The following is a 241,694-nucleotide window of genomic DNA, read 5'->3' as shown; positions in this document are numbered from 1 at the left end:
GCTCTTAAGAGGATGAAAGGGACTTCCGTGTTCTGATAGAGTATTCACCATGGCCCCTGTGCCTAGCCAATGAAAGGAGAAATGGATGTCAACTCTGCCTCGATTTGTTGTATCCAGCAGAGCCGACAGCCTCCACGGGATCCTAGGCAAGGTGGGGGGCCTTGGTTCCATGCTCCCAGGAGGGGCGGGTCCAAGAATGGAAGAGGCGGGGCCGAGGGCAGCCAGCGTGGGGCACTGGTGGCAATTTGTGGCAGTGGTAGCAGCCAGAGCCCTGAGCCTCTTTGAATTGCCAGGGCAATTGCCCCCTTTGCCCCATGTTGGCGGGCATAGTTGTATCTCTACCTGAGCACAGGACACTGATCTGCTGTGGAACCTATAACTGGAATGCCCTTTGCAGAATAAAATTGCAAAGCGTTTATTTTCTAACATTATATCAGTAATGATAAGTTGATACTTTTGTCTCAATTGGGGACCCATTTTAAATGGGAGGAGAGCAGAAGTGAAGGAGATGACGTCTGAAGGAAAGAAAAGACCAAAAACTATTGCAAGATATAATGCACATACAAACCTACCCAAGTTCCCTTCCCATTTGTCAGCAGGCTCATCAGTGCTCATCTGGTAGGGCTGGCTAGATCCTGCAGATTTTCAGTTGGTTCCTAGCTCATAGCATACTTTGTACTAATCTGCATCCACCCCAGTCTTGTTCATGGCAATGTCTCCATCTTGGGCTCCTCCGAGTTATCTGGTCATTTGTGGGGTGCTGATGGGAACATTGCCAAGGATGGCATGCAGCCTGCAAAAAGGAAGGTCTGCGAGTTGGCACCAGGTTTCTTGTTGTCTTCCCTCATTTTGTGGTATGCCTGGCTCAGTTCCTTTGCTTTCCCACAGCACAGCTGTTGATCCATGCTGTGCCCCTTTGCCGTGTTCCCTGTGCAATCTGCTCAAAGCTGTCACTATTCTATGGAAGTTCTGTAGCTGAGCTGGCACATCCTTTTCTTCCCACAGGTCAAGGAGATCCAAGGCTCCAGGCAGGAACTTGTTTAGTAGCCATGTGTGTGGCTTGAGCTGTGATGGTTTGTAGGTCAGTTGAGTGCACACAATAAAGGTGAACAGCTGTTAGGTGTGCTAGCCATGGTGGGCAATCAGGAAAAGGCATTTCAAAACACACGAGGATTTTTAAGATAGCAGGGAGAGGTGGTTTCCATTTTCTGTGATCCTTCGGGTAGTGGAGTTCAAAGAGAGTGCTCACTGTTGTAGGGATGAGGGCATTTGGGAACAACTGGTGGAGGATTGCTAGGGTCAACACAAAGAATTCAGCATCTGCACTCACACTGTGTTGACCTAAGTAGGTTTACTGGAACTTGGTGTCACTTGGAGAGGGGTATTGCTGCATCAATATACTAGACCACTTATGGTGGTGGGAGACCAATTGTAGTGTAGACACCCACATAACTAGGTCAACGCAATTGGACTTATGTCAACCTAACTTTATAGTGCAGACCAGGATCTAGCATCATCTGCATATGTTGCTTCCCAGGGCAAGTGAGTCCCTGCTTCTATCCCTGCAGGACTCTGGGCCTTCCCTGGATATCTGCAACAATACTAGCATATTAAGACTATTTTTAATTGTATTCAATTAAAAATTACAATTTTTTTTGTTAATTGTAGAGTTTTTGGATGACAAAGAAAAGGTAATGTTGAAAATCTAGTGATCTGATAGTTACAGAGTAAAAAACAAATGTTGTCTTTAAATCATCTTTCAGCTCAGTGCCTTTGAATTACAAGGCAGGCACGTTAGCCACTAAACTAAACAGATTTTGATTAACACTTGCAAGTATGATCAAGATTACCTTTTCACCACTGGAGGGGGCAATTATTTTTTCCCTGAATGCAGCCGAGCTATTATACTCTACAGGGAAAACTAAAACATGAAAGTAACGTGTATACATTTCAAAGTGCTTTTTCTACTCATACAAGCATGTTAGGATCAATTAAATCAGACATAAATCCTGATTCTGTAATCCATATTCAGACAACACTCCTTCTAGCTCAGTGGCAGTTCTGCTGGAGTAATAATGCCAGGTGTGGCACCTTTGCTTGCCTGCATCTTTGTTTTTAACAACAACAAAAAGTGAGGAAAAAGGGGGACTTCTATCTACCTACATCTTACCGTAATAATAAAACTTTCATTTAAATGATTTCTTATATGGGGTGTTAGTTTGAATAGGTGTCTTCAAAAGCAATTTAATTTTAGCATTTCCCATTGTCAGCGAAATACCCTAGATTCTGTGTCGGGTAGTGCAGTGGAGAGGACCCAAGTCTAGCAGTTAAGAGATTTGTGGTTTGTTCACAGATTTGCTAGTGGCTCACTCGGTGACCTTGAACAAAGTTACTTACACCAATATTTTCAAAAGTCACTATGTTTGGATACTTTCAGCTTTTGTGGGCTCAGCTTCGTATACCTTTTGCCTGATTTTCAGAGTAAGCATGTTAAATATCGACTAATTGACTAATCAAATAGTTGATGCATTTTGCATCGACTATTCGATTAGTCGATAGGGCGCCTCTGCCTTTGAAGTGTAGCAACAGCCCTACAGCTGTTGCTGCTTAGGACGGGGCAACCCTGTCCCATCCCCCAGGTGAGAATGCAGCACTGGCACTTGGGAACGAGCTACACGGCACTTTCCAGCGCTGTTGCGCATGCTCTGGCGGCCCTGTGGACAATTTAAAAGCCGGACTGGCACAGCTGGCCAGGGGGACGGAGCATGTCAAGGCCGCAGCAGCGGGGCAGGCGATGGGAGGGGCAGCCACAGAAGGCTGGAGGAAGCCGGTGGCAGTGCAGGTTGTGGGGAGAGCCGCCCATCGGCTGGAAGCTCCAGGAGGGGATGGCCAAAAATCCCGTGTGGGGAGTGTCCTGGGCGAGCGGCTGCAGGACTAGTTCCAACCCCTGCAGAGCCGGGTGAGCGGGCCTGTCAGGGCTGTCGGGGAGGCCCCTCAGGAGAAGAGCCAAAGTCCAGCATCGGGACTCCCCTGGGAGTCACAAGAGCTGTGGCCCAAGGACCATTTCCCCAGCTAAGATGATGACAGACTCTGTGGGTAAGCTCCATGATGGGGCCGGTGAGCGGCGGGCATCAAAGGAGCGTCTAGGCCTAGTAGGAAGTCGCCCAGAGCGGGGAGCTGCAGAGAGCCTCCCATGAGGGGTGGTGAGTTACCGACCCACACCTCACCACTCGGGTAGTACAAAGGCATCCTACCCTTTAGGGTCCTGGGCTGGAGCTTGGTTGAGGGGGAGGGTCTGAGTTCCCCTACCCCACCAGAAACAAAACTGTACTATTTTCGGGTGTAGCCTGACTCGAGAGAGAGACTAAGCAGGCCATGGTCCAGAGTCACTCGGGTGGGGTCACAAAGACGTGACCCTTGAGTCGCCAGTAGGCGAAAGGTACAAGTGGCCCTCAGGTAATAGCGGGCTATCACGCCGAGGGCCTTGCCCGATTGCGCAGGTAGACTCGCACCGAGGGAAACGGGGGCCTAGATTAAACCCTGGACAGGGTTCCCTGGTCTCATACGAGGGCGATCCCATCCTACATGCCGGGGGGGGGGGGGGCTGAGTGGGTGACACTACTCTTCAAGGCGAAAGCACTGTGTGGAGCCCGGGGACAGCTGGGGACTGAGCCTAGGCTCCACGTAGCACTGCCACTTTGAAACGCTACATGCAACCTGACGCTGGGCTCCCCCTGGCATTTCAAAGCAGCAGTGCTGCACGGAGTCCAGAGTCAGCAGGAGAGTCCCCAACTGATCCCAAGCTCCACATGGTGCAGTCACTTTGAAACGCCGCGTACAGCCTGGGGACACTCCAGCTGGCCCTGGGCTGCACACAGTGTTTCAAAGTGGCAGCACCACGTGGAGCCTGGGGTCTGGCCTCAGGCTGCAAGCAGCACTGCCACTTTGAAGTACCCCCCTCCCCATAGAGGCAGCAAGTGGGGGGGAAGTGACTAGTTGATTAGCCTGTCGACTAGTCCATCACATCCCTATTTCAGAGGCAATGAACATTCACAGCTTCAGTGTAGTATTATTTTACATTTAGGGTTGCCAGGTGTCCGGTTTTGAACTGGACAGTCCAGTATTTGAGCTTTCTGTTTGGGAAACAAATTGAGAAAATATAAATTTTCGGTATTTTCTAAATAAGATGTAATGTAGATTGTGATTCAGTGTCAAGCGTGTCTGGTATTTTTGTTGAAACCATCTGGCAACCCTATTTACATTTACATAAGAACATAAGAACGGCCATACTGGGTCAGACCAAAGGTCCATCTAGCCCAGTATCCTGTCTGCCGACAGTGGCCAGGACCAGGTGCCCCAGAGAGGGTGGACCGAAGACAATGATCAAGCGATTTGTCTCCTGCCATCCCTCTCCAGCCTCTGACAAACAGAGACCAAGGACACCATTTTATCTCCTGGCTAATAGCCCTTTTATGGACCTAACCTCCATGAAATTATCTAGCTTCTCTTTAAACTCTATTATAGTCCTAGCCTTCACAGCCTCCTCTGGCAAGGAGTTCCACAGGTTGACTACATGCTGTGTGAAGAAGAACTTTCTTTTATTAGTTTTAAACCTGCTACCCATTAATTTCATTTGGTGTCCTCTAGTTCTTCTATTTAGGGAACTAATAAATAACTTTTCGTTATCGGCCCTCTCCACACCACTCATGATTTTATATACGTCTATCATATCCCCCCTCAGTCTCCTCTTTTCTAAACTGAAAAGTTCAAGTCTCTTTAACCCCTCCTCATATGGGACCCATTCCAAACCCCTAATCATTTTAGTTGCCCTTTTTTGAACCCTTTCCAAGGCCAAAATGTCTTTTTTGAAGTGAGGAGGCCACATCTGTACACAATATTCAAGATGTGGGCGTACCATAGTTTTATACAGGGGCAATAAGATATTCTGGGTCTTATTTTCTATCCCTTTCTTAATAATTCCTAGAATCCTATTTGCCTTTTTGACCGCTGCTACACACTGTGTGGAAGTTTTCAGAGAACTGTCCACGATAACTCCAAGATCTCTTTCCTGATTTGTCGTAGCCAAATTAGCCCCCATCATACTGTACGTATAGTTGGGGTTATTTTTCCTGATGTGCATTACTTTACACTTATCCGCATTAAATTTCATTTGCCATTTTGTTGCCCAATCACTCAGTTTGGTGAGATCTTCTTGGAGTCCCTCACAGTCTGCTTCTGTCTTGACTATCCTAAACAGTTTGGTATCATCTGCAAACTTTACTACCTCACTGCTTACCCCTTTCTCCAGATCATTTATGAATAAGTTGAAAAGGATTGGTCCCAGGACTGACCTTTGGGGGATACCACTAGTTACCCCTCTCCATTCTGAAAATTTACCATTTATTTCTACCCTTTGTTTCCTGTCTTTTAACCAGTTCTCAATCCAAGAAAGGACCTTCCCTCTTATCCCATGGCCATGTAATTTACACAAGAGCCTTTGGTGAGGGACCTTGTCAAAAGCTTTCTGAAAATCTAAGTATACTATATCTACTGGATCCCCCTTGTCCACAGGTTTGTTAACCCCTTCAAAGAACTCTAATAGATTAGTAAGACAGGATTTCCCTTTACAGAAACCATGTTGACTTTTGTCCAATAGTTGTAGTGTATATAGTTGTAGTGTCCAGGGCCTGCAACTCAGACAGCGCCACATTGAGCTAAGCACGATGCAGATGTAGAGTATAGGAAGTTAGTGGTGCTCCGCATCTCTGAAAATCATATTTGAGGTATCTCAAATTGTGTGCGGTGTTGTTATAGATCTGAAGAAGATTGTGTGGTTCAAAAGCTAGTTTCTCTCACCAACAGAAGTTGGTCCAATAAAAGATATTACCTCATTCACCTTGTCTCTCTAGTATCTCAAATCGGGCAGCCAACTTTTGGGTGCTATTAAAGCATCCAAAATCAGTGAGCTCTTTTGAAATGTTTGGCTTGAATTAGTTTCTTCTCTTCCCCATCTCTAAATAATAATAATCATAGTATTTACCAGGCATTGCTCAGGTCCTTAACTTAATTTTTTTTTGAATCATTGTTCTTGTGTGGAGCTGGGGATGAAGGGTTCAGTATGCAGGCTGCCCTGGGGAGAAAGGACTACTCCAGCCTTCTCTCACTGCAGAAGCTTGGGAGAGTAACATCTCTCCATGGCCACTACAGCTCCACCAGGCACAGCCGGGGAAGGCGTGCATGTTCCCCGGTTGTGGCAGGTCCAGGTTCAGGTTCATCTGCCCTTGTGCTCCCCAGCCAGATTGAGGGATTCAGCAAACTGTGCACTTTCCCCTCACTCCCTGATGAAGGGGAAGAAGCCTGCAATATCCCTATATGAATTGTGGTGAAGAAGCTTCAGCCCCCTGCTGCTCTCCCAGAAGGGGAGCACAAACAGCGCCTTTCACTTGCCTGATGATTCTGTCTCTTTTCTATATGGTTTTCTGTGAAGCAATCCCATTCCAGGCATAGCCCATTGTACTGATACAACCAAACTCTTATCTTGCTTTAAGTTATCAGAGAAAGCTGTATACCAAGTTTGGTGATCCTAGCTCTTAGCATTTAGGAGGAGTTGTTGAACACACAGACAAATGGACACACAGATGGACAAACTCTCTCAAGAATCATATAATACAAGGACTGGAAGGGACCTCACAAGGTCATTGAGTCCAGTCCCCTGCCCTCGTGGCAGGACTCAGTAGTGTCTAGAGCATCCCTGATAGACATTTATCTAACCTACTCTTAAATATCTCCACAGATGGGGATTCCACAACCTCCCTGGGCAATTTATTCCAGTGTTTAACCACCCTGACAGGCAAGAAGTTTTTCCTAACGTCCAACCTAAACCTCCCTTGCTGCAGTTTAAGCCCATTGCTTCTTGTTCTATCCCCTGAGGCCAGGAAGAACACGTTTTCTCCCTCCTCCTTGTGACACCCTTTTAGACACCTGAAAACTGCTATCATGTCCCCTCTCAATCTTCTCTTTTCCAAACTAAACAATCCCAGTTTTTTCAGCCTTTTTTCATAGGTCATGTTCTCTAGACCTTTAATCAGTCTTGTTGCTCTTCTCTGGACCTTCTCCAGTTTCTCCACATCTTTCTTGAAATGTGCCCAGAACTGGACACAATACTCCAACTGAGGCCCTAATCAGTGCAGAGTAGAGCGGAAGACTTACCTCTCATGTCTTGCTCACAACATACCTGTTAATGCATCCCAGAATCATGTTTGCTTTTTTTGCAACAGCGTCACACTGTTGACTCATATTTAGCTTATGGTCCACTATAACCCCTTGATCCCTTTCTGCCGTACTCCTTCCTAGACAGTCGCTTCCCATTCTGTATGCGTGAAACTGATTGTTCCTTCCTAAGTGGAGCACTTTGCATTTGTCCTTATTAAACTTCATCCTGTTTACCTCAGACCATTTCTCCAATTTGTCCAGATCAGTGGTCCCCAACCTTTTCAGGTTGGCGGGCGCCAGGGGGCGGGGCCCCCCCCATAGCTGCGTGCTCGGGGAAGGCAAGCGCCGCGCGCCCGGGGCCGGTGCGCCTCCCCCCCCCCCCCCGTAAGCGTCGCGGGGCCAAGGCCGGGGCCGGGGCCAGGGCATGTGTGGTGCTCCCAGGGCCGGGGCCAAGGCCGGCGCCAGAGCTGGCAAGGGTACGCGCGGCGCCCCCGGGGCCAGGACCGGCCATGCGCCCGGGACTGGCACCTGCCAGCCCAGATTGCTCCGCGGGCGCATGTAAAGAGCCCGGCGGGCGCCATGGCGCCCGCGGGCACCGGGTTGGGGACCACGGGTCCAGATCATTTTGAATAATAAATATATAGCAATTATTGTTAATAACAAATAATTAGTTAGTAATAGTTAATATTAACTCCGTAGCTCTTGCAAAGCAATTCTGAGTAGTAGATCCTAATCAGTGTCAGTTGTTTTACAGGACAAAGACATGGGCAGGTGAAGTAATTTGTCCAAGGTTGCTCATTAAACTGATCATTGATATGCCCACCTTTATTTTAAAGAACTAAATATATACATTTCTTTGTTATTCTATAGTAGTAACGGTACCAGTGCACTGTTTCTCACTTGATTACCAATTAGTGAAATGCACAGATTAAACATAATTCAATTATACAGCTTAATCTCATGGCTAACCTGGTTTCAAACACAATGCAATTAGACTGCTGCATCTGCACACACATTACCCATCTTCTTTTGTGTTGGTTTATGTTGAAACCATAGTAACTGCCAAGTGGACCACCCACGTTGAAAAGAAGGAAGGAATGCTTTTACACAACTGACAACTTCTGGGTTGGGGTTTTCCCCACCTCTCTCTAAACCTGTCATTTATAGAACTATGCATGCAAATAATGGTGGCAAAGTTCAGTTTTTTCAGTGTGTTCAGGCTTCTGACAAAAGAATCTTAAGATTATATATAGGTGGGAAATTTGTCCCGCAGAACATGAAGGTGAGGAGATTACTTCTATTGTAATTCATAGTAGGTGGCTCTGAATGGGGCAGTGAAGCTTTATGTAGTTGCTAGCTTTATTTGGTTTTTTGTTTTCAGTATTGAAAGTATTGAAAGAAGGTAGCTCAATAAGAAGCAGCAACTGAAGAGAAAGCAGCTGTACTTTTGAATGAACCAAAACCACAAATATGTAAATCTAAACTGAACAACTCTTAAGGCTTGTCTACACACAAACATTGTAGTGCTGCAACTATACTGGTATAGCAGTGAAACCTTGTAGAGTGTAGATTCAGCATTTTGGTGAAAAAAATTCCCAGCACCAAAACCTTTAATTTGGTACATATGCTGTGTGTAGCCCTAGATTTTGTGTTTGTTCTGTGCAGAGCTGCCCTTCAATAGCTTAGCTGCATTGTGTGGCACAAGAGGGAGAGCTGAGTGGAAATTTTTAGATGGGACTTTTTTTTTTGTCGGCAGTGAATATTCTGTAAAACGTTCCATGGGAACATGCTGAGTTCAATGAAATTTTGTTTTAATCAAAACAATTTAAATGAAGTATTATCAAATATTTCTGGTTTGACCATAGTAGAATGAAATGTTTTGATTTTTCATGAAGAAGAAATTACTTCATTTTGAGGGGTTTTTAATATTAACTTACAGGAAAAAATTGAAATGGAAATGAAATGTTTTGATTGACACAAAATGAAATAGTTTTGGAAAATGTTATTTCATGGGAAGTTCAGAAATTCATTACTTTCATTCCACTTCAGAATGAAAACAAATTCAGAAACTGTAGAATTTCTCACAAACTGAACATTCTAGTTTCTGCTCATCTCTACTAACAGGTCCTTTCCATCTGTAATTTCTGTGGGGCAAACCTTGTGAGCCTTCTTCCTCCTTCCTTCTCTTCAGCAAATATAGCTGACCAAATCTTTATACTCTCAGTAGTGAGTGTTTTACGGTTTTCATTGGGCTGGCACCATTCATTGAGAGAGCCATTAATGGGAGGACATTACAAAGATAAAGAACTTGAAACCTGCCTTAAAATGTAACATAAGTTTATTTTAAGATGCCCAGGCCCCTGCAGCCATGCTGGGCAAACTCTGGAACAAACTAATCAAACAGAATCTGGAAACACCGACCTCCTTTGAGGTTTCTTTACATCTCTTCATGGGATATTTCAGATTATGGAATCATAGAAGATTAGGGTTGGAAGAGACCTCTGGAGGTTATCTAGTCCAACTCCCTGCTCAAAGCAGGACCAATGCCGACTAAACCATCCCAGCCAGAGCTTTAAAGCGGCCTTAAAAAACCCTAAGGATGGAGATTCCACTGCCTCCTTAGGTAACCCATTCCAGTGCTTCACCACACTCCTATGTCGTAGTTTCTCCTAATATCCAACCTAGACCACCCCCCCATTGTAACTTGAGACCATTGTTCCTCGTTCTGTCATCTGCCACCACTGAGAACAGCTTCTCTCCATCCTCTTTGGATCCTCCCTTCAGGTAGTTGAAGGCTGCTATCAAATCCCCCTTAACTCTTCTCTTCTGCAGACTAAATAAATTTCCTCAAACTCTCCTCAAGTCATGCACCCCAGCTCCGTAATCATTTTCATTGCCTTCTGCTGGACTCTCTCCAATCTGTCCACATCTTTTCTGTAATGGGGGCCCAAAACTGGCTGTAATACTCCAGAAGTGGCCTCACCAGTGCCAAATAGAGGGAAATAATCACTTCCTTTGGTCTTCTGGCAATGCTTCTATTAATGTAGCCCAAAATGTTTTTAGCAACAAGGGAACACTATTGACTCACATCCTGCTTCTTGTCCACTGTAATCTCCAGGTCCTTTTTGGCAGAACTGCTGCTTAGCCAGTTGGTCCCCAGTCTGTAGCAGTACATGGGATTCTTCCATCCTAAGTGCAGGACTCTGCACTTGTCCATGTAAAACCTCAACAAATTTCTTTTGTCTCAATCCTTGAATCTGGGTTGGTCACTTTGGACCCTACCCCTACCCACCAGTTTATCTACCCTTTCCCCCAGCTTATTGTCATCTGTGAACTTGCTGAGGGTGCAGTCTATCCCATCCAGATTATTAATGAAGATGTCAAAAAAAAATCCTGAGCCTCAGGACTGACCCCTATGGGGCACTCTGCTTGATACCAGCTTCTGTCTTGACATCGAGCTGTTATCACTACCCTTTGAGCCAAATGATCTAGCCAGCTTTCTATCCACCTTACAGTCTATTCATTAGTGTTCATTCATTGATTCTAATCCCCTTTTGACAACTTGAGCCCTGAAGACTTATAGTGAGTTATCAAGTTTAGCTTCCTATATTATGGCAGGAGCTGGTTTCATTACCCCTAAACTACCCTCAATAGATGAGTGAGAACTCCAACCTTGTTCTGATGTCTAGAATGCTGCATCTGGATGGACAACTCCTAAGAATGACATCACAAATGCAGCTATTCAGTGTTGTCTTAAAAAAAACATTTCTTGTATCACCTGGAATGTCAATAATTTATATGGCTATACTCACATGTTTGGAGTTTTGACTAGCACCAGAAATGCGCAGTGCACTCTGTCTGCAGCCCCAAACTCCCCACCTCCCACATCAGGCACCTCTGGACTAATCTCTTACATTAATCTATGCTCAGAGAAGTTCTTTCCCAGCAAGAATGTTTCTCCAACCTTTCAAAAGAATCTTTGTCAATGTAATGACATTAGACTCATTAGTCAATCAGTTTGGTTAGGCTCATGCTTGAGTCTTTGCAGCTAGATAAAGGCACAACACAAAGCCATCCATCTCCTCGGCGGGGAGACCAGCAATACAAACATGCATTTTGTAATGTGAGTTTGTCTAATCTTGGAGAATGCAGCTGCATCCCGTTTGAGTGCACTCAGATGCTGAGCAAACATGAATTTGCTTTACAAAAGACTAAAGTGTGCTGAAAACTGAGGCCGGGGAAAGTGGGTCTTGTTTGTTTGTTTTTTCTGGAGTCTTTTTAGTCTCATTTTAGTAAGCGAATGGGTGGAGAGGTTCTTCAAGTTTTACTATGCTTGGCCAAGTGGTCCTTTTGTTCTATGAAGCTTGCTGATGATGAAAGAAGAGTCTCTTCAAGTCTTCTTTCCATTGCAAGAATTACCACCAGTGCATCCAGTGTTTTTCCTGTCAGTGAAATGATAATTCCAGAGACTGCAAAGGTAAAGTGTTGCCAGGACCCGTCCCTGAAAGCTGCTTTAAACAGAACTTGCTGTGAGTGTGCATGCTATTGAAGGGAGATAGTAGGGTCTTTTGTTAAGGAATTGGACTAGGAATTGGATGAGGACTCAGGCAAATTTGATTCCATTCCTAGCTCTGTCACTCACATTTTCTGTGGCCTTAGGCTTGTCACTTTGGCTCAGATGCAGAAAGGAATTTAGGCACCTAAGCCCTAGAGTTGGGAACCCGAATCTTGTGTATCGGTGCCTATGTTACAATTTAGGCTCTGCTGCAGTCCACAAAACTCCCACTGAACTCTGCAGGTGCCTAACCTCGCTTGGCACCTCAGTCTTAAGGGTATAAGTTCCCTTGACACCTATGTTCCTGCCTCTGGGCATTTGTCCAACTGTGCCTTGGTATGGGCCCAGAGGCCTACCTCCTGCCCAAGCTCCAGTGTGATCCACAAATGGGCCAATGGGGTGTGAACTGCGTACGAACCCCAAATGAATTAACATGGAGCTAAGAGGCCAGTTATGTTGGACTACACCTGGAGGGAGAACCAGCAGGCCAAATTGATCATAGAATCATAGAATACTAGGACTGGAAGGGACCTCGAGAGGTCATTGAGTCCAGTCCTCTGCCCTCATGGCAGGACCCAGTAGTGTCTCTAGACCATCCCTGATAGACATTTATCTAACCTACTCTTAAATATCTCCACAGATGGAGATTCCACAACCTCCCTAGGTAATTTATTACAGTGTTTAACCACCCTGACAGGCAGGAACTTTTTCCTAATGTCCAACCTAAACCTCCCTTGCTGCAATTTAAGCCCATTGCTGCTTGTTCTATCCTCAGTGGCCAGGAAGAACACGTTTTCTCCCTCCTCCTTGTGACACCCTTTTAGATACCTGAAAACTGCTATCATGTCCCCTCTCAATCTTCTCTTTTCCAAACTAAACAAGCTCAGTTCTTTCAGTATTCCTTCATAGGTGAAGCTATGCTGAAGCCCAGTTGGGCAGGAACAGGCTGGTAAGAATAAAGAGGGGAAGTTTGTAGCAGAAGGGGGGGGCTGTATGCAGAGAGTTTGCCATGATTCCCTGGGAACACAGAATTGGTGAGGGAAGGAAACTTGAGGGGGAGCATAAGCCCTTGGATCTTAGCTCTGCAAGAAGGGTAAACCCAGAGAAATTGTGGGGAAGAGCACCTGAGAGAGGCTGTGGAGGAAGATGTTTAAGGAAACAGTATCAGAGAGTGGGACTTCTGCAGACCGTGGCTGCTTGTTATAAACGGGGACTCAGTGCAGAGGGAGGGCCTGGGGTGCCCACAGGCCACAGGGAAGGTGGCATAAAGCCCTCTGACACAAGGGCATAAGGATAGTTCAGAGCCTGGAAGGATGCAGTTATCCTTGGGCCCAGAGTCAGAGACCCTGACTTGAGGTTTGTTTGTCTTTCCTGAACAAATTAAACTGCCCTGTACCAGTATATTCGTGGTATGAGAGTTAACCCACCAAGTCAGACCTGTTATGCCAATTAAATCATAGTTTAGCTTATGTGCTAATGCTTCCTAGCTCTCTGTTACAATCACCTTTTTAAATCTTACCTGTGGGCTTTTGTCACCGGGCTCCTCTGAACCTGGTTTAAAGCCCTCTTTGCTAGTTTTCCAAGTTGGGGTATAAAGATGCTTTCCTCCTTCTTGGTCGGTACATTCTTTCCCTACCACTTGTCTATCTTGGCTACTTAGACTGTCTCCTTTCAGGGCTGGTACTAGCTCTTACTGTATGTGCCACACTCTGATCTTGACTCTGGCTTATAGGACCCACCATAATATAAATAGTCATTAATAATGAAACAGATGGAAACTGATTTCAGGTGTCTTTTACATTGGTTTTCTCTAAAGCTTTAAAACATCCCCCAAATGGTATCACTTGAAGATTGGCTTATGACGTATAACTAAATGTAACTAAATATATATAACTCTAAATGTAACTCATCCAGTTAAATTGGCTTTAGTAATTTTTTAATGCTTCATAGGTCAACCCACCATATATGAATTGAGCACTTCAGCCTGTTTGCAGTTCAGTAACTACAAGTGGTTTTCTAAAAACTGTCTCAGGCTTTTGAGCATAATGCAATTCACTGATCCTGGCCCATGCCAGGGTTGTTGGGATTGATACCAACTACAGAGAACCTGCAAGGGAATGAATGAAAGAGCAGGTCAGCATCAGGCCAAAATGGAGCATCAGGCCACACCCCCTTTCCTATGGCAACAGGGGAAAGAAAGCTCTATGTTAGTTTTATGTCTTCCGAGAATGCCACATAGGGATGCTAGCTGGTTGCCATTTAATAGTCCAACAGCGGTAAACCTCATTTTACGAGGAACAACACCTTTTTTCAAAAATACTCTTTCGAAAAAAGGCACTATTGCATGGAAACTGTGCTTTTTCGAAAGAGAGTATCTAGATTCTCTTTCGAAAAAGCAACTTGCTTTTTTGACAATACTGATCATAGTCTAGATGCTCTTTTTCGACAGAGGCTTTGTTGACAGTATCTGTCAACAAAGCCTCTGTTGAAAAAGGCATGCAGTCTAGATGTAGCATCAGTTTGGCCACAATCCTGTCTCTCTTTATTCGCCTAGTACAGGAAGTACTCTGGTGAAAATGGACTTAGGCATCCTAGAAACTGAGATGCGTGGTCACCTCTCTGGTGACAGTCCCAGATCTCCCCCTTGCACAAACACCCTTCATATTCGACTATCAGTTCAGAAAGACAGTATAAATATTACCAGCAGAGGGAGGCGGATCCCTTTATTAATAAGGGATGGGTCCTTTCAATTTTGAAGATGATGACAACCATTTCAGTGCTTCAGGAGGATTTGGTTTCCACTGATAGTGAGCTGCAGACAGTAGAAATCCAGATTCAGGATCTTCTGGAAAGACAACAGGAGCTTATTCATAAGAAGACTGTTAAAGAATAAAATAAAAAAATAAAATAAAAACAGTTATCAGGAGATTCAGATGCTGAGGAAAGTGAAGAAACTGAGACTTCATCAGAGGCATGGAATAAAATAAATAAGACTTTTCGTAGTGTGAGAAGATCAAAGCTGCACTTTGTAATAGCTTGAAATGCTACAATGGCAGGAAAGGATATATTTCTTGTCCTGCCTACTGGAGGTGGAAAAGAGTCTGTGCTACCAGTTACCTGAAGTATGTTCTGAAGGTTTCACACTTGTGATCTGTTCTTTGATCTCACTTAAGGAAGATCAGCTAACGGTTTAACAACTGGGAATTTCTGCAACTTTATTAAATGCTTCAAGCAGTAAAGAACATGTAAAGTGGGTTCACACCAAAATACTTCATAAGAATTCTTGGCTAAAACTCATTTATGTGATTCCAGGGAAGATTGCAAAAAGTTGCATATAGTTGGGATTGTTTTCCATTATTCATTACTTGTTATAGGCTTGCTAACCTAGTGAGGAGGACTTTAAACTAGGTTCGCCTGGAGATAGAGACCTAAGCCCTGAAGCATGTGGGGAAATGAGATATTTGGAGGAAACACAAAGAGGAGGGTGCAAATGGAGAGGCCTCCTGATTCATACTGAAAAAGTAGCGCAATTGGCTAGTTATCTTAAGTGCCTGAACACAAAAGCAAGAAGCCTGGGAAACAATCACGAAGAATTGGAAGTCCTGGCACAGTCAAGGAACTCTGATGTGATTGGAACAACAGAGAGTTCATAGAATCATAGAATAATAGGACTGGAAGGGACCTCGAGAGGTCATTGAGTCCAGCCCCCCGCCCTCAAGGCAGGATCAAGCTCCGTCTACACCATCCCTGACAGATGTCTATCTAACCTGTTATTAAATATCTCCAGAGAGGGAGATTCCACCACCTCCCTTGGCAATTTATTCCAATATTTGACCACCCTGACAGTTAGGAATTTTTTCCCAATGTCCAATCTAAACCTCCCCTGCTGCACTTTAAGCCCATTACTCCTTGTCCTGTCCTCAGTAACCAAGAGGAACAAATTTTCTCCTTCCTCCTTGTGACACCCTTTTAGATATTTGAAAACTGCTATCATGTCCCCCCTTAATCTTCTTTTTTCCAAACTAAACAAGCCCAATTCATGAAGCCTGGCTTCATAGGTCATGTTCTCTAGACCTTTAATCATTCTTGTCGCTTTTCTCTGTACCCTTTCCAATTTCTCCACATCTTTCTTGAAATGTGGCGCCCAGAACTGGACACAGTACTCCAGCTGAGGCCTAACTAGATTTGGTGAGGTAACTCACATGACTGGAGCACTGTCATGAATAGATATAAACTGTTCAGGAAAGACAGGCGAAGGAGAAAAGGCAAAGAACTTGCACTTTATGTAAGAGAGCAGTATGATTGCTCAGCTCCAGTATGAAACTGGCAAAGTCTTTGGGTTAAGATTAGAGGTGAGAGCAACAAGGGTGGTGTTCTGGTGGGAACCGACAGGCTAAGCAGATTAGCCGAGAAGGCTAATGACATATTGGCCTGCATTAAGAGGAACATCGTCAGCAGATTGAGGGAAGTTTCCCTCTATTCAGCACTGGTGAGGCCACATCTGCAGTATCGAGTCCAGTTTTGTGCTCCCCGCTACTAAAAGATTGTGGACAAATTAGAGAGTGTCTAGTGGAGGGCAACAAAAAGATTGGGGGGGGGGGCTGGGATGCATGACTTATAAGGAGAGACTGGGGGAACTGGTCTTTAATCTGCAGAAGAGAAGACGGAGGGAGAATTTGATTACAGCCTTCAACTACCTGATATTAGATTAGGATATTAGGAAAATCTATTTCATGAGGAGAGTGGCGAAACACTGCAATGGGTTACATAGAGAGGTGATTGAATCTCCATCGTTAGAGGTTTTTAAGGTCTGGCTGGATGATTTTGTTGGGGTTGGTCCTGCTTCGAGCAGGGTGTTGGCCTAGATGCCTCTTGAGGTCTCTTCCAATCCAAATCTTCTATAATTCTATGACAGGTCCTCTGCAGCATCCCTGCCAGCTGGTTGAAGAGCAGCTGGAGTTGTTTACTTTGCTCTGACTACTTGATCTGGCTACCTACAATCCAGTCTCCTGGCACTTGGCCTCTTGGCACCTCTTGAGCTTTGGGTTATTTTAAATCTCCTGGACTATGTGACAGGAAAGTAGAGATTTGGCATTAGTAACATCCCCAAATGGTGTGCCCCCTCAGGCTCTAGCCCTCTCTTGTTCCAGCGCCCCTGCATTCCCTGAGGTGAATATATCTAGGTACTGAATGTCTTTCTAAAGGCATGCTTCTGGGCAGTGTACCAGGTTATCCCTTGTTAGAAGAACAAAAGGGTTTATTCCAGTCTGTATATGAGAGTCTGCTTAGACCAGCTACTCTCCTGGTCCCTCTGTCTAAGCTACTTTCTGTGTGCATTTGGATGTAGGGTTTTCTAGCATGAGAATGTGACTGAGAAATCCTCCAAAGCAACAAGTGATCTTTGGGGGTCTGTCTTGAGAAAGGCTGCTTATCTACCCTCTGAAAATCAGGTCCTGGTAAGGTGTCAAGAGCAGCTCCCAGAAGTTCACTAGTCTTTAGAGAACTTTGGCAAGCTGTCTCATTTTTTCACGTGTAATCTCAAGATTCTGAGCGTATTTCATCTGAAAGCTGCTTAGAGAAAATGCAGGGCCAGATCCTTCCTTGGCTGTGGAGGTTGATCTGGCTACAGAGAGGTCAGTGTAGCTCACTTATTTTAATCAGTTTAAGATCAGGCCTAGACCTTGCATTGCAATGTATATGTTTGCTTTTTGCACACTCACCACACACAGAGAAGATCAGAGGGGTGATATAAAGTTGGGATGTAAAATCCCGGTTAAAAAGTTAACCGGTTAAACAGAATGTTAAACATTAAACATTACATATAAATGGTTAACCATGATCCCGCAGTGAGGGGTCGTTCCAGCTCCACTGGGCTTGAGTGGCCCCCTGCCAGTGGCATGGTGGGCTCTGCCTGTCTGGAGCAGCCTCCCTCCCCTCTCCCCCAGTTAACCCTTTATATTAGCTGTGGTCAACCCACGGCTTGCGAGTCGCATGTGGCTCTTGCCCTCCAAAAGTGCGGCTCACAAAGCCACTCCTGTGCAGCCCCCCACCCTAACAGCCCCTGCTGGCTCCCCCCCTCCTTCTCCGGCTTCCCTGTGCTTACCTGGTTGGAGTTGCAGGGTTTTAAAAGTGGCGCCCAAGATGGCGGCTGTCTTAAAGGGCAGCCTCCTTTTAAAATTTTATTTATTTATTTATTTATTTTTGCTTGACAATTCTGGTGCAGCTCTTTGCATTTTTTCTGCTGCTGTTTTGGCTCTCTATAAAATTGGTTGGCCACCGCTGCTTTATATCCCTACTGTAAAGGAAGCCCAGCTCATATATTTCACCCTGCAGAGTGTTGACATCAACTAATATTGGTTTTCTAAGAAACTTGGCATAGAGCTACAGTACATAGGGTATGGTCTGCATGTGTCTGGTTTTATAAGACCTTCTTCAAAATCACTCTCTATTTATATTGTTTAATGCCCCGTTTTCATTCCTTCAGTTTATAACTAAAGTGTCTTATTAAAGAATGAAGGCTGCACCAGGTTCTCTTGACAAATACATGTTCTGACTAGTTTAAAAAAGACTGGGCTGGGCTCATCTGTCAGACAGTTTTTAGACTTAATTAGGAAGAGTTGGGGGGGGGGGGTGGAATTGCTGCACCTACATATTTTTGTTGTCCACTGGTTTTAACTGCTGAAATGTGGGATCCACTTTGTTGTGTACTTAGTTAAGTCTGACTGACTGCATACAGGTGCAGTGGTACGGAACGCTGGGTTCTGCTGTAAGCATTTGATCAAACTGGTTTTTCTCTCTGTAATATAATGGGAGCCTCCGTCCATAGCATACCAGGCAACTGTGTAAAAAACATGTAAGCTGTAGAGACTGTGCTGACTTGAGGGATTTCTGTGGCATTTGTTAAGGCAGATATTTCACAGGGGTGAAAATGCTTCCATCACGTATATCTAGGACAAGAGCTATCTGCAGGACTTGATAGAGGTGCAAGAGGTCATTGATGAAATTAACGCAGCAGATGTAGGTCCTTATTCTCCGGGGTTAGGGTTTCATACTGGTCTAGGGCAAATGAAATTAATCAGGATGCTGTGTTGACTATCAGAAGATTTGACTTTCACAGAGGAGCAAGATACAGTTTCCATGAGGGATGAGCTCAGGCAAAGTGGAACAGGCCTCTTCTGGTACTACTGTAATGCTCTATGTGCTCCGATAGAGGAAATCAACCCTTGCATTGCTTTTTAAAATCACACTGTCAACCAGTCTGAGCTGCTGCCTTGCTGCTGCGATCACTGCTGCTTTTAGCTTGAGCAGAGCTAATGCCTGTCTGTCTCCCTGTGTCTTTGAAATGGCAGAAGCAGGCTTGCCAAGCAGAAGCAATCCAGTACAGTTGTGTTTTGGATGGAGATGTTCTATTTCCCCTCAGAGTTGGGTTCAATAATAGGCAATGGTGGCTATACTGGAGAATCACATATAAAATACTCCCAATTAGGGCCACTCTTAAATAGATCATAACACACAAAGGTAAAATTAAATATGTTCCTTTTATCCTGAGAGGAAGATTACCAACAGCATAGCCAATTTCAAGTGTTAAAAAATCACAAGACTGACTTAAAACTCATGAGATTAAAAGAAAAAGTTGGGTTCTTTTTGTCTTTTGCTTTTTTAACCTTTAAGGTTCAGGTTTCTAGACCAGGGTCGACTGAAGAGTCCTCAGTCACATTTCTGTTCCCCGTGTAGGTGCTTATAGACTCAGATCAGGTCACCTCTGCAACTGCTCTTTGTTAAGCTAAATGGATTGAGCTCTTTGACTCTACTGCTAAGTTTTCTAATCTCTTAATCATTCTTATAGCTCTTCTCTCATCCCTTTCCTATTCATTAACATCCTTCTTGAATTGTGGGCACCAGCAGTGGTCCCACAAAAGCCAAATGTGGAGGTAAAATAACTTCTGTGGTCCTCCTCCTTCACCAAGGCACAACAGCCAAGCCTGGGCTGGATTTGGGGCTGCAAAGATTGTAATGTTAAGCAGACTCTCCCTGTGCTTTGCTGCTGCAGTTGCAATCAGCAGAAGGCCTTGGCCAAGAATCCTCTTTGACAAAGAAAGGAGAGGACTGCCCTGTGGGAAGGCCCTTCAATGCTGGATTCTGACTCCTTTCCTAGGGCATAATAATCCAGATCTAATAACCTCCTGGATATGTTGATCTCAAGTTTAAGGGCTTTAGCCTGACACTAACAGGAGCCCCCAAAATGTATGTATGTATCGTCTCCTTCTTCTGAAGCAGCCAGTATGGGCCCAACTGGAGGTGGGATGTTGGGGACAGAGCACTGAATGGTGCAGAGCATGGGTGCTTGGGTGATAGACTCAGCTTGTGAGCAAGAACCAAACTGATTGCTACTTGTGGGGTTGGGAAGGAATTTTCCCTCAGGCCAGACTGGCAGTGACCTCAGAGATTTTTTGCCTTTCTCTGCAGCATGTGGGTGTGGATCATTTACCAGGATTATCTGGAAATGTCTCATATAATCAATTTCCTGCTATTGCAGGGGCCCTGGGCATTGGTGCACCTCAGTCCCTCCTATTTTCTGCTTGCAGCACATAATAGCCTAATCCAGTGTCTCTCAACCAGTGGTACGAGTACTCTTAGGGGTACTCGAGAGAAGTCGGGGGAGGGGGGGTTGTCAACACAACTGAAATTTGGAGAAAACTGAATTTTTGTTTCAAGTTATACAGTGCTTTATTATTTTTGTACTTTTTACACCCAAAAATTTCATCGCCCGCTCAGCTACAATTAAGTTGTTTAAACAAATGTGTTGCAATGGTAGAAAAAAAATTGTGTGTGTCTGAAAACTGTAGGTACTGGGGGTACTTATAATTTTTTTAAAGGAGTACTTTATAAAAAAGGTTAAGGAACACTGGTCTCATCTCCTTTTGGCTATAATAGCAGTGGTTGGGTTTAGTGTGTGGGGCTGGGTGGTGTTGGTCTGTGCTACATAGGAGGCCAGACTAGATGATCTGGTGGGCCCTGCTTGTCTTAAACCATATGAATATGTGCTGAGAGATATGTTTCAGTCTTTTGAGGAACATAAGAATGGCCGTACTGTTCATACAATCCATCTAGCCCCATATTCTGTCTTCTGTCAGTGGCTGGTGCCAGATGAATAGAATAGGGCAATTTTGAATGATCCATCCCTTATTTCAGTGGTCCCCAACTTTTTGGGGCTGCCGGGCGCCCGAGGGTGGGGCCACTTATGCACCGGGCACCTGGGGGCGGGACTGCGCAAGCGCCCGAGGGCAGGGCCACCCATACACTGCATGCCCAGTGCCAGTGCCACCCATGCGCTGCACTCCCGGGGCTGGCGCCACGTTGGGGACCACTGCCTTATTTAGTCCCACCTTCTGGCAATCAGAGGTTTAGGGACATCCAGAGCATGTGTATTCCCTGACAATCTTGGCTAATAGCCATTGATGGATCAGCCCTGAATGAACTTAGTTCTTTTATGAACCCCGTTACAGTTTTGGCCTTCACAACATCCTCTAGCAAGGAGCTCCACAGACTGACTGTATGTTGCATGAAGAAATATGTCCTTTTCTTTGTTTTAAACTGGTTTCCTATTAATTTCATTGGGTGACTCCCCTGGTTCTTCTGATGTGAAGGGATAAATAACACTCATTCACTTTCTCCACATCAGTCATAACTTTATAGACCTGTCATATCCCTCCCCTTAGTCATCTCTTTTCCAGCCTGAACAATCTCAGTCTTTTTAATCTCTCCTCATAGGGAAGCTGTTCCTTGCCCCTAATTTTTGTTGCTCTTCTCTGTATATCTTTCATTTTTAATGTATCATTTTTGAGATAGGGCAGTTACATTTGTATGCAGTATTCAAGGTATGGGTGTATCAGGGATTTAAATAGTAGCATTATGATATCTTCTGTCTTGTTATCTATATACTTTTCCTAACGGTTCCTAAAAATCACCTAGCTTTTTGTTTGTTTGTTTAACTACTGCTGCGCACAAATGGATGTTTTCAGAAAACTATCCATGATGACTCCAAGTTCTCTTTCTTGAATAGTAAGAGCTAATTTAGACTCCATCATTTCGTATGTATTGTTGGGGTTACATTTTCCAATGTGCATTACTTTGCATTTTATCAACATTGAATTTCATCTGCCATTTTATTGTCTAGTCACCCAGTTTTGTGAGATGCCTTTAACTTTTCTCAGTCTGCTTTGGACTTGACTATCTTGGGAAAACCCCACTTTATCAGATGAATTGGAGTGGAAGTTCAGAAGCAGGGTATATATAAGGAAGAAATTGCTTGTATTAATTAAGCAAATCAAGTCATGGTGAAAGTTGGTCATTCACAGCATTTGAGGTGGAGATGTAAATATCCTGAGAGGGAAAATTGCCTTTGTAATGGGTGAACCGTTGAGATCCTTATTCAGTCCTAAATTGATAGTGTTGAATTTGCACATGAAGTAGTTCTGCCATTTTATATTAGTTCCTTCAGAATTCTTGATTGAATGCCATTTGATCTTGGTGGCTTATTGCTGTTTAGTTTAACATTTTGTTTCAATACCTCTTCTATTAATAATGCATCCACAGTCTGGGACTGTTCCTTAGAACTGTCACCTCAACAGGAATGTTGTGGGAATCTCCTGCACATCCATAGCAGTGCAAACCTCTGCAAATAATTCATTGAGCTTCTCTGAGATAATCTTGTCTTCCTTCAGTGTTCTTCAGCATCTTGATAATCCAGTGGTCCCACTGATTGATTGACAGGCTTCCTGCTTCTGATGTAATTTTAAAAATTGCAGTTAGCTTTTCTCACAGGGGTAGCTGTGTTAGTCTGTTTCTGCAAAAACAATGAATTAACTATTTCAAAATAAGATATTTCAAAATAATGCTGTAGTGTAGACATACCCTAACAGATTTATTTGGGCATAAACTTTCATGAAGTGAAAAGATGTCAGATGTGTGGAGTGGAAATTACAGAGGTAGTGATATATCTTTATACTAATATAGCAAAGGAAGGGAGTTACTTATCAAGTGTAAAAACAGTGTTAATGAGGCCAATTCAGTCAGGGAGGATGAGGATCATTCCCAGTAACTGATGGGGAGATGTGAATACCAAGAGAAGGAAAATTGCCTTTATAGTGAAATAACCATTCCAAGTCCTTATTCAGTCCTAATTCGATCATGTAAATTTGCAAATGAATTGTAGCTCTGCTGTTTCTTTGTAGTCTGGTTTTGAAGGTTTTTTGTAGAAGGATGGCTACTTTTAAATTCGTTACTGAGTGTCTAGGGAGGTTAAAGGTGTGCTTACTGATTTTTGTATGTTATCTATCTTAATATCTGATTTGTGTCCATTTATCCTTTGGCACAGAGACTATACAATTTGGCCAATATACATGCCAGACGTTGCTGGCACTTGATGGCATAGATCATGTTAGTGGATGTACAGGTGGATGAGACCCTGATGATGTGCTTATGTGGCTAGGTCCTGTGATAGTGTCACCTTTATAGATATGTGGACAGAGTTGGCAGTGGGTTTTTTTTGTTTGCAAGTATAGGTTCCTGGGTGAGTGCAGCTGTGGTATGGTGTGTGGCTGCTGAGTACCTTCTTTTAGCGAATATAACCCGTGGGTTATATTTATTTTAACAAACCTCGCACACACCCCCGTGGGGTATACTCGTGTGCGGGGTATACTGGGTTGTTTTTTTTTTTTTACAGAAAGTACCGGGAAGGAGCCCGGAGCCCTATACTGGGCAGCGGGTGGCTCACGCCGCGGATCATCACAACTCCCTCCCCCCCCCCCCCCCCGCAGCCTCCTTTGTACCCTGCTTGCAAGCTCCCCACAACCCCTTGCAGTCCCCTGGCCCTGTTCACCAGGGCACAGGAGTGGGGCCGGGGTATGGTGCTTGTTGCTCCTGTGCGATCCAGCTGGGCACCCTCCCCTGCCTGCAGCCGCCGCATGCCGGCCCCACTGCACGCTCGCTTGTTGTTCCCAGGCCGGTGCCTGCCCCGCCACCCTGAGCCATGCCCCGGACCAGGAGCAACAAGTGAGCATGCAGCAGGGCTGGCATGTGGGGCAGCGGCTGCAGGCATGGGAGGGCGCCCGGCTGGATTGTGCTGGAGCAACAAGCCAGCGCATGGCGGGGCTGGCGTGCGGTGGCAGCTGCAGGCAGGGGAGGGCGCTCCCCTGGATCGCTCCCCCGCCTGGAGCCTAGCGGCTTCGCAGGAACCAGGATGGTGAGTATCTGACTACTCGCCCCCCCTCCCCCCCGCACCATAAATATACCACTGGCACAGTCTTGTATACCCCGCAGGTTATACTCATGCGCGGAGTATACACGATTTTTTTATTGAAACAGCAAAAACTGCAGGGTATATTTGGGTGCAGGGTATATTCGCTAAAATATGGTATTTGCTTCAGATTGGAGGGCTGTTTGTAGGTGAGGATTGGCCTGTTTCCCAAACTCTGTGAGAGTGAGGAATCATTTTCCAGGATAGGTTGTCAATGCTTCTCTGAAGGGGTTTTAGTTGTGGGGCCATATGTGACTACCAGTGGTGTTCTGTTGCCTTCCTTGTTGAGCCTGTCCTGTGGTAGTTGGTAGTGTTTGTGTCTTTTGACAGTTGCTCTTCAAATTCTTTTTTGGTGTGCCTAATTATACTTTTACACCTGACTTGTAAGGGAGAGGTTACACATGAGTTTATGTTCATTTTGTAAAGGTTGACTTTTTGCCTTCATAACCAGCAGGAAATTCATCATGCGGTTCTCTTGGTCATCACAAACTTCGCTACCTATATTTAATTATTGAATCCACTATTACTACTAATTGTTTCTTCCTAATAACTGGTCTTACCTCCCCAGAGGAGGTATCTTTTATGTGAGAAGATTCCACGATATCATGGAATCATTTCCCTCCATTTCAGTTTGTTTTCCTTCCCTGAGACTCACTGACAAACACATATATACACAACTTTCTCAAATATGTGGTAGAAATATACATATATTTGTGTATTAATTGTAGGTTAATTTGTAGGATTATAGCAGTAGAAGATTCGTCGGTATTTAGAGGAACTATGTTGTAAACATAAGTAAGACAAGCTGTGACGGACCGAGCCAGTCTGGGCACAGCTGAGGGCATCTGCTCAGAGCGAATTGCTCAAATTCGGGGCTCCTTACAGCCCCCAGACTGGAAGCCTTCCCAACTAGACCACAACCAGTCCCACAGAGCGCTTCAGCTGCCTGCCTGAAGCCTCACGAGCAACACCCCTCCGACACTCCAGCAATATCCGTGCCCCAGATGGCCCCGGGCCTCATACACAGGTGGGGGGGTCTTAGAACCCAACCTCACTTACCCCGAACAAGTTCTGTCCAGTTCCAAGAAACCAGCCACAGATCCCGGCCAATTTACTCTCTGGATCTTACCCAGAAATCACTCTGAACCAATCCTTCAGAATCTACGATCTAAAGGTTTATTACTACAATAAAGAAAAGCATGAGAGTAAGGTTGTTAAAGGATAGTACATTACATGTATCGAATCTCCCAGTTTTCAATGCAGGCTCTAGCAGAGATGTTATAGCTTCTGGCTTAAAAGTCCTTGTTGCGCATTCTAGGATCAGGATGGGTCCACAGGTCTTTCCGGCTCTTCAATCCCTGCCCTGCTGCCTCTGGGATGAAGTGCTGAGCTGAGTACCAAGATGGAGTCAGCCACATGGCATCTTTATACATCCTTCCTGGTCTCTTCTTGGCTGCAGCAGGTCACCTGGCCAGTGGCCTATCACTGTGTTTCCTGCTGGTAGCCCTTAGGTGTCAGTCACCATTCCCAAGGTGTGTCCTTGGCTCATTGAGTGCTATTGTCCCACAGGGCCTCGCTAATTAGCATGTCCATAGGCCGGGTTCTGCCCAATGCTCAGCCACATTCAGAGAGACTTCCAGTCTCCATACAGATTACAGATTCCTAACTACACACACAGACATTATACAGATATATAAAGAGCAGATACAGAATCAAAAGAAAGTAAGCTTTTGTTTAACTTCTCACATGGCCTCCTTTGTACCACTTTTGGGGCAACCTCCCCTCCCCCCTTGGATGCAGCAGTGACCCAGCTGCTCCCCTCACAATCCAGTAATGTGACACAAGCTGAAATGCACAAACCTATAGGCAGAGGCCTGTAAAATTTAGTTATTTTAGGCTTTGGAGACAAGGAATGATGACATAAGTTAATGACAAGAAATAACTTGAACCATTATAGGAAAAAAAGGTACCAGCTGGTAATGTTGCAGAAGTATAACTGGGAAGCTTACATTTAAATTATACAATGCTATAACAGAAAATATTGTCTCTAACGTGTCTTAGTCACAAGATAAAGATGATATATCAATATTAATGAGAAACTACACAGCCTATAGAATTTGGTGTCTCTAGGGGATACAAACTAGTAGGAGAGAGCAGGCTGACACTTCCATGTGCATGTGCGCAACGTAGTAGAGACAGACTCAGAGTATCAAAAAGGGTGCCCAGAACAGGAAAATTGATCTTCTTATGGGAAACACCCCAGCAGGACCTGCTCCCCTATTGATGATTGATCCATGAGAAGGCGAACAGATAGGGCAGCAGGCTGGGAGAGAACGAGCGGGACAGAGTGGAGCAGGCTGCCAGGCTGCTCCAGTTCCCTCCACCATGACGAGTTTGGGAGGTAGGCCAACCCCTACTGCTGCCCCACACCAGGCCCCCCGATAATCCCCCAGCTTGCATTGCTCAGGGGCGAGGCTTGGGGAAATGGGTGGAAGGGGGCGGGACCTGCAGCGGGGGGTGTTACTCCAGACCCCACACTCTAGGGATGGCCCTGCTGATCACATACATTTCATTGAGTACAGTGAAGTTGCAGGTGCTCAGCGGTTAGTGGGGAACCCCACTTTCTTGATTCCACTTGCAAAGGAATCCAGAAGAATCCAGTTTGAGAAGGTTGCTGTTGCTGTTGCTTTTGCTCCCTGGCAGCTGGAGTCCTGAAAGCAGGTAGCTCTGGGTCACACTGAAATTTGGTGCTTCAAGTTAGGGATGAATGTAATTATTGCTCCTTTGTATTTTTATAAGCCTTTACTTTACTTTAGACATTACCTTTCATACATCTCAGGCCTGACAAGGTGAGTAAACGACGTATCACTGTGAACGCTGTTGTGTTTGCCTATTGCCAGAAATGTTCCATGAAATGTTTTGCTAAAGTTAATCCTATTACAGAAGGAGTACACTTTCTGCTGATCTAACTCAGCTGGGAAGCAGTCAACTCTAAACACCTGGCTGAGTAATAGTCTCTATATCTAGGATTTGGCTTGTCAGCTGTCCATGGAGTCATAATAATAAAATCATGCTGATGGCAGAGGGGGGAGTAAAATTACTCATAACTGCACTCCAAAGTAATGCTTGCAATTTAACATCCATTGCTTCTAAAATGATAGGGAGTGTGGTATAATGTTATGTATGTGTTCAATGTGCACGCATACACAAGATCTACTCTGGACCGGGTGAAATTTGGTGGATTTCAACTCAATTACACTACATCTGACTCTGGCCCAGTTGGTCAATGACATGAAAAGAGAAGTCATGGTGGATGCTGTTCTGATAGACGAGAATGTGAAACACAGATCTTCAAGCTGAATGTTAAAGAAGATAAGATCCTGAGGAAGAAAACAGAAATGTTGCCTTCAAGCTACTATCGGAATCCTGAACCTCCAGCATGCTGTGTACTAAACATGGCCTCTGCTGCAGTTGATAATGTTGCCAAGTGAATAGGCATGTTAAAACAACCTCAGATCATTTTCCTGAGTATCCACCCATTTTTGCCTTCTCTTAAAAGCCTCATTATGACACTTCATAGTGGTACCCAAGGTTATGAGGCACATCACTGCCTTTCCCACAGTGCAGGAAAGCCAACAGCCACAATAGGCCCCTGGACAAAGTAGGGAGGGGCTGCTCTTCGCTCCCAGAAGGGGTGGGGCAGCCAGCCCTCAGTGCCACCCAGAACACACTCTACGCCCTGCTGGCTTCCCCACTCCAGCCCTTAGAGCTGCCTGGAACATACAATCAGGCACTCCAGTGGTGATTTAAAAGTAGCAACGGCAGCCGAGAGCCCTGGGCCCTTTAGAATATCTAGCCCCAGGGTAATGGGCCCTTTGCCTCCCCGTCCCCTCCCTCCCCCCCGGTCAACCAGCCTGCCTGAATGTGAGGGAGCCTTGTCTGTGCCTGCTAGATACCAGCTCCTTGGCTCCCCTGGCCACTGGCAACTCAAGTCCTGCTCTCTAGGCCTCGCAGACCCCGTTGTCAACTGCAGATCAGTGATTGGAATACTCCAGCCCTCCCTGGAGTGTCCTCCCTGGCTCACTGGAAGCTCACAGTATTCAGATACACTGCTTCCAAAGAAACAGGGCACCCCAGCTGCCCCAATACCATTCCAGAAGTGGATGTTTATTTAACAGAGGCTGGAGATGTAAGTAGAAGTATTTGAAGCAAATGGCTACATATGTGGTAAAATCATAATATGCATTCTAGTCTACTCTTAGTTAAGATACTCCCATGTCTAACCAAGTATTGCTCCTCACCAAACCCTTACAGAGCTTTATAACCAGCGTTGGCTGTGACTCTCCTCTCATGAGACCAATATGCTGTCAGTTTGTCACCTTAGTGAAGGATTCCTTCCTCTGCAAATATACCAGAACACTCTCTTGTTTTGCCTTGGGTCCATACAGATATATAGGGGCAAGATTAAAAAGGCAAAGGCACAAAATGATCTAAATCTAGCTAGAGACATAAAGGGTAACAAGACAACATTCTACAAGTGTTCTTAGAAGCAAGAGGAAGACCAAGGACAGGGTAGGCCCATTGCTCAGTGAAGAGGGAGAAACAAAAACAGGAAATTTGGAAATGGTGCTTAATGACTTCTTTGTTTTGGTCTTCATCAAGAAGTCTGATGATGAAGGAATGCCTAACATAGTGAATGCTAGTGGGAAGGGGGTAGGTTTAGAAGATAAAATAAAAAAGAACAAATTAAAAATTACTTAGAAAAGTTAGATGTCTGCAAGTCACCAGGACCTGATGAAATGCATCCTAGAATACTCGAGCTGATAGGGGAGGTATCTGAGCCTTTAGCTATCATCTTTGAAAAATCATGGAAGGCAGGAGAGATTCCAGAAGACTTAGGGTTTCACGAGGAGTAATGGTAATTCGGAATAGGAAGCCTAGTCCGAACTACCTAGTCTGTGCCGCGTGTAGCCGCGTGGCACGGAGTCCGCACTAGCGGACATTTAAAAATGGCGGCCCCTGGCAAGTTGCAAATGAAGCCCGGGAAATTCAAATCCCGGGCTTCATTTGCAACTCCGGTTGCCTACATTACCACCCTAGTTCGAACTAGGGTGGTAGTGTAGACATACCCATAGAGAGTGCGCTCATTAAGTTTGCAGATGATACCAAGCTGGAAGCGTTGCAAGTGCTTTGGAGGATAGGGTCAAAATTCAAAATGATCTGGACAAACTGGAGAAATGGTCTGAGGTAAACAGGATGAAGTTTAATAAGGACAAATGCAAAGTGCTCCACTTAGGAAGGAACAGGTGGTTTCACACATACAGAATGGGAAGTGACTGACTAGGAAGGAGTACTGCTGAAAAGGATTTAGAGGTCATAGCGGACCACAAGTTAAACATGAGTCAACAGTGCAACACTGTTGCAAAAAAAGCAAACATGATTCTGGGATGCATTAACAGGAGTGTTGTGAGCAAAACATGAGAAATCATTCTTCTGTTCAACTCTGCACTCATTAGGCCACAATTGGAGTATTGTGTCTCCCCCTTTTTTTTTTTATCAAGAACTTTTCCCTGGACCTCCCTCTCCGGGCAGCTAGGAGAGGCGCTTATTTATTCTGACCTGTACAAAAACTGAACCAAACAAACCTGGCCCCTGCCAGTGAGAAGGAACAGGGCAAATGAGCCTGCTCTGAAAGTACATCCATCTAAAAGCAGTTCTGTCTGCCTGCCTCAGCTGGTTTCCATAGGGCAGCAATAACACAAGGGTGGCCGTGCAGCAGCTAAGCCTCCTGTGTCACTTATCAGTCCATGAGGTTTTTAAAAACAAGCAAGTACTGTTTCTTTCCCTATCTCAGACACCCTCCCACTCCCCAAAGGCTGTGACAATACTGTATGATAGCATGTCTCTGAAGTGTCCCATTCCTGAGTGGATTGTATTCACTCTTTGTACTGCAGTGCACTCCTTGTAGCCAGTTATCCCAAATGCATGTTACAGCTGGCAGAATCCACACCCCTTAGCTAGGCTGTGTAAAGAATAGGGCTTGCTGTGCTTACGTAGCTCTCGTGACAGATTTCCTCTCTGCTGGCAGAATGGTGGAACAAGCTTAGCCCAAAAACTAATCCAGGACATTGCATATAGACAGCGTCTTCACGAATCATTCTTCTTTAGAGTCTTTCAATGGCTCATGTAAAGCTGTTTGGTCAGTCATTGGCTCATTCCTGACCTGTCATTATGCTGGGCCCTGAAATTTATTAAAACCCACCTGAGGCCCCTAGATGAGGTGCAAGTGATTAGCCATGAGTGGTTCAGCTTTCTGCCTAATGAGATCCCTGACCGTGATGTTGAATTGTCACTGCCACATGCTCCCTAGGCAGGATTCTGTAAGGGGCTATTTTGTACCCCTCTGCCCCTTCTCATTCAAGGAACATAGGAGACAACTTGCATTCAGCTCCTCGGCAAGAGCAATATGAGAAATAAGTACTTAGTGAGGTTGGAGAGCACTTAGTTGCATTGCCCTGAGAATACTGACATCAAACCCACAGGTGGCTTTTGCCAGTGCCTGGCGGATATGCGGGCTTTGGTGACAGACAGGTGATAGAGTCTGACTGCTGACACAATGGAAGAGATGCTGGTGGAGTAAAGAACTGATCTAACTCATGTGGAAGCCACTGAAAGTCATCCAACTGAATTCAATGGAAACCAGACCCTACCCCTAGAAATGAGGGCAGCTGCAGGTGTTGGGGGTGGGAATGGCATCCCATGGTCTGAGAGTGTACCAGTTTTAGAGATGATTTTGGAGCCATAATTCCTGCAGAATTCTCAGGGGCCATTGCTGACTAAAACGCTCATTCTAGTGGATTTGAGCAGGCGTTGGCACCCTCTTAGTGTGGTAGCTGTAGCAAGGCCATGTCAGTGCCCTGTGACCTCTCACTTGGACTATTACACAGCATTTCACAGGGGGCTGGCTGCTGGAGACCAGCCCTATCAGCAGTTAATGAAGATGGCAGCTTGGCTCCTGCTGGCTAGGCAGGATATAGGAATTCTATCAGAGCAATTCTCTGAAGATGTGACTCTCAACCTTCATTTGCCATAAACTACTACTGAATCAAGACCACCACCATTTAGCAATATAACATGATATTTAAGGCAACAGTTCACCAGGATTCCACAAACTATTACACAGAAAGTGCAAATGATACATTTAGGAAAAACTGTGTCCCTAGAAAGCTGGTGAAGCACTGAGATGGGTTCCCTAGGGAGGAGGTGAAATCTCCATCCTTAGAGGTTTTTAAGGACTAGCTTGACAAAACCCTGACTGGGATGATTGTGTTGGGGTTGGTCCTGGTTTGAGCAGGAAGTTGTATTAGATGATTCCTGAAGTCTCTTCCAGTCCTGATCTGCTATGATTCTATGACACAGGTTAAAAGGTAGTGGTTACCACTCCCTAAAATCGCTTTGGGGCAAAAGTGGTCTGCAGCTGTTCCATGAGATAATCGAGTCTGACCTCCCGTAGAGCACAAGCCACCAGTGCTCCCCAGCACCTGCACTATAAGCCCAGCGATGGAAATGAGAGCCTCCGGGAGACTAGACTATGATGTCCTGCAAACAGAGAATAGGAGGGCCTGAGGTATTCTAGCACCAAGGCCTCTGCAATGGCAGGGAAATGATTATGTGGGATTTACCCACAGAACCCTAGCAAGAGACCCCTCCCCACCTAAGTGCTATAGAGGAAGACAAAAACACCCAAGATCACTGTCAATGTGATCTGGAGGAACATCCAGCTCTTCCTGATCTCAAACCTGAGCCTGTGAGCAAGAACCAGCCAGTCAAGCACCAAATAATGAATGCTCTGTGCCACCGAGGAGCATTAGCTTTCGCCCATCCAGTGTCACACTAATTGTCATTTGCCTCATCATCTCCTATTGGAAGGTGTCCCTGAACCTCACCTCTCTGGTGGATAGAGACCGTCTTTTCATTTGCAGCCTGAATGTGTACACGAGCAGTTCATATCCATTTGTTCTGTGCCAACTTTATCCCTTGGCTTAAATAGCTGAAGAGCTTAAATAGCTCCCTGGTATTTATCCCTGCAACAGATTGCTTCCCCTCCCCCCCAAGCCTTCTTTTGCTAGCCAAGCTACTCCAGTCTCCTCTCCTGACAGGTCTTCCACTTCCCTGATCTGCCTATAGATCTCCTCTGCACTTGCTCCAGTTTAACTTAACTTTTCTTGCCTGTGTGTGACCTGAATTGTCCACCATACTCCAGGGGAGTTTTAACAGTGCCTCACACAATTGTCCTCCAGAGGACAGACAGACAGACATCTCCATTGTTGGTGTGTCTGATCTGAACACAGGTTATCGTGGCAAATGGGTATTCAGTGTTCCTTTTTGTATCTGGAAGCAGCCCTGTGACATGATGAATTCCACCCAGGAGGGATTGTGACATGACCTATAAGTACAGTGAAAGAAATGCCTCTCACATACCTAGTGCCATGGGCAGTTCCGTAATACCCCTACTCTGTGGCCTGGGGCCTGTTCACAGCAAAGATGGACAAAGATAGATGTTTTGGGTTTTTCCTGTAAAATGCATGAATAAAGCAGTATTAATACTGAAAAGTGCTGTGTGCACTAGATGGTGAACGGTGGCTGCTTTGAGAGTCATTCACAACACACTTCATTTGATATACTTGCTCAAGTCAAGGAATTCTGTGAGTGAGAGAGAGCGAGAGAGAGAGCAAGTGCGCTCTCCACTTCTGCAGTAACCTGGAATGCAACTGTGATGGGTTGGATCACAGAAATCCCATAGGGGTTGATCCCTGGTATGATGATCATGCCACCGATGCCCACCTTCCTGCCCTCCAGGGCTCACCACCACCCTGTCCTGCTGGGCCAGAAGCTCTAGTCTCCCCTCAGTCAAGGCACAGAGTTGGGGTTACTGTCCCCCTCTTCAGAATAACCAGCTCACTTCTGGGAAGACTCAGCTATAAGGGTTTTAACAACAGCCAGGAAACCAACCCCCAAAGAGGACCAAAACCCCAAATAAATCCATCTTACTCTGTGGAAAAGTTGAGTTCATCACGTCAGCCCTCTTTGTCAATGAAAGAGAGATATGCACAGTGGTTGCTCCCCCCTCCTCCCTCCCCCCCCCCCCCGTAAAAGTTATTTACACTGGGCTAGATAATAAACAAAAGTGTTTTATTAAGTATAAAAAGTAGAATTTAAGTGATTGCAAGTGAAAAACAGATCAAAGTAAGTTACTACGTTAAAATAAACAAAAGGCACCAGCTAATTCTAATACACTAAGAAACTTGTTACATGCAAATTTTTATCCTAAACAACTGTTCTTATCTCAGGTAATATGTTTCAAGTCAGAGTTGATCTTTATTCTGGCCTGGGTCTACAGTTTTTCAGAGTTCTTTAGAGTTCTTTATTTTCAGGTTTCCTCTTAGGGTAGGCAAGCAATTTTTAAAGCCGGTTGAAGACAAAAGACTGACTGCTTTCCATTCCCTAGGGTGCGAATCCTTTATTTAGCATTCCATATCCTCATGGAAAAATACCAGATTCAAGTAGCCTGCCCACATGTTTTGCTAAGACCAACCACAGTTTGGACTTACAGGAAAAATAAAACCGTTCATGGGTCGTTGGTTTGAGCACTGAGCCATTAAGCTCCCAGAGTATAACCAATAGCCCTCCTTAGCACATTTAGAATAAAAAAACAGATTTACACTTCATATTTCTAGCTTCAAGTACAATATATGAACATAACGCCATACTGGGTCAGACCAAAGGTCCATCTAGCTCAGTATCCTGTCTGCAGACAGTGGCCAATACCAGATGCCTCAGAGGGAGTGAACACAACAGGTAATCATCACGTGATCCCTCTCCTGTCATCCATTCCCCAACAAACAGTCTATGGACACCATTCCTACCCATCCTGGCTAATAGCCATTGATAGACCTAACCTCCATGAATGTATCTAGCTCTTTTTTGAACCCTGTTAAAGTCCTAGTCTTCACAAAATCCTCTGGCAAGGAGTTCCACAGGTTGACTGTGCGCTGAGTGAAGAAAAACTTCCTTTTGTTTGTTTTAAACCTGCTGCTTATTAATTTCATTTGGTGACCCCTAGTTCTTATATTATGGGAATAAGTAAATAACTTTTCCTTATTCACTTTTTCTAGACCAGTCATGATTTTATATACCTCTATCATATCACGCCTTAGTCTTCACTTTTCTAAATTGAAAAGTCCCAATCTTTTTAATCTCTTTTCCAAACCCGTAATCATTTTTATTGCCCTTTTCTGAACCTTTTCCAATGCCAATATATTTTTTTTTTTAGATGAGGTGACCACATCTGTATGCTGTATTCAAGATGTGGCTATACCATGGTTTTATGTAGGGGCAATAAGATATTCTCCGTCTTATTCTCTATCCTTTTTTTAACAATTCCTAACATTCTGTTTGCTTTTTTGATTGTTGCTGCACACTGAGGGAACATCTAGACTACAGGCTTTTGTTGATAAAGGCTTTGTCGACAGATACTGTTGCCAAAGCCTCTGTCGAAAAAGAGCGTCTAGACTACAGCCAGTTCTGTTGACAAAGCAAGAAGCTTTTTCGACAGACTCTAGAACCTCACTTTTGAAAAAGCACAGTGTGGATGCAATAGTGCCTTTTTTTGACATAACTGTCCAAAAAAGCATTATTCCTCATAGAATGAGGTTTACCGCTGTCGACAAAACTGCCACGTTCTGTCGACTTACTGTTGACAGAACTCGGCGGTAGTACAAACGCAGGTATAGTTTTGTTGACAAAAGTCCACTTTTGTCAACAAAACCCTGTAGTCCAGACACACCCTGAGTGGATGTTTTCAGAGAACTATCCACAATGACTCCAAGATCTCAATCTTAAGTAATTGTAGCGAAATTAGTCCCCATCATACAAGAATGATAATGCACAAACATAGAATATAAAGATTCAGCAGACTGTAACTTTAATAAAAATATGTTGCATGACCTGTTTTGCATAAAGCACCTTGAAGTCATGAATATTCAGAAGCCAATTTTCGTAAAGCATAGGGGGCATGACAGCAACATCCTCTCCTGCCCCTGCAGTTGTGAGGAACTACAGCCTGTATGGTACCTGAAAGATTAAGGGAAGGCCCAGAAATCCATTCTATCCATTCAGAGTGGTGGGCAGAGAAATGCTCTCAGATTGTCTATCTTCAGCATGTATTCTCCAGGGATTACGCCCTGTATTCCTTTGTTATGATAGCAGACAAAAGAACACCCTGCCTGCTGAGAACATGGGAGTTCTCTGCCATACAAACCCACTCAGGAGCTTGCTTTTGTCCTGAGATAATGAAACAGTAAAACTCGCCTTTTCTACTGAGAGAAGCTGTTTGCTAGTTATTGTTACTGTATTTCCGATGTGCTACTCACACCCTTATCTGATCAACAATACATGAACTTTCTAACTCTGATGGGTACAATGGGTGGATTTCCTTGCATGTTTCCATACATGACAGAATTCTTATGCAGCAGGGAAGAAAAATAATAGTGTGTGTGGTTTTCCTTACAATAGGACATGTAGGGCAACAGGCTGGTTAGAGGAAAGTTCATTTACATGTGAGCCAAGCTTTTCTTCCTGGGCTATTCTCTGGCACCTGCCACCAGTACTCCTAGCAATCAGAACTGATCAAGATGGTTTTGATGGAACAGCTTTCCATTTGAAATGGCTGATTTGTCTAAACTAAAATGTTTCCCAGGAATATGTTGCATTCAATAGCATTTTTTTGATAAAAAATAATATAGAAAAAAATTGGAGTTTCTCTCTGACTTTTTTGTTGCAGGTCACTCTAACTTTATCGTTGCATTTTGTTTTGAATTTTACTTTGTTTTACAAGCTTTTAAAACTAGCTATATTTACTGTTTGACAATGAGAAAATGTCTCGGGGGGGGGGGGGGTGTCACTTGAATGTCTCTGAAATGATGCATTTCTGAATTTTTCTTCCATGGTAAATGTCAAAATGTTGACTCTTTGTCCCTGGAGATTCTGGTTCACACACCCCTGTACTACCCAGTTCTGTTCCCTGTCTCCCCTCTAGCCCTCTAATCACATGCTTCATCCATCTGAGAACTCCTCCCCCATGCCTCTCCTGGCAAGAGACCCTGCTTGCTCTGGGTTTCCATGTCAGTATGCTACCTAGAGAAACAGGCTGCCATACCAGATCAGATCAGCTCTTGTGCTGCCATGGTCAATTCCTGGGGTTTCAGAGGAAAGTGATGACCCCATAACATACCTAGAGAATCTCACTATATTGTATGCAGGGCTGACAGCCTGGTTTTCAGAGGCTCTGAAAGGTCAGTTTGACCTCTTCTACCTACCAGGTTATGAATTCCTGCCTGACCCCTGCAGGCAATTTGACATAAGACTCAGCTGCAGCATGGAGAACTGCAACTGTCACCAGAAAAGACCCTGAAATAATGTAAAAATGGATCCTGGATTTCTGGTCCCTCTCCATCCTAGAAATCCATGACTCACGGGCTGCCTGCTAGTGCTGCATAAGTCTGCTACAGCAGAAAGAGCTCATACTTATGGAAGGGGGGAGGGCATCCCCGAGGGGAGGAATTTATCCCTCCCAGTCAAAGTGCTTCTCCAAAATAGTGGCCCCTTCATCCGCGAAAGCAGCCACAGAGTAAATAACCATGTGTGAGCACTTCCCTTTGGTTAGCTGCCGGCTTAGGACCTAATCCCACACCCTTTTCTCACATGGGTAATCCTCACTCCAACAGTCCCTTTCAAATCTAGATTAGGGCATGTAAGGGCTATTGGGCTAGGGTCTTGGCTCTGCAACAATAAAGGGAAGTTCACTAACTGTTCCCATGTAAAAGCATCTCAAAAGTAATTTTGCTGAGGGCTAAAGATTTCCAGCAGTAGGCTGTGAGCGAGGCTCCTGGCAGCTACATAAGTAGCCAAAATTTCAAAGGTGCTGAGCACATTTTGGGTGGAGAGGGTGAGATGTGGTTTGCCAAGAAGAGTACGAAATTATGGCTGTTTCACAGTCAATACAAAATTCCCACTGACTTCACTAGGGCTGGAGCTGCATCCAGAGAGTTCACCAGTGGAGTCTGGAATGCCATTTGTGCATCATTTTTTGTACAGGAATGATTCTTACATGGGCCTTCCCCTCCAGAATAAATGCAGAGAACAGCTTCTTTTTTAAATAAAGAAACCATGAAACTTCCTAACACCTACTAGTAATACCTGAGAATGTGCACTGTTTTCTAAGACTGGATTTGATGTATTATACCTGAATGTCAAACTTTTCATTTCACAAGTAGAAAAAATAAGTCATGTTCCTGCTCCGTACAATTGTGCACATTAAGGGGGATTTAGCAATGGAATCAGGTTTGTTGTTGGACAATGAAAGGATTTTTATTTGATCCCATAACATGCCAATGGTAGCTCTGAATACTGGCACATTTCTGCTTCAAGAGATTTGTTAAAGCTGTGGAACTGTGCAGTAGCCTCAGTTCAGCATGATGCTTGAGTTTCGAACATGCAATCAGCTACCACTCTTCAGCTGACAAGCAAAACAATGGTGGATCCATCCTCACCCAGGAAAGAGGCATTTATTTCGACATTTGCTCAATTTCAGGAAGGTGGATTTTGGTAAGCTCAGAGAGCTGGTAGGTAAGGTCCCATGGGAATCAAGACTGAGGGGAAAAACAACTGAGGAGAGTTGGCAGTTTTTCAAAGGGACATTGTTAAGGGCCCAAAAGCAAGCTATTCTGCTGCATAGTAAAGATAGAAAATATGGCAAAAGACCGCTTTGGCTTAACCACGAGATCTTGCATGATCTAAAAATAAAAAAGGAGTCATATAGAAATGGAGAGTAGGACAAATTACAAAGGATGAATATAGGCAAACAACACAGGAATACAGGGGCAATATTAGAAAGGCAAAGGCACAAAATGAGATCAAACTAGCTACCGGAATAAAGGGAAACAAGAAGACTTTTTATAAATACATTAGAAGCAAGAGGAATACCAAGGACAGGGTAGGCCCACTGCTCAGTGAGGAGGGAGAAGCAGTAACAGGAAACTTGGAAATGGCAGAGATGCTTAATGACTTCTTTGTTTCGGTCTTCACCGAGAAGTCTGATGAAGGAATGCCTAATATAGTGAATGCTACTGGGAAGGGAGTAGGTTTAGAAGATAAAATAAAAAAAGAACAAGTTAAAAATCACTTAGAAAAGTTAGATGCCTGCAAGTCACCAGGGCCTGATGAAATGCATCCTAGAATACTCAAGGAGCTGATAGAGGAGGTATCTGAGCCTCTAGCTATCACCTTTGGAAAATCATGGGAAACAGGAGAGATTCCAAAAGACTGGAAAAGGGCAAATCTAGTGCCCATCTATAAAAAGGGAAATAAGAACAACCCAGGAAACTACAGACCAGTTAGTTTAACTTCTGTGCCAGGGAAGATAATGGAGCAAGTAATTAAGGAAATCATCTGCAAACACTTGGAAGGTGGTAAGGTGATAGGGAACAACCAGGATGGATTTGTAAAGAACAAATCATGTCAAACCAATCCGATAGCTTTCTTTGATAGGATAACGAATCTTGTGGATAAGGAAGAAGCGGTGGATGTGTTATACCTAGACTTTAGTAAGGCATTTGATACGGTCTCACGTGATATTCTTATCAATAAACTAGGCAAATACAACTTAGATGGGACTACTATAAGGTGGGTACATAACTGGCTGGATAACTGTGCTCAGAGAGTAGTTATTAATGGTTCTCAATCCCGCTGGAAAGGTATAACAAGTGGGGTTCTGCAGGGGTCTTTTTTGGGACCGGCTCTCTTCAATATCTTCATCAACAATTTAGATATTGGCATAGAAAGTACGCTTATTAAGTTTGCAGATGATACCAAGCTGGGAGGGGTTGCAACTGCTTTGGAGGATAGGGTCATAATTCAAAATGATCTGGACAAATTGAAGAAATGGTCTGAGGTAAACAGGATGAAGTTTAATAAAGACAAATACAAAGTGCTCCATTTAGGAAGGAATAATACAGAATTTCACACATACAGAATGGGAAGCGACTGTCTAGGAAGGAGTACGGCAGAAAGGGATCTAGGGGTTATAGTGGACCACAAGCTAAATATGAGCCAACAGTGTGATGCTGTTGCAAAAAAAGCAAACATGATTCTGGGATGTATTAACAGGAGTGTTGTGCGCAAGACACGAGGAGTCATTCTTCCGCTCTACTCTGTGCTGGTTAGGCCTCAGTTGGAGTATTGTGTCCAATTCTGGGCACCACATTTCAAGAAAGATGTGGAGAAATTGGAGAAGGTCCAGAGAAGAGCAACTAGAATGATTAAAGGTCTAGAGAACATGACCGGTGAAGGAAGGCTGGAAAAATTGAGTTTGTTTAATTTAGAAAAGAGAAGATTGAGGGGGGACATGATAGCAGTTTTCAGGTGTCTAAAAGGGTGTCACAAGGAGAAGGAAGAAAACTTGTTCATCTTGGTCTCAGAGGATAGAACAAGAAGCAATGGGCTTAAACTGCAGCAAGGGAGGTTTAGGTTGGACGTTAGGAAAAAGTTCCTAACTTTCAGGGTGGTTAGACACTGGAATAAATTGCCCAGGGAGGTTGTGGAATCTCCATCTGTGGAGATATTTAAGAGTAGATTAGGTAAATGTCTATCAGGGATGGTCTAGAGACAGTACTTGGTCCTGCCGTGAGAGCAGGGGACTGGACTCTATGACCTCTCGAGGTCCCTTCCAGTCCTAGTATTCTGTGATTCGCTGAAGAAGAATGCATACCTGTTTTTTACAGTGAAGCAGTCAGTTTTTTTTATCAAAGCCCAAATTGTTTGGTCAAGGTCCAGAATCCAGAGAAGAAAATAATAACTCATAAAATATTTTGGGGTCTGGATTTGGTCTGCAGTCTGTCTATTGATGACCCCTCACTTAAAGGATAGACTGCTTCATTGTACTCAGTGTTTCCCCCGTCTTCCCACCAAAATCCTCTTCTGATTTAAAATCTCTGTATTTTAATATGAAAATGATTTGTCTCCAAGAGATCTGCTCTAGGAATTATTTTGGGGCAGTTTTCTGGCATGTGTTGTCCAGGAGGTCAGACTAGAGGATCACAAAATTCTTTCTGGCCTTGAAAACCATGAATCTAGGACCAGACTTAGAATATTGTTATGACTGATGTCACCTAGTGGTGCTGTTAAATGCAGTCCTCCAAGTTCTTTTTCGTAGTGTGAGAGCAAGTTTTGACTCCTGGGAAAACTTGTGCTGTTTGTTTTTGGGTTGCATGGGAGCTTTGTGAATAGCTAGCTTGTTCTCTACTCTGGACTGTGATCAGAGTCAGTTCTGGCTGACATTGCTGGGAGACTGGATTGCTTGCATGCTGTTTGACTATCTCTCGTCTAGTCAGTGTATGCATTAAGTGAGTTAAATGTGAAGAACACCAGACCCTGTGTCACTGATTTTTTTTTCTTTTTCTGGAAGCCAGCCTGCTACCTCTGGACAGAGGAGGACGATAGCTGTCAGTGCAACCGCACTGATGCAACAAATACTCACCTCTTATGAGAGGGAACTCTAAAAAGCTTATGAACCGACAGAGGGGCGCTCCATGGAAGGCAGTTCTATGCACGTGGCAGCAATGCCCAGCAGCCTCTCAGCAGTCCGGAGTGATGAGCTGAAGAGAGAACAGTGCTGCTCACTTCAGACAGGAAGAGGGGATCAGGCTCAGTGTGGAGGGAGCTGAGAGGAGCAGGAAGCAGCCATGGGCATAGCATGGGAGGCAGCATCTCCCAGGCTAAGCTTGAGAAGTGGCCTGCTTGTCTTCCTGTTGGTATAGATCTCTACATGGAAACTGTTTCTGGGCAGTGAGCAGGGCAGGTCTGGAGCGCAGAGAGGCAATTAGACTTCAGTGTGGATTGTAGGTGCTTGGCTCTTCCAAAGATAAGAGTAATCAGGGACAACATGCGCCTTGTGTGGAGGTCGGATGGCCCAGTTGATCGGGCACTGGACTGGGAATCAGGAGATCTGTATTATCATCCATGCTCTGTCAGTGGATGATACACAGAAGCTGGCCTCTGGACAGGCTGTCGTAGTAGTAGCAGGCATAGTCCTTAATGCTGCCATGGGCCCAGTTGAGTGCAAATAACTGCAGGTGTGGACCGACAGCCCTGACGCAGGGAGAACATTGGTGCAAATCAGCATGAAGTGACTTCCAGGGAGCTGGCTCCGCTCACCCAGGCTAAGGAGCTGGCTGTTTGATGTCAGCGTAATCTCTGCTCTCATGGCTACAGGGCTTGCTGCACCTTGGGTTCCTTCCTGAGAGCACCCCATCAGATGACAGGCCCTGCACCTTCCCCTATCCTAGGGTAAACACCACAATTCTCCCATTTGCTGAGCAGGCCCTGGGCTGTGCCCCACAGCGTGTCACTGTGATTACTAAGCAGGACCAAGCGGTTTGAGACGACTGCTTAAAGAATCTGCTTTTCTAGGGGCTGTGACCTGTGCATCACAATGACCGAAACCAGCCTTTTTGAACAAGGTATTTAATCTCCACAGCAGGAACAAAGCACAATCAAGAGAGAAGGGTTCTAAAAGGTTTACATGACTATACATCCTCCCTGTAGGCTTAGATGGCTCTAGCTTACCTTAGGCACCCCTCATCTCTGGGCACTGGGATTCTGCCTGCTCCCCAGTAGTTTGTCTCGTCCCCTGCCCTGTTCTTCAGATGTTGTCCTTGTATCCACGCAAGCACTTTGCTCCAGTGTTTCCCATCAAAGTCAAATGGGGTTGCAAAATTAATGAATCCGTGCTGTTGTTTTGGTAGAGACAGTATTTTGAGACTGCTGCAGATGGCTGTGTAGCAATGAAACACACTAGACTACGTTTTATCAGGAGCTTAAAATATCAATGTATAGATGATGATGAAGAAAAGTTTGATGGGATTGATTTATTGGAGGGGGTTTTCAGACGTATTTCTGGAAAATGAGAGAACAGATCTTCTGTAATATCGCACTCAGCAATAGGACACGATTTGTATTGATCTCAAACACTGAGATTTTTACTCTAAAAAGTGTTTGCCTATATAAGAATCATGTCTGCCCCCGCACTAGGTCCTCTTCTGCTCTCTGTTCCAGGGCTAGTGGTGGTTACAACATAGTGGGACAGATTGAAAGCCTGATGTAAGCTTGTGCATCTCCATGGGCTTCAGTATTTACAGTTTAGATAAGCTCACTACACATCATGGCTGTGTCTACACTGGCACCCCTTTCCAGAAAAGGGATGCTAATGTAGACTTTGGAATAGGCAAATCCGCGGGGGATTTAAATATCCCCCGCGGCATTTGCATTAACATGGCTGCCGCTTTTTTCCAGCTTGGGGAAAAGCCGGAGAAAAGCGCCAGTCTAGACGTTATTCTCCGGACAATAAAGCCTTTTCCGGAGGATTTCTTATTCCTACTTTCAAGGCTTTATTTTCCGGAGAATAACGTCTAGACTGGCGCTTTTCTCCGGCTTTTCCCCAAGCCGGAAAAAAGCGGCAGCCATGTTAATGCAAATGCCGCGGGGGATATTTAAATCCCCCGCGGATTTGCCTATTCCAAAGTCTACATTAGCATCCCTTTTCTGGAAAGGGGTGCCAGTATAAACACAGCCCATCTGTTTGCTTGGCCCTACTTTATAAAAATCAAAAGCATCCCTGACTCTGTTTCATGCGGTACATTGATTTATGGTTTTTATATATAGCATGTCACAAAACCACTTGAAAAGTAGTCTTTCAGAGTTTAACATTATGTTTGTGTAAACTAAAGAAAAGCCTTCTGTGTAAAATCTCACTATGTACTTTGCTCTTCCTTAGACCTATCAGGTTGGGTTGAAAGGGTGACTCCAGTTTGCACCAGTATTTCCCTCCTTTGGTTATTTGAAATGTATTCCCACAGAGTAGGGTACTTATTAATGTTCACGTTTTTAATGAATGAGAGAGAGAGAATACAGGGATATAAATATCAGGGAAGTGGACCTTGCCCCATCAGGAAGATACATATTTTGAACTCAGTGAAGATTTCTCATTCTTTTCCCAGATGGCAGGTGTGTGTTAATTAAAAAGAGGATGTTGAAGCAGAGTCTTCACAGAAAATACCAGCAGTTCTTCACATGTCCAGGACTGGCATACCACAGCAAACAACACTTTCTTCATTGCACCCAACTGCTTCACCAGTGAATCAAACCTGGCAAGGGTCATACGTAATACATGTCAATGACCCACGGTTGGCATGACTGAAACTCATGAAATTCCACAACAGTTGCTCCTCAGCTGTACTTTTAAACAAACATGACAAAAAAGTACCTGGTTTAGGCTGCTGAGAGGAGCCACGCTCCTGGGTAAACAAGCATGGGCCGCACTCCTGACTAACTCCCCTTTCAAGTCCCCTAAGAGCAGCATGCTCTAGGATCCAGTCCTGAGGAAGGGTCTGTGTGCCAATGGATCTCTGGGGCTGCTTTTCTTGCAGGTGAGGATGTTCAAGAAACAGACAAATTAAGCATTTGTTTGTCTGGGATGGTGTATAGAGAGAGAGAGATTGAAATATCTCTATATTCTAGGTATATGTAAAAGACCATGTGCTCTCATTCCTGCAGCCCTGGTGCAAGAACACTGGGCTGGTACAACTGGGATAAATAAGCCTGGAAAAGTAAAAAATGCTCGAGCCTTACCTCCTGCGTGGTACAATTATTGCCTTTTATGTCTGACTTGCAAGAGGCTCCTAGCCACAGCTGTCAGGCCTCTCGCGTGCCCTGTTTTGCACAGTCTTAACCCACTTGATTCTACCTCTGGCAAAGGCCCTCAGCTTCCACTAGCTCCGGCCACTGGCAGTTCAGTGGGGAGATGGGGAAACTCCAGTTTGGCCAAGAACCTCAAATGAGAGAGTGCAGTGCTGCCTCTCAGGCTTGCTGGTTGCCATAGGTGAGGGTGCAGGCTGCAGAAGGAGACATTCAGCAAACAGATGGGCCCCCTTGGAATGATGCAGGGCCTGCTCCAGCCAGTGGAGCTGAATCCAGTCACTCTCCACTCATCAGTGAGGATGTATTTCCGTGGGTCACTCTGGAAACATCTGCAGAGGAACAATCTCACTGGCTAAGCTGCAGCTGCTCTTATTGGCAATGGCCTCAAAGGAGTTGTGTCCCAAAAGCTGGGCGACCCCAGCTCAGGGACTCCTGGCCTCTCTGTACATAAGGGAAGTGGCAAGCAAGCGTTCCAAAGCTTTGCATGCTTCACTGACTGCTAAAAGCTGCTGTCAGGGCCAGCCCAGCCAGCTTTTCCCCTCCAGCAGGGGCCTCCTCATGAAATTCTTATCCTGGTGTGTTATGACAAGGAGGAGGCTTGAGTCCCCACTTAACTGCTTAACGACTCTGCAGAGTGCAGCCCAGCCAAGTGGAGAGGAGGATGGAGCTGGCTGCCCATGGACAATACCTCCTTAAAGAGTTAATGCAGTGTGGGGCTCTGAGTGGGGCATTCTGCTGCCCTCTTGTCACAGCCAAGGGGAGAGAGCAAGCACATGAATAACAAAGGGGAGAAGGGGCCTGGCAAGTGAGAATGAACCTTTAGCCCCGTTCTCTAGGCCTAGGGTGTGTCTGAAATATTTCTCCTCCCCGACCTCGCTGGGAGAGTTGCTGGCAAATCAAAGAGCTAGGAAGACAAGCCATTCACCTGCTGTGGAAAAGAGGACTTCTTCCTGCTCTGGCTGACAGCCACAAGCCCACTCCCCCTTGAACACCGTTGTTCCTTCTGTGCTGATGCTAAGGAATTGATGTCACAGGCCATGGCTAAGGTGACCCGCGGAAGGGCTTGCCTCCAGAGATGTGTAGAAGTATGTAGAGATAAGGGTGCAGTCCAGGACATGCTGTGACACACGATGAGATGAGAAAGTGCCAGTGTAAGGACCAGTGCCGATTCCTTCCCTTGTGGTTCCCATGAGGAATCGTATGGTGGGGGGGAAGGAGGCACGTTCAAGCCCCATCCACTATCCTGCAATTAGCAATGGCATTGGACCTGTCTCTAGCTCAGCTGTGCGTGAAAGGCATGGGCCTGTGGGGGGCAGTGTGCCCACCGTGTGCCTGATTCTCTAGTGCTCTGGGCAGTGTGTGGAGATGCTGCCCTCCATGTAAGTGGGTGGAAGGTTCTGAACTGATAGCAGGTGAGACACCAGGTGCTGACTCCATGTGGTTTAGGGAACCCACCTCCTTGGGCAGGCACTGGCTGTGGACCTGTCTCCTCACCACCTCTCCTTGCCCACCATGGTTGGGTAAAGTCTCTCCCTGTCCAGACTGTACTGGAGTCTAGGCTGGCCAGCACAGGGCGACGTGGAACTCTGTGGAGGGGAAAGGCTGCCAGGCGACTTCCAGCAGATGTCACTCAAATTGAAGTCCTCCATGATCACACCACCTCTTTCTATACTTCACAGGTAGGTGTATCAGGAGCTGGTCATCCTGTTCCCTACTGTGGCTTGTGGTCTGTGGCTGACATCAAGTGATGCTCCTTTGTGTGCTCTCTCTGTTAGGACACTGATTCATAAACATTCAGGATCATTTTCTTCTGAGCTATCAGTGACTCAGAAACAGGCAGTCTATTTCTGACTTAGCAAGCTCCACCCACTCCCCTTTTGCTCACTTAATCCTTCCTAAGTACGTTATAACCATCGATTTTAACATTCCAAAAACTTTAAAGGGTAGCTGAGTTAGTCTGTAACAGGAAAAACTTTAAAAACTAACAAAACATGTAGATGGTGTCATCTGAAGAAGTGGGTCGTACCCATGAAAGCTCAAGATACCATCTACATGTTTTGTTAGTCTGTAAAGTGCTACCAGACCATTTGTTGTTTTTTAAGTGCTACCAAATTATTTGTTGTATTTTAAGTTTTAACATTCCAGTCATAGAAATCATTCCACCAGTTTTCAATAATAGTACTAGATCAAATGTATGCTTATAAATTGGCAGTGTTAACTTCCTTGGTTTCAAGTATCAGAGAGAAAGCCGTGTTAGTCTGGATCTGCAAAAGTGACGAGGAGTCCTGTGACACCTGACGAAGTGGGTCTTTGCCCATGAAAGCTTATGCTCCAGTAAATCTGTTAGGGTGTATCTACACTACAGTGCTATTTCGAATTAACTTAATTCGAAATAGTTAATTTTAATTAAGCTAATTTGAAATAACGCATCTATACACAAAAACTATTTCAACATAGCACATCCACACTGAGTGATCCCTGAACCGAAGTTAAGGCTGGCTGGAACCAGTGCCGGTAGGGCATCAGGTTAGGACTTAGCGTGTGGGGCTGCTGCCTGAGGCTAACTGAGCTCTGTGCTTAAAGGGACCCTACCCCCCACCCCGGACAGACCGTTCTCAGGGTTCCCCGCTTGCTTGTCTACCTTGATGAGGGACAGCAGAGCAGTCCTGTCTTGGAGTGCCCTGAGTGCCCGCACCCAGGACACCACAGCACTCGGCCACATGGAGCCAGAACTGACCCAGGGCACGCCAGTGCGTCTCGTGGGGTCGTTGTCATCAGCCCGGCTGCACTTGCTACAGGCTGCCATCTGGGGGGGTCCATCAGGGGGCTGTCAGGATCCAGGAGGCCCTGAGGGAGAGCATCCACCCCGAGGAGCCCTCAGAGCCTCCCCGGTCCTCCCCATCGGGGGCTCGTGCCCCATTCCTCCCTCACGTCCTTCCACTTACCCCTCCCTAGCCCCCCTTCCTGATGTCAAATAAAAGATACGTATGTTCAAAAATAGAAACTGGGTTTATTGAACAAAACGGGGGGGGGAGGATGAACCTCTGGGGAGACTGGGAAAAGGAGGTGGGAGAGGGGAAGAGGGGAGGGGGAAACCTTTGGCCTTTGGTGGCCAGGCTGGCAGCTATCCTGCCATAGACGGCTGCGTCCCTCCATCTAGCGCAGAGATCATGGACATTGGGGGCATCCCCCCCAAACCTGAATAAGGTCCATGATCTCCACCCTGGACTAGGAAGGCACTCGCCTTCTCCAGCCCCTGTCAGGCTCCTGGGAGCTGGCAGACTGCTCTTGGGGAGCGGTGGAGGGCTGGCTGCCAGTGGCTTGCTGGCTAATGATTTTGGGCCACTGGGTCAGGGGCCCCCGTGGCCACTGCTGGCTCTGGGCTGGCAGGCTTGGAGCTGGCACAGGCACTGTGGACAGGGTCTACCCCTTTAATGGCTCCGGGGCTGCGGGAGAGGAGAGTAAGTTTTCCTGGTTGTGCCCAGAGTGGCTACCAGGGCACCCTGGGAAGGCTGGAGGCCCCCTATTTTGAATTAAGTGTCTACACAGCACTTAATTCGAAATAGCTATTTCAAATTTGGTGTTACTCCTCGTAGAATGAGGTTTACCAAATTCGAAATAAGGGCTCCGCTATTTCGAATTTATTTTGAAATAGAGGTTTGCCTGTGTAGACGCTATTAAAGTTAATTCGAAATAACTGCTATGTCGAATTAACTTTGTAGTGTAGACATACCCTTTGTCTATAAGGTGCCACAGGACTTCTTGTCGCTTCCTTGGTTTGTTACCCATTCTCCAAACACTGGTGAATAGGTAAGTCAAGAATCTTTCCTCTTCATGTCCTTTGTTTCCTTTAATTAATTTTGTTTTCAATGTCTCAATTTTGTGCAGTGCACTCAGATCATTCCTCTTTCCTTCCCCTCCCTTTTTGTTATGAGTTTACTCTTGTCAGTTTGTCCCCTAGAAGCTGTCCTGCCCCCTCTCTCCATAGAAAAGGAACCAATGTTCCAGAAAACCCAAACCCTCCACTCTACACCACTTAGCCAGTGATTTACTTCCAGAAGCTTCTGCTTTCTGTCTTTCTTTCCCTGTGGGACAGGAAGGATCTCAGATCGCTTAGACATTCTTCTTCAGCATACTTTCAAATTCCCTGAAGTAATCTACTGTCTGCAAGAGATCCTGTAATACAGCGTCATTAGTGCCAAGACGAACAGCCAATAATGGTCTGTTGACCTCCAAAGCCTGTCCAGTCTGTGTGATGTCGTGTCTTGGCCCTCAGAAAGCAGCGCTGTCCTGTCCATTTGGCCATCCTCCTAACCCTGCTATGCGAGATGCTGTTGATGGTCTCTCATGGCAGGTGGCTTATGTGCAAAAGTCCATGAGGAGGTTTGGGTGTTTGCTGAGAATCATGCCTGAGATCAAGGCAGGTGCCCACATACCCATGTAGGATATGCTACATACCCATATCCTACACGTGCCTTGCAATTCTCTAGCAGCACTCTATCTGGTCGGATGTCAGCAGGCTCAGTGAGTCTGGCTGAAAGCTGTTCCTACACATGCTTGTACTTTCTAGGAGGAAGCCCAAATAGTGTCCTGGCCACAGATCCCAAACGTGTTCCTTATTGCAGCATCTGATCACACTCCATTGCATCAGGTGGCATAACAGTTCAGATGCTCCATGAAACTGGGTGCTGCCAATAAGATGCAGATATTGTAGTAGCTGCAGCTGAAGCTGTAGCCCGAAAGAGAAACCAGCCTGATCCTACTCTTTATACAAGCAGCACTTTGGACAGGACGGCTCAGGCAAGACAGAGTGTATGGTGCAATCCCTGTGCAGTTGCTTCATGAAGAGGGAGCTGGAAGGAGCGAAGCGTGTGACATAATTGTGTATCCTTGTCTGTACTATGGTACAACTGTAAATTAGTTGAGCAACAGCCATGTACAAGCTTGGTTATGAGCAATTACAAAATACAGCTGGCAGCCATGTTGTGTGTGGGCACAGTGTTTGCTTTGTGTTCTGCCTGCACCCTGGCTATGCCCTGGTCATGACCTTGTTGGAAAATGGCTGTGCCCGGGGAAGCCCTGTGAGACCTGCCTTCTGTACGTGCCCCTTCCCTCAAGTGCCTCATGGGAAGGAGGAATGATTGCACCTTTGTTTTAAGATGCAGAAATAGACTGCCTGTTGTTGTACCGAGTTCACCAGTATCAGGCAATTGCCTGCCTCAAGAGACCACCCAGCAAATCCACAGACTGGTTGAGATTTGCAAAGCTGCCATGTAGTGCACCTGTGAATGGAAGACGTGTCTGACACCCCCAAACTGCTTTGAAAACCCTCCCCCATTGTCCCACATGTGGAAGGCAAGCTCCTCACTCAGTTTGGCAGCATATTGTCATCAGCCCCTTGATGATCTGTGAAGACCTAGTTCTCTGCCTGTATTATAGTGCAACAAGGGGGGTGAGATAATACCTTCTACTGGACCAACTTCTGTCAGTGAGAAAGAGCGAAGCATATGAGCTACTCAGGTCTAAGAAAGGGATGTGGAAACGCAGAGCATGTGTGACTGCAGAGTAAGTGCCAGACCGCTCCCCAAGCCTTTGCCGGAGTCAGTGGTTCTAGCAAACTGCCGCTGCCAGGCATTCTTTCCTTTGACATGTGTATGTACAAAAGAAGGAGCTGTGGAGTTTCCTGTTGCCGCCCTCTGTCTTGGTGAGATGTGCATGTAGAGCAATGATGACTCACAACACAAGCTAGTTTTAACAGCTACACTGACAGCTCTTTTGAGCAGCTGGCCAGATTAGGGAAGAACTGGCAGGGCTAGGCCCAGATGTACCGAGATTAAATCCATTTGTCTGAAAAAGCCAGCTCATCCAGTACATGCCATGGCAGTGACACCACCCTGGTGTTCTACCTCCTACCAGCAATGGAGAGAGGGCTAGATAAAAAGTGATTTAGCACAAAAAGGAGGGTTGTGATTGGCTGTCACTGATGTCATTGCTTTCTCTCTCATTTCTGTTTTCTATCACCCAGAAGTCATGGCATGTAGTGCTTTTAGGGACAAGTATTGCTGTCCTGGATTGATTGAAGTTACCCAGGGTATGTCTACATTGCAACTGGGAGCATGCCTCCTAGCTCGGGAGACAGACACATGCTAGCTCTGTTCAAGCTGGCACGCTAAAACAAACTATGGGTTTCGTGGTTCAGGCTAGCCACTCAGCCACAAGCCTGCTGGATCCTCTGGTCTGGCTGCCACAACCTCCACACTGCTATTTTTAGTGAGCTACCTGAAGCAAAGCTAGCATATCTGCCCACCTGGGCGGGGGGGCACACTTGCAGCTGCAGTGCAGACAGACCCCAACACCATCACGGTATCAGTAAACCCCCCTAAAGGTAGCATGTACTTGTCTCTTGTGTAACTACAACCTAGTGGCCATGCCAAGCCAGGATGTTGTGGCCAGAACTACCAGGATCACTCCACTTTTTGAGGGTCTGAGACATGCCTGGTTTGAGATTGTGTGGGGTGAACGTTCCAGGAATGTCCTTCCTCTGGGTACAGTCAGCAGGATAAAGTGTCTGTGGAACCTATGGTGGGACCATGGGCAATCATCGGTGTTCTCCGAAGTGTTCACTGTTGTCAGAGAAAACAGTCTGTACTTACACCTGTATTTGCGATCAGCCGCTTATAGCCAAACTCGCATTTCCCAGGGCTTCTGTCAAACAGTGAGCAGTATGATTCCTTCTTCCTCTCTTCTGGATGCATGCTGGATATGCAACCCCTGCCAAGTATACAAAGCCTTTGGGGTCAGCTGCCAGTCACCATCCAGTATATTCTTGCCTGGCTAAATGCCATGGAGAAAATCACTGAACAAGGTGTGTACGGCGTTTCAGAGAGGGAAGAGAATTGGCAATGCTATAGGTATGCATTGGCCTGACTAAAGAACTGACTGAGACTGAGAGCAAAGAGCAGGGTTAAATGATCCATTTTCTTCATGGCCAACGGTTAAGAAATAACCTTTGGGGTTAAGTGCGGGTCAGAGAGGCGCTCCTCTCTGCTCTGCTCAGGATCCTCAGCCAGGAAGCCTCTCCTGAAGTAAACCTGAAACATCCTCCTCCCTCGCTCATGCTCAGGCCTCTCCTGGGGCACTGGAACAGTGTGTACACTGAGAGTGCTGAGCGCCATGGATCCCAACTGTAAACCCTGTCTATGATGGGACACGCTGGGGTGTTGCAATGCCCCCAGCACCCCTACTTGCAGTGCCTGTGCCCCTCATGCTCAGTGTACTTGTCCCCGTTCCCTCAGCTGTCTTGGGCCTGTGCTGTGCTTCCACCCCGCATTAGTGGCCTGCATCCCCTCCTCCAGCTGAGGACCTGACAGCTGTCCAGTGTGCTCAGTGCATGCCTCCAGGATCAGGCCCCAACGGGGAGTTGGACATTCACACGCATGGTTGGAGAATCCAACTTCAGGCCCTCCCAGGCTTGGGCTGGAGCCAAGCCTCTGAGCTGCTTGGTATTGATGAGACAGCAGACCCTGGCCACAAGGTGCCCATGGAATTACGGGGCAGCCGAGGGGCTGTTCTGAAAATGTGTCTGGTGACGAAACATGGATTTAGAAGCCAGGGGAGGCAGCTAGGTGCCCCAAGTCCTTGGGCCTTCCAGCCTTCTCTGATCAGACTTGACAGACATTAGTGTTGTTTCAATACCACTTACTAAGTTAATTAACTGTTTCTGAACAAAGGGTTCTCCATTCCTGCACGGTGACAAGGGGCAAAGCTACAGGAGAAGCACTACAGTGGCACAGGAACAGGCAGAAAGACTGTGCTGTATTGGCCACTGCCAGTCTTGCCCAGAGCAATTTGTTGATATTTTTTTCGAATTTTGTGCAGCCATTACTGTCAAGCTTCAAACCACAGCATTTTACTACAGGCGCCAGTTCCCTTTGTTTTATTTGAACTTCTCATCCCCACCATCTCTTTCTGCCAGTCCCAGTGCCAAAATGAGTCATTCTCCCAGGATTAGCTCTTCCGTCTCAGTCCTCCTGGGTGGCGTTGCCCAGACTAGTTTTGGAGAAAGAATTGACACTCTCCAAATAATGGAGCTGTGTCAAAAGTGACAGGAAAAAAACACCTCCTGCACGGAACAGGGACCACCCCACTTCCTCAGCCTCTAAAGAAAGGCCTCTGCCTGGCACTAGCTTGCCTACCTGATGCACAGCCTTGCTGGCAGCACATGGTTGACTGCCTTTTGCACAGCAATTCTAATATTAGTTCCACAGCTATGGAGACTTCCCACTACCTTCGGGATTTCTCCCTGCCATCATCCGTTCAACTAATCAGCCAAAGGTGTTGGGCTTTCTCCTGCCCATTCTGTGGCCTGGCATGCACCCTACATGCTGCATACAAGGCTAACTCCCTTAAAAGCTCAGCGTTCAGCCGAAGCACTGAGCTGTGTGTATGTACGTGTCTTGGGTTTGCACATGTGCAGTGTTGCATATGTATGCAAACATATCTGAATAGTGTGTGCACATTGAGAATGCGGTGAGCCTGAGCATGTATGTGTGCTGTGTTTGTGTGACTAGTCTTGTGTGTTTGCAGTATGTGATATAGATGGACTGTATGGGTATGTCTAGACTACATCCCTCTGTCGCCAGTGGGATATAAATTAGAGATACCGACGTTGCAAATGAAGCAGGGATTTAAATCTCCTGCATGTCATTTGAATAAAAATGGCCACCACATTTTTCTGAGTCAGCGGTTTGTCGGCAAAAAGTGGCTGTGAAGATGGGGATCGGGAGACAAAGAAAGCCCTTGTCGGCTGATCCTGTAAACCTCGTTTTATGAGGCATAAGAGATCGGGTGACATAGGCTTTCTTTGTCGCCCGATCCCCGTCTCGACAGCCGCTTTTTGCTGACAAACTGCTGACTTGGCAAAATGCGGTGGCCATTTTTATTCAAATGAAGCATGGGAGATTTAAATCTCCGCTTCATTTGCAATGTCAGTATGTCTAATTTACATCCCTCCGGCGACAGAGGGATGTAATCTAGACATACCCTATGGGTCAAAGGTGTTCACATCACCAAGTCACTGTCCAACATTAAATAGCATTCAACAAGATCCAGGGCCTAGAATGCAGACCTCAGCCTGCTTTATTACTCTGAAGGAAACACCGTTAAAATCCTTTTATTGAAACTATAGAAGACTAGATCTTGATCTTTCGTGGGTGTAAATCCCATTTCATCAGATGAGTTGAAATGGAAATAATGTTTTTTGTTTTTCTTTGTTTAAATCATTGTTCTGTGGTTGGGCTGAGGATGAGGGAGGTCTCTCACAGGCTGACCCAGGAAGAAAGGGCAACTCCCGCCCTCTCTCACCGCAGCAGCTGGGGGCTAAGTGAGAAGCATCTCTCCATGGCCGCTGCAGTGAGCATAGCAGAGGAAGGAGTGATGTCCCCTGGCAGGAGGACAGACAGGTACACAGAAAGACAGACAGACACACAAACTCTCTCAAATACATACTACTAGCTGTCCCTTTCTCTACTCCTGCCCCCTGCTGCCACAATGGGGTTATAACAGTCCTGGTCCCCATCTCTGGCCCCTTGCTGCCCCCCTGTGGTCTGCTATCGGAGTCCTTCTTTTCCGTTTTATGAGAAATAATTGTGTTCCATGTACATCTTACTCTTACCTCGCTTTAAGTTATGATTAGAGAACGCCGCATACCAAATTTGGTGGTCCTATCTCTTTCTGTTTAGAAGGAATTCTTCAACAAATGGACTCACAGATGGACGGACGGATGGACAAACAGACAGATGCACAAACTCTCTCAAATATATAGTAGATATAGAAAACCAGAGCCTTTCACGTGTACACATGAAAGCCTGACTTAATACTTTACATTAATCATAGAATCATAGAATAATAGGACTGGAAGGGACCTCAAGAGGTCATCGAGTCCAGCCCCCCGCCCTCAAGGCAGGACCAAGCTCCACCTACACCATCCCTGACAGATGTCTATCTAACCTGTTCTTAAATATCTCCAGAGAGGGAGATTCCACCACCTCCCTTGGCAATTTATTCCAATATTTGACCACCCTGACAGTTAGGAATTTTTTCCTAATGTCCAATCTAAACCTCCCCTGCTGCACTTTAAGCCCATTACTCCTTGTCCTGTCCTCAGAAACCAAGAGGAACAAATTTTCTCCTTCCTCCTTGTGACACCCTTTTAGATATTTGAAAACCGCTATCATGTCCCCCCTTCCTAGGAACCAGAGAGAGGTTTTTAGAAGGTAAAACTCCTTGGATAGTCTCAGAGTTGGTTTTAAAGTTTCTGATAATTGGCCTTTTCTGGGAACAAGAGAAGTTAGGGGAGCTGGGCTGAAGCAGTTGTTGGTGCTGGTTGTTATTAATTCCTATCCTCTTTCCTAGAAACCCCCCCCCCCCCCCCCCCCACACACACACACACATACACACATACAGAGAGAGAGAAAAGAACTGCAAAAAACGGGAAATGCAGCATCCGTCTTAGGTGCTGAATCTCATGTGCAGCCACTCTGCTGGATAAACACAGGTTCTGGGTTTGACCAGGGACGCCAAGACTAGACATGACAAACTCGTACCAGCGCTGGGTTTTTTGGAGCATTAACTGTCTCTCTGATCACAGCATTAAAAATGCACAATATTGGCTGGCTACAAGACCCTTCTTATATAGAAGGAAAGAGATCGGAAAGAAGAAATAAGGGAAAGAAAAGGACATGTTGGGGTGGAAGGAAAGCAAAATCTCACATCTATGGGCTTTGGATACCATAGGCTGTGGCTCCCCAGACATGCCTCCCACTTCCTTTCCAGTCTAAGTGCAGCTCCAGTGCCCCAGTGCTGAGCTTACAGTGTAGGTACTGGGGAGTGCTGGTGGCCTGTGCTTTACGGGAGGTCAGACTCAATTATCTCATGAACCCTTCTGGCCTTGAACGGTAACCCCAGAGCACCGTGGTGGAACAGCTGCATATCACTCTTGCCCCAAGGCAATTTTAGGGAGTGGTAACCACTGCATTTTAACCTGTGTCATAGAATCATAGCAGATCAGGGCTGGAAGATACTTCAAGAATCATCTAATGCAACTTCCTGCTCAAACCAGGACCAACCCCAACACAATCATCCCAGTCAGAGTTTTGTCAAGCTAGTCCTTAAAAACTTCTAAGGCTGGAGATTCCACCCCCTCCCTAGGGAACCCATTTCAGGGCTAGTAACAGTTATGAGTTCTTAAGTAAATTATTGTTGGAAGAAATAATTGTTGATGAATGATCTGCCATCTGGCAAATCTGTGATTTGCATTGAAAGAAACAGAACCTGAATAAGCAAAACTCCTGAAGCCAGGTGAGAGGAATGGGAGCTAAGCAGCTGGTATTTTTAGAAATAATTTTGACTGCGTTCTTGGGTCATTTCCCTATTTCTTTGCTCTGACGGGATGTGACATGACTGGCCTGGAACTTGTGAAGTTCCCTTCAATAGATCTCTCTAGTGTGGGAACAAAACTGCTGAACAAGGCATTTTCTCGCTCTACACCAAAAATATGTTGCGATCTTTGACAGATGCAAATATCAAAATGAAAAGATGCTTAAATCCTAGTAAAATGGAATGACAACAGAACTGCTATGCTCCCAATACACACAAAAACTCTTTCTAAAAGATATACGAATTGGGTTATACACATCTAAAGCAAGTATGGGGCGGATTCGCTGCCGGCATTAATCACTACAGATCCATTGGCTTCAATTGAAGGCCTATGAGTCATGCCAGATGAAGTTCTGGCCAAGGAGCTGTACATTGGTGAAAAGAAGACTAGTTGCTGAGCATATGCAATAACAACTTTTCCTCAGAACCAAGTATTGTAGTCCTTTCTTAAGCAAGTTGATTTCCAGGGGAGCTCTGCTCTGGTAAGGATGGCAGGATTTGGCCATCATATCCCAGTATTTTATAGAGTTGGACAAATAATGTGTTTTCTCAACAATTTCTGCACAAAAAAGAAAACTAACTTTTGTGAAAATTTTCTCAGTTTTTGTTCTCCTTTTCCCCACAACCATTTCTGTTTTAAATTTTGTTACCAAAGTACTTAAAGGGACTATTTAGCACCTTCTGTCTTTGTAATTATAGCTATTTTCAGTTCTATGGGTTTAAAGTCCCTTGCCAGTACTTTTCAACCTGCCTCACTGATGATGCTTTTCCATCATGAGCAGCATGTCATTTACAAGTATGCTTTGCTTCATGCTGCCCCCACCATCACATGCTCAATCCCTACTGCAAGCAGCACACTTTAACCCAAAAAGTGAGAAGAGCCACAGACTACATAAAGCCCATTTAGAACATCATTGCTAGTCTAAAAGGTGCCCACATACCCCAGTGATGGGTAGGAGTATGAAACCCTAACATATTAGCGGAGTAGCACTATTGTGTTACTGAAAGTGGTTGGAGATTGAAAGAAAAAGTTTAGTTGTTTCCCAGCATACATTTTTGTTAGAATGGGATTTAAGGTAGTGGTGTCTGTGGTCTTTAAATGAAGGCTGGACAATTCCGGTCTACAGTGAACTGAAGTGGAAAAGGAAGACTGAAGGAGAGGCTATAGTATGAAGTACTGCAGTCTGTTGTCTGGCATAGGGACATAACCTGGATTTTGGTCTGCATACGGAGCATGGGAAGAAAACAAGATGCTGTATCTGGTTCTGAAGGGCACGATGCTTGTTGGCTAGGTAGCTGGCTAATATGGAAAGTGTGGGTGGTTTGCACACGAGAAGCCAGAGTGTGGGGATAGCTAAGTAGGAACACTTTGTTCATAGTAGAAGTATAGAAGACTTATGCTGTGTGGGTGACATGTCCCAGGATGATGTTTAGAGGTATCAGGTGGTCAAGGATATAGACAGAGGGAAGTTTGTTTCCTGACATTCAAAGATGTTGAGGATATTTTAAATTGCAATATTCTAATACATTTTTAAATATAAAATGGTATACTGTATTATACACACAACAGTGTTAAAGGGACATTATTTAGGTGGCAAAGTCTAGAACCCAAAAGTCAATGCCAGAATTAAAGTTGTCCATACCAAAATTACAGTGTATTTTCTCTGTGAAAATTAAATTTTCTCAGTTTAAAAGAAATTATTTTAATAATTCAATTTATTACTGTTTATAAAACTGGAATTAGTAACAGATTGTTCTTATCTTCACTCATCAGTTTGTGCACCTTGCAACCTGGGAGAGGCACATTTTGCTCCCAGATACATTGGTGTAATTTCAGACTCGATTTACATGGTTGCAGGCCTGGCCTTATGTGTGGGCCAACTGCTCAGGGCACTGTAATTGGGGGGTGCTGTGGTCAACAGTGTGTTAACGCCCCTTGGCAATCACAGCAGTGGTGGCTGCAGCTCCTTTGGCTCCCTGGGGTGTGGCGCAGCAGCCATTGGGGTCTAACAAGAGCATGAAGCGGCCATGCCCAGCCCAGCCCAGATCATCTGTGGCGGGGTTCAGGAGGCATAGGGCTGCGAAGCTGCTTTGGGTCTCCCCATTTTGACTTCTCCCTCTGCTCCCTCTGCTGTGCACGTAGGCTAGCTGTCAGGAGCTGCATGTGGCTGCGCATCCCCGCTCCCTCCCTGAGACATGCCCAATGGCAAACGGGAGCCAGGAAACCCAGAGCCCAACCTGCAGGCAGCCCCCTGTCCTGCCCCACTCACCTGTCCAGCCCAGCTGTCAGCAAAACAGAGGCAGCTTCCCAAGCCAAGAACTGAGCTAGTGACTCCCTGCTGCTCCCCCTCCCCCCAAGAGATCTTCCCCCTCTGGCCTTCTCAGCAGAATCTGCCCAATGTTTTTTCCTGTGCCCATCACCCAGGGGACAGAGGGGGCAGTGCCCATCACCCAGGGGACAGCAAAGCAGGAGCAGGGCAGGGGAGGAAGGAGGGTGACGTGCGGCACCTGGGCAAGTGAAGCAAGGGGAAGGGTGCCAAAATACAGGTTCACCCACAATGCCATTTCCCTACAGCCAGCCCTGTATGGTTGTAATTGCAAACAGAATCTGGCCCAGAATGAGCCAGGGATCCCTGTCTCTTTCATTACATACTTTTTAGCTTCATTCATTGTGACCCATTCATCCTGTACAGTAAACGAGGCAAGGATCTGGCAGAAATAATGTGTGGTAACGTAATTAATGGCTGTGTCTCAGTACATATGCTGAAAGCAGAACGTAGATGTGCAGTGTCTAATTTCTGTTACCTTGAATCAGTGAGGCAAGAAAAAACAATTAATGTGGGGCATGAAGTTTCCATCCTGATGCCGGCTTAGCTAGCCTGCTTAGCTGGTGTGATATGTAGAGGAGAGGAGTTTCACAATTGTCAGCCCATTATACTTAAAAGATCCCTCATTTAAGTTGCCTCAGAATCAGTCTCCTACTCAGACCATCAGAACCAGGGCCAGATTTATACCTTACAGGTCCTTAGGCACAAGATCTTCAGTACCCCCGCTGCCTCCAGCTGACCTTTATGTTGCATGCAGGGAAATGTCCCTAGAATGCCCACGCCCTGAGACATGGGCCTAATGAAACGCAGCCCTGATTAGACTCTGGGAGATGCCACTGCCTCCAAGGAAGGAAGAGGGGGAACTAAGGACTCTCCTTTGGGGACTGTCTCCAAGCATAGCTATTCAGGTGAGCCAGCATTATTCTGAACATAGGCTTGCCAGCTCAGCCTCTCCTGCACCATCTGACAACTTCAGCCTGCATGCAAGTTTTGGAACTTCTAAGAATTCCCCTCTGATTGGCTGTTTTCTCCCTGGAGGTGGGAAAGTTGGAGGAGGCAGCCAATCATAGCTATAGCAGGAGGCTGACAGAGAGACATGCTTTTGGGTAGGGGAGGGAGCAGCTGACACCATTTTCAAATAAGAGGGGAGACGGGAGCAGAAAGAATCCAGTTTCTCGGGATGGCTCCACTCTTCCCTCCCCTTTTGTGAGCACTGTGTCAGTCTCCTCCCTCCTCCCCTGTCACATCAGGCCTGGTAGGACAGTAACTGCAGTGAGCAGCAGATGTGGGGCTATATGGGCATGGCGGATGCAGGGCTGGAGGAGAGCGACTCTGGGGCTCAGTGTAAATTGATGAAAGGCTAACAGAGCCCCCAACCTGGCTTAGTATGTTTAAATGTCCAGAAAGCAATCTTATTCTTAAAGGGGTGAGAGTAGTGCAGAACTATCAATGAGGGCCTGGATCATCCCTCCAGGTGCTGCTTATGAAAGAGCTCCTGCCCCAGTACAATTCTGCCATCGCTGGCTGCTCTGCAGTTGTCTCACGCAAGGAGGAGGTAGGAGGGCTCTTCATTTTAAAAAATAATCAGAATACAAAGAATGCGGTTTAATTCTTTAAAAATAACAATCTCATGATTGTTGAGCCAATGTCATGATTTTGTGGGAGAATCTAAAATGCCAACTTTTGAGGGTAGCCCTACTGACTACCTCACTTCAGTTCACTTTTCGTTCCAGTTTCCAGCTTCATTGTGTCACTGAGAAATCTGCCCAGCTTTGGCTTCCATGCAGTTTTCTTTCATCTGGCCCCCAGTCAACACTTGCTGTTAGGATCCTGCTTCTCTCCATGTATATGACGCCTCCCGCCCTCAGAGAAGGATGTAGAGTTTGTCTTCTCATTTGCAGGTCTCCCATCTCTGCTAGCTAAAAGCCTTAGGTAAGTCTGCTGAGATATTTGCTATCAAATCCAACAAGCTGCATCTTTGACTTTGTCAGCTCAATAAGTTTAGACAAATTGATGTTTGTAAAGTGCTTAGAAAATATGAAGTGTTATGTATGTGTTCAGTCGGGGTACTTCTCTGAAAAGGTGCTTTGAAAATGGGATAGTGGCAGTTCTTGTTTGTGAGATGGAGGAAGCCCTATAAAGACTTATCTGGTCTTCTTATTGGTAGGAAATGTAGCTTCCTCACTGCCTGGGTCATTGCCTTTCTCGTCTATCCATAAAAATGCCGGAGAGATTTGATTTCTCTGTGGCCTTAGTCATGTGTGTTTGGGTCCATGCTCACACCTGGCATTAGCACTGCTCAGAGCTGCAGAGCTTCCTTCCAAGCCTTCCTGAAAACCAAGGGATGGTACTTGGGCCTGCCATGAGGGCAGGGGACTGGACTTGATGACCTCTCAAGGTCCCTTCCAGTTCTATGAGATAGGTATATCTCCATATAAACATCATGGTTTGCCGCACAGGTTCTGTTTTAACAAACGGTCCATCAGTTTCTGGAAAGTAGTTGGTGCATCTTGTAATGCAAAGGGCATTGTTATGAACTGGCAAACCCCCCGTGCATAAGGAGACGGGTTATGAATGCTGATGCTGGATCCAAGGGTATCTACTAATAGCCTTTATTAAGGTCTTGCATTGCAATGTTCCTTGCCCCACTATACTAGCAAGATTGAAATGGGGTATAGGCTGGTGCAGGCTCTCTGTGAAGTAGTGACTGTGCTCACATCCACACTTCTGTCCCGGCCCTACCTCCAAGTAAAGCTGGATGGTGTCAGTGATTTGTTAGTATGATTATGGAATTCACTTTACTAACCTGTAAACAGACAGACCAAAGTGGTGATTTGATAGGCAAACTATAGAGCTGGCAGCCTGGGAGCTATTCAAAGATGTCGGCCTGGAGATTTCCATGAAGAGTTGACATATAGTGGCATGAGTGAACAGCAGTGATGCAAAACTCACCAGGCCTGCAATCAAGCATAGCAAGCAATTTTCAGCTTATAAAGAGATCATTAAAGTGCTTTGCCTATTCCCTGCCAGAGTCAGGCTCTCCTTTTTAATGGACATGATGGATTTGCCTAGCTGCTGCTTGCAAAATAGTAACACTTAGCCAGCCCCTTTCCTTGTCACTGTTCTGTGGAAAAAACTACTTTAACAGAAAACAGAAACCTCTCTAGAGTCAACTCTACACTCAGTTCCTCTCAATAAAAGGACATCTCTCTAGGGCTGAGTGATGTGTTGACTCTTAGCTCCTATTTATGCTGCTGTCTGCTGCATTATTTTGTTGTTCAGTGGCTTTGATAGAAAAGATAAAGCAATCACTGGTTGTGAGTTTTCATACTTACTTAATTGGTTTAATCTGCTGCTTAAATATGGTGATTTGAGTTAAGAAGATAATGGCTGAATGGTGTGTTGTCTAGGACCGATGAAGGGTTTGTATGTACTGTTAGTAATACTGATGCCAAACCTCTCTCAGTGCATTCTCTCAGAGTGAAGAGCATTTTACCTATGCACAGCCCAAGTAGTCAGGTTCTAGAGCGGAGAGAAAGAGGGAAAAGAAGTTGTTGCGGTGAAATCCACCTGACCTAACCAGAGCCAGGCTCTGTACCTTTCATACAGACAAACAGCCCTGCATGCGTGCACACGCACACCTGAACTGCAGGCTCCACATCATTTACATGAGGCATGACAGACACTGGATGCATATAAATGGGCATCCTGTGGACTGTCTTCCAACCTGTATGCATTGCAGCCCTCTGTGCTGGCCTACATGTAGCCATCTTATACAGCAAACAAAGCTTTCCATGCACCTGGCTGCTTCCACTATGGGTACGTCTAGACTACATGCCTCTGGCGACAGAGGCATGTAGATTAGGCTACCCGACAGAGTAAAATGAAGCGGCGATTTAAATAATCGCCGTTTCATTTAAATTTACATGGCTGCCGCGTTGAGCCGACAAACAGCTGATCAGCTGTTTGTCGGCTCAGCGCGATAGTCTGGACGCTCCCCTGCCGACATCAAAGGGAGTTGTCGACAACCCAGGTATGCCTCATCCCAGGAGGCATACCTGGGTTGTCGACAACTCCCTTTGATGTCGGCAGGGGAGCGTCCAGACTATCGCGCTGAGCCGACAAACAGCTGATCAGCTGTTTGTCGGCTCAACGCGGCAGCCATGTAAATTTAAATGAAGCTGCGATTATTTAAATCGCCGCTTCATTTTACTCTGTCGGGTAGCCTAATCTACATGCCTCTGTCTCCAGAGGCATGTAGTCTAGACGTACCCTAAGGCTCTCTCCTCCCATGGCCCTGATGCAAAGCTTAGTTGTACACTAGAATGGGTTTTCTTGCTCACTGGGTCTGCTTGAGAGGGTGAGAAAAACTGGATTTGACCTCCCTGAGTGCATATCTGTGTAGCCACTATTAGGTAGCACAGGACTGGAGAGTCTGTGACGTTTTACGTTCTAAAGCAAATTCTTTTAAAACCTTCAATAGCAAATATAGAGCCAGGCTCCCCACCACGTTACTGCATATTGACACCCATGTAACTTCATGGATCTCAAAGCCCTTGCTTGCAGAAGTGGAGTAGTGCAAGGGCAATCGGGCCCAAAGACATTGGTTCCATTTTATGTGTGGAAATTATGCTTAGGAGTTCCAAAAATGTGTTCTTCTGGCTAGAGTAATTCATCTAAATGTAGCAGAACTAACGAATGCTCCTCTGCACAGGCTGGGGAATGATAGCCACAAGTGCAGAATAGGAATGTAAAAGAGTAGTCAGCTGACTACTTGCATTCCCCCTCTCCTTGCTGCCTCTGTATCTTTATCTTTATCTGTATCTTTATCATATATCTTTTTGTTCTCTTTTTTAAAAAAGTAATCTCCTTTCTCAACACAGTTCTCTTAGAGGAGACACAAGTTGTTGTTCTAAAAGGGCCCAATCCTTGTGTTTCACTCATCTGTTCCCCTTTTATTGTTTGATGGATTTTAAGGCTTAAGACCCTCACCCAGTTATTCCTGCATCACGAAGGAATGCATCCTGCAGAGGTTATGGCTGAGCTAGAGCAGATGTCCCATTTTGATCTAAATATCCGCTCTTTTTATCTCCCCTCTCCTGTTATAAGTCTCAGAGGGGTAGCAATGTTAGTCTGTAGCTGCAAAAAATGACAAGGAGTCCTGTGGCACCTTACAGATCTAACAGATGCATTAGGGCATAAGCTTTCATGGGTAAAACCCACTTCATTAGATGAATTGGAGTGGAGTTTACAGAGGCAGGGATGTATAGATATATACAGAGAGAGAGAGAGAGAGAGAACAAAAGAAAGAGGGTACTTATACAAATGAAGTTAATCCAGTTAGCGTGAAAGTGGCTCATTCACAGTAGCTGTGGAAATGTGGCTATCAAGAGAGGGGAAATTGCCTTTGTAATGCATTAACAGTTAAGATCCTTATTCAGTCCTAAGTTGATAGTATTGAATTTGCAAATGAATTCCAGTTCAGTTGTCTCTCTCGTAATCGGGTTTTGAAATTATTTTGTAGAAGGGTGGCTACTTTCAAATCCATTACTGAATGTCCTGGGAGGTTAAAGTGTTTCTCTACAGGTTTGTATGTTACCATTCCTGATGTCTGATTTGTGTCCATTTATCCTTTGGCACAGAGACTGTCTGGTTTGGCCAGTACACATGGTAGAGAGGCATTGCTGGCATTTGATGACATATGTCATGTTGTTCGATGTGCCAGTGGATGAGCCCCTGGTGGTGTCGCTTATGTAGTTAAGTCCTGTGATGGTGTTGCTTGCAGGGCCGGCCTTAGGCCGATTCGACCGATTTAGTCAAATCGGGCCCCGCGCCTGAGGGGGCCCTGCGCCCCTGAACCCAGAAGTGCCAGCGTTACAATTCAGAGCTGGGGGCCCTGCTCCACTAATATGTGGAGCTGGGTCTCTCCCCTGGCTCTGCCTGGAGCGGGCACCGGACCCTGGACCACTCATACATTCTCCCACCCCACCTTCAGAGCGTCCCCTTCGGGCCCGGACCGTCCCTGCCGTGCGCAGTTCCCCCTTGCCGCCTGCTGCTGCCATGTGCGGCGTTGCAGGTGGGCAGGGCCCGGGCGTGACGTCATGTCACGCTCGGGATTTTAAAACTCCTCGGAGGCACGTTGCGTGGCTGCCTCTGGGTTCAGACTCCGGGGCCTGAGCACAGACTCCGGCCCCGCAACGTGGAAGGCAGAAGGTAGAGAAGGGGCTTGTGGGGAGGGGGAGAGGAACGGGCTTGTGCAGCAGGGGAAGCGGAGGGGAAGGGGAAGGGGCTTGTGGGGAGGAGTAGGGGAAGGGGCTTGTGCAGCGGGGCAGGGGAAGAGACTTTTGGGGGGGAAGGGGAAGGGGCTTGTGCAGTGGGGGAGGGGAAGAGGAAGGGGCTTGTGGGGAAGTTGAGGGGAAGAAAGGGGAAGGCACCAAGAGACAAATGGCAGGGGGCCAAGTGAACTGCAGACAATGAGGGAAAGGGCAGGAGAGGAGGTGTCAGTGGGAGGGGGGCAGGGTGATGCGAGGAGAGGGGAAGGGCATTGGGCGCTAGAGGGGGAGGTGCTGGGAGAAGACTTGAAAGAAGGGATGGGCATGAGAAAGGTGGGGATAGAGCAAGTCATGTGTGAGGGCACAGAGGGGCAGGAGGGGAACGGGGCAGAGAGTGGTGAGGGGGCAGGCCTCAGGGAAAAAGAGGGCAAAGGGGGTAGGGGCAGTGAGGGAAGGGGAGGCACCAGGAGGGTGCAGGGCTAAGGGAAGGTGCAGGTGCCAGGGGATTCTCGGGTGAAGCAGAAGGGCAGACACCTGCAGGGAAGGGACCAGCACCAGAGGAGAGAGGCAGGGCAGGTGTGTAGAGGGAGGTGTTAGAAGAGGGGATGAGGAGGCGTAGCTCACTTGATCAGAGTGGGGCTACTGGAGGAGTGGGCACAGGGGGGAGAGAAGGGCTGGTGGAGGGGGGCTGAGGGCAGTGAAAAGGGCAGGAGTCAGGACAGTAGAGGAGGGTGAGGAGTTGGGGGGCAGCAGGCACTAGGGGAGATGATGGAGCAAGGAGAGGAGGAGACATGGCAGCAGAGAGAAAAAGTAAAGGTTTTAAAATATTTATTAATAACTTGGTATGCTGCCCACGGCCAGTTTGTTTGCGCCTCGTGATGCAGTTTGGGTTTCTGTGGGGATCAACACGTGGCCGGCAAGTGGGAGCCAAAACAAAAGTAGTCAGTGTAATTATCTTCTGTTGATATGTGTTTTAGTAGTTAAATTCTTGGACTGTCATTGCTCATGAAAAGTGCTGTCACATGGGTAGAAATCGGGTAAATGTTGCATTTTATTAATATCAGCAGAACTGACTTAAATGGGGCCTGTGTGTTGTGTAGTCTTGTCTTAATCTTTGTATTCATGCCTGTCAGTGTGAGAGAAGCTATTTGTATATATCTGCTTGCATATACAACCCCACTTAAGTTGAGGCCCTCAGCATGTTCTGTAAGTATCAGTGTGGTCTCTGGGCTTCCAAAGTTGAGTTGCCCTATCTCATCCCTGACAGGTGTTTGCCTAACCTGCTCTTAAATATCTCCAGTGATGGAGATTCCGCAATTTCCCTAGGCAATTTATTCCAGTGTTTAACCACCCTGACAGGCAGGAAGTTTTTCCTAATGTTCAACCTAAACCTCCCTTGCTGCAATTTAAGCCCATTGCTTCTCATCCTAACCTCAGAGGCCAATTTTTCTTCCTTCTCCTTATGATACTCTTTTAGATACTTGAAAGCTGCTCTCATGTCCCTTTTCGGTCTTCTCTTTTCAAAAGGTAAACAAGCCCAATTCCTTCAGCCTTGCCTCATACCTCATGTTCTCTAGACCTTTCATCATTTGTGTTGATCTTTTCTGGACTTTCTCCAGTTTCTCCACGTTTCCTGAAATGTGGTGCCCAGAATTGGACACGATACTCCAGCTGGGACCTAATGTAGATGGCTCATTCTTTGCCTTGGGGACGCGAGACTGGGCGGGTTAATTTCCAATCCTCCTGTTTATTCTTTTCCTAAGCCAGGAAGGAATGGTAGTTCTGATGGGGGCTCTGCAGGAAGGCAGTCTGCACTGCCCCCTGCCTGAAACCTTGTGCAGGTGTTAAACAGCTGTCCAGCCCACCCTAGAGGTGACTGCATTTCAGCATGCCTGAAGCAACACAGCACCAGCAATGGACAGGAGAATGGCTTGCTCATGACTGCTTCAGTACCATTGGATGGGCCTCAGCCTCTTTTTTCCCCGTCCCCTGCTTTGCAATGGGGCTGTAGACTTTGGGGAGAGAGGGGTGGAGGCAGGCAGAGGTGTCTCCCTGCAGCAGATGTAGACATGTCTCTACATTAATCATTCTCTCATTGAAGTTTTTAGCTTTGTATTGAGTCCTTTTACATGGAAACTTTGTATTATGTCTTGGTAGAATAGTCCCTAGGACAAGTGAGACAGAGACTGTCCCTGTGGGGTGAATGAGGTGGGAATGTATAAGGCAGAAGGTGAGCACCTCTGGGCAGCTGCAAAGGTTGGAGAGGGGATGGAAGCCAGATCCAAGATAAATGAGCCCTGGGAAGTGGGTCCAATGAAAGGTGATTGGACCTGTGGATGCCTTGGGGGTCAGCAGCAAGGGCCTGCTTTGGGAAGCCCCCTCTTTGGAGGTGAAAGCATTGAGACACCACCCAGAAGCAGGCGCCACAGACACTAACTGCAGATTCAAGGGACAGCTCTCACAGATCTTGCACATGCATAAGATGATAGATCTGCAGGGGGGGGGCCGTGGCGTAGTGAGGGGGCTGGAGGGGTCAGTTGCCCCTGGGATAAAAATAATATAAAATTTAGTTAAAAATAGATGTCACACATTTTTAAAAGGAATACCGTATCTCCTGTCTTTTGTCTATTTTTGTCTCTTTAGGTCTCCAGTTAAAATTTTCAAAAGCACTTGAATGACTAAAGTCACTTTTGAAAATTGGACTTGGAAATCTAAGCTCAGATTTTCAAAGGTAATTAAGCTCCTAAAGAGACAGTTGCCAACTCGGATCTTCAAAGATATCTATCTGATCTTTACACACCTTTGAAAATCTGGTCATAAGTGTCCTAGTCAGTTCTGAACGTGAGATGTAGCAACCCAGTCCTAATTCCTTCCGTTTTGTTTTTTTTTAAATTTGAACATTTATCTACACTAATTCCCCTCCTTTCTCTTTCACTATCCAATAAATGCATGGATCAAAATTATAGGTGCTTTGTGAATATGCTGACTTGAGAGTGGAAAGATTTCATATTGTCATGTATGATTCCTGCTAACCCATCTCAAATATGAAAAACTAGGTTGATACCTGTTCATATCAGGAGCTGTTGAATTCAGTTCACCATTTGCAGTATCTCATTAGGATGTTTAATGGAGAAGATATTGGGTTTTTTTATTTATACTGTGGGCAAAGCATGGGCTCACAAGAATTCCTCCATTGTTTTACCATGAGTCTCAAAACGTTTGGTGTTTTTCTAAAGGCCTGCAGTCAGTTGATTATGTAGGAATCTCGGCTTTAATATTAAAAATGTTCTCTATACTTCTGGGCCTTACAGCTAAGGAGGAAAGCTTTAAAACATGAACCCTAAATTCTCGAGAAACAAAAGGCCAATAAAAATCCAACGTTTTATTTTTAAAAAATCTTATGATTTGTAGACCATTCTCATAACTTTGTGTAGGCGTTCCTTGTGATTTTTGGGTTGGCAATACTGCTCTTTGATTGGTGAATTTAGAGGGGTGTCTCCCTTCAGTTTCCTTTTCCACCCTCTTTTTTGGTCACAGGTCATCAGAGAATCATAGAGACAATGGAGAGTAGGGTGAGTCCATGACTATGGGTAATGACTGGTCAGGGTGACTAACTATTATCAGCCAGTGGTCTGAATGAGCTATCTACTGCCATCTGTTAATCAACTGTAGGAAAATGCTTCACGAGCAGACCTTATTTATATAGACAACCTACTTTGCCACAGAGATCAGTAGACACACTTGCTGTGTCAAGGTGATCAGTATTGGCTCTTTTGGGTTGAAATTCACTTAAGACTTGGAGCTGGGAGAATGAAATTTGTTATCCATATTGTATGATTAAAAGGTAAAAGACTTGAACTTAATATGACCTGGCTCAGGGTCTACCATAATTTGAACACTACGCAGCGGATAGTGAGTCACATCTAACTGAAAGTCACAGAAGATGGAAACAGGTTTTAGTTCTGGTGGTGTAGAGTCTATTTGGGAGTCCTCAATTATATCTCACACTTTAGAGTGTTTAAAGGCAGAGCTGACTAGAATCCATTGAGAGTCCTTGTCTTGTCTCAGTGATCGCTTGAGCAAAAATCATTGATAAAATCTTGTGTAGACTGACCTTGGACTCAACATGCAAGCAGTGTATTGAAGGGCAGTGGAAAGGAGGCAATGGTGGGGAGGTACCATACTACCTAGTGAAATCATTGGTGCTGAAATCACTAAGGACTGGAATTTGACCACAGAACTGACACTTTCTTAACAAAGACTCAATTTTTGCTATTTAAAAAGTAAATCAATGTAACAGAAAACTGCAACGCTCTCTGGTAACTTTTTAAAAATCAAACTTTAAATTTTATTGAAAAGATTGGATAGTTTGCAATTGAAGATATTTGACCTGCACTTAAGGCAACTGATTTAATTTTGTGTAAAATTTTGCATAATAAAGGCTGGCATTTTTTTTGAAAATGTTCAACTATATTGATATACATTTTGATCAGATCTACTTCTGATGTGATATTTGTGTGTGGTTGTGGGGGCGTGAGTGGCTGTGGTGGTGTGTTTGTTTTGTGTGTGTGTGTGTGTGTGTGTGGTTGGGCCCCGCCAAAACTGTTCACATTGGGCCCCGCACTTCCTAAACCTGGCCCTGGTCGCTTGTATAGATATGTGGACAGAGTTGGCAATGGGGTTTCTTGCAGGATTAGGTTCCTACGTAAGTGTTTCTGTGGTGTGTTATGTGGCTGCTGGTAAGTATTTGCTTAAGGTGGGGGGCTGTTTGTCAGTGAGGATTCACCTGTCTGGCAAAGTTTGTGAGAGTGAGGAATCGTTTTCCAGGATTGGTTGTAGATTGTCAATGATGCACTGGAGGGGTTTTAGCTGGAGGCTAAAGGTGATGTCCAGTGATGTTCTGTTATTTTCCTTGTTGGGCCTGTCCTGAAGCAGGTGACTTCTGGGTACTCATCTGGCTCTGTCAATCTGTTTATTCACTTCCCCAGGTGGGCATGTAAGTTTTAAGAATGCTTGATAAAGATCTATAGGTATTTGTCTCTGTCTGAGGGATTGGAGCAGTTGTGGTTGTATCTATAGCTTGGCTGTAGACAATGGATTGCGTGATGTGTCCTGGATGAAAGCTAGAGGCATGTAGATATGAATAACGATCCACATGCCTCTAGCTCCCATCCAGGACAACTGCAACGACCTCAAGGTGACTATGGAGAGGAGGAGGGTTGTGTGGCTGAGCATATGCATTAGTATGTTTACTGAGTCATATGGTGGTATGATTACTCTCGGATAAGGGAATGACAATAGTGAACTGAGCACGTAGTTCTGAGCATCCGTGAACACCCTTCTCCACACATGAATGCCCACGCACAGAACAACCAATCCCATCCTGTTCGCAGGAGGATAAGAACACAGCTGTGCTTTCCCAGTGGGAATGGTAGCAGGTGGCAGAGGCCATTTTTGGGCTGTCCAGCTGGTTCTGTTTATGGCTCAAATCCTGCCCAGGCCACAGGACACAGCATGCAGTTCTCACTAGAAGCTGAGAGCTACCCATGGCCATGCTCCAAAAGCCACATACCCCTTGGGGAGGGATCTACTGTGCAGAACACGGCAGTGTTGTCTTGAGTGCTCATTGGAGATTGTGCCTGGCCCCAAACCTTGCCAATGCCTTGTCTCTGCCTGCCTGCCTACCAGCAGGAGTCAGCTAAGAGTGTGGCAGAGAGGAGAAGGGGACATGGTGAAACTGAAATGCAGTGGGCTTAGAAAGAAGGGAGTTCTGCTCTACACAGCACTGGATCCTTAGCTTGTCAAGAAGAGGCATGTGATGGACCCAGCAACAGTGGCGTGGTGGGGGGGGCAGTTGCCCCCCAGCACCATGCTACGGAGAGGGCACCAATTTAGTCCCCCTCTGTTCCCCCTGTCATCCCTCACCTTGCCTGCTCCTCCTCCGCCTGCTGCCGGCAGCTGGAGCCCCCTAAGACTCTAACCCTCTCTGGCCCCAGCTCCGCCCCTCCTCCATCTCTGTTGGTGGGTTAGTGCGTGTAGGGACCTGGCCCCAAACTGGAGGGGGCGGGGGAAGACACGGTACAAGACACGGTACCCCTCATTCCAGGATCGGGCTCAGCCGTGCACCATGTTTGGGGCTCTGCCGTACAGCGACGGGGGTGAGGGAAGGGGCACAAATTTTGCCTTTGCCTCCAGGCACATAACACCCGTGCTGCGCCTTTGCCCAGCAAAGGACACTTCTGGTCCTAGATGTGAATGAATCATTGATGGTATTTCCCAGAAGCAATGACCAGAGAACCCTGTCCAAAGTCACAGTTATATATGCACCTAACTCCGCAAAAGGCAGAAGCAGATCCTAATAGATGTGCTGCTACCTTCCAAATACAAGCATGGTTCCTATTCCTCGTTGGGGCTGCTTGATCCTCCAAAGGAGGAAAGGAAGCTGCCTTGAATACAAAATTATAAGATGGGTTGTCTGATGGCCTGTTGCTCTTGGCCTCCCTGTGCTGAGCATTAGGCCCTACAGAATCCTGGTGGGCAAGACAACACAGCAATGTCACATGTCTCAAAGGTGCTTCCTGCCCCCCCACACCTGGGCTCTCTGGCCATTGATGTCCTGGTAGTTTTGTCCTTTGTTTCCACAGACCAAGGAAGGGGAGTTTGGATTCTGTCAGAGAGCATCTGGGTACTTGTGGGAATCAGAAAGTGGGATGGAATTTTCATACCCAGACTTTCGGCAGAGAGAGGCCCAGGAGTAGGTGAAAGAATTTCTGCAAAACAGCCCCACTTCTCCATGTGCGAGTGCAGAAGGGTCTGTCTGCCTGCCCACCCTTGGCCCCTTGCTCTGTAACACTGTTTGCTTGCCTTGGAACATGTGTGTTTGACTTGCTGAGCAGGCCAACGTACACAGGCAAATCACACGGCCTCTGTCTGAGGCATCCCCTGCAGCCATCCCCTGGCCTGCCTGCTAAGCTTCTTTGCCCAGTTGCACCCATGTAAACCTGCCTGCCCCAGCCTTGGGACCCTTAAGCTGCAACACGGAGTTTTCTAGTTCCTGACTCCAGGCCTGCACAGCACACAGGCCTGGTGCTCAGTAGCTTGTGTGGTTCCCCGTGGTGTGTATGCAGCAGGGGCTGGGCTTTCTGCCCTTGCGCCAGTTGCCAACTTGTCATCTTTGCTGGATAGTGTGTGACTGAAATTGGAAAGAGAAGCAACCCCCAGGAATGATCAGTGCAGGGGGGCTCTAGTTGCTAATCGATACTGCTCAGAAACGGAATCGGCAGGCAGCCCCAGACCCTGTGTCCCTGAGAACCGCTGTGATGAAGAAACCTGGCAAACAGGGTGTTGTGTGCAACCGAGTCCAAAAGCTATGGCACCTCAGTTGTGTTTTGAATCTGCTCCTTGTAAAGCATTTGTCCCTTGAGTCTTACTTTGAATGTCCTCTTCTTACTACACAGCACCACACACCCCTGCTGCGCTGTGAACTCTACTGAGTCTGTTCCTGTCCTAGTGGTAGGTGTGTAGTCAGGTTTTGTGTGTGTTAGTAGGTAAGAATGAGACTCTAGTGGCTATGTCTTTTGAAAGCACACAAAGAGGAGGGTCTGGTCTGGGTTGCTGTGTGTGTATTCCAAACAGTTTTATGTGGTGGCTTTCTAAAAGGCATTTCAGGGATGGCCCCTGTGCTTTATTATTCCTATTTAATTTAGTACAGAAAAGTTACTAAGCACCAAAGGTTGGGAACAAGCGCAAGTGTGCGGTGAGGAGCCCAGAGCTAGAATTAGAGGTGCATGTTAGCCATGCAGGGGGCCAGCCTCCCTGTACATATATATATCTCCATGTAGTGCACTGTGCCCTGGGATTCAAGGGCATCCCAGACAAGGTAACAGCTTTGGTGGGAACTACGTCTGTTAATGAACAGGAATCGCACAGAACACACGTTCTAAGGAGCAGGTTGGTCCAACTAAAGCTAATTCCTCGCCTGCCTTGTCTCTGTGGGGCCGCATCCACCGTGCGCAGTGACAGGCTCTGTAGCCAGCGGATGGAGCAGTTATAATTCACTGCAACACAAAAGCACGGGAATGCACCCAGCCTGCTCCTCCTGGTGCCGTAAGATGGCTCAGCGCCCTCAGCTAGGACCCGGGCTCGCTGCAGCCCAGCGGCCCTGGCTCCAGGAGACAGATGGGCCTGGCGCTCGTTTGCTGGGCGTTGCGCTCGCATCCAGGTCTCTGCTGCGCAGGCAGTTTCACCTCTACCGACCTGTGGGGTCAGGGTGCTTCAGAAACATGTGGCACTGGGCGCCCCTATTTAGCGGCTGCCGCTGTCCCCCACACCAGGCGCCGCGCAAACTAAGGACGGGCCCCTCTGTGCAGCCCCTCCTCCCCGTGTGACTCCAGGCTGGTTGCGGGGTCCGGGCCACAGCAGCGCTTCAGGGTGAAAGGCGCTATTTCAGGGTTACGGCCTGCCCGGGCCCGCTCCAGGGAGGCTCCTGTGGCCGAAGCCGGGAGGGAGCACTAGGCATAACGTCCGGGTGCCCCCCCTCCTGGCGCTTTGCGCCCATCACGCCTGGCTCCAGCGTTCTCCTGAGCGCATGCTGCCCACCCGGCTCCCGAGCCTGTAGACAGGTATGGGGCCTCTCCGGGCTCGGCGGGACCCGGCCGTGGCGGCCCCTCTCCTGCGCTGCGTGCACGCCCCTCTCGGTCCCGCTGTGGGAGTCAGGAGAGGGGGCAAAGTGGGGAGAGAGCTCCAGCCGCTTCCCGCAGGTATGTTAGGAGGCTACGCCCTTGGACCGACCTGTCTCTTTAAGGCGCTGAAGGCGGTGGCCGCAGGTGGGAGTGCCGGCTGCCCAGGTAGGGCAGGCACAGAAGCAGCCAGAGATCGCGGCTCAGCAGGCGGCATAAAAGGAGCGAGTCCCGCTCCAACCTATCCTTCGCCGGGCCGGCGGGGTCACCTGCGCGGCCTGGACACCTAGCGCAGCTGCGCCCGTGCCTGTAAGCTCCAGTGGCTGCTCCCTGCCCAGCTGCCGCGCCCGGCCGATCCCACCGACGGGCACAAGTGCATAGGGATGGGGGCAGCAGCTCCCGCAGCCCTGGGCCTGGAGTCACCCACCTGCCGGCCTCGGGCGGCCAGGCCAGCGAGCCTCGCCCGCGCCCATCAGCAGTGAGAGCCCGCGCCCCGCCTGGACTGAGCCAGCCGCCGCGTCTCGGGAGCGAAGCTTGCGCGCGTGGGGACAGGACCGGCCGGGGATGACCGCGGAGAGCCAGCAGCCCACGTGCGGGGCCAGCCCCGCGGAGCCCGGCCGCCTGCTCATGCCCCTGGCCAAGGCGGAGCCGGGGCCGCCAGAGGCTGGGCTGCGGGGCGCGGGTCGGCGGCGCAAGCGGCCGGTACAGCGGGGCAAGCCGCCCTACAGCTACATCGCCCTCATCGCTATGGCCATCGCGCACGCCCCGGAGCGGCGCCTCACCCTGGGCGGCATCTACCGCTTCATCACCGAGCGCTTCCCCTTCTACCGCGACGGGCCGCGCAAGTGGCAGAACAGCATCCGCCACAACCTCACCCTCAACGACTGCTTCGTCAAGGTGCCGCGGGAGCCGGGCCGCCCGGGCAAGGGCAACTACTGGGCGCTGGACCCTGCGGCCCGCGACATGTTCGAGAGCGGCAGCTTCCTGCGCCGGAGAAAGCGCTTCAAGCGCAGCGACCTCTCCACGTACCCGGGCCCCGCGCCCGACGGCGCCTTCGGGCTACCAGCGCCCGGCTACCCCGCGCCGCCGTCCGCCCCGCGCCGCCCGCTCAGCCCCTCCGCCAGCTCCTGCGCCTTCGGGGGCGCCGCCTACCCCAGCCCGGGCTGCGCTGGGGCCGCCGTCTCCTACCCGTACCCGGGCCCCGGCGCGCCCCTGCCGCTCACCCCGGGGCCCTACGCGCAGGGCAGCAGCCAGCTGTACCCGCCCGGTCGCCTGGCCCTGTCCGCCTCACCCCCGCTGAGCGGCGACAGCCGGGACTTCTACGGCCGCATGTCTCCCGGCTCCTGCCCCTCGCTGGCCCACGGCTACAGCCCCGGCGCTTACCTGCGCCATGCGCCCTACCCCGGCGCCGTGGAGAGGTTCGTCCCAGCCATGTGAAGCGGGACGGCCGGCTGGCGTGAGCAGCTGCGTCCCGCAGGGAGCCGGGCCTCGGTGCGGGAGGGGGGCTCTCGCTAAGCGCTGCGCCGAGCTGCGGTGGCAGAGCCTGGGGGCGGCCTTGCGAAAGGAGGGGGGCACTGAGACCCACGTGTTGCTGAAAATCTCCGGCCGTGGCCCAGGACAAGGAGAGTAGTCAGCGGTGAGCCCCCGGAACTGTGCGTCTGAACTTGTCCCTCGTGGAGAACCCGGGCGCGATTCGGTTCCCCATGTAGCCTGCCTCTCCTCTCCCGCCCCTGTGAGGTGCAGAGGAGTCTAGAAACCTGAGGCGATTCCCCAGCTCTGCCTGCAGACCCCGTTCTGCATGAACCATAAAGGCTTTGGGCCCCAAAGACAGGAGAGGAAAGGGGGTGTCTCAGCAGTTCTGTTCTTGGCCTTGGAAGTGTGACAGCATTGCAATAAATGGCTCTTCCCACAGTGACTCCTGGGGCTTCCTCTTTGCTGATGTCCAGTTGTCCTCACTGCTCACACAGGCAGCTGCAACTTCCCTGTGCTACTTTGTGGGCTGCTCCCTCCTTAGTCTTGTTTGCCAGGGGTCAGCCTCTGCTTGTCCATGCGGTCTCCTGAGCAGCCTAGTGGTCTGAGCGGGATAAGGTGTTTCATCCCCTGAGCTAGCTTGCCCCACATTGCCTTGAAGGGTTGCCCTGGCCACAAACTGTTTTTTTTTTTCCTTCTCTCCAGTCTGTTTAGTGATTGCCACAAACATTAGCTGGAAACCAGGGCCAGAGCCCAAGCCCGCTGCAGTCAGAGCCAGGCGTTATAACTCGGTTTGCTGTTTGGTTGAGAGGGCTCAGCCTTCCACAAGGCGCTCTGCAGAGAGAGCTTTACAGGGCACACGGCCAGACCCTGTCCCCAAAGCCTTCTGTGTCTAAGGGTCTGCTCACATAAGGCAGTTCCACTGTCTAATCATTAAAATGATGTCATTATGAAGGTGTCACCCCAAGAGAGTGGCTTAGTAAAGCATAAAAGTGTATTTTCAGTTTTGTTTGTTGGGTGGAAAGGGGCCTAGCAAAACCACTCATGCCTGTTTGTGTCCAGCGCGCCCTGGTATCACTCACTTTTCCTTCAGGGATAGTGGAAGGAAACTGAGGTACAGAGCAGGAAATGACTTCACATGGTCTCTTAGCTGGCTGGGTCACAATCAGGGTTAGATTGTGGTACGTGGCCTGATGGCCGGGATGCCTCTTTGCCTCCCTATTTTTCCTGTTCCTTCAGTCCCCAGCCCTCTCTGGTCAACTGGGCTTTTGGGGGGCTTCTCCACGAATTGTCCCTAGCATCTAGCACCAGTCAGACTTCTTCTTGGGTTTGCCATGTCTGGGGCAGCCACGCGCTGGTTTAAAATGAAGGCTATCGTTTATGAACTCTACAGGCCTGGGTCTGTGAGAGCTGGTAGCAAGTCACCTTCTAGTCCTGTGGTGTCCAATCAGTTCTGAAGCAAACTAGCCACTCTCGACCGGCCAAATAGCCACATGTGGCTAGTGACTAGCGTGTGGGACACCACAGCTGTAGGCTAAAGTGCTTGTTGTCTATGGGCCTGCTCGTGATCCTAGTTGCACAGCTGAGTTATCCCATAGTTATCAAAGCAAACCCGACCATGTGTAATGCAGCCACACAGAACTTAGCTTGCAAACGCAGGTCCTGCTGCCATCACGGATCACATGCTTTGAATGTGCAGGTAAGGCTGGGGGCATTGCAGAAAAAGTGGTTTGAAATTCTGGTACGATGGATCCCAGGAAAAAGGAGGGAGGGAGAGGTTCTTTCATGGCTCAATCCAGCTGGCAGCTTGAGAGAACCTCACTGGTCCCAGGGTGGGCTTGTCCCCACGGGAAAATTCTGCACTTTACTTCATGCTGATATTTGGGCTCAGGAAATGTCACCAGTACAAGGCAGGGTGTGACTGCATCTGGGGAAAGGGCACCGCAAGCCAATATTGCTACAAGGCCTGTGGCATAGGGTAGCCGGAAAGGTTTAAAACCATGCGGAGCTCAGCAGCTAGGGGTGGCTATGCAGAGGTCTTTGTTTTTACTTAGAATAGGCACGCTTAGCCACTAATTGGCAGGGTTTTTATAGCCCTTGCTCAGGGAAAACTCCTGTTAAAATCCAGGGATTACTAGCTAGAGAGCAGGGCAAACATTTTGTACAAACCTGTTCGGGAAGGGAGGGGGTGAGGTTGGGCCACATGGCAGTGTTCTGTGAAGTTGTGTCATTTCTGCCAAATCATCTTGGTCAAAAACAACCTATAACAACATTGGGGGAAAAAATGAAAATGTTTCTGTCTGATATTTTTGGATGGTATTTCAGTTTTGGGGTTCAGAAAGACTTGACTTAAAATGTCTTTTATTTTAAAAAGCCAAAACCCATTTGGAATGCTCAAAATTGAACCAGAACATTTTGTTGGGGGTTAAAAAAAAATGTCATTTGGCCTGAACTGAGCTTTTCATTCTAATGGGACTCTTCTAGCCATTCATAATAATCTCAGTGGGAGTTTCTCTTGCTCGGCAGCCCTTTGGGCCCAATCCTGATCCACTCCAATCAGTGGTATGATTACCACTGACATCAGGGTGGAGTAGACTGGGCTGTAGGTGAATCCTGTTGGCTTCCGGCAAGTTGTAATTGGGTACCAATCTGAATGAAACGAGGTCTGAATCCTACCGTCAATTATGCTGTGGGCTGCAGGCATGTAAGGAAGGGGAAGAATTCAGCCAAGAAGATTTACGAGGCTGAGTCAACTGTTCCTGTAGGCCAGGCTCAGAATGAATGGACCCCATCATCTCTCTTGGCATTGCCTTGCATGACAACAGTGTCCTTCCAGGAGCCTACTAGTCCCACCCCTCTGCTCACTTTGGGATTGAATAGTAATTCCATCAATACTGAGAGAGAATAATCATTTCTTGTGAGGCTGCAAGCCAGGAAAGCCTTGTCCATGTGGAACCCAGGGCGTTCCGTTCCTTCAACTCGGATTCTAGTCACAAAATAACGAGCTAAATTACTGAGCTGTTCTAAAATACTGCAGTGTCATCACCAGCAAGAGGCTGTCTGTCCCTGACTGGCCCTTTGCTCTTTTTGCATTGGATTGTTGGAAACATTTGAAAGGATTAGGGCATTTAGTCTGTTTCTGAATGTATCAGGCCCCACTGCCCTGTGTGTCTGTTGCCTTAGTTCTGCATTAAGAGACCCGAGGCCCTGGGCATGTGACTCGAGTGGAGTCACCTGTTCTGTGCACATTGTCCCCAGCTAAGCATCTGCTCCAAGGCCATTAGAACCTGTAGTTTGGTTCTTTCTAGCCAGTTTATAGTGTAAGTCTTCGGGGCTATAAAATGAAGGGTTGGGAACAGCAGCATCCAACCAGCTGTGGGCTCCTGCTGGCCCTGTTAGGGTGACCAGATCTTCCATTTTTAAAGGAACAGTCCCCTATTTAACTCTCCTGCAGGTGTTCCAAAACTTTTCTTAAAAACAGGCACATTCTCTGTCTTCTGCCCATTGATCCTGGGTCCTGTTGCTGGCCAGGTCTCTGCTCGCCAGCTGCCCGCCCACCAGAGGTGAGGGGAGAGCATCCAGTGGCTGCGGATAGGGGTGGATGTGCAAAGTGGATAGTTAGGTGAAGAAGCAGCATATGAGGCCGACCACTCCCCCGGTGGCGGGTCCAGCACAGTGTGCCTCCCTGCCCCCCACCCCACCTGCTAGCTCGCAGCCAGCATGTCCCACCCCCCTGCCCATTTCCTGCTGGCACCAGGGAGCAACCAGTTATGTAGTCTCTGCTGCCCACCCATTGGCCTTTTACATGCTCCCACCTCACTGTCCTCTCTAAGGATGTTAAATTGCAGTTATCTGGATAATCGTGGAGTTGATACAAATTGTATTGGCTAGACGATTAGTCGATACGGACCACTCTACAGAGCCACTGCAGGGGTAGCTCCTGGAGCTGGCTTGAGCTGGAACTGAGCTGTCCCAGCTTCTGCTGGCTCTGGGAGCCACCCATGCTATGGCTCTACATTTTTTAATGCACCATCAGCACCGTCTCCTGTCCCCCCTCCCTGCTGCCTCTCCCTACACCAGCAGTAAGGGGGGGCGGCAAGTAGTTGAGTACTCCACTCGACCACCTAATAAGCTTATGCTTATACTCTCCAACAGCCCTAGTCCTCTCCCTGCTTGGCTCCTTCTCCCTCTCCCCCCCCCCAGCTGCTCCCTGTCCCTCCAGTGGAGTGTGTCCCTCTCTCAGCAGTACGAGCAGAGCCAGGCCCTAGTGAGAGAGCTCAGTTCACCAGCAGCCTGGCCAGCAGGCTCCTTCCTTCCCTCATTGCCTCTGGCTGGGCAGGCACCCCTGGGAAGCCAAAGACCCTCCGGAGCACTGGCCAGGAGGAGCTAACCCCTGCATGTGCCAAAACCCTGGACAATGGTGGCACAGGGAAGCCCCTCAGCTAAGCTGTGGAGTGGGGGGGGGATTCCCTGCCTGTTCACATCCTGAACCTATAGGCTCCAAAGAAGCCCAGCACTAGCCTCCCCTCTCCCTGCTGCCGTGGGCCCTGCTCCAGGTAATCCGAGGCTGCTGTGTCCCCTAGGGACCCTCCCCTGCAGAGCCACCTCTGGCTAGGTTCGCTGAAGCCCCTGTAGTCGAGTTCCCTGGGCCCTGGTGCACAATGCATCCCTTAAGACTTACCTCCTTCCTACCCACACTGCAGCTAGGGCGCTCGGTTGTATTTGTAGTCAGCAGCAGCCTGGAGGTATTAGCTGCCTTTCCATACTGTGCTGGTAGGAAGGGGCACGCTGCTTCCAGTCACATGGCGGTGGGAGGGGGGGAGACGAGCTCTTCAAAGACATGGGCCATGTCAGCCCTTCCTCCCACTTCTCTTCCAGCAGCTGGAAGCAACCCCCAGCCATAGTGCCAAAAGACTGCTGCTGTCTACATTGTGGTGTGAACCCTGGCAGAAATGTGGGGACTGAGTGCCCCCATGTGTTGCCTCAGTAGAAAAACGTCTCTGGGTACATCACACTGTTATGAAAACCAGCGGCACCGAGACACAAAGCCCTGCTCTGCTGACTCAGTCTTGTGGGACTCTGGCAGGGCTATACATCTCCAGTGTGGACATTTGGGGTCTAGCTGAAGCCCAGTCTCTGAAGCTTGCCCCTCTTATGGGGTCTCTGAGCCCATGTTGAAGCTGGTGCCCAAACATCCATACTGCAGTTTTATGGCCCAGCAGCCTGAGATGTACGAGCTTCGGTCAGGTGCCTTGCACCATCTGCAGCTGTGCTGTCAGCGTAGCCACACCCTCGGCCCCGCATGTGGGTAGGCATGCCGGTGCCAGTGCCGGTGCCGGTGCCTTAGTGACTTCCAACAGTTGAGATGACGGTGAAACATTTGTGTGTTTGCAGGAGCAGGTGCGACATTCTCAGAACAGTTCTTATTTTCCTTGAGACTGTTGGGAATACAAGCTAGAAGAAATCAGGATGTCCTAGAAAGTCTCCATTCAATGTCAGGCCCACCAAATAATCCTGAATGTGCATAACAGCTATTTGATTTAAATGAGTTGTTCAGTGCCTCATCCTCAGGCTAGTATTGGGGTTATGATTTTGCCATGAATATTAAAAGTCATGGACAGGTCACAGCCAGTGGTCAAAAATTCATGGACCATTTGTCCACAAATTTGTCATTTGTCCCTGGCAAATGGGGAGGGAGCTGCGGGTGGTGCCTGCTGCCATGGGGGTTGGGCTGCTTGTGGGGTCCCAGTGTCACAGAGATTGTGGAAAGTCACGGAATCTGTGACTTCTACAACTCGATAACATACTTGTAGCTTTGCTAGTAAGGCAGCAGCAACTTTGTAGGAGGCAGCTAAAAAGATAGCTCTGTTCTATCTTGGATGATTTGGCTCTACGCTTGCACGCCCTGCGTATTCGGCTTGCATGCCTCTTCAGTCTTCCATGCAGAAATGCAGTTGATCAACCCATCTCAACACGTCAATAATGTTCCCATACAGCTATCGTCTCTTGATCTTATTTGCATGTGTGAAGTTTTAGTAGATGCGTGATTTCAGAATGCAAGCCTCAAAGAACTGTGTTAAACATCTATAGTGCACTTAATCTAATCAACTGATCTAATCAGAATGTACAACCACAAAATGTCTCAATAATAATTATTGAATTAAGTCATGCAAAGAGAGATGTTTTTTTCTCTACTCACATAATGGGAAGGCCCCAGTAAAACCTGGAGTATTCAGTCACATATCTGCATGCCTTTTTAGTGACGTTCCACAAAATGGCATCTTTCGTACGCTTTTGGGGGCAAGAGGGAATCGTCCATGGGGTTGAATCTGTTTTAATTCTGGACCATGCAGTGCACGTGTGGGGTACATCAGTGGCCTGCCCCTGCCCATTTTAGACACATTAGCATGAAAGAATTATGGCAGAGTAGCAGCTAGAGGCCTGATTCAGGGCAGGTACCTGCTGTGTTACGTTCTGTACAGATATGTGCAGTGACGTGGTTCCTGCCCGAAAGGTCTTACAATCAACCCCAGTAGTGTCTGTGGATTAAGCCAGGGCTCTCACAGGGGTTGATTCTAAGGGTTACATTACAAAAGAATTGTTGCCTACATGGAAGCGGCCAATATTCTATCCTGCAGGCCCCATGACAGGTGCCCAGTGCTAAGGCCCAGGGGAGTTGGAGCCTGCATCATTTGATCTCTCCGGCAAAGCTCCCACTGACTGCAGAGGGCAGGCTCAGGCCCATGTTGGAGGAAATGAGGCAGACCCTTGAACTCCAGCATTAATTACATTTTAGTGCAAATGAATAGTAACAGAAGTTAAAAAGCCATCACCTCCCCCCCGCTCTGCCACAGTACTGGCATGCTAGCTCCCCAGAACACAGAGCAGAATTGCTAGAGAACCTGGCCTCAGCCCAGCAGGGACTCATGACTCTGTGCAAGGGAGAAGAGTTTAGCTTTTCCCAGGGGAGATCTGCCTGGGCCAGCAATTACACAGATGTAATGACAAGACACACAAAGTCGACACTTTTTTTCCACTTAATAACAAACTGGCTGCAATTAGTACAAACAACATTCCTTAGCCCCTCCACAAGACTGCAGGATGGATGAGTCGTGCACTTGAACAAAAACGCTTTGTAGCAAATGCACTTTAGAGTAATTGAAGTAATTATCCCGAAAGTGAGAAAACACAACTCTGGGAATGACATTATGATGTACCACCCAGCAAGGTGCTGGCCGCTGGCCACCTGTCCAGCCATACACTCATGTGGTAGAAAGGAAGGAAGGTCTTGGGCTCTGCACTGGGATTCAGTCCCTAGTTCTACCACAGACTATTTATGTAACCTTGGATAGGTTTGTGACTCTGGCAGGCCCAGTGCCAAGTCATGCCAAAGTGCTTCTGTCTCAAGTGGGCTCTGACAAATGCAGAGCTAATGCAACAGCAATAGACCCTAGTTGTCAGTGGGCAGAGTCTTACCCGGCGCTTCTGAAGCTAAATCCATGACCCTCAACTGCGTGAGCTAAAAGCCACAGCCCTTAGGGAAGGCTGTAGAGCAGATTCATTAACCCCTGGTCTCATTGCCACTAGATGGGACAGAGCACTACACCCAGGAGGTGTGTGGATTACACAGGAATCTGCCTGGCTAACTTGCAGGTTCATGTTGATAGACTAGGTATTATAAAGGGTTTCATGTTTACACTCCATTGAGCATTTGGAGTTGCTACGTGAATTATTCTTACTAGTAATTCCTATGTCCCATGTGGTAATGTAACATGTGAGTGGGTGTAGTGTGAACCTTTGTGATGGTCTGAATTCCCGTGCAGGAGAGTGACATTAATGAGAGCAAAGAGTGCTCTTCTGCAGAAATTGTTACATCCCTCCCGCAAGAGAAGACCCATTGATACCTGACAGGCCACGGGTAGGCTCATAACTGGTAACTCCCTACGTCTGGAGTGAGCATCCATCAGTAAAAGGACTAAAGACTCTTATTGCTGTTCCACTCTCCTCCCCAAACATGAATCATACACGTAGACCCATCTCATCAATTGAGTTTGAGAAAAAGGGGGATAAAACCCTAACCAAAGGAATTAAGGATTCCTATATTTCTGTGCTTCTGGGAGGGATGCAAGGTGTTTCTAGGCATAAGCAAGAGATCCCTAGCTATTTAGCTTAAGTTAGCAGTAAGGGTCGAATACAGCTTGCTGATGTGCCAGAAACTTCTATTACCTTTTGAAATACAAGACTGTAACTCACTCATGTGTTTCTGCTTCCTTGCTTTAACTTTGTAAATAACTCTTTAATTTCTTTTGTCTATTTAATAAACCTTTATATTGTTTATTCTAGGGCTGGCTACAAGCAACTGTCCTGTGGTAAGTGACTGGGCCTTTGGGATTAGAAATGACTTCAACGTTGCTGTGATTCTAGATGTCAGGGACTATCTGTAGCAGGGATATGCTCATTTGGGTGGCAAATGGCAAGACAAACTGGAGCAACCCCTGGGACTGTCTGTGACTCTGTGTAAGGCTGTTAAAATGCCTAACGAGTTTGCACATGGTACAGTTGGTTGTTCAGTCAGATAATTCTGTTCTTTACTATAGTGTCAACAAATTTGCCTGGTACTGGAGTCAGGCTTACTGGCCAGTAATTACCAGGATCACTTCTGAAGTATTTTAAAATTGGTATTCAACTGGCTAGCCTCCAGTCATCTGGTACAGAGGCTGATGTAAGCAATAGGTTACATAAAGCAGTTTGTTTTTGTTTTTTTTTTTTGATTATGAATGATGTTAATATTAAATCTATTACTAATGGAGACAGTGGTTTCCGGCAGATTTCCACGCTGGAGAGTTGACAATTTGACTCAGTTTCAGTTAGTTACACTGAATTAAAATCCATCAGACTTCACCTCCTGCTATGTCTAAAAAAGGCCTGTTAACTTTGAAAACAACTCCAGAGCAGTTAGCATGTTCCATTAGGTTCAATAGGATTTTTCTTTGAGGGATTGCACAACAGTGAGTGCTGCGGTAGATAATTTCTAGCTTACGACCTAAACCTCCTGTTTCATTTTGACATAACTTTGTTAAACAAAGTGGGTGGAAATTATCTGAATTTTCTGGCACTGTAGAGGGGTTAAAGCAGTTGTTAGTTCTGAAATTTCATATCTGAGGTCCTTCAGAGCGAATACTGTCTGGTGCTGGTAACTTATTACTCTTTAATGTATCGGTTCCAACATCTCCTCTGTTGACACCTGAATGTGGGCCTTCACATTTGTCATTTAAAAAGAATGGCATGGGTATTGGAATCTCCCTCAAATCTTCTGCAGTGAAGACTTCTGCAGTGATGCCAAGAATTTATTTAGCTTCTCTACAGTGTCCTTGTCTTCCTTGAGTGCTCCCTTAGTGTCCTGTCTGTTCAGTGGCCCACTGATTGCTTGACAGGCTTCCTGTTTCTGATGTTCTTTTAAAAATTGCTGTTAGTTTTTGTGTCCTTTGCTAATTGTTCTTCACATTCTTTCTTGGCTTGTCTAATTATACTTTACACTGGACTTTCCAGAGTTTATACTCCTTTATATTTTCCTCAGTAGGATTTTATCTCCAATTTTTAAAGGATGCCTTTTGGCCTCTAACCACTTCTTTTACTTTGTTGTGTAGCCACAGTGGCACTTTTGGGGGCCTCTTACTGTGTGTTTTAATGTGGGGCATACATTTAATTTGAGCCCGTATTGTGTGTTAAGTGTTTTCATGGAGCTTGCAGACATCTCTCTTTTTGAACTGCACTTTTTAATTTCCCTTTATATTACATGTGTGGGGGTCAAACGGCTGGGATCTGCCCCACAGCACGTGGGGACAGTTTAGTTGAAAGGTGCAGCTGGACTCTTACTATGTTGAGGGTACATGCAAACAAAAGGGCAGGTGACTGGGATGAAATGCTGCCTCGCTGTTATTTGCTTATGAGGTGGCTCCTGAGTCCACCGCATTTGTCCCCCGTATGGCGAGAAAGGTCACCTGGAAGAGTGAATGTGTACAGAGGTTTGGTAAGGATTTACAGCCTAGGATGAAGGAGGTTCAGATTAAGCTCACTGAAGGCCGTATGGGCAGCTGTATAGGCAGCATGGTATTGTGCTGTCCCAGGCCCAAGGAGGCCCCAAATAGTGGCTGCATCCTGTTCTCCACCCAGTAAGCTGCTGAGCTGAGGAGCTAGTAGGACTGTAACCTCAGCCAAGAAAACACCCACAGAAGCCCTGACAGGAGGCTCACCCAGCTCCACCCATTGGTCCAAGCTAATTAAGCCAGAAGGAGGCAAAGGTAGTTTGTCTGAGCAACAGGGTGGTTTCTGCTGTGCCTCTTGCACCCAACTCTGTTCCTGCTTCACTCTGGGTTCCTGCCTCACCCCTGCCTTCGCTTCAGTTCCCACCATGCACCGGCTCTGAGCTTGGTTCTTGCCTCGCCTCCAGCCATGCATTGCCAGTCCTGGCTCCAAATCCAGCCTCTGACACTGGCTTGACCCCTGGCTCTGGTAACTGGCAGCTGATTCTGGTGCTGGCCGTTGGTTTCATTTCTCAGCCTAGATGCCTGTTCCGACCACTGGCCTGTCAGCCCCCCATACTCTGGTCCATAACGGGTACGGTTACAACGCTTGTGTTGCCTGGTCTGTTGGTTAAGGTATTAATTTGATTTCCCCAATTAACACCCTGTAACTTAGTAACTTCTTGTCCCAAGATCAAGCCCAGTGTTATCAGAGTTACTGTTCTGGCAGCCCCATGGGCCATACCCACAATCCGTCTTTTTTTCCCCTTCATGCAGCTGATGTAGTGAGTTGCAGCTCACAGAAGCTTATGCCGTAATGAAATGGTTAGTCTTTAAGGTGCCGCTGGACTCGTGCTGGCTTTGCTGGTCCTTTCAGATGTGCTCTGCCAATGTGTACGTGTTCACCTGATTCCAGGGCTGGGAGAACCCAGCTCTGGGGAACCTATGCCTTGCGGGGTAGCTCCATTGGGCGGGACTGCTAACAGGGAGTTTGGAGAGGGAGTTCTCCTGGTGAAGGAGGAAGCTAATACAGGACCCTTGAGGGAAGTGGCTGTCTGTAGTGTGTGTTTGTGTTTAGGGGTTTCTTGCTGTTGCTGAGCTTGTGTTTGGCTGTTTGGTGTTTTTTTTTTCTTTTTTCCTTTTCCCCTTCCCCCTCTCTCCCTTCCGAGTGTGTGTTGTGGCTAGCAGGTGGAAGCTGTGAGCTTCTAATTAGGGTTTGAAATCTAGAAGCCTCTGCTCATTGGTTGAGCTTTAATCAGGGGAAGGAGCTATCGGGGGTATGTCTACACTGCCACCCTAGTTCGAACTAGGGTGGCTAATATAGGCATTCGAAGTTGCAAATGAAGCCCGGGATTTAAATATCCCGGGCTTCATTTGCATCTTGCCGGGCGCCGCCATTTTTAAATCCCCGTTAGTGTGGACTCCGTGCCCGCGGCTACACGCGGCACGGAGTAGGTAGTTCGAATTAGGCTCTCTAATTTGAACTACCGGTACACCTCGTTCCATGAGGAGTAACAGTAGTTCGAATTAGAGAGTCTAATTTGAACTACCTACTCCGTGCCGCGTGTAGCCGCAGGCACGGAGTCCACACTAATGGGGATTTAAAAATGGCGGCGCCCGGTAAGATGCAAATGAAGCCCGGGATATTTAAATCCCGGGCTTCATTTGCAACTTCGAATGCCTACTTTAGCCACCCTAATTCGAACTAGGGTGGCAGAGTAGGCATACCCCGGCAGTCTAGGCTTTAAAAAGGAGTGAGTCAGCGACCAGGGAGCTTGTGAACAGGGACTGCTAACAGGGAGTTTGGAGAGGGAGTTAGGAAGGGGAGTCAGAAGGGAGCGAGATATACTTGCCATTCTTTAAAATCTTTTTGCTACACTCCAGCCCTACAAAGAGGCATTGAATAACATCTGAGGAGTCTCTAAGAAGGAAGGCAGGTATGGATAGTGATAGGTCTGATGTTGTACCTGCACAGCATATGCCATGTTTGTCTTCCTCCCAGAAGAAAGAAGGGATTGTCGCCATTTTGGAAGAAAAAATTAGGGGACTTGAGGCCCAAGTATTGACCCTATGTTCCATCAGAGAGGATGAAGACTTCCTCAATAGAAGGCAGCATTTAATCCTGCAGGCACAGCAGGCTGAAGAGCCAGTCAGGGCAGTACAGGACAAGGAAGAAAACTGGCAGCATGTAACCTCTAGAAGAAGAAGGCCAACCCAGGTTTCACCCATTCCTGTAGAGGTAAGTAACCGCTTTCAGGCTCTCTCCACAGGCACTGTGGTGGAGAATGCTGTGGCAGGGACCTCTCAGGGAAGAAATCAGAAGGGAACACCATCTACCAAAAGGCATGGGATGCGTAGTCCTAGAGATGAGGGTTCCATGACCACCACCCCCAAAAGAAGAAGACGGATGGTGGTGGTCGGGAACTCCCTCCTAAGAGGGACTGAGTCATCTATCTGCTGTCCAGATCTGCAATCTCGAGAAGTGTGCCGCTTACCGGGAGCTCGCATTCAGGATGTGACCGAGAGTCTTCCAAAAGTGATTAAACCTTTGGATCCCTATCCCTTCCTGCTTCTCCATGTAGGAACTAACGATACGGCCAAGAATGACCTTGAGCAGGTCACAGCAGATTATGTAGCGCTGGGAAGAAGGATCAAGGAATTTGAAGCGCAAGTGGTGTTCTCATCCATCCTTCCGGTTGAAGGAAAAGGTCCGGATAGGGATTGTCTAATTGAGGAAGTAAATGCGTGGTTGTGCAGGTGGTGTCGGAGAGAGGGCTTTGGTTTCTTTGACCATGGGACTCGATTCCAGGCACAGGGATTGTTAGGAAGAGATGGGATCCACCTAATGATGAGAGGAAAGAGCATCTTCATAGGCAGGCTTGCAAACCTAGTGAGGAGGGCTTTAAACTAGGTTCGCTGGGGGATGGTGACCACAAAGTCCTGAGGTAAGTGAGGAAGTTGGATACGGGGAAGAAACACAAGGAGGAATGAGCAACAAAGGAGGACCCCTGATTCGGATGAAGAAGGCAGGGCGATCAGCTGGCTATCTAAGGTGTTTGTACACAAATGCAAGAAGCCTGGGAAACAAACAGGAAGAATTAGAAGCTCTGGCCCAGTCGAAGAATTATGATTTGATTGGAATAACGGAGACTTGGTGGGATGACTCGCATGAGTGGAGCACTGTCATGGAAGGGTATAAACTGTTCAGGAAGAACAGGCAGGGGAGAAAAGGAGGAGGAGTTGCATTGTATGTAAGAGAGTAATATGATTGCTCGGAGCTCTAGTATTTAGAGGGCGAAAAGACTGTTGAGAGACTATAGGTTAAGTTTAGAGGTGGAAGAAACAGGGGTGATGATGTGGTTGGTGTCTGCTATAGACTGCCAGATCAGGTGGATGAGGTAGACGTGGCTTTCTTCGGGCAACTGAGAGAAGTTTCCAGATCACAGGCCCTGGTTCTCATGGGGGACTTTAATCACCCTGACATCTGTTGGGAGTCCAATACAGCAGCACACAGACAATCCAGGAAGTTTTTAGAGAATGTTGGGGATAACTTCTTGGTACAAGTGCTGAAGGAACCGACTAGGGGCCATGCGCAGCTTGACCTTCTGCTCACAAACAGGGAGGAACTAGTAGGGGAAGTAGAGGTGGGTGACAACCTGGGAAGCAGTGATTATGAGATGGTAGATTTCAGGATCCTGACCAAAGGAAGAAAAGAGAGTAGCAAAATACACACCCTGGACTTCAGAAAAGCAAACTTTGACTCCCTCAGAGACCTGATGGGCAGAATCCCCTGGGATGCTAACATGAAGGGGAAAGGAGTCCAGGACAGCTGGCAGTATTTTAAAGAAGCCTTATTGAAGGCACAGGAAGAAGCCATCCGATGCACAGCAAGAGAAGCAAATATGGTAGGAGACCGGATTGGCTCACCGGGGACATCCTTGGTAAACTTAAGCACAAAAAGGAAGCTTACAAGAAGTGAAAACTTGGACAGATGACTAGGGAGGGGTATAAATGTATAGCTCGAGAATGCAGGGGAGTTATTAGGAAAGTGAAAGCGCAATCGGAATTGCGACTAGCAAGGGACCAGCATTGTTACAGGCTGGGGACTGAATGGCTAAGTAGCAGTTCTGCAGAAAAGGACCTGCGAATTACAGTGGATGAGAAGCTGGATATGAGTCAACAGTGTGCCCTTATAGCCAAGAGGGCTAATGGCATATTAGGAGGAGCATTGCCAGCAGATCCAGAGAAGTGATTATTCCCCTTTATTCAGCTTTGGTGAAGTCACAGCTGAGTACTGTGTCCACTTCTGGGTCCCTCCACTATAGAAAAGATGTGGTCGCACTGGAGAGGGGCCAGCGGAGGGCGACTAAAATGATTAAGGGGCTGAAGCGCATGACCTACGAGGAGAGACTGAGGGATTTGGATTTGTTTACTCTGCAGAAGCGAAGAGTGAGGGGGGATTTGATAGCAGCCTGCAACTTCCTGAAGGGAGGTTTCAAAGAGGATGGAGAAAGGCTGTTCACAGTAGTGAGGGATGGCAGAACAAGGAGCAATGGGCTCAAGTTACAGTGGAGGGTCTAGGTTGGATATTAGGAAAAACTAGCTGGGGAAGCGCTGGGGTGGGTTCCCTAGGGAAGTGGTGGAATCTCCATCCCTAGAGGTGTTTAAGTGTCGGCTTGACAAAGCCCTGGCTGGGTTGATTTAGTTGGGCTTGGTCCTGCCTAGAGCAGGGGGCTGGACTTGACCTTCTGAGGTCTCTGCCAGCTCTATGACCTTGCAGAAGGGAGAAGTAGAGCTCTGGATGAGTGCACAAGTGACATAAACATAAAACAGCACATGATGAATTACTGACCCCGCTCTCACCAAAGAGTAACTAATAAATGAGCGCACCTCAAGGTATCAGGCAAATCGGATAACAGCTGGAACCCAAAGTAGTGAGTGGGCCCAGAATCCCCTACCCACTGCAGACTAAGTGGTATCAACCCCAGGGTGGGACAGGGCTTCTTTGGGAGTCCAACCAAAGGACTGCATTTAAAGGGCCTACATGTGGATGACTCTAGTGATGGCAAATAGACTTTCTCTATTGGACTCTGTAGTTCCTTGGGTCAGAGGGCTGAGCTGCTGCAGACCTGCCAAGGTTGGCCAGCAGCTTTCTCAGGGCTCAAGCATGAGAGAGGACCATGGTACTGCACTCTGCCCAGGGCACTCAAGGGGCGAGTGCTGCACCCCCTTTACACAGCTCCTCAGGCCAGTTAGTGCAGCCCAGTTTGCTAGAGTTTCCTGCTAGGACTCAACATGTCATATCAGGAGCAGAGCCAGTAGCGTCTAGTGGTGAGACTTTCAGTAGGTATGAGTAAATGCTCCATAGCGCCCCCACCCCCGACCCCTGACTCGGGGCACGGGTAGCTATTGTCCAGAATCTCTGCCACTGTCAAGTATCTGCTGTACTCTGAGTAGTGCCTTAAGGGATGGTGCATAATGGATGTTGCCACTAGGTGTCGCTGCTGGCATGGGTGCTAGTCACTAATTCAGTGCAAGGTGCTGGAATGGATGCGCGGGCCAGTACTACAAGAGGCAGACACTTTGAAGGGCCCTGCCTTCCCTGTGTACCATGTAGCAAAGCCCTGCCATACTGCACATGGGCTGCAGCCCCCCGCCCCAGTGTGTCCCGCCAACGGCTGTGGGAAGTGTTCTGGCGAGAGGCATCTCTGCTGTGGGCTTTTGCTGAGTGAAGATGATGCTATTGATGGAATGTTATCCGCACAAAACTATGTTAAAAGGCCATTCGCACTTTGCCTGTAACTACTGAGAACCAGCAAGTCCCACAACAAATCCAGTAATGCCTGTCCTACCCCACCCTGTCAAACAGAGGGCATCTTTCGCTCTGCGCTGCCTGTCTTCGTGCCAATGCAGAGGCCATGGGGGCTGCAGATGTATTCCTTCACAAGAGTAGCTCTCCAGGGCTCAGTCTCGTGTCACCCACAGACGTTCAGCCTGGGCCATTGCTGTCAATAATCGAACACTGTCAGCTGTGTTGTTTCCTTGGGCTTGGGCTGATGTTCTCTCCCTTGCTTGCCTTACACAGCTTTCCTCTGGCCAGGCAGGGGGTGGAGCGGGATGGCTGCTATGCTGCGCCGCCTCCCAGTGCTGCCTTTCGGCGTGGAGGGGGTGGTTAAAACATCCTGTCGGTGTCGAAGGACAGCCTCTGGCTGCTTCTCCTCCTCACTAGGAGGGCCTCCAGCTCAGCCTGGCTGCCCGGCTGGGGAAGATGAGCTTTCAGGGCTGGCCCGGGGGTGGCGTTCCAACGAAAAGTTGGTGTGAGCTGGGTTTGAAGGAGCTCTGTGAGCTTTTCCAAATCCTGTCTCCAGTCTTTGCCATGGGAGCCAATGGGCTGGCGGGCCTTCTAGTCCGCAGGAGTGGCTGGCAGCTGCTCAGCATTCTGGGTTGTAGGAGGGCTCCCTGTGCCAGCGGTGAGGTTTGGCTTGCCTGCTCGAGCCAGATGCCCTTTGCCTCCCTTTGCCTCTCCACACAGCTGGATAAGCTCTTGGCTCCTGCGCAGTTTCCTTCTGTTCTCCCACAGGTTTTTGGGCAGGGGCTTGCAGGGCAAGAGGGACTGAGCGAGCAACCTCTCACTCTGCCTGTTGTGGCCTGGGCCTTCCCCCCTTAGCCGTCCTGATGTGGACTGGGTTCCTCCCCAGTGCGGCGCTCGTGTCAGTATCCCTAAGCATGTCGGCACAGGCTGTGTGGCCCTGGTGATGAGCCTGCGTCAGCGCGGTGAGTCCATCTTTGTTGGCCTTGTTGATCTGCAGCCCGTATGATCATTCTGGTAATGGCCATGTGGTCTGTGGCAACTGCATGCCATAGCGCTGTGCACCCGTCCTGGTCTGCGTGATTCAGATCGCAGTCCAGGGCACCCAGGCACAACCCCACCAGACCCTCTCGCTGGTACAGCACAGCGTGGATCAGAGCATTCCGCCCAACCCTGGCCCCAAAGCTCAGCAGCAGCCGGGCAGCTCCCAGGGCCCAGCCTTCCCCATCGTGGAGGCAACAGTTGATCAGTGGCATGTGGCCCTCTCTATCCTGCCTGTTCACGTCAGCACCAGACTGGACCAGCTCTTTCAGAAACTCAGTCTCCTTTCCTCGGGGCTTCGTTAACGTCTGCTGAGAAAGGCCAGGCTGTGCATGCAGCCGGGCTCCGGCATGTGTGAGGGACAGGACGCAGCATGGTGCGCAGGGCTGTGGGAGCAGCAGCTCTCCTGGCTTCCAGCTGCTGCAGTTTCCTGACAGAGTCTTGGCAGGTCTAGCTGGGGAGGGGCAGATGCCAGATGGGCACCAGTGTGTCTTGGTTTCTGCTTGATACATAGGGAGCGACTTACCAAACAGAGTTATCAAGGCTTCTGTTTGTTCCCTCAGGGAGGAGATTCCTGTGAATCAGCCTTTGTGACAAGCAGGCAGCACTGATAACCAGGGTTAATGAGTCACTCATTTGCCAGGTGAAGTCTTGTTTAGGAGAAAAAACCAGCAAGCAAATGGTCTGGCAGCACTAACAAAACATGCAGATGGGATCATGAGCTTTCGTGGGCGCAGCGCACTTCTTCAGATGACCGAAGTTACAACTAGGGGATTAGAAAACTCGAAATAAATAGGAGGGGGGGGGGGGGGAGAAAGATGCTCTGTCCCCCACCTCTATACATAAAGTATCAGGAGTAGGTTTGTAGGTGAGTCCTGCCTGCCATGGGCCGCAGCTACTGGTTTGTGGTAGGAGGGGAAATGGCTCCTTGGTGTTACCCCATCGGCTTCCAGGGAACTGCCCCAGAGAGGGGGCTGGGCTGGGCTGGGCCTGCCTCACATTATGGTGTGTTTATGTTGTCCCCCTTTGCATGTTTTCTCCAAAGGAAAGGAGGTTGATGTCTAGGGGCTGGATCTTCCCCCGTCCTGTTTCAGGAGCGCTGGACTGTAGTGTGAGGAGAGGCACCAAGGGACAGGCACTGTGTTAGACACCATGCCGAGGGTGGTCCCCAGCCCGATTCCTTTCCCTGACTCGCGTGCTTGCAAGGCCTGAGAGGAGAGCTTGGGGCTGAAAGGAGATATTGGGCCAGGCAAAGACGATTGTTCAGGCTGATCCTGTGCAGGAAGGCGGTCGCTCCTCTCTGTGTCCTTCTGCTGCCACTGCTCCCTGGGAGGGGAGGGGAGCACATTTTCCTCCCCAGTAACCAGAGCTCCGCTGGGACTGCACTGCTCACAGCAACACTGGATCGCAGGGCTTGGCCTGGCCACTAATGCACATTGAATAGAAATGCAGTTTGTGTCATCGCTGCTCTGGGCCTCTCCAGCATGGCACCCAAGTGGAGCCAATCCAGCCTTGTGCCTCTGCTAAGCGGATAGTCCTCTGTCCACAAGCAGCACGGCATGATAGCCCCAAAGCACTGGCACGTGTCATGCACGCTGCCAAACAACGCGTCTGTCACCACAACCTGGCTCAAAAGGGAAACCATTCCGTATCGCCTGCTAGTGCCAGCCCTGTGGCTCAGGCCAGCTAAACTGCTACACAGCACTTACGGCACTGCAAGCCTCTTCCATGACACCGGAGGACTGTTGTTTTTAGTGTCATCTCTCTGCAGTGCTCTCGTGATCACAGAGAGGAGAAGTATGTTCCTCTGCCACTTAGAAAGGTAATGTCTCGGGTGTCAGGGCTGTGCAAGGTACTGTCTTCTTGGCAAGTTCAATAGGAGTTTTAGGAGAAAAGGTCCCTTTTATTGTGAATATGAGAAACTGGTATCCTGCCTGGCACCTCCGCGCTCCCAGCAGATTTGGGCACACGTCAAGGTGAAAACATTGTCCTAGGCTAGGTGGGAAGAAACCCGAGGCATCTGCTCCTTACAGATAAGGGAGTCTCATCAGGAGACCCCATGCGTATGGGAGTGTACCAATGGGAAGGTGTGCTCCTTTCTAACCACTAGACGTAGGCTGCACTCAGTGGTGTAATGGCCAAGCGGGAGCTTTCAGTTGGAAATTATCTGCAACGGCCACATGGCTTCTGCTTTCAAACTTCTCATCGACTGCACCCCGGCCCACTAGTGCTCAGCTGCCAGCAGACTGTCGAGCAGTTCCATGTGCTGCCTAGAGCAGTGGCTGGCAGGGCAATACAAGAAAACACATTTACACGACTAGGTCTCTTCACACGGCTAAGTTAGTAAGTGACCCATGCCCAGTGGAAAAGGGCCCCGGTTTTTCCCAGCTGAATGAGGGGGCCTGACCCATGCTAATCACTAGGCTATTGGGTGCAGGCGGTGGATCCACTGGGCCCACTGTGATCTTTCTGTACTGCCTGGGTAGAGGGACCTTAGACAGACCCCATGTGGCTCCACCTGCCATGGGGCGCTAGCCACCAGCAGGCTGGAATGGCAGAGGCTAGGGGAAACCACCTGGTCAAAATGAAAGCCAGGAGTCCTAGGCACCCCCCAAGCCCTGAGCTGGCAGACACCAGGGCTATGTCTACACTCGTGGCTTCTTGTGCAAGAAAACGTCCACATTGCCATGTGAGCTGTGCTTTTGTGCAAGAGCTCCCATGGCAGCGTGGACGCTCTCTTGCGCAAGAAAGCTCTGGTGGCCATTTTAGCCTTAGGGCTTTCTTGCGCAAGAAATCCCTGCCGAGCATCCACACTGCCCTCTTGCTCAAGAGAGCTTACACCTGTCAAAAAAGAGCATAGCTCTTGTGCAAGGAGCCCTCGTACCACGCCGTACTGTGAATGTCCTTGTGCAAGAGCAGGCGGGCAGTGTGGACACTCTGCAGATTCTTGCGTAAGAACGGCTGTACTTGCGCAAGAAGCTGCGAGTGTAGACATAGCCCAGGAGGAGGAGGAGGGTGCTTGATGCAGAGGCAGACCCAGGAGGGATTGCTAGGTGTGGCAGCCCGGGGCATACAGGACAGCCTTACGCCCGGTTATATGCCTTGCCCCGCTCCACTAAGGAGAAGCCTTTTAATTGGCTACTTGCTTCCTCTTGGCTCATCACTAGGTTGAATTGATTTCCCCAGTATTCCTTGGTAGGCGAAATACCAGGGATGGGAGGTGATGGTGCAAGTGTTTCGTTTTTATTGCTCACCCTGGAAAAGCAGATCTAAATCATGCTACAGTGGCTGGAGTTGGACTAAACCAATGGAAAGGGCGGAAAAAAGGATCAAAATAAAATGGAGGGATAGTATCCATTATCTGTGTGGTCATTTCCCAGAGGGATGTTCAGTGCCTCTGCTATGCCTGCTTCTTCTGACTTTGGCACTTCCCCAAGCTCTGTAAAAGAGGAAGAGAAAAACCATTTCCATGTTGAGTGTCATGGTATTTTCCTTAATGCCAGAACTGCTGAAATCAGGTAATCACTTGAGAATCTCAGCTGCTGCTGCTTTTTTTCTTTTTAATAAAAGGAAAGGTTTCTAGCCCTCAGTGAAGGTGTGTCCTGCAACAGAAAGCCCTAAGGGGCAAGTGAGGCCAATTAACCTGCTGCTGGAAGAAAGCCTAGGGCTACATCTACACTGGCACGATCTTGCGCAAGAACGCTTTTGCGGAAGAGTTCTTGTGCAAAAACTCTTCCAGAAGAGAGTGTCTACACTGGCATGTGCGTTTGCGCAAGGGCATCCATGCCAGTGTAGACGCTCTCTTGTGCAAAAAAGCTCTGATGGCCATTTTAGCCATCGGGCTTTCTTGCACAAGAAATTCCTGTTGCCTGTCTACACTGGCCTCTTATGCAAAAACAGTTATGCAAGAGGGCTTATTCCTGAGCGGGAGCATAATTCTTGCGCAAGAAGCCCTGATTTCATACATTAGAATGTCTGTGTAGTTGCACAAGAATTCCCTGCCAGTGTAGACAGGCAGCAAGTTTTGGTGCAAAAGCAGTCGCTTTTGTGCAAGATTGCGCCAATGTAGACAGCCTAGGATTGCTAAGGCTAATTGTTGATGAAATCCAACTGGAGGAGGAGCTGGGCCATGTTAATAAAGCCAGGAAGTTGGCAGCAGAAAGAGGGCGGTGGCAGTAGTCTGCAGTTCTGCCTGGGAGAAGGGCTGTGAGTGTGGGGCTGTAGTCTGCTCTTATTGTGTGGGTTGGCCTGGCAAACCCAGAGAGTGGGGGTACTAGAAGGGTGAGCTCAGAGGTGGAAAGGCAGCCAGGCAAAGAGTAACAGGGTCTGAGAAGGCAGTTGCAGGTCTAGGGTCCCTGGACTGGAACCTGGAGGTGTGGATGGGCCTACCCTGGGGAAGTGGTAGGGACCAGGCAGTGGAGTTCAGACTGCTGAGGGGGGCTGTCTGGAGAGCATTTGTCACTCAAGAAGGGGAGGGTTATAGTGACCAGACCAGAGAGCTGAGTCCCAAAGAAGCAGCATTCTGGGTGTCAGAGAAAATGGAGCCCATGGGGCAAGGAACCGACAGGCAGGTGTGTCAGGTCTGACCCCTGCTCCCCAAACAGAGACCTGGGAGGCACATGGACCCTGGATGTAAGGGTGGATCCTTGGGGCTCTGGATGCCAACAGAGGTCAAAGCGAGGCAGGCACATGCAAGCCCTAAGGGATTGGTGTCAAAGTCCTTGCGGGGTGGCTCTCCCGTTCCCATCAGTGACAATAGCCACATCTCTAGGTAACCCCCGGTGGAATAAACATGAACAGCCTGTTGTTGACAGTGCTAAATGAGCTAGGAAGAGGGTCAGGTTATACAGGGACCTGGCAGCTCTGCAGCTGTCCCCAAGCACCCATGGGGAGCAGTCCTGTGCCACAGCATCTCCACACCTGCCTGCCAGGCTGCAGCGATGATGAATGGGTCCCTCAGGGGACAAGGCTCGGGCTTCCCTCTGAACTGATTGGGACATCCCTGCTAGGAGGGACTTATGGGGCGGGGAAACCCCCAAAGGCCTGGTCAGAGCCAAAAGCTCCATGCCTGCCTTGCGGCACCAATGGCCAAGGAAGCGGGCCTGTCTGCGTGTGGCCCAAGGGACTGGAGCGTGGGGCAGGAGGTTGTCGCTGCCATGTGCAAAGGCAGGCTTGAGGGAGGACGCGGCTCCAAAGCTGTTGTCACAGCTCCATGACTGACAGGGCAGCTGCTCCTCACTGCAGCTCGGGGAGAGGTCGTGTGGATGTTCTGGGATCCACGGGTCTGAGCACTTACCTGCTGGATGCAGTGTGTCCGTGGTTGGGGGCCCCTCCACCGTCTCCTGCTGAGTCCCGCCAGACAGCTCTGGAGTCCCAGACAGGGCAGGCTCCTCTTCGCTGTGCCCTGAAGATGCCTGTGCTTTCTCTGCTGGCTCCTCCTCCACATCGTCTGGCCCTTTGGGTTGAGGCTCTGGCTCTGTAGCCTGCTGCCGGCCTCTTCCTCTCCCTGCTCCTCGGCCCCTCTTTGGCCCTTTGCTCTTGCCCCGCTCTCTGTCAGGACATTGCAGTGTCACACAGGGCTGGGAACCAGGGGCGACCTGGCCAGGCCCAAAGGAGAGCAAAGCCCCCAGCTGCCAGGCACATTCCCTGGGAGCTGGGTGTTGGATTCCCCCATGTGCAGTGCTTTGTCAGGGTAGCTGGACTGGCAAAGAGCTCCTAGTGTGGACACCACCAGGCCAGCAAACCTGCACTGCTGCTGCTGTCGCTTATTCCAGCCACTCCTACTTCTCCCACTGCTCAGCAAACTAGCCTGTACTGGCTAAGTATAGCTCTCCAGCTGTAGCTAGCTGCACAAGGGCTTTGTATGGGCCAGCTCCATCTGTCACAGGTCACAGCCTGTCTGTCCCGTGGCTTGGTGCACACGGCTGGTGAATTCTGAGCTTGCCTGGTTCACGGGCTCATGCCTAAAGCCACACGTTTTGCCAGCAGCCTACTGTAGGGAATTGCCTGCCATCTCCACCCATGTGGGTTCAGGGCTTATTCCCTCCTGTGCAGGGACTGCAGTCATGGAACAGCTGCTCAGGTCTTAAAGCAAACTGAGAAATAGTGCATGTGACAGGGCAATATTCTGCAATAACCTGGGCTAACTTCAGTGAATTAGGTTTATACACAAATGTGGGCCAGAGCTTGCCCATAATCCCCTGTGAGAGGTGGCTCCCAGCCCTCCAGGAACTGAAAGTGGGGCTGATAGGCTTGTAATGCCCCCAGAGAGGTCCCACGGCCTGGAGAAAGGCTCACCCGTACTATTCAAATGGGATTTGCCAGGGACTAGCAGCCGAGCAAAGGACTTTAACTAGCGTGAGCCCCCTTGCATGTGCACAATAAGCAGTGTTACAGGACAGGCCATTGGGCTGTCCATATACTGCTCCTGGAGTATTTGGGGGGGGGTATGGAGCTGCGCACAACTTGGCAGCTCTGCGGCTGGGGTAGGCTGGAGGGTGCCATTGAGCCTGTACCAGCCCAGGGCAGCAGGTTGGTTTCCCCCATGTGCTCTGTCAGTGATCCCTGAGCTCACCAGGACACGTGTGAACGTTTGACCAGCAGCAGATCTGGAACTGGGGGTCTTTGTTCTCTTGGGCACCTCCCTGGAGCACTCGTGTGGTGTGGCATTCTGCTGCCCAGGCGTGGCTGTTTGCACTTACCACTGCACATGCTCAACGGGACAGGGCTACATTGGGTGAGAGCCACACTGCCCTGCAAGCTGCCCGGGGTGCCCTGTGGCTCCTCGGGGGAGGGGGGGCAATCCCAGCAGCAGCTCACAGCCCAGGCTCTGCCCACTTCCCGCTTTGCTGGAGGGGATACTGCAGAACAGCGCCGAAGGCTTTCTGCCCCCTTGCCTTGAGTGAGCCCTGAGCACAGAGCTCCGTTCCCTGCGGAGCTGGGTGCATCCTGTCTCCAAGAGAAAATCCCCCTGTGGTTAGTGCAATTTACCTCCGAACCCACTCCGCGGTGTCTTTCTCCTGTGCCTCTGCTTTCCTCTTCCTCAGCAGCTCTCGGTCTCTCAGGCGGCGCGTGATGGCTCCTACAACAAGCCTGCTGTCAGTGTGGGGGCTGGCTGACGGGCAGCCTGTGCTAAGTCTTCCTGGGTGACGGGCACAACAGGGTGAGTCAGGCAGGAGAATCCTGGGGTGGAAGGGAGTCACCTCAGGCCCAGGCGGCGAGCTGTTCTGTGAATAGCCCCCAGGACAGCAATGCGCCTGCGAGTGCAGGTAGGGGATGAGAGCTCACACCCTTCATGCCGCAAGTAGCACTTTACGAAAGCAGGCGTGCTCTGGGCATGCCCAGCTTCTTGGACAGGCGATCCCACAGGGCAGCAGCATCCAGAACATTGTGTCCCATTAAATCATTGCAGAGCTGCTGGTTGGAAAGCCTGCCGATGGTTCACCCATTCTCATTGTTTGCTGGTCCCATCATTGGCTCCCTCAGCTCTCAGAGGGCCTGGCCCTTGGCTCTACCGCTCTCTCAGCTGCGTCTGCTGCAGTTTGAAGGCTCAAGTGTTTATCACACATTGCTTCAAGGGTGCTGCCACATGTTCATGAATCTCAAGGTTTCCCCAACGGGTATCCACTGTGGCCTCATGCTACATGCTGGCCTGGGACTCATTAGACCTGCATTTTAATCCCAGCTTTGCAATTGGCTGCTGAGCGACCTTGGCAAAGTCTCCGTAAACAGGATGAAGTTCCTGGAGCACAGGGCCATCAGTGGCTGAGCCAGGATGGTCAGGGATGCAACCCTGTGCTCTGGGTGTCCTTAGCCTCTGACTGCCAGAGCTGGGAATGGGCAACAGGGGATGCCTGTTCTATTCATGCCCTTTGGGGAACCTGGCATTGGCTGCTGCTGGCAGGCAGGACCCTGGGCTAGATGGGCTGTCGGTCTGACCCAGTTTGACTGAGCTTACTTCCTGTCTGTAAAATGGGGTAATGGCCCTGCGCTCTGCTACAAAGGGCTTTGCGATCCACTCAGGATTGTCATCTGGCAGCCTGCGGCAGGAGCTTGCACTTGGCCTCTCCTGTGGCCAGGTCAGATCCTGTGAGAGGCAGCACCCCTGGCTGGGATCGGCCCCTACGGGAACGCACTTGAATGCTCAGGGCAAGCAGTTGTGCAGAGGGCAGAGGGAGAGCTTAGCACCTGGCTGGAGAGAGGCCTAATGGGTTTCAGACGGACAACCTGGGACCAGGAACATTCCTGTCTGCCCTGGGTGGTGGGTATACGTTGGGCTTAGCTTCCCCGTGGGAGCCAAGTCCCCACACTGTAGGGCAGGCTGCCCACCCACCCACCCCATAGCAGGCAGTGCCTGGCCCCAGCCTCACCAGTCCCAGAGCACAGAGAGGGTGGGCAACCCCAAACGCAGCACAACTGAAGCCCAGACAGTCCCAGGAGCCTGGAGGGAGCCCTGCTGAAGCTGCAGGGGAGGGCAGAGCTGGGAGCACAGTGGGAGCGGGGCCAGCCTGGCAGTTTGGGAAGGCATTGCCTTCTCCTGCCTCTGGTGCCCACTGTCCCTGCTGGGAATAGCGAGTCACAGCGCAGGTCTACACTGCACTTAGCAGGTGCTGCCCAAGGGGCTGGTCCATTGTGCTGTAGATGGCCCAGGCTTGAGCTGGAGTTCGGGCTCCAGGGACCTGCGAGCTGGGGCTGTTCCAGAGAACAGGCTGCACGTCTGCCCTGCCTCCCCCCCATGAAACTCAGCTGAGTCTGAGCCAGCTGGCACAGGCCAGCCACAGTGCAGATTCACCCAGTGACGCCATGGGCTGAAGGCTGCCTGCAGATAGAAGGGTGGGGTCCAGCACGAGACGCCACTTCTTCCGTGTGAAGGGTTCCAGCAGCCACGTATTAATGAATCAGTCCTCACTGAGCCGGTGTTTGGGCCTCAGTGGCTTTCCAAGTGTCACGTGGCTGAGATGGGGACAGAATTCAGGGCTGGAATCCCAACGTTTGCCATCAATGGCAAAGCTCCCATTGACGTCACTGAGTCAGGATTTCCACCCCAACTGCCTGTGCCCCAGCCCAGAGCTATCCTTGTGGTAGGGTGCCTGCCTGCTTGGAACTCTGTCACCAAGGGCCGTCACTGCCCCAGCACGATAACTAGGTCCATACGTGCACCTTGGCTCTCCCTTCCCAGGCCTCAGCAGCTGCGAGTGCCGTGTAAAAGAGCTGCTAGCATGCCCCTTTGCTGTGAGACAGGACAGCGGATGTGCCACACAGGCAGAATAATGAATTTCTGCAACATCTCCAGCAAGGGCCGGTGAGTGCTTGGCAGTGTGGAATGAGGCAGGGTACCACTAATTACACTTAGCACCGTCCAGCCAACAGCCTTAAAGCATGTTAATTCACTGAGCCTCCCAAACAAGCCCTAGGAGAATCAGGAGGGTTGTTACCACTAAATAGGGAAACTAGGCATGGAGCAGCCAAATGTCTTGGGCACAAGGAATCTGATTCTTCTGGGAATAAAACCAGCAGCTCCTGATTGTGTGCTAAGCCATGGCTATCCCTCTCTGGATCTCCAACCCCAGCCAGGAGCAATTAACTCGGGGGCTATGTCTACACTGGCAGGGTCTTGTGCAAGAATGACCATTCTTCCACAGAGCATCCACATTGCCCCCCCACTCTTGCACAAGAAGATTTACAGTACGGCGTCGGAAGAGAGGGCTTCTTGCACAAGGGCTATGCGCTTTTCTAACAGGTGTAAGCCTTCTTGTGCAAGAAGGAAATGTGGACATGCGGAAGGGGTTTCTTGCACAAGAAAGCCATATGGCTAAAATGGCCATCAGAGCTTTCTTGCGCAAGAGCGTGTCCACACTGCCATGGACACGCTTGCACAAAAGCATGTGGCCATGTTCTTGTGCAAGAGTTCTTGTACAGGAACCTGCCAGTGTAGACATAGCCTGGGAGTGCTGCTTTCTTAGGCTTTGGAGCCCATTCTGCACTGAACACAAGGCTACAGAATTATTGTTTTTATAATAATGCCTGGGCCCCATAGAGACACCCAAACAGAGATGTGCTCTGTCCAGAGAAGCTTGCACTCTGAACAGTCACGACAGGGAAAGGGTGGGAAATTACACTGTGATTCAAAAAATATACTAGGAAGTGGACAATATAAAGTAAGAGACACGTGCCACAGCTTGACAGTCCTGGTCAGCAGCCAAAGTTTCCCTTAATTCTCAACACACAAATGTTATAAAACATGATGCTCTAAACATACAAAAAGGGCAACCTGAACAGCAGTCCCCCCCCAGGGCTTATTTTAGTGACACACGATGTCATAACCTGTTGCCTGCCAAATAGCAAAGCAGCAGGAGAGTTGCTGAGAAGGCTGGTATGTTGAATGGTAGAAGGCCACTCACAGGACTGATGGAATGAATTCATTGACGGCTGTTAAACCAGGATGCATTTAGCTACCAAGCACGTTGGCTCTTGAAGGTGTAACCGAGGTCAACCCCTTGTTTCTTTTTGTGAGCTAAGAGACTGTCAAAACTTGCTGAGAAACAAATTCTGAGAAAAATATTCCAGGCTAAGTGTACTAAACCTGCACCAACTTCACACTCCAGCCAATTACTGTACTTCTAACTGATAGAGACCGCCAGCCCAGTCTAACAAGAGGGTGCTGAAAGACTGAAGAGTGGTCTCACTAATGTTTGCTTGCATTCTATTATGCAGTGTCACGGTAGGTTGGCATCTGAAGTCAGAAGTATAGTTACCAACTAGCGCCTGTATGGGGCCTGCTCAAACTGGAATGAAAAAACTGTCTTATGAAAAATATTCTGGGACCTCGGATTTCACTCCACATCTGATGCCAAGATTCGTGTGCTGGTCAAAGAAGTAATTTAGCTAGCTTTCACACCACCTGGCAGGACTTTGCAGTGACATGTCACTCACAGGCCAGACCCCCTAAGTAAAACACCTGAGTTTTTTACCAGAAGAGTATGGATGCACAAAGACTGACAAAGTCAAGTCAAAAGCCAAGAGGCATACCATTTGATGTACCGTTACAGGGAATTGGCAATGCCTCTGGATTCTGATCGCGCTGAGAAGCATTTCCAAATGCATTTCCCTTTTGTGACAACCTGACTTCCTGTATGCAAGGCAAATATGTTTCTTCCATACTCTGCATATCAAGCATTTACCACAGCGTATGTACATCGTTTGGATCACTGAACTCTTTTTGGATGCAATTAGCAGAAAAGAGAGAACATTGCAACTCACTAAGAATTCTAGTGACGAAGGCTGCCCACGATTCAAACGAGGTGTGGCATCTCCCGCAATCGGCATCTATCGCCTGGTGACTATTGAGAGCCACCCTGGACATTTTACTAGGCTAGTTTAAGAAAATGACTTTATGCCAGAATAGCTTGAGAGAGAGATGCTAGCCCCACTTGTGACGCATTGGACTAGCAGGCTCCTGCTCCCCCAGTCATGGCAATGTTACCTGGTGCAGTGTATTCCTCTCCAGCTGATGGCGGCTGCTGGGAAGATTCCGAGTAAGGATGGTCCTTTTCTAATCCCTCCATTTTTCTTTGCCGGGTGTTGCTGGGGCTCTGTGCTTTCACTGCACCACAGCTCAGCTGCGCAGTAAGCGCCTCCAGGATCACTTGGGCTACATACTGCTCAAGGAGTAGTCAGAGAGAGAAACAGCCCGCCCCCTCCACAGGGCTTATCTGGCCTGGCCACTGGGCTGGTCCTGCTCGTCTTATCGTGTGGCAGAGCAGGGGAGCTGGGGCTCATGCCTTGTCGAGTGGCTGCAGCTTTGTGGCAAGCCAGGCGCCTAAAACAGGAAGGGGAAAGGCTGAGTGGGGACCCTCATATTTAATAATTGGAGAGTGTAGCAGCACCTGCTACTTGCTCCCATTGGGTGAGAGAGGCAGGAGGGCAAGCCCAGCACAAAAGGGGCATCGGCGCAGTGAGAGGGCTCGCTGTTCAAGTCTGGTACTTAAGTGGCCATAGGCTTTCAGCACAGGAGTAAATTGCTCAGATCCCTGGGGCTGGGCGCTGAAAGACGACTGGCTTTACCCCAAGGAGAGCTGTTTGCGGCTGGGTATGGCCTCATGCCATGCCGGCAGTTCTCTGCAAGACTGCCTAGGGTGTGTCGCTCCAGGCCTCGGCCTGCGGTGAGAATGTTGGTAACGCCCACTCAGCAGGCTCCGGGCCCATCGTTTTCTTCCGGCAGGGCTACTTTTGAGGCAGCACTTCTCAGTCTTGCCCTTAATCAGACAGCATCAGCCCTCACATTCAGGATATCAATAGCGTGCCAGGCCCCAGCCCAGCAAACACTTCTGCATGTGTAGAGCCCTGCTCATGTAGTGGGGACAGTGTTGTCTAGTGGATAGAGCACTAGCCCGGGGCTCAGGAGACCATGTTCCATTAGTGGCTCTGCTGGTGACCTTGGGCACATCATCGACCCCCTCCGTGCCTCAGTTTCCCCATCTGTGAAAGCTGGCTAATGACAGTGAGCTCGTTGGTAATGAGCTTTGAGGTCTGCTGCTGGTGTGCTTTGCTGAGTCAGGCCTTGGTGGCCGGCTGCCCTTGCTCATACCTCATTTGGGCCTGAGTAAAGCCAGGATAGCTGTGCTGGACTGACATATCCCTCAATTAAGTATGCACAGAATCCTTAAGCTGACATAGGAGACTGTAAAAGAGCTTCCTAGCCCTCAGCTGCCAGCTTCAGTGCCAAGCTGGAGTCAGCATGCTGAGCAGCAGCTGCATTACAGCCTGGCAGTGCCCACGCGGAGTGTGAGGCCCTAACACCTTCCTGCTGCTCCCAGTTCCAGCCAGTGAGCAGCCAGCACCGATCTGGGGTGCACAAGGAGCTATTCCCTGGGCAGCAGTCACAGCCAAGGACTCAGTGCCCAGACTCCTGATGGCCAAGCCTGCAGCCCAGGAACACACTGATACCAGGCATGAGTCGTGTGGCAGATGGCCTCTGCCCTGGACTATACTGAGCAGGCTGTACGGAATGAGGGTGACACCTTGAGGGTGCATGCAGCTGTGGGACTGTGCATTGTAAGTACCTTTTCCAATAGGATAGTGATAAAGATGTAGCTGTGTTAGTCTGGTGTAGCTGAAACAAAACACAGGATGATGTAGCACTTTAAAGACTAACAAGATGGTTCAATAGGTGATGAGCTCATCACCCAATAAACCATCTTGTGAGTCTTTAAAGTGCTACATAGTCCTGGTTTTTTTTCCAATAGGGTGGGGGATGCTAACAAGGGTCCTCCTCAGGGTGAGCAGCCTTCGCCGTTTCCTGGGGGGGAGGGATGCACATGCAGTGACTGGGTCCTGGCCCCATGCACCCTCTGAGCAGAGGCTGACTCGGGGCAAGCCGGCAGGGTTACCACACTGCCGGGTTTTTCTGGGCACAGCCTGTTTTTTCATCCTCCATCCTCTGTTCAAGCACATTTTTTTCAAAGAGGATGTGTCTGGGAAATTTGCAAGCAGACATTTCAGTTCAGAAAGCACTTCCTCTCTGCCTGGCTTGGTCCCTCTCTTGCAGCTGCAGCTGCCAGATCCTGCCACCTGCCGAGCACCTCTTGGGTAGGCCTAGCCCCTGAAGTTAGTTAACATTAGAGGCAAGCTTAGGCCTTTTCCTTTCAGTTCCCTCCTGACCAGTGTTAGCTCAGTCGCTCTGTGCATGCCCTTGCCCTAGGTCCTGAGGTAGGTGGCTCCATCGCTTTGGCGGGTGTGGACACAGCGGGGCTGGGATTTCGGTTCCCAGCAGGCCGGGCGGAAGAGGCAATAGCAGTTAGGCTGAGTGCCTATGGACAGAGCAAAAGGCGCCACTTAGAAAGGAGAAACATTTCCTGTCAGAATCTTAACCACTTGAAACATTTTGTGGGGCTGGCTCTGCTAGCCAGCAACTGAGGTTTGACTGAAGGCTCTGAAACGGCCTGCAGAGTGATCTGCTCCCATTCCAGCGTGGCGGGGCTTCCTGTTCAGGCACTGGGGGAGACATGCTAATAATGTTCCTGCAGCCTGCTGAAGCACGATAAACGAGCTTTGACTCTGCAAAACATCAGTGGATGACATTGCAAACCCAAGCAATAAACCCTCCACCCCTGAGCCTTTGAGTAGCGGTGTCTCTCCAAACGCAGGAGCAATTTCTCCAGGAGTGAGTCCAGCAAGGGTATGGATGGAGGCTGTGCTATTGCTATGGGGCCAGGACTAGGCATGGAGTAGGGGTCAAGAGGTGGACACTGGGTGTATATGTGTGGGGAAGACACTGGCATGGTGCCTTTTGCCAGCTCAGAGTGTGCAACAAGGGCACAGTCCAACAAGGGCACCACGCTAGGCACCAGGCTTCTCTGCCGTCACGCTGTGTCTCCCTCCTTTCTCTGCCTTCCCTGCGAGTGACCAGAAAGGCAGATGGCTGCCTATGGCCAGCCTTCTTCAGCATAACTGTCACAGTGCCAGGGCACACAGCTCTACCTGAGCAAGTGCGTTTCAGCAATAAAAGAACCTACACGCCTGCTACTGAGCTCACTGAGCCATTCCACCTCCAGCCAGGGCACTGGCCAGAGAACAGGCTACAAACCCCACCCAGGGGTAAGCCCCTTGGTTTAGAATACGCACTCCCTCCCATGGCTCTGCAAGTTCTTCAAGGGGTCTTCCCATGGGTGCTCCACCTTTTGGTGCATCAGCATCACTGCACCTGCAATCGGAGATTTGTGACAGCAGTGGCCATGGCCAGCCACGCACACGGAGAGCCAGTGTATGTTCTGAAGGGGCTACGCGCAGGCGCAGCCAGCCACCTCCTCGGTTCCTTCTCAACCACCGCCAGCTTCGGTTGCAGATCAGCAGACTCCCTTTACCTCATTGACTAGTTACATACTTACCTAGCTATAGACAGTTTTACCTCAGAAACTCTTTTCAAGTTCATACTTCGATTTTAGGGATAGTTTAAAAAAAGAGAGAGCGCGCCTCAGTGGACAAGCGCTTAAAGGGGCATACCAGTTCTGTGCAAACTGCCAGCTCTCTAGGACATGCCGGGTTTGCCCAGCTTCAAAAGGTGTCTGGGCTGCAGGCTATCCATTTCAGTTTCACTCGGGCATGATCAGTGTGTTCGCTGTCTTGGGGAACGGCATGCCACAGAAGCGGACACCCCAATCCAGAAGTTCAAGAGAACTACAACTGAAAATGCTCCAGCTGGAGAAAAAGGCTCGGTCAGCTTCTGACCCCATGCAATCTACCCCTCCCAGACAGAAATCACTTTGGACGGGATCGGAGAGAGTGGCTCCCACCAGGTTGAACCCTAAAACCGGGGAAAATAGTAACCCTAAGAAAAGGTCTATTCTTCCTCAGGGACTGACTCTCCCCTGGGAAGTGTTTTGTCCACAAAAACACTGCACCCTCCCCCGCCTCAACACCCAGCTCAAAAGGGGTCAGACAAGCCGCATGCCAGCGGGACTTGGGAGGAAAAAAGCCGAGACCCCCAAGCACACAGAACATGCCTCAGACAAAACAAAATACAGGACTATGTAGCACTTTAAAGTGCTTCATAGTCCTGTATTTTGTTTCAGCTACACCAGACTAACACGGCTACATTTCTATCACTATGCCTCAGATAAGACATTGACAGAGGCAAAGTGCAAAGCCTCCTCGTCGGCACCAATTAAAATACCCATAGCACCATCACGGCTCGAAAGAAACAATGCTCTCAAGCGGCACCGAGCACGAGCATTTTATCTGAGGCGGCACCACCAAAGCACTTGGCGCCAATCTCACATTCAAAGCAGCTGACATTCCAATTAACGCCGCTGCACACTCCACACGCCTCTTCCCTCCACTACCATCCACTCTCCCGCTGCTACTGCACTTCACAACAGCAGCGGAGGTACTGGGGATGCTTCTGTTTGGCACCGACAGTACCCTGAACACCTCAAGGTGTACTTTCTCAGCTACTCCAGCCAGTTCAGCTGTCCTAGTATTTAGTGACGATGAGGACAAGGTGACCTCCACACTTATCGCAACACTCCTTCCCTAAGTCTCAAAAACAAATTCAACAAAGGCAGCTCCCACAGTGGGTCCCACCACCTATTATACCTAACTGACCATACTGGGACCCTTAGGCGGCTTATCAACTACAACAGCTTAAACAGCCACAACAGCCATCTCCAGCACCACGGTCCCATGCAGTCCATAAAGCAATACAGCTGGGATGCAGAGGAACAGGATATGGATATTACTGGGGACAAACAGAGATCACCCTCTTCTCCACTCACACATCCTTCATCCACACCTCTTGACGATACCATCAACCACAAGGGATGATTTTAAATCGTTCCAGGAGTTTTTCAGGAGAATGGCAGACACCTTAGAGATTTCCTTGTGAGATATGCTGCTGATGCAACACAAGCTTACAAACATCCTGCACACGTCTCTCCATGCAAAAGTGGCCTTCCCCATGAATGAGGCGCTCATGGATCCTTCCAAGAATATATGGCACACAACAGCCACAATTCCACCAGCATCCAAACCAGCATACAGAAAGTACTGTGTCGTTCCAAAGGGAGCAGAATTCCTGTTTTCCCACCTGACACCAAACTCCCTTGTAGTAGAAGCAGTGAATCAAAGAGGGAAGCCAAAAGTTACACATACAATTCCCTGCGACAGGGATTGAAAGAGGCTGGATGCAGTGGGGAAACAGGCATATCCATCAGCAAGCCTCCAGATCAGAAGCCAACTACGTTGTTTTACTAGCAAAATATACACATCATATTTTCAGTCAACTAACATCTTGCATTCTGTCCCTCCCAGACAAGAAAAGAGAAGAGTTTAAATCAAACATTAAGGAGGGCATACTAATATCCTGTACAGCCCTACAGGCCACGCTGGACTCAGCGGACACAGCAGCCAGATCCCTGGCCTCAGCTGTGGTAATGAGGTGAGCATCTTGGCTTCAGCTTTTGGGCTTTCTGAGAGGTCCAGTCCGTTGTAGAAGACCTCCTGTTCAAGGTACAAAGCTCTTTCCAGAGTCCACAAACACTTCTCTGCATAACGTGAAGGATTCCAGGGCCATACTCAAGACTCAGGCATTCAGGTACCTGTTACAAAAAGAAAATAAAACAGATCATTCCACCAAAGATACATCATTCAACCAACAACGACAATATGACAACAGACGCCGACTATGCCAAAACAGGCGTAGACAGGCCTTCAATCAGTTCTCCACTCAATAACTATCAACATCCAGGCAACAGTTTTGAAGTCCTGGTTGAGGGTCTGACAACCCTGAAATTTCCTAGGCAGCAATCTGAACCATCTACAGTATTTGGCAATAGACTAGCCAACTTTTATCTAGCCTGGTGTGCCATCACCACTGACAACTGGGTTCTGGAAATTGTGAGAACTGGCTACTACATCCCATTTTTAGTTGTCCCACCCCCCTTGCCTCCCTCTTCAGGGACCCCTCTCACAAGAACTTGCTCATGCAAGAGGCGGAACATTGCCTAAGGCCAGGCGCCATAAAAGAGGTACCACAGCAAAACAGGGGCAAAGGTTTTTACTCCCACTATTTCCTCACCACCAAGAAGTCGGGCTGCTGGAGACCCATTTTTTGGACCTCTGCAGGTGCAACCATTTTGTTAGATACCAACGCTTCAAGAAGGTTACTCTGGCCACCGTTGTACCTGCCTAGAAAAAAGAAGCATAGTTGTCTACCCTCAACCTCCAGGATGCTTATTTCCATATATCAATACACCCATCACACAGGACATTCTTCTGTTTTACAATAAAGGACAGACACTTCCAGTACAGGGTGATACCATTCAGACTCTCAACAGCCCCACGAGTATTCTCAAAGGTACTAGCACTAGTAGCAGCACACTTGTGGAAAAGGCGCATCACGATATTTCCATGCCTGGACAAAGTGTTTTTTTTGTTAAAAAAAAAAAAATGGTGCCGGTACTCCAGGGGAAAAGTTGTTGAGCTCTGACTGAAGGTGCCTGTACTGCGTACCAAGCAGTACCGTCACAAAAAAAGCACTGCCTGGACAACTGTCTAGCAATGGGCCCTACACAACAGAACACACAATAGGCCGTCTCAATAATCAGAACCCTCTTCAACACACTCGGGCTCCAGATAAACACAGCAAAGTGTACCTTGATCTCAACTCAAACCCTAAAATGTATAGGGGCACATTTAAACTGCACAAAGACCAGAGCCTCCTTTATCACACCACAGATGGGTCACAACCAAGAAAGCAACAGCACAGACCAGCCCGCTCATAATGGCGTGACTATGCCTACAAATACTGGGGCAAATGGCAGCAGCCAATGCTCAACTACATATGGGACCATTACAAGCTTGGCTACGCACAACCTACCGGCCACGTATTCATCCCTGGAACAAATATCTCACCCTGCCGAACAAGATAAAATCCTCTCACACGTGGTGGACCCTACATGACAACATATGCATAGGCGTCCCTTTCCAACGCAATCCACCATCAGCAACAATCATGACAGATGCCATGCTTTTGGGTTGGGGGCATACCCGCATCACAAGGTTGTACAGGGACAATGGACCCACAACGAGACCAAATACTACATAAACTTGCGAGAACCATGGTAAAAAATTCTTGCAGGCATTTTCTTCTCCTGATTCAGAACAGCACAATGCAAATCCTAACAGACAATGTCACCATCAATGGGCAGGAAGGGGCACGCTCAGACCAACTATGCCAGGGGGCTATTTGCCTCTGGGTATGGTGTATCCCATGCAACATACACCTGATTGCAACTTACCTCCCAGGCAAAGACAACATACTAGCAGACAACCTAAGCAAACAATTCCCACAGAACCACAAGTGGGAGATAATCCAATCAGTGCTCACTCACCTCTTCAAAAAGTGGGGTTCCCAACAGTGGACCTATTCGCTACACACACAAATGCTCGCTGCCCACAATACTGCTTCAGAGTGGGCATAGGCCCCCGCTCCCTGGGAGATGCCTTCGGTATACAATGGAAGGCGACCCCAGGCATATGTATTTCTACCATTTCCCCTGATATAACAGGTGATCCTCAAGATCAGACAGAACAGGGCCAGAGTAATCCTAGTAGCACCCAACTGGCCCAGAGAGACGTGATACCTGTACCCCTCACAGATGACCGACTAGCCACCACATCAGTTCCTACCAGTCTCATCTCTCCTCATGCAGCGAAATGGTCAGATTTTCCCATCCAGCCATCCACAAGTTACACCTCCAGGCGTGTCCCTCCAGAACACCAGGGAAAAGACCTTCCCGAGCTCAGTGCAGCTCATCCCCACAAATTCCAGAAGACTACAAACAAGAAAGACATATACTAAAAAATGGAGATGGTTCACGGCCTGGTGCGCAACCCATACCTATGAACTTGCCCACACGGGAATATCACAATCCTACAATACCTATTAGAACTGCACAACACAGGCCTATCCCTGAGTTCCATAATGGTGCATCTTGCTTCCATCTCTGCTCTCCACAACCCCATACAAGAATACTCGATCTTTACGCACCCTTCTGTCAAATGTTTTATATGGGGCCTCCACGACATATTTCCTTCACGCAAGGACCCAATTCCGGTATGGGACCTGAATCTAGTACTAAAAGTCCTTATGGGTAAACCTTTTGAGCCTCTAGCCACTTGCTCTCTACTACACTTATCAATGAAGGTGGCCTTCCTCGTAGCGATCACGTCTGCCAGACGAATTGGTGAAATGGCAGCCCTAATGGTGGATCCCCCATACACAATATTTCACAAGGATAATGTGATTCTGTGGACTCATCCCAAATTCCTCCCAAAAGTACTCATCTCATTCCATTGCAATGAACCCATATACTTACCCATCTTCTTCCTGAAGCCAGGTAGCACAGCACGTCAACATGAGGACAACAAGGGAGTGGCTTTTCATACCCTGGATGTCTGCAGGGCACTCACCTTCTACCTGCAATAGACAAAGCCCTTTCGCAAAACTCCTTGGTTGTTCATTTCATCTATGGAAAGATTGCAGGGATTACCTATATCAAAGCAAAGACTTTCCAAATGGGTATCTAATTGCATAAAACTAGCATATACCCTAATGCAGAGAGCGCCCCTACCCAGCATGCGGTCTCAGTCTACAAGGGCATTCTTACAGGATGTGCCCACAGAACACATCTGCAGGGCCGCCACATGGGCGTCAACACATACCTTCTCGCAACATTATGTGATACATACATTTGCCAAGTCAGAGACAACATCTAGCCACACAATACTCTCGGCATCACAAGCTCAGCTTTCGAAGCTCCCGCCTCCTACTACGAATACTGCTGTGTAATCACCTAAAGGTTGAGCACCCACGTGGACACTCTTCGAAGAAGAAGGGAAGGTTACTCACCTGTGCAGCAACTGGCATTCTTCGAGATGGTTGTCCACGTGAATGCTCCCATCACCCACCCTCCTCCCCTCTGCTTCAGACCTGAATACGTCTGGGTCAGAGAGGAACTGAGGAGGCAGCCAGCTGCGCATGCGCAGTATCCTCTTCAGAACACACTCCTGCACTTCCCATGCATGGCTGGCCATGGGCACTGCTGTTACAAATCTCTGACTGGAGGCGCAGCGGCGCTGACGCACCTAAAGTAGAGCACCCGTGGGAACAACCTTCTCTAAGAACTCCAGTTACTGCACTGCTGAGTAACCTTCCCTTGCTTCTTTATGCCGCCTGGGCCACAGCGCTGGCTTCATGGAGCAGGAGCTCAGCACACAAAGGGCTTGTCCTTGGGCAAAGCATTGGAAAGCTGCATTCTTGGCTCCCTGGAGGCGTGACATTTGCATCCGCCTCCCCCAGTCACTGACCGTTACTCCTTCACATTGGTTCAGATGATCTCTTAGCACTTCCCAAGGGTTCCACCAGCCATGTCTCCCGCCTCCTCTTGTTCCATATACTCCCCATTAACACACCTCCCCGAATACACTGAAAGCCAAAGCTGCTGAAACTTATGTCACGCTGTGAGGTGTGTCCTGGGAATGGCAGCAAAGAGCCACGAGTGCCTCAGCGCCTCCCTACAGAAATGGGTGTAGCTAGGTGCTGGGCCAGACCAGGCCTAGTCCCTGCATGGCGTTTCTGCCCTTACCTCATATCTCAACTGTGTGTAAAACCAGCGTTCTGCTCGTGAGCCAGCACACAGACATCAACCCGTCAGCGTGCCCCAACAACCGTCCCGTCATTTCTCTCTAGCCAGCCAAGGGGCGGGCACTCTTATATGCCCCTTCATACCCCAGAACCTTTGGGGATAACCCTGAGACCTGAGCCTTCCCATCCCACCTAGTGTCCCTGCCCTCTCCCCACCCCAGGTGTGTTCGCAGCAGCCAGCCTTCAGCCCAAATGGAGAGCAAAGGCAGAGCTGCCTCCCTGTGAAGCAGCACTCAGCCATGCACGGCTTTTATCAGGCCAGGGTGCTTCTTCAGCCCTCCCCCATGGCCCAGTTCCTTTCTCCGCCCCAGCACTCCAGAACTCAGGGGACAGAGACTCAGGGGGGCCTAACCTCAGTTTCTCTAGGGCCAGGGGCCTGATTTCCACCCCGCTCCTCAACTGGGGCAGCCATTGTTCCCCACACAGGGAGTCAAGGTGAGCAGGAGTCCCTACCCCGCCTTGGCCCAGCAGACCTGGAGCCTGTGGGAAGACATTCCCCCTTCTCCCTAACTGTAGTTCCAACCCCCCAGCCATGGGGCTCTGCCAGCAGATGCAAGGTGGGGGTCTTCCTGCCAGTCTGCAAGTGCAATCATCACTGCCCCCTTTGCTTGTGGTTGGCACAGTCCCTTGCAGGCCGGGAGCCAGCGGAGGGGTCAGAGTCTCTGCTCGTGCTTTGTTCCCCAGGAACCTAACCCATAGTTTGCAGCAGGGAGCTTTGATGGGGCAGCATGAGATCTGGCCTGAGCAGCCCTAGGCTGCTTGTGGCTGTGCTGAGACCATGGCCCGTCAGGCAACTGGAGCCTCCCCACTGGTTTCAAGGCAGGTGCTCTGGGTCAGGCCTCAGGTGCAGGGACCGCCACACAGTGACCCTGCAGCCTTGTAGCATAGGTTGATTGCATGCTGTGCCGAGACTGCGGCCTGTGTGTCAGCAGGAGAGTGATGCAGACAGCGGGGTAAGCCCCATAAGTACAGGAGAGAATGAGCGAGAGTGTTTTCACTCTGAGCAAAACTTAAAAACAGCAAATAGTCCTGCAGCACTTTATAGACCAACAAAACGCGTAGCTGGGATCATGCGCTTTTGTGGGCACAGCCCACTTCTCCACTCTGAGTGGTGGTCAGTTACTGGCAGGCTGCAGTCAAACCCACAACAGCCAGGGGCATTCAGCTCAAGCTGAAATGTGCTGCTGGGGCCCATGCTTACTGTAAATGTCTCTGCAACTTCTCAGCAGCAAGCGGGAACATCTCAGTGCACGAGCTGCAGTAAGAGTTTTGTTTCACTTTGGGAATGCTGTGTTCCCTTTTGCGTTGAGCCGAGAACAGGGGTTTGTGGGCTCTGTTCCTGGCTCTTCCTGACGTGCTGTGCTACCTGCAGCTTGTCAATCACCTTCTCCTTGTGCTAGCTGGCAAATGGTGATACCTGTTCTTCAGGAATGGCGTAAGGGTCAACTGTTGTTTGTACAGCAGTTTGAGATCTTTTGTATTATGCACAAAGTACTGTTGTTGCTATATATAATTTGCACTACTAGGGGCGGCCCTTATTGAAAGGAGAAAAGTCTATTATCTCCTTTCACACTGTTACTACCATCATGCCTCTATCTTCCACACACTGCAGAACTACAATGCATTCCATGTAACAAGAACGGGCACTTCCATAGTGCTCGCCATGCTTGGATCTCAACGTCTTCGGTATTCTCCACTAGCTCCTCTTAGCAACAGACCAAGAGCAGAAAATAATTCATGTGCTGGGTAAGAGATTTACACCATCAATCTGAGACAGGAACTTCCTTCAGTTGCTCTTGTTGTGGAGCTCATGTATGTCTTCCTCAATACATAACATTAAATGTCTCTAGTGAAAATGCTTCTTGTGAATGCTTCACCTGCTAATTTTATTATTCAGCATAACAAGCTGAAAAAGGATCATTATTTGCATTTTTTAAATCTACTTAGAGCACAGTATCAATTACAGAGCTTTCCTATGGTTCACATGGTATCCCGGCAGGCTCCAAATATTAACACATTTCATCCTTCACAATCTGGATATCTTGCCCTGTTCTCCTAGAATACCATAAAACAAGAAAAGAGTTTTAGCAAATATTCCTGGGGAGATATTTAGGATTTCCATCTAGCAAATAGAAAAAGAATTGATTTCCTAAAAAGGGTGTTCAATTTGCCATACACAATGTGAGCATTATTACATATCTAAACTGTGTACAGAATTAGAATACTAATCAGTTCTATGCATAACTGGTTATTTGTATGCACAGTTATCCAATTTGAAGACTTAAGCATGCTAATTTAATGTGCAAATTAAGCATACAATGGTGCTTTTGTGCATCTAATTATATAAAATGCAGCAGATTGCAGACATCCTTTTCAAATTGAAGCCAAGTCTGTTTGCTCTTGGTTTCCATGGGATGTAAACCAGGGCTAAATTGGCCCAGCGGAGTCATAGAAAAATATTGGCTTAGGGAATACAAAGAAACTGCACTGATCTCCAGAGCTGACAGCTCTGTGATCTAGGTCTGACACAGGCCAATGACTCACTGTGCTCTGACCATTTCAGAAAACAGTATTTTCCTGGCTCTTGGTGAATAGCCACTGCCAGACAGCACAGGTGCATGTGTGCAAATGTGTAACTGACTAGGCATCGGACTGGGAACTGCACAGGACAATCCAGGTGCAAGGGAGCACGTGCAGTTTGCTAATTTGTTTAAAAATCTGGCTTCAGGGAAAACCCTCCATTCTGTCAGAAAAGTACAATGTCACTTGGGGCCAGGTTGGAGGTCTCATCCTGGGACCATTTTGATTTTCTAGCGCCCAGCCAAGCAGATCTGGAAGGATGTAGCAAGAGCCCTGGATTCACTCACAGTGGCAGAGCGTTGCACTGTTAATGATGCACATGTGAGGAAGCAACACTGTCATGGGCTACAAAACTACTGTACTCAGGAGGAGCTAGAACTGACTCTAGGCCTGGCCTGGAATGAGGGGCAGCGCACCAGCTGCATTGCCCAGGAGGAGCCCAAGGAAATGCTGTGGTCCAGATTCACAGCTGATGCTCCCATTACCTGCAGAAAGTGAAGTGATTTATCCCTTCACTGCTGCTCTGGGTCAGCAGTTTAGGTAAGTGTTTCATTTACATAATTGTGTCATGGCGCTGTTTCAAACAAGTGCCATTTCCAAACTGAAACTGCAGTTTAGACACGTTTTTTCCGACAATGGGGTACACCTTTTCAAAAGATCCTGTACTCCTTTTCGAAAGAGCCTGTACTCCTCAAAAAGGATCTTTCGAAAAGGCACCGCATTGTCAGAGAAAACGCGTCTAAACTGCGGTTTCAGTTTCGAAATGGCGCTTGTTTGAAACAGCGCCATGATGCGATTATGCAAATGAAGCATGGGATATTTAAATCCCCGCTTCATTTGCACTTTCAAAGTGCTTCCTTTGCATCCCTCTGCCAACAGAGGGGTGTAGTTTAGACGTAGCCTGAGAGAGGCGGGAGCAATTCACCCTCAGGGCAGCGCAGGAGGGGGAAAGAGTAGCCCCACTAGTTTCGAAGTGCCTAGACAGGGGTTCTCACGTGGGGTTAACATCTGAGTCACACTCTACGAGATGAAACTGCCCATGCGCTAGAAAGGCCTGATGACTGGGGAACAGGGGCAGTGTTCCCTGTAAGCTGTGCACTCATGCGGCTGCTCCGGAGAGATCCAAATGCTGCCCAGCTGATTAGCAGAGCTCCCACAGCCACTGTGTTTCTACTGGTGATGCACATTCGCACATGCTTTGGTGCTCATTTACTCCACAAAAGGATGGAAAAGATTAGAGTGAACATTGGCCGTGTTGGAACTGAAAGAGTTATTCTTTTAATATTTGTATTTTAGGATTAGCAATGTAAGGTAATATATTATCACATTTAATATTTTATTAAGCTAAGCCCTTTAGTGAAATATATATTTCTTTGTGTTAAAGTTTAGTAAGCTTAGTAAGTAAAGAGACAGAGTTTTGGTATTGTGTCTATGTTAATGAGATTAGAAATATTGAAGGCCTAGGCCTTTGATGTGAATTGTTTTGCCTTTGCTTAAAATAAAACACTGCTGTTTACCTTTGAAGGATTCTGTGAAAAAGACTTGTTTGTGTGAATGAGAAATGTATCAGCATAAATATAAAAGGCATGAAGGCCACTGTTAGACCCAGATTGCCAAGAGAGGAGGAGGCAATGTGGGTGAAGACATCCTGTGAAAGACAGACTGCGAAGAGACATATTGGCATCAGAGGAAATATCAGTGCGTACCTATAGTCAAGAATTGATCAGATTGGCAGATTGACAAGTCTAAAGTGGAGCGAGCACCCCCAAAAGACAACTGATTACAGGATGAGCTTCTTGGAGATGTCTGGAATGTCAACATCAAAAAATAATAGTAACCAGTCACAGACTGACACGGCAAAATCCACAGAGGAAAGGATTATAAAAGCAGGGTGCTTTGCCATGGAACTTTGGATTCGTCCTGCCACTATGATCACGCAGCCGACAGAGTTCAGCTCCCCCTCTGTGATCACTCTGGCTGATCCAGGTAACTATGACATCGGGGGTGTGTGTGTGTGTGTGTGTGGGTGTGGGTGTGGGTGTGTGTGTAGATGCTGCCTTTTCCCCTATAAAAGATCTGGTGTGCTTCGTTTAAGCATAACACGTGGGTCTCACCCCTGGCCTTTAGGTTAGGCTGGGACAGCCTGTGAACCCTGCCCGGCCCCGCTCTGTCAGCCTAAGGCAAAACACTATGTGTGTGATCATCCATGCGTGAGCAATAGCAGGGCTTGCCCTTACCTTCGCATGATACAGAGCAGGCACTCGTTGCTATAGGTGTTTCCATCAGTCCCACAGACAGGCCTGTGCAGCAAGGGGCAGGCTGGTGCCAAGGCAATGTGCTCACATGTTGGCTGGAAAGGCAGAAGCCAAACAGTGATCAAATTCCTCCCGTCACAGCGTTGCAGCAAATGGAGAACCCCTGTGCTGGTGACAACCTCCCTGTGCTAGGCTGAATTATTCCCCATGCCCATGCGGTTTCCCTGATATGTCTGAGTGCCTGAGCTCAGGCAGGGGGTCTGGGAAATGGACAGCATAGCCTGTGTCTGCAGTGGGAAGTATGAATGATGCGGGGGGGCTGTATGAACTGAATCGATGGGGCAGCCTGGACAAGAGTCCTCCTCCTTCCTTGACCCCCCTTGCATCTTCTTGTGCTTTCAGCTCTGCCCATGCTCATGGGATGGGTCCTCTGTTCACGCAGGGCTGGCAACGCTCACAGCTCTTGTTTTCCCCACAGCCCACATTACAGTGAGCCCCTGTGCTCTCCCCCTCCCAATTACCCTGCTCAGAGCATTGGTTCTGTACATGAACAAAACAGAAGACAACAGCAGGATCCTACTTACCACTCTTGCAGCACCTCCTTCCTGACGCCCTGCCCCTGAAAAGGAAGGGAGCCAATCAAACCCAAGAGCAGGAGGCAGAGGAAGCCAGGGACAGCTAGGTAATGGGCCAGTTGGTCTTGCTCATGGAGCACGAGGCCAGGCACCGGGCTACAGAGCACCCAAGGGGAAAGCAAGCCACACTTTGGAGCAGCGTGAGAGCTCAAACCCAGCTGTTGCACCGGCTTCCCTGCCTGCTGATCAGTCCTGTTTCAAGTCACACACAAAAATTAACCGTTTGGTTACAAGTTCCAACCGGGTCCAATCAAATTTCAATCTTAGGCGCAGTAAATTCAAAGGGAGAGACTAGAAACTAAGCACTGAGGCTGTTTTGATCATTGTCATGCCCCACCCATATTATCTCTCACCTGCTCAGTGCTTTGCTCACTGATGCCACAGGGCAGGGCCGGTAGCATGCCCAGTGGTGGGGAGCAGTCACTGCAGCAGAGGAATACATTGCTGCCTCAGACAGAGCTAGATCTAATCAAGCCTGCCTTCAGAAGCTGGGTTGGGGAGGAGAAAGAACGGGGTAAGGGCTGCAGGGGAGTGCCAGTAAGGATGATGCTTACTTGTTAACCATTTACATCCCTAGTGTAGGCAGGGAGAGAAGATGTTGCTGGGCCTAGCTGCAAGAATGAAAAAGAACAAGGAAAACTGCTTATTGGGAGAAAATGATGTGGATGAAGATGTGGATATGGCTGCATGAATCAACTGGTTTGTAGCTGAAATAGTTCACTTTGCAATGCATCATTCTTCAAGCCTCTCTCTGTGCCTTTGCTGTGTTGGATGTTGATAGAAAAAAAAGTTTAGCTGAACTAAACCTTATGGCTTGTTTAATTGGTTAACTAGATTTAGAAGCTATCACCCAAGTATACAGTGCAGAAAGCTGCAGGAAGAGAAATCCAGAGTTGCCAGTTGCCACTAAGTGTCATTTTCTTATTTTATATTACCTAACATATGCCCCTGATTTTAGAACATTGTGGGGACGCCATAAGTCTGTTCCCTAGTTTACTTCAGAATAACTCAGCTTTCCCAAGGGAACCCCATTCTGTGCTTGTTTCCTCAAAAATAGAGAAGCCCGTGAGTTCAATGGGAGTACCTCCAAAATTAAGTGCACTGCAAGCACAGTCAGTTTTAGCTTTTTGGTGACTTGATTTAAATCAGTGATTTTTTTGTGTGATTAAATTGTGATTTAAATTAATCTACTCTACAACACACCATGTGTGTCTTCACGCACTCACACAAACACGCTGTTTTTCATATTCACTTTCCTGCCGGCGCTGGTAAATGCAGCGTGTGAGGAGGGGGACTGATATCTACTGCCAGCACCAAGCCCCCTGCAAATCTGTATTATTGGTATTGTTCCTTCCTGCATTGCACGTACATTCCCTGCACATTTATTCTGTCCAAGTTCTGTTATTTTAGGGTTTTTCACTGGTCTGTGCACTTCATGATTTTTATTTCTCCCTTACATTTACATTTATTCCATGAGTTCGACAATGCCTAACTTGTCCTGGCTGAAGGGGCCCAATGGTAATGACTTAAAAGATATGTATAATAGCTAGGTTTTTCACCACTGGGGAGAGACACCTGCATATTGATGCATCTAACAAAATTCATCCCGCACATGGGTAGAAAGAATTAGAGGAAACACTGGACACAACCCCTCACTAGTCTGGATTGCACCCCCAGAATGTGATCATGAGACTAAGGATGTTAAGGACTAGGTGACTAGTCAACTATCCAATAAGCAAATGATAGAGGCGGGGAGGGGTACTTCAAAGCGTGGCGTTTGCACGGAGCCCGGGGTGAGCTGGGGAGTCCCCAGTTGACCCAAGCTCCGTGTGGAATTTCAAAGTATGGAGCCCGGGGACTGCAGGGGATTTCCGCTTTGAAATGCACAAGAGCACTCACTGGTGGCCCCACTAATCAACTGTTCCCACCAGGGCCTCTCACCCATTGCAATCAGCTGTTTGTAGCATGCATCGCTGGGAGGAGGGGGGGCAGAGGGAGGGCTTTAGACAGGGGAGTTTGAGAGGGAGTGAAGAGATCCCACCGCTGAACAGACAAGGTGAGTGTACTAGCTTTGGGGGGAGTGAGTTTGCTTGACTGCATTTTTTTCAGTTTCAGGTGATTTTAGTTACTGTGTCAGTTGGGACTGGGTGTCTGGGAGTGTTTGATTGTTCCCTTGATTAGCCTCACTCAGCCTTGTGAATCCCCCCCCCCCATGGTTAACAAGGGGGTAGGACTGATCTAGAGAAGAGGCTTTAAAAGCCAGAGGCAGAGTGACCTAGGGTGCAAAGCAGACAGGGCTGCAGGCTGCTTCCTACTGATCAACAAAGATACCCAGATACAACATTGGTAAGGGGGTGAAGTGAAGGAATGCTAATCTGTATGATACTCTCTAGCCACGAGGTGGCGCTGTGCACAAGAGCTTAGCTCCCTTCCTCAGCTATACCTGGCCATGCATCAGAGGAGCTTGCAGGGTGCACATCTGCTGTGTATCTCTCTGGGAAGTACACTCTGCACTCAGTCAACAGCTGATACAGAAGCCTGACCAGCTAAGAACAACCCTGCACCCACAGTGTACAAGGCAGGGTACAGCCCACTCAGCCTGCCCACATGGCCCCTGTGCACTCTGCCCCCCATGAGCATCTCCCACTGCCCCGGGGCATGGTGCATCCCCTGGAGCCCATCCGCATAGGCCCTGCAGTGTGTGTGGCCACCTGCACAGCCCCTGTGCGTGGCGCATCCCCGGGAGCCTGTCTATCCCCCTGCACCTCTTTGCCTGCTCCACCAAGCTCCCCACCTACAGCTCTTCACACCCTCCCACAAATCCCCAAGTCCCCTTGCCTGTCACACTCTCCTCTTTGCCTCCTGGGGAGTTCCCCTATTTCTTCTGCTCATGCCTCTTTGTCCCGTGTCTGCCTTTTGTGTCTCTTTGAACTCTTCAAGTCCACCTGTGACGAGGCAGCAGCGCCCCACACTCACGCCGGATGCGCCAGGGCCTTAGCTGAGCCCTGCGCACCCGTCGAGCTGGAGGCGATAACGCCCCACCTCCGGAGGCAGCCTTGCAGCACATGCACCCAGGCTGCCACCAATGGCAGGGAGAGAGCGCCCAGATGGGGGCAGATGGCGGGGCCGGAAGTGACGGGCCGACATCCCGAGCGCAACCCCGCCCTGTGCTTGCGGCGGGGAGTTCAAAAACAGGCCACCCTCGGCCGGGGGGAAGGTGGAGGAGCAGGAAGCAGGGGAGGAGCCGGTGGAGAGGGTCCCCTCTCAGAGAGGGCACCACAAGACCAGTGAGCCTGAGACACTTCAGGTGGCGGAAGGTCAGGCGAGTCTGTAAGAGGTAAGGCGGGGGAGAACCTGTGACTGGCAGGTAGGAAGTGGCCTAGGGAGGAGCCCGGGGGGTTGGTGCAAAACGGGAAACTCCCCACCAAGCGGACAGGGCTTTGCCACCCGGTCCTCAGGGCCCTGGGCCGGAACCCGGAGTGAGGCTGGGCCCGGGTCCCCCTACCACGCACCGGCGGCTGTGAAAGTGGTGCCGTGGAATCCGAGACTGATCCGACCGGGACTGGGTGGGTGGAGAGACTACACTGTAAGACTTATAAGGGTCACTGGTGAAGGGATGGGGTTTGGGACTTGCGTGTGGGCTGCGATGTAGCAACCGCTCTTCGGGGTCCCGGGGTGCTGCCCCGGCAGGACTAAAGGGGAAGTTCGGTGGGCAGCCCCAGAGAGGCAGCACCCGGCTGGGCCATTGGGTTTCCCATGCTGGGCATGGCCCCCAGTTGGAGGCCAGAATAATACAGGCACCAGTCCCAGAGGTGAGGGGCGTCCCCCCCCCCCCACACACACACACGCACGGGGCCCTGAGGGTCGGTGGGCTGACACCCCCCTACATGGCTCTTTGGCCCCTTCCCTGAAGCAGCCACAGGGCAGGGGTGTCCTCGGTGGTTGAGATGGAGCAGGGGAGGTGAGAGGAGCAGTGCTGATGGGGCCATGGGGCTGAGCAGGAGCAGGGCTTTGGAGCGGAGCATAGGCAGGGCTGCAGTCTTGGTGCCCTGTCGATGTCAGCTTTCCAAAGGAGTAGTATGGCACAGTACCATAAGGCTGGGCACTGTATCCTGTTTGGGAAGGGTTAACCTCCCCTTCCGCCACAACACTACAGTGAATGTCCTTGACCTGTATAAAAAGATCCCTAAATTGGGTGAGAGTTAGAGGAAGAGGAACAGTTTGCTTGTCTGCCTGAGACTGCAAGCTCCTCAGGGGCTGGCAGGAAAGTCCCAAACCCAAAAATCCAGCTAGTCCTAAAATTCTACACCCATTGTCTCTGAAAGTTTCCAGCAGATTTTCTCGTGTCCGCTGGTAGACAGAACACAGGCTAGCGTGATGGTCCAGCAGTAACACAGCGCGTTTGCTGTACAGTCTGCTGGGGGAAATTGCATTGGCCTTTGCTGGGTTTCTCCATTGCATCCTGCCAGTCCATGTTATTTTACAAAGCTTTGTTCTTTGAGATGTGTTGTTCACGTCCATCCCAATTCAGGTGTACGTGTGCCATGTACACAAGCATCAGAAACTTTCCCCTAGCAACTCCCATAGGGTCAGCTGTGGAGACCCCCAGAGAGGCGCCGCTATAGTTTGGGAGTTAACAGGGAGTAATTAATCACTGGAACCATTTACCAGAGGTTATGGTAGCTGATACAGCTATTGCCTTTCATGAAGATGGAGTACCTACATTGATGGAAAAAGCTGCCTACCCCACAGGTAGCATTTTCACAAAAAAACTCTCCCGCTGACATAGCACTGTCTACACCAGAAGTTAGATCAGTATAACTACATTGTGCTCAAAATGGGCATTCATCACACCTCTGAGCCATGTCGATGTACCAATACAAGTCTACAGTGTAGACCAGCCACAGAAAATACCACCTCAGCTGGCATTAACTAGTGGCTGTAATTGGTGTACCCAGGATGAGACTGGAGAAAACCCCAGCAATGGAACTGTGCCAAGAATTGCCCATAGCTCCAGAACGCTGCTTCCCTCTGTGACAGTCTGTGCTTTGGGGAAACACCTGTAAACCTCCCCCACCCTTCCCCATCTGTGCATTGTGATGTTGTATGTAAAGCATGCGGGGTATCAGGGAAAAGGTTATGATTGGCTGAACCTGTTTAGTGCCTATGAAGGTTTCAGATTGTGTTGTATGACTGTCACTAAACCAGAGTGTAAGTTGGGGAATCAGCCAGATATCAGCTCTCTAAAGACAACAGCAAGGGGGGGGGGTGTGCACGTCAAACAGCCATTGTCCTATAGACAACCACCTAACCTCAAGAAGATTCTTACCAACAACCACAGGACATACCACACTAATACCAACCCTGGTACCTTCCCTTGCAACAAACCCCGTTGCCAGCTTTGTCCACATATTCATTCTGCTGATACCATTATTGGACCTAACCAAGTGAGTTATAAGTTCAAGAACACACATTCCTGCGCATCCAGAAATATAATTTATGCTATCATGTGCCGAAAGTGTCCATCTGCTATGTACATTGGACAAACGTCTCAGACACTTTGCCAAAGGATCAATGCCCACAAAACAGATATTAGACAGGATCACAAAGAAAAAACAGTTTCTTGCCATTTCAACCAGAAAGGACATTGTCTCAACAACTTGATTACCTGTATCCTGATTCAAAGGCCTTTTAAGACTACACTTGAAAGAGAATCCTCTGAATTATCCATTCATGCTTAACTTTGACACTTTACACCTAAGTTTGAATAAAGACTCTAATTATCTTACCCATTACAAATATAGCTTCCCCAAATATCACCTCTAATATCATTAGCTCACAGACATTTACCTTCCCCCCCCCCATCCCCCTTCTGTTCTGAAATTTGATTTGTCCTTTTCATATGTGTTCATTTGTTTAATTGTATCCTTTGGTATATATGGTTGTGACAGTTTTCTTCCACTATTTGATCTGAGGAAGTGGGTCTGGCCCACAAAAGCTCATCACCTAATAAACCATCTTGTTAGTCTTTAAAGTGCTACATAGTCCTGTTTATTGTCCAGCACGGCACCTACAATTTAATGGCTCCCCTGCATGAGGCCAGAGCAGGGGAATTGCTCATCCTTGCTGGGAAACTCAGCAGTGCTCCCACAGATGCCTGGACTTGTGTTCTCCAAGCACATGGAACTGAGGGTAGAAAACCAAACGCGAGGGCCCCTGGACCCTTTCTGCTGCCCCCATGGATACTACAAGCCACAAGCACAGAGAAGACTGAAGACTCACACAGAGAAGACTGGCCACAGTTTTAAGGGACAAACCTGGACATTAAGGACTGCAGTATCCAGAGGGGTGAGAAAAACAACTTAATCTAGATGTTGCCCAGTTTAACAGGGTTGAGAGTTTATACAGCATGCGTCTGTCTTCTTTTCTTTGGGTAACTACTCTAACTTATTGCCTATCACTTAGCTGTCCCTTAAAATTTGTCTTTTGTAGTCAGTAAACACGTGTTACTGTTTATCATTCCTTGCCTGAAGTGTCTGGTAAACCCGCTCAGGTTTACAATGGCTGGTGTAGATCCACCTTCCATTGCAGTGTCCTTGCTGTTTGCAGCATGGTGGGGCAGGAGAAAGACACAGTGTGGCCCATGGGTTTGGTTTTGTACCCTTGATGCCATGCGCTTGAGAAGCTCAAGTGGGGACATTGCTGAGTTTCCGACCAAGGTTAAATAGTTCTGTGGGTGTCGCCTCATTGAGGTGAGTCAATGAATTGTAGCTCCGTTGTTGGACAATGGCTGATGAGAGCTGCTCCCCACCTGGGAGCTGGCTACTCTCCTTGCTCTTGTTATTGGAGAACTAATATCTGGCTGATACCCTAGCTTACAGCAAATTGCAATTATAGTCATAGAATCACAGAGCTGGAAGAGACCTTAGAAGGCCGTCAAGTCCAGCCCCCTGCTCAAGGCAGGACCAATCCCAATTTAATCAACCCAGCCAGGGCTTTGTCAAGCCGAGACTTAAACAACTCTAGGGATGGAGACTCCACTACTTCCCTAGGGAACCCATCCCAGCACTTCACCAACCTCCTAGTGAAATAGTTTTTCCTAATATCCAACCTGGACCTCTCCCACTGCAACTTGAGACCATTGTTCCTTGTTCTGCCATCCGTCACTGCCGAGAACAGCCTTTCTCCATTCTCTTTTGAACCTCCCTTCAGGAAGTTGAAGGCTGCTATCAAATCCCCCGACTCTTCTCTTCTGCAGACTACATAGACCCAATTTCCTCAGCCTCTCCTCGTAGGTCATATGCTCCAGCCCCCTAATCATTTTGGTTGCCCTCCGCTGGACCCTCTCCAATGCGTCCACATCCTTCCTGTAGTTGGGGGCCCAGAACTGGACACAATACTCCAGCTGTGGCCTCACCAGAGCTGAGTAAAGAGGAATAATGACATCTCTGGATCGACTAGCAATGCTCCTCTTAATGCAACCTAACATGCCATTAGCCTTCTTGGCTACAAGGGCACACTGTTGACTCATGTCCGGCTTCTCATCCACTGTAACCCCCAGGTCCTTTTCTACAGAACTGCTACTTATCCAGTTGATCCCCAGCCTGTAACAATGCTTGGGATTCTTCCGTCCCAAGTGCAGGACTCTACACTTGTCCTTGTTGAACCTCAGCAGATTTCTTGTGGCCCAATCCTCCAATTTATCTAAGTCACTCTGGACTCTATCCCTGCCTTCCAGCATATCTACCTCTCCCCCTAGCTTAGTGTGATCTGCAAACTTGCTGAGGGTGCAATCCATCCCCTCATCCAGGTCATTAATAAAGACGCTGATCAAAACCAGTCCCAGAACTGAACCTTGGGGCACTCCACTAGAAACCAACCGCCATCCTGACATCAAGCCATTGATCACTACCCACTGGGCCCAACCTTCCAGCCAGCTTTCTATCCATCTTACCGTCCATTTATCCAATCCATGTTCCCGTAACTTGCTGGCAAGAATATTGTGGGAGACCGTATCAAAAGCCTTGCTAAAGTCAAGGTATATAACATCCACTGACTTTCCCATGTCCACCGAGCCAGTTACCTCAGCATAGAAGCTAATCAGATTGGTCAGGCACGACTTGCCCTTCATGAATCCTTGCTGACTATTCCTGATCACCTTTCCCTTCTTCCAAGTGCCTCAAAATGGATTCCTTGAGGATCCCCTCCATGATTTTTCCAGGGACTGAGGTAAGACTGACTGGTCTGTAGTTCCCGGGATCGTCCTTCTTCCCTTTCTGAAAGATGGGCACAACATTTACCTTTTTCCAGTCATCCTGGAGCTCGCCCGATCTCCAAGACTTTTCAAAGATAATGGCCAAAGGCTCCTCAATGACATTTGCCAACTCCCTCAGCACCCTCGGATGCATTAACTCTGGACCCATGGATTTATGTACATTTAGCTTTTCTAAATAGTTCCTAACCTGTTCTTTACCCACCACGGGCTGTCCATCTTCGTCCCATATTGCGTCACTTAGCGCATTAGTCTGGGAGCTGACCTTGTCCGTGAAGACAGAGTCAAGGAAAGCATTAAGTACTTCAGCTTTCTGCACATCATCTGTCACTAGGTTACTGCCCTCATCCAGTAAGGGCCCCACACCCTCTCTGATCACCTTCTTCTTGCTACCATGCCTGTAGAAAACTTTTCTTGTTATCCTTCACATCCCTTGCAAGTTGCAATTCCAATTGTGCTTTCACCTTCCTGATAAGTCCCAAGATACACAATCTCATATGCATCGATAATATACATACTAGAAGGTTTACCAGGCATTGCTTGGGTCCTTCAGAGCAGGGGGCTGGGAATGTGGGGGGAGGGGGTGCATGAATCAAGGCATGGAGATGTGGGGGGGGTGTGTACGCAGGAGTCAGGGCAGGGGCTAGGAGATGTGGGGGGTACTCACCTTGGCTGCCTGCAGTGGCGAGGGTGGCACTGCTTCAGTGACTTTGGTTTCCTTGGGCACCGTGGGCCACACTGCTCAGCTGGAAGCTCCTCCAGGAAGGCTCGTGCTGCCCGGCCCGGTCCAGCCCAGCCCAGCCTGGCTGGCAGCTCCTCTGGGGAGGGCAGGACTGTGCTATCCGACCCTGGCCGGTGGTTTCTCGGGCACGGGGCTGGGGCCGTGCTGGCTGTCCCAGCCAGCAGCTCTTTGGGGAAGGGGAGTTCCAGTGGTTGGCCCCAGCTGGTAGCTCCACTGCCTGGTCACAGCCCATATCTCCTCCAGGAGTGAGGGATGCTGGCTGGCCCAGCCCATGGCTCCTTGGGGGAAGGGTCCAGGGCTCCACTTCTTGATGCTGGTGGTGCTTCCAGGGGGCCATGGTGGTGGGGCCACATGCTGAGATGGTGACCCAAGGTGCACTGCTCTCTGCCTCAGTGCAAGTGCTGCTGGTGAGCATGCATCCCACTGACATTAAGGAGCATAGTGTTGACATGCAAAAGTGATGTAATTACGCAGCAGCTGTTTGTCAATGTAACTGTGGTCAACTTCATTCTGTAGTGTAGACTTGCCCTTAATCTCTAAGAGAAACGATGCACCATTCCTGGCAATGCTCTTGCCAGAAGGGGCAGCTACTAATCTACTACATGCTCCATCCTTAAGAACGGCCATAGTGGGTCAGACCAAAGGTCCATCCAGCCCAGTAGCCTGTCTGAAAGAAGGAAAGCAACTGCCGCTGTTGGCAAACAGGAATGTCACAAAATTCAGTACAATGAGTATTTCAGTGTGACTGGAGTTTTGGACGAGAGCCAGACAAGTCTGTCACTGATAGGACTGGATAGAAAATATTTTTAAAATTAAACTATTGACACGTTTTCTTCCCAAAAGTTAAAAATTTCGGCACAGTGGCACCTGGTGTGGGCTTGCATGCATGGTGGGGTAATGCGCCTTATGGGATATGATTTAAGAACATAACATAAGAATGGCCATACGGGGTCAGACCAAAGGTCCATCTAGCCCAGTACCCTGTCTGCCGACAGTGGCCAATGCCAGGTGTCCCAGAGGGAGTGAACCAAACAGGTAATGATCAAGCGATCTCTCTCCTGCCATCCATCTCCACCCTCCGACAAACAGAGGCTAGGGACACCATTCCTGACCCATACTGGCTAATGGCCATTTATGGACTTAACTGCCATGAATTTATCTAATTCTCTTTTAAACCCTGTTATAGTCCTAGCCTTCACAACCTCCTCAGGCAAGGAGTTCCACAGATTGAACTACTGCTCCTCCAACCGGCTAAGAGAGTCGCCCTTGAAGAGCTGAGGAGGCGCAGAGAGGAGAGTGCGGTTGAGTACCATGTCAGTAGCCCACTACGTAGAGCCAACCCTCACTGCGGCTGAGAGGGGGAAAGTGGCTGGCGGTCACTTTTCTGCTTCTACAAGCTTGGAACAGGTGGAAGCTTGAGCAGTTCTAGCCTAGCCTAGAGGCTCTGCCAAAGTAGCGTGCATTCTTCCCTCACGGCCCTCACACTCCGTTCCTAAGCTGACCCCTGCTCAGGACTGGTAGGGAGAGGCAGCACAGAGCTGGCTATGCCAACTCGGTGCCCGTGGCAGAGGGAACCCATAGTAATTGCCGTGTTAAGAGAGTGTTGTACAGCTGCAGGGGAGAATGCCATGTCCAACGATTCTCACAGCTGCAGCCAGGGTTGTGCTGCCAATGTTTAACAAGGAAGTGATAGCAGAATTTTAACAAAGGGCTTTGAAGAACCCGCAGAGCGCAGTTCAGCCCATGCCATGAGGGGCCCTAAAGAGGCTGGGCTGGGTTTGGAACCACTTGTTTCCTGCAATGCCAAATGGACAAAGAATGCAGGACAAGCTGCAGTTCATGGACTAACTGCTGAAAATTGCTGGGTGACTGCACTTGTGCCCATCAGCATGTGACTAATCGGCAGATGGGCAAGAAAAGATAAGATCAGTTTGCAGGAGGGAATTCCCCTTCATTACTTCGCCACATTTCATTGCTGTTTGCTGTAGAAAAAAACATCTGAACAACCCCGAGGAACAGTCAAGGGAAGATCAGATGGTGGCAACAGGCCACTGGAAAACCAGAGCTCCACCTGCGGCCCACAGATCAGGGACGAGAGCTAGAGGGCTGGGTCGAACACAGACTCCCAGTTCTCTGCAACAGGGAATTGCTGGCCTCTTCACAAGGAAAGAGGGATGTGTTCTCTGTTCCCACACTTCCAACTGAGTGTTGGCCAGCATCCCTGAGAGAAGCAGAATACCTCCTGCTTTCTATATGGCCTGGAGCGGCTGTGGCCTTGCCTCGGAACCTGGCCCAAGCAGAGGATCTGCTAACGCAGTGTGCGTTTTTCCCCAAACTGCCCTGACACACACCCACCCAGCCCCAACCTGAGCCCTGCTGCTCTACTCTGGGATGACAAATGTAATTACAGACCCCAAAAGATGTAGCTCAGCTGGATCAAACCCCATTCTCCTACCTGTGGGGGGTAGGCAAAGGTTTGTCCTGAGCCAGGAACTCTGAGCAGGGCTCCTTTTGGAACCATGGGCTAGTCCCTTTCCTAGGCCTCTGCCACCATGTCCCCACTCACTGACCCTGCTGAGCCCTGATAACAGTGGGGGAGGCATGGCTCTGGCTCAGTGTGCCAGCAAATGCCTTACGTTACCCTGAGTCAGGGCTCCTCATGAGGTGCTCACCCCTCACTATGAGCCAGTGCTCCTCAGGCCTGGCCGTCCATCTCCACGGTGACAGATTAGACCTGTGCAGGGGCCAGCAGGCGTGATCCTTCACTCACCTGCACCAGGGCTACCCCAGCGTAGAGAGAGGGCGTGGAGAGCAGTCCCCAGGGCAAGGTTTGCAGTGCCAGTGACATAGGGCTGCACCTGGCGCAGACTAAGGGAGTAAGAATGTTCACATGCGATTATCTGGCTAATCATATACTCAATGCAAACAGTATCGACTATATGATCGATAAGCGCCGTTGAATCCAGCCGGGAATGAGCAATCCTGGCTCTTGCCGGCTCTGGAACCGCCCGCGCTGTGGTTCTTCACTTTTAAATGTAGTAAGAGCCATTGGGCTCTTACTACATTTAAAATGCAGAGGCGCAGCGATCAGTGCTAGCCAGGACTTGTGCCAGACCAGCTTGTTTGCAGTGGCCAGGGTTGGTCGCAGGCAGAGACTGCTCAGGCAGGAACCCACTGTCCACAGTTAGCCCTGGCTGCTGCAAACTGGGGCTGGTGCCGGAGCAGCCTTTGTTCACAGCAGCTAGGATTGGCTATGGAGAACAGAGACTGAAGCAGCCCCTCTTGTGCCGTTTCTCTGCTGTGCTTCCGCCTCACCTGCCCCCCACTGAGACGGTGCTGGAGGGATGGGCTTAAAGGAACCTGCACCGGCTCTTGTTGCCTCTCTCTGATAGAGGCAGCAAGGTGTGGGGGAAAATCAACTAGCTGAGTCACTACTTGACTATTCAGTAAGCATTTGCTTATCAGATCGTCGAGTAGTTGCTTACATCCCTATAAGGGAGTTGGAAGTAGGGATGTCAAAGTGTAGTTGACTATATGATTAACCAGTAAGCCTTATCAGAACAGTCCTGATGGGGGGGGGGGAGGTGTTCCTGCCAACTTCCACTGTGTGGGACAGCTTATTTGTGTGAGCATTTGCTGGTGCAGCCCACTGAGTCAACATTCCAGCCTGTATTCGGACACAGTGCACATAGAGAGCCTCACTTTGCTTCTGCCTCTGCCTGCTGGCTATGTTACTGCCTGAGGGTGAGCACAAGGCATTCAGGGGGGGAGGGGGGAGTTGCAAACAGATGTGGCTTTCCCAGCAGTCAGGTGATGCCATTCTAAGGTTTGGACTTTCTGAGCTGCACTGCCCCTCCCCAAGGTGAAGGGAAGGTTTCACTGCTGGCACCAGAATGGCCCAGCCAGCTCTTTGGCTGAAGCACTTTGTACCCTCTGGGGCTGTGCACACCAGGCTCTGTTAATTAGCACTGACAGTGTGGTAGTGCCCTGAGTCATCAAGTGGGCACTGCATGGGCTCAGGCCAAAGCACTGATCCTTGCCTCCGAGCTGACAATCTAAAGGTCAGATTCTGAGAGCCCCTGGGTGAAAGGGAGCAAGGACAGCACAAGCTGTGGGCACCTTAATGCCCAGAACGAGGGCATGAATAGATGCATGAGGTGCCCTAGGTAATATTTAACCCTGCCATGGCTCCAGGAAACAGCACTGCTAGCTTGCCCCCTTTGTTTGCATTCCACACAAGATAGCATTTATTCCATGGCAAGTGCCCTAAATGTATAGCACTGCCCCTGGCATTTTGAGGTATTCTGTAGCAGTGCACTGAAACGCTGCCGCAGAATTCAGTGGCTCCCAAACTGGAATTAAATGACAACGAATAGCGTAAGCAGTGTAGGATTCCTTGCACTGTTGATTATGATTTTAAATGCAGCTTATTGTACTCTGCACTCTTATGTTTTCCAAGTATTATTTTGTGTTAAGATAACTGGTGGAGGAGGAATCTGAGCCATTACTGCAGACTGCACATTCCTTGGCACACAGGAAATTCAAGAGGACCGGGGGAAAGACTCATATCAGCCCAATATTATCCAGGGTTAAACGAGATGACCTGGTTTACTACAGGTCAGCTGACCTCAGTCCCATGCAGGTGGAGCCCAGATGGACCAGGGTTATAAAGAGAGTAAGTTTGCAGCAGACAGTAGGTAGCTCCAGGGGGAGAGTCTGCAGTCAGTCTCTGAAGCGAAGTGGGAGTGGGTGGGGAGGAGGCGAATAAACTCTGGAATTTTGGCCCTGACAGCAGGGGCACCCGAAAGGAGTTGCAGAGAAAGAGTCTGAGAAGGCTGGGGAGGAAAAAGCCCAACCAAAGAGCAGCAAAAAAGGGGACTGTGCAGAACTTGTTGCTGATTGTAAATCTCTTGGGTTGGAACCCAGTGTAGTGAGAGGACCTGGGCTCTCCTGCCAGCCACAGGGAAGTGACACGAAGCTCTTGGAGGTGCCTTGTGGACAGTTGGTCAGGTGAGACTGATACCCTGAAGGGCTGAATAGCAAAGTACCACCACCACAACAGCAGAGCAGCCATCAGCAAGGACACCATAAAGGTCAAATGTTACTACACCCTACCTGGCCAGGAAGGGGAGCTCTTGGGATACGTGACCTGATGCAATAGGATGTGATCATGCCAGAGTTCAAGGCCAGAATGGACCACCAGGTCACCAAGTCTGACCTCTGGACCCCACAGGCCACTGATACTGCCTAACACCCCTTAAACATGGTATCATAATAAAGGGGTCCAAATTACAATCGCATGGGCAACTGAAAATCTGGAATTTCCTAGCTTTGCTGTTCTTGACTTTGCCACTTCAATAATGTTCTTTTCAGGAACTTTCTAATTGAATTTCTTAATTATTCTAAAACACCTGAACAATTAAAATAACTGCAAAGACAGAAAGTTCACCACATTGCAGCTCCCTTGTGGTGCCCATGGGGCGGAGCCCTTAGAGAGCCATGGGACAGGCTGCTGGTGCTACTTGAGCTCAGGTTGTAACTGGCAGCAGCAGAAGGTTGAGGCTACACATTAGCCTCAGGGGCGAGATGAAGTACACTTTTGCCAATTGACTGCAGGTGTTTGCAGAAACTCAGGGATGCTGGGGAGTGCTCCAGTGGGCACACACATCTGACCTGACCCGACTCCACCAGGCCTGCCTCTGAAAACTAGTACACTCTGATTTCAGAAATCAGCTGTCTGTTTCTCTACTTCTTTGGTTTCCAGACTCAGTGAAACGAACAGGCAGGACCACACATTAGGGAGCAATGTTACTGACTGCAACAGGTCAGGACCAAGCCCTAAAGGTACCACAAAGAACCTTCTTGGATTTGAGAGACACACAGGAAACGGTGGCAGAAATGCTGGCTCGCCAAAGCATAGCTAGATGTCAGGAGTAAGTGGACATCCTGAGGGGACAGAAAACACAGGAGCTGTCAAACCTGTCCATGCCACGGCTCCACTTGCCTCTGACCATGCCCTATGTCAGGGGCAGCCAACCCATTACAAACGAAGAGCCAAAATAGCGGTGGATACAGCGCAAAGAGCCAAGGAAAAGTTGTCGAGAAAAAACAACAAAAAAGAAGGCCTGGCCGCTGCCCTTTTAAGAGAAGAGCAGGCATTGCCCTTTTAAGGCAGCCATTTTGAAATCTGCACACCACAACTCCAACTCTGTCTCTTTCAGACAGAAACATGCTGCCCCTTTCAGAGCCGCAAGTGCCGCAATTTTTTTCTTTAAAGAGCCGCATGCAGCTCGCAAGCTGCATAAATCCAGTGGCACTCTCCATATAAAGACCAACAAACCCTAATACCCCAATACATGTGTTAGACTTTAAAGTGCCACCAGACTCCTTGCTTTTGCTGAAACAGATTCACACAACTACCTCTCTAAAACCTGCAGGTCTTTATGTAGGAATGTGATCTTTAGACAAGTCAAAACTAAAGCAAGAGGTGCCAAAGCTGCCTATTACTTGTAGAGGAGTCCATAACAGAGTTTTACTACAAAATAATCCCATTTAACTCAAAGCCAGCATCAACATTTTTCAGTTACATGAAGCAACTTCTTCCTAAAAAAAATAGAGGGTTGATTGGATATAAGTAACAGGATATTGCCAAAGACAGTCAGGCTGAGTAATCCATTTACATAAAACTTGATAATGTGTCCAATGTGTAATCATGAAATACATCACTATCAAGAAGAGAAAATATTGAGAGGCTACAGGAAGTGATAATTGCTGAAGTGTTTTACAATCACCAGAGCATTTTCATGTATCAGAAGGGTAGCCATGTTAGTCTAAACCTGCATAAACAACAAGAAGTCCTGTGGCACCTTATAAACTAACTGATTTATTGGAGCATAAGCTTTCGTGGGCAAAGACCCACTTTGTCAGATATGTGTCATCTGATGAAGTGGGTTTTTGCCCACGAAAGCTTATGCTCCAGTAAATCTGTTGGTCTATAAGGTGCCACGGGGCATTTCATGTCGCCCATTTCTACCTAAAAATAGAAAGTATAAAATAACTTAATTTTCTGAGCAGTTATTTGAATGAAGAAAAAAAAATCACAAGATCTTGCAAATTAAGTCTGCTTTCCTTTCGTGGAGCAGGTACTTGAATGAGAATAACTATAAATTTATGTATGTATTTAATATTTTTATCCCGCCTCTCTATTTAAAATATTTGAGGCAGCTTACAAATTTTTTAAAAACGCAATATGTAAATAAAATAAATGACCCCAAAGGGGCTGATATAAAACCTGCTAAAACACCTGAAAATGAGGGACACACATATAGTTGCCACTATAAATCACAGTGAACAGACATTTGGCCAGAGAGAGCACAAGAATAACTCTATGTCCAACCTACCTGGCATTTCGCCTGTTTGATGTTTTTTTGTTTTTGCGGGGTTTTTGGCTAAAGCTATTCAATGAATTCATATCAAATTACCTAATAATTTTCAACTTCATTAAAACACCATTTTCAGCAAGTATTTATAAAAAAATTGGCAGGTTTGCTAGCACTGACTTTCACTAGAGGAAAGAGAATTGTATTGGTTTGGCAATTAAAGGTAGTTCCTTAAATCACCCTTTGGACCAGAACAGTCAATTTTATTTTATTTTTTTTTGGTCAAGGTATAATCAAGGTTCAGACTACAGAAAAAATAATAATAATAAAAAAGCCTAACAGCAACCATCATCAGTAAATTAAAAGATTTCAGGGTTCATTCAAAAGCATATAGTGGTCCAGATTTGGCCCATCGTCCACCTATTGACTACTTGAGTCTGAGAGGCCTGAATAAGTTATTTTGGTGAGTAGAGAGAGAACACTGCTACAGCAGAATGCTCATTACAGCTACTGAAATATCTCAAACAATTGTTCTCATCTCTGAGGGTACGTCTACACTGCAACATTATTTCAAAATAACTAGCGTTATTCCTAAATAACTTAGTCCACATCTACACAGCAGGCAGTTATTTCGAAACAGTGTCAAAATACTGTCAAGTTGGAGACTTCTTACTCCGACTCCTGTAGCCCTCATTGTACGAGGAATATGGGAAGTTGGAGAAATAATGCTATATTTCGAAATAATTGCCGTGTAGATGTTCTCTAAGTGATCTTTTTTCTAAAACTGAAATCTTCATGTAAGATACATTTTCCCAAGGTTTGCTTTTTCAACAAATCCTCAATATTAAAAAGAGGAGGCTACTCACCTCCTGTAACTGACGTTCTTCGAGATGAGTGTCTCTGGGGGTGCTCCGCATCAGGTGTAGAGCATCCCAGTGCTCTGGACGGAGTTTTGCTAGCAGTGCCTCAACGGAGGCTGCGCATGCACAGCGCGCAAACTCCCTAACTAGCTATGCACATGTGTGCCCCCCCCCCCCCATCTCCCTTCAGTTCCTTCTCTATCTGGAACCTGGCGGAGGAGCATGATTAACATGATTGCTTTTATATTTTATTTAGGTTTTCGAAGTAGAGGGGAGGAAGGAAGGGTAGTGGAGCACCCCCAGAGATGCTCATCTTGAAGAACATCAGTTACAGGAGATGAGTAACCTACTCTTCTCCTTCGAGAGATTTCCCTGGGGGTGCGCCACATCAGGTGACCAGAAGCAGTCTATCTTATGGAGGTAAGGACTTCAGATCCGGTAAGTATGCCGTCTGCAGGACAGCCTTAGCTAACTTAGTGTGGCATAAAAGACCTGAGGCAAGTGAGTAGTGTTTTGAGAAAGTGTGATCTGTGGACAACATTGCTGATGCACAGATGTCCTCCAATGGAACTTTCCTGAGGTATGTGATCAAGGTTGCAACTGCCCTGGTAGTGTGTGCTCAGATTGGAGCAGGTGGAGGTAAGTTATTAAGTGAGTAGCAGGTATACACTCTGATATCCAATGGGATAATCTTTGAGATGATATTTTCTCCCCCATGTTATGGTTAGCGAAGGAAACAAACAGGTGAGGAGAAGACCTGAATAACTTTGTTCTGTCAGTGTCGAAAGAGCTCTTTTGACGTTGAGCATGTGCATCTGTGCTTCAAAGGCATTGGAATGGGGCTTTGGGAAAAACACAGGTAGGTGTATTGTTTGATTGATGTGAAAGGCCGTGCGGACCTTGGGTAAACATTTTGGGTATGGCCGCATGGACACGCTATCTTTGAGAAAAATAGTAAATGGTGGACCTGACATGAGAGTGGCCAGTTCGCTTACTCTGCGTGCCAATGTGATAACGCTTAAAACAGCGTTCCTAGTGGCTAAGTGGAGTAAGGAGCATGTGGCCATAGGTTCAAAGGGTGGTTTTGTTAAGGTTGCCAGAACCAGGTGGAGGTCCTATGGTTCTTGTGAGGGTGACACGTCAGGGTAAAGAGCTTGCATGCCCTTCAGAAACCGTTTAGTCGTGGAGTGTGCAAACAAAGTGGTGTCATCCAGTGGTACGTGGAATGTTGTTATAGTTACTAAGTGCACTCTGACTGAGGCTAATGAGAGATTAGACAGCTCCAGGTGCAGTAAGTATTTCAATATTGTCGGGAGTGGGGCTGTTTGCGGAGATATATTGCGCTCGCTGGCCCAGTGTGTAAATTGTGTCCATTTGCTGATATATGTTTTTCTTGTCACAGAAGCTCTGCTATGCAGAAGAACTTCCTGGACATGTTGGGAGCACTGGAGCTCTATGCCAGTGAACCACGGAAGTGCCACACTTAGATGGAGCATCACGAGTTGAGGGTGAGGCGTGCTGATTTGCGAGTGATAGAAGAGGTAAGGAACTTGTGGTAATGTGATTGGATAGCATTGTGTCATCCAGAGTAACAGAGGGAAGCAAGGCTATCATGGCCAGCACGGGGCTGTGACGATGATCTTCACTTTGTCCCTCCTTATTTTTATGATGACCCTGTTCAGGAGGGGAAGTGGAGGGAATGCGTATAGTAGGGGTGCATTCCATGAGAAAGTCAGAGCGTCTCTTAGGGAGTGTGTGCTCATGCCCGCTCTGGAGCAATACATCTTGCATTTTCTGTTGTATCTGGTGGCAAATAGATCTATGCAAGGTTGGCCCCATTGGCTGAATATTTCTCACAAGATTGTATGGTCCATCTCCTATTCATGCTCCTGGGGAAGGGCCCTACTTAGCGCATCTGCTGTTGTGTTGAGAGCCCCAGGTATATGGCATGCAGATAACTGGATATCCTGTGCTATTGCCCAGTTCCAAATTTCCAAAGTTCCATATGGCTTCTATGCACAGGGACTGTGACTGTGCTTCGCCTTGTCGGTTTACATAAAACATGCATGTCGTGTTGTCCGTGAAGACACGGACATGTATTCCTGTCGCCAGAGGGAGCAGCTTTTGACCCACTAGGCGAACAGCCCTGAGTTCTAAGATATTTATATGCAGGGCACGTTCCATGGGGGACCACAGTCCTTGAACTGTTCTCCCTTCTATGTGAGCACCCCAGCCAGTGAGGGAGGCATCTGTGGTGATGACCACTGAGGGCTCTATGGATTGGAAGGGTGTGCCTATAGTTAGATTGGACACTTCTGTCCACCATTTCAGTGATGCTTTCACTGATGGAGGCATAGTCAGCCTCGTTGTCAGTGAATGAATGTTTGATCTGTACTGCATTAGGAGCTAGCCTTGGAGACACCTCAAAAATAGCCTCACATTGAGAACCACAGGGTTGCAGGAAGCCATGTGGCCTAACAGTTGGAGGCAGTTGAGAGCGGTGACTGTAGGCATGTCCTGGAGCAGTGGTCTCCAACCTTTTTACACCCAAGATCACTTTTAAAGTCTCAGAACAGGCAAAGATCTACTGCCCCGCCCCTTCCTTGAAGCCCTGCCTACATTACATGAGGAAATCTAATGTAAATGTACTGCGCAGGTGCGCAGTTCAGAGAGGGTTCAAGAGCTACTTTTAGAGCCCCTGAGATCTACTGGTAGATCACGATCTACTGGTTGGTGACCACGGTCCTGGAGGGACAATGCCAGGTGCCCGATGTGAGTAGCTCTGTTGGGAGGGAGGAAGGGAGGCTCTGGCTGTGACAGATTTGAGGTGTGCCCCAATAAATTGGATGGTCTCCGAGGGAGAAAGCATTGATTTGGTGTGGTTCACTAGGAGCCCTAAAGGGTGGAAGCAGTCTAGCACCATGTGAGAATGCCGGTGGCACTTCTGTCTGGACTTTGCTTTTACTAGGCAGTCGTCCAGGTAGGGATAAATAGTGGGTTCTTGTGCAAGAACGTCTATACTTGCGCAAGAAGCCGCGAGTGTAGACATAGCCTTAGAGGGAACACTTCCCCCAGCCTCTCTGTCCCCGAGTTAATGGCACTCACATTTGGTTAATGCAACTGCAGGATAGTTGCATGAGGGGGGTTTGGTGGGCGCCAAATTAATCCCTGTTGGTAGGAGAATGGTGGGAAAAGCCCTTCAAGAGGGGTAACGTGACACCTTTTACTTCTGGTCATGTGTCCATCTTGCCCTGAGTGTTACCTCCAGAGGCATGGCTAACGGGGGGGGGGGGGGGGGGGGGGGGGGGGATGTCAAGGGGGCACCACCAAAAATTATACAAGCCCGCCACCCATGCCAGGCAGCATGGCCACATGTCTGGGGACAAACCACAGTTTGGGCTTAAAGGACAAACAAAACCATGTACTGGTCATTGGTTTGAGTACTGAGCCATTATGACCCTTTAAAGCCTACTTAGGATCACCATGATACTCACAGCACATGCTGAGGGCCGCAACTTAGTGTGGTTGCATATACATACAAATATATATTCAAATAGCTTCTTTCACACTGACGGCCATGAATACAAAGTTTAAGGAAAGACTACACAACATGCAGGCCCCATTTAAATTGGTTCTGTGATATTAATAAAATGTAATATTTGCCCGATTTCCACCCACATACAGCACTTTTAATGAACAATGACAGTCCAGGAATGTAAATACTAAAATGCATCTCAACAGAAGACCATTATATTGGCTACTTTTTTATTCTGGCTCCCACCCACAGGCTGCGTGTTGAACCCCGTGTAAACCCAAACTGCACCACAGACCACGTGTTGAATAGCCCCGCTTTAAAGCATCCCTAATGACCCTCATAAGCACATTTAGAATTAAAATCAGATTCACACATCATATTTCTAACTTCACATACCAGAATGATATACATAGAAAAACAGGATACAGGAGGCCCCCCAAGATGTGACCGCCTGAGTTCCGACCCCCCACACTTATTACCATTTTTGTAAGCGTGGAAGGGGCTGGAAATCCCCGACTTTCATCCTCGGCCTGCATTTATGATGGCGCACGGCGCCTACAGTAAATGCGGGTTCGAGTTACGACACCTCCGACTTGCAATGCTTCCTCTGGAACCAATCACATCGCAAGTCAGGGGCCTCCTGTATACAGATTCAGCAAACTGTTATTTTAAAATTGACATGTCACATGATGCATTTTGCATATTCTTGTTCATAAGCAAAGCATGACAGTTATTGCAAACACAACCACTTTCCTGCCAGAAGAGTGCCCTGGTTGCAGATGAAGTGATGAAGAAGGATTTGGCTTGTTCCTGAGGGAGCCGAGTTTGCTCTTCTCAGCTGAAAGGAGCCTCTGAGGGTGCAAAAACTCAGATGAGGACTTAGGAGATAACCCCACAGAAAATGAAATATCCTTAAGCAGCCGTTCAGGGACAAACATCTACAAATTACTTATGAACGCCTATGTGAGGCTCTCCTTCTCATCTCTGTTTGTACAGCACCCAACACAATGGGGCTCTGGTCCATGATGAGTGCTGCTAGGTGCTACAATAATACAAATAATAAACAACTCAGAGCACAACCATCCCCTCTGGCTTTGCATTCTATTACTCCAGCTCAGCAGTTCTCATACTGGGTGCCAGGACCCCAGGGTGGGTCACAACCTCATTTTAATACGTTTACCCAAAGCCAAAGCCCAAACCACCACCACCCGCGGCCTCAGCCCAGAGCAGTGAGACTCAGGTTACAGGCCTCCTGCCTGTTCAGCTTTGCTCCCCAACACCCAACACCTCTGGCAATGCCATTACCTCTGGCAACAAGGCTCAGGCTTTGCCCCCCTCCTACCATCAGGGTGGCACTGCTCAGGTGGGCTCAGGCTTCAGTCCTCCCTTCTGGAGTCATGCAGTAATTTTTGTTGGCAGAAGGGGGTCATGGGGCAAAGAAGTTTGAGGTGCTGCCACAGGGACAGAGCTGGGAGAGTCCTCTCCTTGCTCTAGCTCTGGGGCAATCTGCCCCCCAGAGCCTGCAACTCTAACCAGACCCCTCCCACATTTCAATTCTCCCCTCCCCCCAGAATTTTGTTATGTGCACCACTAGGGAGGTGATGTACACATGGCACCTCCACAACATTCATTCTGCACTAAGGAGGAACACTGCACCCAGGGTCACCAGTGTGACCGCCAATTTGTTTTCCTCCCTTTCATGCCACTGGTCCGATAAAATAAGTCCCCACTCACATCACCTCTAAACCTGGCCCATGAAAGAATCCAGCCAGTCTACAAAAGGACTTGGGGCTGCTTGAGGAGCCTTCTCAGAGATGGAGGTGGGTTCACACCGAGGCACAGAGCAGGCCTCGAGGCGACAGAAGGTCCGCGGCCCCGGACAGCGCAGCAGCCTCACGGAGAAGCCACGCCTGGGTCCGCCAGTTCAGCCGCAACCTCCTTCTCCGGGAGGGGTGTGCGGGGCCCCAGGCGCCCATAGCCCTGCCCGCTGCAGGGGGAGGAGCCAGCTCCGCCCCGCCGGCTCTAGCAGCCCCAGCAGCCGGAGGCGGCGCGCAGCGCAGAGCCGGGGATGCGCCGCGATGAAGGAGGCGCAGGGCGGCGGGGCCCTGCCCGGCACCTCGCTGCAACGGGCCTGTCGGCTGGTTGTGATCTTCTGCGCCCTGCACCTCTCGGCCACGCTGCTTTACTATCTGACGGGCAACGCCCTGCGTCCGCCGCGGAACCCCGAGCCCCCGCCGCGCAGCCCGGGCCCCGCCAACCACTCTCAGCTCGGGCCGCCGCCGCCCAGCCCGGGCCCCACCAACCACTCGCAGCCCTGGCCTCCGCCGGACTGCCCAGACCAGTCCCCGCTGCTGGGTAAGTGCCCGGCCCAGCGCCGCCCCTGCGAACCGTCGGCCCGCGCCTCAGCAGACTTCTGCCTCCCCACAAACCCCCTGCAGCGTCCCGGCCGCACCCTGCCGTCAACCGGGCGTCCGTGGCCGGGGCAGGAAGCCAGAGGCTACGCGCTTTGGCTCTGGCAGTGCCGGGAATGCTGCTTTGTAACTGTCCACCCCCTCTGCCGGTAGCTTCCGCTGCGTCTTCCCGGCTCCTTTTCCAACCAAGCCCGGCTGCCCTGGATAAGTTCAGCAACTGGACTCCCCTTGTCTGTCCCTCCCTCCTGTTTCCATGCCCCACTTGTGAGGGATGGCGCAGTATGTGGAGATTTGTGCAGGCTTGTCAGTTACAGACTAAACTTAAAAAACAACAAATGGTCTGGTAGCACTTTATAGACTAACAAAGTGATCATGAGCTTTCATGGGCACAGCTCACTTCTTCAGATTGACAGGTTAGAGAACCGCATATCCTGTCATGTTCTCCTGGTAAAACCCATTCGGCTAGCTTATTCTACAGCAGTGCCACAAGATAAAAACCCAGTCAGCCTTCTCAGGCCCTAAATCAATGATCTATGTATTTAAAATCAGCAAACATCCAAACAAAGGACGAAATGAGATTAGGTCACATATCTTACTAGAGGTTGAAACTCTCTAGTAGGACACTCTCTGGTCTGGTCACATCTAGATTTTAGTTAGTTGGATGTCCACTTTTCATGGGTTTGGCCAAATTTCACACAATCTTATAAAGTTTGTTTACAACCACCAATCCTGGCACTCCATGTTCTGGGCTGATATTTAGCTCAAATTTACCCCAACTGTCTTCTAAGTATCCAGTAAGCAGTGGAAGTGTTGGTAATGCTGCTAGACAATACTGACCTCTCATGGTCCAGCAAATGCTCTGGTTCAGGACCGGTCAGGTCCTGAGGGTGCTGGACTAGAGAGGTTCAACCTGTCATGTCAGTAGAGCCCAGAGAGGCAATTACATAAATCCACATCAATTTTATGTTGAGAAATTCCTTATCATAGGGTCCATGAATGTATATGTGAAGGAATAAAAGACAATATACTGAAGTCAGTGGAGATTGCATTCATTTTGTCTCCATTTACAAAGCTAACCTATCTTAGTACAGATTACTATGGCTTGTTTAATTGCATATTAAATGCTATTATTTAATTTTCAAATAATAGTTTACGGTGATGCTAACTGACAATTTGTTTCACTGTTTTGTGTGATCCATTTCTTGGTCGTTTACCTTCAGATTTAAGAGCTGTCACTGCTACTGATAGAACAGTCAGGTGGCCTGGCTCTGGCAGGGTTATATCCCTGACCTATGTTCTAACGTTCTGTAGACAGCATTTTACCCACTATCCTGGAAATTGAGATCCTTTTAGAATTCAGAACAGGTCCCCTGATATGGCCATGTTTGTAGGATAAACAGATCCTTAATAGTAACATTAAGAATGGCTGCTGAAAAGCAAGGGTGTGTTTTCAGATGGCATTTTATTTAAACTACCACACTAGAATAATGTTGGGAAAAGTAAAATTTACATATTTGAAAAGTCCTTGGCTCTAGAAACATATTCAGTAACACCTGAGTGCTGCTGAGAAGAGAGTGATTAGAAAAATTATGAACGGTTTATATTTTGCATACCTTACCAGAAATCTTCATGGTAGTCTTAATGTGTGTGTGTGTGTGTGGGGGGGGGGGGGGGGGGGGGGGGGGGGGGGGGGGGGAGTTAAGTATTTTTTCCTCTCAGACTTATAAATATTTTACTTAGTCTTGTACTTAGTGTTTCACCATCACAATGCTAGGGTTACAATTCAGTTTCCTTTTACATATCCCTAGTTCTTAAGACTGTTTTGTGTTTGTGTGTGTGTGTGTGTGGGGGGGAGGATTGAGTTTCCCACCAAAGGAATGATATTTCTTGATTGTTCCATTTAACACATTTCAGTAGATTCTAGCTGCTTTTCTGTCTGCTGATCCATCAAAAACCTGATAGTTCTCACCAACCTTCTCAGCAAAGATTAAATCACTCTTATATGACTGACTTTTGGGATTTTCTGTAATTGGAGTATTTGGACAGCATCTACCATGTTGGGGGAAGCACAGAATTCTACATACAAGTGTTACAAAATGCTATCAGAAATAAATACACACAAGTAACAATCACCAGAGTGAACAGAGTCAGTATTAGCATGCCTCTGACTTAAAGGTGACCAAGTAGCACGTGTGAAAATCAGAATGGGATGGGGAAGAGAAAGGTGCCTATATCAGATACAGCCCCTAACATCCAGATATCTGGTCTCCCTACTCTGACTTCCAATACTTGCTGATCTGCGATGCATTTTCTACTCATTGGTGCAAAGTAAGAATGTATGCAAGTAGTTAAGTACCTGCTAAGCCTAGGCTTATCGGTTAGTGGAGTCGACTACTCGCACCTCCCCCTTGCTGCCTCTATCAGATGCAGCAGGGGAGAGGGGAAGCAGAAGCCAGTGGTAGGGGCAGCCAGCTTAAAAGGTGGTTCCCCCCCAGCATCATCAGCTTCCCCTGCAGGGAGCAGGGGAAGCTGCTGAGAAGCAGCCTCTGCCTGAAGTGGGCCCAATCTTGCCACAGGCAGAGGCTGCTCCGCATCCCACAGATTAAAAGGGAACCGATTTCTAAGCTGGCTGCCCCCAGCACTGGCTTCTGCTTCCTCCCTCACCTGCTGTATCTGATACAGAGGCAGCAAGGGGGACGTGAGAGTAGTCGAGAAGTTGGCTGTCAACAGGGGCTGCTGCTGGAGCAGACGTGGCTGCTGGACCCAGGTCCAGGAGCTACCCTCATTGTGTCTCTGCAGTTTAATGTAGTAAGGCTTTCTCCCCTATCAACGAATTGTGTAGTTGATAGAAATTCTGTCGACTACATGATTAGCTATTTACTCACTTCCTAACATCCCCTAGTACAAAGCAGGGCCCAGATATTGCAAACATGCATACAAGCAGCCCCAGCATGCCTACAGTTATTTGTGTATCTCAATGTTTGCAGGATTGTGGCCTAGTGATGTTAATGTATCAAATCGGTTTAGGAAAGCTGTATAGCTCAACTACGCTGCATATTAATGTGAGATAAGAGAAATTTGAATTTTCTGCTGTCCTTGGCAACTTATTTATTACCTGCTGTTGTTGGAGGCAGATATTATTTGAAACTGAAATAATGAAGCTTGATACGTTGACCTTGTAGTGTCTAAGATGATTAAATATTGCTACTGCGTAACCATAAGCATATGTGATGATTAGAAAGAGAACCTGCCCTCTGACTGGTACGTTATGTTTACACAAGGATTCCTTTCAACCAGAAATTTTTTTAAAATGCTTTTGAGAAGCTTCATGTGGTTTTCAACATATACAACTCTCAGAGAAGTTCCCAGCTGACCACTTACTGCTAAGTTACAGGCTGTTTATGGATCAACACATCTGCATAACAAATTACTGGTTTGGAGGTGGTTTTGAGGTCACTAAAAGGAACTGTGTGCAGTGTGTTTTGTTGCATATCTTTCACTTTTTCTTTATCATTTTAGAAACCAGTTGTGTGGCTTGTACTGTGCTAAAATCCTGTCCACACAAAAAGCACAAATCTGAATCCCTCTGGAGACTGACTTAACTTGGCACTAATTGAACTACAGTGTCATGTTAGGTTACAAAGTTTAACTATCAGAGCTCTTCAGTGCCCCTCAAAGAAGAAGGTCAAATATTTTCAAATGCCTGGAACCCTGAGACAGGAAAGAGAGTGCCTCATGATTCATTGCACTCTTTTCCCCGCCCGAACCAGGAAACTGAATTGTCAGCCATGTTAGTTCACTTTTCAGAATTACGTGATGCTCCACGTTCGCTGTGACACTCCTGAGTCGGCTTACTTCCCTGTTAGGTGGTCGCCACTTTCTGTGCAGTTTGGCGGCAGAGGTAGAGCATGTGCTGTGAATTTGGGATGTTAAAAAAAAGGTTAATAATGTAACAGTTAATCTTAACAGTTACACGCTGCGGGCTCTGCAATACAAAGCTTCTACTGCAGAGCCTGCAGTCCAGCGGGCTCCCTGGGAGCAGGGCAGCTGCTGGGAGCTGGTGCATGCCGGGAGCTAGCTTATAAGCCAGCTCCCAGTGCTTACCAGCCACCAGTCCCCCTCCCAGGGAGCTGGCTGCCTGGAAGCCGGGCCATGAGGTGGCATGACCAATAACTAAATAGTTACAATCTCACATCCCTACTGTGAATTGTGGGGTTACCTGGAAAGGCCTGGCTGGCTGGCAGTGCCACAGCTTAAGAGCATTAAGCTGAAGTATGTGCAGTATTTTGCCTTGTCCCATGGGTAGACAATGGCATGTGGCTGGATGCTTTTGAACTCCATTACTTACGGTCCATCCGGCTCTGAAAATGACACACACTAAGATCCTGGTGGCTCATGGGTGGCTGGAATTCTTCCTGCCTGTTTAAATATTGGCCGTTGTTAGCAATTAACCATTGTTCTGTGGCATTCTGAGGGCCACCACAGCAAAAACCTTTCCCTCCATTTTGCTTGTCCGGTTTAGACCATGTTGAGGTTGTGCTGAAGCAGGAACTACAAGGTGCGAGTTGCAGAGCTGGTGGGGTGGGGTGTTTTCCCCATGCTAACATACCCTTAGGCTTGGTCTGTACAGGGGCTCAGGGCTACAGCAGGGAAAGATGTCTCTGCCCAAGCCCTGAAGCTGTTCTAGCAGAGGGGATCCCCCACTGGTCCCAGCAGGGAGCTGCCAGAGAAGAATGGCTTCTCTCCAACACCCAGCACAGAGCTGCTGCAGCCAGGGGGTTGGCAGGGAAGTGGCCAGCAAAGCAGGTCCAGCTCCTAGGCAGGGGGACCACAGGCCTCTGGGCACTGTCTTTGCCCTGTGGGCGAGAGCAGAGCACCATGGAGCCTCATGCTCCCCACCCCCCCAGAGCTGGACCTGTTGGCCACAGGCACCAGGCAGCCTACCTTAGTGCCATTTACCAAGAGCCTTCCAGGTAAGCCTGAGCCACTCCCCATCCAGAGCAGCCTCCCAAACTCCTCATCCCTGACCCCACTCCATAGTCCATACCCCCAGTCTAGAGCCTGTACATACGCCTCCTGCAGGCCAATCTCCAGGCCTGAGCTTCTCTCTAAACCTGGAGCCCTCTCTAGCATCCTAATCCTCTCATTCCTGAGTTCATCCCCTCCTGCATTCCAACCTTCTGCCTCAATCCACAGCCCCTCCCTGTATTCCAAATCCCTCCACTCCACCCCATTGCCTGGAGTCCCCTCCCGCCTCCCAAACCTCTCATTCTCAGCCACTGCACCCCAGCCAGATCCCTCTCACCAGCCTCGAGGGCCCCGTTCCCAGACACACCCTAGAGTCCTCACATCCCTGCCCCCCACTCTCCGCCACATGAATTTTGTTATATGCACCAGTATGAATGTGATGGTGCACATCCCTCCACACTGGTGCACGTAACAAATTTCATTCTGCTCAAGGGGTGGAAAAAAATTAGAGGGAACTGTGATCAATACTAGCAGTTTCCTTGGTATTACTATGTCACGCAGGGTGTAGAATACCCAGACCCCTTAGAGATACAGTTATACTGACCTAATCCCCTGTGTAGACAGAATTATGTCGAAGGGAGGGGTTTTCCTGTTGGAATAGCTACCACCTCTCATGGAGGCAGAGTATCTGGCCAGATGTCCTCTTTGGGTAGTGGACAGCATCTTTACCACAGCAATACAGCTGCACTACTGCAACATTTTAAGTGTAGAGTGGCCCATGAGAACTGCTCTTCAGTGTCCTCTGCAGTGTGGACCTTGTAGTCTGTGCTAAGGCACAAAGTAGAATCAAAGAACAGGAAGGGACCTTGAGAGGTCATCAAGTCCAGTCCCCTGCCCTCACGGCAGGACCATGCACCATCCAGAGCAGGGGGTGTAACGGTTATTTCCTGGACCTGATCCTGCGCTTCACTCAGGACTACATCGAGAATTGCCTCTCCCCTTGTGGGTTCCTGCACCAACTGCTCCAAGAAGCAGTCATTTAAGCCATTGTGAAATTTTATCTGCTTCTCTTCCTGAGGTGACATGTATCCAGTCAATATGGGGGTAATTAAAATCCCCCATTATTATAGAGTTCTCTATTTTGGTAGCCTCTCTAATCTCCCTCAACATTTCAATGTCAGTATCGCTGTCCAGGTCAGGTGGTCGGTAATATATCCCTACTGCTAATTTCTTATTATTGGAGCATGGAATTTCTATCCATAGCGATTCTATGGAACATGTTGAGTCACTTAATATTTTTATTTCATTTGATTCTACATTATCTTTCACATACAGTGCCACTCCGCCACCCACCCGGCCTGCTCTAGTCTTTCTAAATATTTTATATCCCGGTATGATTGTGTCCCACAGATTTTCCTCATTCCACCAGGTTTCAGTGATGCCTATTATGTCAATCTCCTCATTTAATACTAGGTACTCTAGTTCACCCATCTTAATTAGTCAGACTCCTAGCATTTGTGTAGAAGCACTTTAAATATTTGCCACTGCTTATTTGTCTGCCCTTCCCTGATGCATTGGATTCCTTTGTATGCGGTTGTTTGTCTGCTCTGGCCCATGGTTTGCCCTCTCTCCTCCTCCTCTTTCTGACTACAGCTTAGAAAATCTCTATCAATGGATTCTCCTCTAAGAGAAGTCTCTCTCTGATTTACATGCATCTCTGCACCAATCAGCTTTCCCCCATCTCTTAGTTTAAAAACTGCTCTACGGCAAACTGGACAGTCTTTGCGGTAAAGAATCAATTGACACAAATCAGTTATATGTAAAGGGGACTTACAGAAACCTATCGGGGAACACTTTAATCTTCCTAATCACTGTTTAAAAGATCTTCAAGTGACTGTCTTGTCACAAACCAATTCTACTAGCCAGTTACACAGAGAAGCATTGGAATTAGTTCAACCACAAATTCAATTCTTATGCTAATGGGCTCAATTGTGATGAAGGATGGTTAGGACATTATCTACCTAATAGTCAATGAAGGTGCAAACAGCTCTTTGTGTAGATTCCTATGTTAGGAAGGATACTATAATCTGACTTGGATTCTTATCGGCTTCGTTGTAACTATCCAAGCTTCAGATACTTACTGATTCCCTCTACCTTCCTGAATTTTCTATACCCTCTGCTCCCTGTCTCCCACCCTCTCTTTTTTTCCCTCCTCTCTTCCCCTCCCCCCACCCTCTCATTTATTTTGGGTCTGCACATCCTAAACTCAAAACTCCGGTCATCTGAAGAAGTGGGCTGTGCCCATGATACCATCCACATGTTTTGTTAGTCTATAAAGTGCTACCAGACCGCACGGAGTGGAGGGTGTGGGAGGGGGGGAGGCGCTGCGTATAATCATTATGGTAACCGATAAGCCCCGCTCATTGGTTAAATGAGTAAATGTTTACACTTTCACATCCCTACTTCTTCTCTCCCTCGCCTTGAAAGAAAGTGGGGAGAGGTGGAGATAAGATTCTTGGGAAGAATAGTCAGTTTTAGGATTAGGGATGGGAATGTTTCACTGCTTACAGTTAACCAGTGGGGGCTGGAGCAGCCCGCCACCCAGCTGGAGTAGGCCTGGTCTGCAGTGGGAGGGAAGACACTTCAGTCCAGCTGGCTGAAGCAGTGAAGCAGCCCCTCCTCCCCGTTTAATTGGTTACCTGGTTAAACATTATGTTTAACTGGTTAACTAATTAATGGGATTTTATTTCCCTAGTTAGGATAACTTGTTATAAAACAGACTTTCTCTTTTGAGGCCAGAAGCCCATAACATAGGTTATTCTTCTGTAGGTTACTGTTCTATCCAGCACATAAGCAGTTGACTTTAAATGGAAAGGTTTTTAATACAATTATGCACATTAGAGGTTTCTGCTTGCTTTGTCATTCTGGTGACATGTGGCTGGTACAATGGAAGTTGTCACGTGCCATATGATATTTGTGTTTTTACCGTGACACAGAGGTTAAAATTCCTTGTATGCAAATATGTTGCAACTGTGTATTTATAAGGTATTGAGGAGGTTGTATTAGCACAGTAGCCCCTTTCTCTAAAAGGTCTGTTTCTCTGGTTACACCTGCCTTCCAAACAATGTTCAGAAATTGCTAGTGTAGCACATGGCATAGTTTAGTGCTGATAAACTGTGCTTCAGATGTTTATTCCAGCTGCTAAAACAACTTACAGCAACTCAGTCACATTTTTATACCACAAGAAACTATTAACTTTATAACATAACTGTATTGAAAATAGAAGGATGAAAAGAAATTATTTCATTTGGGGTCGTAATTCTACCATGGGAGTGGGAGGGGTCCAGGGTGAGATCGAGGAGGAGTGCCATGTTGTGCCATGGCTCCTGCTTTGGGTTGTGTGGGTGGGATTTATGGTTGCTGTAGAAGAGGCAGCCAGCAACTCCTCTCTCGGCTTTGTGATTCAAATAAATAAAAACAGCTGCAAGGCCCTTGAGTTTGTTTGTGATCCGACAGTGGTGGAATTGAAGGCATGCAGATGTCCATGGAGCTATTCAGTCAGCCTAGATATTGTTATGTAAGGTCATTAATCATTACTATTTTGCAGTCGTGCCGAGAGGGGCCAGCTGGGAAGCAGGGCCTGAGTGTGTGAGGTGCTGAATGAATGAAAATCCAGGGCATGGCCTAAGGAGTCTCCACTGGAGGGCCCAGCTATATTGGTGGCTTTTGCTGGCTGCAGCGGGCCTGCACATGTGTGTACTCAGTTACAGAGCTGGAGGCTAAGCAATACCAGATGAAGTGCAGAGGGCAACTCTGGCCATAGTCATTTGGACCAGGTCTAACTGGGTTCCAGTTTAGAAGGTAGCTGGGATGTCAGCATTTTGGTGCCTTCCTAACTTGCCAGTGAGCCCTGTCTGGTACGGATGTAGCCCTGGTGGTAGATACAAAAGCCAATGGCAAGCAATAGCCATGACTGTGCTGAGATGGGCTACCTACTCTGTTCTGTGAAAACAGCAGTCATGTTGTAAGTAAAATCAACAAGGAGTCGGTGGCACCTTAAAGACTAACAGATTTATTAGGGCATAAGCTTCTGCAAGCTTCAGCTCACTTCCTCAGATGCCTGAAGTGAAAGAATCAGATGGCGGAGATATTTACATACATACAGGGATGGGAGTGTTAACGAGGCTAATTCAATAGGGGGGGATGTGGCCTGCTTGCAACAGTGATAAGGTGAGAATACCTAAGGGGAGAATTACTTAATGTAATGTAATATAATATGAGTAGGCTGCATGAGGAGACTGCAAGGAGGAAGCTAGAAGGGCAGAGGAAACTTCTGTGACTTCTGACACACCCTGGCTACGTCTACACTGGCCCCTTTTCCGGAAGGGGCATGTAAATTTCACCAGTCGTCGTAGGGAAATCCGCGGGGGATTTAAATATCCCCCGCGGCATTTAAATAAAAATGTCCGCCGCTTTTTTCCGGCTTTTAAAAAAGCCGGAAAAGAGCGTCTACACTGGCCCCGATCCTCCGGAAAAAGTGCCCTTTTCCGGAGGATCGGGGCCAGTGTAGACGCTCTTTTCCGGCTTTTTTAAAAGCCGGAAAAAAGCGGCGGACATTTTTATTTAAATGCCGCGGGGGATATTTAAATCCCCCGCGGATTTCCCTACGACGACTGGTGAAATTTACATGCCCCTTCCGGAAAAGGGGCCAGTGTAGACGTAGCCCCTATGTGTTTAAAGAGGGAATGGCAAAGAAGACCCAGCAGTATGTGTAACAATAAATGCAAAGACACCTGTGACCAATTTCTGCTCTGATTTGTGCTTCTTCGTGGAATTACACAGGTGGAAGTTGAGACAGAATTTGGTCCATGGGAGTATATTTATCATTAATACGTGTCTCCCTCCTCTGCTCACCCCTCCCACCTCTGCTATTAGATTACAATTCTGAAAAGTTAGTCATTTAATGGGGAGAAGGAGCATGAGTCCAGATGCTGTTCAGCGTGTCGCTTTGTAAACTGGGGGGGCATGAAGAAATTCCAGGGGGCGCGAGGTGACTATCGTGTGTTCCCCCCCCCCCCCCCCCCCATGTTTTCCTGCTATTTTTGTTTTCCGGTCAGTTCCATTTTTTTTTGCTCAACAAGTTTTGCTGCTGGGGATGGGGGGGCATGAAGTTTTCTCAAAAATCAAAAAGGGGGCATGATGCCGAAAAGTTTGGGAACCACTGTTTTAGCAGCAGGACTCAGCAAGTCCAGTCAGAGAGAAAACATGCAGCCCAGTGTAATCCATTATATCCCTATAATCAGGGCTTAATAAACAGCAGCGAAAGCCACTCACCAGCCCCACACTGTGCATGCACAAGACCTGCATTGCGCATGTGTGTGCCGCAAATGAATGGGCACCTGGCTGAAATCTACTCGCCATTGGGCGAGTAAATTAAATACTTTGTCGAGCCCTGCCTATAATCTAGTTAAAATAAGAATCTTGAACAATGCGAACTTTATTTAGACTTGCAAGCGACAGTGAAAATGTTAGCGTGCATTCCAAGGGTCCACCTATTCCTCACAATATGGTAGATTGTGACACACAGCAGAGGAAGAAGGGGAAGTTTTCCATCTCCCACATCTAGTGTTTTGCAATATAGTTGTTCTTCTGGCCAGTTTTTATCTGAGGGAATGGCTGGTTTCTCTGGGCCACATGCCCAGTTTATGTTTACAGAGAAATGGAGGCTGTGCAGTGTCTCAAATACTGAATCCAGAGACAGGAGACTCTTGATTGATTAAATCCTTGGCTTTTCCTGTTTTCAGATTCTTATTAATCCTAGAATGGCCTAATTTGATGATGATTAGCAAATGGCAGGTTTTGTTATTTACAAAATGACAGTCAGTGGACTGGTTCTGGGGGCGTGAGTGGGGTTGTTGTCACAATTGGACCTACAGATGTTCTCTTGTTTCTACCTGAACTGTATTAAAAGAAAGTGAAAGCTTATAAACCAGGACAATAACCTAGAATAAATCCTACCAGGGGAAAGGTGCAAAAGGGAGACAGACTAAATGAGCACAAACAAACAAAAGCCATGTGATCATGCCTAGCAAACAACAACAGAAATGTGGGACTGGAAATCAGAGAACCAGAATTGACATATTGAAAATGAAGCCTAATTAGTGAACAAAATAATGAGGGGATGGGCGTTCAATCCATCACTCCCATTCTAGGGGCCTCTTTTAAAAGCAAAGGAAGAATAGATGTTAGGGAGAAATTAGTGGAGGAGGATGAAAGTAGCTATCTCCATCTTCTCCTGTGCCCTTGGGCCTCTCTGTAACATTGCTGCATCTTCCGTGTGCTGATCCTGAGAGATCTCCTGACCAGGGTCCTCCATTAGCTCTGGCTAAATCCCACTCACCACTTGGGATGTGAGACTTTGTCAAAACCTCTTCTACTTCCCCACTCTGCCATCCTCCTTCCCCACTTTATTCCTTCTTTCTTACCCCTCTTTTTCCTACTAAGAATCTGGTTTAGCCAGCCAAGGGTATCAGCAATACTGCTGAGCCTATGACTAGAAAGAGGCAGCTAACAGCAACACCCTAAACAGCCCGATTCTGGTACAAGTTCATCAGGATTTGGAGGGGTTTCTTCACTCAGTTTATTGGCTAATTGAGTAGTAAATAGAATTTTTATCAACTATTCAATTAGCATGGGAAAGCAGCCCGGCTCAGTCTCGGCTTGTGCTGAGACTGGGACCTATCCCTGCTGTGGCTCTGCATTTTAAATGTAGTAAGAGCCAGGCTACTTTGCGGCAACCTCCCGTGGCGCTCCACCCCCTCCTTCCCTGCTGTTGCCTCTGATAGAGACAGCAGCACAGTGGGGGGGAGGCAGGTGGCACCACAGAGCTGGCTTCCCCCAGCACTGGCTCTGGCTTTCCCCACTCCTGCTGCCTCTGACACAGAGGCAGCAAGCGGGGAGGGGGGGATGTGAGTAGTCAACTCGACTAACCAAAACACCAGAAGAGTCCCAGAGCTGGGGGTGCATCGTGAGCCCGGAAATCTACATTGCAGTGAAACAACCCCATAGCTGGAGCCCTGCAAGCCTGAGTCCTGGGGCACAGGCCAGTGGCAGGGTCTTAATTGCAGTGTAGACAGACCCTGATAAGACTGAGTGCCATGCCTCTGTTTATACAGCAAAGAAGTTGTCCATAAAAGTCAGCACCAGACACAATCTGCATCTTCTCTTTCCTCTTCCCTTTTGGGTGTCTTTGTCCTTAAGTCCTTGCTGCTAGCTGCAGTGCTGTCCCAGAGACTGCTAAGTGGCATTGTGGGCTATTCCTTTTAAAATTCTCTTTCCAGTTAAGGGTACTGGGGTGTTGCTAAAACAAAAGGTCTATGTAATGCTTTGTGTTCCAAAGCGTTTAACTCTCTTTCCTTCTTTTCTGTATGATTCAAAAAGAGTTGAGGGGGGGGGGGGGGGGTATGGTGAGTGTGCCATGCTGCTAAGCAGGCTGAGGTCTCTGTCCACCAAACCCAGAACTGTGTTTAGTGCTGGGGCCATTTCAGCATCATGCAAACTCTTTGGGCCCCTTTATTCCATCTACATTAGCGCAACAGGGTGCGGCATCTGTAGCACAGTGGGATGTATCTGTGCCAAAATGCAGATTCTAGCTGTAAGATGTGGCAATGCAGGGCCTGTGGACTGGACAGGGCTGTACACATTGTACTGCTCCTTCCAGACAGCTGACCTGTCCATAAGCGTGTTTGACAGTCACTGAGAAGCCACTGAGACCCCAGTCTGGACCATGAACTTCAGTTCTTCAGCTATTGACTTAGCCTCGTGGAGAGGGGAGGAAGAGGCCAGCATCACTGGTGCGCATGGCTCAGAGACAGGGTCCCTAGACAAGAGCACAATTCAGCTATAGGTAGGGGGACCACTCTTGAGGCTCTCCTGGTGACAGAATGAAACCACTCGCAACAAGGGACAGTAGTGTTGGCAATGGGAGTGCGTCTCCCGCCAACGATGTGCAGTCCACACCAGTGCTTTTCGTCATTACAATGTTTGTCACAGCCCAGAGTGACCAAAGTTTTCATAATGGAAGTGCAGTGTAGACATGGCCTAGCACACCACATGCATTCTCAGTGGCATGAAAGCCACAGTGGCTTAGCATAGGTTAAACACCACCAGTGTCATGGCAGCACAGAAGGGTGCTGTTGTATTGGCTATGCAGTTAGGCCCCGATCCTGCAACTAGGTCTGCAGTGCCCATGGAAGCAGGGATCTAGCTGCTGTATTTTGGCAGGAGAGCAGGGAGATTACAGCTCCAGTGATTACTGGAGAACAAATAGATATAAATTAAACCAACGTGACTCGTGTGTAGACAAGGCCTTTAGGGTTTATCCAGACAGAAGTTGCATACTTAAGCTGTGGACCTGAACTGGATTCCAGTATGGATGTGAACGATTAGTTGAGCCAATGCTTATTGGACAATCAACATACTGATTGACTTGTCGTTTCCCTGCCCCCTTGCTGTCTCTATCAGAAAGGGGCAGCAAGGGGGGGACATAAAAGGGGGTGCTTCAAAGTAGCAGCACCACATGGAACACAGAGCCAGACCCAAGCTCCATGTGGTGTTGCCACTTTGAAACACAGCGTGCAGCATGGAGCCAGCTGGGGACTCCCCTGCTGACCCCAGGCTCCATGCTGCGCTGCCGCTTTGAAATACTGTGTCTAATGGCAGGCTCCCAGCAGCATTTCAGCTGATCCGGGACTCGACAGGGCGCTGCCACTTTGAAAAGCATGGGGAGCACAGGGCCTGGTGCTCCCCTCAGCACTTTTGCCATTGAAGTGCAGCAACAGCCCTAGGGTTGTTGCTGCACTTCAAAAGCGGAGGCGCCCTTATCGACTAATTAAATAGTTGTTGCAAATTGCATTGACTATTCTATTAGTCAATTAATCGAAATGTAACATCCCTAGATTCCAGTTGTCTGAATATAGCTCAACTGGAAAAGGGGGGTGGCTTTCTGCTAACTTTTGCACTCTAGTCCTGTTCCTGGGGTTGCATGGGTGTAGGCATGTCACTTTTCCATGCAGACTGGGAGGGGTTTAGGAGCTGCTGTGCTGGTTCTAGGCCAAAGAGAGAGACTATGGCCCAGAGCTGGGCAGAAGAGCTAGACCTCAGTGGACATGCTAGTTCAGGTTTTACAGTGAAAATCTGACTGCTTGCAAATTCACAACAGTTCTTCTGAATCTGCTAGCAAATCTGAATCTTCTATTGCTAGCAAAGGACCTGTTTCTGAGTCTACGCTATACAACTTTTAGCGACAAGGCTGTGTGAACACTGCTTATCGGTACTTTAATTTCCAGCCCTAGGCTATGTCTAAACTACATCCCTCTTTCAAAAGAGAGATGTAAATTAGACAGATCGAAATTGAAAATGAAGCCGGGATTTGAATTTCCCACACTTCATTTGCATAATGGCGGCCGCATGCACTTTCGATAAAGGGCTTTAGTTTAGACATGTCCCTAATGAACATTTAAACGATTTTTCTTTTAAACCCAGGAGCATTAACTGTAGTCAGTGAACAGAATGATTTGTGTGGTCCCCATATCTTTCAAGGGTTTAGAACTAGTTGATCACATACTCTCACACCACATTTTTATTCAGAGATTGGAAGTGGAAAACAATCTTTCCTGCTTTTTCAGTTCCCAGTTGGTTTCTCAACTCTGAATGGGATAGATGTGGAACTGAACTAGCTGGATACATTTAAATGAAAATAGCCTCTACTTCAGGTGCAGAGAGAACACTACAGTCAAAGCTGTTGTAGCACTTGGAATCAGATTGTGCTGAGCTAATGATGTCTATCCGCTCAGTAGTTTGACTATCTTTAAAACTTGCTCAGCAAACTTATATTGCTTGAATATTATTAGTATTTAATTTAAATTATTTTAGTAGATTATAGTAAGGTAAGGGCTTCATTTAGGTTGTCATAATTTTAATTGTAAATAGATTTGTTAAAAAAATACGTATTTAATAGAACTTTTAAAATAATTTTTTAGAAAAGATTATTGATTTTATTGACCTTTTGAACACTGGGACACAACTGTTAGTCTGTGCCTAGGAAGTTAAGTATATCTTGGCTACCGGAATAAAATATGTGGCTGAAGACAGCACAATTATTGACCCTCCTAAACAGGCACTGCTAATTTTCTTAAATTTATCATGGATTTATTTTCCTTGAGGATGTTGAGTTGGTACATTTTTAAACAAAAAACTGAGTTCAGAATTTTTCTTCAGAAATAGTGTTCCCAGCTCTTTGTTTATATTCACTAGGGTTACTGGTTTAAAATCTGTTCATTATAATTTTTCACTTTCACACATGTAAATATCTGGTGGCTGGGCAACCCCAAAATGAACAGATTAATTCTCTGTATGTGTATCCTTTCCTGAACATTTACTGGAGTAATATTCTGTTGGCTCGCAGAATAAACCCTTCTGCCTCCTCGTGCAAATAGCACCATCAGTTAAGCCTACTGATCCAGGATGCTTTATGTGCAATGTTTGCCATGGGTATAGAATTATAGAATCACAGAATGCTAGAGCTGGCACAGAGCTTAGGGCAGTCAAATCCAACCCTCTGCGCAAAGGAGGACCAACCCCAACTAAATCATCCCAGACAGAGCTTTGTCAAGCTGGGACTGAAAAAGTCTTAGAACATAAGAACAGCCATACTGGGTCAGACCAAAGGTCCATCTAGCCCAGTATCCTGTCTGCCGACCGTGACCAATACCTGCTACCCCAGAGGAAGGGATCACAACAGGTAATCCTCATGTGATCCCTCCCGTCACCAACCTCCAGAGAAACAGAGGCTAGGGACACCGTTCCTATCCATCCTGGCTAATAGCCAGTAATGGACCTAACTTCCATGAATCTATCTAGCTCTTTTTTGAACCCTGTTAAAGTTCTAGCCATCACTGCATCCTATGGCAAAGAGTTCCGTAGGTTGACTGAGTGCTGAGTGAAGAAAAACTTCCTTTTGTTTGTTTTAAACCTGCTGCCTATGAATTTCCTTTGGAGACCCTTAGTTCTTATATTGTGGGAATAAGTAAATAACTTTTCCTTATTAACTTTTTCCATACCAGCCATGATTTTCTAGACCTCTATCACATCCCCCGAGTGTCCTCTTTTCTAAGCTGAAAAGCCCAAGTCTCTTCATATGGGACATGTTCCAAATCCCTAATAATTTTTGTTGCCCTTTTCTGAACCTTCTCCAATGCCAATAGATCTTTTTTGAAATGAGGCAATCACATATGTTCACAGTATTCAAGATGTGGGCATACCAAGGTTTTATACAGAGGCAATAAGATATTTTCTGTCTTACTTTCAATCCCTTTAATGACTCTTAACATTGTATTTGCTTTTTTGACTGCCACTGCACACTGAATGGATGTTTTCAGAGAATTCTCCACAATTACTCCAAGATCTTTCTCTTGAGTAGTTGTAGCCAAATTAGTGCCCATCATATTGTATGTATAGTTGGGATTATTTCTTCCAATGTGCATTACTTTACATTTATCAACATTAAATTGCATTTGCCATTTTGTATCCCAGTCACTTAGTTTGGTAAGATCTTTTGAAGCTCTTCACAGTCTGCTTTGGTCTTAACTATCTTGAGCAGTTTAGTATCATCTTGCAAATTTTGCCACCTCACTGTTTATCCCTTTCTCTAGATCATTTATAAATAAGTTGAATAGGACTGGTCCCAGGACAGACCCTTGGGGGACCCCAATAGTTACCTCTCTTCACTTGGAAAATGTACCATTTATTTCTACCCTTTGTTTCCTGTCTTTTAACCAGTTATCAGTCCACGAAAGGCCCTTCCCTCTTATCCCATGACAACTTGCTTTACTTAAGAGCCTTTAGTGAGGGACCTTGCCAAAGGCATTCTCGAAATCTAAGTATATTATATCCACTGGATTCCCCCTTGTCCACATGTTTGTTGACCTCCCTCAAAGAACTCTAGCAGATTAGTAAGGCATGATTTCTCTTTACAGAAACCATGTTGACTTTCTGTTCAATTTATATTCATCCATGTGTCTGACAATTTTATTCTTTACTATAGTTACAACTAACTTGCCCAGTACTGACGTTAGACTTACCAGTCTGTAATTGCCAAAATCGCCTCTAGAGCCCTCTTTAAATATTGGCGTCATATTTAGCTATCTTCCAGTCATTAAGTACGGAAGCGGATTTAAAGGACAGGTTACAAACCATAGTTAATAGTTCCGCAATTTCCCATTTGAGTTCTTTCAGAACTCTTCTGTGAATGCCATTTGGCCCCGGTTACTTGTTACTGTTAAGTTTATCTATTTGTTCCAAAACCTTCTCTAATGACACCTCAGTCTGGGACAATTCCTTAGATTTGTCAGCTAAAAAGAATGGCTGAGGTTTGGGAATCTCCTCAATATCCTCAGCCGTGAAGACCAATGCAAGGAATTCATTTAGCTTCTCTGCTATGACTTTATCATCTTTGAGTGCTCCTTTAGCATCTCGATCATCCAAGGACCCCACTGGTTGTTCAGCCAGCTTCCTGCTTCTGATGTACTTAAAAAACATTTTGCTATTATTTTTTGAGTTTTTGGCTAGCTGTTCTTCAAACTCCTTTTTGGCTTTTCTTACTATATTTTTACACTTAATTTGACAAAGTTTATGGTCCTTTCTATTCTCCTCACTAGGATTTGTCTTCCACTTTTTAAAAGATATCTTTTTATCTGTCATTGCTTCTTTTCCTGGTTAAGCCATGGTGGCACTTTTTTGGTTCTCTTACTGTGTTTTTTAATTTGGGTATACATTTAAGTTGGGCCTCTATTCTGGCGTCTTTGAAAAGTTTCTATGCAGCTTGCAGGGATTTTACTTTTGTCACTGTACCTTTAATTTCTGTTTAACTTCCTCATTTTTGTGTAGTTCCGTTTTCTGAAATTAAATGCCACAGTGTTGGGCCTCTGAGGTGTTTTTCCCATCACAGGAATGTTAATTTTATTACGTTATGGTCACTATTTCCAAGCGGTCCAGTTATATTTACCTCTTGAACCAGATCTTGCGCTCCACTTAGCACTAAATCAAGAATAGCCTCTCCCCTTGTGGGAACCAGCTGCTCCAAGAAGCAGTCATTTAAGGTATCAAGAACTTTTTTCTGCATCCCGTCCTAAGGTGACATGGAGTCCCAGGAAGATTCCACCCCCTCCCTAGGGAACCCATTTCAGTGCTTCACCCATTCCAGTCCTAGGGAAATAGTTTTTCCTAATGTCCAACCTAGACCTCCTCCTATCTTGCCCTATGCAGGGGTTTTCAAACTTCATTGCTGCCTTTTGAAAACACAACCCCAGGAAGGGAAACCAAAACCTAAGCCCACCTGAGCCCCACTGCCTTGGTAGGGGGAGGGCCGAAGCCTGAGCCCCATCACCCTGAGCAGGCAAGCCAAAGCCAAAGGCTTCAGCCCCAGGAGGGATACCTTTATCCTGAGCCCCACTGCTCAGATCTGAAGCAGTCTGGCTTTGGCCCTGGGTGGTGGAGGCTTGGGCTTTGTTCCTGGGCTCCAGCAAGTCTAACACCAGTCCTGGAAACTTAATTAAAATGGGGTCAAGACTAGGGATGTAAAAAACACAGTTAACAATGTAACCATTAAAAATCTCAGTAGTTACTCAGTTACACACTTATAAAGCTTATACTGAAGAGCCTGCAGTTCACCTGGCCCCCGGAAGCAGTATGCTGGGAGCCAGCTGCCACCCCATGTTGTGGGCTCTGATACAGAGCTAGCAGTACGGGGTGGCAGCCAGCTCCGCAAGAGCCGGTTTATAAGCCGGCTCCCAGTGTACACCAGCCCTGGCTACTGGCTCCGCTCCCAGGAAGCCGGCTGCGCTGCGGGCCCTGCAGTATAAGCATTACACAGGAGGTGGGACAGGAGCTGGTGTGTAACCGTAATAGAAACTAATAAGCTCATGCTTATCAGTTAACGGTTACACCCTTACAGTCCTAGTCATGACCCACTTTGGGGCCCTCCCAGGTCACAGTTTGAGAACCCCAGTCCTAGAGAAAACTATTGGTTAACCTGGAGTCATGATTGAAAGAAACAGTCATATTAGCCAGAAACCCCTGAAAGAACGTTGCTGTTTTCCTACTGTGTATATGTAAAAGTGATCATTTCCATTGATTAGAACTGGTTTTCGAATTTACAGATTATGCTACAGGCAGATCTTCAGTGACGATTATGAAATGATGAGTTATCAGTGTGAAATTAAAGGGTTGTAAAAATAAGGGTTGGATGTGAATGGCACTTTGTTTTTAAATCTACCTGTTGATAGTTCAGATGTTACAAATCTGCTTTGGGTGTATGTTGATCACATTCATGGGTGGTTAATCCCCCACATGGAATAGGCACATCACTGACTCTACAGCTGTGTTTTGTCATCTCTGCCACTAGGTCTCTGTTGTTCTACACCAGCCTTACCTTTGAAAAGTCACTTCCTGTTGTTCAGCAACTAGTACAACCACACCAGCTCTTCAGACCACATCTGCTCCTGCCCTGCTTCTGTCTGGTGTTTCAATGTGATTAGTATATGCCAAGCTGTGCCCTTTTCAGCAACTGTGGTAATACTGTTGCATGTAACAGAGTATAATTCTCAGTACATGACAAGTGACTAACCCAAAGCCTGATATGCTAGTATCATGCTTGCAATTCACAAAGTGGGAGGTAGCAGAGTACTGGAAGAGATGCCTGCACAGTGTCTCTGGGTAATATAGGAATATGGAGCCCGGGTATTGCTCACCTTAGGGGCTCTCTGATCCCATTTGGCCCAGAGGAGGGAGCCTGGCAAAAATGGGCTATGGCTTCTCTGCCTTGCTGAACATAAGAACATAAGAACGGCCGTACTGGGTCAGACCAAAGGTCCATCTAGCCCAGTACCCTGTCTACCGACAGTGGCCAGCACCAGGTGCCCCAGAGAGGGTGGACCGAAGACAGTGATCAAGTGATTTGTCTCCTGCCATCCCTCTCTAGCCTCTGACAAACAGAGGCCAAGGACACCATTTTATCCCCTGGCTAATAGCCTTTTATGGACCTAACCTCCATGAATTTATCCAGCTTCTCTTTAAACTCTATTATAGTCCTAGCCTTCACAGCCTCCTCTGGCAAGGAGTTCCACAGGTTGACAACACGTTGTGTGAAGAAGAACTTCCTTTTATTAGTTTTAAATCTGCTACCCATTAATTTCATTTGGTGTCCTCTAGTTCTTCTATTATGGGAACTAATAAATAACTTTTCTTTATCAGCCCTCTCCACACCACTCATTATTTTATAGACCTCTATCATATCCCCCCTCAGTCTCCTCTTTTCTAAACTGAAAAGTCCCAGTCTCTTTAGCCTCTCCTCATATGGGACCCGTTCCAAACCCCTAATCATTTTAGTTGCCCTTTTCTGAACCCTTTCCAAGGCCAAAATATCTTTTTTGAGGTGAGGAGACCACATCTGTACACAGTATTCAAGATGTGGGCGTACCGTAGTTTTATACAGGGGCAGTAAGATATTCTGGGTCTTATTTTCTATCCCTTTCCTAATAATTCCTAGCATCCTATTTGCCTTTTTGACCGCCGCTGCACACTGTGTGGAAGTTTTCAGAGAACTGTCCACGATAACTCCAAGATCTCTTTCCTGATTTGTCGTAGCCAAATTAGCCCCCATCATACTGTACGTATAGTTGGGGTTATTTTTCCCGATGTGCATTACTTTACACTTATCCACATTAAATTTCATTTGCCATTTTGTTGCCCAATCACTCAGTTTGGTGAGATCTTCTTGGAGTCCCTCATAGTCTGCTTCTGTCTTGACTATCCTAAACAGTTTGGTATCATCTGCAAACTTTACTACCTCACTGCTTGCTTACCCCTTTCTCCAGATCATTTATGAATAAGTTGAAAAGGATTGGTCCCAGGACTGACCCTTGGGGTACACCACTAGTTACCCCTCTCCAATCTGAAAATTTACCATTTATTCCTACCCTTTGTTTCCTGTCTTTTAACCAGTTCTCAATCCAAGAAAGGACCTTCCCTTTTATCCCATGGCCATGTAATTTACACAAGACCCTTTGGTGAGGGACCTTGTCAAAGGCTTTCTGAAAATCCAAGTATACTATATCTACTGGATCCCCCTTGTCCGCATGTTTGTTAACCCCTTCAAAGAACTCTAATAGATTAGTAAGACAGGATTTCCCTTTACAGAAACCATGTTGACTTTTGTCCAACAAATTATGTTGTTCTACATGCTTCACAATTTTATTCTTTACTATTGTTTCGACTAATTTGCCCGGTACTGAAGTTAGACTTACCGGTCTGTAATTGCCAGGATCACCTCTAGAGCCCTTTTTAAATATTGGTGTCACGTTGGCTACCTTCCAGTCATTAGGTACGGAAGCCGATTTAAAGGATAGGTTACAAACCACAGATAATAGCTCAGCAATTTCCCATTTGAGTTCTTTTAGAACCCTTGGATGAATGCCATCCGCCCCGGAGATTTGTTAACATTAAGTTTTTCTATTTGTTCCAAAACCTCCTCTAATGACACTTCAATCCGGGACAGTTCCTCAGATTCATCACCCACAAAGGACGGTGCAGATTCAGGAATCTCCCCAACGTCCTCAGCCGTGAAGACTGAAGCAAAGAAATCATTTAGTTTCTCCGCAATGGCTTTATCGTCCTTGATTGCTCCTTTTATATCTCAATCATTTAGGGGACCCACAGGCTTTTTAGCAGGCTTCCTGCTTCTAATGTACTTAAAAAACATTTTGTTATTTCTTTTTGAGTTTTTGGCTAGCTGTTCCTCAAAATCTTTTTTTGTTTTTCTTATTACATGTTTACACTTTATTTGACAGTGTTTATGTTCCTTTCTATTTATCTCACTAGGATTGGACTTCTACTTCTTAAAAGATACCTTTTTGTCCCTCTCTGCTTCTTTTACATGGTGGTTAAGCCACGGTGACTCTTTTTTAGGTCTCTTGCTATGTTTTTTAATTTGGAGTATACATTTAAGTTGGGCCTCTATTACGGTGTCTTTAAAAAGTTTCCATGCAGCTTTCAGGGATTTGGCTCTAGTCACTGTGCCTTTTAATTTCTGTTTAACTAACCTCCTCATTTTTGCGTAATTCCCCTTTTTGAAATTAAATGCCAGGGTGCTGGACTGCTGAGGTGTTCTTCCCACCACAGGAATGTTGAATGTTATTATATTATGGTCACTATTCCCAAGCGGTCCTGTAACAGTTATATCCTGGACCTGATCCTGCACTCCACTCAGGACTAAATCGAGAATTGCCTCTCCCCTTGTGGGTTCCTGCACTAGCTGCTCCAAGAAGCAGTCATTTAAGCCATTGAGAAATTGTATCTCCGCTTCTCTTACTAAGGTGACATGTATCCAGTCAATATGGGGGTAATTAAAATCCCCCGTTATTATAGAGTTGTCTATTTTGGTAGCCTCTCTAATCTCCCTCAGCATTTCTATGTCAGTATCGCTGTCCTGGTCAGGTGGTCGGTAATATATCCCTACTCCTAATTTCTTATTATTGAAGCATGGAATTTCTATCCATAGCGATTCTATGGAACATGTTGAGTCACTTAATATTTTTATTTCATTTGATTCTACATTATCTTTCACATACAGTGCCACTCCACCACCCACCCGGCCTGCTCTAGCCTTTCTATATATTTTATGTCCCGGTATGATTGTGTCCCACAGATTTCCCTCATTCCACCAGGTTTCAGTGATGCCTATTATGTCAATCTCCTCATTTAATATGAGGTACTCTAATTCACCCATCTTATTAGTCAGACTCCTAGCATTTGTGTACAAGCAATTTAAAAATTTGCCACTGGTTATTTGTCTGCCCTTCCCTGATGCATTGGATTCCTTTGTATGCGGTTGTTTGTCAGCTCTGACCAATGGTTTGCCCTCTCCCCTCCTCTCTTTCCGACTACAGCTTAGAGAATCTCTATCAACGGATTCTCCTCTAAGAGAAGTCTCTCTCCGATTTACGTGCATCTCCACACCAATCGGCTTTCCCCCATCTCTTAGTTTAAAAACTGCTCTACGGCCTTATTAATGTTTAGTGCCAGCAGTCTGGTTCCACCCTGGTTTAGGTGGAGCCCATCCTTCCTGTATAGGCTCCCCCTCTCCCAAAAGTGTCCCCAGTTCCTAATAAATCTAAACCCCTCTTCCCTACACCATCGTCTCATCCACGCATTGAGACTCTGAAGCTCTGCCTGCCTACCTGGCCCTGCGCGTGGAACTGGAAGCATTTCCGAGAACGCCACCATCAAGGTCCTGGATTTCAGTCTCTTTCCTAGCAGCCTAAATTTGGCCTCCAGGACATATCTCCTACCCTTCCCTACATCATTGGTACCTACATGTACCACGACCACCGGCTCCTCCCCAGCACTACACATAAGTCTATCTAGATGCCTCGAGAGATCCGCAACCTTTGCACCAGGCAGGCAAGTGACCATACGGTTCTCCTGGTCATCACAAACCCAACTATCTATGTTTCTAACGATCGAATCACCCACTACTAACACCTGCCTCTTCCTAGCTGGCATTCCCTCCCCATCAGAGGTATCCTCAGTGCAAGAGGATACCGCAACATCCTCTGGGAGGAGGGTCCCAACTATGGGATGGTTTCCCTCTGCTCCCATTAAATGCTCTGTTCCCTTGAGACTTTCATCCTCCTTAAGAACACTGGGGCTCTCAGACTGGAGGTGGGACAGTACTACAGTGTCCCGGAAAGTCTCATCAACATAGCTCTCTACCTCCCTTAGCTCCTCCAGTTCAGCCACCCTGTCCTCCAAAGCCCAAACTCGGTCTCTGAGGGTCAGGAGCTCCTTGCAACGGGTGCACACATACGCCACCCGCCCACAGGGCAGGTAATCATATATGTTACACTCGACGCAATAAACAGGATAGCCCCCACTCTGCTGCTGGGCTTCTGTCTCCATGCTGGGTGACGTGAAGGAGGAAGCTGGCATGTTCTTAGCAGCTTAAACGACAAGGAGTCCTGTGGCACCTTAAAGACCAACTGATTTATTTTGGCACAAGCTTTCCTGAGTAAAAACCACTTCGTCAGATGCACTTTGTCAGATGCAAGTGTTTTTTACCTATGAAAGCTTGTGTGCAAATAAATCTGTTTTTACGTTTAAGGCCCCAGTCCTGAAAACATGTTTGTGTTTAGTTTGTAAACTACGATACCCACACGAGGAGGTGAGGAGACAGATTGACAGAGCCAGACGTATACCCAGAAGCCTCCTACTATGGGACAAGCCCAAGAAAGAAACCAACAGAACACCACTGGCCATCACCTACAGTTCTCAGCTAAAACCTCTCCAACGCATTATTAGTGATCTACAACCCATCCTGGACAATGATCCCTCGCTTTCTCAGGCCTTGGGAGACAGGCCAGTCCTTGCCCACAGACAACCCGCCAACCTGAAGCATATTCTCACTAGTAACTACACAGCGCACCATACTAATTCTAACTCAGGAACCAATCCATGCAACAAACCTCGGTGCCAACTCTGCCCACATATATACACCAGCAACATCACCACAGGACCTAACCAGATCAGCCATACTGTCACTGGTTCATTCTCCTGCACATCTACTAACGTAATATATGCCATCATGTGCCAACAATGCCCCACTGCTATATACATCGGCCAAACTGGACAGTCCCTATGTAAAAGAATCAATGGACGCAAATCAGATATTAGGAATGGCAACATACAAAAACCTGTAGGGGAACACTTAAATCTCCCTGAACACACAATTGCAGATCTAAAGGTAGCCATCCTGCAGCAAAAAAACTTCAGAACTAGACTTCAAAGAGAAACTGCTGAGCTACAGTTCATCTTCAAGTTTGACACAATCAACTCAGGATTAAACAAAGACTGTGAATGGCTTGCTAACTACAGAAGCAGCTTCTCCTCTCTTGGAATTCACACCTCCAGATCAGCTACTAGAAGTGGGCCTCATCCTCCCTGATTGGATCCACCTCGTCATCTCCAGCCTGATTCTGGCCTGCATATTTATACCTGCCTCTGGAAATTTCCACTACATGCATCTGACGAAGTGGGTCTTTGCCCCCGAAAGCTTATGCTCCAACACTTCAGTTAGTCTATAAGGTGCCACAGGACTCCTCGCCGCTTTTGCAGATTCAGACTAACACGGCTACCCCTCCGATACTTGATACTATCTACATGTTTTGTTAGTTTTTAAAGTGCTACCAGACTATTTGTTGTTTAAGTTTTTCCTGTTACAGACTAACTCAGCTACCCCTCAGAAGCTTTAAAACATATAGATGGTCTCATGAGCTTTCGTGGGCACAACCCACTTCTTCAGATGAACGGAGTGTTGGAAGTCCAGATCAAAGAATAAATAAGGGAAGGGGGGGGAGGGTGGAGAGAAGGGGGAAAAATTGATGGGGAGGAAGAAAAAAAAAGACAGAGTAGATGAGCTTCGGAGGGATAGCCCAGTGAGTCTGTAACAGGAAAAGCTTAAAAAAACAACAATTTGTCTAGATAGCAGCATCTCAAAGACTAAACAGTTACAAGAGGCTGATAAGAACCATTAGTTTGCACATGGAAAGGAAGATGATGAACACCAGATTGTACACAGACATCAAGAAACATTAGCACCATCATTGTTTGGTTGGTTGATAATGTGGGAGCCATCCGATCAATTCAAACCATTAGCATAAGAATTAAACTTATGAATGATATTAAGTTCCAATCCTTCTGTGTGTATTTGGCTTGTGGAATTGTTCTGAAACAAAACAGCGACTTGGAGATCTAATAATGAGTGTCCAGGAAGATTAAAGTGTTCTCCAACAGATTTGTGTGTGTTGCCTTTTTGGATATCTGATTTGTGTCCATTAATTCTTTCCTGTGTAGAGACTGTCCTGTTTGGCCAATATACATGGCAGTGGGGCATTGCTGGCCTTTGATGGCATAGATCACTTTAGTAGATGTGCAGTTAAATGATCCTCTGATTTGACAGCTGATGTGGTTGGGTCCAGTGATGAAAACGCATGTGTAGATGTGTGGGCAGAGTTGGCACTACTGTTGATTGCAGGGATGGGTTCCTAGATGCTTATGATGTAGCTGTGTTGCGTGGTTACTGGAAATAATTTGTTTCAGGTTAGGGGGTTGTCTGTAAGCGAGAATTGGCCTTTTCCCCCCAAGGCCTCTGAGAGTGAGGGGTAATTTTCCAGTATAGGTTGTAGATTTTTGATAATGTGTTGGAGGGGTTTAAGTTTTGGACCATAGGTTATTCCAAGTGGAATTCTGTTGTTTTCTCTTTTGGGCATGTCTTGAAGGAGTTCTTGTCTGGGTACTCTTCTGGCTCTGTCCATCGGTTTTTTCACTTCTCCAGGTGGGTATTTCAGTTTTAAGAATGCTCTATATTGATCCTGTAGGTTTTTGTGTGTGTCTGTGGAATTGGAGCAAATCCGGTTGTATCTTAGGGCTTATAGGTATAGTGAGTTGGGGTACCCTGAATTGGCCAGGCTAGCTAAACCTCTCTGCAGTGAACCCTTTGGCACTGTCATGCACTTAGGGTCATGTGCTTAAACCTCAGACACTCTCTCCTCCTAGACGTTTAAGGGAAGCGCAAGGAAAAACATCAAACCATGTCTGTCATTTTCCACTCAACAGAACAGTATTGAATGGGGTTTGGGTAGAGAACCATTTTTATTCTTGCAGAAAAGGTGGGGACAGGTACAGCCTGCTGGTGTTTTCTGGGCAGAAAGTGGTGGTGATTTAGGGATGTAAAATCCTGTTTAACTGGTTAAACGTGCACCTCACTAAACAGTTTAATTTAACTGTTCACAGTGCTTCACAGTATCAACATCTTGTTAATAGACTGTAGAGGGGTCAGCTGCCTCCTGGGTGGAGGTGATTCGGTGGTATCCTGCTCTAATTTCTCACCTCTTCCAGGTCCCTTAATAACTTGAAGTAATTACAACTTCTCCTCCTTGGCTTCCATGCATTGAGTCCTTACACATTGGCCCTCCAGAGCCCAGATCACTTTGATCACTCTCTCCCTTTACTTAGTGACACCCCAGAGCTAGGTTCCAGTTCAAACTCTCTGGCTTTACCTGACTGGAGCTCTGCCTTCTGCAGCCCTCTAGTCCCCAGCCCTTGAAGGCTGGATGCCTTCTCTCTGGGCAGGTCTGCTTGATTAAAGCTGCATGGCCTTGGGGCTCTGAAGGTGTTCAAAGCTTGGCTACTGCCTCTCTTGGAGCTGGAGTGGCTCTGTCAGTGGGGGAAGCTCTCCTGCTGGACCAGTTCCCTGTGTGCAGGGTGGTTGATGTCGCTGTATTGATGTCGCTTGAGGGGAGGAAGGTGGATTGTTCACAGCCCTGAGTGACCATGTAGGTAGCATGCAGTGTAGCCCTGACCTGTGTCTTACTGGGAAACTCCTGCTTACTGTGCAGCACCCTGTCAAAGTTCCCTTTGAGTTCAGGGTCTCCCCTGCAGGAACCTCTCACACACTGCAGTCTCTCTGCCATTTCCTGAGCTTCTCCACCCTTCATTGCAGCTTTGCACTACAGTGGGGGTAGCAGTCCGCAAACTCACCCCACACCCGTACCCCTCTGCAGCTCTCGTTAAATGTCATGCCAGGTACACCCTAATATGCTGCCGAGTCAGGGCTACTCCTGACCCCAAAAGCCTCAGACACCCTTCACAAGGATGGTGCTAACAAAATAATGGGGTGGGTATGGGGTCTATGTAGCGCTCCCTCCCTGGCCCCCATGGGGGCTGGCTCAGCTCCCAACTGCACCCCCCCGAATGTTCCTGCATGCCCCCCTGTAAGGGCACACCCCAGTTTGGGGACCTCTGTTTATAGGGCAGGGCTTCTGCTCTCTCCCGGTATGGCTTATCCTGTAATGAAATTTAGCAATCCCAGCCCACAAGGAATGAGATGCCCTGTTACAGAGGGCTTGCTGGCTCATGGGGAATACTGACAAGCCCCCTATGCTGACCCCCTCCTTCCTTGCATGGAGGGCTACACCTGAAGCAAAAGTATCTCCATGTACTTTAATACACAAGAAAAAGGCCACAGGCCAGGACTAGTCGTATTTCGATGATATTGCTATACAGGAATGGGGCACGCATATCAGTATAGATCCAACTCCCTGTAACAGCTCCCCATCTGTGTGTGTGTCTGATAAACACTGCCTTCCAGATGCTTTGTGAAGCTGGGCTTTAATCTTAGTGATTTTCTCAGCTGTGCATTCTCTTGAGTGCTTTCCCCTGTGGCAGACACACTGCTGAGTGTGGGAATAGCACGATCACTTATTAAATCTTAGGATGAAAAGGGGAGGGGACTAATTAACATCTCTCAAAAACCGCATGTGTCTTGAAGTGCAGATGGCCTTGCAAAGATTATATTGAAAGACATGCCAATCGAGTTTCGCTACACCCGAGCCTCATTCCACTGTGTGGAAGTGCTAACGTTTTCTGAATTCCTCCTTTGGAGCAGACATCCCACTGACCTACAGATGGTGGAGTGCTGCACCTGGTCTACGATGGCCAGGTGTTCCTGTCAAAGAACACCATGCTGAAGGTTCCAGGGCAGCCCCAAAGGGACTTTAGCCTCTGTTACTGTGAGGCCCCACTCCCTGGGCTGCTCTCACGATTTTGAGGGCTGGGTTTCCTCTGCATCGTTTTTAGAATGGGCAGGACTGGCTCAGAGCACAGAGCTGCTGCTGAGAAACCGCCCAACTGAAGAATAATCAGTGCTTCTCCAGTATGTGGCTGTAGACTTGGCTGGTGCCCCCACCCATCATTTTGATAGCACCATCTCTGTGAAGGGTGTCTGAGGCCTTCTTTGGACTCAGGAGTAGTCCTGACTTGGCAGCACATAAGGGTGTAACTGGCATGACACTAAATGTGACGGATCCTTTTCTGTGCTGGCTGCAAAGTCCTTGTGAGCAACATGTTGGCAAACACAATGGGTCAGAACCCTGTGGGAATGTGGTAACGTGTCACAGTGCAGAGGAGGACAGGTGAGGGTCTGTACCAATTCAGTTGAGTTTTCCCCAGAGCACCCAGAGCTGTTCTGTAAGGGGTCGACCTGGCCTCAGTCCCAGAATGGGCCTCTGTACTGAGAATGTACAAACACTCCTGCAAAGGGTGGCAGACAGAGTGTACAGCTTGGCTTTTATTCCAAGCTCTTAGCCAACCCCTGCCATGGTGGACACTCATCCTTTCTTGTCAAGCCTTTTGTTCTCCATGGGTTCGGCTTGCACCATGGTGGAGTTTAGCCACATTCAGCCTTATATGAAGTAAGGCTAATGCAATAGTTTGCTTCAGGACAGACTACTGTGGCAACCTCAAAAGCTGTTCTACCGAAACCATGCACAGATTGCCAGCCCAAAGGCAAATATGGTTTTGCTTCCTCTTTCTAGAATAAGAACCTTAAAGGCGGGTATACTTTCAGTTGCTCTGTGGGTGTTCTAAGGGACAAGAGGTTTTGTTAGTTTTGCATATGGTTAGTCCTTAGAGTAAGAAATTGCATTGGTAGAAGACTGTTTAAACCATGTAAGACCTGCACTGGATTGCAACGTAGTAATTAAGTGGAGTGTTTCATCTCTCCCCAGGCTGGTACCAGGGTGGGTGTGCCAACAGCAGAGTGCATGTGGGATTGTTACTCCATGCAGATGCCAGTGACCTATGGCAGGTCTGAGGACTGCCAGACCCACCAAATATCAGATAAAAATTTGAGGCCTAATCCAAATCACACTAAAGCCAGCATCAGTCTTCCTTTACTGGGACTGGGTCTCTCACTACTCCCATATTGTGCAGCTGGTTTTGATGTGCTGGGTTAAGGGGACAGTTTTTCGTGTCGGTAGGCTTTTCTTCAGTTCCAGGCCCCTGTCCTTGTGTTTCTTCAAACCATAACAGAGAATTGTATGGGCCTTTTGGAATCTACAAACTCACTGTCTGTCATGGTCCTTTTCAGTTGGCGCACTGCGTGTGGAATTTTCCCAGTCTGTGAATCTTGAGGAAGTTGAGAAGATGAACCCTGAAGTGAGAGAAGGCGGCCGATATGCTCCAAAAGACTGTAAAGCACTTCAGAAAGTAGCAGTTATCATACCATTCAGGAACCGAGAGGAGCATCTGAAGTACTGGCTGTATTATCTCCATCCAATCCTTCAAAGGCAACAGCTTGACTATGGAATATATGTCATTAATCAGGTAAGGATTTTGGACATATGTACAGAAAAGGAATAACGGGGAATTCCTGTGCTAAGGTGCAGTTGGTTTATACTCAGCAATCAACTTGCTGGTTGAGAAGATTAATGCACAAAATGAAAGAGTGAAAAGTCAGGAACCATCACTGCATAATCTGCAAACAAATCCCAACACTCCCTATGGTTGTTTATATAGCTTTAGAAAAATGCTTCCCTATAGTAAACTGAGATTCTGCTTCTCAATTTAGGCAAACTTCATGACTAACTTCTACTTAAGTAATCACTCTGAGGAGACCTTTTGGTAATGCAGGCTAATCTTATTTCCACCAGGATACATTCATCACCATCTTGCACAGGACTTTCAGGCCTTGATTCCAAGGCCAGAAAGAATCATGAGATCCCTAGTCTGATCTCCTGTATGATGCAGGCCAAATACTCAGATAATCCCCATTAACAGCAATAGGAACTAGGAATTAAAATTCCATGTAATTAGTTAACTAGTTAAATGTTAAGTTTAAATTGGTAATTGATTAAAGTGGATGCGTGGGGGAGCCATTCCAGCCTGCTGGGCTACAGCCTGCCCCCCTCACCCCATCATGGCTGGGCTGGAGGGGATCCCATGCCGTGGGCAGGGGCTGCTGCAGCTTGTCTGCTCCTCGTGAGGCTGCTGGCTTCCAGCTCCCATGGGCAGCCTCACCGGGGCAAGGCGGGTGGAGGAGAAGCTGCTGGCTCCCAGCATGCATGAGTTTGTGCTCTGCCCCCAACCCTCTGCAAGGCTTCCAGCCCAGCATGAGGCTGCCAACTCTCAGCCCACATGAGCTGGGAGCCAGCAACCTTCCACCCTCAGCAGGCTGTGGGCAGGGACCTGCTCCTGGGTAATGGTTAACCATTGCCTGTTCACATCCCTAATAGGAACAATGAACTAAGTGTTCTGTAGAGCATAAATCTCTGATAGATGTAGACAAGTACATCTCCATTTCAAGTAAATAGAATACAAAAAATGACTGCCCTTTTCCAGTATATTTGCCTTTTAGCCCTCCCTGTGACCCTCTCCCAAAAACATGACGGGGTTGAGCATATGCCATGATTGGGGAGGGGGGGGGGGTGAGAGAGCTGTTGTGCACGCATGAGAAGCTTACAAAATTAAGAAAACTGCATTAGTTGTGATGAAAAGGCAACTGTCTCTCTCTGAATATCTGGCACATTATCATTAACACCGCATCTCTTACCTCGTTTTGGATCTGCATCTGTTGCAGTGCTGAAAGGCAGCACACTCCCTGCAGCATAATTATTTCTAGAGTGAAGAAGAGAGACAAGGTGCACAAGGTAATATCTTTTATTGGATCAGCGTTACCTCATACACCTTCTCTCCCTAATCCTGGGACTGACATGGCTACAACAACACTGCCTAAAGCAAAGGATAATATCTACAGTGAAGATGATTGGTGTGTTCAGGTACAACCAGAAGCTTTGAACAGTTCAAGCCACAGAAAATGGAAAAATGGTAAATACAGGAGGCCCCCCAAGTTCCGATCCCCTGCACTTCCAACCATTTTTGTAAGTGCGGAAGGGGCCGGAACCCCCCGACTTATGTCCTTGGCCCACATTTATGATAGTGCATGGTGCCTATCATAAATGGAGGTTCGAGTTATGATGCCCCCAACTTGCAACGCTTTCCCCAGAACCAATCGCATTGCAAGTCGGGGCCTCCTGTACTGACCTAAGGAATGCTAATACTTACCTTCTGTGTGTGATGTGACTTGGTTCATGTTTCTGTCATGGCAGAGTTTTCTATTTACAGATTGTGTAATTGCAAATAGCAGATTATTTTAACTTGGATTATAATGAACTGTCATTAATCCCCCTCAAATCATTTTTGTATATGTGTAACATGCTTCTATATCGCACCATACTGATGACTTGAGTCAGCTTTTGTACAACTGGTAATAACAAGCTTAACTAATAACACTAAACCTTACCTCTGGAGTTGCTCTGCAGACACTCTTTGTAGTAAAGCGCTTTGTAGCAAAGCACTCTTTGGAGACACTTTGGAATACAACTCTCCAGACTGAGCCATGCAAGACAACACCCCTCTCACAAATGGTGGCATAAGCACCCAGCCATTCCTAGCTCATGAAGACAGTATTTTGTTGCCCTAATGACCCACTACATACATGCATATATTTTGTTTGCCTATATAATGATACTAGTTTCTGGGAAAATCCCCATTGAAAACACATCCCTGGAAAGAAACTGGATGCCTGAGCATTCTGTATTTTCATCAGCCAAAATGCTCCTCTCTCCCAGCATGCAGGTTACATAAGTTGGGTACTTTTGTATAACTTGGAAAGTCGTAAGTTACTGGTACGTGGCCGTTTCAAGTAAGTGGTTACTGGTTGCTCTAAGCTTCCTGTGTTAGAGTGTACAATAACTTGTTTAACATATGGCCTTTCAGTCCTATCATTGGGGTTTACTCATATGATTTTTCTGATGCCTTTGAAAAATGACTTGTATCTTGGGCTAGTTGCAAATATCCACATCAGCTGGGGCTAATTTCCTGTGGTTTGTGTTCCTGACAAAAAAAGCGAGCACTGCCTGCTCGTGGGGACTGAACAATGACCATAAGGCACTTGGCATATGCTCTAAAATTAACCTGCACCAAAATAGTTGGTCTTTTAAAATATGCCCATTTGGCAAAGGGTGAAACAGACGTGGTGCTAATATACTGAGTATACGGACCCTGGAGAGAGACAGTGAATGCTTCTGCAGTGATCTTTATGCCACTAGGGCAGTGATTCGCTGTAGCAACTGACCTAATTTGCAGCTAAAATGTTCACCTTCTCTTGTGCTGAAGTTAACTGAGACCAAGTCTAAATGTGTTCTGTGCTTCTCTGATGTGTTACATCCGTAACCTAGAGAACTGTTGGTGGCACTAAGCCAGCCATCACTCCCTATGGGGGTAAGAGGAAAGCTGCATTGGGGGTGGTGAGAGAAATGTGGGTGCTTTAGTGGAACTAGAGGAGGAAAACGTTCTTATTTCTCTGCTGTCTTGACAATTGCTTTTCTCTTTTTCTTGTCTGTCCTTCCCTTTGCATCCATCCTTCCTTTTTGTTTTCTTTTTTTCCTTCTAGTGGGGAAATTTTACCTTTACTTGTTAATCGTGTCTATAGCAAAGCAGTCACTGAAGCAAGGAAAATTACTGTGTGATCTGATTCTTGCGCCCTGCCTACGTGCTCTTCTGTTCTCTACATCTCATAGAAAGAAAGAGGAGCGCTGACCCTTACTGCTGCTGCACTGGTAATGTCAAACTACTTCCTTTCAGTGCAATGCAATTCAGGCATGAATCCATTGCATCTTCATCGTTCAATTCTTGGCTGTTTGAAATGCACCACAGTAATACTGGACTGACGTCAGGAAAAGGGTATTTGTAAAATGTCTGGGGTGTAACCGGAGCCAGTGAAAAATTTGAATGGGGAGGAGGAATGCAGAGCAGCAATTATATGTTTTTGGTTTTATTTAATCCAAATTCTTCCTAATATAAATGGATACATTTCTGACAGTCCCAGTTAATGAGGCAGTAACCTACTGTCAGTGGAACAAATATGATCAACACACTTATGAAACTTACCTTTGGGCTGTTCACCTCAGTGAAGTGTTAATTGAATTTGGGCCAGTAATATACCTATTTTAATAGCTGTTGGCAATCTAAGAAATAAACCTGTTGATGTGCTTTGGCTGTGAGAGATGGTACAGCGAGCAATTGATTAGGAGAACGGAAGATAGCAAGACCTGCCTAATGTTTTGCATCTGCACATAGCAGTTATGCCATCTCATCTACAGGCACTGGTCATGATGTATTACGACACCTGAGATGAGCCCTTCAGGTCAGGTCTGCCTGACCCAGTTCAGTCAACAACAGGAGTCACAAATGTTGCTGGTCCTCCAAACTACACCCCACAGTGCCGTAACTCATGTTAGAAAGCCCCTGTTGCAATACAGGATAGGCACTCCAGGTGCTGTAGACTGCATCAATCCACTAGTGTTTGTGAAGCCTGTGATTAAGATGACCAGCTGTTCCATGTAACCTCATGGAAGCATTTCCTCCTTTGGTGCCACATTCCTGGGAACTGGGCAGTCGCTTAGCGCCTCAGCCACTGAGCCAGCCTTCTTCTAGAGACCTCACTTGGCTTGGCTGCTGGATATAACTACATCCACAATGACCCTTTACTGAGCTAACACACGTGTCCTGACACATGCACTTACTGAGGTTTTTAAAAAGAGGGTTATCTTTCTGCAACCTGGCTATGCAAGTGTTTGTGTGTCTCACCTTATGTTGCTAAAGTGGGTAAAGGGATTGGGGAGGATTGGAAAATGACCTGCAAATTTCACAGTTGTTTTTCCAGCCAATTCCCACTGGCCCTGGCTGTCTCCTGTGTCTGCTGTGTAGTATCTGACTGTGCAAGTGTGTGGGCATTGTGTTTTACATGTCATATTGCAAGGCAGGATGGAGCTGCTGAGCTGTATTTTATGAAGAATAAAAAGCAGTGCTGCCTCAGTTTGCTGGGCAGTTTGCTGGGTGTCTATGATTAAGGCTTAGCATTGAGCAGCGACAAGTGCTGCTGCAAAAAGGAGCTTTCTGTTATCTCCTGTGGGTACCACACAGAAAAATAACAGACTCTCCTGAGAGAAGGCTGCTCAGACCAGCGTTGGCCTGCAGTTGAGAACAGTGGCAATGCTCACCTAAGAGTGTGTGAGAAGGTAATTGCATGAGGCACTCTCAACAGTTGGTTATTCCAATTAACTGAGTTTATCTTCTTACTTTCGATTTTGAAAGCAGCTGGCAACTGTGTATCCTGTTATTTATTCCCTGCACTCTGTTGATGGTGTGGTCAGCTTGCAGCACAGACTTCCCGCTGCTAATCATACAACTGACATTTGTGTACCACACTCTGTACCTGGGGTTTGTTTTCCATTGAGGAATTATACTTCCCGCAGCAATGTTCCGGCTACTGTGGCTGGATGGCACCAGGGACTGAGGAGACGAAATTCCTAGTGAATAATATGCAGTGCGGACTAGAAACATGCTAGATGCTGCAGTCGTTCCAGAGAAGTACAGCCACTCCCCAACTTACGGCCACCTCCACTTACAACCATCCACACTTACAACCAAAGCGGTCGTAAATGCAGATCCGAGTTACGAACAGCGATCCGCGCTTACAAACAGCATGGTCGCCATGTAACTCTATGGGATCCAAGTTATGAACAGTTCGAGTTACGGACCAAATGTTGGTCCGTAACTCGGAGAGCAGCTATACTCAAACACACATACTTTTAGGCTGGAGTTTTCAAAAGTGTCTGGGAGCCACTGTGGATAGTTCTCTTGTGCAGTGGCAGTCAAAAGACTAATCAGAATGTTAGGCACCATTACGAAAGGGGTAGATAAGACGGTAAATGTTATAATGCAACTATATAAATCCACAGCATGTCCACACCTTGAAAACCGCATGCAGCTATGGTCCCACTGTTGCTGGATGGACCCATTATGGCCAGTTTTATGCCTCTTGGGGAATATGGTACCTGAGCATTAGGGCCTTGATCTCACAGACACATACACACAAGCAGGTGTGTCACACTCCTGTCGAGACCACATCTCCCAGTGTTGTTGCTCTGGTTCAGTGGCTCCTCCCCCAGGGAGCAGTGGAGTAGGGTGACAAGCTCTTGCTCAACTGCTGGTGAAAAAGCACCCTTGGTAATATGGGCTTGATCTTGCTGTGCTGGTGTTGAGGGTCGAGAGTGCCCTGATTCCTCATGCCAATGCCTCAGGCGTGAGATGGAAGAAGAAAACAGGGTGCAAGGCAGTGTTCCCTGTAAGCCAAGTGGTTGAGCGGCAACCCAGGAGAGATTCAGGTGCCACCCAGCTGATCAGCAGAGCGCTCACAGCCAGCAGTATGTATTTCTATTCGTGGTGCACAGCTGCACATGCCTCAGTGCATGTAACAAAAATATTCTGCACATAGAAGAAATTAGAGGGAATATTGGTGCAGTATACACCTTCCCCCTCTGGAACCTGCCTCCAAACTCAGAGGAAGTGGGCATCAAATGTGTCTGGAGGCTTCCACTGGTCCCTTTGTGTGAGTAGCAAGCTGCAGCATTGGTATCTGTGATGCTCCTGCATGGTCAGCAGAGATGCAGGCACCAAAGAGGTTAGGTGTCCAAATCCCACCGAAGGCCAATGGGAGTTGGATTTCCAAGTTCCCAAGATCATAGAATCATAGAATAATAGGACTGGAAGGGACCTCAAGAGGTCATTGAGTCCAGCCCCCCGCCCTCAAGGCAGGATCAAGCTCCGTCTACACCATCCCTGACAGATGTCTATCTAACCTGTTCTTAAATATCTCCAGAGAGGGAGATTCCACCACCTCCCTTGGCAATTTATTCCAATATTTGACCACCCTGACAGTTAGGAATTTTTTCCTAATGTCCAATCTAAACCTCCCCTGCTGCACTTTAAGCCCATTACTCCTTGTCCTGTCCTCAGAAACCAAGAGGAACAAATTTTCGCCTTCCTCCTTGTGACACCCTTTTTAGATATTTGAAAACCGCTATCATGTCCCCCCTTAATCTTCTTTTTTCCAAACTAAACAAGGCCAGTTCATGAAGCCTGGCTTCATAGGTCATGTTCTCTAAACCTTTAATCATTCTTGTCGCTCTTCTCTGTACCCTTTCCAATTTCTCCACATCTTTCTTGAAATGTGGTGCCCAGAACTGGACACAGTACTCCAGCTGAGGCCTAACTAGTGCAGAGTAGAGCGGCAGAATGACTTCACGAGTTTTGCTTACAACACACCTGTTGATACAACCTAGAATCATATTTGCTTTTTTTGCAACAGCATCACACTGTTGACTCATATTCAACTTGTGGTCCACTATGACCCCTAGATCCCTTTCCGCCATGCTCCTTCCTAGACAGTCGCTTCCCATCTTGTATGTATGGAACTGACTGTTCCTTCCTAAGTGGAGCACTTTGCATTTCTCTTTATTAAACCTCATCCTGTTTACCTCTGACCATTTCTCTAACTTGCTAAGGTCATTTTGAATTATGTCCCTATCCTCCAAAGAAGTTGCAACCCCACCCAGTTTGGTATCATCTGCAAACTTAATAAGCGTACTCTCTATCCCAATATCTACATCATTGATGAAGATATTGAACAGTACGAGTCCCAAAACAGACCCTTGAGGAACTCCACTTGTTATCCCTTTCCAGCAGGATTTAGAACCATTAACAATTAGCCATTAACAAGATCATCACTCTCAAAACCTCAGTGGTAATGTTTAACATGGGCATGTCCCCTACTGTCACCCCTTTAGTAACCCTGGTCCCCAGAGCCTTACCCTTGCCCACCGAGAACTCTAGGGTATGTCTACGCTGCACTGAAAACCCAGGTCTTGTGTCTCCAGGTCTGCCCTTAAGCCACCACTCTGCATTGTAAACCTGCGTGTACTGTTCCTAGACCCTGATCTTTCCTCTGCGATGCATCGCGTGTGGTCCTACACTTCAGCTTGAGCTGTGTTCACATGGCAATATGGCAGGGTTTGAACCCAAATCACAGGAGTGTTTTGGCTCTGACTTCCTCTTCCTTCCTCTGCCCAGCAGGGTACTAGGACTTGGGTGCTTGCTGACTCAGGTCAAACCGATTGGTGTGTGGAGGGAAGTGGGGGCTTGGCTCAAACCTGTGTCCGAACCCAGGCATATTGTGTAGTGTAGACATACCCCAAAGGGGATGCTGTGCAGAAACCTGAACCTGGGAGAGCATGTGCTCCCTGTAGTTTCAGTGGACATCAGAGACTGAAGAGGGCAAATCACAGATCAATTCCACAAGGGTTGCGAGTTACTTCCTGGTACAGATAGTTCTGAATACACTCAGTGCCACTCCCCCACTACTGCAGAAAGCCAGTATTTCCTGGCTTAGAAGAGGTTTTTCTAAAACAAAATGAAGCCTTCGGAGCCTGTGGGACAGAGGCCTTCCCACCTAGGGCCCATCCAGGAACTTCAGATCATCGCTTGCTTCCAAAACTTGTACAGTAGATCTCTCCAGTTTCTCCAGCAGGGCTACTCCCATAGAATGCCACCTGCCTGAGTCTAGACTGACTGTGCATTCCTCTGAGCTAAACAGGCTTCCAACCTAAAGCCCATCAGGAAAGAGGAATTTTCTGGGGGCTCCTTTTCTTCTCTGCCATGATGGGGTGGCAGAAAGAAGTGAAGTTGTTCCATGGACGTGCACTAGGCCCTGAGGGGCTATCTACACTTACCGCTTCCTTGGTGAGAGCCTGCTGTTGCTCCTTTGTTAAGGGTCTCCATGTAGAGTGTAGATTATCAAGGGTTGTGATAGGCCATATTTCCTGCCCGGTAAAAGTGAAACATGCCCTTCTGGCATGGGGTCTTCATCCTAGGACGTGCATGGGGTGCATGTGTGGAGCTTGGTAAGCTACTTGGCAGGCCCCTCAGGATTAGCATTCTGGTCCCTATGGGCAAGACAAATGGCTATAGAGCCCTCCGTACAGTCTGTATAAAATATGGCTAGATCATGTGTCAAGCAGTTTGTCTGGGGGCACCTGAGTCACAGAAGCAAAAGAGATTTCTTCTCTTTGTGGCCTCAGTCCCAACCACAAGAATGACCACTCTACCATCTGAGGGGTTTTCTTGGTACAGATTTGCCTCTCTCGTGTTGACTGACTGGCCATTAACACAAACAGCATTTCTTGTTCAGTTTGGCTAAGCAAATTTTAAGTCCTGAGGCAATGAAGGGGAAGTCTTTGTTTTCATTAAGCTGCCAGCTTTCTGCTCTGTATAGGGAGGGTTATCCATCTGCTTGGCTGTGAATCAACCTTGCATGTGCTACTGAGATCCGCTGGGATGGTTCATTCACTCCAGCAAGGAGTCCCTTTAAGGTTTGCATGGTAACAAGCAGCAAACACCTGCATAGACAGTATTGTCCTTTGGACCTGAATTGGTTTGCATAATCAGAGGACAGGCAAAGAAATCAGACTGCCATCTGTTTATCTCCAGCTTAAATGTTGAAAGTAACAAAACATTCTGCAACTGGAAGCTACATCTCAGTGGGGCTAATGGAGCCCCATGCAGACACAGTCCAAATACACTGCAAGTGGAAGCTACCTACACAGCTACATCTGGCTGAGCACAGGGCACAGTGGTATTCCTCTCAAGTAATGTTTCTTTGGCAAGAAGACGAGAATATTATTTGTTCATTTAGTACAGAGTCAGGGTCTAGCTTTAATAGCCTTCATTACAATGAATTGCATCACTGAAGCATTAAGAGAGCAAGATAATATTAAAGCAGAGAAAGGGTGTTGTAATCTGGCCTTTATTTTTTTATTATGCTTTTAACTAAGCCTCCACTCACAAAAATGAACCAGATGAGTACAAAGCATTGTGAGTTTCTGCTTCTGTATTTTTCCTTTTGAAAGCGTTGAGATTAGTATGAGGCTAAACCCATCAGTAGCTGGTGTGATACTGAGCAATTTAAATCTGTTACTCCAGCCCTGCCAATGCCTCTGAATTGTCAGTTGACAAACACATGGCTCTTTTTAACTACAAACAAAAAACGCTCAATGTACTCCTTCCTGTTTTGATCTCAGCTGGCGAGCCCTGTCTTGTCCTTGCTGGGACAGTTCAGAAGTTTTTCCATAGCAGAGATCTTATCTTGTGAATGGCTTCCCCTCCCATTAATACTCAGCAGCCTCCCCTCCCCCCTTCATTTGCAATCATACAAGGACCCATGGCAAGGACAGCAGTTGCCTAAGAGAGGGACCTAACCTACCAGGAAGGGCTAGGTAGATTTTAGTCACTGGAAACAAAGGAGAGGACCTCACACCATGTGCTAGACCCGTGGTTTTCTCATGACCCAGTTGAAGAAAATTATTGATGCTTGTGACCCAACATAATTATATCTTTTGACTAGAATGCAGGCTGGAAGGGGGGGGGGGAGAAGAGAGGAACAGACTCAGGGCTTAGGCAGGGAATCGGGGTGCCGGCTTTTCTCCAGCAGTAGTCAGCAGTACTACAGAGGTGCTAAGGCAGGTTTCCTGCTTGTCCTTGCACCACAGACCATGCTGTGCCCCAGAATTGGCCAGTAGCAAGGTTCAGCTCTGAGGCAGAGGTGTGCAAGCAGTCCTGTGCGCTGTTTTCACCAGCAGGCACTGCTCCCCTCAACTCCCACTGACCAGGCACTGGCCACTGGGAGGGGGTACTCAGGGGAGGGGCAGAGCTTGAATCCCTGGAGCCCCCACCCCCCACCTAGCAACTAGTCCTGTTGCTGATCACTTCCAGGGTGCAGCTACAACAAAGTGATCCAGTGCCTGACCTTCCAGGACCCAGTACTGGGTCATGACCAGTACTTTGAAAACCACTGGCTTAGACAGCTCTCCATGTACCAGTCGCAAGTGCATTTTGGGCTGCTAGGGCTCTGTAAATCACAGCTTGAATGTGCTAAAGCCAGATCTCTTACAGTCCTTCCAAGTTACAGTGAAGCCAGAGGGCTGTGTGAGAGTCTGAGGAGTCTGGCTGTAACAGTCACATCACATCACATCACAGGTCAACAGATCTGTTTGAATCTACGAGAGAGTGTCTCAGACTGAAGCATGGAGGGAAAACACCAAATGGGTGAAATGTTTCTGCTTCATTGGACTCTGCCTGTGTCCTTGCCATGGATGTCCTTGCTGTGGTGGGGTGGTCTGACCCAATTGAGAACTCCTGTGTTCCAGCCAAGCAGCAAACTCTGTTTTCAGTTCAATCAATAGCTTGTTCCTAAGCCCTTATTCTGGGGAGTGACTTCTTAGAAACACCCTGATTTCATGAGGGTTCTAAATTGACCTCAGAAGGCCTCAAAGAGGGCTGCCATGTAGGATCTGCAGGAGGTTGGTGGTTGAACTTGCTCCCATAAATAAAGGCTTAGGGAGCATAAATTAGAGTGAGATACCTTCCTCTCCTAGCTTGCTGCTGGAAATGAAGAAAGTGCAGGAAAACTGGAGCTCTACAACAGAACCATCAGAAGCAGCTGGAGCAGCTGTGAGCAGTAACCTCATGGGACCCTGAGATTGCTGCAGTTGGTTCTGTGACCATTTCTATCTCTGTGGACACTGAAAAATATTCTTTGAGGTACAGAGGATTGAGTACAGCTTTTAGGCATTGTGTATTGCAAGGATTGAACCTAAGCAACTCTGTGCACAGCACTGGAGTGAGCGCACAACCCTCTGCTCTAGAGATGTTAAGAAGCGTGTCATTTGTTAATTGTGTAGTCAACAATTTCATTGACTACACAATCAGTTAGCACTTGTACAAGCCCTTGTGCTGCAGAGGGGGCTGATGCTGGGTTCTGGCGTGATCCAGGACTGAGCCAGCTTGTCAGCCAAACCCACCAAAAAAGTACTTGCAGGGGGGGAAGTGTGGTGTGTAGTCGCTAGCACTCACTTATCAGTTAATCGTTTCGTCGACTGCACTAATACATCCCTACTCTGCACTGCAATCTGGCTCTCACCTGACCAGAGTTCTTCTCCAAGGAGATGTCTGTATCCATGGCTAGAGCACAGCCCTTCCATTTCCTATCTATGCTGTTCTTGTCCTGTAGCCTCTGTGTAATGGCAGGCCCCAAACTGCCTACAGGGAGTGAGGCAATGGCCCCTGTAAACCCTGTTCTTAGCAGGCAGAGGTGCGCACACAGCCTGAGGGGCACAAATAAATGTGTTAATCTTTAAGGTGCCACAGAACTCGTTTTTACTGAAACAAACTAACACGGCTACCTCTCTGAGAAAAGGAAATAATTTCCTATTTGTACCAGATTTGGTTTTAATCCCTAAATTAGATCACAGAAGTCCCTCATTGCTGATTAATGCCATGCCAGCAATAGCACTTCTCTGCCCTTCCCCCATTCCATCCTCCAAGCTCACTTCACTTGCTGATGCTCAAGGATTTGCAGAAGCACTTTTCCATAGTTGGGGTCTCCCTGCTAGGTCTTGTCTTCATGAGAAAACGGCACAGGTTTACCTAACCTGACTCAAACGAACTTGGGGTTAAATCAGTGAAGCCAACAGCTTGTGGAAGAGTTTCAGTGGAAGAGTTGACTTAGCATGAGTTGGTTCTTCAGTCAAGTTGGTGGGAGCACAGAGAGGCCAGTGCTTTTGAAAAACCCAGCCCTATATTTGGGTGTAATTCTTCAGTTTTGCACTGATAAAGTATCTGCACATGGTTTCCATGAGCCAGATCCATTATCCAGTTTGAATTAATGAGTTATCAGACAGGATATTTATTAGCCAGGCAGCAGTGCCAATGGGAGAATAAACTAGAAACCTTTAAGCTTCCATTTGTTGTTTCTCAGTCCAGGCTGGACCTGCATGCTAGACTTGCTGTGCTATGGTTGATGCTTGCTGTCCTATAGATGTAGAAATGGGTAAATGACTTTCAAGCAAAGCTGCCAATACTGTTATAATAGCCAGCTACATGGGAGAATTAGTTGGAACTCAAGAGAGAAGCAGTTGGGGGGGGGCCACCGGCTGAACCTCCTTGATAGTGTTCTAAGGGTCCAAGAACAGCAAAACCTTCAGTCTTCTTCCCTTATGCAACCCATTGCTTGTTCTGCCAGTTTCCTTTACAAGTTTTGAGTTCCAAGCCAGTGGTGTTGGGTTAGGCCCTTTCTAAGGAACAACAAAGCAACCTTAGCCTCAAAACAGGTGGCATGCAAGAATAATGTGTAATAATTTCAGAAGTGTCTAAATGACTTAGTCCCATTTTCTGAGACACTTTCGGTTTTTGGAAGTGATGCCTACGTGTGTAGCTAAGCAGGCGTCTGCCCCAGACTCATAGGTGGACGCTGATAAAGAGTACAGTGGGGATTACCAGTACTCGTAGGAGCTTGTGGGCCAGTAATGAAGGGAACATACCGAGCTCTGGCTATTCTGTGATCAACCACTTCAATTTCCACGTGTGTGGGAGCTGCAACACAGATTCAGCTGCCCAGAAAATACAGCCGTTGGGCAAAGCAGTTCTTTGGGCATCAGTGTCAAGCCCTTTAGATGGATTGTAATGCTAGCCATCAACACCATCAACCTTGCTGTGAGGGCTCAGGGGGACGTTGACTCTGGTGGCTGTGCAGGTCTCATGAGCATGCTGCGACACTGGGTAACAGGTCAGAAATGGATGGTGTGTCCTAACCTCCTTAACATGCTTAATTGTTTTTATTTGTTTTAAATTAGGCTGGAGAAGAAACATTTAATCGTGCTAAACTTCTGAACATAGGCTTCGAAGAAGCTTTGAAAGAATATGACTATGATTGCTTTGTATTTAGTGACGTAGACCTAATTCCAATGGATGACAGGAACATCTACAAGTGTTACAGCCAGCCTCGGCACCTCTCTGTATCGATGGATAAGTTTGGATTCCGGTGAGAGCTCTTTTCAGTGAACTGTTTGTTACTCTTCTACAGTTTATCCTCCCAAGCCTATGGCAGCATCTTTAGTATATATCTTCAGTTAAAGGCCTGAAAAAAACTACTGCTGGCTGCATGTGTCCCAGTGCAGCTGGAACAAAAGGTTTGTCTGTGGAAGAGATTAGGAAGTTGGTTTTAAAAGTTTTCCAATATCAAAGTCACAGAAGTAGAAAAAATAGAAGCTGCTTTTTTTTCAGATTTTTTTGTGATTAACCAGTAGCAGCCGCTCTTATCCTGTAACCATTAAAGCAACCAGCAAGCTCCATGTATCTCCATTTAAGGCCATGGGATTGCAGTTTGGCCCTCTCTATTTAGCACCGTGTTAGCAGAGTTTGTCAGAATTTCTGGACAAGTTTTTCCAGAATGATTACCATTGGGATGTTGGAAATTCCCCATAACACTCTGCTATGAGGAGAGAGTGTCTCTCCCAGCCCGCAGTCACCGGCGCTTCTCATGAGATCAAAAATAAGATCTTTTTGCAGTATCATCAGCTAATTAGACATGACCCATAGAATTCCTGCACCTGGAAATGGCTGCAACCATCCATTAACGTGTGGGCTGAGGCACTGTGGTGAGGGAGAGGTCAAGGAAGACAGCACCAAAAAACAAACGCTAAGAGTGTCTGTGCTCTAGTGACAGACACACACACACACACACACGCGCGCGCACGCACACAACCCTGCCGGTCTTTCCAGTGACAGACGGCCCGGCCCAGCCCAGCCAAGCCAGTCATTCCAGCAACATGCCTCTTCCTAGCCACCATAATTTGTTGGACAAAAGTCAACATGGTTTCTGTAAAGGGAAATCCTGTCTTACTAATCTATTAGAGTTCTTTGAAGGGGTTAACAAACATGCGGACAAGGGGGATCCAGTAGATATAGTATACTTGGATTTTCAGAAAGCCTTTGACAAGGTCCCTCACCAAAGGGTCTTGTGTAAATTACATGGCCATGGGATAAGAGGGAAGGTCCTTTCTTGGATTGAGAACTGGTTAAAAGACAGGAAACAAAGGGTAGGAATAAATGGTAAATTTTCAGATTGGAGAGGGGTAACTAGTGGTGTACCCCAAGGGTCAGTCCTGGGACCAATCCTTTTCAACTTATTCATAAATGATCTGGAGAAAGGGGTAAGCAGTGACGTAGTAAAGTTTGCAGATGATACCAAACTGTTTAGGATAGTCAAGACAGAAGCAGACTGTGAGGGACTCCAAGAAGATCTCACCAAACTGAGTGATTGGGCAATAAAATGGCAAATGAAATTTAATGTGGATAAGTGTAAAGTAATGCACATCGGGAAAAATAACCCCAACTATACGTACAGTATGATGGGGGCTAATTTGGCTACGACAAATCAGGAAAGAGATCTTGGAGTTATCGTGGACAGTTCTCTGAAAACTTCCACACAGTGTGCAGCGGCGGTCAAAAAGGCAAATAGGATGCTAGGAATTATTAGGAAAGGGATAGAAAATAAGACCCAGAACATCTTACTGCCCCTGTATAAAACTATGGTACGCCCACATCTTGAATACTGTGTACAGATGTGATCTCCTCACCTCAAAAAAGATATTTTGGCCTTGGAAAGGGTTCAGAAAAGGGCAACTAAAATGATTAGGGGTTTGGAATGGGTCCCATATGAGGAGAGGCTAAAGAGACTGGGACTTTTCAGTTTAGAAAAGAGGAGACTGAGGGGGGATATGATAGAGGTCTATAAAATCATGAGTGGTATGGAGAGGGCTGATAAAGAAAAGTTATTTATTAGTTCCCATAATAGAAGAACTAGAGGACACCAAATGAAATTAATGGGTAGCAGGTTTAAAACTAATAAAAGGAAGTTCTTCTTCACACAGTGTGTTGTCAACCTGTGGAACTCCTTGCCAGAGGAGGCGGTGAAGGCTAGGACTATAACAGAGTTTAAAGAGAAGCTGGATAAATTCATGGAGGTTAGGTCCATAAAAGGCTATTAGCCAGGGGATAAAATGGTGTCCTTGGCCTCTGTTTGTCAGAGGCTGGAGAGGGATGGCAGGAGACAAATCGCTTGATCATTGTCTTCGGTCAACCCTCTCTGGGGTACCTGGTGCTGGCCACTGTCGGTAGACAGGATACTGGGCTAGATGGACCTTTGGTCTGACCCAGTACAGCCGTTCTTATGTTCATCACCCCAGTCATCATCCTGCAGGCAGAATGTGCCTTGTAGCAGACATTGTCAGGAAATGGGCAAAAGCTTGGTTTTAAATATGGCTCTTGAAAGCCTGTTCTAAACTTGCTTTTAACAAGCCCCTTTGCAGTCCTAACCCCGGGCCTTAGAGGACATTGATTTTCACTGGGCTAAGATGTACAGATTACGCTATATGAATGCTGCCAATCAGCCTATATGGGCTCTTGTACCTTTTCTCCAGATCCATAGGAGTGAGCCAGGCTACTAAGCCACTGACTGTGCCTGGAACAGCAGGATTGGGACCTTGATACCTCACACCCTGACTCTCTGGCCAGAGGGGTAGAGCAAGGGTTAGGGGTGGGACAGTAACTTACTGCTGGTCCTGATCAGCATCACTAATAGCCTGACCCTGAAGCTGAGGAGTCACAGTGCCTATGGGAATAGGTTGAGGGGTGCACTGTATGCATCCCTTTGCTCAGGGCTGTGTCTGATGGCACCATCCAGCCTGGGCTTTTCAGTAACAAGCATGGTGCACTAACAAAGCTCTTTTCCCCCTTGCAGTTTACCGTACAATCAGTATTTTGGAGGTGTGTCTGCTCTAAGCAAGGAACAGTTTGTAAAAATCAACGGATTTCCTAATGATTACTGGGGCTGGGGTGGCGAAGATGACGACATTTATAACAGGTAAAGACCCAAGGTGGAACATGCTCTGCCAGATTTTCTGCCCTTAGTGTTGTGCAGCTAAAAGCCTCTGCTAGCCTCAGCACTGCTGTTCCTGTGACTTATGGCCCCCTTGAGCAATGCTTACAGTAGTTGACTTGAGCCTGTGCTGTATCTGCAGCTCTGCATGCTACAGATTTCCCTCTTCTCTCTCTTGGTGAGGTAGCTATTGCTTTGTTGCTGTCCTAGGTAGATGTGGGCAGTGCCTCGACATGTGCACTGACACTGTCTGGCCACTTCAGTTTCACGTGCTGCACCATGTGTGCTAAAAAGCCAGGGTCTCTGAGCAGCAGGTATGCTGTGTAAAGGCACCTCCAGTGGAAGAGCTCTTTGGGAACTTGCAATCCTTCCTGGGGAGCGCTAGCTGGGAGCAACAGCCCATTCCTGTTCCTGTGTCTTGGGGCCAGGGACTGCACCAAATTAATTGCTGGCTAGGGCCGTTCAGGGCATTTCTCCATCTCTGACCCTGCAGCACAGCCCTAGTAGGGAAGTGGCAATGGAGTCATCTCTGACGTAGGGTTCAGATTTCACAGCAAGCCGGAGGAGGTGGGCTGGGATCTGGAGCTGCATGTATGCACCCAAACAGCCTTGCTGACAGCTCCTGTGTTTATTTCCCTTCTCACCTGGAGGCACTGTCACGATTCAGGTGCAGGCTGATGCAAATGCACAGCTCCAGCCTGGTGCTATATGAGTCTGCAGCCAAGGAAGGTCCTGGAGCGCGAGGCGCCCTGCTCATTGTTTGCATTGGCTCCCAATCAAAGCAAGCTGCACAGGAAGGAGCAGCCAGCACACAGTGGCAGAGGTCTTGTTGTATGAGCTCTGTGAGCAGTTTGCTGGTGGTGTGGATCTCGGTGTGAGGCCCGGCAGATGCTGGGGTCGCTAAAGGCTAGGACTGAGGTTGGGGCTATGGATGCAGCAACAGCAAGATTCCATCTGTCTTCCAGAATCTATTTTCTCCTCACTTGGTATGTAAGTGATTCCTACCCCCACCTGGGGACTGAGCTCCAGCCTCAAATTACCAGGTCAGGAAACTCTACAACTCCAGGGAGATGGGTAGAAGAGCTGGGGACACTGGTTCTTTGTATATTGGCCAGTGTGAAACTCGGTGCAATCTGGATTCTTGCAGTTTCAGAATATGGGGAATGGTGTCTGTCTGCAAAATCTAAGCAGCTGCAAATACTAAAGTGTAAAGTAGAGCACTTAAAAATTCCAGCAGTGAGCATGAAATACCACAGAAAACAGAACAAGGATCTATTTGCACAGTGCAACTTGAGTTTAGTTTTTACACTTTGTTTTTCTACTGGGAGATCAGACCAGTAGTTTTTGGAAATCACTGGTATTTTGATTTCAGTTCATATGCAAAATGTTTTACTACTATATGTTTAGTCTGAAATGTTTCTCTGCCCCTTGGCTTCCCTGAGTTTATGGATCAGCTTCACACAAATATTGGCTGAAACATTGGTAAATTTTATGGTTTAACGGTTTAAAAAAAATAGCTGATATCTTCTGCTTAAAGGACAATTATATCCCTTAGTAAACTGCTCTGACATCTGTGGTTGGAAACTGTGGCAGATAGGCTAGAGGACATTCAAAAAGGGAGGGAGTGCTGTCAATTCTGAAACTGTAGAATCATGGAAACATTAAGCAGGAAGGGACCCCAAGAGGTCACCAAGTTCAACACCCTGTGCTGAGGCAGGACCAAGTAAACCTAGATCATCCCTAACAGGGGTTTGGTTCAACCTGTTCTTAAAAGCCTCCAGTCTCCCTTGGATGCCTGCTCCATAGCTTTACTATCCTTAGACTTAGAATTTTCTGCAGCCCTTGACTACATGTAGTAACAGCAAAGAGAACATACAAGTGTGCCAGCTGGCAGGTGTTAGAAAAGTTTGCTGTAGTCTGAAGGGCAAGAATTCGGTCTGTCAGATGCTACAGTATATCAGGAAAGGGGAGCTGCATTTGGGGGATACTGGTGATACTTTGGATTGCCAGACACTTTACAGCTAAAATTATATCTACAGATTGCTTGTAATGTCTAACTTCCCCCAGGCCTCAAGAGTGGGCAGAATCAGACCCAGCTTTGGTCCTGTGCTCAGATTTCATAACATGCGGCACTAAAGCCTGGAGCACTAGTTATGCCAGTTTCAAACAAACACAGTGCATGCCTGGTCAATCGAGTAGCACAGGAGACTCCAATTTTATTTGGGTAGGTGGGATAATTGAAGGGGCATGAGTGGCAGGGAGCTCCTCTGCAGCTCCATGCTCATGGCCCTGCTCTCCTTCCCATGATACCAGCACTGGAGAGGGCTCCCTGCCATGCAGCTAGAACCACTCTGCAGTGGGATAGCTGCCCCCAGCCAGGCCTTCAGCTCTGTACTCTGAGTAGCTTCATTACTGCCCTGCTGGGGGCCAAAGAAGAAATTTGGATAGTGCAAATCAGATGGCAAGTGGGTTTTGAAAAAATCATGAGTCTAATGTAGGCATGTGTACAGAACAGTAGTGATGAGGCAGACAAGTGAGAGGCTGCTGCTGGAGAGCCAGTTAAGTTCGGAAGAAATGGAGATGGGTAGATCCTGGGCATCCCCAACTGCCACTTGAGTTTGTGGAAGCTGATAGCACTTGGAGCCCTATGAGATTGACCCCAGGTTAGCCAGCCATAGGAGTTCAAAATAGGGTTCATAGGAGTTCAGAGGGTAACAGCAGGGTTCCAGCACTGACTTCACGGGGCAGTGTGGCAGACACAGTGTTGGCATCATTTGTTTTTCTTTTTTGACTGAAACAATTCACCAAAATTGGCACAAATTTGTGAAATATTTTGGTTGCTCTGAATCTGCATTCCTCTGGCCTCCCCAAAAAAGTTTCAACTGAAAAATTTCATCCAGCCCTATTAATCAGCTCTTCTAAATTTTGCAGAGTTTATCTTGAGGTAGCAGTGTCGTTAACTGCATACTCAAGTACTTACTAGGAGTAATAACCACTTCTTGCTATGTTCACTTTCAGGCTAGTTTTTAAAGGTATGAGGATATCTCGCCCAGATGCTGTCGTTGGGAAGTGCCGCATGATTCGCCATTCAAGAGACCAAAAAAATGAACCCAACCCACAGAGGTGTGTCCATCTTCCTTCCCCCTCTTGAATAGTTAAGCGATGCTCTCCAGGCTGGCAGTTCCAAGTCATCTCACATCCCCCTTCCTGTATGGAGGTCTGATCACATGAGTTACTGTGCTCAGATAGCCGAGTGTCCACACAATTACTGCACCCTAACCTGATGGAACAGGCTAGGATACTCAGATTGTTTGAATCCAGTGGAAACCAAATGTTCTGACCTACTGAGCCGCATATGACAGTCTTCAGAAGTTCAAGAGCTGAGGCGCACCTACAAGGGCTTGGGGCTTCAGCTCTGTGGGAATGGGGGTGTCTGAATTTCAGGCCTGCAGGAGAGGTCTGCCAGGGTTTGAGGCTTCAGTCCTGTTGCTGCCGAAGCTTTGAGACCCAGAAAGCGTGTTAAGCAGGGCTGAAGCACTGAGGAACCTCTCTTCCTCGCTGGCCAGAATCCAGAGGCAAAGTGTGGAGGAGGTCATGTGGGGTCACTTGCTCCCCCCAGATTTTTGACATGGTGGGCTGGAGCCAGCTGGAGCTGTGGAGTCAAACAGCTGGAAACTGCAGGGTGAGCAGATGTTTTTGTTGATGCCTCTCCCTGTGGAGCTCAAGCAACTGCCCCTCACCCTAAAGCTTCCAGCTGTTTGCTGCTGCTCCACATGCAGCTAATACTTGGACGCTGCTGAAGGTTAGAGGTGTGCCCTGTTGATGGTGGGGAGGGGGAAGCAGGTAAACTGTCCTCCCCTCCCACTCTCAACAGACACCAGTCATCTCTGGAAGAAGCTCCCATCCTCACCACAGGACAGAAGCCCCAGGCTTTCCCTCCCTGCTGTCTGGTAGGTGTAGAATAATAGGCACTGGAGGTGCACAAGCCAGGCAGTAACTTTAAAAGAGCCACATGCAGCTTAAGCCACAGTTTGGCTTCTTGTGGCCACTGAGCCACACTGAACAGTGTGCTGCTTAGAGTTTGAGGTCATTACAAGGGGTATATATTACAGTATTGCAATTTTTTTCCCACAGGTTTGACAGAATTGCTCGCACGAGGGAGACAATGAATTCCGATGGCTTAAATACACTGTCATACAAGTTAGTGAAAACTGATAAATACCCGCTATATACAAAAATCACAGTGGATGTTGGCTCACCCAAAAAGTAGTGTTGGAGAGGCAGAAGTGAAGACTTAGAAGCTTCCAGGGATATCTCATCCACAGGATTTTTATATGTACTGTTTTTACTACAGTCAGAATGAACAAGAAAGGTTAATTCAGCTATGCAAAGTTTTTCCAAGTCTGCTGGATGAGTGAGCCTTTTTAATCCCAAACTTGACTTTACACAACTTTCTAGCTCTACAATATTTTTATAAGTTTAAAAACTGTAAATAAGAGTTGTAAATATTTACATTGCCAGAAAATGTTGTTTATGTATTTGCTGCAGTGCTCCCCACAAATAGTTTATTCAAATGCTGTTGTTCATAAACTAATGATGAATCAGCGATTATTGCCATATTTTTCCCATATGCTAAATTAGGTAGACAAGAATACTGCTTTCAATTATTTGTTGTTGTTACTTTATGAAGGACTGGAAAATGCTGCTAAAATTGTACAAGTTTACACATTGTATTCGATTTTTTTTAATGGACACAGTATCACTTTTTCTTGTCTAACATCAACCAAAACAAACATTTTTTCTTTACTTTTATACAGAGTGAATTTTGGAAAAATTGACCATACAAAATGTGTATTAGCTCCATATTTTATCATCTTAGAGTGGAGGCCGCAGTCCTCCAGTGAGCGCTATACAGACAGGACATTTAAGCTTGGTGGAGCTGCACAGGACAGTATAAATATTATGACTGGTGCAAGAAGTAATGTCCCCAGGTGACCTTCCTTGACAGATGTCTCATATAGAATATTAAGATTTGTTCCCTTTTTAAGCACAGCAAATTGATTGAAATTATGGGCTGAAACTATAACCTTTTTTATTACAATTTACCAAAATGTTTACTTTTGTAAGAGCTTATTACATCATTTAAATACTATATATATATATATATATATATGTATGTTTTGGAAAAATAAATTTCATTTTTCTTAATGTTGTACATAAAACTTGAATTCATTGTTCCTTTTGCTTTGTGATATTTTAAGATGAGAAAAATTTGAGACATTTGTATGTTAAAGCCTTATTAAACTAGGGTGTAGCATAATTGTTAAATGTGGCTTAAAAATAATCTGTGCTCATAATGACAGGTTCTTCTGTGCTTCATTATGTGTGAGCAATGTATTAAGTTTGCATGAAATCTTTTGCATTCTTTAATGCGTTTTTGCTGATCTGAAGTCTGCACTAAAAGTATCAGCTAAGATGTGGAAAAGTACTGCAGGTCAGTATTCATTTGTAACTTTCGCAGCCAAATGAGGAGAGCACGCTTTCTTCTTCACAGCATTTTTTTAACTGCAGAAAGGTGGCAGTGCCAGCCTACATGGCTTGCCTTTTTGCTTTATGACATTGTGAAAATCCCTTTAACACTATGACATTACAGCAAGTCAGAATTTTACCTGAAAACACCAACATCCCAACCTTGTGTGAGAATTTTTTGCCACCTTTCAGCCAGCTCAATCTAAAATGACTTAGACTAATTGGGCCCAGCCCGTGGGAGGCTACACAGGAACTGTGGATCCAGCCAGTGGGGCAACTTCTGAATGGAGGTAGGTTTTAACCCTTGGAAAGTAGAAGTGAAACCTAAGCCATTTAAAAGAAGGAAGGGGCTGATCTAAAGATGAGAGAGGGGAATGATCATGCTTCTTTATTTAAATGTGCTTTTTGGCCACTGGCTGTGCCTGAACAGAGGACCTTGGGGAACTGCTTGTCCTGCAGGCTGACTTTTAAGGGCTTATACACTGACAAGTGAAAGTGAAGCCCGTGTGAATGTTTCTCTTACTTTGGAACTGGCTTTGAAGCTTTAGCCTGCACCTACACACCTGCCAACACAAGCCAAACCCATGTGAGTGTCCACATATTCAACTACACCAAAGCTGTAAACAATCACACCTTTACTTAAACTAGTACAGCTCTGGTTTCTGCTCAGCATAAGGGAGAACCGATACTTGGTAGCACTGTTTGTTTGAAACTAAGACCTGATCTACCTGTGTGCAGCCCATTGTGCACCTGAAAGCCTGAGGCAAACATCTGGTCTTGGGAGTAATTGTGCTCCTGCTCTGAATTGCAGTGTTAAGTTACTGATGTTACTCCTGGGTGGATTCTGAGTGCCTGTGGTACCTGGCCAGCAAAAAATGACAATGAAGGGTGAGGGGCAACTATGGGGTTACAGGCTATGCTCCTTCACACACCCCCCTTTCTGCAAGCAGAGAACAGCCCAACTGGAGGAGGCTAAGTTTCCAAGGGACTCTGCCAGTTGTGCTCTCCTACTATTAGTACTGGCTGTTAGAACCTTCCTGTTTTCTGTGAACAGTGAGTGCCTGGGGTAGGGCTGAAGGAAATGAAGAAGAGGAGCAGGAAACAATGGAGAAGAAAGGAGGGGGCATAGGGCAAGGGGGAGTGAGGAGAAGGAGACACAGAAGAAAAGGGGATAAGGGAATCAGTGGGAGCCCAGCATTTGGCATCCCTTTGGCAGCTGCTGGGACTCGCCTGTTAAGCAGGCCAATCGAACCCTCACACTGACAAGCCTGACCCCGACCCCTCAACACCTGGACTCTTCTGAACCTCCCTACTCAGACCTCCACCCCACTGAGCCCAACCAGCTGCACCTGGACCCCCACCCCATCAAGCCCCCACGAACCTCTACACCCAGACCTCCTGGCCAAGCCCCATCTCTCCAGGTCTCCCTGCTAAGCACCAACCACCTTCACCTGGATCCCCTACAGAATCCCATTGGAACCCCCCCAATGAGCCTTGAGCATCCAGATCTTTCACTGAGCTGTTGGCACCCAGACTGTCCCACAAAGAAACTTCTCACCCCACACTAATCCCCTCCATGCTTGGATCCTGTTGGACGGAGCTTGCTCAGCCACACCTGGTGCACCTAGCACAGAGGGGCACTGTCAGGATCTGGTTCAGCCTCACTGCTACGTCCCTGTATTGGGGGGGGGGGGGGAGATGTTCAGGGTGCTTTCCCACCTCAATGCAACCAATGACCTGTGCTCCTTACTGCCATGCTGGAGCCATGCTTTTGAGACAAAATTTGAAGAATTTTAAAACACTGCACTCACAATTTTTAATTTTTTAGCACACAATTCCCTCAGGAGTATATGTTAGCAGGTCTGCCCCTAGATCGCTGCCTGAATCTGGGTTCATTTTCCCTCTGCGAATCACATGTGCATGCAGCAGCACTGATTAGTGGTCAAATGTGGCCTGGGATTTTCAGAGGAGTCCCAGTAGTATGGGCCCCAGCTCTCCCTAAATGCCAGGGAACAGGGGAAACCAAACTAACCAAGCTCCCAGAATCCTTGTGAGGTCCCTCCCAATCTGCCCCTTCTCCTATCAGCTGAAACATTTGAACAGTCAGAGCTGTGTGTAATCCTTAAGCTGCCCAACCTATATAAAAACACTATATATTGCACTTGATTGTTTTGCCTTAATATATGAAGATCAGGAAAATTTCTATAGAAAGCATTCCTGTTGTAAATCTCAAAGAATAGAATTCATGCAAATGGTACTGCCTGGTTGCTGGCATGAAAGATTTTTACAAATGTGCCTTAAAAAGAAAAGCGGAAGGAAACCTTGGACCGTGACAGCATTTAGCATAACGAGTAAATACGAGTAAAGGAAACTTAAAACCATCAGCCCATGGGAACTCTAAGTGTCTAATATGTATTTTGTCACTAAGACTCCTGCAAACCACAGCCACAAATGGGCGTGTGTCCAAAAAGGAGGCCGTGTCTGAATTTTTCCTTTTGTTTGCCATGTTACTTCACCTACATGATGTCCTTCTTTCATCCATCAGCATTACGGGTGTGCAAGCTCCAAAATAAATATTTGTCCCTCTCTTCAGGATTTTCAGGGATTGCCCCTTATCGGCCAGGTTTGGCTATTGAATTTTAGGGTGTGACTGAGTGATCTCAAAGGAGACAGGATAGACAGGTATGGCCCAGGCAGAGAGGATGGTGCCTTTCTCCCTGCTATCTATCACAGACCCAAGGGACCAGCACCATATTGATAGAGCAGCAATACTGGTGAAGGGGAGGGACTACTTCCTGGCTTAGCTGCTCCCTCTGCTTGCTAGGAACAGGGGCTTGTGGTGATTCTACCTGTATCAGCTACAGAGTGGCTTCAGCCTTGATAGAGCTATTCCACTTTCAGCAGTGTTCTTAATTTCTTCAGACTTGGCCAGCAGTGTACGGAGTGGATTGAAATAGCTCAAGTTAGTCTCAGCCCAGAGGTTCAAAGTGGGTAAGAGGAAATATCTTTTTCTGGGCCAATGTCTGTGGGTGAAGGAGACAAGCTTTCAACCCACACATAGTCCTTCGGGTCTGGGAAAGGAACTTCATATCATAGCTAAATGTACTGATATTGTGTAGCATATTCTAAGGAATCCTTCAAGATGAGGTTGCCCATTAACACAGGACAAAAGGCTCAGAAGGATAGGCGTGTTAATCTGTGTCTGCAAAAACAATGAGGAGTCCTGTGGCATCTTAAAAACTAACAAATTTATTAGGGCATACACTTTCATGGGAGAAAGCAGGATTTACTAATGAAGGCTTATGCTCCAATAAATGTGTTAGACTCTAAGATGCGTGCCACAGTACACCTCATTTTTACAGACAACTTGGTGCAGTCTCAAACTGAGAAGCAAAACCCCTAGACACACCAGCTGGCTGGTTCTGTGTGCTGGCTCACTGAAGGAGCAGCTACTCGATCAGGCTTGGTGAGAGGCAAAGCACTGTAGGGGATTCTCAGTATGCAAGGAGCAGCCAAGCTGGTGGAAGCCAAGGTGAGGTCACTGTGCTGAGTGCATGCCCTGAGTCAAAGCTGTACAGCATAGAGGCACCCAGGGTTGCAGGGCGGGGCTGTAAACAGTCTACTAAGGTCCCACTTATCCCCTTCCCCTTCATTGAGCAAGCATCCAATGTGCAGCCACCAAACTCCCCATCATGCAGAATACGAGGCAGCCCTCGTGCAGCCACACAACAAGCTAAGGCAGTGCCTACTTCCGGTTCCCTTCCCCCATGACACTTCCGATATCCCCCGGCAGTGCAGCCCCTCTGCACCGCAAAAGAGCCCCTGGCTTATAGCCACACTAGCCTTACTCTGTGACAGAGGGGAGGACTCCTTTGGGAGCCTAAAGGAATGCAATTCATTCATTGCCTGGGGCAGAGTCACTCACAGGCCTCCTCAGTGCTCCAGTTGGCATTTGGGCCAGACATGTTGTTGGCAGATGTAAGTCGGGTCGCTCCCAACTATTCACTTGACACAGAATCCAGGAAAGCTCTGGGGCCAGCTATTAGAGGAACTTCACATTCAAACTATCACATGTCCTCTGGACTGGAACCCTCTCCGCCACAGCCAAAAGTGCCACAGCTGATGGAACCTGTGCCATCCATGAGTAAGCACGACAGGATAGGATTGTGCAACCTCTCTTCCCATGGGGGAGCTTGGCCTCATGCAGCAATTGCACTGGGTGACTGGCCAGGAAATGAACAACAGGTTGTACCAGCTTTAGAGAGGTGCTGGAAAACTGCCCCCAGCCTGGCTGAGACTTACAGGGAAGAAAATGTGTTGAGGCAGCCTCTGGGGAAATGAGCAGAAGGGGGTGTCCCAAGAGACAAGGACCAGGTCCGCATCTGGGCAAAATGGCAGAGTGCCACTGATTCATGCCAGGTGGTGATCAGGTCCCATATGCACAGACCTAGAATGCAAATGCTGGGGCTATGTGAAAAAGGACAGCTTGTGGTACTTAAGGCCACAGTATATTATTGGAACCCAGCGTGTAATGAAGTTTCCAAAGGATGGTGGACTCTTTGGACAGGATCAGCCAGCAATACTCTGGATGGATGGTGTGTCTGTGTATACCTAGGGACCCTTCCACCTCACAGGATCATACGTCCAGACCAAACCTGGAGGTCTGCACTGCAACGCAGCCCAGCTGGGATGGGCCAGCATCGGGTGTCTAAATGCAGCAATACCCAAAGAAAGCTGTCATTTCAAGGGCCTGTTCTGGAATCCCAGAGGCTGTAGGCCTGCGCCATGGAACTGTACAGATCCTTAGGGTCACTCCCAAGGGCCTGGTTGCAGGCTGGGGAACATACCACATTCTGTCTCTGACATGGCTATCCCACTGGGACTCTTGCACTTCCCTCTGAACAGCTGGCACTGGCCTCTGTCAGAGACAGGAGACTGGATTGTGCGAAGCGCTGGCTGAACCTGAGAAGCTGTGCTTCCTCTGTACTTCGCGCACAGTCTCCTTTCCAGTGGAGTCCAGCACAGAATGGCCCCATGGAAGTGAACTGGGCTACAGCTCATACCTGCCTTTCACAGCATGCACAGTAATACGTGAGACAATTTCAAGTGACAGAACTCTGACAAAGGGATCCTGCACTTCCAGCTGGCACAGGAACACTCCCTCTGGGGCAGCAGAGCAGGGCGATCACAGAAATATGGCTACACCAGCCTTCTAAGGAACACTTTGGTCCTAGACAAGTAGCTCTGTAACCAAGAAGGGCACCCACTAACTAGACCAGGCTCAGACTTTGCCATGCTACAGGAGTTGGATCCAACTTGCCCTGGACTGTCCAGGCTGTTAATCTGGTTATTGGGGGGAGGAGGGAAGAGAGTTAGATCCCAGTTACAGATCACCTTTTAACCAGGGCTGGCTGGCAGATCTGGACCTAGTTGCAGGTCAGATGGCGACCCAGCACTGAGCATACATTGGACACCCTGCATGAACCACTCTAAGCTGTCCCAGTTACAGGGAGGGAATCTTTCCTGCAAGGCTCAGCTACCTCAGAGAAGCAGTGATGTGCCAGAGTCAGCTATTTCCCCTGGGCATGACACAGCTCTCAAGTCTTCCCTTTTCATTATTATTTCACTCCTCAGTGCAGCACCCGCTCCTGCAGAAGTCTCATGCTGCTTCTCTGCAGGAAAGGGTGGCTTTTGCCCACAGTTCTACACCTGGCTCAGGCTCCAGGGCCCATTGGCAATTTCTCCAGATGAATGAATCACGGGCAAGGTTTCAATCACTGCTCATTTTACATTAAGAATTATGATTTCCAAACTCTGGCCCTCGACATCACTGGCATTGGTCTGTGCACTGACAAATGAGAAATGCTTCCAGCCCTGACATTAGTTAGGTCACTGTACCCAGGCTAGGGAAAATATATGGCAAAATTGCAAGGATGAATTCTTCAATTAGCAAATCTCCTCGAGAGAAATATGTTGATAGCACCTCACTCACCAAATACCCTCCCATGCCTATTTTTGCTAAGAGGAGACAGCAGCTCTTTATTTTAACAGCCCCCAGCCCACCATTTATATTTGGTCCTGCTTAAACTGTGCGACCTTCGCTTGCATTTTCTCAGTCTGCAACATTGTGAATGAATTAAAAGACAAGAAAGTTTTCCACCCATCCTGAACTTCTTGGACTAAGGTAAGTAAGAGATAAGTTACATACAGGTTTTAATTCTTTTGTCTTTAGGGGGTTTGGTTGGAAAAATATACCACTATTTGTTTGCAAAGGTTGGGGCTTCATGGACTTTACATGCACACAAATAAGCAATTCTCCTGTTTGAAGCAGTGCCCAGGAAATCGTGGAAAAAGTATTAAGCATAACTTCTACATGTTACCCAATCAGGATTCTGTTCCTAGACAACAGAGATTCTGGGAGACTGCCACTGGTGTGTGGATATGTGGAGTGCTATAAAACCAATGTTTTAATCTGCACACATGGGGCTGAATACAGTTCTAGTACCACATGCCACTGGTGGTAGCAGCAGGACAGCACAAGAGTACAACAGCCCACAGCCTTACAACCATTGTGCTCAATAACCCAGTTCAATAGGACTAGACCACACAATGCTTAAAATACTATCAGCCACCAGCGGCCTATTTACTTGGGGCTAGGCTGTGGGGTAGACAACCTGCTCTGGTTTTGCCCACCCCCCAGTTGTAAAACTGCCATGGTCTGGGATTTGGTGGGGCGGATTTGCTGAGGGGGGGGAAGACAAGTTGACTGACTATCCGATAAGCAAATGTGACTAGTCCTTAACATCCTTTGGCACTGAGCCAGGGCCTCAGTGCCAATTTAGAAGGAAAACTGCCACCTATTGAATCACTAGCGCAGCTTCCAGCAATGCAATTTTTTTTTCTTGGCAGTGTTCTATCTAAGAATTTGCTGCGCCCAGGTTTGCATAACTTGAAAAAGTAAACTACAATCCAGCTCAATATTATGAAGTGATAGATATGACGTAGGCTATAAATTACATTACACATGATAAACTCTAGTTAAAGAAATGTGATTATTCTTATGAACGGGCCCTATTTGTACAGGCCGTTAAAGTGATAATGTCTTATGTCCTCTGGTCTGTGAGGTGTAGCAATATCTCACACCTACTTCATAATATACATTAAACTTCAAACCTTTATATAATCTTTATAAGATGTACAATTTTTTAAAGCAACATTAAAAGAATGTTAACAATATTGCAAGGTCAAGTGCTTGAACATTAGGAAATGCAAGATTTAGGATTGCTTATGCACTAGTAATTCCTCTCGCTCTTTCTTCCCCCCACAATATGCATTGGCATTATGATATAGTCTGTACTTACATGATTACAGGCTATTTCCAGAGGACCCTGCCTCATTCAATGCATGAAAATAGTCTGTCTAGGTTCCAAATTATTTTTGGACTTTATAAATTAAACCTCACTAGCATAGCGGGGTTCAAAAAAAAGCATTAGATACCGCTGCTCCTCAAGTTGCGAACGGTCAAGTTACGACCGTTCTCACTTACAACCAAAGCTCTCATGGAGCAGTTGTAAAAGCGGTCCCTGAGTTACGCACATGACCCACGCTTATGAACAGTGCGGTTGCGTGTAACTCAATGGAGTCCGAGTTACTAACAGATCGAGTTATAGTCAAGTGTTTGGTCCGTAACTTGATCGTAACTCGGAGAGAGGCTGTATGTTCATGAAGACAGGCCCATCAATGGCTGTTAGCCAGGATGGGAAGAGAAGCATCTCCATGCTCTGGGTGTCCCTAGCATTGTGACTGCCAAGAGTTGGGACTGGATGACAAGGGACAGATCACTCAACAAATTATTGTTCAGTTCATTCCTTTTAAGCACCTGGCAATGCTGGACATGGTGAGAAGACAGGATGTGACAGTAGATGGACAACTGAGCCAACCCAATATGGCCATTCTTATGTTCTTAGCACTTTGAATTCTTCATGGAAGGAAGAGCAGATTACTAGGTGCAGGGGTGAGGCGCTCCCAGTATGAGGCACTACTTAGTAACACACTGTGTTAGTCCCACGCAATATAATGCACAGGGTTTGACAAACCCCAGCGAGAGCTACTTGCCAGCCCCGCACTGCGCATGCGCCAGACCGGCACTGCGCATGCGCAAAGCGCTGGTGAATGGGGCGCATGGAGCGACCAGCTGAAATCTACTCACCACGGGCGAGTAGATTCAGCGGTTTGTCGAGCCCTGATAATGTAGCAACCTGGCCTAACAGTGACCAAAGGGTGGTCACAAGATCAGTGTTTGAAAGAAAGGACTGCATTCATCTCTCCTTGCACTGAGGAGAACAGACTCTTGGGACTTGTCTACATTGGCACGTTTTGTCGCTAAAAACTGCTGGACCACAATGGAGGCAGACACAAGAGCCCTGGTTTGAATCTGCTCCAGAAAGCTTTTGGGCTCAGGCAGAGTGTGGGAGTTGCAATTCTCCTCCTTAAAGCATGTCCCAAATTATCTAGCACAAGCTACTGGAGGCCCTGGGGCTACACCTACACTGCAGAGTTTTTGCGCAAAAACAGCCATTTTTGCACAAAAGCTCATGGAGGGTCCACACTACAAGCGCGTTTTTGCGCAAGAAAAAGTACAGTAGATGGTCAGAAGACAGGGCTTTTTGCACAAGAGTTATTCCTCTTTCTACAAGGAATAAGCCTTTTTGTACAAGAGCTCTTGCACAAAAGGAACGAGTGGATGGACAACAGGAGTTTCTTGCGCAAGGCGTCTATGAATGGCGATCAGAACTTTCTTGCTCAATATTGTCCAACAGCATTACCAACACTTCCATTGCTTACTGGACTGTTAGAAGACATTTGGGGTATTTTAGAGCTAAATAACAACAGCACAGAACACTGACAGCCAGGACTGGCGACTATAAACAAACTTTATAGGATGACAGAAAACTTGGCCATACCCATAATAAATGGACATCTGGTTAACTAACATCATGTCGGACAATAGATCTGCCAGACCACAGGGTGCTGGATTAGAGAGGTTCAACCTATAGCTGCACTCCATAAGCAGTTGACCATACCAGAAACATAAATAACCTGTCCAATTCCAAGATTCCCCTGACCAATTCCAAGGTACATTTTTCAGATACTCAGTCACAACTCGAGTGCTGCTCCCTCTTCCAGGATCTTAAATATAGAATTATGTAAGAATTTCTCTCTATGTGTCCCTCTGTGCTGTCCCAGGTTCTTTTGTCACCTTGCTTCCCTTGTAATGGTCCCCTTGACCTAATCCCTCCATTAGGGTGGTTCTGCATCATCAGCTTCCACACAGGCCTCTGCCTTTGGTGATACTGAAAGCAACGACAATAGCTAGACACCTGAAGTGATTGAAAGATACTGATGCACATGACAACAGCATAAGAATTATTTGAAATCAGGGAGTTCTGATCATCAGAAGAGAAAGCTATGTGAAAAATATGACCACAGCTGTGTATGTGATCCAGGACCAGAGCCAGCTAGTACCATTTTTGTTGATAACTACATTGATTTGGCTCAAAGGACAAAGACTTGGAAGAACAATTCTCATTGGCACAAGCAGGCCATTTCTCACACAGCCTTCAGTTTTCTGTAGCTAGTCCAGCAAATTGTGCACCCAGCCAACACAAATAGCCAGAGGGACTGTGTGGAGGTAATTAATGTGCCATTGTGCTGGCAGACAGTTTGGCTCTAGTAGGAGACACTTAACAGCACTTTACTGCTAGCAGCACACTGGAGAGAAAACAGAAGCCAAAACCATACAGAGCTTCAGTGCCTCAGGACATTCCCCAAGCAAGGCAGCCTCTTTCCCTGGGTCTCTGCATACCCCTCATTCACCAGCATGAGGGCTTGGCCCCCACCTCAGCCCTGGCACGTTGCCCCAGCTTTGGTGAGTGCAGGGGAGTTTAAGGGGCATTGGGTTGGTGCTGCCAGTCATCCATAGCCTCCCCAGACTGGCATGGCACACAGGCCAGTCTCTGCTTACAGTTACGAGTTAGGAGAGGTCTCTTACTATGCAGACCCTCTGCTTGCTCATCCAACCAAGTATTTTGAGCCCAACATGTGTCCAAAGAATCCTCTTTGAGCCCACAACAACCCACCTTTTGAAGTTAACATTTTATTTCCTATGTTCATCTAGATTGACATAAGGCCTTTGCCAGTCATTCATAATAACGGATAGATAAGCAGAAGACCATATAGGTAATATTCTTTAGAGTCATAAAAACTGATACATCTTTGATCTTAAGGCTAATTAGAGTCATTGGATGATGGGCGATCACTCGTTGCCGAGTATGATCATCTGCCATGGGAGTTGTGGACCTTAAGGTGGCTGATAAGGCCGATCCTTGAACCACAACTTCTATTACAGCGAAGGACAGATGTTTCCAGGTACAGCAGGAAGCTACTGACCATGACTAGAAGCCAGTCTCTCCTTCCTCCTCAGCTTGTTGGCAAGCAAATTCAAAATGCAGGGGGCCATTGCACAGGACTTGTCTCCATTTTGGACGATCCTGAGCAAGTGTCTCCAAGTATCAACGCTAATGTTGCACTTCTTTAAGTTACCCGTTAGCAAGTCCTTATAACGCTTCTGTTGTCCTCCCATATTATGGTATCCTGCTTTCAGCTGAGAAAACAGGACCTGTTTTGGGAGGCGATGGGCTGGCATCTAAACAGTGAGACAACTCCAACGAAGTTGCTGACGGATGATCATTGCCTCGATAGTGGTGGTCTGTGCCTCTTCCAGAACACTGATGTTAGTGCAACTGTCTTCCCATTTGATCGTCAAGATCTTGCGGAGGCAGCATTGGTGACAACTCTCGAAGACTTTTAAGTGATGTCTGTAGGTTGTCCAGGTTTCAGACCCATACAATAATACTGATAGACAAGAAGCTTGGTAGCTGTTCAAATGTGCTCTTCAAAAACTCTGTGCCATAAACAGACAAAGCTGCACTGGCACAGCACAGACTATGTTGGATTTCTACATCAATATCTGCCTTGTATGGAAGACAACTTCCAAGGTAGAAAAAATGATCAACACACTCTGCTGATTTTAATAGATGGGGCATATTTATGGTGACCATATTTTCTGAACCAAAATTAGGGACACATTAGCCATACCCCCTGACCTGTTAACTACACCCCTGACCTCCATTAGCCACACCTCTGGAGGTAACGCTCTCGGGGTCAAGATGGACACATGACCAGAAGTAAAAGGTGTCATGTGGCCCCCTCCCCTTTAAGAACTTTTCCCACCATCCTCCTACCAATAAGGATGAGTTTGGCCCCCACCGAACCCCTCTCATGCAACTATCCTGCAATTGCATTAACCCAATTTGTGTCACAATAACTTGGGGAGGGCTGGGGGAAGTGTTCCCTCTAAGAGTTTCCTCCCATGAGTGGAATGAATTTTGTGTTGTGCACCAGCACTGAGTTCATGTGGCTTGTTTGGGTGTGCCACTGTGGCACCCAAATTATTAATAAATATCTTATAAACCTGTACTTTTTCCCCTCTGCTGCCCTGTCTCCTCCCCTTACTCCATCAGCTCCCCTGGTGCCTGCTGCTCTCCCATCCCTCACTCTCCTCTGCTATCCTGACTCCTGCCCTTCTCACTGCCCTCATAGGACATGCCCCCCTGCACCAGCCCTTCTTTCCCGCCCTCTGCTGAGGTTCAACAAGGACAAGTGTAGAGTCCTGCACTTGGCACAGAAGAATCCCAAGCATAGTTACAAGCTGGGGACCAACCAGTTAAGTAGTAGTTCTGCAGAAAGGGACCTGGGGGTTACAGTGGATGAGAAGCTGGATAGGAGTCAACAGTGTGCCCTTGTAGCCAAGAAGGCTAATGACATATTAGGTTGCATTAAGAGGAGCACTGCCAGCAGATCCAGAGATGTCATTATTCCCCTTTATTCGGCTTTGGTGAAGCCACATCTGGAGTATTGTATCCAGTTCTAGGCCCCCCACTACAAAAAGGATGTGGACACATTGGAGAGGGTCCAGCAGAGGGCAACCAAAATGATTAGGGGGCTGGAGCATATGACTTGAGAGGCTGAGGGACTTGGGTCTGTTTAGTCTGCAGAAGCAAAGCGTGAGGGGAGATTTGATAGCAGCCTTCAACTTCCTGAAGGGAGGTTCCAAAGAGGATGGAGAGAGGCTGTTCTCAGTAGTGACAGATGGCAGAACAAGGAGCAATGGGCTCAAGTTGTGGTGGGAGAGGTCCAGGTTGGATATTAGGGAAAACTATTTCACTAGGAGGGTGCTGAAGCACTGGAATGGGTTACCTAGGGAAGTAGCTGAGTCTCCATCCCTAGAGGTGTTTAATTCTCGGCTTGACAAAGCCCTGGCTGGGTTGATTTAGTTGAAATTGGTCCTGCCTAGAGCAGGGGGCTGGACTTGATGACCTTCTGAGGTCTCTTCCAGTTCTATGATCCATGGAGAGGAGTCATCGGACACGGACACACCCTATCTGAATTTCTTAACACAAAGGAACAGGCCTAGTCCTGAGGCTCTCGAACTGTCCAGATTACTGCACCTCTTTCAGGAGTCTGAAGCCCAAGTGCCAGGTGTTGATGCATACAACTTAGCCTCCCAGCCCCCCTGAGGCATGTGGCCCCAGGCAACTGCCCTGCATGCCAGCCCTGCACTTGTCAATCTCTCCCTACTGTCCCATGTCCCCCAGGTTGAGAAGCACTGAACTACTTGACAAATTCCCTTAAAGGCCTCTCTCTTCCTTCCTCCCCCCCCCCCCCCCCCACATCCTCCTCCTGTTCTGCAATGTGATTTGTCCTTTTCATATTTGTTCATTTTTTTTAATTGTATCCTTTGGTATATATGGTTGTGACTACTTTCTTCCACTATTTGATCTGAGGAAGTGGGTCTGGCCCACGAAAGCTCATCATCTAATAAACCATCTTGTTAGTCTTTAAAGTGCTACATTGTCCTGCATTTTGCTTCAGCTACCCCAGACTAACACGGCTACATTTCTATCACTATTCTACATGCAAGGCACTACATTTAGCCGTTTGGAATGGAAATCCATCAACCATACGAAGAAACTCGCACAGATACAGACAGACATCTTTCTATCCAAGTGCAAGAAGATGGACATCATACCCAAAGGACTGAAAGTGAACAATCCAGTAAGATCAACATACTGCACTGACTACAGTGAAAGACTCTGCCTCACACTATCCAAAAAATTAAGAAATCACCTGATAAGTATTTTATACAAGAAACAGAAAACCATCAAGAATGACATTTCTAACTTAGATCATCTCATCTCAAGACAAACATCCACACCAACTGACACCTTGCAAGACTTTTGTTCCACCAGACAAGAAATCTACTATACACACTTCTATTCCCTACAACAAAGAAAAGACAATAAATTTTCTAACCTGCTCCATACCACTGGCTACAACAGCAACTGCCTCAACCCACCGGATAATATTGTTAACCTCTCCAGCTACAAACTCAATCCAGCAGAAGAGTCTGTCTTGTCCCGGGGTCTCTCTTTCTGCCCCACGTCCCCCACAAACTGGATACAATTTTGTGGTGACCTTGAGGCTTTTTTTCACCGCCTCCGTCTCAGAGAATATTTCCAAACCACCAATGAACACCAGTCTGACCTACCAGATCCCCCCTATTAACACCAAAGGAAAAATAATTCTATATGGACTCCCCCTGACAGTCGGAATTACAATCTGGATTTCTATATACACAGCTTCCGCAACAACGCACAGACTGACATTATTCGCAAACGACAACAAGCGACACACAATCTTAGCCGCGCTGAACACCATGCCATCCAGAGTCTCAAAAACAACCTGGACATTGTAATCAAACCAGCTGACAAAGGGGGTGCTGTGGTCATTATGAATAAGGCCGACTATAACCAGGAGGCAACCAGACAACTCTCGAACACCACATTTTACAAACCTCTCCCCTCTGATCCCACCTTGGAATACCAAAAGAAACTACACTGTCTCCTTAAAAGCCTCCCCACAGCTACTCGGGAACAAATCCATACAATCACCTTCTGACCCCCGACCAGGATTGTTCTATCTACTTCCCAAGATCCATAAACCTAGGCACCCCGGACGTCCCATCATCTCTGGTATTGGCACGCTCACTACTGGTCTATCCAGCTATGTAGACACTCTTCTCAAACCCTTCGTAACCAATACCCCCAGCTATCTCCGAGACACTACTGACTTCCTAAGGAAACTACAAAACATCGATAACCTCCCCAATAATACCATCCTTGCCACCATGGATGTAGAAGCTCTATATACCAACATCCCACATGAAGACGGATTACAAGCAATTAGAAACACTATCCCAGAGGACACTACTGCCAACCTGATAGCAGACCTATGTAACTTTGTTCTCACCCACAATTATTTCCAGTTTGAGAACAACTTATAACTCCAGATCAGCGGCACAGCCATGGGTACACGCATGGCCCCACAGTATGCTAACATCTTTATGGCTGACCTAGAACAACGTTTCCTCAACTCACGTCCCCTTTCACCCCTCCTCTACCTACGGTACATCGATGACATCTTTATGATCTGGACGCATGGCCAAGAAACACTGGAAATATTCCACAGAGATTTCAACAACCTACACCCCACCATCAACCTCAGCCTGGACCATTCTACACGAGAGATCCACTTCCTGGACACCACAGTACAAATCAACAATGGAAAATTAGACACCACTCTCTACAGAAAACCCACTGACTCATACAGTTACCTACATGCTTCCAGCTCCCATCCAGAACACACCACACGATCCATCGTCTATAGCCAAGCCCTTCGATACAACCGCATCTGCTCTAATCCCACTGACAGAGACCAGAAGCTTCAGGATCTCTACCAAGCATTTATAAACCTCAACTACCCACCCAGAGAAATAAAAAAGCAAATTGAAAGAGCCAGACGAATACCTAGAAACCATCTACTTCAAGACAGACCCAAGAAAACCAACAATAGAACACCACTTGTCATCACCTACAACCCCCAACTTAAACCTGTCCAACACATTATCAATAAACTACAGCCTATACTGGAACAGGATACCATACTCAAAGAGGCTCTGGGAGACAGACCCATAGTCTCCTATAGACAACCACCTAACCTCAAGATGATTCTTACCAACCACCACAGGACATACCACACTAATACCAACCCTGGTACCTTCCCTTGCAACAAACCCCGTTGCCAGCTTTGTCCACATATTCATTCTGCTGATACCATTATTGGACCTAACCAAGTGAGTTATAAGATCAAGAACACATATTCCTGCGCATCCAGAAATATAATCTATGCTATCATGTGCCGAAAGTGTCCGTCTGCTATGTACATTGGACAAACATTTCAGACACTTCGCCAAAGGATCAATGCCCACAAAACAGATATCAGACAAGATCACAAAGAAAAAACAGTTTCTTGCCATTTTAACCAGAAAGGACACTCTCTCAACGACTTAATCACCTGCATTCTGCTACAAAGACCTTTTACATCTGCACTTGAAAGGGAATCCTCTGAACTGTCATTCATGTTAAAATTCGACACTTTCCAAAAAGGACTCAACAAACACTTGAACTATCTCACCCATTACCAAGATAGTTTCCCCAATTATCACCTCAAATACCATTAACTCACAAACATCCCACTCTCCCTACCTCTAATATCAATTCACAGACACTTACCTTCCTTCCTTTCCCCCCCCCCCCCCCCGCATCCCCCTCCTGTTCTGCAATGTGATTTGTCCTTTTCATATTTGTTCATTTTTTTTTAATTGTATCCTTTGGTATATATGGTTGTGACTACTTTCTTCCACTATTTGATCTGAGGAAGTGGGTCTGGCCCACGAAAGCTCATCATCTAATAAACCATCTTGTTAGTCTTTAAAGTGCTACATTGTCCTGCATTTTGCTTCTCTTATACCAGACATCACTACAATATTCAGGTTTCTTTCAGTGGCAAAGTACCAGTTGCTTGTCCCAGGTTAATTGCACCTTAATGCTCACAGAGACAACACTTGTAGACAATCCTATACATCTAAAAATTTATTAACTAGGAAAAAGAAACGAGAGGTATTGACAAGATTTAAAGCAGGTAAATACACACACACCTTACAATTTAAGGTTCAAAAAGTAATAAGTGCTTCTGTAATAAACTTCCCAGGACAGCTAAGCCAGGCTAAACCTGGGAATCTCTTTCTTATGCCTAGAACACCTTGCCCTTGAGAGTCTAAACAACAGAGAGACAGAGTTTCTCCTTCTCAGAAATTTTTATTCCCTTTCTGCCTGTCTGATGCCAGCTCAGCTAAGGAAGGAAGTCACTTGCATGTTTCCTCTTCATGGGTGGGGAGAGTAATCAATGTCTTTTGTTCTTCTATGGTCCATAATAGTCTGTCTGGTGCCAATCAGGGCCTCCAGACTGCACCTAATCTTACTGTGGGGGACAGGATCTGGTTGTCAACCAGAAATCTCAGGTCAACTCAACTATCAGACAAATTAGATCATCAATACATAGGTACATTCAAGAACCTGAAGCAAATAAACCCAGTGAAGTTCAAACTTCCCTACTGTAGTCAATGAAAACCCATGCAGTATTCTATGTCTCCTTCCTAAAAACCATTGGTACAAACCATTTTCTGGTTGGTCCACCCAGACACTGCCACATATAAAATGATTCAGTTGGGGTTGGTCCTGCTTTGAGCTAGGGGTTGGACTTGATGACCTCCTGAGATCTCTTCCAACCCTAACCTATGATTGTATAATGGTCCAAAGACAGGAAGAATACCTACTAGACAGGAAGAACTAGAGGACACCAAATGAAGTTAATGGGTAGCAGATTTAAAACGAATAAAAGAAAGCTCTTCTTCACACAGCGTGTAGTCAACCTGTGGAACTCCTTGCCAGAGGAGGCTGTGAAGGCTAGGACTATAACAGAGTGTAAAGAGAAGCTAGATAATTTCATGGAGGTTAGGTCCATAAAAGGCTATTAGTCAAGGGATGGAAGTGGTGTCCCTGGCCTCTGTTTGTCAGAGGCTGGAGAAGGATGGCAGCTGGAGAAGGAGACAAATCGCTTGATCATTGTCTTCAGTCCACCCCCTCTGGGGCACCTGGTGCTGGCCCCAGCTAAGATGGACCTTTGGTCTGACCCAGTAGTGTCACTCTCATGTTCTTATGTTCTACTCCAATAGATTCTGGACCCCAAACAAGTGCAGGATAAACTTAATTGCCTAATGGATTAGAAAGGCTGTGGTCCTGACAACAAGCCATAGGAGCCAGCAGAAGATGTCCATGCAGCAGATCTACTGTGGGATTCCTGCCAAGCTCATTCTGAGAAGCCTGGGATGAGGGCACACTTGAGAGGGGAGAGGTAATGCCAAGATAAGCTCCTTCAGCAGCTAAGTCTGGGAAACTAAGCAGCTCAGTCCTCAGGCAAAATTAACAAGTTTAGCTGTGGTAGCACAGCCTAACAGCCTCAACCTCAACAGCACATCTCTGGCTGCTCAGTGCTTATGTCAACAGCTGCAGTCACTGCTATGCCTGCCTTATTCCCAGTCTTATCTCTATCCTGCTGCAGTCCCCATTCCCTGCTTATTCATGGCTCCAACTCTGATTCCTGGCAGCTGACTCCTGCCCCAACCACTAACCCATCCCAGTTGTGACACAAGCTTTTGTGGATCCTGTTCTTGGGGATTCAACGCCCCTCACATATTGTGTAGGGAGCCTGGGAAACTAATTCAGGGCTACAGATTCCCCAGGCTGGCAAGGAATCTAAATATTAGATGCTATAATACTCAGCCTAATTTAGTCTTTAGTGCAATTTTCAAAATTTCAGTGAGTGCCTAACCTCCCGTGGATTTGAAAAGTCCATTAGGCACAAGTCTATGATTTAGTCTGTCAGTGAGGAACATCTAGCTTTTTTGATTAGGTCTATCAGGTGGTCAAATAAAGTAATGAACCCTCACGGAGGTACACCTGCCCCACAATGAAAGCACTTTACAGGACCTAAGCCTGTGAACCACTTCTACAAGTTCTGTAAAACTAGAATGATACTGAAAAAACTTCAGAGGTGTAGCCAAGTTAGTCTATAACTGGAAAAACTTATAAAACAACAAATAGTCCTGTAGCACCTTAAAATTAACAAAACATGTATAGGGTATCATGAGCTTTCATGCACACAACCCACTTTTTCAGATGAACTGAGAAAACTGTTAGTTGTTGAGTGAATGATCAGCGATATCTAGTGGCCAAAAAAAAACTTTAAAAACTACTAGTCCTGTAGCATGAAGTTAAGGGATCCAAGGTACAAAAAACAGAGAAAGAGAGAGGACGGGGAAAGAAAGAGAAAGAAAAAATGGGGGGCGGGGGGAAATATGGTAGGTTAGAGTGTCCATGCTAAATGAGGCTCATAGAGTGGGTTCTAAATAGACCATTTAGCATGTAGCTCCCACAAATGTTATTAAGTCATTGTAGAGGGCAAGTTATGCCACCTCCATGAAAGGGATAGCGCTTGGGTTGATATAGTTAGGCCAATAAAGTGCCAGTGCAGACACTATGTGTTGCTTACATCAATTGCTGATGCCTGCCCAACAATGCCTCACACTGGTAGTTCAATCAGGGCAAGCAGTGTAGGGTGACACACACTCCACTGACACAAATAGCATAGGGTGGGATATGAAAAACATATTCAATTGCTACAGTGGCCCATGTAACTTAGGTCAACTAGGTACAAAAGCATAGTTTATTTGGTTTATTCCTGTGCCATATCCCAATAGAATTGGTGGGGTTGCAAAGTTGTAACTAACAGATACATTTGGCCCATTTTATTTACTTATTTCAGTTTCTATTTTAAAAGCACCTGCTACTTTAATCTCTTATTAGTAGATAGAGCAGTGACAGAACAAGCAGAACCCAAAAAGGGTGGCTGAAACCACTATCACCGCTGCTGCCTAGGAAGCATGAACAAGATTGTGGTCATAGGTAAAAAACTAACCCTCATAAACTATCAGACCAACCCGTTGGAGGAGCAAAATCAAATGGCAAAAATCTTTGCACCTAGCCTCGAAAAGGTCAATCCTAGGAATTGGCAGCAGGAATGTCTCAAAAGATCTTTACTGCTGCATGGCTATAGAATCGACTTGGACAACTGGGACCTACAGCAGAGCTCAAGAGACACTTCTTGTGCTTGGATTTTTCTGACTGGAAAACAAGCCCAAATTGCTATTGTTGCCAAGAAGAGAAATATGCATCACAGACCCTCATGTATCTCCAGTACACACAAATATACAGCACTAAATTCCTACCTTCCAACTCTTCGTGAGAAGGTCTGTGTTATTTTAAGAGAAGTTTTGGAAAAGATAGGAACAAAACCCTAAGAAGCTGGCTAAAAAAACCCAACAAAATACAGTTGTCTGGTAATTGTTTCTGAAGCCAAAAGCAATATATGTGGCAAATGTAAAGACTTAATCAAGTTGGAACTTGTATTTTTGCCACTCTAATGCTAAGTCAAGTTAATGCACTGTCATGTGTCTTCCACTGAGACACTTTTATAATGAACAAACATGAACAGCAGAATACACAAAATATTGCATCAAACCTGTCTCAAATTACTTACATCCGACCAGCAACTGCAAGATCAAACTGCAACTTGTAACAGCTCTTCATACCCCAGGCACAGGGTACACTGTTTCTTCTTAGATCCAATTAACCTATGACTCCCATATACTACTGTCATGGTATTTATCCAAAAACACTGTGTAAGATGTCATACGAAAACTAACAACAAGCTTTCATTAACATTATTGTAAAGTGTATGTGTTAATGATACATATAACATTATCAATTCCTTCTGAGTGATGTTACTGAACATGTTTAAGACCAGACAGCCTAGCCTCAGTAAAGGTTATAAGTAGGTCTGTCCTAGAGAAAGGAATGTAGGTTCTCTCAATTTACTTATTAGCATTAAACAAAGCTATCCAATTAAAGTAAGTGGGGGTTATCTTGAGCTGGAACTTGACAGCCAAAGAATGAACATGGCTCTTGCACCCCTGAGACAGGAGCCAATCTTCAGGAGGCTTTGCTAACCTGTGAAACAGACAACCCTTTTGTGGATATAAGGAACAGGGAGACTCCAGCCTTCTCTGTAGGTGACAAAGGAACCACGTGATTTGAACTCTGTGATGAGTCCTGGCCAGCCTGGCACCGGTGCAAAGGCTGTTAGAATATTGTATCCAGTTCCACAGTTCAAGAAGGATGTGGATAAATTAGAGAAGGTTCAAAGAAGAGAGAAGAATTTTAAAACAATTACAAACTGGTTTTATAGACTCAGAGCTCAAACTATTAAGACAGGTCTCAGTTTTCTCCATTGGGTATTTCTGTAGGCAGAGCTTGTGAGTTGTCAGAATTCTGAATCATGGTAAGCCACAAACACTGCACTTCACAGAGATACTGTTTAGCCCTGACAATAGGAGCAGCGCTGATATTCATAGCTGACAGAGGAGAAGTGGATCAATAAGATTTAACAGAACTCACCACCATTGAGCCAGGCAACTCAGACGGAAATAGCTGGCTTTATTCGCCAATACAAAGGAATACTGCACTGCTTTTCCAACTTCTTATGTAGGTGAAAGAACAATGAACAAATGGCAACACTCCTGCACAGAAGAATGTCCCCCATAAAACACCATTTCAGAGCCAGTATGTCCCTCCAATTCAAAGGAACTATAAAAGGGTCCAAGTTCCTGCTTAATTTTCTCCAATAGAAAGGTACCGTCACTTAAATACAGTATTAAAATGTTTTCACATGCCAGTTTTACCACCTACAAATCAGAGTACTATAACTAGAATATTAGAGGAAAGAGGTCTCTCCTCTCCTTTACCTGGTACACTGGAGAGCACTTTTTATAGAACCAATCTATTCCTCCTGTATGAGCCCATCAGATTTCCCCACTTGTGGGCCTTTCAAAGGAGGAGAGAAAAGCAATGATAAAACCCAAATCTGTGATTGTAAAACAGCAAATATGGACAGGAATGTGTATGTGTATAAGTGTCTGGGAAAGGGTGAGCATATCTAATGGCTTAACTCAATTTTTGTCACTCACTAGATTTCAAGTTCACAGGGTCACTTGAATCAGTGTGATGGAGATTCTACAGAAGTGTCCTAACTCATCACATACAGCAGGAAAGTATGAGAACTCTTCCATCAACAGTTACATTGTAGATTACTGGAAAGCAAGCTAGCTGCAGGGCAGTAGCACAGCACACTCCTATGCAAACTGGGAAGCACCCAGCTCTCAGGATAATTCAGTCACTTGGTCTCAAGCTGTGGCCTGGGATTCCAACAGACAATGCACTCAACCTCCCAAGAGAAATCTGGGCATTACTAACAGATTCCAGAGACAAGTGGGCCCAGAGAAGCACTGCCACAAAGTGCGTGTTGCTAAGGAAGACAAAAAACGTCTCTCCCCTTGTGTTCTGACTGGAACTTACATTTTACATCACATTTGGGTTACATCTTTAACTGCAAGACAACTTCTTCAACCTTCTCAAATCCTACCTGAGAGTTCATGGCTGCTCTACTCAACAGAAAAAGTACCCAACACTGTTTGTACAAATTTCGCAAAATTACAATTCCTTCCTGACAAAACCCTGTTTTTCAATGGAAGTTTCAGATTTAGAATGGCAAGTTTAAATATCTGAGCCTCTCTCCCACGCCCCCTGTGGCAAGCACATTCTGTCCCCCTTTGAGGCAGGGAAAAGGGTGTTACAGCTCTGCAGATGAGTGAGCCTGCCTTTAGCCTCAGGGCAGTGAAAACAGCTGCCCTTCCCTACAAGTCTGTCTGGCCTTGTGGCTAATTAGTATGACCACCCTCTTAACCTGTCTGTGTGGCCTGAGGAGACGAGACAACCATCCAGGGAGCTAATGCGTAAGGGAACCCAGGCCTTTACTGCTCCATCAGGTTGCAGTCGTGGGCCCTATCAGTGTGTGTGTGTACTCATCAGGAGTCGGAAGGGACCCAACTGAAGCACTTCCTCCTCTGTTATACAACTGCACCAATGGCTGGTCTCAGGCTGCGTCCTACCTTGTCTTCCAGGGGCAAGGTCCATGGTGCTCAGCCTGTGGAAGCTCCAACGGTTCCATCTCTTGGCGTCTGCCTAGGCCTTAGCACGGCTAGCCTCCATGGTGTGGGGCCAACGGCTCCTGGGCGGGGCCTGCAGTGTGCATCCGCTCCCTTCAGTGGTTCCAACTGACTAGCTGAGCTGCTCCCTTTCCCGCTGGCGCGCGCACGGCAGGGAGGGGGGGGCAGGTCTCCCTCTGCCCAGAGCAGGGACTAACGGCTCCTTGTCCAGTCCACCCGCCACACCCCACTGTACAATGGCGTCAGTCAGCCTGAGCTCTGCCGCTTTGCCTCCTCCCGCCTTGACACCCCTCAGCCGTGCGCGCGGGAACACGCCTCAGGCGCGGGGCGGCTCTAGCCGCGGGAGCGGGGAGCCCGAGCCGGGGCGCGGCCCTTAGGACACGGCGCGGGCCGAGGCCCATGGCCGCTCAGCTCTAACGGCCGCGCCGCGAGCCCCTGCCGCGCACACGCCGGCCAGAGGCGAGGCCCGCGGGCGGGGCACTCGAGAGAGCGGCAGGCAACGAGGCCAGGCCCAGAGCGCCGCACGAGCCACGCGGCCAAGGCGGGAATCCACCAACAGTCAGAAGCGAAGCCCCGCCCCTCGCCTGCCTGGCCACGTGGGCTCAGGGCGCGCTAGGCCGGTCACGTGAGGTTAGCCAGACGCTCCGGCGGAAGTAGGTGTGCGCGAGGCCGGAAGTGGCGCTTGCTGCTCTGTCTGGTGGGCGCTGAGGCGATCCTGGGCGGTTGAAGATGTCGATAGAAATCGAGTCCTCGGAGTGAGCGCGGGGCGGGGCGGAGCCGGGGACCCCTGGGGGGGCGGGTCCCGGGCAGGGCCCGTAACTGGCGTGTGCCGGCCTGCGGGAGGGTGACTGGCCTGCTCCCCCGCTGGGGAAGGGGGGCCCGTTACCGGCGGGGGGGCGGGTACCGGGCTGGGGAAGGGGGGCCCGGGGCCCGTTACCGGCGGGGGGGGCGGGTACCGGGCCGGGGAAGGGGGGCCCGGGGCCCGTTACCGGCGGGGGGCGGGTACCGGGCCGGGGAAGGGGGGCCCGGGGCCCGTTACTGGCGGGGGGGCGGGTACCGGGCTGGGGAAGGGGGGCCCGGGGCCCGTTACCGGCGGGGGGGGGCGGGTACCGGGCCGGGGAAGGGGGGCCCGGGGCCCGTTACCGGCGGGGGGGGGGCGGGTACCGGGCCGGGGAAGGGTGGCCCGGGGCCCGTTACCGGCGGGGGGGGGCGGGTACCGAGCCGGGGAAGGGGGGCCCGGGGCCCGTTACCGGCGGGGGGCGAGTACCGGGCTGGGGAAGGGGGGCCCGGGGCCCGTTACCGGCGGGGGGCGAGTACCGGGCTGGGGAAGGGTGGCCCGGGGCCCGTTACTGGCGGGGGGCGGGTACCGGGCTGGGGAAGGGTGGCCCGGGGCCTGTTACCGGCGGGGGGGGGCGGGTACCGGGCCGGGGAAGGGGGGCCCGGGGCCCGTTACCGGCGGGGGGGCGGGTACCGGGCTGGGGAAGGGTGGCCCGGGGCCCGTTACCGGTGGGGGTGGGTTGAGTACACTGGCCTTGTTGCTTGTGGTGACCTGCTGGAGGAGGGGAGCTTGAGCCTGATCCCTGTCTCTCTCTGTGTTGTCTTCGCTCCCCCACTCTCCCTTAGTGTGATCCGGCTCATTATGCAGTACCTGAAGGAGAATAGCCTTCATCGTGCACTGGCCACTCTCCAGGAGGAGACCACTGTGTCCCTCAACACTGTGGACAGCATTGAGAGCTTTGTGGCAGACATCAACAGTGGGCACTGGGACACAGTGTTACAGGCTATACAGTCCCTCAAGCTTCCAGACAAGACCCTGATTGACCTCTATGAACAGGTGGATGTGTCACCAACATAGTATCAGCCATATGCTCTATTGTGCATTTATGAACATCACTCTGTTGCCCTTAACTACAAAATCAAAGTTATCAGAATGTCACAAGGGAAAATTACTCTATGGTCCTGGGCCTGAATGCATGCCTTGCAGCACTGGATGAGTGCCTGAATAGATTCCCACCAAGGATAAAACTAGGGTTGTGGGGAAGAAATGAACTGTATGTTTAATTGTTAAACTCTTTCTTCCTCCCTGATACGTTTCTCAAATCTTTTAATGCTTTTATTTTTTTTAAATTATAGATAGGAAGTTCATCTTGGGATATTTGTTAAATACATACCTTCAGCATCAATAATGAATTAATGATCCTGGAAGACTGAGATGGAGTCCGTGCAGCTACTCCCATTGTGGCTCTGCACTACTTTCAGCTGGCTCCTAAAACAATTTTAATGCAGAGCCACAGTGGGAGTTGCTGCCAGGACTGAGCCAGCCTGCAAGGAGGAGGGGAGGGAACTGTGTGTAACCAGTGGCATTAACCAATAAGCACGTGCTTATTGGTTAATTGTTTAATCAGATACACTATCACATCCCTACTTTGCAGTAGTAAATGCTATTCCATTGTTTAACTGTTAACATAAGAGTTGCATTTTATCGTGTGAATACTAAGTTTGTTTATGTTACTCCAGGTTGTTCTGGAATTAATAGAGCTCCGTGAATTGGGTGCTGCCAGATCCCTTCTGAGGCAAACTGATCCTATGATCATGTTAAAACAGACTCAGCCAGAGAGATACATTCACCTTGAGAATCTCCTGGCTAGGTCCTACTTTGACCCTCGTGAAGTAAGTTGTGTTTGTGGAATTTTTTACAAAAGTTATACTTATATGATTTGCTTGGAGAATTTGTAACTAGCGTAACACTTTTGCATTTGTAACTAGTGTAACACTTATTAAAGAAAAGCTTGCTCTATTTAGTGTTTTTTTTCCTTCCAGATTTTCCTGTGTTAAACCATCCCCATTTCTCAAATTCTGTATTTGTTTGTTTTTATTTTGTTATGATACTGCAGTTGTTAGTGTTTGTTGAAGTTTCTACTAAGCACTTCATGAATTTGTTTTTTTTTAATATTCACAAGTAGCTAAAACACCGAGTTGGAGATCAAATTCAGTTTTAATTTCTGCCGCTGACTTTCGATATGATTTTGGGCAAGTCACCTAATCACTCTGTACCTATTTTCCCATCTTTATAGTGCCAGAAACAATACTTTTCTACTTTTGTCAATCTGAAAATGCTTTTGTCAATCTGAAAATGTAAGCATCTAATCGACTACCCGATAAGCCTAGGTTTATCAGATAGTCAAGTCATTACTTAGTCACATCTCCCCGTGGGGAGAGCAGGAGTTGGTGCTGTGGGGAGCCGACTTAAAAGTCAGTTCCCCCCAGCACCGTCTCTGTGGGGGGGGGCACACAGGGGAGGCAGAGACTCAGCTGTCCTGGCTTGTGTCCAGTCCCAGACATGGTGCCTCTGCTTTTTAAATATAGCAAGAGCTGCCCAGCTCTTACTACATTTGAAAGGTAGAGCCGCAGCAGAATTAGCTCCCAGGGTGGGAGGTAGCCCTGCCATGGCTCTGCAGTTTCCCCCCTTATTGACTAATTGAGAAGTTGATGGAAATTCCATCAACTACTCAATTAACTGATTAAACGTAATATAACATCCTTAGTCCCAGAACCATCCATGGGGGTCACCAATGATGCTGGACTAAGGGTTCTGCCGGAGTAGGGAAGTCTGGATTACAGAGATTCAACCTATAGTTGTATTTTATTTTTAGTAAAAATGACAGTGTTCTATGACACAATTCTTCTAGGAAATGATGATTTCACTTGTATCTTCTTAGGCATATCCAGATGGCAGCAGCAAAGAGAAACGGAGAGCTGCTATCGCCCAGGCTTTAGCTGGAGAAGTCAGTGTAGTACCTCCATCACGTCTTATGGCATTGTTGGGGCAGGTAAATTTTTAGGGGGACAAAAAGTATACTAGCTATATCAATATGTTCCTAAAATTTTACTGTCCATGATTAAACTTATGGTGGCTTAGTCCTAAACGTGTGGGGGGGGGTTGTTTGTTTGTTTTGTTGCTATAATAGACTGTCACTAATCTCACCCTTTATAAATAACACATGCAAATAAGTTTCTTCCCTCTTCACAGCAAATATTTAGTTAGCTATAATGACCGGTCATATTCCTAAAATGATGGTAGGTTTGTGGGTTTTTTCTTTTTTACAAAATATGTTGCAGAATTCTACTGTTACGAATACATGATTACAAAGAAAGGTAAAATAAACTTGTCATGTAAATTGTATTTCATGAGGTTTTGCCCGTTTTTTTTTTTAAATTGATTGTTCCTTTTCAATACTGAAGTCATTGACAAAGGACTTCCTTGTGAATGTGAGCTAAGAACATTCTACTGCAATATTTTTGTTGTTGCTCAAACTTTAAAGATAGTAAAGATCTTGGAGTCCTTGTAGATCACTGAAAACATCTGCTCGGTGCCTCAGTCAAAAAAAGCTAACAGTGTTAGGAATCGTTAAGAAAGGGATAGATAAGAAGACTAGGGATGTGGATGACTTTATTTGCTTATCGGATAGTTAACACGGTAGTCGACTAGTCGTTGTCCCCTTGCTGTCTCTATCAGAAAGTGGCAGCAAGGGGTGGGAGAAAAGGGGTTGCTTCAAAGAAGCAGTGCCGCATGGAGCCCAGAATCAGCTGGGGGGGACTCTCCTGAGCTCTGTGTGGCACTGCCGCTTTGAAATGCCGTGAGGAGCCTACAGCTGGGCTTCTCACAGAGTTTCAAAACGGTGAGTCCCGGGTCAGCAGGGGAGTTCCCAGCTGACCCCAGAGGCTCCACATGGCACTGTGGCTCTGAAATGTTGCAGGGAGCACAGAGCTAGTGAAGGACTGCCCTGCTGGCACTGTGCTCCCCGCAGCACTTTCCCCAAGTGTGGCAACAGTCTACAATGTAAATTTCATTGACTATTTGATTAGTCAATCGAAATTTTACATCCCTAAATAAGACAGAAAATATCATAATGTCTCTATATAAATCTGTGGTGTGCCACATCTCGAATACTGTATTCAGATCTGGTTACACTATCTAAAAAAAGATATACTGGAAATGGAAAAGATACAGAGAAAAGCAACAAAAGTTACGAGGGGTATGGAGGAGCTTCTGTATGAAAAGAGGTTTAAAAAGACAGATTTTTTCAGCTTGGAAGAGATGACTAAGAGATGTTATGATAAAGGTTTATAAAGTCTTGAATGATGTGAAATTAATAGGCAACAAGTTTAAAACAAAAATAAAAGGAAGTATTACTTCATACAGTGCACAATCAACCTGTGGATCCCTGCCAGAGGATGTTGTAAAAGCCAAAACTGTAACAGGATTCCAAAAAAAATTTGGTACGTTCATGGGGAATAGGACTATTGATGGCTCTTTGCCAGGGATGCAGCACCGTGCTCTGTGTGTATCTAGCTTCTGTTAGTCTGAAGCTGGAAGTAGACAGTGGGATAGCAAACAATACATCCAACTGTCTGTCTGTCCTGTTCATTTCCTCTGAAGCACCACTATTGCAAGACAGGATGCTGGACAAGATGGACCATTGGTCTGACCCAGTGGGGGCATGCTTAAGAAAATTGATTTGAAATAAGTGGTTTTTGTGTCTGTTCATAAAAGGACTATTAAGGATCTTTTAGCATGTAAATAGTTCTGAATGTACAGAACACATTACTAAATACGTATCTACAACTTCAGATTTATATCAGCCTTTATCACTAAAGCATTGAAAAGAAAACAACTAAGGAGAGCCTGCAGCTATTCTTACTTCCTAAGAACACTTGGAAATAACAAAGATATGCTTAAACCTTTCCACTGGTTTCCAGAGTTTAGCAACAACATCATTTTGACCTGAAAAGGCTTTTTTGGTCACTCAGTTCAAAAGTAGAGGCACCAAATTTATTGCAGGTTTCTAGGGCAAGTTTGATTTACTAAGGAATTTGATGGAATACAGCCTCTCCTGAGAGGATTATACTGACCAAACTTACTTCATAAGCATCTTTAACTATACATTTTGGCTTCTCACAAGGCTCTGAAATGGCAACAGCACCAGGGATTGCTTCCTCCAGGGATGACCATTGATTTGTTCAGAGGTAAAGCAGCTGTAAAAGATGTAGAAGAAGAAAAGTTCCCAACACAATTGAGCAGACATATTAAGGTAGAAATCTATTCACTTTTTTCTGTATAATGCTTGATAATACTTGCTAAAGTTACCATAAGCCAAGACTTTCGTTTTAATTCCTTATCTTCACATGCTCATAGCTTTTTGAAAATTTATCCTTTTTACTTACATCTTTCCGTCCTTGTTCTTGGTCCAGATGTACGTCACTGGAAGTTTTGATTAAAAACTATCGTTTAGAATGTGGGGGATACTAATTACATTTCAGAAAAATAGAAATGTGTTTCCAATTTCAGCTGGTTTTGAGTTGTGAATTTTAAATGCTATTGTGTTCTTGTTGACTTAAGGCTCTCGTTATCTCCAGGAAAAAAGGGATGTTTTTCTACATGCATGTTAGTAACTTCCATTAATCATGAGAACTTTGATAGTAAGTACAGCGCTATGTTTAGTATTTTTCAACTAACATTTACATAGCTTTCTACCACAAAACAAACACATGACTTTTCATATAGATTTCAATTCAGAAATGGATTCTACTCTGAAATTTCTGTGCTCCTGCAAAGCTTGACTTACAGCAGATTGCTTTTCTGTTGTGGAGTGTGCAGGTGAATTCCAGAAGCCCAGTATCTCCAGTTCATGCTCATTATCTCTGACAGCTTTCCCTGCAAGCTTCCAGTTCTGGTAATAACTAGAAAAAAGGGCTTACAGGGATCTCTGTGTCAGCAACCTGGACGTGGACAGTCATGCATAGTGGTTGGAGAGGGAATCAATAGTCAGAAGACAGGAATCAGTATGGCATGGCAGAAACAGGATGAGGAATAAGCAGGTGCAGAAACTATTGCAGCCCTGTACAAATGCTTTAAGCAGCTACTCAACTGCTACTATGCTTAAATCCCTGTCTGCCTATTTTTCCAAGTCCAACTCATCAGGCGGTTTAGCCAATCAGACAGCCTGCTATAGGCAAGCTGTGCTGGCAAGGTTGCTTGGAGACAGTCTGCTGCTCATTTGTGTTGGTATCTTTCCATCAGCACTAAAGTCACTTAGTTTTAATTAAAGGTTTGATCTATACAGTCCAGACTTCATCTGTGGTTGATCTATGAAGTCCGGCAACATCTGTGGTTCGACAGTGCTGTGGGTGCTTCTGGGCAGGGATGGAAACAGATAACCAGCTACCTAGTAAGCATCAACCTTACTTGGTGATGCTTACTGTGAACCGGCACTCAGCTGGGCCCACCACGATGCGGGGAGCGCTCCAGTCTGACTGGGCAGGACCAGGCCCCCACTCACAGCATGGTGAGGCGAGGCCAACCCAGCCAGAGTGGGGGGCTGCTCCAAACCAGCCAGACTCACTGTGCCACGGGCAGGGGCTGCACCAGTGGTCCCCTGCATATGGCAGGCCAGTTAACTGGCTAAACATAGGCCATGTCTAGACTACATCTCTCTTTCGAAAGAGGGATGTAAATTAGATTGAAATTGCAAATGAAGCCAGGATTTAAATTTCCTTCACTTCATTTGCATAATGGCAGCCGCACGTTCTTTCAGAAAAGGGCTTTTCGAAAGTAAAACCACCATCTAGACTGGGTTCTTTCGGGGGGGAGGGGAACCCTTTTTCAAAAGATCCCGTACTCCTCTTTCGAAAAGGATGTTTCAAAAAAGGTTTTACTTTCGAAAAGCCCTTTTTCGAAAGAACGTGTGGCTGCCATTATGCAAATGAAGCGCAGGAAATTTAAATTCCGGCTTCATTTGCAATTTCAATCTGTCTAATTTACATCCCTCTTTCGAAAGAGGGATGTAGTTCAGACATGCCCATATTGTTTAATCAGCTAACATTTTAAACAGGATTTTACATCCCTATTCCTGGGCAGTAGCACTCACAGGAAAAGGTGGGCCCCATACTCAGCAACACTTCCCCCACCTTTCTTCTGTCTCATCTATGCTGTCAATATTGGGCTCCTGATGCCACCCTAGCAGAGCCCTGCAGCCAGCGGTAGCAAAAGATATCAACATTTTCATCAAACTTTGTTGATAAAAAATAACTATCTCAATTAACATGATTAGCATTGTGGGAAAATAATTGAAGATCATTTTGTATTGTGACAGATTTTGAAATGGAAAAAAATACATATTTATGAAGGGAAAAATCTTTTACTTCCCTTATCCTATTTTTTCTAGCACGGGGTGGGATTTTTTTTCATTCAGGAAAAGGCATTTCAAACAAAACAATTTTTTCTGCTTTGTTAAGGTTTAAGTAGACATTATAAAGGTCTCCATTGCATCCATGACTGCAAAAATTAAATTAATGAAAGCTAACTACTTTTTAAAGCGTAAACTGGCTGACATTGAAATAAAAAAAGCTGCACAAATAGTTATGAAAAAGGAGTAGGATGTGGGTGGTTTGTTTTGTTTTCCAGGCAGCCCAGTGGAGCTGGCAGTTAATGAAACTGACCTCATATTAACATCCTTTTTTAAAAATTTCATTTGAAAACAGTTTGGCCAGAAGTCACATGTGGAATGCGCTAGGTTTTCTCCAGATGGTCAATATCTGGTAACCGGCTCTGTGGATGGATTCATTGAAGTGTGGAATTTCACTACTGGAAAGATCAGAAAGGTAATTTAGTTCTGGGTTCAAGTGCCTTTAATAGACAGAAGTATCCATAGTGAAACTACTGTGAGGTTTCTTGTAGTCAGCAGACTGCTTGGGGTTGAGTGTTAAGGAGAAAAAAGAAAAACAAGTCACCAGAATGATCAGTCCTGTAGGCTGGTGCCATTAATTGAAAAGAGCTGAGCATGAGAAACTTAGGCATGAGTCCACTTAATACTTGCCTTTGTTTATGAATTTTAAAAAAGGGCTATCGTTGCTTACAGTTTCTGATCCTATATATATGGCCTAATAAAACAGTTAATGGTCCCTTACCTGTTCCATGTTATCAAGTACTGGAGTACCCAGAAGCTTGTTGTTTGGGGTTTTTTTTTTGTACCGTTCTGTAATACATATTCATTAGTCTTGTTCCAATCAACTTTAAAATAACTCATAAATATGCATGTTCAGGCTTTAATTTACATACAGTTTGCTGTTCACTCTTTTTTATATCTTGGTTACCTTAGCTCTGTTTTTTCCCCAATGTTATAGGGATTTTTTAGCATTATATGTTGGACAGAACAGAAATAATCAGTATAAATATACATCTTCCAACATAGTAAGTTCCATAAACAAAAATTCACCTTTATCTTGTCTGTTGTAAGCCTCATGTAAGAAAGGGAACATAAGAGAGAAAGTGGAAGACAGCACTCATCTCAAGCAAAGACTAGGCCAAAGCCTTAACATAAATGTTACCATGACCTATCCAAAGGTAGTTCACTATGCATAGTTTAATCTTAATAATTTATCATTAATATAACATGGCCCTTTTTGCCAGTTAGCAGTTTTTCATCTTTAGATGTGTATCATCCTAAATTATTCATTAACATAAGCTGGGTTTTTTTTGTTATTTGAGTAGGATAGTTATTGAGAACGACATGCCCTACTATCAGAATAGTCTTATCTTTTTCAAACTTAGATTTCCAGGGGACTTTTTACTCAAAGTTTAGCACCGCACTGGTAAATCATTAAAAAGTTTTGTCAATAATTTTGTATGTTGCGTTTTGAGGTGCTTTATTCAGTGTAAGACCTAGATGTGTGTGTTGTCCTCAGTACTCTCCCATCCAATGTTCTTGGAAATACAGTATTTTCAAGTGTGGAACTTATTTTACGTGATGGGGTAGAGTGCACATTCCTATGTTTGAGGTTTTTGTCTTTTTTTGCCAGTTTTTAATGTGTTGTGTTTTATAACAACAGTTACTGCACTGCTTATAATGTAACACTTACATTCATGACAGTATTTTAAAACTAAATATAACTGGGCATTTCCCAACTGGGTTTATTTGATCCCATAATCTGTTGGTTTTAATATTTGTTTTATGTGATTATTTGCTGTATTTACTTATTTATTTGCATATGAATGGAAAGCTCGTACTTTGTGGTGACAAAGGCCTTAGACATAGATTTAATTTAGCAATGGCTCGTATAAAGTTAGGAAGCAACCTCATCACCTCAAACCAAAGGTTGGTTGACATTATTATTATTTATTACTGGTTCAACATTTAGGTCTAGGTATGATTTTGACTGGTTCAATCATAGTTTTGAATTTAGAGGTAAAATATCAATTGAACTGATTCATTGGGGTTTCTTTCCCACCCTCATTGTATTTTAGATGTTATAGAACCACACAGTATCCTCTATTCCCCACATATGTCGTATAGATTTGTTGTTCAGATTGCAGGTGCCCGATGGAACGTGGCCTGTTCCACATTCATTAACATAATAGTCCACTTATAGTTGTGAGTTGAATTCTTCCATTCATTTTGATACTAATTAGCTATTGGTGTTTAGTTTTGGTTTTTTGGGTTTTTTTTTAAACCCTCAACCGCTGTGACTGATGGATCTTTGTGCTGTTTCATTTAGGATCTGAAGTACCAAGCACAAGATAACTTTATGATGATGGACGATGCAGTTCTGTGTATGTGTTTCAGTAGAGATACCGAAATGTTAGCAACTGGAGCGCAAGATGGGAAGATCAAGGTAAGAGTTCTTGCACATGAATGCATGGCAACTTTTAAATTTGAGAAGTTGGAAATGGAAAAGGGTCTGACGCTCAGCTCCTAATTTCCCCATGCACTGAAAATAAATATATTGATATAATTTCATCCTCTCCTGTATTAAACTTAGCCTATGAGTTGATTTTTAACACTCTTTGTATTAAAATATTATGCCTGTCTTGAGAAAGGAATTGATTTTACACTCCGCAGATTGTGGATTTCATGCCCTGTGATCTCGTTACATGAGACTGTTAAATACGTAATTATACAAGCTGTAAAAGTCTATTTGCTCTTGCTAGCTTGGGAAACTTTTTCAAGGCATATCTTACAGAAAAGGAGAAGGCTATTATGCATATTCAATAACAATTGTCCCTCTACCCCGCCCCTTCCCTTCCCTTATTTATTTTTGGATCATCTGAAGAAGTGGGTTGCACCCATGAAAGCTCATGATACCATCTACGTGGGTTTTTTTAGTGTTTAAAGTGCTACTAGTCTGTTTGTTGTTTTTTAAGTTTTAATGGTCCTTTAGTCTTGCATAAGGCATTTTGTATGTGCAGTGCATTAGATATAGTAGCCTCAGACGTGAACAAGTATAATGTGTCTATTTGTATATCTAACACTCTGGTTTTGAGATACTCCCAGCCAGGCTTTGATCTTCTAGAACAATCTGGATAGCTGTGGCTCATTTTTGCCGATAGAAAATTTGTATCCATATCTGTATCTAGAACCCTGAAAATTTGCAGATATTTGCTTTGCATACATGGATATCGATGTGGATATCCACAACTCATTTTTGTGGATATGGATGCAGATACAAATCTGTGCAAGGCTCTGCAAATGCAACTGCAGACCGACGGTTTATCTGTCATCTGTGGGATCTCACATGCCAGCAGCCCTGCTATAGGATCACATCTGACAGATGTTTAACTCCTAAGAAGGTGTTGTGTGCCCCGGCTGGCTGTCTTCAATCAGGTTTTGTCTACACTGAAAAACTTCCATTTAGAACAAGTATAAAAGCTAAATCCTTTTATTGAGGAAAAACACAGTACCTTACTTACTTGTTGCACAAGTTCTAGTCAGAATCCACTATCTTTGCAAAATATGGAGTAGATGCAGTGTGAAGAGAGAGTAGTCAGCAGCTAAAAGTAGGACAGGAAAGGAAAACTTCAGCTAAAGTCCAAATTCAGAGAGCTCCCATTGAAAGCCTATGAAGAGAATTTCAGAAAATGTTAATTTAGTGATAACTGCACACCTACCTGGCCATCTACTTGCAAAAAAAAAAACCCCAAAAAACCAGGAATTTACAACCCCATTTTAAATCCATCCCTAACTATGGAGTGCTTTCTTGTGCCCCTCGAATTTGTGTATTTTAGGGTGTAAAATAATATTTGAAAATTTGACAGACTCAGAGAGTCCTGGAGTGGGGATAGGTCTGTCACAACAGAGGATAAGGAGAAAAATTCTGAGGGCAGCTACATTGCTGGGATGATTCTGCACCTGAATTTGTAATAGTTATTCACAAATATTAAATTAATCTGAAGCTTCAACAGAAATGTCGTCTTCCTGACTCAGGCTAATTCTACACTGCCACTTTACTGTGGTGCAACTTTCTGGCTTGAGGGTGTGACCCCTAGCCCCCCATGAGTGCAGCAAGTTATCAGTGTAAACTTCTCCCCAGCTCTGTTAGGTACTCCCCTTGTGGAGGTGGTTTACATACAGGGCTGGAAGAGCTCTCTGAGCTTCTGCCGAGGCTGCACTTTTACTTTAGAAATATAAACAAAACTTCAGACCAGTATAGTGATGTAATGCTCCAGTGAGAGACTCTCTATATGGGATGTAGTTTTATATTAACCATCAGACATAACCAGATCTGAAGCTATGTTTTGTGTCTAGTAGCGGAGAAGGGAAAGAGCAAGCATACCACACAACTGTTCTTATGTGTAGTTGCAAAATCAAAGCCCCTCACCTTTCCCACATCAGCTAGAAACTTCACCACTCCATTTGCCAAAGTCTTGTTTGAATGCAAACTGAGTAGTCATGCAGGTGCCTCTTAGATATATGTCCTATAGTGTTAAGTATTTTAAAGGGTAAAAACAACTCAATCAGGGTTTTTTAACTTAGCTTTTGATCCTGGATGCTCACCATCTTAGTATTGAATACCTTCTGAATGTCACATAATTTTCATGGAGTCCTTTTTCTCACTAGTGTTTTGGATGTCCCTCAGGTGTGGAAGATTCAGAGTGGGCAGTGTCTGAGGAGGTTTGAACGAGCACACAGTAAAGGTGTCACCTGCCTCAGTTTCTCCAAAGACAGCAGTCAGATTCTTAGTGCTTCCTTTGATCAGACAATCAGGTATGTTATACATTTGAAGGCTGTAATGTACAAGAAGCTCTAATAGAAGTTGTGATAGAAATGTAGCCGTGTTAGTCTGGGGTAGTAGAAGCAAAATGCAGGACAATGTAGCACTTTAAAGACTAACAAGATGGTTTATTAGATGATGAGCTTTCGTGGGCCAGACCCACTTCCTCAGATCAAATAGTGGAAGAAAGTAGTCACAACCATATATACCAAAGGATACAATTAAAAAATAGTGGAAGAAAGTATATTTGTTCATTTTTTTTAATTGTATCCTTTGGTATATATGGTTGTGACTACTTTCTTCCACTATTTGATCTGAGGAAGTGGGTCTGGCCCACGAAAGCTCATCATCTAATAAACCATCTTGTTAGTCTTTAAAGTGCTACATTGTCCTGCATTTTGCTAATAGAAGTTGTAAGTATAATTTCTTTAGTCCCCTTATATAAGTCTTTGAATGCGTTTATCTTACATGAAAGCTAGTCCCTAGTGTCAGTTTTTAACATTCATAAAATTACTTGGCTCTTTACTCTTGAACAGATAGTTTACATTTTTGCCCTTTCGGCTTTTGTAACCTATTGTTATCCTATTTTCATTCCAATGTTAGCAGGAAATGCTGGCCAGGGTGTTTTGTTGTGTGCTTATTTAAAAGCATTTCTGTCCCCAGATTCAACAGCAGACATTTTAATACTCTCACACCTGATGAGAGTTCAAAATGTTCAGCAGGGTCACTTGTCTCTGTTCTCCCAGCGGCAACTATACAGAGGAACAGATGTGGCCATCACAAACTCTGACCTCATGCCTGTCACAGCCTTCTATAATCTCCTTCTATAAGTGAGCAGGAAGCATTGTGAGACACCCCTCTCCCACCCCACACTCCTTCAGGAAGCAGCTCTGCTGCTGAACTTCCTGGACCTGAGGGCTTTGACACGCTAACCCAAGAAGTAGCTCCTCGCTCACACTATTAGGAATAAATGGAGTGAAGACCTTCTGCTAATACAGGTCATGGGCTGCACCTCTCTTACCCAGTCCCAGACAACACTGGGACCCCATAATCGCATCAGTTCTTAGAGCAGTGAAACTGGCCTCTTCTGGAGAAGGCTTGTGGGTGCAGGATCTTGGTTTACTAGATTATGGGAACTTAGCCTCATAAGAAAGAGGGAACCTCAAAATCAACCTCTTCCAAAAGTAAATGGCAAATCCCTTCCATCTTAGCCTTCTCTCAAAGTTTTCACATCCCATAACTGTTCTATAAACTAATCAAGCTAGTTTTTCTACAGCTTGGGAATGAAAATAATTTGGATTTTTAAGTTGGTAGCTGCTCAGATGCTAGCATATCTGAGGCCATGTGATTAGATTAGGAGCTCCTAGATTAGGAGCTGGTGTTCATGTTACCAAAAGTTTTCAGCATCAATGGTACTTTCTTGACAGAATCAGCTGAGAGGCTAGGCATGAACTGTTCTTTCAATGCTCAGAGTACTTCCTTCAGAACTGAGTTTTAATGTACTATGCTGCTGCCGCCGCCGCCGCCTCCTCCTCCTCCGCCGCCGCCGCCGCCGCCTCCTCCTCCTCCTCCTCCTCCTCCTCCTCCTCCTCCTAGGATAAACAAGACTTAAACCACCAGAGTTCTCAGTCTGGGTCTTTTCACTACATTCATCCTAAAACTAACATGAAAATATGTATGCCCTCTCCCAGTACTTGGGGTTTATATTTGTGTATACCTGAAACTGCCTTTAACTTACTTTTTTAAAATTGATAAGATTTCAAGTTGATGATGTCCCTTTACCCCTTTCATGGTCAGATGATGTATTTGGGGAAAGGAGCTTGCAATAACAAATGTATCCTTCTAGATGCAGATGTGTTATTTTATTCCCTGCTATATATGTCAGACCTAGCAAACTAATTTCTTCCTTTATTTTACATCTATGCATTGTACCTTTCTGAGTTATACTGAATTAATGGTTGTGTTACCATTTTTTAAAATTTCATAACAGGATTCATGGCTTAAAATCTGGAAAAACTTTGAAGGAATTCCGTGGTCATTCTTCATTTGTTAATGAAGCTACTTTTACACAGGATGGTCACTATATTATCAGTGCATCCTCTGACGGCACAGTGAAGGTAAAATGGCCACTTACTTCTATGAGTCACATATGGGACTTGTTCTGTGTGTTGGAACAAACTGGGGCATTCAATCTTTGCTATAATTTCCCTTAAAGATACTTTATTATAGACAGGCAATTGGTCTAGATGCCCATAATGTTCTTTCTGGCTTTAAAATCTCTGAATCTATTTAATTCCATTTTCATAATTGGTTACTCTTTTTTTTTTTTCTTTCTTTCTCTAGTTTCAATAGATTTATTTTTTTTAATGCTGAATGCTGTGTCCATAGCATCTCTTCCAAAACTGTGATGTCTTTTTAATTTAAATGCAGAAATGTACCTACTCAGAGTGATTCCACTTTATATTCTGCTCAGTAGATTTGGAATATGAAGACAACTGAGTGTTCCAACACCTTCAAGTCTCTTGGCAGCACAGCTGGAACAGACATCACTGTGAATAGTGTGATTCTGCTGCCTAAAAATCCAGAACACTTCGTCGTTTGCAACAGATCAAACACAGTGGTCATCATGAACATGCAAGGACAAGTATGTCATCCAAGAGTGTCCCTTTGAAGTGACTAAGAAAGAGTTTAAGAAGTATTAGACCTAGGAAGAGATGTGTGGTCCTTCCAAACCGTATTGGGTGAAGTCCTGATGTCTCCCTTTAGTACAGTGGTTCTCATACTTTTTGGCCTGCAGCCCACCTGCTTAACACAGACCTTCCCAGGGGCAGCCACCCATGATGACAAAATGAGAGCAGGAGATTGTGGGGACATGGGGTCTGTCTGGGAAGTAGGGGCTGGAGATGGAGGGTAGGGTGCAGGAGCAGGCTGAGGATGGGTCTGGGTGGGGATGCAGAGTCTTGCAGGAAGGGGCTTACCTGGCTCTGTCTCCCCCATCTCTCTCTCTCTCACGCATGCGCACACACACCCCACCCCACCTCACCCCCAAAGCTTCCATTAGCCATGATGCTGGCAATGGAAGCAGTGGGGAAAGTCTCCAGGTGGTCTAGCAGCGAGGAGGGGGAATGGCAGTGCACAGAGCCCCTTCCTTCCATGGTAAGCTGGATCAACCCATGAGGCTCCCTTCCCCTCCCTCTGCTTTGGAAAGTCGGCACTGGTGCTCCAACCTTGCGAGGGGGAGTGGGCTTGGAGCACCAGTGCAGGTTCCTCGCTGCAGGGAGATGAGCCCCAAGCCTGTGGCTCACCTGCAAGATAGTCATGGACTACACTTTGAAAGCCACTGCTTTAGTAGAAACTAGTAGGTACTTTGCCCTTCTGAAAATCAGGCTGCTTATTTAGGCAATAGAGTTCCTGACCCCAGTATCTAGTAGAAGCTATTAGAGTGGCCCTGTTGCTGTCACATGTGAATCCAGTGAACTTGTTTTGGGTTTTATAGATTGTAAGAAGCTTCAGCTCTGGTAAGAGAGAAGGTGGTGACTTTGTTTGTTGTGCCCTTTCACCACGTGGTGAATGGATCTACTGTGTGGGTGAAGACTTTGTGCTGTACTGTTTCAGCACAGTGACTGGCAAGCTGGAGAGAACTCTGACGGTGAGTACTTAGCGCTCACAAAGCAGAATCTGTTGTTTTTATCGGTTGTAGTGTTCATGAATTCCATAGTGACCACTTCCTCCCATGATAAATGCCCTCTAGTGGTGGTTATAGGGTTGGTCCTGAGTGCTTAGCTAAAGGTATGGGTTATTTTCAAAAAAATGTGTTTAAAAATATGAGTTTCAGTTAAAATAGAGCACATACTCCTTGAAAAATGTTTGAAGTGGTCACTGAGTATATACTGTGATTTAACCCTGTACTTCCCATAAGTCAGGGTTGGACTAAAAGTACTGTTTCTACTGCGGTCTGTGTTTGTACTCTTTCCCTTTAGTTTAAAACTTTGTGGGTTTCACTTTTCCACTTTGTATTTTGAGTAGCCTAGTTCCATATAATGGCTCTTGAGGGTGAATATTCAGATGTAGGCAGCACTAGCTGCTATAGCCACACATGACGTGAAGAGGGGGAATCAAGCTAAGCAAGGAAGAGGTCTAGGGTCCTTGGCTGGGCTGTAGACTGGGCACAGGGCACACCTGTGGCAGAACATAGTAGGACCACTCCTCAGCTTGGCCTCCTCCATATGACAATCGGAGTTTGGGATTATAGGATCACTTTCATACAGCTCTGGGCAAACAGCCACAGCCTTAAAGTTTAAGGTCAAAAAGGACCATTAAGATCCTCTAATCTGATCAACTGCATAACTCAGGCCAGAGAATTATACCAAGTGATTCCTACCTTTTTATTTCTGATTGATCTAGAGTAGATCTCTTAAAAAGATCCAGTCTCGATTCAAGGATTACCCAGATACTATAAACTGCTCCACTGTTAATTACCCTCACTGTTGCTTCTAAAACTAATTGTGCTTCAATTCCTGTTTGGATGTGTCTTCCTGCAGCTTCCCATCTGCTGTGTTGTTCTTCTACTGTCAGAAATTTCCTCATATAGATATTTCTAAACCATCATCAAGTCATCTCTTAAACTTCTCTTTGTTGAGCTACAGAAATTGAGATACGTAAATGTCAGACCACTTTTGCCCAGAACAATCTTGATCTTAATAATGCGATGATTTGGATTCCTAAGACTTTCCACAGAATCTGAATTATGTATTTTGGATGAATAGTAACTTTTTTTTGTGAAATTTCCAGACAAATGCACTGAGACAGTCTCAATCTTAAGTCTATGTAATGTGTAACTTACATTATACAAATGGTGTAATTCTTCTCTAGACAAGCATTATAAACCCAGCAGTTTACAATGTATATTAAGGTTCAGTTTATGAATAGATTATACCTGTTCTGTTTGTTCACTCTGGGGCACCTGGCATTGGTCACTGTTGGAAAACAAGATTCTGGGCTAGTTGAACCTTTGGTCTGATGCAATATGGCCGTTCTTATAAAGAATTAATAAATGATAGTTTCTATAAGCATTTACAGCCATGAATTAGTTATAAACACAAAAGAAGATAATATAGGCGATTATAAGCCATGGTTATTAGCAACCAGTTCTACTCCAGAACAATTGATTTTTGAATGGGATCCTAGTATAAGATGTGACCAAGTCAGGAAATCTACAGTTAAGTTTTATAGGTGCATAGACTCAAAGACCAGAAGGGACCATCATGATCATCTAGTCTGACCTCTTACACCCGTGGTCACCAGCCTGTTGATCACGATCGACTGGTCGATGAAGCAGCCATGGTGGTTCACGAGGGCAAAGAGCACCATGGAGAAGTACCCCTTGCGGTTGATGAAGTGTGTCACTCTATGCTCCGGGGCCCAGATGGGGATGTGTCCATGCACCATTTCCAGATGTCCATGCAGCATTCCAGATGCTGTCTCACCAGCGCCTTGTATACTAGTACTTCCCTGTCTCCATTGTCCTAAGTTTAATATACTAATGACAGCATCCCCATCGTACCCATGTCCCTAGATTACTGATGTGCCTGCTGAACCTCTCCTCATCTTGCTGTTGCTTTTATTTGAGACTATTATTTGGCTTGGGGTGATATGTAGAGAAGACCTGCATCCATTTTTTTCTGTTCATCCTGTAGGTTCATGAAAAGGATGTAATTGGCATCGCTCACCATCCCCATCAGAACTTGATTGCTACCTACAGCGAAGATGGCCTCTTGAAACTCTGGAAACCATAACTTTGTTTTTAATGAGCTTTGGAGCATGCTTCTTAGAAGAAGAGCTCTTGTGTTCGTGCTTTGACGAGTCCACGTATGCTGAATGTGATTTTTTTTCTCAATTTTCATTTCATTTCAGGAGCCCTGAACTTTTTTAGTACTTGGTCTAAATTAGCTGTACACTGTCAGTGGTTAGAACCTTTTTGTTAATCCTGTATCTGGGTAACTAAAGCAGTTTAATTGCTGTAGAAGTGATTATTCTGTCTTGTGAAGTCTTTGTTTTCCCTTGTGCTGTTTTTAAAGGTAAATGGAAAAACAACCATCAGTTTATAAATGGTTGACTTGCTAAAATATCTAGCAGATGGCTCATTTATTTCATTCAGAACAAGAATAAAATAGACAGGAGAAGAGAGTCTTTCTTTACCTTAGCAAAGATGGATTCTTTTTGGAAAACAACTATTGATCCTAATCTACCTTGCCTTTCTTTAGGACACAAACGTTCTAATGCAATGGAATTTTCTGCTGCATTTATATCATAGTAACTATCTAACTTTGATCATTTAAAAAAACAGACTTCTGCCTTCTGTGCAGAAGAATCCCCCACGGAGGGCTTACATGACAAGAAGTGGCGTGTGTGAGATTTGTTTCCAGCAGGGATGTGCATAACTGCCTTCTGATTCCCTTAGAAAACAGTTTATAGCTGGCCTGATTTGTATTTGGGATGGGATTTGTGGTGGGGCAACAGTTGAGTTCTGTTTTAAGATAACACTGTAGCCTTTTGACCCGTCAGTCTGACATTGTGTGCTTCCCTTGAGATTATGGCTTATCCAGTTTCCTGCTAATAATCACCAATATGTTTAAATGGGCTTACAATTCTTTATTTTTATAGTACATCTTATTTCTGTGCATTTGATTGCAAAATATACTGGTTCAAAATGGAGGTCTTGTTTTCTCACAACAATATTTGCAGGGCTTTTTAGTATACTACATCCTGCCTTCATTGGTTGTATTGAATGCTGTATTCTTAAAAGGAATCAGAATAACTTCTCTATTAAACAATAGACAGTAGATCACTTCAGACTCTTGCATGTGATAGGTGATATTAAGAATGCAATTCTCCATCATAAATTGGTGATAGGCCCTGTACAGTTGTCAGATGCCAAGTGGCTTTGTCTTTCACTCCATGCTGATCTACGAGAAGATGGACAGAACTTCATCATAAAAAAACTATCTTGCTGAAATAGGGCCCATTAATTAAAACAGAAGTGTTCAATTTTAGATAGTTCTGGGGTAGGTGTTTTTATTTCATCAGGCATAGCAATAAATCAGGATTTTAGACAGCAGAGTGATTACTTTCCTGCCTGTAAAACTGGTCACTTAGAAGGTTGAGAACAATTTTACACTAGCTAATGATGGAGCTGAAGATTAAGATATTTATGTAGGATCAGATGTACTTCATGATGTGTCCTTATTGTGCTTTTAATACAGAGACTTGCAAACATGTGAAGGACATACAACCTGTTCTTTAGAAGAAAGGCACTTTACGAAGTATTTAATAGAACTGCCTGTCAACACTTTCACATTAGTTATAATCCTTGGGGGACACCTTCTAACCCTAAAACTAGTTATGGATCCAGCACTGGGGAGCCCCTGTAAGATCAAGTATATGTGGGATTGTGCCATGCTACAGTGGCCACATTTGAAAGTAGAACCCAAGGATATGCTTCAGGAGCTTTTCTCCTTTTAAAGTGTGTGCAGTTATTAGCCACATGGCTTGCTGTACTCTTGAGGTCTCATCTCCATTGGAAAAGGTAGTTCTTTAACATCTACAGCTTTGGGAAATTCTTTAAGGTAGCACTATGGTTAAACTTAGCCTTTAAAAGCCTTTTACAAGTCAGATATTGTGCAGAGACTCCTCCCCCACACACTATGAATCTGTGAAATACAACCAGGCTGATGTGATGGCACATGTAGGAGTGTTTGCATACTACTTTGAAACAGGTGCCTGTAATCTTAAATTCCTACTTTATCTGGGCTGAATTTACAGTACACAGTATTAGAGCAAACACCCCATCACACTTGGGCTACGTCTACACTGCAGGCGTTTTGCGCAAGAATGGCTGTTCTTGCACAAAAGCTTGCAGAGCGGCTACAGTGCATGTGAGTTCTTGTGCAAGTAAATTTACAGTACAGCGTAGGAACAGAAGGCAAGAGCTCGGACGTGCCATATGAGGAAGAAGACCGCTTGCTCAAGCGGGCTGTGTAGACAAGCAGCAGGGAGTTTTTGCGCAAGAACTGGCCTCCCAGGAAAAACGCAGATGGGCATTCGGGTGCTCAATACCCGCACTCATAGCTCGCTGCTTCCTGCTGGCCGGACCCCCGCCTTAAAGACACAGGCATGCTGCAGCCACTGCATAGCAGCAGCAGCATTGCTGGCAGCTCTCCACCTCACAAGTCTGCCCTGCTGCAACCAGGAGCCCCAGATGTCTGTTCCAGAGCCACCCTGTGAGCCTGCACCCTCCTCCCAGCAGCCATCTCGGAGCCCCCAGCAGGCCCAGAGGGGCAGCAAGCAGCAAGCCCTTTGCTGGTCCAGGGCCAAGGTGGAGGCCCTCCTGGACCTGTAGGTGCAGAAGGAAGCCTTCCATGACCCACGGTCCTGGTGCCACAACGCTGATATCTTCAGCCGCATGGCCCAGGTGCTCACAGACCAGGGCCATCCGGCCGGGGCCAAGGTTAAGGAGTTGCGCCTGGGCTACGTGAGGGCGGTGGGAGCAGGAGCTGACACCTGCCCCCATTATGACTGCTTGTAGGCCATCCTGGGCGGTCCAAGGGCTCTCGCCAGCAGTGGACACTGGACTGCGCACCAGGCCGCCTGACGTGGAGGAGGAAGGCGACCTGACCACTGGCTCAGAGAACAACTGAGAGGATTGCAGCAGCATCGTCACCCTCCACCTGGAGCCAGTGCCCAACAGCCAGGATGTCTCCTGGGCCTCATCCAAGGCTGTGGACAGATCCTTCGGTGAGTGTTGCGCTTCTCCCTTGCAAAGGCAGGGGAGCCGGGTGGGTGGGTGGGTGGGAGGAGCATCACTCAGGCAGATTGAACTGCACACCATCCAGCAGAACACAGCATGTGCAACCTCATGCAGACTGACTGTATGGCCATGCCTGCTTCATCCCCCCCAGCCTGGAGTCTTCCTCTGGGCAGGGAGTGGAGCCCTCCCCAAGGGCCTTATCTGCATCAAGATGGCACCCACTGTGGACGTTGCCCACCCTGAACTGGCGTGACACCGAGCAGTAGCTGTCTGCTACTTTACAATAGTAAAGAATACAATTGTGAAGCATGTAGAACATAATTTGTTGGACAAAAGTCAACATGGTTTCTGTAAAGGGAAATCCTGTCTTACTAATCTGTTAAGAGTTCTTTGAAGGGGTTAACAAACATGCGGACAAGGGGGATCCAGTAGATATAGTATACTTGGATTTTCAGAAAGCCTTTGACAAGGTCCCTCACCAAAGGCTCTTGTGTAAATTACATGGCCATGGGATAAGAGGGAAGGTCCTTTCTTGGATTGAGAACTGGTTAAAAGACAGGAAATAAAGGGCAGGAATAAATGGTAAATTTTCAGAATGGAGAGGGGTAACTAGTGGTGTACCCCAAGGGTCAGTCCTGGGACCAATCCTTTTCAACTTATTCATAAATGATCTGGAGAAAGGGGTAAGCAGTGAGGTAGTAAAGTTTGCAGATGATACCAAACTGTTCAGGATAGTCAAGACAGAAGCAGACTGTGAGGGACTCCAAGATCTCACCAAACTGAGTGATTGGGCAACAAAATGGCAAATGAAATTTAATGTGGTTAAGTGTAAAGTAATGCACATCGGGAAAAATAACCCCAACTATAGGTACGGTATGATGGGGGCTAATTTGGCTACGACAAATCAGGAAAGAGATCTTGGAGTTATCGTGGACAGTTCCCTGAAAATTTCCACAGTGTGCAGCGGCGGTCAAAAAGGCAAATAGGATGCTAGGAATTAAGAAAGGGATAGAAAATAAGACCCAGAATATCTTACTGCCCCTGTATAAAACTATGGTACGCCCACATCTTGAATACTGTGTACAGATGTGGTCTCCTCACCTCAAAAAAGATATTTTGGGCTTGGAAAGGGTTCAGAAAAGGGCAACTAAAATGATTAGGGGTTTGGAACGGGTCCCATATGAGGAGAGGCTAAAGAGACTGGGAGTTTTCAGTTTAGAAAAGAGGAGACTGAGGGGGGATATGATAGAGGTCTATAAAATCATGAGTGGTGTGGAGAGGGCAGATAAAGAAAAGTTATTTATTAGTTCCCATAATAGAAGAACTAGAGGACACCAAATGAAATTAATGGGTAGCAGGTTTAAAACTAATAAAAGAAAGTTCTTCTTCACACAGCGTGTAGTCAACCTGTGGAACTCCTTGCCAGAGGAGGCTGTGAAGGCTAGGACTATAATAGAGTTTAAAGAGAAGCTAGATAATTTCATGGAGGTTAGGTCCATAAAAGGCTATTAGCCAGGGGATAAAATGGTGTCCTGGGCCTCTGTTTGTCAGAGGCTGGAGAGGGATGGCAGGAGACAAATCACTTGATCATTGTCTTCGGTCCACCCTCTGTGGGGCACCTGGTGCTGGCCACTGTCAGTAGACAGGATACTGGGCTAGATGGACCTTTGGTCTGACCCAGTACGGCCGTTCTTATGTCTGGGGTGGCCAACTTCCACAGGGCAATCGCGACCCTCTTGTTCAGGGGAATGGTGGGCCGCAGCTGGGCATTGTCTGAGGAGCACAGGGGCAAGCCAAGCGCACAGCTTCAGGAATGTTTGCTTCTATATTCTGAAGTTCTGGAGCCACTGCTGGCTGGCTGTCCCATTGCTCCAGGACTAGTCGATCCTACCAGTTGGAACTGCTGTGGAGTCTCCAGTAATGCCTCTCCACCGTCGGGTGGGGATGCCACAATGAAGTCGCCACATCCAGGGAGAGGGAGTCCAGAGTGAGCTTGGCATCAAGCTCATGCAGGAGTAGCAAGAGCAGCAACTGCAGGCACTCCAAAATGGCTGTGGGGCCATCCCAGGCTCCATGGCACAGCAAGACGTGACAATTCTCCAAAAAGGCACTAGGGCACAAGCTGTGGTGTCCAGAGGCTGAGGGCAACCACAACTAGCACTGCTACAGCTTTCAGTCCCTACCAGAGATCCTGAAGCACACAACAGCAGAGAAACAGCTGTCCATGGAAATCCCTTTAAGCACGCGTCTCAGAGGGACTCCATCTCCCACCTGCAGAAAGGTACTGGTGCCCTTTGGCCCTGGCCGAAGTGGTTCCAGGGGGAGGTATTTGTGCAAGAGCATCCTGCCAGCGTGGACTTCTGCAATGCGCTTTGAGCAGTGTGGACACACTTGCACCAAACAATCCTTGCATAAGAAGCCTGCAGTGTAGAGGTAGCCTTGTGGGGTGATTAAATGCTATCCTACTGGAAAATTGTGCCCCAATGTAACTGCTGGAATTCTTTGAACAAGTTACACCTAAGTGCATACAAAACTAGCTGAGATGACTTTGTCTTTGCAAGTCTCTTGTAAATAGCTACTCGAACTACAGTGTCATAGGGAGAGTAAAAATCTCACCCAATTTTTGATCCTTAAGGAAGAGTGTAGACAAGTGTTCATCAAAAGATTACGGTGTGATATAATAGGCTTTGTGTAAATGCTCCCCAAGCTAGATGAATGGGCTCTAGGCCAGTTTATGTAATTCACTATTGATAAATGCCCAGCACAGGGGCTGCGTCTAGAGTGGCACAATCTTGTGCATATGCTTTTAAACAGAAAACTTTTTCCATTAAACATTTGCTCAAGAGCATCTAGACAGGCAGGTACCTTTAAGCAAAAGCTGTGATTTTGCACGAGAGCATCCCATGCCAGTATAGATGCTGTCTTGCGCAAGAAAACCCCAACTGCCATTTTGCGCATCGGGGCTTTCTTGCACAAGAGCTGTCTACACTGGCCTCTTGTGCAAGAACCCTTGTGCAAGAGGCGCTTATCCCTGAGCGAGAGCGTCATAGTTCTTGCTCAAGGACACTGACGATCTTACATGAGATTGTCAGTGTTCTAGCACAAGAACTTATGGCCAGTTTAGACAGCTGGCAAGATTTTTGCGCAAAATCTGGCCAATCTAGACATAGCCAAGGAGTGAATTTTGAACTAATGGTGAGTATAGTCTACAACTGCTGTCCAATTTTATTTGGTCACAGACCCTTTTTAAACAAAAGAATTTTGCTAAACCCCTAATAAGTCTACTCATGGGGACATCAGTGCTGAGTAGTGACATCTTCTCCTACTCTCCGCCTAAGATGGCATTGCACAAGGACACTTATGGCAAACAAATGAATTGTTTTCAATAGAGTTCATAAATGCTTACTTTTTTCAATCAAAATGTTATTGTAATGGAATTCTCTCAGAACCCTTCCATTTGGGAAACACTGGTCTACAACAATATAAACTCAAGCAGGCACATGGGCCACTGACACCCGCTCAGTGAAACTATAGTAAAAAATGCAAAGAATAAGGTAAGAACTATTAAGTTCATGGTATGTGCATATGTGAAATATTAGTTACCGGTAAGGCAGAGAGGCAGCACAAGCAGATGGAAGAGATTAGAGAGAACACAGGTAACTACCATGAGCTAGTTCTCAAAATATAGTGATGAGCTAGAAGTGACTAAATTAGTGACTTTGTAAACTTCCTGTGTAGTCAGATATATTTTTACTAGTTGAACTGCCACCCCCCACACAGGTTGGAGATGCATCTCCATCACTGCTATCACCTAGAGAATTATCACATTCTCAATGTGGAGTGGATGCCTACTCAAGTTCTGGATAAAGAACATGTAGTGAGGCAGCTGTGATTATAGCTGGAATTTTGCTTGTAGAATTGTATTGCTAGTGATGCAAAAGACAGACAGAACCTACCTAAGCTGTTCCTTTTGCATATTAAGCAGAAAATCTGGGCAACTAACCTAGAGATCAGGAACAAAAAAACCACCCTCCCCCTTTTTTAAAAATCACTGAGGAGAAACATGTACTTCAATTTTAAACATTTACCGGTCAAGTCCTAAAGGAGCTCAAGGAATGTTATAAAACCAACTTTTATGCTATATACTTGGGCAAAGCAGAAGAAAGCAATTAACCAAGGTGACACAGGAAATTTTGGGAGAAAGATTGGGTGAGAAGTCTCCAGGCTCCTAAACTTTTGTCCCAAGCCAAAAAGGTTGAGATTAATTTTTAAACTACAATACTCAATAGCAAAGTAGCCGTGTTAGTCTGGGGTAGTTGAAGCAAAATGCAGGACAATGTAGCACTTTAAAGACTAACAAGATCCTGTCGTAGCACTTTAATGCCTTCTGATAAGGAAAAGTTAAGATGAAATATGGGTAAACCAACAAGTGATCAACTACACTATCTTACAAGATCCTGAAGCAAATTATTAACCTTTAGATTCACCTGAAAAAAGTACATTTTCTCCAGGTTATAGGATAGGTTTATAGTCCAACTCCACACAAACTCTTGCTGAATTTAATACACTCCTACAAGAGTAACTATACAAATAGTTGAAATGCATTTTTTTTCTGCTAGATGCTGAACCATCTGAAGTGAAACCTTCCTCAAGCAGCTTTGCGCTATTGGGCTACAATGCATTCTAGCTCCAGAGTTACACTGCTCACTTTACTAGC

General features: G+C 47.0%; 4 protein-coding genes across 29 annotated transcripts; 3 read left to right on the top strand and 1 right to left on the bottom strand.

The window, feature by feature from the left end:
• The first annotated feature begins 72,753 nt into the window (after positions 1-72,753).
• On the top strand, positions 72,754-74,428 carry FOXE1 (forkhead box E1). The gene has a single exon (XM_006114823.4). The coding sequence runs from the start codon at positions 73,155-73,157 to the stop codon at positions 74,025-74,027; it is 873 nt and encodes a 290-aa protein (XP_006114885.1). The 5' UTR covers positions 72,754-73,154; the 3' UTR covers positions 74,028-74,428.
• Positions 74,429-94,153: 19,725 nt separating this feature from the next.
• Positions 94,154-215,660, bottom strand: LOC102459924 (uncharacterized). Of its 26 annotated transcripts, none has more exons than XR_012904546.1 (10): positions 140,132-140,264; positions 118,159-118,215; positions 117,554-117,588; positions 116,952-117,064; positions 110,807-110,907; positions 108,505-108,614; positions 102,415-108,025; positions 97,923-98,013; positions 96,229-96,482; positions 94,154-94,371 (listed from the first exon to the last, which is right to left on the bottom strand). XR_012904546.1 is itself a non-coding variant. In XM_006114824.4 (4 exons), the coding sequence occupies exons 1-4, from the start codon at positions 102,494-102,496 to the stop codon at positions 94,262-94,264; spliced, it is 537 nt and encodes a 178-aa protein (XP_006114886.1). In that variant the 5' UTR covers positions 102,497-103,520; the 3' UTR covers positions 94,154-94,261. The 26 variants fall into 26 exon arrangements, 1 of the variants encoding a protein (XP_006114886.1); XR_012904545.1 differs by having other exon boundaries at positions 140,127-140,236; XR_012904544.1 differs by lacking the exons at positions 118,159-118,215; positions 140,132-140,264 and adding exons at positions 125,688-125,880; positions 126,544-133,495.
• Positions 140,207-192,805, top strand: B4GALT1 (beta-1,4-galactosyltransferase 1). Its single transcript, XM_075931212.1, has 6 exons — positions 140,207-140,747; positions 170,811-171,046; positions 184,309-184,496; positions 187,257-187,379; positions 190,413-190,517; positions 191,529-192,805. The coding sequence occupies exons 1-6, from the start codon at positions 140,207-140,209 to the stop codon at positions 191,662-191,664; spliced, it is 1,329 nt and encodes a 442-aa protein (XP_075787327.1). The 3' UTR covers positions 191,665-192,805.
• A 67-nt stretch (positions 215,661-215,727) lies between the features above and the next one.
• SMU1 (SMU1 DNA replication regulator and spliceosomal factor) lies at positions 215,728-234,357 on the top strand. Its single transcript, XM_075931211.1, has 12 exons — positions 215,728-215,879; positions 216,748-216,958; positions 217,642-217,794; positions 218,844-218,954; positions 221,088-221,216; positions 223,666-223,785; positions 225,679-225,795; positions 228,037-228,164; positions 230,162-230,288; positions 230,648-230,815; positions 231,668-231,820; positions 233,868-234,357. Exons 1-12 carry the CDS (start codon positions 215,854-215,856, stop codon positions 233,964-233,966), a joined length of 1,542 nt encoding a protein of 513 aa, XP_075787326.1. The 5' UTR covers positions 215,728-215,853; the 3' UTR covers positions 233,967-234,357.
• The last annotated feature ends 7,337 nt before the right edge of the window (positions 234,358-241,694 follow it).

Source organism: Pelodiscus sinensis, chromosome 6 (assembly GCF_049634645.1).
Source record: "Pelodiscus sinensis isolate JC-2024 chromosome 6, ASM4963464v1, whole genome shotgun sequence".
Lineage (NCBI taxonomy): Eukaryota > Metazoa > Chordata > Testudines > Trionychidae > Pelodiscus > Pelodiscus sinensis.
The sequence above is the reverse complement of the archived record's forward strand: the minus strand, read 5'-3'. Positions and strand labels throughout refer to the sequence as shown.

Excerpts from the sequence above, each read along its gene's own strand:
- LOC102459924 (XM_006114824.4), bottom strand. The coding sequence starts at position 102,496 with ATGGAGGGATTAGAAAAGGACCATCCTTACTCGGAATCTTCCCAGCAG. Across the intron at positions 98,014-102,414 it reads AGAGGAATACACTGCACCAG|GAGCCATCACGCGCCGCCTG; the intron begins GTAACATTGCCA and ends GGCTTGTTGTAG. Across the intron at positions 96,483-97,922 it reads ACCGCGGAGTGGGTTCGGAG|AGAGCGGGGCAAGAGCAAAG; the intron begins GTAAATTGCACT and ends ATGTCCTGACAG.
- B4GALT1 (XM_075931212.1), top strand. The coding sequence starts at position 140,207 with ATGGAGGTGGGTTCACACCGAGGCACAGAGCAGGCCTCGAGGCGACAG. Across the intron at positions 187,380-190,412 it reads GATGACGACATTTATAACAG|GCTAGTTTTTAAAGGTATGA; the intron begins GTAAAGACCCAA and ends GTTCACTTTCAG. Across the intron at positions 190,518-191,528 it reads AATGAACCCAACCCACAGAG|GTTTGACAGAATTGCTCGCA; the intron begins GTGTGTCCATCT and ends TTTTTCCCACAG.
- FOXE1 (XM_006114823.4), top strand. The coding sequence starts at position 73,155 with ATGACCGCGGAGAGCCAGCAGCCCACGTGCGGGGCCAGCCCCGCGGAG.
- SMU1 (XM_075931211.1), top strand. The coding sequence starts at position 215,854 with ATGTCGATAGAAATCGAGTCCTCGGA. Across the intron at positions 215,880-216,747 it reads ATAGAAATCGAGTCCTCGGA|TGTGATCCGGCTCATTATGC; the intron begins GTGAGCGCGGGG and ends ACTCTCCCTTAG. Across the intron at positions 223,786-225,678 it reads CTACTGGAAAGATCAGAAAG|GATCTGAAGTACCAAGCACA; the intron begins GTAATTTAGTTC and ends TGTTTCATTTAG.